This window comes from Grus americana, chromosome 10 (assembly GCF_028858705.1).
Source record: "Grus americana isolate bGruAme1 chromosome 10, bGruAme1.mat, whole genome shotgun sequence".
Lineage (NCBI taxonomy): Eukaryota > Metazoa > Chordata > Aves > Gruiformes > Gruidae > Grus > Grus americana.
The window spans coordinates 3,036,196-3,304,784 of NC_072861.1; the positions used below are offsets into that span (position 1 = coordinate 3,036,196).

General features: G+C 54.8%; 18 protein-coding genes across 44 annotated transcripts in view; 11 read left to right on the top strand and 7 right to left on the bottom strand.

The window, feature by feature from the left end:
- Window positions 1-215: 215 nt before the first annotated feature.
- On the top strand, window positions 216-6,414 carry LOC129210665 (cytochrome c oxidase subunit 5A, mitochondrial). The gene is made up of 5 exons (XM_054836656.1): window positions 216-481; window positions 2,918-3,034; window positions 4,038-4,159; window positions 5,389-5,511; window positions 6,245-6,414. The coding sequence occupies exons 1-4, from the start codon at window positions 406-408 to the stop codon at window positions 5,500-5,502; spliced, it is 429 nt and encodes a 142-aa protein (XP_054692631.1). The 5' UTR covers window positions 216-405; the 3' UTR covers window positions 5,503-5,511; window positions 6,245-6,414.
- A 659-nt stretch (window positions 6,415-7,073) lies between these two features.
- FAM219B (family with sequence similarity 219 member B) lies at window positions 7,074-11,626 on the top strand. Of its 2 annotated transcripts, none has more exons than XM_054836657.1 (6): window positions 7,074-7,149; window positions 8,925-9,027; window positions 9,314-9,404; window positions 9,852-9,929; window positions 10,202-10,250; window positions 10,408-11,626. In XM_054836657.1, the coding sequence occupies exons 1-6, from the start codon at window positions 7,090-7,092 to the stop codon at window positions 10,564-10,566; spliced, it is 540 nt and encodes a 179-aa protein (XP_054692632.1). In that variant the 5' UTR covers window positions 7,074-7,089; the 3' UTR covers window positions 10,567-11,626. The 2 variants fall into 2 exon arrangements, with proteins under 2 accessions (XP_054692632.1, XP_054692634.1); XM_054836659.1 differs by having other exon boundaries at window positions 10,411-11,626.
- Window positions 11,627-12,394: 768 nt separating this feature from the next.
- On the bottom strand, window positions 12,395-15,109 carry MPI (mannose phosphate isomerase). Of its 2 annotated transcripts, none has more exons than XM_054836804.1 (8): window positions 14,960-15,109; window positions 14,555-14,682; window positions 14,103-14,303; window positions 13,857-13,998; window positions 13,524-13,706; window positions 13,225-13,398; window positions 12,875-13,083; window positions 12,395-12,732 (listed from the first exon to the last, which is right to left on the bottom strand). In XM_054836804.1, exons 1-8 carry the CDS (start codon window positions 14,973-14,975, stop codon window positions 12,514-12,516), a joined length of 1,272 nt encoding a protein of 423 aa, XP_054692779.1. In that variant the 5' UTR covers window positions 14,976-15,109; the 3' UTR covers window positions 12,395-12,513. The 2 variants fall into 2 exon arrangements, with proteins under 2 accessions (XP_054692779.1, XP_054692780.1); XM_054836805.1 differs by having other exon boundaries at window positions 14,555-14,656; window positions 14,960-14,982.
- A 438-nt stretch (window positions 15,110-15,547) lies between these two features.
- On the top strand, window positions 15,548-28,376 carry SCAMP2 (secretory carrier membrane protein 2). Of its 2 annotated transcripts, XM_054837022.1 has the most exons (9): window positions 15,548-15,713; window positions 20,630-20,710; window positions 21,365-21,454; window positions 22,127-22,244; window positions 22,877-23,005; window positions 23,546-23,705; window positions 24,199-24,300; window positions 25,974-26,091; window positions 26,845-28,376. In XM_054837022.1, the coding sequence occupies exons 1-9, from the start codon at window positions 15,657-15,659 to the stop codon at window positions 26,989-26,991; spliced, it is 1,002 nt and encodes a 333-aa protein (XP_054692997.1). In that variant the 5' UTR covers window positions 15,548-15,656; the 3' UTR covers window positions 26,992-28,376. The 2 variants fall into 2 exon arrangements, with proteins under 2 accessions (XP_054692997.1, XP_054692998.1); XM_054837023.1 differs by lacking the exon at window positions 24,199-24,300.
- Window positions 28,377-28,540: 164 nt separating this feature from the next.
- ULK3 (unc-51 like kinase 3) lies at window positions 28,541-32,807 on the top strand. Its single transcript, XM_054837474.1, has 16 exons — window positions 28,541-28,705; window positions 28,975-29,115; window positions 29,296-29,416; window positions 29,531-29,635; window positions 29,718-29,861; window positions 29,965-30,047; window positions 30,155-30,310; window positions 30,394-30,499; window positions 30,618-30,658; window positions 30,787-30,889; window positions 31,035-31,099; window positions 31,223-31,301; window positions 31,379-31,419; window positions 31,529-31,576; window positions 31,680-31,734; window positions 32,016-32,807. Exons 1-16 carry the CDS (start codon window positions 28,604-28,606, stop codon window positions 32,030-32,032), a joined length of 1,407 nt encoding a protein of 468 aa, XP_054693449.1. The 5' UTR covers window positions 28,541-28,603; the 3' UTR covers window positions 32,033-32,807.
- A 3,302-nt stretch (window positions 32,808-36,109) lies between these two features.
- Window positions 36,110-39,657, bottom strand: CPLX3 (complexin 3). Of its 3 annotated transcripts, none has more exons than XM_054836886.1 (4): window positions 39,443-39,657; window positions 38,319-38,553; window positions 37,860-37,947; window positions 36,118-36,459 (listed from the first exon to the last, which is right to left on the bottom strand). In XM_054836886.1, exons 2-4 carry the CDS (start codon window positions 38,477-38,479, stop codon window positions 36,235-36,237), a joined length of 474 nt encoding a protein of 157 aa, XP_054692861.1. In that variant the 5' UTR covers window positions 38,480-38,553; window positions 39,443-39,657; the 3' UTR covers window positions 36,118-36,234. The 3 variants fall into 3 exon arrangements, with proteins under 3 accessions (XP_054692860.1, XP_054692861.1, XP_054692862.1); XM_054836887.1 differs by lacking the exon at window positions 39,443-39,657 and adding an exon at window positions 38,923-39,133; XM_054836885.1 differs by lacking the exon at window positions 39,443-39,657 and having other exon boundaries at window positions 36,110-36,459; window positions 38,319-39,133.
- A 5,356-nt stretch (window positions 39,658-45,013) lies between these two features.
- On the bottom strand, window positions 45,014-55,499 carry CSK (C-terminal Src kinase). Its single transcript, XM_054837489.1, has 13 exons — window positions 55,413-55,499; window positions 49,980-50,058; window positions 49,513-49,626; window positions 48,779-48,891; window positions 48,267-48,486; window positions 47,690-47,783; window positions 47,540-47,605; window positions 47,297-47,396; window positions 47,044-47,134; window positions 46,668-46,741; window positions 46,361-46,556; window positions 46,114-46,200; window positions 45,014-45,960 (listed from the first exon to the last, which is right to left on the bottom strand). Exons 2-13 carry the CDS (start codon window positions 49,992-49,994, stop codon window positions 45,778-45,780), a joined length of 1,353 nt encoding a protein of 450 aa, XP_054693464.1. The 5' UTR covers window positions 49,995-50,058; window positions 55,413-55,499; the 3' UTR covers window positions 45,014-45,777.
- An 8,562-nt stretch (window positions 55,500-64,061) lies between these two features.
- On the bottom strand, window positions 64,062-68,285 carry LOC129210626 (cytochrome P450 1A5-like). Its single transcript, XM_054836592.1, has 8 exons — window positions 68,264-68,285; window positions 68,134-68,228; window positions 66,658-67,524; window positions 66,088-66,214; window positions 65,435-65,524; window positions 65,223-65,346; window positions 64,734-64,820; window positions 64,062-64,486 (listed from the first exon to the last, which is right to left on the bottom strand). The coding sequence occupies exons 3-8, from the start codon at window positions 67,501-67,503 to the stop codon at window positions 64,180-64,182; spliced, it is 1,581 nt and encodes a 526-aa protein (XP_054692567.1). The 5' UTR covers window positions 67,504-67,524; window positions 68,134-68,228; window positions 68,264-68,285; the 3' UTR covers window positions 64,062-64,179.
- A 3,138-nt stretch (window positions 68,286-71,423) lies between these two features.
- On the top strand, window positions 71,424-77,710 carry LOC129210627 (cytochrome P450 1A4-like). 2 transcript variants are annotated; one of them, XM_054836594.1, is made up of 7 exons: window positions 71,424-71,484; window positions 73,275-74,140; window positions 74,379-74,505; window positions 74,776-74,865; window positions 74,954-75,077; window positions 75,468-75,554; window positions 76,556-77,710. In XM_054836594.1, exons 2-7 carry the CDS (start codon window positions 73,295-73,297, stop codon window positions 76,860-76,862), a joined length of 1,581 nt encoding a protein of 526 aa, XP_054692569.1. In that variant the 5' UTR covers window positions 71,424-71,484; window positions 73,275-73,294; the 3' UTR covers window positions 76,863-77,710. The 2 variants fall into 2 exon arrangements, with proteins under 2 accessions (XP_054692569.1, XP_054692568.1); XM_054836593.1 differs by lacking the exon at window positions 71,424-71,484 and adding an exon at window positions 71,979-72,381.
- A 612-nt stretch (window positions 77,711-78,322) lies between these two features.
- Window positions 78,323-103,383, top strand: EDC3 (enhancer of mRNA decapping 3). Of its 3 annotated transcripts, XM_054836597.1 has the most exons (8): window positions 80,334-80,897; window positions 81,139-81,216; window positions 81,557-81,738; window positions 82,851-83,164; window positions 89,091-89,426; window positions 97,084-97,237; window positions 98,802-99,019; window positions 100,128-103,383. In XM_054836597.1, the coding sequence occupies exons 3-8, from the start codon at window positions 81,575-81,577 to the stop codon at window positions 100,460-100,462; spliced, it is 1,521 nt and encodes a 506-aa protein (XP_054692572.1). In that variant the 5' UTR covers window positions 80,334-80,897; window positions 81,139-81,216; window positions 81,557-81,574; the 3' UTR covers window positions 100,463-103,383. The 3 variants fall into 3 exon arrangements, with proteins under 3 accessions (XP_054692573.1, XP_054692571.1, XP_054692572.1); XM_054836598.1 differs by lacking the exons at window positions 80,334-80,897; window positions 81,139-81,216 and adding an exon at window positions 78,323-78,337; XM_054836596.1 differs by lacking the exons at window positions 80,334-80,897; window positions 81,139-81,216 and adding an exon at window positions 79,051-79,133.
- Window positions 103,384-103,626: 243 nt separating this feature from the next.
- Window positions 103,627-112,492, bottom strand: CLK3 (CDC like kinase 3). Of its 2 annotated transcripts, none has more exons than XM_054836599.1 (13): window positions 112,404-112,492; window positions 111,916-112,064; window positions 109,845-110,052; window positions 107,582-107,675; window positions 107,228-107,294; window positions 106,483-106,599; window positions 105,947-106,113; window positions 105,696-105,790; window positions 105,230-105,359; window positions 104,914-104,996; window positions 104,498-104,577; window positions 104,263-104,353; window positions 103,627-104,023 (listed from the first exon to the last, which is right to left on the bottom strand). In XM_054836599.1, exons 2-13 carry the CDS (start codon window positions 112,062-112,064, stop codon window positions 103,844-103,846), a joined length of 1,461 nt encoding a protein of 486 aa, XP_054692574.1. In that variant the 5' UTR covers window positions 112,404-112,492; the 3' UTR covers window positions 103,627-103,843. The 2 variants fall into 2 exon arrangements, with proteins under 2 accessions (XP_054692574.1, XP_054692575.1); XM_054836600.1 differs by having other exon boundaries at window positions 112,391-112,457.
- A 5,465-nt stretch (window positions 112,493-117,957) lies between these two features.
- On the bottom strand, window positions 117,958-151,993 carry ARID3B (AT-rich interaction domain 3B). 10 transcript variants are annotated; one of them, XR_008578594.1, is made up of 10 exons: window positions 150,475-151,416; window positions 148,324-148,996; window positions 139,053-139,124; window positions 137,507-137,579; window positions 126,280-126,463; window positions 124,873-125,132; window positions 124,406-124,663; window positions 122,393-122,494; window positions 119,837-119,948; window positions 117,958-118,817 (listed from the first exon to the last, which is right to left on the bottom strand). XR_008578594.1 is itself a non-coding variant. In XM_054836589.1 (9 exons), the coding sequence occupies exons 2-9, from the start codon at window positions 148,903-148,905 to the stop codon at window positions 121,574-121,576; spliced, it is 1,686 nt and encodes a 561-aa protein (XP_054692564.1). In that variant the 5' UTR covers window positions 148,906-148,996; window positions 151,935-151,993; the 3' UTR covers window positions 117,958-121,573. The 10 variants fall into 10 exon arrangements, 6 of the variants coding, with proteins under 6 accessions (XP_054692564.1, XP_054692560.1, XP_054692565.1 ...); XR_008578593.1 differs by lacking the exon at window positions 119,837-119,948 and adding an exon at window positions 120,572-121,728 and having other exon boundaries at window positions 150,475-151,414; XR_008578591.1 differs by adding an exon at window positions 120,572-121,728 and having other exon boundaries at window positions 117,958-119,948; window positions 150,475-151,414.
- A 52-nt stretch (window positions 151,994-152,045) lies between these two features.
- LOC129210631 (actin, cytoplasmic type 5) lies at window positions 152,046-154,159 on the top strand. 2 transcript variants are annotated; one of them, XM_054836606.1, is made up of 2 exons: window positions 152,046-152,181; window positions 152,678-154,159. In XM_054836606.1, the coding sequence occupies exon 2, from the start codon at window positions 152,689-152,691 to the stop codon at window positions 153,817-153,819; it is 1,131 nt and encodes a 376-aa protein (XP_054692581.1). In that variant the 5' UTR covers window positions 152,046-152,181; window positions 152,678-152,688; the 3' UTR covers window positions 153,820-154,159. The 2 variants fall into 2 exon arrangements, with proteins under 2 accessions (XP_054692581.1, XP_054692582.1); XM_054836607.1 differs by having other exon boundaries at window positions 152,142-152,193.
- On the top strand, window positions 152,108-164,255 carry UBL7 (ubiquitin like 7). 4 transcript variants are annotated; one of them, XM_054836604.1, is made up of 12 exons: window positions 154,807-155,099; window positions 155,235-155,458; window positions 156,000-156,119; window positions 156,748-156,830; window positions 156,952-157,036; window positions 157,659-157,716; window positions 157,916-158,049; window positions 158,497-158,546; window positions 159,227-159,394; window positions 159,619-159,741; window positions 160,127-160,291; window positions 164,217-164,255. In XM_054836604.1, the coding sequence occupies exons 2-11, from the start codon at window positions 155,275-155,277 to the stop codon at window positions 160,262-160,264; spliced, it is 1,143 nt and encodes a 380-aa protein (XP_054692579.1). In that variant the 5' UTR covers window positions 154,807-155,099; window positions 155,235-155,274; the 3' UTR covers window positions 160,265-160,291; window positions 164,217-164,255. The 4 variants fall into 4 exon arrangements, with proteins under 4 accessions (XP_054692578.1, XP_054692579.1, XP_054692577.1 ...); XM_054836602.1 differs by lacking the exon at window positions 164,217-164,255 and adding an exon at window positions 160,494-160,676 and having other exon boundaries at window positions 154,808-155,099; XM_054836603.1 differs by lacking the exons at window positions 154,807-155,099; window positions 164,217-164,255 and adding an exon at window positions 152,108-152,181 and having other exon boundaries at window positions 160,127-160,676.
- On the top strand, window positions 164,219-196,368 carry SEMA7A (semaphorin 7A (John Milton Hagen blood group)). 2 transcript variants are annotated; one of them, XM_054836584.1, is made up of 15 exons: window positions 164,219-164,276; window positions 165,336-165,471; window positions 185,849-185,982; window positions 186,878-186,928; window positions 187,189-187,284; window positions 187,466-187,550; window positions 188,079-188,189; window positions 189,381-189,520; window positions 189,894-190,072; window positions 190,279-190,387; window positions 190,623-190,821; window positions 192,479-192,594; window positions 193,140-193,291; window positions 193,829-193,896; window positions 194,286-196,368. In XM_054836584.1, exons 2-15 carry the CDS (start codon window positions 165,441-165,443, stop codon window positions 194,633-194,635), a joined length of 1,821 nt encoding a protein of 606 aa, XP_054692559.1. In that variant the 5' UTR covers window positions 164,219-164,276; window positions 165,336-165,440; the 3' UTR covers window positions 194,636-196,368. The 2 variants fall into 2 exon arrangements, with proteins under 2 accessions (XP_054692559.1, XP_054692558.1); XM_054836583.1 differs by lacking the exons at window positions 164,219-164,276; window positions 165,336-165,471 and adding an exon at window positions 171,753-171,965.
- Window positions 196,369-201,839: 5,471 nt separating this feature from the next.
- Window positions 201,840-206,370, top strand: LOC129210975 (cholesterol side-chain cleavage enzyme, mitochondrial). 3 transcript variants are annotated; one of them, XM_054837422.1, is made up of 9 exons: window positions 201,843-202,622; window positions 203,190-203,345; window positions 203,567-203,766; window positions 204,175-204,378; window positions 204,874-205,034; window positions 205,112-205,278; window positions 205,424-205,502; window positions 205,658-205,849; window positions 205,966-206,365. In XM_054837422.1, exons 1-9 carry the CDS (start codon window positions 202,105-202,107, stop codon window positions 206,086-206,088), a joined length of 1,800 nt encoding a protein of 599 aa, XP_054693397.1. In that variant the 5' UTR covers window positions 201,843-202,104; the 3' UTR covers window positions 206,089-206,365. The 3 variants fall into 3 exon arrangements, with proteins under 3 accessions (XP_054693396.1, XP_054693398.1, XP_054693397.1); XM_054837421.1 differs by having other exon boundaries at window positions 201,840-202,622; window positions 205,658-206,367; XM_054837423.1 differs by lacking the exon at window positions 203,190-203,345 and having other exon boundaries at window positions 201,840-202,622; window positions 205,658-206,370.
- Window positions 206,371-206,423: 53 nt separating this feature from the next.
- CCDC33 (coiled-coil domain containing 33) lies at window positions 206,424-248,419 on the bottom strand. The gene is made up of 23 exons (XM_054837420.1): window positions 247,826-248,419; window positions 246,994-247,454; window positions 245,449-245,625; window positions 235,114-235,289; window positions 230,352-230,482; window positions 228,779-228,888; window positions 227,915-228,016; window positions 227,605-227,696; window positions 227,330-227,450; window positions 223,244-223,373; window positions 223,012-223,133; window positions 222,663-222,734; window positions 217,628-217,750; window positions 210,012-210,118; window positions 209,538-209,694; window positions 208,427-208,622; window positions 208,234-208,322; window positions 207,891-208,022; window positions 207,634-207,706; window positions 207,260-207,381; window positions 207,080-207,163; window positions 206,863-206,958; window positions 206,424-206,596 (listed from the first exon to the last, which is right to left on the bottom strand). Exons 1-23 carry the CDS (start codon window positions 248,124-248,126, stop codon window positions 206,537-206,539), a joined length of 3,234 nt encoding a protein of 1,077 aa, XP_054693395.1. The 5' UTR covers window positions 248,127-248,419; the 3' UTR covers window positions 206,424-206,536.
- A 4,256-nt stretch (window positions 248,420-252,675) lies between these two features.
- Window positions 252,676-268,589, top strand: part of STRA6 (signaling receptor and transporter of retinol STRA6) — a 16,688-nt gene continuing 774 nt past the window's right edge. The window contains exons 1-19 of one of the 2 annotated variants that reach the window (XM_054836942.1): window positions 252,676-252,851; window positions 256,825-256,923; window positions 257,284-257,544; window positions 259,806-259,884; window positions 260,259-260,344; window positions 260,497-260,636; window positions 260,797-260,963; window positions 261,128-261,253; window positions 262,124-262,191; window positions 262,290-262,366; window positions 263,117-263,178; window positions 263,453-263,633; window positions 264,501-264,576; window positions 264,659-264,792; window positions 266,014-266,131; window positions 266,328-266,429; window positions 267,256-267,419; window positions 267,963-268,100; window positions 268,447-268,589. The exon at window positions 268,447-268,589 is cut by the window's right edge and continues 774 nt beyond it. In XM_054836942.1, the coding sequence (XP_054692917.1) occupies window positions 257,420-257,544; window positions 259,806-259,884; window positions 260,259-260,344; window positions 260,497-260,636; window positions 260,797-260,963; window positions 261,128-261,253; window positions 262,124-262,191; window positions 262,290-262,366; window positions 263,117-263,178; window positions 263,453-263,633; window positions 264,501-264,576; window positions 264,659-264,792; window positions 266,014-266,131; window positions 266,328-266,429; window positions 267,256-267,419; window positions 267,963-268,100; window positions 268,447-268,589 (1,986 nt within the window). In that variant the 5' untranslated portion in view covers window positions 252,676-252,851; window positions 256,825-256,923; window positions 257,284-257,419. The remainder of the gene's footprint in view (window positions 252,852-256,824; window positions 256,924-257,283; window positions 257,545-259,805; window positions 259,885-260,258; window positions 260,345-260,496; window positions 260,637-260,796; window positions 260,964-261,127; window positions 261,254-262,123; window positions 262,192-262,289; window positions 262,367-263,116; window positions 263,179-263,452; window positions 263,634-264,500; window positions 264,577-264,658; window positions 264,793-266,013; window positions 266,132-266,327; window positions 266,430-267,255; window positions 267,420-267,962; window positions 268,101-268,446) is intronic. The other variant, XM_054836943.1, reaches the window with a different exon arrangement.

Consider the following 268,589-nt stretch of genomic DNA (forward strand, 5'->3'; position numbering starts at 1 on the left):
CAGCACAGCTAGCGGCGCTGCCAAGCCGCAGAGCGAACACCAGGCCACCCCAGACGCCAACCCAAAGCCACTCCGAGCTGCCTTTCCTACGGCGGCAGAGCCGGACAGCGCCCTCACCTCCATCCCCTTCCCCGCCACAAAATGGCGGCTCACACCTCCCCGCAGACGACGGTCTGAGCCCCGCCCCTTGCGGCCTTCCCGCCCTCACGCGGCGGCGCCGTTTGTCCCCGCGGCGCCGCCGTAGCCGCCGCCTCTTCCCCCCGCCCCGCCAGTGCCCGCAGCGCGCGCGGTCCGGTGTCGCGAGCGAGCGAGCGGCGCGCGCCCCCGCTGCCCGGTGCTTCCTTCCTTTCTTCTTCCTTCCTTCCTTCTTTCCTTCCTTCCTTCCTTCCTTCCTTCCCCGCCGCCATGCTGCCTGCCGCCGCCGCCATCCTCCGCCGTTGCACCGTCTCCGGCCTCCGAGCCGCCGTCCGCCGACCCGCAGGTGAGCGGTCGCCCGTTGTCTTTCCCTTTGTTCCCACCCCGGTTCGGTTCAGGTTCGGTCCCCAGAGACCTGACTCCGGTAAGCTCTCGGCGGCGGGGGCCCCGACCGGTAGCTCCTTGTCCTTGTAATGACCCGCCGGCGTCACTCGAGGGCAGGCCGCGCCTGCGGCCTAGCGCAAACCGCCTCCGCCGGGCCCACCGGCTCCCACCGCCTTCCCCCTCCCGGTGCCCACCGTTACCGGCCTCTTGCGGGGCGCCGGGCCCTTTGCCGGGGCTGTGGCTGTGGCGGGGGGCCGGCGGCGCTTTCCCCGGGCCTCCCGCGAAGGTGACATTGACGGAGGTCGGTGGTGACCTCCGCGGCCCGGGCCCCGGGGAAGGGCGGGGGGGGGGGGGAGACACACGGACACACCGAGCCTTGCCCCGGGTGGGGGCCAGCCCTGCCCTCCTCTCCTCTCCTCTCGTTTCGCTTATTAACACCTCAATTAATAGGAGGAGGAGGAAAAGCAGCCACAGCCAGGCGCTGACCAGGAAACTGGAGCGAAAATACCGAGCCTGCGGAGAAGACGGTGCCTGTGCATCTCAATTAATAGCTAATTAACAGACAGCCGTCGCGTTTAAAAAGCTCCAAGAGCCGTGTGTGCCTCTCCTGCAGCACGCCTGAATGAAACGCTTGTGGTAGGGAGTGGATAAAGTACTAAATGGTGGTCGTTCAGTTCGCACGCTGGGATTTCCAGGATACTCCTTAAAACCCTTATCTATTTATTTTTTTAGCTCCGTTACAATTCTTTACTCGCAGTGCCTTTGTACTCCTGCTGAGCCCCGGCCGCTCGTTTCCCTCGCTTCTCCGGGCCTTTGCTAACGAGCGGGCTCCATGTTCTTCGTTTCCAAGGTCTTGTATTACAACCGCCCCGCGTTACGCTCCTGACCCCGTTCGCCTTTCCCGGCGCCCTCGGGGCTTTGCGTTTTGGAAAAATTATAGGGGTTTTTCCACTTAAATACGGCATTGGAGAACTTTTCTCAAACTGAGGTTTGCTCTTTCTCTGTAGGATTTGCTTTGCATTTAGAGGAAAAATAGTATCCTCCCCCCCAAAACGACCAGCGTCTGCGGGTTTTTCAGCAGTGTCCCTCCCTGCCTGGGCACAGGAGTGTTTAGAGATGTAGAGATTTAGCATTTCAAGAGGAGTGCTCGTGCTCCGAGCTCGGCTACGCATGTGATTTCTTGGAGAAAGCAGGGTCAAAGATCTCTTTTGGAGCTGGGAAGGGAGAATCTCCCTACAAAAGAATATTATAATTCTGTCTTGGCCTCTCATTTAGTTAAGAAGATAAAATATTTTCATAGTTTGGGAGGCATTGCATAAACTAGATTTACAGCTGAAACGCTGAACCACGTTAAATTGAGTTAAAAATCTGGATTGCGTTCTGATTAGGCTGTCATTTAACGAGGCTGCAGACATTCCTTGAAATTGTTGGGGTTTGCTCCGTTATTTTATGTAGAATTAGGATGCTGCTTGCTGCGATCTTCAAAGTAGAAAAGCAGATCTGGAAATGATGCAAAAATACAACCGGGGTGGGGGGGGGGCGGGGGGGGTGTTTCCTTCATTTCACTAAAACTTTGTAGTTGGTCGGCGTGAGCGGTTCGTGCTAGGTTAAGAAGGGAAGAAAGCAACCGGGTATATCTGATTTCCTCTGAAGCGGAGCTTCAAACTGGCAAGGTTATTTTGCGCGGATTCCTAAACCCGCTTTGGCACGAGCCTTCGTCAGCTCTGAGCTTGCGGTGGAATCGAAGACCTGCAGCTCGTTGCTGTCGAGTCATCCGTCGCAATCAGTCTGTTGGTGGGGAAATCTGCTTTTCCTGGATTACAAAATCGGTTCTGAAGCAATTTCAGGAGTTGTCTATAGTGGGAGCTTACTCTGGAATAAACCGGTGTATTCATCTTGAGTGGGTAATGTAAAACAAATGGGATAGAGGGGTTTATTTCTGGAAGGAATGCCACCAAAAAACTGATTTGTGTAGCTAAACTCTCTGCACGGACACGTCCCGTGGTTTTGGGAAGGGTTGAATGTGGGGAACAGAACAACTGCGCTGCTTTGGAGCGTCTGTTGATGAAGTAACGTGTGTATGACCTTGCTCTGGCTTGCTTGGCTCTGGGAAGAGGGAGAAATCCCTGTATCTTACAGAAACAGGGATCCCAGAAAACTGCTCTTAAGGAATACTTTGGAAGCGTGATTTAGAACCGAAAATACACGCTTTGCCACAAAACAACCAACCGATATTTAATAAACTCTATTCATCCAGTGCTTATCCAGGCTGAGGACTGATCCAGACGAAATGTAGAGAGTGAAATATATATTTTTATGGCTTTTGGTCTCTCGGTCAGGACTAAAGTACAGTTATTTTCTGTTTGCTCAAAGTCTCTTCCTTTCTTTCTGCCTTCAGCTGTACTGCCAGCCCGCTGCTACTCTCACGGGTCACAAGAATCAGATGAAGAATTTGATGCTCGCTGGGTGACGTATTTCAACAAGCCAGATATTGATGCCTGGGAGCTCAGGAAAGGTACGCTGAACGAAAAGGGAAGGGTAACGTGGAGTAAATATAACTGCTTTGTAATAGTTTTGTGACCGGAAATAACAACTGGTTTTTACTTTGCTGTCAGAGAGCAAAAATAGTGAAAACTGGGAGTTTGGTGTAGGAGAGCGATCCGGTAAATACCCAGTGGGGGTATTTATTTTTCTTTATCTGTTCTGAGTCATCTGGCTGCACCGTGCGTGCCCGCGGTTGGCGTGCTGCTGTTCGCTCAGCCCTGGCACCTCACCAACCGAGCAAGCGGGTCGGAAGGAACCACGGCGTGCAGAATGAGGGAGAATGGGGGTACGAGGCAAGGTGGGAGTCCAGGCTTTGTCAATTTTAGTGCCTCAGAATATGCAATTAAACACCTGGATGAGAGGGAGAGAAACGTTTGCTCTGAGGAAAGCGGATTTGAGCTCAGCTGTTGCTTAGTGAGTTAACCACACGCGTTTTACTTTGGACTTTGACTTAATGGCTTGGCCGTAACTCACTGTCTTCAGTTGTTGTTTGCTGTGGAGTTGCCAGCTCCTATTAAAGGAGCTCCTGTTAGAGCTTATAAATGTGTTTGCATAGCAGCCAGAGGGATTGTTTCAGCATCACCTGGATGGCTCCCTTGGAAAGGAAAGGACTAGACAGCAGCTCGAGTTCTAGTTTCATTAAACCTGCAGGAACGAAGTCATTTGGATTTCTTAACGATTCCGTAACTGATGTGCTGCAGCACAGACACTGACTCCTTTTGGGAGCGTGGATGAAACCAGATGAAATGTTAAAATCCGCGACAGTGAGAGGGAGAAGAGCAAAAGAAAACCCTTGGCCGGGTGTGCGCGTCCCTAAAATAGCAGTGAAAATTGTAATCAGCTTCTAATGGCGACTGGTGGTGTGGCAATACTTAATTCTTGCAGGAGGTGGAGCAAATTAACGCCAACAGGTTCCTTTTGATAACGTGATGAGCTGATGCCCGGTTCCTCTTGGTGTTTCCTTATATTTGCAGGCATAAACACGCTTGTGGGTTATGACCTTGTTCCGGAACCAAAAATCATCGATGCGGCTCTGAGGGCGTGCAGACGGTTAAATGATTTTGCCAGTGCCGTCCGCATCTTAGAAGTTGTAAAGGTGAGTGGAATGGTAGCGTAACTGCTGCGTTCGCGTCGCTGAGAGACCAAAGAGTTTTTTTCTTGCCTTGCTGTTAGTGGTGCAAAGGCAAACAGCTATTTCCTGCTGCCAGAATCAATAGCTTCGTTTATGAGCACGTGCTCGGTGGCTTGAAATAATTATTTTGAGGTAAGAGTATTCAACAGCACAGCTTCACAAGTGTAACGTTCTTAACGGTCATATTTTCCTTTCCTGATGCCGACTCTGGTGGGAAAATCTTTAAGGCTTTTTCTTCCTTTAATTAATTACTAGAAATATCTCAAGCGAAGGCGGCTTACTGGCTTCTGAGCTGGCTGGGAGTAGTAACTCAGCTGCGTAGGCTTGAAAAAAACAACATCAACCAGCACCTTGAAACCTGAGTCCAGCCTTCACCTGACGGGGAGTTAAACTAGGAGGCAGGAGTTCTTCATTTCAGTCGCAGAAGCCAGCAGCCGTGCTCTTCCAACTGGTTTTTGCCACAACCGAGGAGGACTGGCGGTGGAGGTCTTTGCTGCTAGCTGGTGGAAACCGCCTGCTTCAAACTCTACTCCACGATCAGCTGCTTCTCGGGCCGCTGTTTCTGCGTTCTTCAGTAGAACTGAAACTCTTCCGCTGGTTTTAGAGACATAAGACCAATGGAAGAATCTTTATGTGTTTTCCTTATTTCTCCTTTTTTTTTTTTTTCTGGTTCCCCACCGTGTAGGGGACAAGTCGGTTCATCAGCACTTGCGGGCAAATTTATGGTCTTCCCGGAGTCCTGCCCAAATATTATTCAGGAGTGATGTTTTTCCCTTAATATTGAAGCAAGTTACGTTTTTCTCTCGGGTTTGCCCAAAAGCTGATTTTATTTTTTTCCCCCCTTTTACTTCATACCGTAAGCGGTCTTCGGGCTGGTTTGCAAAACATCCCTCGTTCGAGGAGCCTCGTAGTTGTGTGTGATGCGATACACGCATCACATCAGTTAAGTGAGGGAAAGGTGTCAAGTGTTAAGAATAATCTACAAATCCCCTGAAGGGGAGTTCAGGATTATTCTGGGATGCTTTGCAGCCACGGTTGGTTGGCGGGAGGAATTTCCAGTCTAGCTGTACACGAGTTTCGGTGTAGGATGAAGCCGCGCTGCGGTCTCCTGTCCTCGTGAGCGAACCTGCCTGGTGTACGGCGGAGCTCAACGACAGCTTGCTGTCCGAATAACGCCATTCCTTTTCATCTAGGACAAGGCAGGACCTCACAAGGAAATCTATCCTTACGTTATCCAGGAACTTAGACCAACTTTGAGTGAACTGGGAATCTCCACTCCGGAGGAACTGGGCCTGGACAAAGCATAAACTGTATCGGTAAGGGATGCTGTCGCTTCCGAGAGTCTCGGCGAGGGATTCTCGTACCCTAAAACTCTCCTGGCAAAGAGACAGTCCTCTTCCTTGCCCTCCGTGGGTCTGGGAAAGGCTGGCAGGGTCATTTCCTCTAGAAATGCCCAAACGTTCGTTTTATTGTCGCAGTCTAGCCAATTTAGCAAACTGGGAGACACTAATTACTAGCTTATGCTAGAAAACGGGCCCCGCTGATGGTAGTCACCCAACAACACTGAAGTTTCTTCACGTTAACGCTTACAATAGCATCTTTTCCTGTAATTAAGCACTAATTTGGAGGGCCCCTTGCTTACAGAATAATCCGATCGGCTGTAGCATAGCCAGATTTAACCGCTCTGCGTGCAGAATATCCATTAGCCCGAACAGATAATTTCAGGAGCGGCGTGTGAAATATTTGATCCTGATCGCAGCGGCATCAAGTCGAGGAAAACCACTTGTCTTACTGCCTTTTTAGAGCCAAACTGAGTATTTTTGAAGCTGGAAAACAGCTAAAATGAAGGTGGATTAAAATGTCGTGGGGCAAGGGGGTACTGAGCTGCGCTGGGAAAGCGGTAACTGCATTTTGGGGGCTGAGTGTGATTAAACTGGGCTTTGAGAGTAAAAGCGAGCGATGGAAATAACTCATTTGAGACCGCAGGGGAGCTTGGTGGAGCTACTGGGCTGTTGCTTTAATGGCTTTTCTGTTCTTTTTCTGTTCCAGGTGCAGTACTCGAGCATTTCGCTGATGCTACCTGATTGTACGCGGTCACCCGGAGACACAAACGTTTAAAATATTACCTTTTATTTGCCAGAACTTCTTCCTTTATTGAGTCACAATGTATGCGATGCGAAGTTGGACCTAATAAAGGAGAAAAAAATGGTTTGACTGAGGCGGTGGCTCGTGCGATTTATTATTTGATTGTTTTTTTTTTTTAATGGGGAAAAGGAAGAAACAAACTGGAAACCTGCTCTTCTAAGAGAGTACGTGGAAGAGCTTAAAAATAATTATTTGCTTGGCAAAGCCGGCGTCCGTGGCCTTGCCTGAGCGCCGTCGGGAAGGGAAAGGTAAGGATGTGTCGGGGGGGGGACACGGCGACCCTCTGGCACTCTCGGATTTGGGGAGGAGGAGGAAGAGGAAGGCTGACACGAACCCCCCTGCCCATGCAGATGCTGGATAAGGGTAGGGCTTAACGAAGCCTGCTCGTGGCAGGGCTGGGAATCGTTTCTGGTGCTCGGGAGAGCCGGTTTTCCACCTCTGTTAAAAAAAAAAAAAAAAAAAAGGGGGGGGGGAGGAAAAGTGAAATTATTTTGGGTTATTCTATATTTTCCCCCGCTGGAAAAAGGGAATTTTTCAGAAACAAGAATTCAGGCAGGGAAGGGGTTCCTCGTTGCGCGGCTGTCGCGGCTGTCGCGGCTGTCGCGGCTGTCGCGGCTGTCGCGGCTGGGTAGACCGCGGTGCGCATGCGCGGCGAAGGGGCGCGCCACTTTCCCCGCCTCCCATTGGCTGGCCCCCGCCGCCTCGCCTTGCCATTGGTGGGCGGCGCGGAGGCGGGGCGTCGGGCGGCTATGGCGACGGGCGGCGGCGATCCGGCTGCGAGCAGAACCGGCGGGCGGCGGGGGCCGGGGGTACGTGCGTGGGGTGTGTGGGGCCGGAGGGGGGGGGTGTATGGGGCGGTATAGGGTATGTACGTGGAGGGTATAGGGCTGGAGGGGTGTATGGGGCAGTGTAAGGTATGTACATGGGGTGTATGGGGCTGGGGGGGGTGTATGGGGCAGTATAGGGTACGTGCATGGAGGGTATAGGGCTAGCAGGGTGTATGGAGCATATAGGGTACGTGCATGGAGGGTATAGGGCTGGGGGGTGTATGGGGCATATAGAGTATGTACATGGGGCGTATGGGGCGGTATAGGGTACGTGCATGGAGGGTATAGGGCTGGGGGTGTATGGGGCATATAGGGTGTGTGCATGGGGTGTATGGGGTGGTATAGGGTACGTGCATGGAGGGTATAGGGCTGGGGGTGTAGGGGGCATATAGAGTATGTACATGGGGTGTATGGGGTGGTATAGGGTACGTGCATGGAGGCTGTAGGGCTGGGGGGTGTATAGGGTATGTGTATGGGGGGTATAGGGCTGGGGGGGTGTATGGGGTATGTGTATGGGGGGTATAGGGCTGGGGGGGTATATGGGGTATGTGTATGGGGGGTATAGGGCTGGGGGGGTGTATGGGGTATATGTATGGAGGCTATAGGGCTGGGGGGGTATATGGGGTATGTGTATGGGGGGTATAGGGCTGGGGGGGTGTATGGGGTATATGTATGGAGGCTATAGGGCTGGGGGGGTGTATGGGGTATGTGTATGGGGGGTATAGGGCTGGGGGGGTGTGTGGGGCAGTATAGGGTATATGCAGCGCGGGGGTGGGCTGGGGCAGTATAGGATAACATATGAGGGGGCAGTGCAGGGTACGTGCATAGGGGACAGCATGGGGTGTACGGATGGGGGGTATAGGGCTGGGGGCGGTATAGGGCTGGGCCATACGCACAGGGGCGGAGCGCGCGCAGGGGGCTGTATAGGGGGTATACGGTAGGGGGTGTATAGGTATACACAGGGGGTATATAGGTAGCACCTACGGAGGGATCCGGGGGCGCGGGCAGCGGTTTGCTGCCTGCCCCGTTAACCCCGCAGGCTCGAGCCGCCCCAGCTCCCTGCGCACGGAGTTATTCCCGCGTGTAAGGCTCTGCCCTGCTAATTCCGGCTTAAGACGCTGACGCTAATCCTGGTTGCGCTCCCATCGCCACCCCGGGTCCTCTCCCTCGGTTCCTCCAATTCCCCGTCCCTCCCTCACCGACTCTCTCCCCATTTCCTGCTTTTTTTCCTCGATTTTCTTCATTAATTATTACATTTTAGAACTTTTTTTCTGCCCGTTGTCATCCTCGACAATAAAAGCTTTACAGACAGGGGAGGCTTTTCCTTAAAGCCCTGACTCTCAGACCTGATTATGCGACACCGCTTCTGTCTTAACGCCGTGGTTTTATCGTCGCGCGGGGAGAAAAGGCTCAAAACCTGCAGAGAAATGAAAAGAAAGCATCCTTATGTTTTATTTGATGAACCTGCCGGTTAAATCTCCCCCGTCGCGTCATCGCCTGAGTATTATTGGAGTTTGGGGTGCAAAGAAACTGCCGGTTGCTATTTGCACTTTTCATTTAGTATCGCCGTTCCCAAATAATCCTTTCATCTGCTAATAGATCTGCTTATTCCTTTTCCGCTCCCGGCCGCAGGGCTGGAGAGGAGGAGCCGTTCCCTCCCAGCTCTCCCCCGCTGATGACTCTGGTTTACTTCATCCCCTTAGAGAGATCCTACTAAATTGTGGTTTTGGGGTTTTTTTTTGTTTGGTTTTTTTTAGCTGATTTGGGCTGCAAGCAAGAGGCTGAACAAGGCGATGGATGCGGTGGAGAAAAGGGGACCGTACATCATGAGCAAGCCTTCCTCCGTTCACGCCAAGCTCCGTAAGCGATGCTCGGTGTCGTCCCAGGGGCTCTGCCGGGATTCGGGGAGACATCTGCACCCCTCGCCTAGGGCGGGAGTAACCGAAAGCCTTTTTATTCCGTGGTGGGATAAAACCATTAAAAAAAAAAACATTAAAAAACCACCGTAAAAACCCAAAACCACTGTAACACCCACACGCTCTCCTTAGGACCGACCTGCAATACCTCCCCCCCCCCCCCAAAAAAAAAGACGACCTTTGGGGAGCGCTCGGGTATTTTTAGCTCTGCCCCTGTGCTTGGCTTTCAGAGAGGCAGCGCGAGCTGGCGAAGGCAGCGCTGCGAAGGCAGGGGCTGCTGGGGGGACCCGCGTCGCACCAGCCGAAGCCGGCGGCTAAAAGGTCCGATCCCGTTTTATTTCGTTTGTTTGTTTTTTGAGGGTTTTTTGGGTTTTTTTCTTTTCCCGAGGTGTATTTTTCACGTTCCTTGGGGAGACTGGGAAACTCGGAAGATTAAGAATTTGGGACCTTAGTCTGCTGGCTCTGTTGCGGCCAGCAAGCATCTGATATAATAAAAAAATAGAATTTTTCCTGCAAAAGTTGGGATTTGCTCTACAAGGGGCCGCGCTGCTGCTTCTCTTTATTTTGAGGATGGTTTGGTGTTAAGGATTTAATCAGGGAGCCAAGATGGAGTTTATTTTTAGATGGTGGTGGCCCTGGACAGCGCCTGGATGGGAAGGGACGTTGGGGACAGGGATTTCCGCTCCGGCTCCTCTGTCCCTGGGCTCTGTGGTTGCATTTTCCCACCCAAATGCCTGGGGTTGGGCTCGCTCCTCTGCTTTCCCGCAGGTCGGTGAAGTTTAACAAGGGCTACACGGCGCTCAGCCAGACGGCGGATGAGAACTTGGTCTCCCTCGATTCGGACAGGTGGGAACTGGGGGAATAGCCCAGGATTTTTGGGGGGGGTGGGTGTTGCAGGCTCACAGCCGGCTTATTTTTTTGGGGGGGGGGATTGATTCACCTTGTCACTTGTAGAGCAGCGAAATGCTCCTGTTGTCCCAAATTTAACAAATCCCTTGGGGTTACGCTGCCGGCTCCCTTCCCCACCCCCCCTCCCCGCCCTCGGAGATTCCCGTGTCTGCATCCCGAGCAAAGACGCCGCTTCCCAGCTGGCTCTGACCGTTTCCTTCTTCTCTTAGCGACGGGGAGCCGGGATCCAGATGTTCCTCGGGCTACTCCTCCGCCGAGGCAAGTCCAGGGGTTCGGCTCCGACGGCGCGGTCCCCACAGGTTCCCTCGTCCCCGTTCCGCTCGGCGTCTGTACGCCCTTGCCCTTTGCAAGCCCGGGGACCTAAATTTTAACTAAACCGGGACTAATTTTAACCAGCTCCGCCTCCCCACCCCAGCAGGTGAACCAGGACCTGAGCCGGCAGCTGCTGCAGGATGGGTACCACCTCGACGAGGTCCCCGATGACGAAGATCTGGATCTCATCCCCCCGAAACCCGTCGCCTCTTCTTCTTGCCCCTGTTGTTTTGGAGATTCTCTCTCCTGCGTGATCCAGTAGACGCCGCTCGGCTGGGATCGTGCAAGAAAAGGTCAAAATCCAGCACTTTCTTTGTCCCGTGGGATGGCTGTCGGTGTCCGTGTCCCGCGCCGGGATGGTGACGCAGGGACCGAACGATGCTGCGATGCCACTCGTGGTGAGCGGCGGCAATCAACCAACCCCAGAGGACTTTTCCTTTCACTTAGCAATATCAGGGAGAGGTGGCAGGGTGGCGTTTAGGTGGCCTGGACGGGACCCGTCACCTGGTGGGGCAGGGAGGGAGGAAGGAGCGGCAGAGCCTGGCCACCTCCATGGAGGTACGAAGGGAAAGAAGGAGTTGGGAGACCCAGCAGCAAATGCTCTTCAGTTTGCCCGACCTCATCTTTTCCTCCTTTAATCGGCCGCGTCGAGGATTAGGACCCGGCCTCGGACACGGGCTGCCCTCCCTCGCTAAGAGGTGGTTGATGGTGGGGTCGAACTCCTCAGAGACCCCGTTTCTATTTATTTTAGCTTTAGTCACCCCTTCTCCCTGGCAGGCTGAGGCCAAGCCAGCAAGGTCGGGGTCAGCGCTGGCCGGCGGAGAGCTGCTTCATTTAATTGCAATTAATTACTGCCAGGTTTCCTCCTCCCAAAACCTGGGCTGACCTGAACCAAAGATGGATAAGATGGGGGGGTGGTGGTGGGGGGAACCCAACGGAGCACATTGGGGCAGGCTGCTGACCTCCCAGCCTCCCCGGGGACCCCTGAAGTCCATCAGTTCCGGGTTTGGAGCTAATGGCTCGTTCCGGGTTCTCCCCAAAGCTGCTTTGATGCAGGCGAGGGGCAGCACGCCCCCCCCCCCCCGCCCGCCCTCATGCCAGCTCTGCGGATTTGGGATGACCGGAGAGTCTACCTGCTGTGAACCTTAAAAGCTGCCTTAACTCACGGTCCTGCTCTACTAGAGGACAATCAGGTTCTTATAAAGAAACCTTATTTACATATCTGATGTCTAGAGAGCTGAACTGGTTTGTTTTGGGGTTTGGGGGTGTTTTTTTTGTATTTTCCTTGTTGAAGGAAGCACTCAATAAACTGGATCTCATTACTGGGAGCGTGGATTGGTGCTGTGGCAGGGGGCTGAGCCCCACTCCCCCCAGCAGCCCCGCTCGGGACGGCTCCTGCCCTGACCCGACGCATTTTCAGAGCGATCCCATTTCCCTCGTCGCATTTTTCCCCGTTTCCCCGGGCTGATGCTGCTGCGGGGCGATGAGGGAAAGGTCGGAGCTGGGGAGCGGGCGGCGGGGGGGGGGGGTGGGGATGCCAGAGCTGCCCCCACCTTCTGGTCCCCATGCCCTGCAAACACCACGGCTTCTTCCCCATCCTCCTCCTCCTCCCTATACCACGCTGCCCTACACCGAGGACAAAGTCACCACTTTATTCACAGCACCGGAGGCTCTCCGGCTCCATCCCCCTGCCAAGCGGCCCCCCTTTTTTACAGCCGGGGAAGGGGGCGATGTGGCTCGGAGGACTACCTGCCACGGGCCAGGCTCGGGGAAGAGCCCACCGGGCCCCCAGGAGCAGCAGAAAGCCTCAGCATCACATTTGCAGGGGGGAAACAGCAGCTCCTAGAAGCCGGGCAGAGATGCTCAAGACCCGGGGTGCAGACCTCAGGCCTCCCTGCTGCTTCTTGGCGAGAAGGAAGAGGAGAGGTGGGGGGGGGGGGGGGGGAAGAAAAGAATAAAAGGAGTCGCCGTACGGCATTAGCAGCACCCAGAGGGGATAACGCTACGGGGATGTGGCTGCGAGAGGAGATGCTCTCGCTCCGCGCCACGTCCGAGGAGTCAGTTCGTGGAATTGCTCTCTACGCATCGGGTACGGGCTGTTTCGGGGGTTTAATAGCCGGAGGGGAAACTTCCAAGCGAGATGACTTTGCCCAGGCCAGTTTCTATCTACTCGAACGTTGAGTGATGGGGGAAGCATCCCGGGTCCCGCTCAGAGGAGGCAGCAGGCTCGGAAGAGCAGCATCCCGTCCGGCGAGGAGAGGTGGAGGGAGATGCTCTCGTTGGCAGAGATGAAGAGCACGGAGCCGCGACGCAGAGTCATTTCGGAGGCCGCGGCCGTGGAGGTGCCCACGGCCGTCCCTTGGATCACCAACAAGATGCTGGCAGAGTCCACGGCGGAGACGAGGTACAGCTTGATGGCGGGGGGGATCTGCAACGCAAAGGGTCGCCGCGGCTCGAGTCTCCCCCAGCTTTCCTTCTCTTTGGACAACTGGAAGAGGGGGGGGTCATCCCCGTTCCCAGCCTGCAGCCATGCCCCCCCGCGTCCCCAAAGCGGACCCGTCCTCGCTCACCTCTATCCTCATGATGGCGAAGTCTGGCACGGGCGGGTCGTAGAGGTAGACGCTGGGGTCGAGCTGGCTCTGCGTGGCCGGGAAGATCTTGGAGCTGCTGGGCGCCGGCGTGTAGTTGAGCATCTCGCACAAGGTGAGGACGTCGATGAATTTGGGGGTGAGCCCGGCGCGCACCGTGTTATCCGAACACGCCATGCACTCCACGCAGTCTGCGGGGACGAGGCGGTGCTGTCAGCCCACCCGCGCGTCCCGGGGTGTGCGTGGGGGGGGGGGTCCAACCTCGTGCAGGACACCGCGGCCACCCTCAGCAGGGGACAGTCCCTGCGAGGAAAGCCCACCGAGATGCTCACCTCCGTGCAGGTAGGCGTGGGGCTCGTTGGCTCCCAGGAACATGGCTTCCCCCGGCTCCAGCCTCACCAGGTTGAGGAAATAAATGGTGAAGCAGCCGATGTCCCCCGGGTACTGGGAGTGCAGCCGCAGCAGCAGGTCCCCGTTGCTCCCTGACGTGTCCTTCCCCTCTGCCGCTGCGTGGGCAGAGACCAGGCGTAACGCTGAGGGGGGTGTCCCCTCTCCTCCCCTAAAGGCAGCCCCCCCTTCCCCCCAAAAAAATGCTCTGGGGGGGGGCCGCCGGCGGGCAGGGAGGACCCACCTTCCTGGGAGATCCTCTTCACCAGCATGTTCAGCTGGTCGACGAAGAACTTCTTCTCGCTCTTCATCAGGCGGGTGAAGCAGACGCGGAGGGCTGCCGAGACTCCCCGGGGGTCGTCGCTCCCGCTGCGTTCCAGTTGTTCCGCCGCCACCTCCCCGATCAGCGCCCGCAGCTCGGGGACGGCTGCCGGGGTGGCCGGCACAAGTCATCCCCGGTGGCCGCTGACCACGGGCGAGCCCGGCACCCCCATCCCGAGGTACCGCAGCCACCGTCCCCGCCCCAAAGGTGGCATCGGGGTCCGACCTCGCGACCGCCCTCCCTCGCCGTCCTTACTCTGGAGGAAGGAGACGATCTCCTCCACGGGCCGAAAGCCGCACAAGCCTTCGAAGGGGGTGAGAGCGACGGCCATTTCGGGCTTGTGGTTGGCGTCGGGGTAGTGCTCGGGGAACTGGGCGTGCAGCTTCGCCGCCAGCTCCTGGAAGAAGCCGGGGGGGGCGGGGGGGAGCTGGGTGACCTCCCTGGGGACACGGGGTCCAGCCGGGGCATCCGTCCCGCCCTCGCCCCGGGGTTCTTCCCTACCTTGTTGGGGTGCGCCTGGATGGAGAGGGCGGTGTTGACCGACAGCACCTTGAAGAGGAAGGGCAGGCGACCCTGGAAGGCATCCTTCACCTTCGCCCCCAGGCAGGCGGGGTTGTTGGCGATCCACTGGCCCAACGTCTTTTGGGGGATGCGGTTATCCCGGATGACGGCGTCGCCCCGGGGGTGCGCACCCATCCAGAGCTGCAGGAGACAGACAGACAGACGGACGGACGGACCCAACGGGGATGACTTGGGCTTTTCCGGAGGCTCCTTGGCCCCGGAGTCGATCGATGCGGCCACGGGGGCTGAGTCACGCCGGGCTTCTCCTCTCCTCCTCCCCCCGGAGGGGGGCTATAGGGGACAGGCAGGGGATCCGCATCCCTCCCTGAGCCGGTTGGGACGGACGCGGGGAGGGACGGGATGACGGGACGGACGCGCGGCTGAGCACTCACCTCCGCGTAGGGCTGGTCGGGCTGGATGCGGACCAGGGGGTCGCTGCTGACCAGCAGCTTGGCCACCTCGCTCTGCAGCCCCAGCTTCCCCCAGGAATAGCTCTGCACGGCGCAGGACAGGGGGAACACTGCGGGAGGGAAGCCGGACTTTGAGGGGGGGGGTATGTGCAGAAATAACCCTCTGCCCCCCCAAAAAAAACCCACACACCCCCCCAAAACCCCACCCCCCCAAAAAAAAACCCCACCCCCCCAAGCACCCCAGGTAGCCCCAAGCCCCGCGGGTGTACATTGGGGGGGGGGGTAAAGCATCATATAGGGGCTTGGGGGGGGGTGCGGTTTGTCCCACGCGAGGGTCCCCATCCCCACGGGGGTGCCCCCCCCGCTCCCCCGCCGGGGCCCGCTCACCGCGGATGTCCGCCATGGCACGGCAGGGCAGGGCAGGCCGGGAGCCGTAGTCCCAACGGCGGCGGCTCCGGTAGCGGCACCGCCTCTCCCGGCCGAGCGGGGCGGGGCAACCCCTATGTGCACCCTATAGATGCCATAGGGGAGAGCGGGATGGGGCCGGGAAGGTGGCGGGCACCGGCGCTGCCCGCGCGAACCTCTGCGGGGGCTATAGGGGGGTATTCTATAGGGGGGTATTCTATAGGGGGTATTATTCTATAGGGGGATATTCTACAGGGGGTATTATTCTATAGGGGGATATTCTACAGGGGGGTATTCTACAGGCGGATATTCTATAGGGGGCGGGCTATGGGCCCTATAGGGGCACCCCCCGCAGGACCCGGCCCCCTCAGCCCCCCGCACAGGCCGCTCTATAGGTGCCCCCCCCCCGCTATAGAGCGCGGCCCCGCCTATAGGGTTAAATCCCGCCCCCCCCGCGCGCTATAGGCGGTGTCCGCCGTTGTGACGTCACGAGGCCCCGCCCCCGAGGGAGCCGCCCATCCCGGCGGGGTCAAAGAGCCTGCGCGGTGTGGGGTGTGCTCTGAGATCACGTGGCTGGCGGCGCAGGCGCCCCGCTTGCCCCGGAAGTGCCTGGCGAGGCGGCGGTGGTGGCGGCGGCGGCGGGAGCTCGGAGCGGAGCGGAGCTGCGGGGATCGCGCCCATGTCGGGCTTCGACACTAACCCGTTCGCCGACCCGGTGGACATTAACCCCTTCCAGGTGGGTACCGCGCCCGGGCGACCCCTTCTTTCCCCCTGCCCGCCGCCGGCGGGACGTGGCATTGAGTGAAGCGTCGCTGGCCAATGGCGGCGCCGCTTCTCCCCGCCTCGGCCAATCAGGGAGAGGGGGCGGGATTAGGAGGGGGCGTGCTGGGGCCTGGACCCCCCACCCGGGACCGGGCCTCCCCCTACCCAGGACCGGGGCCGTCGCCCCCCCCCTCCCTCGGTCTCGCTTATCCCCCTCTGCCCGTGGTCTGGGGTCCCTCCCAGCCCCGGGGGTCCCCTCTCCCCCTTCTCCAGCCCCCCCCCCCCCCGGAGCGGTGTACCCCAGCCGGGCCCACCCCGGCTCTGCCCGCAGGCGCTGGGGTCCCTTCCCGCTCCCGTTTCTCCCCCCCCCCACCACCCCCGATTCGAGGAGGGGGTCTCACATCACCCCCATGCCCGCTCCCAGTCGCCCCCCTGCCTCTCCAAGCTTTGAGGAGTGGGGGGGCTCAGCCCCAGCGGTGCCGCCCCCCCCCCCCCCCGCTTCAGGGGATGCCAAAACACTTGTGGATAGCTAAAATTGTGGAGGTATTTAAAATAACCCGGCGAGGGATGTCTCTTGGCTGCGCCATGCGGTGGTCTGACCGACCGCTGGGTCTCTTTGGGGTCTGTTTTTAACGTGCTGTAGCATCAGTTCTTAAAACTGAGTCCAAAAAGTAAAACTGCACCTTTTGGTTCTGGTTCTTAGGGGGTCAAAGCGTGGGGTTCCCTTTAAGGGTCCTAAAGGACTTGGTCTCCTTTTCAGTGGGTTTTCACTCTGGGATTAACCTCCGTGTTCAGAAACGTGGGGTCACTTATGCAGGGAGTTGAGCGGGAACAGCCTCTTGGACCTGATTTGCGTGGCAGCGGTGTGGAAACGAGCGTCTGGGCTTTGACTTTTATCAGCGAGCGACTGCGGATGCTGCTTTACCTTTGTTGTTTGGCTGGGACATAATCTGCAGGAAGGGCTCATTTCCCGACCTCTGATTTTTGTGGTCAAGCTAAAGTGAAACTATTTGGTGATGGGGCTCAGCGTTTTGAGGAATTAAAGTGAAATCGGAAGGAAAAAAAAAAAAATCTTTTCGCTATGTCACTGTCATTTTACCGTGTTCTCGTGTGGCTCGGGAAGGGTTTGGATGATTGTGTTCCTGTAATATTCCTTCCATGGCGGGGGGGAATATGGGGTGGCTCACACCTACAGTCGCTGTTCCTGTAGGGATTTATTGCTTTGGCACTGGGGAAGTAAATATTCTGCTGCTTTATACCCATTATACTGCCCCGGTATCTGACCGAACGGGGCCGTGCTCGTGCTTTACTCACTGTTTAAACAAAAAAAAAGATTGGATGCGATTTACAACAGGTAACTCTGATGTCAGGCTTGCTTTTTAATGAGGACAGACGTACGTCATGGATGCCCCCTGGCTCTTTGCCGATACAGCCGGTCTTTGTGGCAGGTTTTATATCCTCCTCTTGGGAGGGTGAGGTTTTGTGTTCACCTTTATCTGTGTTTTTTGAAGAAAAACTCCCCCCGGTCATCAGCAGCTGGATGTGAGGAATTTCCAACTGCTACTGCCCAGAGCCTCGAAGCCTTGTCTGTCTGATTTAAAAACGGCATCTCGCAATGTAGGACAGCGCTGCCCTGGTCTAGTAAATCTGATAAAACAAGCCCGTTCCCTGCCGGGGTTTGGATCCACGTGCTGGCGCGGTGCTGCACGGGGCTGGGGGAACGCTTTGCCTGCCCGGCAGGTGCCGACATCCCCTTCCACGTGCTCTGGAGATCTTGCCAAAAGACTAGAAGTGTCTCCGCCCTCCCAACCTTGTCGCGCTGATGATTATCTCTTGGGCAGAGCACCAGGGTTGTCTTTCCTTGTTGCGGATCCCAGCGTAGCGCTTCTTACTCCGCAAATCCTGACGTAACTGGGGATCTTTGCCTTTAAAGGAGACTTTGTTCGTGATGATCAATAAGCTTGGTATAAAATAAGGTGGTTTGATCCCGTTACAAATACCTCTGGCTCATCTTGCTGTGACTTATTCGAACTGGTTAATAAGAGATGATTAACTGCCTTCGTTTACTCAGTAACCTGCTACAAGTGGCAGCTACTTCCAAAACTTTAACGCAAGCTTCAGACAGGGCTGGAAACTTCCGTCCTCTTTAGAGATATCGATACCAAAATCTTTGAGGTATCTCTCAATGCATCTTCCAGGCAGCCCTCTGAGGTCCCGCGCCAGTGGCTGATCGCGGGGCTGGAGATATTTGGGGCGGTTACTGTGATATTTAGACAACGGTGTAGGAGTTCACCCAGCAAGTGGGGGATCTGTTCACTGGAATTCTGCAGATCGATCGAATAATTGACTTGCGAGCATGAAATTTGTGGCCGGACGTATTCATTAAATCAATATTAAATTAAGTGGAACAGCTGGAGAAGTAAGAGAGCTTTCAGGTGCTCAGGCTTTTCCTTAGCTCTGAAGCAGGAAAGAAGTTGAGAAGAATTGTTTAACTGGGGGTCTGAACAACTAAATCCTGCAAAAGGAAAGGCACGTGGGGCCTTGGGAGCAGAGGAGACTCCCGTTACTTCCTTGGAGGAAAGGGAGAGCTGGGTAACGTGGCTTCACGTGCTTGAGTGGCTGAATTAAGTCCCCGTTTCCACATTTCACAGCCTAAAGGATCAGGCTTGTGCTTGTTTCAAGAGGGCCGACTGCCTTTTGCGTCGTCACTTGCAGGAAACAACTGTAAAATGTGAAGCTTGTGGGCAACTTCTCGTTCATCTCCTCCGCGTTCCTCATGCTTCCTTATCCTTTGCGCTGCGTAGTCCAGGCTTGCGGAAGCCGGTGCCTTTGTATCCCCCCTTATTTCACGGCTGCTGTTTTCCTTCCTGCCCCATCCGGGGCACAGGGACACGTGTCCAAACACACTTCAGCTTTGTTGCAAATTCCGTTCTCTTCGTATATCTATTGTAGACACGCTTGCACAATAGCAAGTTAAGCCGAGCTGCCTTGCCTTGGTCGCGCTGCCTAATGAAGTAATTTATTTCTTTTTTTAAAGCCACGTGATAAGACGAGAGGTGGTCTCCCTTTGAAACAGAGTTGTCCTGCGGCTGGAAGCAGTGAAACGGTGGTGCTGCTCTTCCTGCCCTGCTCAGGCAGCCTGCCCTTTCGTGAGCCTCTGCTTAATTTAGGAGCTTTCTTTTTGAGTGGAAGTGGGCGACGGGAAGAAAAAAAAAATAGCAGTTTTGCCTCGGTGTTGTAGCGTTTCTCCTTATTTCCGAGCGCTTTCCTCCCAGTTTGACTACTGAAGCTCTTCAGATGGTTAGGTAGCTTTTACTTCCTTCTTCCCATACCATGAAGGGAGTTTGTCTTCCTTGTGCCATTGTCTTCTGCTGGACTTCAGTCAGGCTGGGACCTCGCCTGGTCTGGATTAAAGGGTATCGTGCTAGCGCACAGCAGCTATCGCGCATTAACTGATTTATAAGCTTGTGATGACAGCGTCTGTGAAACTGGTTAAGCTAAAGCCTCCGGAGGAGCAAGTAGTGACATAAAACCCATGCCTCGAATCCTTGCAGTCCTTATTTCCAGTGTGGCGGTTTGGCTGGTGCTCCCCATTTTCACTGCCGTGCCCGGCTGAGGAGTTGTACTTTATCAAGCAGCATCCGAATCCTCGCCCGAGATCCCTCAGCCCACGGTGATTCATAAACTAGTGCGACCTGTTGGCGGAGGGAGTGCCTGCTATCGAGGAGATGTGTGAGGTTACTCATTAACTGTTCCGTATGCGTCTTGCTCAGCAGAAGGCTGCGCTAAAACCCCAGGGAATGGCTCCGGAAGGTTTCAGACAACCCAAATGTCTTCTGATTCGGTCAGCCTCGATTGCTTACTCTTACCTTGTCACAGCTTCAATTGCTTCTTACCCCATTAACCACTAAATTAAAATGACTGAGCTCAAGACATGAGTTGCTGGGGGAGGGAGGAATTAAAAGCCACTTTGTAATGCTGGGTTTTGGTTTTGGGTTTTTTTTATCCACACCCAGCTATCAGATTGCCAGGCTGTTCTTGCAGTAGGATTTCCGAGTTCAAAAAGTACCTTGTTTCTGTAATTAGTCGAGGGAGAAGCACTCCAGAGGTCCAAGTCTGGCTATCAAAGAGGGATCTTTTTATGGGAAGTAGTGTGTATGAAAGAGAAGATAAAAATAGCTAAGGTAAGGGAAGAAAGGCGTTTTCAGTAGAGGTGCAGAGAGCCTTTTTTTAAATACTTGGACTATTTGATAGAGACGAGTGGGAGATGCTGTGAGTACAGGTGAAAAACCTCCAAAAGGAATCGGTGTCACACCTCCAGCTCAACTTCCCTGGGTGTTTTACCTTTTCAGAGTAATTGTTGGCATCTCAGCTTGCTGGTCCAAATGCCCTGGGGTGGCAGCTGACACCTATCAGCCAACACCAGTTGTACCTGGCAACTGGTTTGGTGGGGCTCTGCTGCGCTCTGTGGATCCTCGCCCGTTTTTGCAGTGCAAGTGAGGTTTGGGAGGTGATCCGGGGTGTCCGGCAACGGTCTCAGTGTGGGCGAATGAATTAGTGTCCCGCTTTGAGTGCTTGGAAATTAGGACTATGGGGTAGTAATCTGCAGAAAGGGCTCCTGTGCCAAAAACATGTTTGTGATTCTTCAAATATACCCCTTGGCTGAACAGGAGATCGCTTCTGCCCACAAATCTTGCCTTGCTGATCATGTCCTTGGTTATTTAAATTCATTGCCAGCAATGAATTTACCATTCACCCGTGGCATGGGTGTGTTTTGCCCCATCCTGTTCCCAGTTAACAAGCAGATGGAGGGCAGGCAATGTGGACAACGTCTAAGCTAACGATGACCTGTGTCCGACGCCGATTTGTCTTTGCTCTCTCTCTTTTCAGGATCCCTCGGTGACACAGCTCACAAACGCTAGCCAAAGTGGCTTGGACGAATTCAACCCCTTTACTGAGAGCTCCCAGCTGGTATGTGTCACGTGTCTTTACACTTGGTGGTGGTTTTAGCAGTGTAGAAGGTCCCATGGTAGGCTCAGCTTAAAAGAAAAAAAAAAGGGCGCGAAGCGTTCGCAGCTGATTTCCCCACCGACAGTAGTTGCGCGCGTGGCGAGCTGCGAGCGACTGCTCCTGCACTGGAGTGCTAATGAACTCTCAGCTGGAGCTCTCCGCTCGCATGGAACAGCTTCTCTCAAAGTCGCTGCTGGCTCGCCGTAAAGCTACGTGAAGTGTGAAGGGGAAGATGTTTTGTGGCAGGACGCATCAATATTTGTTTGGTCTCTGGGTTGGGAGCTGAACTGCAGCGGCGATGTCGTTGATGGATCGCTGCAAGAACTTCATTCTTATTTCCTGGCTGCTGTCGGGTGTGAGATGGGAAAAGGAGAACAGGAAACCAGGGTCAAGCAATAGTTGCGGTGCAAACAACCGATCAAAATCCCTTTTTGTTTCTCCTTTGCCTAATACCTGTAATCCTCAGGTGCGTTAAGGCACTAACAAACTTCTGAAAATGCGGAGTTGCTTCCTGCTAGTGCTTTCTGTTTTAGTAGCGCTAAAACTTAAACTATTCTTTGCTAAAAGCAGCAATACGTAATATTTTTTGCCTTGTTTCTTGTGATTTCTGTGCAGACAAATGCAGCGCGGACGACGCCAGCCACGCAGCCCTCGGGCCACTCGCAGCCTGCTGTTCTGCAGACGTCCGTGGAGCCCACTCCCCAGGTACGGCATCCCCTCGCTGCCGCCTTCCCGAGAGCTGGGCTGGAGAGCGTGAAGGAGCTCCCGTGGGCCTCTGGAGGCCGGCGGGAATAGGAAGGGAAGGGAATTCTCTGGGGTTGGCTGTGGGGAGCTGCAGGGGATCTTTAAACTTGCATTTGGACCTGTCTTGTGAAGCAGATCACTGTAGGGAATAAATACACGCGATTCTTTTTATGCCTTTTCCCTGCCCCTCTGGTGGCAGAGCTCGTTTTGCCTTGTATCCTGTTTGCTCTGGCTTCCCTCCGCAAACACCGAAATGTTTCCTGCCAATGCTTTTAGCTTAATTCTGGTGGCTGCTCAGTCCCGCTCGGTTCCAGGAGTGTAAATGCAGTCTAGCTATACGTTGCAGCCACTGCTTAAACTGGCTGGCAAGTACCCGACAGCCCTGTCTTCCCGTGGGATGAGAGAGGAGCATCTGGGTAGGGATCTCGGTCTTGATTTTGTCCTCCAGCAGGCAGGCAGAACGCCTCAAGATGTTTCAGATCAGCCACGGGTGTTCCGCTTTCAAATTGTCCTCGACCCTTGCTGTTGAATTTGCCTTTGCTTCCCTCCCGGTTTGGCATCTGGTGTGTTTGCTGGCGGTATCGCCGCTGCCTCGGTTAGGGAAGGACTTACCTCTTTCTCCCCTTACTTTAGGCCGTGGCAGCGGCAGCACAGGCTGGGCTTCTTCAGCAGCAGGCAGAACTAGAGAGGAAGGCAGCCGAGTTGGAGAAGAAGGAAAGGGAATTGCAGAGTAACGCAGCCAGCATTAATCGTGAGTAGTGTGCGAACTTTTTTTACGAGCCGCGTGTCTTTCCTCTAGTCCTTCACAGCTGTGGCAACCCTCTTGGGACTCAGTCATCCCATAGCTTACAAGGTGGGAAAAGAGCTCAGAGATGAGATGCTGGAGACGAGCTCTGGTGGGTCTCTACCCTCGGCACCTGCACGTGGGCACCTTAGATTCTTCAGCCACCAGCTTCGTATCCGTGTGCGAGCTGTGGTGTGATGCTTCTCCGTTAAGGCTTTTCACCAAGAGCAATAAAGCTTTTTTTTCCTAGTCTCAAGGCTCTCTTAACCACAGCAAAACAAGATTTTTTTCCCCCCAATCTTGGCTTTAAGTGGCGGAATCGGGACTTGTAGTGCTGAGCGGCGATGGCCCTTTGGCCGTTGCAGGGGAATTCTGCCTCCCACAGAGGAAAGCCCTCAAACCGGGCTGGTCCGCTTCGCTGCTGCCAGCGGAGTTAATGCCTCCCTGCTGCGCTGCCTGCTCAAACCTGCCAAGAACTAGCCTCTCCCAAGGTTTTAACGTCGGTGTGAATGAATGGCTGCTTGGAAATTGTGGCGTGCGAACGAATCTTTCAATGAGAGAAGAACAAGTGAAGAACTGCTCCTTTCTCCTTTCCGCAGCGAGGCAAAACAACTGGCCGCCTCTCCCCAAGAAGTGTCCGATCAAGCCGTGTTTTTATCAGGATTTTTCTGCAGACATCCCAGCTGACTACCAGCGGATATGCAAGATGCTGTATTACTTGTGGATGTGTAAGTAATAGCTCGAACCACAATAAAAATTCTTTCTAAGAAGATTCTGTATGAAATGCTGAGCTTTGACATGCAGTAACATTCTGTAGGTGTTGTCTGCAAGGGTAAAATAATGTCTCTTTTCACCCTTTTTTTTTTTTTTTTTTAATGAAGGCAAATGTAAAAGGACTCCAGTGCTTTGGGAATAGCTCATTCGTAACAGATATTTGATTGTTTTTAATGGAGACTTTAAGAACTCTCCTGAGACTCCGAAAGACAGGGAATAGCACAATTCAGAGATCGGGTGCAAAAGAAAATCTGTCAATTTTGGTGCTCTGAAAAGTTTTAAGATTTGGTTGTAAGCAGCAGGATCGGATGAGGTTCTTAGGTTAAGCTCTGTTTCCCTTTCAAGGGAGAGAAGGAAATGAGATGGCCCAAAGGCTCCTTAATTTCTGCAGAGCTCCATGTGTTCATGGAGAGATTAGGGATGCTTGGAGAGACGTCTGAGTCTTCCGAGAATTTATAGATGTATTTTTTTTCTCTCTCTCCCATCCCAAACAGTGCATTCGATTACTCTGCTCCTAAACCTGCTCGCTTGCCTGGCGTGGTTCACAGTCCAGACGGAAAGAGGAGTAGACTTTGGTCTCTCGATCCTGTGGTTTATTTTATTCACCCCTTGTGCCTTTCTCTGTTGGTACCGACCAATTTACAAGGCTTTCAGGCAAGTGCTATTTTCTTCTGTAACTGGGATGTATCTTTTAGCGGGAGGAGCTTTGGTTTTATCTGTTCCAATCATATATTGCCTGCAGGATTTTTCCAGCTTTTTGCATCGTTAGATAGATCAAACCCCCTTGTTCCTAAACATATTAGAAGTATCTGACAGAACTTGATTATCGTGGATCTTTTTCATCTTGAAATCCAAGCCTAGCCAGTCCTAGGGTCCTACTCCTCATTAATTGCTGAGAAACTGTTGCGTTGAGCTTAAGGAAGCTGCCTTCACCCCATCCTGCGCTGGGCGGGGTGGTGGTTTTGCGATACGCGGCGGACATGCTGCAAGTTGTATTGCTGCCTGAGTTCCCTCTGAAATCACCTCCCCTTAGCAGCTTTCCCCCAGAGAAAGGGCTTCGCTGAAATGATTTCCCCCCCCTCTTAGAGAAGGGAGTTTGCAGGGATCACGCACCTGGGTTTCACTCCTGCCGCCATCTCTCCTGCAGGTCTGACAGCTCCTTCAGCTTCTTCGTCTTCTTTTTCATCTTCTTCTGCCAAATAGCAATCTACATCATCCAGGCTGTCGGCATTCCTGGCTGGGGAGACAGGTAAGCTTGGCTTCGCGTGTCACGGCCCTGCACGGATGCCTTTCCTCACCAGGGCTGTAACTGTCAGAAGCTTTGGGATCCGTTTCTGAGAGCTGTCTGTTCTTTCTCCTGTGGTTTTCCTCTCTCGCCTGATACACAGCTCTGGCAGATCCCAGCTGGGCCGCGTCTCTCTTCCCGTCTTAGTCCCAGCAAAGGCACGTACCTTTTCCTCCAGTGCCAAAAGGAGCCCGTGGAATCTTCCGCGCCTCCCCTGCTGCCTTCCCCCTCGCTTAAAACACGTAATTCTTATCCCTTCTTGACGCTGAGCCTCTAGTGTTGACCGCATCTGCCTTGTGTTAAAACGGAGCCCTCCCTGATGGAGGCTGTGGTGGGGGATCTCTGACTGGAAGTCTGGGTACAGCTTCGCTGCTAGCAGCCTGATTCTGTCCCCAAACTCTTCCTGAATTTCCCTCGAGCGTGGTGTTGGTGTGCTGTGCTTCAAAAAATAAGCAGAGAGGGTTTTACCCTCGCCCTTTCTTGATGGCATCGTACAGAAGGGTGACTCTGGGCTTCTGGAGTGGGTCCAGTGGGCCTCTTCTCAGCAGTTGCTCCCTGCCGTGAAAGCACCGGTTTTCTTTTCGCCTTGCTGCGTTGGCCGCAGATCAGATTCCCGAGTTACTGTGAACAGTGAAAAGGTTAACAGCTAGTGGTTTTCCCCTGAGGGGGAGCCTTCAGGTGATGAGCTCGGCGAAACTGTTGTCTATTTTTGCCCGCTGCCTGCAGAACGGCTCATGGGCAAAGCTGTCCTTGTGCTCCCTCCCCTGCGAGCTGCTTTAGTCATGGGGGACTGGGAGGGGGCACTCCGTTTTTAGTCTGGCTTTGGAGAGCGTGCGTTGAGCTTTCGGCTACGTTTCCTCAAGCCAGACAGCGCGTTTATTTTTGGCTGTAGTGCATGGTGTGCCTTTTCCGCTTCCTTGTAATGAGCAAGAAGTTGTGCAGCACATCAAACGGGACGCTTTGGCTCGCTTGATTCCCTCTCTCTTGGTGACACACGGGTTCTCCGGTTTAGCAGTCAGAAAGATTCCCTTCTCCAGCCCCCAGGAGGGTGTTTTGAGTGAGGCATCTCGGTATTTTCGCCCACATCAAGCCCTGCTAACTCCCAGCATCCGCCCTACCCCTTCCCTTCAACCACTTTTCTCCTTTCTGTAATTCTAACTTCATCCCTTTCTCTTCCTCCCCCTCCCAACACTTAACATCCCTGACCATGCAGAGCTGTCACGGTGACGTGTAGGTCTAGGCTCCAGATCTGCCAGCGGATCTCTTCCAATTTAGATGTCCCAGCCTATCTTTACACTACTTGGCTGAGAAGGTGCCCAGGGAAGTGACTTGATCTCTGACGGCGCCGAGGATGTTGATTTTGCTGCTTTGGGGGGGTGGGCTGGGGGCCAGGGCTGTGACGCGGGTGGGGTGAGCCCGATTCTCTTTTGTGAAGAGGTGGATTGCTTCTAAAAATGATAATGGGAACTGGCCTCAAAACAAGTGCCTGGATGAGCTCTGGGTCCCTGTTTCCCCAGCCGTGGTTTCACGCTTCCCTGTAACCTCCCAAAGGCTCTTGCGTGACTGTCGGTGCCTCTTCTCCTCCCACGGCTCGAATGTTCGCCGTGCTCACCCCGCTCTCCTCTCTTCCTTCGCAGCGGATGGATCGCAGCGCTGTCCGAGCTGCATGGGAACCTGGCCGTGGCTGTTATCATGATGGTGGTGGCAGGATTCTTCACGCTGTGCGCGGTTCTCTCGCTCTTCCTCCTGAAGCAGGTGAGTCGCTCGGAGGCGAGGTCTCGGCCGAATCGCAGATCTGCAGGTCGGGCTGCTCCAAGGGTATCCTGGGGTTGCCACCTCCTTGGACGCTGTCCCAAATTTCATTGACATCAAACTTCCTGCACCTTCCTTTAGCTTGAGGTTGAGCAGAGGAGGCCATCGCTTCGTTCGGGTATCCAGGGCTTTACGACCGCTGCTACCGCAGTGTTGTGAGACTTCTCAAAGCCTGGCGGGATCCGAACCAGCGTCTACCCGCTGGCTCCTGAACAGAAGCTCCCCCTTCCTCCTTCTGATCGACCCCACAAGGGTTGCTTTTCTGCGATTAACGGCAGAAATGCAGCTTTGGGGAAGGCAAGGACAGGCTGAACTGGTCCTGTTTCTATACCTTCCTCCTCCTTTTCTCCTAAATCATATCTTGAAGGAAATAGCTGATGCTTGTAGCCGCAGGTCCTGTGAGCGTATGTAAATGCAGAGGTTAAGCGTCCATACCATCACAGTGCAGGGAGAGGAAGTTTTTGGTCTGATAGCCACCATTTTGCTGAGAGCTCCGCGTTTTCCAGCGAATGAGGGTCTCCTCGAGCAGCATCGCGTGCTGGATGAGATGGAGCCGATGGCTCCAGCCCATCCTCTCCAGCTGCCAAGAGAGCTGGTTAGCGACGGGGCCAAGGAGGAGTGGGGAGAAAAAAAGCAAGGTGTCAGCAGAAAACCCACAACTGCATGCTGATTTATTTTTCTCCTTCTGTTTCCCAGGTGCATTCCCTGTATCGGCGCACGGGAGCCAGTTTCCAAAGGGCCCAGGAAGAGTTTTCCCAAGGCATTCTCACCAACAGGGGCTTCCAGAATGCAGCCGCTGGGGCGGCCTCCTCAGCTGCACAGAGTGCTTTCCGGGGAAACTAGCCTTTCCCGGGGCTGCCTCCCCCTTGCTTCCTCTGCCATCATCACCCCAACCTTCATTTTTTTTTTTTTTTTCCTAAAGATGCACTTTTTGGGGGTACCATGTTAGCTCTGTGATGCCGACTCCAGATAAGAAGAGATCTGGTTTGTTTTGGGGTTTTTTTTGAGCTTCAGCTGGCCTACGTTTATGACGATTAGTTTTCCCTGTCTTGTTTTAGGGTGCGGGGAGACAGGGGAGACATTCTCTGAAGCAAATATATTTCTCTATCCAGGACATATCAAGTGTTTGTCTCTCTTCCTCCCCTCACCCTGTCCGTAGCAGGAAGGCTAGGGGAAGCAGGTTTTTCGATTTTACTGTCTCTTCTATTGGCCTTTGCTATGAAGATTTTGATTATCTGCTGTTTTGGGGAGGGTTTTGTAACTTGCATGTAGTTTATGTCATTAATTTTAAGAGTGAAAACTGTACTTTTGGTTTATTACACTTACACGATGCTGCATTTTGACTTCTTAACCACCTGGCTTCCTACGAGTCGGGGTAACATGGCATGAAGGAAAACCTGGGAGCAGAGGGTGGGTTAGAGAGGAGGGAAAACTTCTTTCTCCTTGTCCGCCCCGTGGCAGATTTCCCCTCCGCTTCCAGGAGGATCCTGGGGGGTTCCTCTGCCCTCCTGCCAGCACCCACCGCCCTGGGCCCGCAGGGAGAGAGAAGGGCTCAGTGGAGGCAGAGTCTTCACTGTGGCCTTCAAGCAGGGGAGGGAGGGGAAAGGGAAATTTTGATTTTTGTCGTTGGACTCGCCAGCCCCACTGTTGCAGAGCGGCGGCGCCAAAGACGCCGGCTCACCCACCGCCCCGTGCCTGCGACGTCCTTCTCCAGCTAACCCTGAGAGCCTGCCAGCCCTGAGGAGCATGAATGAATTCATCTCCAGGGACAAATCCCTCCCTGCCTTCCTCCTCCCACCTATTTTTGGGGTGGTTTAGGTTTCCCCCCCCCCCCCCCCGTTCATCCAGGAAAGAACTGGTTGGATGTGTGTTTACCTTTCAAAGCTGCCTCCAGAGATGGGATGTCCTACAGGTGCCAGTTGTGACCAGGCGTGATGAGGACGGTTTCCCCTGCCTGCATATGGATGCTGGAGGGGGTTTTTACTTGTGAGGACTTAATTTCTGCATTGCCCCTGGCTGTCCCCTCCTACCCAGCAACGGGGGGTGGCATTTTGTACCCCCCATCCCTCGCTGGCAGGTGCCCTCTTACCCTCCTCAGCCAGAAACGGGTGGCTTTACACCCCCTTCCCCCTCTATTATTAAGTTGTTCCCCCCTCCCCCTCTCGGCGTCTGATCTTTTCATGTTTAAAAAATAATAATTGATAATAAAAGTGTAAATGTGCGCGAAACGAAGTCTCGATTCTGCCTGCGGGCTGGGGGCGTGGCCAGGAGCGGGGGCGTGGCCAGGAGCGGGGGCGTGGCCAGGAGCGGGGGCGTGGCCAGGAGCGGGGGCGTGGCCAGGAGCGGGGGCGTGGCCAGGAGCGGGGGCGTGGCCAGGAGCGGGGGCGTGGCCAGGAGCGGGGCTCGCCGGGAAGGCGGAAGCGGTGCCGGTGCCGGTGCCGGGGTCGGGACGGGCATGGCCGGGGCTGGCTGGGCCCCGCCGCGCCTGGACGAGTTCATCCTCACCGAACGCCTCGGTGCCGGCACCTACGCCACCGTCTATAAGGCCTACAGGAAGGTAAGGCCGGGCCTGCTGCGGGGAACCCCTCCAGCACCCCCAAATCTGGCCCCCCGCCCCGCGGGACCCCCCTTTTTCCCAGGGCACCAGCCCCATAGCCCCTATATGGGACCGGCCGCCCTCCTCCTGTCACCCCTCTCCTGTCACCCCCTTGCCGGGGGCTCCTTCCCCACGCGGGACCCCCTCCGGCAGGCTGGGGCGGGCCCCCCGGGGTGGCTGTTTTTTGGGGGGGTGGGGGGGTACGCTCCGGGGTTGGCTCCCCTTGGCAGAGGGACACGCGTGAGGTGGTGGCCATCAAGTGCGTGAGCAAGAGGAGCCTCAACCGGGCGTCGGTGGAGAACCTGCTGACGGAGATCGAGATCCTGAAGACCATCCGCCACCCGCACATCGTGGAACTCAAGGACTTCCAGGTGGGGCTGGGGGGCACCTGGGGGTGCGTCCCTGGGGTCCATCCCGGCTCCCCAAGGCTGTATCCCTGGGGCTGGGTGCCAGGATCCGGCCAAACCGGTCCAGGCGGACCGTGCGTGGGTGGGATACGCGGCGGGACCGGCCGGGGCGGCGTGACGGGGTCGTCCCCCTTTGCCTCGCAGTGGGACAGCGACCACATCTACCTGATCATGGAGTTCTGTGCCGGGGGGGACCTCTCCCGCTTCATCCGGATGCGCAGGATCCTCCCCGAGAAGGTGTCACGCATCTTCCTGCAGCAGCTCGGTAAGGACACCCTGCCCGGCACCCTTCCCGGGGGATTTTTGGAGGGGGGGTGGCAGGACAACAGCGGCATCCATCCCCCCCCCGACCTTGCCACGTGCCTGTCTGCCCGCCCAGCCTGCGCCCTCAAGTTCCTCCACGACCGCAACATCTCCCACCTGGACCTCAAGCCGCAGAACATCCTCCTGAGCGCCCCGGAGAACCCCCAGCTGAAGCTGGCAGGTCAGGACAGGTCCCCGGCGAGGGGCTGGGGGTGGCCGTTCCTTCTCCTCACCTCCATCTCTCCTCGCCCTCTCCCCCGCAGACTTTGGGTTTGCGCAGCACATGTCGCCGTGGGACGAGAAGCACGTTCTGCGGGGGTCCCCTCTCTACATGGCCCCCGAGATGGTTTGCCGCCAGCAGTACGATGCCCGGGTGGACCTGTGGTCGGTGGGCGTCATCCTTTATGGTGGGCTTTTGCTTTGACCCCACCCGGGGCTTGGCTCAGGGCCGGTTCCCCCCTCTCCATCCTGCCCCCCGCCACCCCCGCCGCTCCTTTTCCCTCCCCGCAGAAGCGCTTTTTGGGAGGCCGCCCTTCGCCTCCCGCTCCTTCGCCGAGCTGGAGGAGAAGATCCGCAGCGACCGGGCTATCGAGGTAACGCGGGGCATAGACGGAACCGGGTGGGATCTCGCAGCCCGTCCCCGTGCCGGGGCTGCGGCGGGGCCGGTGGCCTCAGCCCCTTTTTCTTCCCCCCCCCCCAGCTTCCCAGCCGGCCCCTGCTGTCCCCGGAGTGCCGGGATCTCCTGGGACAGCTCTTGGAGAGGGACCCTTTGAAACGCATCTCCTTTGAGCGCTTCTTCGCCCACCCTTTCGTGGATATGGAGCACGTCCCTGGCCCCGAGAACCTCTGCAAGGCGGTGAGCGGGGTGCTGGGGTGCCGGTCCCCGGGGCCGTGGGGCCGCTGAGCCCTGAGCACTCCCCCTCGCCTCGTGTCCCCCAGACCAACCTGGTGGTGGAAGCTGTGAAGAAGGATCAGGACGGGGACGCCTCCGCCGCCCTCTCCCTTTACTGCAAAGCCCTGGAGTATTTTGTGCCGGCTCTGCGCTGTGAGTCCACCCCGGGGGGGCTGCGTGGGTCCTGGGCTGTGCTGGGCACGTTTGGAGCGGGGGGGGCCACCCCCACCCACCCCCCTACCCCCCAGTTTTCGGTCTCTCTCTCCCGCAGATGAAAGCGATGCTCGCCGAAAAGAAGCCATCCGGGCCAAGGTGAGCCAAAAAACCCCCGGGGAGGTGAGGGACAGCATCCCCCCGGCTTAACTCGGCAAAATCTGTGTCCCCCCCTCTCCCGTTCCCTGTGCCCCATGGCGGGGGTCCCCCCACCCCGCTGTGGGCAGGTGGGACAGTACATCTCCCGAGCGGAGGAGCTGAAGGCGTTGGTCACCTCCAGCAACAAGAACCTCCTGCAGCAAGGGAACCCGGCCAGAGAGATCCTTAAAGGTAGCGGATTTTGGGGACACCCCCCCCACCCCCGCCACCGCCACCACCCCGATGTTGGCGGAGCAGGAAGGGGGGGGCACCCGGCGGGGTTTCGGGCTGAAGGGTGCCGCCCCAGGGTGCTCCCCAAGTCAACGTCCCCTTGTAGAGATGGCCAAGGACAAACCTCGGCTCTGTGCTGCGCTGGAGTTGGCCTCTGCCGCCATCGCTAAGGTGAGTCGTGCATTTTTTGGGGGGGGGGAGGGTCCCCTCAAACCCAGGTGGGGAGGGAGCCGGTGTGTCGTGTGTGTGTGTGTCCCCCGCACCTGCAGCCCGGCCTCTGGGCTTCTCTTGCAGGAGGAGGAAGGCGAAGACGACGGTGACACCCTGGAGCTCTACCAGCAGAGCCTGGGCGAGCTGCTGCTCCTCCTGGCCGGTGAGTTGCGGGTGCCGCGGCGGGGGTCAGATCCTGCGCCCCGCGGCTTAACAGCCGCACCCCTCTTCCCCCTGCAGCGGAGCCCGCAGGGAGGCGACGGGAGCTGCTCCACGCCGAGGTGGGTGCCGGTCGCGGGACAGCGGCGTGGGACGGCGGCGCGTCACGGCGGCGCGTCCCCCGTCGGCGCGGCTTTGAAGGGATTTTTCCTCTCTCTCCCTCTCCGCCAGATCCAGACCCTGATGGCCCGAGCCGAGTACCTGAAGGATCACATGAAGGTACGGCTGCTTGTAGGGGGGGCTCCGGAGCGTGGTTTGGGGGGGGCTCTGGGGGATGTTTGGGGGGTTTGACGGTCCGAAAAACGCTCCTCTTCCCCGGCAGATGCGGGAGGCGCAGTCCATGGGCAAGGAGGCGCTGGCGGAGCCCGTCCGGAGCAGTGAGTCCCCATCTCCGTCCCCTCTCGTCCCTCGGCGGGGGGGCTTGGTGACAGGGGCCGGGGGAAGTGTCCCGCCTCGGGGCTGCGGTGGGGAATAACCCTACGGGGATGTTCCCGCCCCCACGCACCCCCCCTCTCCCACAGCACGGGGTCATCCGCTGCGCGGGAACCCGCCCGGGCCGGGTGACAAAATGTGTTTGCACCCACTGAGTGTCCCCCGTGTGTGTGTTGTTGTGTCCCCTGTGTGTGTGTTGTGTTGTGTCCCCCCCTCCCCGCCACAGCCTGTACCTTGCAGTGACGCCCGGCCGGCGGGACGCCGCTCCCCTCCCCGGCACCGCCATGCCAAGAGATGCCGTCGGCGCGGCGGAGGGAAGACGAGGCTTTCGTCGGGGTAACCGCCCGGGGGGGCTCGCCCTCAGGCTCCTGCCCACGGGGGGGTCCCACGGGTCCCCGATGGGCAGAGCCCCCTCCCAGCCCCGCGTCCTCCATCTGCTGCCGCAGCCCCCCCTCCACGGCGGGTGGGATATTCCACTCAAATTCCCTTCGCCACGGGCCGGGGATTTTTATCCCGGCAGAACATCCCCGCTGTCAGTCCCGTACGGCTCTCGCCTTTTCAGGCCGGATGTTTCTTCCGCCTCCTAAATTCTTTTGGGGGTGGGACAGGGGCAGACCCACCAAACCCCACCGGTAGCTCCAGGCTGTTGGTGCCGGCAGCAGGCAGGGGGGTCGGGAACGCTGCCTGCTCCTGCCCTCCGCTGTGCCTTTTCTCACCCAGCAGCAACTACCTCTGTCGTACCGGAGCGCGGCGGGTACCGCCTGCCTCCCTCATTTGTGTCACGAGGTGTTCCCGGTGCTTAGCGGCGGGGGCGTTGATCGATTGCGAGCCCGCGCTCCTCGGCCGGGTATAGCGGTCGGATAAAACGAGACGAGCAGAAATCAATCGCAGAAGTCACTTTTTTGGGGCGGTGAGTTCCACCTGTCCTGCAAAGCAAGGGACTTTTCTCCAAGTCTACTCTATTTCGAGGGAATGTAATTTATTTGTCTTTAATAAACGTTTCTTTTGATTTCTCCAACTCCTCCCATCTCGGGTTTGTGCTTTAAGAGCCCAGAGGGATCTGGGGAGCCCTCAGCCCTCTCCCCCTGCCTGGGACCGGAGCTGGGGGGGGGGTGGTGTCCCCCCCTCCTCTCCTCCGCGCTCCCCGGGGCAGCCAGAGCAAGGTCTGACCTTGTTTTCGCTTCACGTCTCGCCGATTCCACGCGCGCGTGTAAAGCATCGGGCAGAACGACACGAAAGGTTACGTAAAAAATCACTTTTTTTTTTTTTTTTTTTAGGTTTGTACGGCGGGTGGGGAGGTGTGGGGGGGAAAGGCAGAGGGGCTGGAGGAAACGATGGGGTGATTTTTTTTTATTTATCTTTTTTTTGGGGGGGGGGGGGCCCCCAGCACAGCTCCTTCTGCGGCTGCTTTTGCCCCCCGACGTGATTTCTTCAGCCCTTCGCCGGCTGCTCCGAGTCGTTGCTGGGAGAGCTTCCCCGGGGCAGATGTGCCAAGGCCTTTTTATGTCTTTATTTTTTTATTCTTTTTCTTCCGAGCAGAGATTATATCCTGAGGCTTTAAAGAGCTTTCAAACCCCCTGCCCTCCCCCCGGCCCGTGGCTCGCGCAGAGCCGCCGGGGACGGCTGAACCGGCTGGCCGCGGCAGCCGGTGCGGATAATCGCATCTGCCTTTACGCTCTGCCGAAGACGCGGCCAAATCCGGAGGGTTTTGGGGGTTTTGTTGGGTGGGGGGTTTTTTTTTTTTTGGGTGGGTTTTTTTTTGCAAGTCTCTGCAAAGCGAAGCGGGCTGGAAGGGAGGGAGGCACGAAGCGAGCAATCCCCGACCTGGCGATGCGAGTTCAAACGCTTTTAAAAGCACGAGGGGGACGTGTCAGCGTGCGGGGCCAATCCTGGGCTCTCCTCCGGGTTCTTTAATCCGGATTAATCCCCGTAGCGGGAGCAGCGGTGCGGCGACGCTGCGGCAGGATGGATGCTCCATGCCTGGGGCAATTTATTTGGAACCTCGGCAGAGATCCGCCAGCGCCCGGTAAGGGTTTGCTCGGATAAATCCACCCCAAAAACCTGGCCCCATAGGTTGGGGAATTATAGAGGGGTTTCTAGTGTAGGAAAAAATAAAAAATAAAAAAAAATTGTTTGGTTTTTTTTTTCTGCTTTAATCCGCACTCATTCTTTGCTGTAAGGTTTTTAGCCCGTGTGTTAATGCCCGGAGCGGTCGTAGGGCGTGCAGACAGCCGGGAACGCTCGGGGAACGAGGTGCCTCTCTCGACGAGCGCCCCGGCCCAAAAACTGGAAGCATCCTCGAAGCTCAGGACGCTTTGCCGGGAAACGCTCTACGCCGAGGTTTAAAGTCGCGGAGCCGAGCTGGGAGAGCGCGTGCCGCTTGCTTTTCGCGCTCCCGGGGGGGGGGGGGGGGCGCGGTGCCTCCTAAAATAAAGCCGCCGAGCTTCGCGCGGCTTTTGCGCGGCGGCACGTGGGAGAGTCCGCGGGTGGGTGCAAAATTAAAGGTGGGGGAAAGGGTCCTGGTGGGGTTACGCCGGTTACGGGTGGGGATGAAACGAAGGGGTTCGTCCCCCAGCACCCCCCCCCAGGTCTGCGCCGGCCGGGGGGATCCCGCTCCCCCGCAGGGTGTTTTATCGCTCGAGCCTCGCCGTCGGCTGGGGCTTTAGGGTAGGCATGGCCTGATCCTGCAGTAATAGTAATAATAATTAATAAAGTAATAATAAATAAAAGAAGAATAATAATAAAAGAATAATAATTATTATTATTCCAGATTCTCAGCTCCCTTCCGTGCGTTCTCCTGGCTGACCCACTCTTCCCCCCCCCACCTCCCCTGCAAAAGTGAATCGCGGTCAATCATCGGCTCCGTCGGGATTTGGGGCAGTGAATTCCCAGCCTGTGCCAGGTCTTTCCAGGAACCCACCGCCCGCCGGGATGTTCGCAGGCCAGAGCTGCTCAGGTGTGAAGTCACACCTGTATTTATCGCGGAGACGTGTCCTTGCTCGGAGCGGCGCCGCGGACATCCCGCAGTGCCCGTGAGACTGCGCTGGGGAGCTGGGGTGCGATCTGAAGGCTTTTTTTTTTTTTTTTACTAAAATAGCCCCCCCCAAAAAAAAAAAAATTCTGTGAAATCTGGAGTTTTCGCTTGTTTTTCAACCAGGCTGCTGACACAGAGGTGCTCGTAGCGTCCCTTTGCTTACGAAATACGGCGATACCCCCGCCGCAACCAGGCGCGACGCTTTTTCTGCCGGGGGATGCTGCAAGAGATTTCTCCCTTGAGCTCCCACCGGGGTGTCCCCCCCACCCCGCACTGTAAAAGGGGATGCGCTTAATCTCTCTGCACCCCTCAGACCTCGGGGCACCCCAAAACCTTCCTCAGAAAATACTGCTGGAGGAGAGAAATAAATGCATAGACATCTCCTGGTATTTATTCCACCGGTTAGAACAGCGCGGCGGCGCGGGGACGGCGTAGGAGACAGCTGAGCACAGCACACGACTACGGCACGACGGAGGAGGAGGAGGAAGAGGAGGAGGAGGAGGAGATTTTTTTTTCCCTTATCACTTTGTTCTTCTCCTGGAAGGAACGAGGGACACGAGCGGATCCCACCCCGGGAGATGGAGGGTGCACCGCCACCGCCGCTGCGAGGAGGGGTCGGGGCGGGTTCGGCTGAGCACTGAGGAGGGGGTTTCATTCCTCTCGGGCGTCAAGTCAGGATTTATCCCTCTGGTCCTCAACGCTCCCCCTTCCCGCTGGATCATACAGCGGGTCCTGACTCCTCTGCGAGGGACCCTCGAGGGCAGCGGGGCTGGGGTTTCGTGCCCGGACAGGATGTTATTTCCCGTGGGATGTATGGGATGTATGGGACACACACACACACACGCACATACGTGTTTCTCGTCGTGCCTCGTCCTTGCCAAGCGAGTTGGAGCCTCCCTGGCGTTTCCAGGAGGCTCGGTCGAAACGCATAGGCAGAGACACGGCGTACGGCCACCGTTCCGCTGGAAAGCCTTCTCCTTCCCGTGCTGACGTGGTTCAATAACACTCCAAGGTCGCTCGGGGCTTTCCTTCCCTGCAAACCCCCCCCCCCCTTCCAGCTCTCGCTGCAGACACCCGCTGCCCCGGGCACAGGAGGAGGCGTTGGGGTACGGCGCGGTGTCGGGGGGGGGGGACACGGGGACACACGGACACACACACACACACACGCATGCTGGCTCTTTGCTCTAACCTCAGACCGGAGAACAAAAACGAAAGCCACACACATCAGGGACATCTGGGTCAGGGACTCGAGGCTTCGCACGGCTCGGAAGGACCCGGCTCACACGAGGTAAGGGTGACGACACCAGTGGGGTCCCCGCTGCAGGCAACGGCCACCGCCAGACCCTTCGCTGCGTCCCCCTCCCTTCTCTCCCACCGTCACGTCGACGGGGAAAGGGGGGGGTTGGCCGGGTCACATCACGGAGCATTTCTCAGCCGATTGCTTCAGGTCCTCTAGCGTGGCCGAAGCTTTGTCTTTCAAGGAATCAAGGTCCAGGTTCTGGATATTGCTGAGCTGGCCGATAACCGAATTCTTCTCTTCCTCCTCTTCGTTGTCCTGCTCGATCATCTTAGCCAGCTCTTTGGGCAGCTCCACGTCACCTCCCACCAGCTGGATCTGGTTGTCATCCGTTTCGTTCTGAAACGGGCCGGGAGAAAGTCAGGAGTGGGATGCTGCAGGTGGGGAAGGGGGGGGGGGACGACACTAAGGGCACGCGCTGCGAGGTTCACAGCGGGTCTGCGTGAGCTTTGGGCCGTTTTCCCATTTTAAGATGCGCGTGGGTCGGTCCCTGGGGCTCACGCTCATCCTCACGCTCTCGGTAGGATGCCGACGCGGAGGGAACGCGGCCGAGCGGAGCCCAGGCACCCGCCAACGGACCCAGCAAGAGCCGAGATGAAAACCCGTGTGTGCCAGCATCGGTATAAATCGGCTTTCAGCTCGCATGGGAGGTTTAGGCACCCAATTAAGCTACGCGTATGGTTAACGACTGCTCCCATCGGAGATCGGGGTCGGCTCTGCGCCGGAGAGCCGCAGGGAGACTTTGCAAGAGGCAGCCTGGCTGCCAAGCGGGATCAGTAATGAGCGGAAGAAACTCGTCGAAAGATTAGAAGGGACATCTCGAGCACGAGGAAGCAGCAAAAGGATCGGGGGGCCAGAGCTGAACGAATGCCCCTTTCCCCCCGGAGGAAAAAAATAAAAGGAAAAAAAAAAAAAACCCCAAAACCCTCCACCTCTTCTTTTTCTGCCTTTTCTCGCTTTTGGCAGGGGCAAAATCAAATCTCCAGCTGTTTATTTCCTGGCGATGGAAAGGGGGGGTGAGAAGCAGTGGGGTGTGCATCCAGGCTGGCTGAACAATATCAAACAATCCGAACAATATCCCTCGGCTTAGCCGACCTTTCCGAACTAAAATTAGCCCGGCTCCAATTTAGAGTCTTCACCACCGAGAGATTCTTGTTGAATAAAGGGTGGGTTTGGGGGGAGAAGAGCTTGTGGCAATTCCAAGAACGGCTGAATTAGCCTTGATTAAATTGTTTCGAGTGAATCACTCATCGGGTGGAAGTTCCAAAATAAGAGTTTAGCTGGGAAACCTTTGCCAAATAATCTGGGGAGAGGGGCTGGCTAATCCAGCCGGGAAGGTGTAACTCCGGCTCCGCTCCCGGCGATGGGGTTGGGAGTCCAGGGTGAAAGCGGCTTTCCCTCATCCGGCTGGATTTAGGGGTCAAAAGAGAGGAAGGGGGAGACCAAGCAAGGCGGAGGGTGTGTGTCGGGGGTCCCGCTGCTTGGGGCTGGGGGCTCGCGGTGCTCGGGGGCGACGGGAAGGGGCTGAGATTTGGGTGGAAGGATGGTGGGGTGTGGGGTGTTTTTTAGGAGAACCGATTTGCACTTGGGCTTCGTAGCCCAAAAACCCCACCCAGCCAAGGGTCTCGTCTGTCCCCCCCCATGACCCCCCCCCCCGCGGGGGCTGAGCTGGGGCTTGGCTCCGTGTGTGTGTCTGTGTGTGTGTGTCCATGTGTCCGTCCCGCCATGCCCGGCCGTACCTTGGGGAGCCTGTACTTGTCGCGGAAGTGGGACCTGAACGTGGCCCTCTCCGCCTTGCGCTGGGCAAACTGGGCATCTCTCTCCATCCTGCGAACCACACAGCGCAGTTACCGCCAGCCGGTGCCCCCAGTCCCTGGGTTTGAGCATCCCTACCCCCCCGCACCCCCAAACCCGAGTACCCCCCATCTCCTCTGCAAAGCCCCTCTTCCCCACGGTCCCCCCCCCTACACCCCCAGCACAGCCTGAAAGGAGAAAACAATCCATCTCCCGGGCGAGGAAGCGGATTAAGGGATTAGGGGGGGGCTCATTAAACTCCCTGCCGCCCCCAGCGCTGCGTCCCCCCCAAACCCTCCCATGCATGGGATGGGGGGGGGGGGGCTGCAGAGGGAATGCCCCCATCCCCTGTCGGGATCCCGGGGGTCCAGCGCATCCCGGTACCCGGTGCCGATCTCACGCACTTCTCCTCCACCAGCTGCCGCTGATATTCCTCGTACTCCTCCCGGGTCATGCCCTGCGCCTCGGCCGGAGTCTTCTCGCCCTCGCTCTTCTCCTCGCCGCCCAGGCCGCCCGTCAGGTTCTTCAGCTGCCCCCCCACCATGCTCTTCACCATGAATGCCATGGTCACGGTCTCGGGGGGCCGTGGAGCCCGGGGACCGGTGAAGCACGGGGAGCCGGGGTGCGGAGTTACTGGTGCTGGGGGAACTGAGGTTAATGGGGAGATGGGGTCCTGGGGTACGGAGGAGAGGGGAAGATGGGGATGCTGAGCTGCGGGGGAGCCCGGGGAACCGAGGAACTGGGTACCGGGGAGCCGAGGTACGCTCGGTGCCGGGAGCACGGAGTTCGGGGGAAGCCGGGGTGCTGCGGGTGTGAGCCCCCGGGGAGCCGGAGTACGGGGTCACCGCGGAGCTGGGATCAGCGGAGACGAGTTCCCGGGGTGCCGGGGTGCTGTGGAGGTGAGTTTCCCCGGGATGCCGTGAAGGTGAGTTCCCGGGATGCCGGGGTGCTGTGGAGGTGAGTTCCCCGGGATACCGGAGTACCGAGTTACCGAGGATACCGGGTTACCGAGGAGCCGGGATGCTGCGGAGCCGCGTACCCCGGGAACCGGGCTGGCCGGGCCGGCGGGGATCGGCGGGGATCGATCGGCGGGGATCAGCGGGGCCGCATCTCCCCACGGCCCACGGCGGGGCCGGGCTGGCCGGGGTGCGGAGCGGAGCGGGGCTGCCGGGGCTGCGGCACCGGGGCACAGACTGCTCCGGTGTGTGCGCGGCGGCTCCGCCTCCCCCCGCCTCCCCCCGCCTCCCCCCGCCTCCCCCCGCACCCCCCCCGAAAGGCAGAGCCGCCCCCCCCCGCCTCCCCCCCTCCACCCCCCCCCGCCCCGGGAAAGACCCCCCCGGGGTACAGGGGATGGGTTGAAGCCAAGGTGGGGGCTGCCCTTTTCGTTATCCCACCGAGGGGCTGCGCCGGAGCAACCCCACAGAAACAGCTTTTATTTTTTTCCCCCCACTTTTTTTCTCCCCCCCCCCCCCCAAAACCTTTGGCTCTGCTGGAGGAGAAGCCGGGATTGAGCCGCCTGCAGAAGTACCGTACGCCACTTGCAACTGTTGTTCGCTCGTAGCTGCGAAGATCTAAGGGCTGGCGCGCCCAAAAAGCTTCGTTCCTCTCTTTCCTAGTGGGATTAATGATATTAATTAATTCTAATAAAAGCTGCTATCAGTCCCCGGCCCAGGGAGCCGGGCGTTTATCGGTTGGAGGTCGAGGACGGAGCAGGCATCGATTTTGTTGTGTAATTCCCTCAGCCCCTCCAGCTCTCCTGGCTCCCATCCTACCCCCGCTCCCACTCCCACTCCTGCTCTTTCCTGTGGCTGCAGCCGTACCGTGGGCCTCGGGGAGTGAGCAATTAATGGCATCAGACACGCACCTCCCTTCCAGATGGCCAGCCTGGCTTTAACATACATTTCTCCCTTTTTTTTTTTTTTTCTTCTCCGCTCATGAAAAAATGAGAGCGGATCCAAACTCCAATCCCGGCTTGCGGGAAATCATTTCATTTCCGAAATTTAAAGACAATCTCCGCAGATTAAAATGATGGAACAGCTGTGAAACAATAAAGTGAAAGAGGGAGGAGGGATTAGCCCATCTTCTCCCTTTCCCCCTTGCCCGAGGCAGCACCGGGCAAAAATTTGTCTTAAAAGGAAAATTAAAAAAAAAAAAAAATTAAAAAAAAGATCACGTATTTTGCTTGGATTTGCTGGGATTTGTCCCGGCGAAGGCTCTGCGGGCCTACGGCTAAATCCTGAAGTTTTGGCTGTCGGTCAGCGAACTGGATGAAAAGAGGGGCAGGGAGAAGGGAAAACATCCCTGCTTGTATCCCAGAGCTATTTCGCCCCAGGTTTGAGCTTCGGGTCGGTTCAGAGCCGACGTCTGATGTGGCTGGTCCTAGGAGCTTTGCTCAGTGCGGCTTTCCATCTGAGCATTCGCTAACAGCAAGAGACTTGAAGTCAGGACCGATTTTTTCCAGCTGGGTTAGATGGGTCAGCTACCACGTAGCCTCCCTGTCTGAGAAACGAAGAGAAAACAGTTCTTGATGAGCAGAAACGCCTGGCCAAAGCAGCTAGGTGAAAAATCGACACGCCATTACCGGCGGCGGGTGGGACTCGGGGACGCTCGTTCCCCGGGAACCGGACGCGCCGTGCGGAGGGGGATCACGAGGTTGGTCTTTGCAGCCCGGGGAAGTGGTTTTACAGGGACGGAGCGAAAGGCAAAGGAAAGGACCTCCCGCCCCTTCGGCTCTCCCCAGGGAGGCCGGCGTCCCGTCCGGAGGTGGAAGAGGGAGGGAGCTCCGAAGGTGGCGGAGGGCCGGTGGTCACGGCGGTTGATTTCCCGTTTGCTTTTCTTTGGGCGGCTGAACTGTTCCTTATCCCTGAAATATATTCGAGTAAGAATGACTCATCCTTCCTCCCAGGACTCTAACCTGCAGTAATGAGATGTAAATCCTTGCATGACCTATTATATTAGCTTATGCTATATCACACATCTCCGTGGATTAGACAGGAGGGAGATGAAACATCCCCCAGGAGCAGCCAGCCTCAGACAAGCCAGCGGAAGTTAAGCGGATCCTCTCTCAGCATCGACGCCTGATTTGAATAGGATGCGAACGGTTCCGTTCCCTTCGCCGCGGTGAGAGGGATCGGATCAGCTCTTCTTGCCAGGTGACGGGAGAACGGGCTCCAGCGGAAGCTCTCCCCTCAACCAGGGTTTCATGGGATGCTCCAGAGATCCCTGAAGGCCACCAGAAATGGCCGGGATCTCCCGGAGCGCTCGGTTCTTGGAGTTTTATCCCGTAGATCGTGCAGGGGAGGGGAAGGGTCTGTGACCTTGGCTTGCGAGGCAATGAGCAACGAGGCCATGGAAGGGCAGGAACCTGAGCCCTGCCAGCCTGAAATCCGGGGGAACCCAAAGGTTTAAACCTTTGAAGACCCCGCGTTAGGTGAGTTAACCCCGGAAAGACGTGTGAGCGTGTGCGTGTGTGCGCCGGAGAGGAAACGAGGAGGCTTTTCTAAATAAAGCAGGCGGCCTCTCCGCTGGGAAGAAGTCACGCTGGCGGTTTTTTTGGCGGTTGATTGTCACTTCTTGCGATGGGGACAGGCACTGCCAACACGGGGACCTCCACGCTCAGCCCTGACCCCGGGGCGCGCTTGCACCAAAGTCACCTCCGCTCGTCCTGCCCGCGGACGGGGACGCTTCAACGGGATGGGGACGGGGGTACCCTGCTGTGCCCATCGCTGCCCGGGGGCAGCCGCCTGCTCCGGGCACGGGGATAAGGCACGGTGACGTCATCCCATGACGGTGACATCTGGAACAGACCCGGGAGCTGAGCATCCCCTGGGCAGGGAGCTGCTGCCAGCCGCGGAGTGGCTCTTGCCTTGTGGGGACAGCGGGGGGACATCTGCCCCCCCTTGCTTTGAAGTCCCCACCGGCGAAAAAAGCAATAGAGAAACCGCTGATTAAACCGCAATGCTAATTAATCTCTGCTTTTTCTTTCCTTTTTTTTTTTTTTTTTCCCCAATTTATTAAGAAAATGCTGAAGCGCTGAGGTTTGGGAGGAAAAGCAAAGGGACCTCGGAAGGGACAGCCCGGCCGGAGGGTCCTGGCACTGTTACGGACCACCGTGAGCTTCAGCTGCCAAAAATTCAAGAGAGAAAAAAAAAAAAAATATCTCCTGAAGTTTTGAGCGTGACGTTCCCTTCAAAGGGCAGCGGGTTCTCTTCTGCCCAGCAATCACCGAGGGTAAAAAAAAAAAAAAAAAAATTGCCACCGTGTCGTTAACGTAGGGAATAAAGAAAGTTTAGGATAAGGGTGTTGTAAATTAGCCTGTAAAACGACTTCCTTTCATGGTACTTGAAGGTAATTAAATAAAGCTAAAAGAGTCTGGAGTTTGTCTTGGCCGAAACGCGCTGCGGAGGTCGGCTTTGTACGGCGAGGAAATCAAAGCTGCCTCTTCGTGACCTAGGGCGGCCATTTCAGTGTAAAGCCTTCCTGCTCCGCTAGAACCCGGCCTTTAAGTTCCCCAAATCTGTCGTCATCGCCTGAGGATGAAGAAATCCCATGGGGAGGGGGAGTTATTACTGTTCATATGCGGTATTAAGCCTTAATTATCCTCAGGGAGAGTGATCTATCACATAGGCTCTATGTCACACGTTGCGTCGCGTAATTTGTTTTTATTTTATTTTTTTTTTTAAAAAAAACCCCAAACCCCCTTGTGTTTAACTGCACCCCGAGCTCTCCCTCCACCTGCAGAGCATCCCTCGGCGGGGAGCTGCTGCAAGGTCCTTCGCAAGGTCAGACCCGGCTCTTCTCTCTCCCAGTATATAACGATTAAACGGCTTTATATCGCGAGCGTTATTTTGATAACGAGGACCCCGTGCCGCTCGGCGTGATGTAGCTCCCTTAAAGCTCTGCTAGGGGTGCGCACGCCCGTGTATATGCACACGCGTGTCTGCACGCACGTGGACGCGCACGCGTGGACGCGCACACGTACGGGCGCTGGGAATTATTCTGTTAGGGTCCCCGCAAGCTGGAGAGCATCAGAGCCCCCCCCGCTTCGTTGCCTGGGGAGGTTTAACGCCGGCCCACGGGAAGGATTTCGAGGCGGGAGGAGGGGTGATGGCCAGGTACCCCGATAAATCCGGCACCTCCGGCTGGCCGTCCCCCTCCTCGCCCCGGGGTGCCCTGGCAGAGCATCCCCTGGGACACCCCGGGGCGGTACCTGCGAAGAGAAGCCGGGATGCTGCTGAGGTGTCGTGTCCGTCCCCCCCGCCCAAATTCCTTCGGAACCGCCTCATCTCATCATGGGGCTGCCCAGAGTCAGGATTTTGGGGGGGTTTTGGGGGGAGAGGATGGGAACGGTCCTGGCAGAGCTGTGGGAGGGGGACATCCAGGCTCTGCACCAAGGGGGCGGTTGTGACGCCTGCCGGCACGTCTGCTGCGAGGAGAGATGCTGCCGGGGGGGGGGGGGCGAGGAAGAGGAGAGAAATTATTGGGGTGAGGGGGGTGTATGTGTGTGGGGGGGCTCCCACGGCAGAGCCTGCACCCGAGCGGTGACACAAATACACGCGGACGGACACACAGAGCACGTAAACAGGGCACATGGAGGGACCGCGTGCTGCTTCGCTGCCGGCGACGGAGAGCGAGCCCGGAGCAAAGGCACGCGCCAGCCGAAAACACGCGTGCGCACGCACAATTTTCCCACGGGGCGGGGGGGGGTTGGGTGGGTGGGTGGGTGGGAATCTTTCCAACCTTGCCTTCATTTCCTGGGGTTCTCAAAAGGAAAAGACAGAAAGCGGAGCCGGAGAGGTGAACGACACCGCTCGGTGATGGAAATGGTTTTGTACGTGACGCTAAAAATAGTCCTCGTGATGAAGTCAGCGCCGGAGGGGGAGGAGGCGCGGGCAGCCCACGGATGCTGGCGAGGTCTGCCGGGGCACGGGGAGGGGGGGGGGATTTTCGGAATTCCGCACGTCCAGGATCCGTCGGGTTGTAATTAGAGCTGGGTAATTTGCTCCAAGCGGCGTCGAGGGAATTAAGCAGCGGGCAGTTTGGGAACTGGGAAGAGGCAAGCGATCGCTGCGGCTGGAATCGCGCTGGGAACGGCCGGGCGCTCCGGTTTCCCCGAGTTTTGATCCTTTTGGAAGAGGAAGACTCTCCGGGGCTCTCGGGGTAAAGGGGGAGGAAGGCAGGTGGGGGGGGGGGGTTTGGGATGTGGGGAAGGGGCTCGGGAAAAGCCAAAGCTCCAGGAGAGTGGGGGACCCAGAGGCGGATCAAACCTCCTCCCTGACGTCTGCCCATCACGCGAAGGCGCCGGTTATTTCTCACCGTTTCAAAAGCCGCGTTTCTTGCAGGCTTTGCCCGTAAAAACGACTTTTTAATCTTCGTAAAGCCCAAAAGTAAAGCTGCTTCAGTCGGTGATGACATCCCCATCACCCAAAACACATCGAGCCCGGCTCGCCAACCAGGCAGCCGGCAAAGCCTGTGCCCAGCGCGTCGTTTAACGCCAAATAATCCTCCCTCGGCCGAAAGGGACGATTTTAAATTTTTAAATTATTTTAAATGAGCCCCGTGGGCCAGACGCCACCTCCACCCAACGCCCTTCAAGAGAGCAGGGACACCGCGGGGACACCTCCTTTGGAGTGGGGGGTCCAGGATATTGGGGGGGGGCGTCCCACCTTTAGCCCCTTGGCTGAGACAAGCAGGGCAGGGAATAAGGTCCACAAGGTGCGGGGGGTCAGCCCCCAAAAACACATCCCCAGCTCTTCCCCAGCCTGGCCTAAGCATCTTCAAGCCCGGCTTAAAGCGGAGCTTCATCAGTGTCACAACCGCCCCAGTTCTCATAGAGGGGATAGAACCAAGCGATTCCCAGGCTGCTCATCCCCGATACGTGGGGACCCCAAGCAGAGACTGGGGGGGGACACATGGACTGTCCCCACCTTATACCCTGCCAGGGCACCCCCAGGACCCCCGGGGTGCTGTGTGTGCGTGTGTCCCCAAAAAAAAAAGCTGCATCCCCCGGGAGCAGAGCCAGAGCCAGAGGGACGGTGAGGCAGGACGTGCCACGTCCATATGGAACGTATGGGGTTTTGGTTTTTGTTTTTTGTTTTTTTTTTTTATTACAGTTTTAATCTCACAGTCGGTAGCATTACATGAGAATAAAGCACTGGACAGGACTGGAAAAAAAGGCCTCTGGAGACAGCATGCAAACATTGCGACGAGTTTAAAGCAAAACAACCCAAAAAAAAGCGTCTCGCGGGGACGTGGCCGCGCTCTCCCGACCGGGCGGCGAGTCCAGCGTCTCCCCTTTAACCATCACTTCTGTCGTTGGGGTTTCCTTTTCGTGTGTCCGTTTCATTGGCTTATTTATTTTATTATTATTCTTCTTTTATTAACCTTCTTCTCTCTCCTTTTTTTTTTCTTTTTTTTTTCTTCTTTTAATTACATTAAAAAATAAGATTCGTACTTTAGTAAAACGCCCAGCGCTCAAGCTGAGCCCTGCTTGAAATAATAAAAAACAACAAAAAAAATCTAACAAAAAAAAAAACCAACAGAGAAAACAACAACAACAAAAAATTTAAAAAAAAAAAAAAGAGCCTGGGAGACCAAAAAAAAAACCCCAAAACTTGGAGGAAAAAAAAAAAAAAAAAAAAAAAAAGACTGATTTGGAAGTTTGGAAGCGACCGGGAGAATTAGCCGGGGGTGCGGGGCTGGGGAGGGGGGGAAACACCCCGGGGTGCCCCCCCCGGTCGCTGCCGGGGCCGGGCGGGGGGGGTGCCCACACCCCGCTCTGTGTGTGTGTGTGTGTGTGTGTGTGTCCCCCCCACTTGGCGTGGGTCCCCTCCGGCCGGCGGGGTGGGCGAGCCCCCCCCAGTCTCACAGGTAGAGCTCCTTCTCTTTGATATGCACTAGCTGTTCGCGGAGCTGGTGGAAGGATGGCCGGTGGCCGGGGTCCAGGGTCCAGCACTTCTTCATCACCTCGTAGACGACGGCGGGACAACCGTCGGGTGCATCCATCTTATAGCCCTTCTCCACGCGGGGTACAACGTCCTTCAGGGGCTGGGGGTACAGGGGATGGGGTTCAGGATTTGGGGAGTGGGGGGAGTGTTTTTTTCCATGCCCCTCCCACTTCAAATAGGGGCTGAGAGCCCCCTCCCCGAAACCCGGCCCCGAGGGAATGGCGGGGGGCGGGGGGGGGTGGTCTTCACTTACGATTCTCGGATAAGGCACTCGCCCGAAGGAGTAGATTTCCCAGAGGAGGATCCCGAAGCTCCACACGTCCGACTTGGTGGAGAATTTCTGGAGGAGGGGGGAGAGAAGCCCCGTGAGCAGGTTCAGGTAGGGATGGGGAGGGGGCAACACATCTTCTCCACCCTCAGGACAGCTGGGTTTTGGGGGGGTCAGACAGAGGGAAATGGGGTTCCATCTCCCGGGACCCCCCCAGCCTCCGCTCACCCACCTTTTCTCTAAGTGCTTCTGGTGCCGTCCACTTCACCGGCAGCTTCCCCGTGTCCTGCGTGGAGGAGGCTTCCTTGGTCAGCCCAAAATCGCTGACCTTGGCGATGTTGTCCTCCGAGACCAGGACGTTCCTCGCCGCCAGGTCCCGGTGGACAAAATTGTTGGCTTCCAGGTACTCCATGGCTTCACAGACATCTCTGGTTGGGGTGGGGGGAGAAGGGGGTTAGCGAGGTGGCCCCAAAACACCGGTGGGTGCAGGTCAGGGTGGTGGGCACGGCTCAGTCTTGGTGCCTTGCTGCCAGACTTACAAGGAGAACTTCAGCAGGCAGTCCGCACCGAGGACCGACCGCCCGCGCGACCGCAGGTAGTCTACTAGGCTGCCCTGGAGAGACGAAGAGAGATGGTGCCACCAGGGTCAGCATCCCACCCGCCATCCCATCCCACGTGGGGCAGGACCCTGGGATGACGTCCCTTCCACGCGGGGCAGGACCCAGAGATGATGTCCCTCCTTTGGAACCAGTGATGGGGCAATGGAACAGCACTGCCACCCCCCAAATACCGCGGTGGTCCCAGGGAGATGTCACCCAAGCCGGGATGACCCAGTTGGGTCCCTCGCGGTGAAGCCCTGGGTGAGGGGGACACCAAAGGGGGCAGAGCGGGAGGTGCCCGGGGTGGGGGTCTCACCTTGGCCATGTACTCGGTGACGATGTAAAGGCCGCTCTTCTCCTCCACGATCACCCCCAGGAGCTGGACCAGGTTGCTGTGTCGGAGCTGCCTGCGCGGCGCAGGAGGGCTCAGGGCAGGGTTTTTGGGGAGAAAGGGGGCTCCCCCAGTCCCTGCAGGGCATCGGGGACCACCCGCCTCCCCTTGTAGGGACGGGAATCGCCCCCTCCCTCGCGCTGCGCGTGTCGTCCCCCCCGCCCCAGGTAACACTCACGTCATGACGGACGCTTCCGCCAGAAAGGCTTGCGCTGTGGCGTCATTTTTAATGCACTTCACGGCGACTTTGTTCCCCCGGTAATCCCCCAGCATCACGTCTGCGGGCCAGGAGAGACGGGCACGGGAAGCACCGGGAAGCGTCCTGCCCTCCCGGGGCCCCACCATCACCCCGGGGGGGGTTGCAGAGGAGCCCTCCCCACCTCCCTTAGGGCCACCGCGGTGTCGGGGACACAGGGCTCACCTCCAAATTCCCCTTTGCCAATGATCTGTAGCAACTTCAGGTCCTTCATGTTGAGGGCCCAGCCGCCTGTGAGGGGGGGGGGGGGAAGGAAGAGTGAGGGGGTGCTGGGGGGGTCCCCCCAGGAGCCGGGGAAAGGCCACGGCCACTCACTGCGGGAGAACTCGTCCTGCGCTGCCACCGTCCCCTCCATCACCTTCGGTTTGATGAGGCGGGTGCAGAGCCCGTCCGCGTCCGTGGTGTAATGCTGGGGGGGGGGGGCGAGGGGGGAGAGCCGGGTGAGAGGCAGACCTGCCGCCCGTGTGTCACGGCCACGGGTGACAGGGTGACACCCCGGGGTGGGGGGGGTCCCTGCCAAGGCGATGCCGAGCTCTGGCATCCCACCAGGTGGCAGCACGAGGCCACGGATGGGACCAGTGGGGGCTTGGGGTGGCGGGGTCAGGTGCCTGTCCCCCCTCCTGGTCCCTCCGTCCCCCCCGTGCATCCTGCCTTGCCCATCCAGCCCCCCCACCCACGCTTTGTCCTGCCCCCATCCCCTTCCCTCGCCCCAGGGGTCTGTCCCAACCTACGGGGTCAGCAGAGAAGGTCCCACCATCTCCTGAGCTCCAGACCTGCAGCCCCACAAGCTCTGACCCCTTAGTGTGTCCCCGTCCCACCCACCCCCCCCCCGCCAACCCCAAACCCAAGGTCCCCAAGCTGCGGACAGGAGCGGCGGCAGCTCCGACCTCACCTCCACCAGCTGCATGAGGTTTTCGAAGTAGACCTCCTCGTCGATGCTCAGCTTGCTGGAGGAGTAAATGATGCGGTAGTGCTCCACCTTGCCCTCGCAGCTGACGCACAGGGTGTAGTCCCCGGGGTAGTTGGTGCTCTCCCGCACCAGGAAAAGCCCCGTCTCGGGTGGGTACAACAGCCGCTCCGCCTGTTCCCGCGTGATCTTCCCGTGAAACCACCTGTGATGGACGGGGCGCATCGGCCCGAGGGTCGGATGCCCGCGGGGCCGGGGGGGCTGCGGTCAGGGGTGACGGGGACACGGGGCAGCCTTCATCCCTGCCTGCGAGGGGCCAGCTCACCCCTGCTGTCCCTATCCCCTCCTCCTGGTCCCCAACCCGGGACTCAGCCCCCTCCTCGGGGGCTTCCTCCCCACACCAGCCCTGGCTCCTCCAGACTGGGAGTCACTGGTGGCTCTGGGACCGCAGCAGGGACGTGGGAATCATCCGTCCGCGGTTATCTGCAGATACTCACGGCATGAGGCTGAGCTTGATCCCAGCTTTTACTCCTTCCCGCTTCTGCACGTAGTTAGCGGGGATGATGCCCTCCCGGCCCACCTTGTTCTTCGCCTTGTACCAGTTGGGATCCTGCGGAGACGTCACGATGAGCCCGCAGCCCCCAGGGACGGCAGCATCCCGCCGAAGAAGCCCACAGGGGTGTCAGCGCTGCGCCCCCCCTTTCCCAGGCAGCTGCCTGCCTGTCCCTGAGTACCCCGGCCCCCCCTGCCCAGCTGCAGGCAGGACAGGGTGGGCAAGGGACAGTCGCAAAGGGCAACGCTGGGGCCAGCAAACCCCGATGCTGGTGGCCCCATGGAGGTCACTGCGATCCGCCCCCTGCCCCGAGGCTGCCGGGCACCCTGGAGCCCCCTGACCCACAGCCCCTCTCTTTTTCTCCCCCGGAGCGGAGCATCGCTCCCCGATTGCGAGCGAGCCTCTCCCATCCCTCCTCCACCTCCCGGGAGGCATTCGAGAGGCTCCCATTTCGGAGAAACCTTAACTAACGAGGACGTGAATTAATTAACGCAACGCGTGGCCCGATTCCTGCCCCGCCGGCTCTGCGGGACTTCCAGCGGGACAAGGGGATCCCACCAGCACGGCAAACGCCGCGTCACGGGATGCAGGGATGCTCCGGACATCCCGTCGAAATCCCGGCACGGAGGGAGGTGGCAGCAGCACCCCCAGGGGGCGGGGGGGGGGCGATGGCCTTACCTTGGTGACAGCGACAATGGTAAGGACGTCTCCTTTGCTGAAGGGCAGGTCCTGCTCGGCTGTACCGTGGAAGTTGTATTTGGCGATACATTCTGTACCGGACGGCCAAACGGCCTGGTCGGAGAGAGGGGGACAGCGTCGGAGCCCGGCCGGGCACATCTCGCACCCCCAGCCCCCCCCCCGCCAGCCCTCTGAGCCAAACCCACTTAAACCAGCAGGAGTTTGGGGGGATTTTGGGCAGCCCTGGGAGCTCTTGATGGCGTTTTTCAACTGGGAGTGGGGGGGGGGGCCCCACACAAACCCACAGGTCCCCGTGGTGCTGGGCTTCTGCAGGTGCATGGAGGGGGGGCACAGGACAGGGACAAGTGTCCCCACGTCCCTCCTCAGCCCTGGGGTCACCTCGGAAGCAGACGGAGAGGTTGGAGATCCTGCTCCATCCCTGCCTCTCCTCTCCGCCCGGCGCTCACCTGCATCCCTGACATCTTCTCAGGAGGTTTGGGGGGCGCGAATCTCACAGGGGGGACACGTCACTTGGTACCATGAGACCTGCGAGGAGAAAGGACGACTGAGAGCCAGGCACAGCGGGGAGAGCTCTAGAAGGACGGTGCACAAGGAGCAGCCCCCCCCCCTCCCCAAAGGATGCTCCCCGAGCCACGCGAGCATGGCTTCTACCACCACCAAGGGAACAGGTCCTGTCCGAGGCGCTGCTTCCAAAACGTCCCCAAACCTGATGTGAAAGTGGAACCTCCGGGTCCCCTCAGCCTCCAACCCCACCCCACCCCCAGCAGTCGGAGACTGGATTGGTGCGGAGTTGCTCGCCCGGATTATAAGGAATTTGCATGCACGCAGCCCAAGGCAGCACCAAGGGGGAAACTGAGGCACAGGGTGGCGAGGGGATCCAGCCAGCATCCCGGTCCCCTCCCCGGCAGCCGGAGCCCCGCTCTCCCACGGTGCCTGGTGACCCACGTGTGGAAACATCCAGCCCTGGGAACTTCCCAGCCCCGGGATCCGAAAGAAATAAATCTATTTCCTGCAGGATAATCGGCACTCTGGGACACGGGGAGCTCCCGTCGGCTCCTAAATCCCAGGGGGATGCGCTGACCAGGGGTGCTGTGCTCCCCTTCGGCAGCGCCCCGAGGCCCCGGGCTGGGTCGCATCCTGCCCCGTTGCGTGGGAGTGGAACAAACCCGGCTTTATTCTCGCTGCTTCGACCCCAGGGAAGAGATGAAGTCACCGGTCCCGGCGTCAAACCCGGCTTTCTTAGGCCAGGACATCGGGGTCGCGCCGGGCTGGGGGGTGGCGGGGCGCACGGAGCGGGATGAAGGCGGGGCATCCCTGCCTGCGCGTACCCCCCCACCCCCCCAAAAAAAAAACCAACCCCAAAAACCAACCCACCCGTGTATTTATTAATTCATCGTATCAATTCGGGGCCATCAGCGGCCACCGCTCCCCAGCCCTGCTGTCAGCAGCTCAAAATACTTTGGGAAGGAGGAACCGAAACGAGGGGGGGGGCAAGGCCAGAAGAGCCGGGAGGAGGAAGAAGATAAGGGGCAGAACCACGGGGAGGAAGAGAGCGGCTGCAAACGCGGCCCCGTTTACACCGCAGCCGTGCCCAGACCCCTCCGGAAAAGGCGTCACGCTGCCACCACCTCCCTCACCTTCCCCCGAAGCGGGGACACGCCGCAAGTTGCTTTATTTTTGGCATCGGAGAGGAGAAATTGAGGCTCGGATGCTTAAGGACAGAGATTGGGGATCCGAAGCTGAAAGGTGGGGTTTCCAGCGAAGCCCGTCACCGCAGCGTCTGGGCCCCACGTCTCGGGTCAGTTTTCACGCTGATTTTTGGTTAAATTCTGAAATTTACACCTGGCGCGGAACAAAAAAATTACAGCAAAGGGTCCCGGATAGCGCCAGGCTGAAACGCAGCCCAAGAAAAATAGGGAATAAACTACGTCCCCAGAGGGATTCAGATAAAGTCCGGAAGGAGCTGGTTTAAGCAGAGGTGTCCCTGCGTCGGGAATTTCCCATCACCGGGGTTTTCGGCCCCGTTGCCCATCCGGCACCCCACAGGGACGCCAAGCAGGAGCCGACCCCGGGTGTTGCTCACCCCCAAAGCACTGAGTCAGCGCTTCCCACCGCCCGGCCACCTCTATTTTAAAATAACCGAAGGAGAAAAAGCAACAGGAGGGAGGTTTCATCCCAGATGGAAAATCCCGGAGCCGGGTCGGGATGCCGAGGAGCGTCACCTGGAAGGGATGCTCATGGGTCCGTCCCAGGGCCGCAAGCCCATCTCAACGTTGGAAAAGCCATTTTCCACCCCGAAGCGAGAGCCGGATCTTTCCAATCCCGAAGGCCGGTTGTTTGGGCTTTCAGCTCACGAATGTCACCGGCATTTATATTTTATAAATGCAGAGAGGATACAAAATTTATAGCCTGCCTCTGGGCTTTTGAGCCTTTATAAAGAATTTTTTCTTTTTCCCCCCCCCCTTTTAAAAAGGAAACTGTCCCAGCACACCCTGCCAAGAGGAACACGCTCCCGCCAGTTCCCGGCATTTTTACCTTCCCGGATCGCGGACATTCGTGACATCAGACGGTGGCATTGTTATAAATATAGCGCAAGAAATTTGCTTATCAGTTTGATAGGGGGAGGCGGTTAATGGCACCGGGAACTGCCCTTTGCAGAGCTCCTGATGCTCCCTTTCTATATTTCGGTGCAGACCTTCCTCCTCCCAAGGGCGACTTTTAAGCAGCAGCCTGATTTACTATTATTATTATTATTTTTTTTTTTAATCATTACCTAATTTCTGCCTCAAAGCCGAGGCTTTCCGAAGAGGAGGAAACCGCACGCCCCCCGAAAAGCGCTGAGCTGCGGGGCCGCTGCCAACCGGCCCCCCGAAAGGCACCGCTGCCTGCGGTGGCCTCATGTGACAGCCGGCGGTTCCTGCCGAGCACGTCACCCGTCGTCACCCAGGCCAGCCCCAACCTCGTGCCCGCGTTCGCTTCCGCCGTCAGGGTTTATCCCTACGGGATGCCGAGTTGGGAGAAGGATGCGGTGATGCCGGCACGGATTCAGAGCCTTAAAGGCAGCATCCCCCTGCTTTCTCCAACGGGATAACACCGGCATCGCCCCTTCTCTCCTAAAGCGGAGGCGTTTCCCCAAGGAGGATGCGTAGCAGCAGCAGTCAGCTTCAAAAAAATAAATGATAATTAAAAAAAAAAAATAAAAGTAAATAGCCAGGGAGCAGCCCAATCGATTCAGCAGGGCCGAGCACCAGGTTTGGCTCTCTCCAGCCCTGCCAGGCGAGGGTTTTGCCCTCCCTGGAAACTCCCCATCCCCAAAGAGGGATGCGGGGAAGGAGCCGGGGCGCGCAGGGGAACCCACCGACCTTTTCGTCGCCAAAACACGCCTCCGTTTGTTCCCCTCCATCCCGAGCATCCCTTCGAGCCGCTCTGCCCGGGCAGCCTGGTGAGGAACCTCAGCCCGACGCCGTACCCCGAGAAGGGTCGGGGTACGTGCTGGTCCCCGTCGCATCCCTTCCAGCCTTGCTCCTGGATTTCCCGCCGGGAAGCCCAGCTCGGCGGCCAGGAGATGGGGAAGGCAGGCAGATCCCTTTGCCACCCTGATAATCCAAAGGGCACCAGGGAAACGAGCCGGGGCACTGGGGGGGAAAACCTTTTTTTTTTTTTTTTTCTCATTAATCACCAGCATTTCCTTCTCCTGCCAAAATTGTGCCGGGCCAAACGCGCAGCCAGGCTGGGATCGACGCCTGCGGAGAGAATTTGGGACCCCCAGACCGAAAAGCACTGGCAGCATGGGATGGGTTGGGGAGGGGGGAAGACGCCGCGTTTCCATTTCAAACCCCATTAGCCAGAGGGAGACGGGGTGCAGACCCTGCCCAGCACCAGCTAAGGCCGACTCTATTTTAAATGAAGTTTAGTTGTAGACGGTAGGAAAGCATCAGTCCCGTCAGAAATCGGCGCAAGGGCACCATCCGCACCCACCCCGCTCACCCGTCTCACCCTCGCCAAAACATCTCCCAACGCTCAACGACCCGAGTTTCTTTAAACTTCAAAAAAAAACCAAACCCAACAAAAACCCAAAATTAAAAAAAAAAAAAAAAACACAAACCAACCAGACAACATCCTCACTCTCTCCAAAAGATCTTATCGCCTGTTATTACAAGTAACACCTACGATCACTATAATCGAAAGAAAAACGCTCCTTTATCTCATCAGCGAGCTGGCTGCGCTCGCGGGGAGGGTTTCGCTGCTGCTCCCCCGACCCAGCGCTCGGCTGCGTGCCCCGTTGTCGGGGGGAAAAGGGGAGGGTGTCTTCCTTTTTTTTTTTTTTTTTTTTTTGGGGGGGTGGTGGTGGTGTTTTTTGCTTTTTTTTTTTTTCTTCTTTTACAAAGAAAAAGAGAAGATGCTGCTGTTCAGACCACAAAAGGCGCCTGGGGGATAGTCAGAGGCAGGTGGAGGCCTGGAGAGATGCTGCTCCCGGCCTCCCCATCGCGAAGGGGCTTTCCTGGTCCTTCTCTTGCCTACAAAAAAACCTCATCAGGGTGATTTTTTCCCCCCCCCTCCACACACACCCACACCTCGTTACCCCATAAATAGCCCCAGCATCTCCTTCCCAGGTCCCGGAGGGTGTCAGGGCATCCCCGGGGACGGTAACGTGGCGCGGTGAGGAGCGGCTGCCGGTGAAGCTGCTTGGGGCACGCCGGGATGCGGTTGACAGGTTTTTTTGCAAACACCCACCCGTAACCGAAACGATGGTGGGGGGAGGCAGCGGTCGAGGGCGAAACACCCTCCAAACTCCCCGGCTTCACGGGGACAGCATCCCGGGGGGCTTATCCCGGTGCCGCTCCCCACGGCGAGGCTTTGCTTCGTCGCCACTGTCCCGCCGGTGCTCAACGAGGGATGAGGACCCCCCTTCTCCCAGGGATGCTCCCGAAACCTCCTGCATCCCTCCACGGACCTCTCCGGTCACTGCCAGCATTGGGACGGGCTCCTGCGTGGGGCTGGTGGGAACAAACCCTGTGGGAGTCGGGGGGCGGGGGGCAAGAGCCCCTCTGTCCCGGGAGGAAGGCAGCCATCCTCCCCCTCCCCGTCCCTTGCACCTTTTCATTTTAATTTTTTTTTTTTTACTTTTTTTTTTTTCCCCCCCGCACGATGGCACGGCCCCTTTCGCTCTCGATAAACGTACGAGCAACAGCCACGGCTATAAATAACACGTCACCGCCTTATTGACCAAAAATTAAATAAATAAATAAATAAATAAATGGGGGGGGGAGGCAAATTTTTTAAAAATTGCTGCCAGCCCCTTTTGACGCCCGGACCGAGCTCCGTCCTTCCGCCCCAACCGTTCTCAAAATCCCCGCCAGCGGCTCGGGGCTCGGCCTCGCAGCACCGAAACGGCCCCGGCCTTTGTATGGGATGGAGATGGAGCCGGGGGGTGGGGGGGGGGAAAGCGACGGCAGCCCCCTTGCTGGGTAGCGGGTTTGGGGGTGAAGCCGCAGCCCCCCTCCCCACGCAGTACCCCACACCCCCCCTCCCCAAAGGACAAGGGGATGCTGCTGGGGTCCATGGCTCTCCGACGGAAGGATGCGGCCCCCCCCCCCCCCCGGTGATGGGCTCCCTGGGGACAGCGGCTGAGCGGGAGCAGAGGCGGCCCGTGATGGGGTCACCCCCCCCCCCAGGTCAAGCGGCACGGAGGCGCCCGCCCCCCCTCATTGTCTGGGCTCCCGGCCCCTCTCCCCCCCCCCCCGCGGCGGGGGCGCGTCCCCAAACACGAGTGGATGCGGGCTAGGAGGGCGGCGTGGGCGAGCACCCCCCCACACACACTATGTCTCCCCGCGTGTGTCCCCCCCTTCCCCCGGGCAGCGGGGGGCTCCGGTACTCACCTCCCTCCGGGCAGGGGGCTCAGCCCGCCGCCGGCTGCTCCATGCGGCGCTGCCGGGGGCCTCCGGGCTCGGCTGGGCCGGCGGGGGGGGGGGGGGGGAACCGCGGGGCGGGGGGGGGGGGGGCGGAAGGGGCGGAGGAAGCCGGAGCCGCCGGAGCAGCAGCCGCCGCCGCCCGGCGGGGCCGAACCCGGTGCGGCGGGAAAGCGGGGTGAAGGGGGGGGGTGAGAGGGGTGCGAGGGGGGGGAGAGGGGAGGGAACGGCGCGTCCGCCGCCCACCTCGGGCCGGGCGAGGGGCGCGGGGTCCCCCCCTGAGGCGGCGGGGCCTGCTGGAAGGAAGCGGCGCCCGGAATCGGAACGCGCCTGCGCCGGCACGGCTCGGCTCGGCACGGCACGGCCCGGCGGGGCTCGGCTCGGAACGGCTCGGAACGGCTCGGAACGGCTCGGAAGGAACGGCGCGGGGCCGCCACCTGCCGGGGCGCACCGGCACCCCGCCACCGGGACCCGACCCGTGCTCCCCCCCCCCCCCAGCCCCGGCCCCGCGCGGTCCCCCGGCGTGGGCAGCGGTGGCTGCTCGCGTGGGCGCTAAATAGTACTAAAATCATACTAAAACCGTACTAAAACCGTACTAAAATCGTACTGAATCATACTGAATCTTACTAAAATCGTGCTAAATCATACTAAAATCGTGCTAAATCATACTAACGTTGTACTAAAATCGTACAATCGTACGAAATCCTGCTACAATCATACTAAATCACACTGAATCATACTAAAGTAATACTAAAGTAACACTGAATCGTACTAAAATAATACGAAAATACTAATAAACCGATAATAAACCAATAATAATAATAATAATATGAATAATAATCAATAATGTACAACGAAATAACTGAATAATATTAAAATAATAGTAAAATAATACTGAAACGGTAACAGAATAATAAAATAATAACATCGTAATAATAAGATAATAAGCAATAACACAGTAATAATACAATACAATATAATACAATATGGTATATAACATCTGGATGATCTTCGAGGTCCCTTCCAGCCCAAACCATTCCACCATTCCATAACACGACATCGATAATAAAAGTGATGATGACGACGGTGCTATGGCGATGCTCGTCATCACCCTCACCCGGGGGTGATGGCACCCCGGGTGCAGCAAGGCGGACAGAGAGCGGGAGGTAGCCCCGGGTCGCCCGCCGTCCCCCTCCCTCCCTGGCTGCAGCATCTCGGCATCGTTGGGAGGCGTGGGAGGGATGGCAGCCCCCCCCGCTGCAGGCAGCTGCCCGCACCCCCGGCCTGCCCGCACATGTGGTTTTGGTGTTAGGGTGTGTTCCAGCAAGCCAACGGGAGGGAAGGAGGGATGGGAGGGAGGAAACGGCGTTCGGGCGTCCTGGCACGTTGCTGTACCCACCGCCATGCCGGTCCCTTGGGATGGGCATCCATCCCGCCGGGAAGGGTGCGGGCTCACGGGTGCTGCGGCAGGGCGGCGCTCACCCGGCGGCGGGTCCGGCAGGGACCGGAGACACCCCCGCCCCCATTCTTTCCACCGAGAGGCCGCGCTCACTGCGGGGCCACCGTCACGCCGAAGCACGATGGTGCCTCGCCGACACCGAGGTGGTTGTCACTTCCTGCCCCGGCGCTGCCATGGCCATGTATGGCGAAGCAGGAAGCCCAGGCACCGGGTCTCCGTCTGCTTTTTGGCTACCCCTCGCTTCTCCCCGTGCTTCGGCATCCCCCCGACGAGGTATCGGTGACCAGAAACCAGTCGGGGCCAGGGGGGAACGATGCCAGCGGCTCGGCTGGCCCAGGGAGGCTCTGAAGAATGCCGTTGCGTGGGAAGAGATTGCGGCCGACTTCCCTGCATTGAGCGTGATACCCCCAAGGATGTTGGCAGGGGGGGGCAGCAGGAACCCTTCCCACCCGCCTCCACCCCTGTCCTACGAGATAAGGGACTTTGAGGGCTCGGAAAACATGCCCGAGTCCCGGAGGGGACGATGCTGTCCCTGGGATGAGGGGACCAGGACGAGGTGATGGAGCTTATTTTTAGGGAGCACGTCCTTGCTGTTACAGCACGTGGGAAAGAGCCTGGGACCCGTTGCTGGAGCGGAGCACCCCAGGGCCTTGGCGGCCCCGAACTTCCCCCGCAGCCTGGCAGGTCCGTTCGGCGTCGGGGAGGTGGGGAACGGGCTCATCCCCGTGCGGCGCCCGAGCAGAGCCGTCCTGGGAGGAAATGAAACCAGCTCGTGCATCTGTTTGCACCAGAAACGCACCCGCAAGCCCAAACCCACCCACGCGTGCATCGGTGCACCCACCCGGGGCTCACACGCGCGTCAACGCACCCGTGCGCGCTCACAAGCACGGACAGACGTGCAAGCGCGCGTGCGCGGTGCGTGCATGCACACGCCGACACCGGCTGCACGCCCAAACCCGGCATCGTTATCCTCTTCTCGGAGTAAAGACGCAGCCCACCAGGCTGCCTGCAGCTCAGGACCAGAGCGCTGCCTGCTCCTGCCTGCCCTCTCCCTGCCAGATCTCACCGGCCAGCAGCCCCGCCGGCTGTCCCCATCACTGCAGTGCAGACCCCCACCTGGGTGGGCTGCACCCACGGGTGACACGGCCACGGGGAACAGAGACTGAGGAGAAGGAGGGTGATATTCAGGTTTTTCCCTCTGGGTGTTTCCATCGGCAGGTGGGAATTTGGAGCGGATTTTTTCGTGTGACAGTAAGTAGGAGTCCAGAAAGACCCTGCCTTGCGGGAGCCCCCCCTCTCCGGGGCTGGGGAGCAGCACGGGGCTGGTGGCTCTCGGATGAAAAGACCAAGCGTGAACCCAACCCGGCGTGGAATCGTGCCCTGTCCCAGGTTTTCCCGGTCCCTCAGACCTAGGAAGAGGGAAATACCCCGACGACCGCACAGCCACGAATGCTCAAAGCTGCTACTGGGGTTTTTTATTTTTTCTCCCCTCCGAAGGTCCATCCCTGAAGAGCAGCTTGTCCCACCAGCGTCCCCAGGGTCACACAGATGATGGTGGCCACGGCTGGGCCATGCAGGAGACCCGGAGGAGATTCCTCCAGTGGCAGCTCACTGCAGTGTCCTGGTTGGGATTTCTCCTGGGAAGGGTCTTGGCTTGTGGGTGAGCGATGCCCTGGCTGGAGGGCAGGGAAGGAAGGATTCGGCCGCGCCAAACGTGAGCAGCCATCTCCTTTTCTTGCACCAGGAGAGGGGGCCCTTCAGCTGGTGGGAATCAGCAGGAAAAGGGAAAATAATAGAAAGGGAAAAAAAAAGCAACAGAATAAAATTCTGACCGGGTAATATTCCTTTGCTCGAGGGAGCAAAGCACGGGCGATTGCCCGCCCTGTCGATCTGCTGCTTCTCTGCACCCCCTGGCTGGGTTAGTCCCTGTTGGGCAGCGGGTTTGGTGCCTCCGAGGGATTCAGACGGAGAAGTGGTGGGCAGGGGAAAGGGGAAGGTTGCTGCCTTGGATGTACTAGACAGCGGAGAATCCGCAGGCGGTGGGAACATCAGAGGAAAGCCGGCATGAAAGCTCCCGGCTCATTCGATCCTGGAGAATTCACCTCCGAGCTGAAAAAAACCCCCGAAGGGGACCGGGTTTGGCTGGTTCTGCAGCTCCCAGAGCTGCAGGGGGACGTGGGATGCTCTGCAGGGGGGGGGTGGTCCCCTATAGATTCCCCTCCCCAAATGTGTCTTCCCCCCAAAAAAACCTCCGAGCGGGGGTAAAACCCCTCGCTCCTCCGTGCTCAGCAGCGAAAGGCGCTGGTGGAGCTGCTGTGACGGATGCCACGGGAGGGCGTTCATGTCCCAAACCCCAGCGAGAGGGGACGAAAATATTTCGGTGACTTAGAATCCTGCCGCCCCCCCCCCCCCCCCATCCCCCAGCCCTGGCAGCCAGCCCTGGCTCTCAGGGGGCTTCTCCTCCCCCCGCCCCCCGAAAGTGCTTTGGGTGCTGCACCCAAGAGGGCAGCTCCATTCCAAAGGCTCTCCTCGTTTCCAGGGTGGTTTGGGTTAAAGCAGAAGGGGAGCGGGTTGGGGACACTGCTTCTCGGCGGGTGGCTTTTTACCTCCGGCGGCATGGGATCAGGGGGGAGATGAGACCCCCACAACCCCCCCCTCCCCCCCAGATCTATCCTTGCTCAGCAGTAGCCGGTGCTACCCCACCACCAGCAGACCCAGCGCCAGTGACTGGTGACTGCCAGCCCTGGATGCATCCCGGCTGTCCGGCCCGCATCCTGCTGCCGAGGTTGGGTTTGAGGAGCATCCGAAATCCCAGAGGCTTTTGGCTCACGCTGCCAGTGCTTGCAGGACCTGGTGGTCCCCAGCTCCGCAGGGACGTGTCTCCGGGGCTGCTCACGAGCCCTGGAGTCCCCTGCCCCCCTCTTTTCCTTCACCCCCATGGAAAATCGTGCCCGTGCCCATGCCCATGCTGGGGTGGGGGCAGAGCCAGATTTGTGGCAATTCCCAGGAGCCTGGAATTTTTTTTCTCCAGCTTTGCGTGCAGGGAGCGGTTATCTCTGCATCTCTATTGTTTCCTTCTTAACCCGGGGACAAACTCCATCTTTACCTGCTTTCATGTTCTCCAATTAATAGGTACCTTGTACCTCTAACGACACAGGGCAATCGATCAGCCCAAATGCTGTCTGCTTTCCAGAGGGAAGAGGAAGGTGAGGGATCGGAGGAGGAAGCAGCGTTCACACTGATTTGGGAGCCCGCACGACACAGGGACAGAGCCATGTATCAGGTTTAATGTGTTGGTTCAAGCTCTCCTCCATCCACAGGTCCAGCCTGGGTCAAGCAGAGGACCAGCATCTTCTCCAACCCACCGCAGAAGGAAACTTCACCTGGGGAAGGTCCCACCAGCTCCAGCGTGCTCAGTCTTGGAGGCTGAGACGAGATTTTCTCCCCCAAAAGGCAGAAACCAGCCGTCACCTCCGCTCAGAGGATTGCATACCACCAGCTCAGTGTCCTCAAAACCCCTGGCAGAAAGAAAGCACGCGTGGCTCAGAAATAGAGTTTAAGGTGCGATTCAGAGCTTTATTTTAAGCTGTAGGGCATCAAGGGGTGATATTTTTGATGCCAAGGGACTGTCACCAGTGTGGGGTCAGGCAGCCAAAAGGAGACGCCCAAGGGTTAATCCCCATGGGGAGACGATTCCCCCGATAGCAGATCTCATGGGAGAATAAACAAACAACCAAAGGAAAGAAGTTAGAAATACAGGATGCGCTTTTAATGAGGAGGGTCGTTAAGTGTTGGAGCAACTCCCCTCTTCCTTCCACCTGGGAGGAAGAGCCACAAGTGGTTTCTCTAGCTGGCTTAGGGGCTTTCATGGCGAGGAGATGCCACCGCCCTGAACGCCAGCACCAGGCAGGTGTCTCGGCTGGAAGGAGAAGGTGTGCGGCTGCCTGGACCTTTCCCAGCTGGAATGAGGGAGCTGGGAGCGTCCCCCGCTTTGGAAGCGGAGCTGGAGCCCAGCTGCCATGGCTGGTCTGGTGACTCATTTTAAAACCGACAATAAAAGCAATTGGCTGTAGGGTGATAAAAGCTCCCCTGGCTTATCACTGCCCCAGTAACAAAATCACGGCGCTTGCAAGCTACCTGGGGAGTAATGGGAGGGTTTAATTGAGGAAGATCGTTAGGGGAAAGACAAAGATAGGGGAGGCGAGTCCCTTACCTACTGTGAGCAATTGGGGCTTTCATGACAATGATAGATGGATTTGTTCATCAGGAGGCAACGGGGAAGAGGAGGCAGTGAAGAGCTGCTGAGATCCTGCACCCCCAAAGGGAGCAGGGGGGGTCCGGGGGTGCAGCTCTGCTCCAGAGCAAGAGCGGTGCAGAGCTGGGGTACCTTGATTGATGCTCGGGCCGTGATCGCTACTCTCCTCCTTGCATGCTGGGGGCTGCCAAGACACCGGGCAGAGAAAACATCTGGTGAAGGAGCCTGCTCAGCTTTGATGTTCCAACCGTGTTGTCCGGGAGCAGGCAGGATGCCTGGGCTTGGGATCGGGGTAGCTGGGATTGAGGGGACAGTTTGATTGCAGCATCCCTGGCAAGAAAAGCGGGACCTCACCTGGGGTCACTAGGCGGTTGAACGGACCAGGATGTCCAAGGAGATGTGTGCGTGCAGGGACATCAGACCAAGGTCTCAGGGGGGTCCTCCCACCTGTGCGAGCTGCCTGGAAAGGTCTCCTGCAGCTGCATGGTATGTCTCCGTTGGCATCAAGGAGACGGAGAGATGCCAAATGAAGACGGGGCTTTATAAAGCGGGGCATTTCGCCTCCGACCCTGTGAAGAGAAGGGCCGTGTGGGGAAGGATACCCGCCTGCCCATTTCTCTCCCATCGAGCCTCTTCCCTTGCCCTTCTCCATCCTGAGGCTGGGGTAACTTTTTCTCCCAGGTCTTTGGTCTCCAATGCCCAGGCTCTGCCCGAGGAAGACCGGCAGCCGTGTCCCCAGGGGAGGCAATCAGCCCTTGGTAAATGCATCTTGGGCAGACCTTCCACCAGCAAGGGGCTGCTTCACCTCAGTAACGTTAATATTAATCTGCTTATCTGCCCCGGGGCTATAAAACACTCATCTCCAATGGGAAAAAATTTTTTTTCCCCACTGTTCTTTCTTTATATCTGCCCTGGCTTATTGCGGGCCTTATCAGCAGACACAGGCAGACTTCAGGCAAAGAGAGTCACGCAATGGCTCCAGCAAACGGGGCCTCCTGTCCTACACCAGCATCGGCATCGCGTGTTCCCACTGCAGCTGGAGTCACCGGGCCAAGTCCATGAGAGCTTCTCCACCCCACGGGGATGGCGTGACATGCTGCTGCTGAGGCCCCGGTGGTCCCTCTGCTCTTCCGAATCACCAAGTTAGGAACCGAGAGACCCAGGTCCGTGTCCCGGATGACCCCACCTTCCTCTGCAGTAGATGAATGCCGGCTTTGGGATGTCCCTTGTGGAAAGGTGGTTCATGACTCTATTGCCTTGATCTATGGCCCTTGTCATAGGTAGGGGAGACGTTATTTGGCTGATGGACGTCATGGGCTGGCCTAAAACATCCTTCCACTTTTCCTCCAAGGCCTCTGATAGCCAGCAGCTCAAACCGCAGTTTGGATCTCCCAGTCCTCACCCTTGCTTTTCCTGCAATATTGGGATTATGACATTAGGCGGTGAAGACGAAGCCAGCGCGACATGGAGCGAGGCTGCTCAGGCTGGTTCAATCAATTCGGGTGCGTCTGAGGCTGTATCGTCTCAATGTTTCGTCAGAAATTGGTGACCAGGCAGGACCTGGACATACAGACACAAAGAGTTACTCCTTTTCATTCAGGCCTGTTTAGCGGGTCTGAACACCTCCCTGCTCTTGCTGGAATCTCCCTGAAGTCTTGAGCAATCGGCTTCCCCATTTTCTTCCCCAACACACTCTTTCGTTTATGTCTCTTCTTGGAAGTTTTTGTGCAACACGTGATGAGTGATTGGTGTTCGGACCTGAAAGGAGCTCTCATTGGTCAGGGTCTAGGCTACGGCTGAGCAGATACCACCCATGGGAACAGGTTCAAGAGCAGTGCGTGTTGCACCGGATGGTTATACTTGTTCCTGTATCGTTGCTTGCCAGGTACTGGGTTGGCTAAGATGTCTTTGCGTGCGAGTTGAAGAAAAGGAGGCATCTGGCTCTGCTGGCATGGGTTGACTGGCAGCCAGTGTAAACCCTTGGGTTTGAGTTGGAGAAAGTCCTGTTCTCCTTCTCTGCCCCGTTGTGAAAACACCCTTGCTCCAGCCCGGAATACCAGCAGCTTGACTTTCCCAACAGCAAGGGGTAAAGGTGTCCTTCCTTGTCTCCTTCAGAGCCAGCAGTGACCATGGAGAACGAGGCTTAAGGTGGCTGAAGTTCTCCAACACGCTGGTCCCTCCAGAGGTGCTTTGCTCCAGCCCTGTTCATTTGAAGAATCCCTCTCATTTTTCTGAAGAAAGTACTCTGAGCAGCAGGAGAACCCCCTGGTGATGGATTCTCAAAGAGGCACTAAAGTGCTTTGAGCTCCTTTATGGACAAAGATAAACTTCTCCTGAATGGGATCTTCAAGCAACATGACAAGTCAGACAATTAAAAACATAGTGTAGAAACAGGGGAACAGGCTGTCCTTAGAGGACTTGGAGAAATATTAGTGTTTTTCCAAGATTTCCAAGTTGGGTTTTTTTTTTTTTCCCCTGCAGACACATCTACAAGTGAAGGTAAATTTCAATCAGTGAAAATTTGTCCTCTGATTAGTCCAGAAATAGTGGTACTGGCTGGACCTCAGTAACATCATCCTCATCTCCATCGAAGCTTTGGGCATCACTTCAGTCAAGATCTTAAACAACGATGGAGGCGGTGGGAATATGGCATGGGTTGGCTGTCCTTCAGCTATCCAAGAGTGATTCTAAAAGAATGCAGCCCCATGGTATGCAGACGGTCTGGTTTTGGGTATGTTCCCTTTCCCTCTAGCAGAAGACAGTTCACACACCCCATAAATGTGCTTTGTGGTGCTAAGACTAGATGTGATGGAATAGCCCACGTTTGATGGAATATCCGACACTAGAAATGCTGGAAAATGAAAAAGGCAAGAAATGCTACAAAGTAAACAAGATCAGACAAGAGTTTCAATGGCTTTAGTTTATTATATCATCCCATAAAGCTGTCCCAGACCCAGCTTTGCTACAAGGACACCCAGGTCTTTGCCCCCCGGCGATGTCTGGGCAATGGATAAGCCCACTGCTCAGCTGATGCTCTTCATGGGGAAGCGCTGCTTGACCTGGAAATGCTCACATCTTTTGTGCTTCATGGACAGTCCATAGAGTGGTGTCATGTCCACCTTCTTGCCATCGCAGACACTGAACTCCAGCTGCTGGAGCAAGGTGGACAGGAAAAGGAAGACCTCCCACCTGGCAATGGGTTCCCCAATGCATTTCCTTTTCCCTAGGCCAAAAACCAGCACCTTCTCCCCTTCCACTTTGTTCACTCCGGTCCCTTCAGCGTTGAGGAAGCGCTCTGGGTTGAAGGTCAGTGGATCCTTCCAAAGTTTCCTGGAAGGGAAAACATCGGATGCTGACATGGTGTCTCCTGGCGAAGAGCGTAGGAGGACACTGGAAGGTGGTAGCTCAGAGGGATCAAGGGGAGCTGTCGGTAAGAATAACCATGAGTTTAGTAGATACCTCACCTGCTCCCTTTTCTCTTAAAGCAGGTTGACCCTACATCTGCCCAGGAAGATGACTGTGCAGGAAGGGGCCTACATGTCGCTGCAGGAGGCTTTCTGCCTCTGAAGATACTTACTCATCATGATTCACTTGCCACTGATTGACAAACACGCAGCGGTCCTTTGGGATGTAGTAGCCATTCAGCACCGTGTCCCTCGTCGTGCTGGAGAGAGAAACGACTGTGAGAGTTTAGGAAGCAAAAAGGCTCTTCTGCATCCTCAGGGGACTATTAGTTTGCTCCTGATGCTGCTGAAGTAAGGATGCGGCCCAAAGAGATGGCTTCATGAGGGGCAGTTGCATTGTCCATGAGCTGGATTGGGCAACCCCTACCTGAGCTGGGTGGAGTATTTTCAGCGAAGTCAGCAGAAGGCAAGGCTTGCTCTTTAGGAGCTCCCACACTGCCCTGCACAAGAGCTGTGAGCTCTCCTGTGTTCATGATGAAGCCATCGTTCTACAAGTTGATAACAATCTCCCTGCCTCTCACCGCACCGCTGCCGGTGTGGCTGTAACAAGATGTCTCAAGTCCACCTTGTCCTGCCACCTCCCTTGCAACCTCAGCACTTGCCTGTGTGGGATGGTGAAGGGCAGGAAGGAGGAATGCCTGAACATCTCCAGGATAAAGGCTTCCATGTAGGGCAGCGTACCTCGGTCCGACAGCCTCGGTCTCCTCTCCTGGCCGATGGTTCGGTCTGCAGGAGGTCGAGAGGAGGGAGGAGGTTGAGGTCAGCCCTGGCCAGAGAAGTTTTGGCCCCGGAGAAAAGGGGTTCGTGGACTCACCTAGTTCTTCCTGGATCTTCTTCTGGATGTCGGGGTACGTCACGAGATACATGAGGCTCCAGGACAGGCCAGTTGTCACGGTGTCAAAGCCTGGTCAAAGAGGAAAGCATGTAGATGAGGTCTGTACAACACTCTGGGCACATGCGTTGGCTTGCTGACTAGCCATCACATGGAGCGGTCTTGGGTGGCTAAGGTGGCAGAGGACATCCTGGGCTCACAGTAAGACTTGGGTTTCCATCCCATCGGAGATAACTTTGCTAAAATATTCTGTTCTCATTCATCCTGATTCACCCTTGGGTTATGTCAGGTTTGTATAACTTCTCTGGAATCGGGGGAGTTTCCACAGAGTAAGTCAAAGATGAATCAGTCAATAGACATCTCCCTCAACCAGAAAAAGCCACCTCGGCTTATGAAGCTTGACTGAGCTTCAAGCCGTGCCCTTGGGTTTTCCCTGAAGCCTTTTTCCAGAGCTACTGTCCCATGCTGGTCTCTATGGGTGTCCCTGGGAGGTCCAGAAAGACCAGTGAGCAGGAGAGCGAGTGCTTAGACCCAAACTGTTTGTCTGGTGCTGGACAAAGATGGGTCAGACAGAGCAGGAACACAAGGAGCCCGAGAAAATCCGCAGTAGCTGAGGAACCGGTGGGAAAAGATACCTGCTCCAAAGAGGTCATTCACAAGGTTGACGATCTTCTCCTTAGGGATCTGCGTGGCAGTATTTGCTTCCGCTTTTTTCTCCAGGCACTGCTCAATGAGGGAGTCGGTGATGTCTCGGATGTTGTCCTGAGAGGAAGAGATGACAAGTCATGGCATCAAGTCCACCATCAGAGGAATGGGTGCTACTGACCAACAACCCGATGCTGGGGGAGCCTAGGGTCATACGAGCTCTGGAGAACATAATCCTTCAGCCCCCATGGTCCCTACTGCTTTTGCAACCTATGAAACTGAGGAGACGGTTCTCCAGGGAACCTGAGGCACAGATGTTCAGCCAACAAACCACCCCTTTCACACAGGGCCGTGGAGAAGGAGGACTGCGATACTGGGCTACGCATGGAGAGGCTACAGGTGAGCAAGACTACAGCTGGACACGCTAAATGCAGCAATACCTGCAAGAACATAGATGTGCATTGACATTTGGCTGCAAGAAGAAAAACAACTCGCTAACGGAGAGGGGCAGAGAGCAGGAACACACCTCTGGTGCAGGTGAGGGTCCTGCAAGCTCTTACCTTGTCATAGGTCTCATAGTGCTCTTTGACAATCTTCTGCAGGAAATGGAGGAATCGCTTGTTGAAATCTTTAAATAAACTCATGCTGCGGCTGGGAAGGTACTGGAGCACGGGGATGAAGTCAGCGGGGTTGCCAGAAGCAGCCACATTGTTGAAGTCTTCAGCTACATTCACTATGTTGAGCAGCTCTTGGTCGTTGTGGTCGTAACGCTTGCCAAAGCAGATGGCGCAGATGACGTTGGCCACAGAGACCACCAGGTACCGGTAAGGGTCAAAGCTCTTCCCCTCCTCCATCAGCTGCAGGAACTTGGTGACCAGGTAGCTGGCCTCCTTGGAGACGTGCTCCTCCAGGAGGCAGGTGGACGAGGAGGTGGGGCTGGGGGCGATGGAGAAGGTCTTCAGGGCATTCTGGGCCAGCCTTCTGCGGGCTTTCCACACCTCCCCCGAGTCGGGGCTGAAGGCCAGGCTCTCCCCATCTGCAACATGGCGGAAGCTGTGGAGGTCAGGGCGCCCCATGAAGTCTTCTCCTTGCTTCACCAAGGCTTTCCTGATGGTCTCCAGCCCGCTCAGCACCAGCACGGGCCGGGTGCCGATCCTGACCTCCATCACGTCCCCATACTTCTGGCTCAGCCTGGTGAGGGCCAGGTGCGTGTCCTTCCTCAGCTCCAGCACGTTGCCGAGGATGGGGTAGCCTCTGGGTCCCGGGGGGCTCTTCAGCCCCTTGGGCACGTGCTGCCGGAGGGACTGGACGAGCAGGAAGACCAGGCAGAAGACGGCAGCCGCGAGGAGGACCTCGGTGGCCGAGACGACGCCTTGGCTTCCCACCAGTGACATTGCAGCCTTCATTGCTGCTGGCACGTGGGAACCCTAATGGAGTTAATCAGAAGCGTGGTGAGGAGCCAGGATTAGCGAGAGGTTGAGTCCCACAGATGTTCCTGATGCTGAGAAAAGGCACCAAGTGCCCTCAGACAGTTCAGGGTGATGGAGCTGCCTGTGCAGTTCTTTGGGGTTTTCAAGGGACAAAAGTTGGAGACCTATAAAGACTCCAAACATACCCATCGCTTAAGGGGGACCTCAGCCCCCCTGAAGCATCTGAGGGCACCCCTTCCCCTGCAGAAGACCCCAGCACCCGCTGGCTCAGCCATGGCTCCCGCTCAGGGGAGATGGTCCGTTCGCAACAAGGCACAGAAAATTGCAGCTCGAAAAAGCACAGGGAGGCAGGAGAGGAACAGCAACTCCTCAGCGAAGCTGGCCCCACCTCCACCGAATTTGTGAGGATTTATAGGCAGGAGGCTGGATCTGCTGGGTGGCCACAGATGCGTGGGGGGACAGGGAGCAGGAAAGCCATGGGGCTTGCTGCATGGGCAGGGGAGGGAGAGGAGAGCCTGGTGCATGAATTTCTCCTTCAGACTCAAATTATGACCTTTCCCGGTCCTATATCCATGTTCAAAACCACACACGTGCGTTGTCTCCTACCTGCGGATCCTTGCGATAGACGAGGCTGGTTTTACTGCCCGTGGAGCCCAGCAAAGATAGGCGGAGGGTGTCTGGCAGCTGCCTGCCCTGGGGAGCAGAGGGGATCCTCTCCTGCCTCCTGGACCTTCCTCTCCTGCCTCCTGGACCTTCCTCTCCTGCCTCCTGGACCTTACTCTCCTGCCTCCTGGATGGCCACGTCTTTATATGCGCTCCCGTTGTCGCACTGCCGAGCGCTTATCTCTGGGGGGTCACGGCACGAAAGCCTTGGGGCATAGCTACCCATTAACAAATGGGGCTGAGCAGGGCTGGAAACAGCCCAAGAAAGCAGGGAAGATATTTCCTCAGCTCCAAGGGGCTCTGGGGGACAAAAAGTGACTTCTCCTCCTGCCCGGGGCACGTGCCTGCCCTAGAGCCCGGGACGGGGAGGCAGAAGAGGGTCCCTAAGCCCTGCCCGAGGAGGATGGAGGACACCACGCAGGCATCGCTGCCCCATGGGTGGGATGTGGGTGCCAGCATTCCCCCCAAAGCCCTTTCCTGGGCTGACCAAGCCTGTTCCCAGCACATGGAGAAGGCTGTCACCTCCACGGAGGTGCTGGGAGCTGCAGGCTCCGGCGAGAGGATGTGTTTGCGGCGAGGCATCCGCAGCCACAAGCCTTCTCCATCCCTGGGGAATCAGCCGGCAAGTCACCGTGCCCCGGGGACCAGCGGTGGCAGGACCTCCTGGCCCAGCGGCGGAGCCAGGCTCAGGTTAACGATTGCCCAGGTTCGCGTGAGAAGGCGGCTGGCTCGCTTCCCCTGGCTCCTCCGTGGCAAACAGGCAGCGAGGGAGAGGAGTGGCGGGGCAGAGGGGAGGAGGTGAGCCGGAGAGATAGGAGAGGTGAAAGGGGCAGAGCGGGGCAAGGTTGGGGCAGTTCATCCCTCCGAAATCACAGCGTGCCACCCGGCAGGAGATGTGGGAGTGAGAAAAGGTGCTGCTCGAGCTGGGGCAAAATTCAGGGCTTTGGGAAATGCAGCCGGGATGAGCTGGAGGAGCAGGAATGAGCCAGAGCTTTGGGGTTGGGCTCTTAAGTTTCTATTCAATCTTTGAAAAGTACGGTGGGAATTTGGCCCAGGTAAAAGCTGAGCTAATATTTAATAAAGGCTTTCAACATCTGGTCTAATCGGGCTCATTAATAGCAATGACGCCGTTCATTAACGCTTGGCAAGAACAGTTACAAAACCCTGGCTGCAAATATTCGTTCTGATAATTGCCAGGCACCTCGCAGACCTACCAGCCCCGGCTTCGCCCGGCGATGCCTCCCAGCGAGGAAGACGCTCGGGAGCGCTTTCCGGGAGGCAGGCTGGGGTTTCACAGGAGCAGGGGCGATGTGGGGCTTGTCTCGCAGGCTGGATCCGGCCAGCGTCTCCCATCCCCGTGGATCTACCCGGATTCACTGCATGAAGATGGGGGGGGGGGGGAACAGATTGACCCCCCTGGGCAGCATTTCGGACCTGGGTAGCCTTGCACTGATGGGGAACCCGCACCAGCCTCTCCATCATATCCCAAAGCGCTAGAGAAGCCGGGGAGGGTCCTGGGGCCACAGAGGGGTACACAGGACCCACCTACCCCACTTCCACCTCCCCAAATCCCCTTCCCTGCCCCCCCCCCCCCCAAGGCTGCTCGGTGCCGGCTGCCAAGCCCTGCGAGGGCAGGGTGCCTCCTGATGAGAACAGCGTTAAGAGCTGCTGCCTTGCGTGCCAGGCAGCCTCACGCCCCAAACACATCCTCACCCAGCGCCCGGCTCCCACCCCGGCCACCGCCCCTCGCTGAGCCCTCAGCTCCCCAGAGCTGGCCGGGATGGTAGCCGGAGGGCCACCGATAGTCCCCTGCCCTTGGCAGGGCTCGCACACGCGTGCGAGAGCACACGGATGCACCTTGCTTCCCTCCGTGGGTCACCGCTCCGGGGAGGATCCCGGCTGCGTGCGTGTGCAAGGATATATGCGAGCAAGAGGACGAGGGCGCCTGCAGGCACGCACATATGCGGCAGAACACGTGTGTACGTGAGCACGTGCAAATATGTACACGCGAGAGCATAAATGTGCTGTGCATTTGGAGGCAAGCGAGCTATTTATGCATATATAAGAAACATATAGAACGTTTGTGTGCATCGGACCAGGTGTGTGTTAAAATGCGCACGCGTGCGCTGCAGGAGAGCACGGATGCGCGACCCACGTGTGTAGCCCGTGTGTGCAGCAACACGCCTGTATAGGTGTACGTATAGATGGGCTGAATTCACGTACACCGGCCTCACGCACCGCAGGAGGGACGTGGGTTCGCCGGGAGGCGCGGGCGTGGGTGCCTGCGTGTGTTTCACGAGGTGCCGCGGTGCGTGTGAGCGTGCGCGGAGACATCTCTGCCTGGGATTTATGGACCCGCGTGGTCCGTGTGTCCCGAGCAGCCACGGGGAAAGGCAGCGGGGGGTGTGTGGGGGGGGTGACATTTGCACAGCGCGTCCCCTGGGGAGCAGCCGGGTGCACCGTTCAGTGTCCCCTGGACCCTAAAGGGGACGTTCGCGGTGGCACGACTGAGACCCCCCCCCACTCTTTGCGCCGTGGGAAACCACCCTCTGTACCCTTCCCCGTGGCAGGACGCCTGGCTCCTGGCGAGGGGGACACGCGTGGCGGGGGGGGGGGGCTGCTGCGCCCTCGCAGGTGATGGCAGCATCTCCTGGCAGAGGGGACCGAGCCGACGGCGTACCCGGTGCTGGGGACCCCCCGTGACCCCAGCCAGCCGTGGCGGGGGGCGGGGGGACACACACGGACTGATCCTGAGCTGCTCCGGCGCCGGCTTGACCCCGGGCCAGGCTGCTGGACGTGGGGCCACCGCCCTGGTCCTTTAAAAGCCATTTCCCCACCACCACCACCCATGGCGTGACTGGGCTGTCCGGAGCCCCTTCGCACGCGATGTCCCCAATGCCACCTCTGGGACCCCCCGGCGGGGCGGGACACCCCCCCTCCCCGACCCCCTCTCCTGAGGATGGGGGAGCTGAACCTCCAAACTCTACTTGGTCCCCCCGGGCATCCCCCGCGATGTGCCCCCCCCCCCTCCGGCTGAGCCCCCCCCCCCCATCCCCCCCTCCCGCCCCCCCCGGGGCCGCTCTGTCCCCAGGGGCAGGAGGTGACAGAGGGCACGGCCGCTTCTCACGCGAACCTGGACAATCTTTAACCGGACCGGGGCAGCCAGCGCCGTGACCCCCCCACACCCCCACACCCCCCCGGGGCTGCCCCCGCCACCCCCTTCCCCACGGGGACCCGCTCCGGGCTGTGGGCCAGCAGAACGGCCACGCAGCGTGGGGTGGGGAGACGGATCCGGTGAGTCCGTCCGTCCCCCCCCCTCCCGCCCCCGGCTCCCCTCCCTCTGCTTTACCGGGGAGAACCGGCGGACGGACGGGCAAACCCCCACGCCGGCCAGCGGGATGCGGAGGGGGCAATCGCGGTGGGGAGGGTTGATCCACGCTCATCCCTGCGTGTTCGCGGACCCCCGTGGGGGGGTGATTCCCCCCTCCTGCCCGGCACAGCGCACACCGGCGCTATTTTCCCACGCTCCCGCTCTCCCCGCGGTTGCGGACACCGGGGACATCCCGGGGCTGGGGGTACCGGCGGGAGCGGGGGGGGGCGGCTGGATGGGGAGCGAGGGCTGGGAAAGGTGAGGAGGGGGGGGGAAGCAGCGGAGCCGGGGCGCTGCCCGGGAGGGGTCGGGGGGGGATGTGGGGGGAGAACCGGGGCGCGGTACCGGCGCCTTTAAGATCCTGCCGGTAGCGTGACTGGAGTGACCGGGGCGGCGCGGGTTGCCCAAACATCCCGCCCGCTTCGCACGCGATGCTCCCCCCCGGTCTGAAACCCACGGACGGCACCGACACCCCCACTCCGACCCGTCGGGATCCCCCCCCCACACACACACTTCTTCATCCTCCGCCTCGCCGCGGAGGACACGCAAAGGAGCGGGGATCCCACACCCCACGCGTGGGAAGGAGGCGGGGGGGGGGGCTGCGCGGCCCCTCTCCTGCCACCTCCGGGAGGTGGGTGGGTGGGGGGGTCCGGGTTAGTTATTTGGGAGTTTGGACGCACGTCAGCTTTGATTAGCCTTCGGTCACGTGACGGGAGGTTGGCGGGCCAATCAGGGCGAGCGGCGATGCATATAAAGCAGGAGCGAAGGGCGAGCGGGGTACCTGCCGCCAGGATCGGGCCCCCGGCCGCTCCGCTCCGCAGGTGAGTACCGTCGGGGCTGCCCGCTGCGACGTACGGCCCTCTGCCCGGGGGATGGAGAGGGGTGGCGGGCACTTCCAGCTCCCCCCCGGGAGCCTGGAGGGATGGAAAGCCAGTGGGTGCCCCGTTGTGGGGTGGTCCCCCCTCTCCGGCTCCCCAAATCTCTCGTAGCATCCCTCCCGGAGCTGTCAGAAGGTGGTTTTTTGGGGGGGTCAAGGCTCCTTTTGCCCTGGGGTGGCCGCAATCCGCAGCCCTGGGCTTGGAGAGGGTCCTAGCCAGGCTGCACCCGCTGGGGTGCAGGGGTCCCAGCAGTCCCCCCCTCCCCAAAGGCTCCTCACCCCATGGGACCTGGGTGTCCCACGGGAGGGTGTAGCTCCTTGCCAAAGCCGAGGGAACGTGGGATTTCATACCTGACCTCTTCCTACCCCTGGCTCAGGGATTTCTGATGGAGCAGGGTGCCCACGCTACAGCCACGGCTAGCTTTCGTGGCCACCCATCTTTAGGAAGATTCGTGGCAATGCTGTATTTAGTTTGCTGGCAAGCGGTGGCTCAGCACGAGCAACCAGACAACTCCAATCAGGAGGATTCAGCTCTCCCATGGTCAAGCGCTCTGGAAAAGACTTTGCAGTATAAAAGAGAGGTCCTGTAGTTAAGGGAACGCATTATCTACCTCTGGCACGCAGAGAAAAAGCCGTGGGAATTGTTCCTTTCCCTCCCGGCTAGCAAAAAACTACTTTTAAGTGCAAGCAGTTTCCTAAAGTGCGGAAAACGATGCAGCTCTGCATCAGAAGTTAAACCCAGCTTTCCTGTGTGCAGTTGCTGCTAAGAGCATCTCCAACTAGAGGTGCTCCATGGACCTTCCCTCCTTCATAATGCCCCTTTGGTTTATTACTAAGGTTCCCACGTGCCGGCAGCGATGAAGGCTGCAATGTCACTGGTGGGAAGCCAAGGCGTCGTCTCGGCCACCGAGGTCCTCCTCACGGCTGCCGTCTTCTGCCTGGTCTTCCTGCTTGTCCAGTCCCTCCGGCAGCACGTGCCCAAGGGGCTGAAGAGCCCCCCGGGACCCAGAGGCTACCCCATCCTCGGCAACGTGCTGGAGCTGAGGAAGGACACGCACCTGGCCCTCACCAGGCTGAGCCAGAAGTATGGGGACGTGATGGAGGTCAGGATCGGCACCCGGCCCGTGCTGGTGCTGAGCGGGCTGGAGACCATCAGGAAAGCCTTGGTGAAGCAAGGAGAAGACTTCATGGGGCGCCCTGACCTCCACAGCTTCCAATACATTTCAGATGGGGAGAGCCTGGCCTTCAGCCCCGACTCGGGGGAGGTGTGGAAAGCCCGCAGAAGGCTGGCCCAGAATGCCCTGAAGACCTTCTCCATCGCCCCCAGCCCCACCTCCTCGTCCACCTGCCTCCTGGAGGAGCACGTCTCCAAGGAGGCCAGCTACCTGGTCACCAAGTTCCTGCAGCTGATGGAGGAGGGGAAGAGCTTTGACCCTTACCGGTACCTGGTGGTCTCTGTGGCCAACGTCATCTGCGCCATCTGCTTTGGCAAGCGTTACGACCACAACGACCAAGAGCTGCTCAACATAGTGAACCTCAGCAATGAATTTGGGGATGCGGCTGCTTCTGGCAACCCCGCTGACTTCATCCCCGTGCTCCAGTACCTTCCCAGCCGCACCATGCAGCTCTTTAAGGACATCAACAGGCGTTTCAACTTCTTTGTGCAAAAAATTGTCCAGGAGCATTACACCAGCTTTGATAAGGTAAGAGCTCGGATGCTCTAGGATGTGGGTGGAGATGCCTGCAGCTGTCAGAGGTGCTGCCTGCAAGGCAATGGGGGGAAGAGGATCCTCCCTTGTCTCCCCACCTCTGCCCAGGAAAGCTCCTTGGAGCTCTCCAAGCTGCAGTTAATCCCCCCAGAAGCCGACACTGGCTGGGGGAGGAGATGTTTCCCCAGCCCTGGGTGTCTCTGATGTCTGTGACCCACTGACTCTTCCCCAGGAGCACATCCGGGACATCACGGACTCGCTGATCGAGCATTGCCAGGAGAAGAGTGTAGGGGAGGATGCCCGTGTCCCGCTCTCCAACAAGAAGATCATCAGCATCGTCTATGACCTCTTTGGGGCAGGTGAGAACCTTTCTGAGGGTAAAGCCTTGCTGCTGGGAGGCTGGGTGGGTGAGCTGGAGCTGGTGGGGTGAGGTCCTGGCCACGCTCGGGTGTTTGGAGCTGCTGCTGACCTCTCGGGTGCCCTCCTGAGCAGTGACCAGAGCAGATGGCTCTTCAGTGATAGCTGATGGGGGAACCCCTCCAAGGCAAACATCTAGAGTGACGGGATCTGTAAATACCCGCTCGCCCGTCCTCTTTTGGTAACTAAATGCCTTTTTCACGCCCATCCAGGCTTTGACACTGTAGCAACTGCCTTATCCTGGAGCCTCATGTACGTTGCCTTGTACCCCGACATCCAGAAGAAGATCCAGGAAGAACTAGGTGAGTCCACGAACCCCTTTTCTCTGGGGCCAAAACTTCTCTGGCCAGGGCTGACCTCAACCTCCTCCCTCCTCTCGACCTCCTGCAGACCGAACCATCGGCCAGGAGAGGAGACCGAGGCTGTCGGACCGAGGCACACTGCCCTACATGGAAGCCTTTATCCTGGAGATGTTCAGGCATTCCTCCTTCCTGCCCTTCACCATCCCACACAGGTATGGGCTGGAGCAGATATTTGGGGGGGGTTTTTTGGAGCGAGTTTCTGGGAGGTGCCGTTTAAGCACCTTCGCTTCGACGGCAGTTTCGCTCTTTGCTGGCGGAGGGATGGCGGGTCATGGCTAATACCCTCGGGTTTATAGTTCCCCTTGCTCGGGGAGAAACCACATCCCAACTCATCTGGCTTCCCGAAACTGGAATCTTTCTGCTTGAGGAAGAGCGTTACCCCGATTTGTATTCGGGAGACTAAATATTCCTGGTTATTTCCTAGCCAGCCCTAAGAATATAGGGCAAAACAGGGCATTGAAAACGAAACGCTCCTAGGTTTTTGCCGCGAAGCTGCGGGTCTCCTCTTAACTTCCCTTCCCCTCCGCCCGTATTTCTTTCAGCACGACGAAAGCGACGGCGTTGAACGGCTATTACATCCCCAAGGATACCTGCGTGTTTATCAACCAGTGGCAAGTCAATCACGACGAGTGAGTAGATCAAATCCCCCCGTGCTTACCTGATCCTTTTGAGCAACGTGCCAAAAGCCGAATGGGTCGGGGAGGGAGGAAAAGGCAGATCGGACCGAAAATCGTGTGGGTTTGACGCTGAGCCCAGCCTCGGGTCTCCCAGGCATGGAACAACTCTAGGTTGAGTCGGTCAGCAACTCCCCAACGTCAGGGCTTGCCCAGCTGACACGCAGTGATGTGGTGACATCCGCGACGCACCGGACTTTCCACGTCCGTGCGAGGGTCGGCAGCTTCGGCTGCTGGATAATCGGGAATCGGTAAATCCTCCCGCCAAGCAGCCCCCGTGGTTCCCAGATCCAGTATTTTGGATCAGAAGCTCAAGACCGTTGTATCCAAATAGCCCAGCAGCACAGAAAATATTCTGATATCCCAATATATCCCGGTGAGCAATTGCAATCCTTAGGGCCAGAGAGGATTCCCCATATCCCAGCAGATCTTCTCAGCCAAGACACTGGAAAATCCCACCCGGCACCTCCCAGCAGCCAGGCTGGGACAGGCTGGGAAGTTTTCCTAGGAGGATTCAAGGTGGGGAAAACCCTCAAGTCTCCATCCTTCTTTTTTTTTTTTTTTTTTTAAGAGGTCCTGACTGATTTCTCTCCACCGATCTCTTTTTTTTTGTGTGTTTTTTTTTTTTTTTTCTCCTTTCGGCTGAAACTGCAGGATCTCGAGCTCTCACACGCTGAATTAAATCCATCCCCGGTGTCTGCACGGGCAAACGCAGTCGGGGTTTGAATCAGAGCTTTCAATAGACTGAGCTGATGGGGTCTGACACGTAGTTGGCCTTTTAGATCAGGGATAGAGGTTGCCAAAGCCTTTTTTTTTCTTTTTTTTTGGATGGTGGAATGAAAAAGCATCGCAATGCTTCTCTCTGCGAGGAGATGGGGTTTTTATTTTTTTTTTTTTTGATCGCTGTCCCCGTGGGTGAAAATGTTTTTCTCAGGGGTGTCTCCTTTCTGCTCCAGGAAGCTTTGGAAGGATCCCTCAACCTTCAACCCCGAGCGGTTCCTCAACGCCGCGGGGACCGAAATAAACAGGACTGAGAGTGACAAAGTGATGGTTTTCGGCTTGGGGAAGAGGCGCTGCATCGGGGAGTCCATCGGCCGGTGGGAGGTCTTCCTCTTCTTGGCCACCATGCTGCAGCAACTGGAGTTCAGCCTCCGCCCCGGGGAGGAGGTGGACATCACTCCTCAGTACGGACTGACAATGAAATACAAGAAATGCGAGTGCTTCCAGATGAAGAAGCGTTCCCCCACGAAGAGTTCCCCGTAAGCGTCGCTTCGCAGAAGAAAGCCAGCTCTCGGCATGGGGCGCTCAGCCCGCTTTTTCCTGCCGCTTTCTCTCGAAGCCAACGCGGCCCCGCACTTGCGGTCGTGTCGTTCCTCTCCCGTAAACGCGAGCGGGAAGGGATAAAGCCTTTTTTCCCACCCCACCACCCCGCGGGGCGAAAGTCTTTTGGAGCTCTTGGCAGAGCTGTCCGCAAAACCTTCGGCTCCCGGGGAAGGGGCCGGCGAGGGGTGGGGGTCTCGAGGGGATGCTGAGGTCAGAGCCATCCCGGAGGGGACCCGTTCTGGGCGCAGCTAAATTCCCCGAATAGAAGAAAGCCGTGAACTGAATCCTGTGGGTTTCTACCAATCCTTAGCGACAGCCTATTGAGGGGGGGGGGGATAAAAATAAAAAAAATAAATGAAAAAAAAATATCCGTAAGAGGTGCTGTTTGGAAATCGAGATATTATTAGCTAAACAAGAAGCCTCCTGGAGAATATCGAAGGACTGAAAATAAGAAACAGTAAGAAGCACGGACAATACTTCTGGCTTTCAGACAATGTATTTCCCGTTTGTTTTTTGTTTCTTGGTTTGTTTTTTTGGTTTTTGCTTTTTTTTCTTTTTTAAACTCATATTTTTATTTTTTAGCAAGCAATAGATTTCTATACTCAGACTACTCAAAGGAGCAAAGGTTCGAGGACCGCAGGAGATGCGCCGCCTTACGTTACGGTCCGCTTTAGCCAGCGCGAAGGTGAATTTTCCCGGCAAACGGAGCGGCGATTCCTGTTTGTACCCCGCCCGGAACGCATCCGTATGCCAGGATATAAACTGCACAGTATTTCTAACCCAATAAATAATTCTTAATGAAAGTTGCTGAAGTTTCTTTTATTCTGTTGGGAAAAGATTTTTTTTGGGGGGGAGGGAACCCTCACACACACCTATTTATTTATTTTTAAATTATCCTTAAAAATCTGACTTGGAGAAGGGGTTTTCCTTTATTGTCGGGTGGCGTTAGAAGGAGTTTTTAATCCTCGTGGGTGCCGGATCTCTTTCTCCCTGTGGATATAGAGAAGGGAAAGCCTCAGCTGAGATTTGCGGAGAGGTGACGCTGAGCTCCAGCTCAGGATTTCAATAAAAATCAGGACTAGGTTTTCTTTTCAGTAAAAATCAGGACTAGGTCTTCTATCCCTGAAGAAAAAAAAAAAAAAATCAGTATCTTAAAAACAGCCTTTCATAACCCTCAGGGAGATGATCCACAGAGGGATGCTTCGGGCTCCACGCTTGAGAGGATGATTATTTCCCAGGCTCGGCATAAGTTCCCTTAAAAAAAAGGCAATAAATGTTAAATTGGCATGACAACGGGGGGGTGATCTCAGGAAGCCTGGCCAAATTCATTCTTCTGCTGAAAACTGGGCTCCTCCCCTTTGGGGAGGGGAAAAGAGGGGTTTAATGGAGCTGAGGAGAAAGCGGGAGACAAATGTGTCTGTGTCTGTGCTGGTGGGTTGGGTGGAGGGGTGGTGGAGATGATGGGGGGTGGTGGGTGATGGAGGGGTGATGGAGTTGGAGAGGTGATGGAGATGATGGAGGTGGTGGAGGTGTGATGGAGATGATGGAGGTGATGAAGGTGTGATGGAGGTGGAGAGGTGATGGAGATGATGGAGGTGACGGAGGTGTGATGGAGGTGGAGAGGTGATGGAGATGATGGAGGTGATGGAGGGATGATGAAGGTGTGATGGGTGTGATGGGGGGTGATGGGGGGGGTGATGGAGATGATGGAGGTGGTGAAGGCGTGATGGAGGTGGAGAGGTGATGGAGGCGATGGAGGGGTGGTGATGGAGGGGTGCCGGAGGTGCCCGAGAAGACGTGGCAGCAGTGACAGGAGTGACGGAGACGTGCCAGAGGGCGCGTGGCAGCAGCGGTGGAGGGCCGATGGGGGCCATGAGGGCGGGATGCGGTGTGACAGCGGTGACGGCTGGGTGACGCGGGTGTGACAGACGCCGCGAGGCGCGGGAGCACTGCGCATGCGCCCGGCGGTGCCCGGCGCTGCACACCGGGTGCCCCCGTGCCCGCCGCGCATGCGTAGAGCGCACCCGGCGGCTCCCGTCTGCTTTCCCGCGCATGCGCCGAGCGGCAATTCCTCCGCTCCTCTCTATGATCGCCTGCCGGTGGCTTGAGCGCCGCTGCCGGGCGGGGCGCGAGGCAGGAAGTGACGGAAGCGCCGAGCGTCGCTGAGGCGGAGGGGTCGCGGGTGAGGCGGGGAGCGAGCGGCGGGTGCAGGTGAGGCGGGGGTGACACCCCCCACCCCCCCCACCCCCGTCTCCTCGCCCCGGGCGGGCCGGCGGGGCCTCGCCGGAGCCTTCGGTGGTGGGCTGGGCCTCGCCCGCCTCCTCCCGTGAGGCGCGGCCGTGGCGTCAGGCCCTCCCCCGGCCTGCCCGGGGCCGTCGTGAGGAGGCCGGGGGAAGCAGGGCTGAGCGCCTCCTCTCCCTGGGCTCCAGGCCTCAGCAGGCCGCTTGTTGCTGGGGTCCGAGCTTTGGGGCCCCGGGCCTCGGACTGTGGGGGGGCCTCGGACTGTGAGGGCCCGGGCCTTGCCTGTGGGGAGCAGGCTGGAGGCAGCCCACCCTGATGCCGCCCAGGGAGACGAGGCCTGCTGGGAGAATATATCCCACGTCAGCTTGTCTCTTGGGTACAGAGCGGGTGGGCTCGGTGGCTGCTTTCCTCGTAAATGAGTGAAAGCATCTCCACGCTAACTCACCTTACAGATAGGGAGAATATACATAGTGGGATTTTTCTTGTCAAGCAGCAGTGCCCGGTGTGCAAAGCTATAGACTCATCACGTGCAGAGTTATCGCTTACAAACTCTGTTTATTAGGTGTTGCATGCATGTTTGGGTAAGCTGTGTGACTTGAGTTCCGTTTAAAACTTGTAGGACTATCAGTAGCATACACTTGGAATAAGAGATGTGGGGGAGTATAAGATATCTGCGAGTTGTATGACAAAAAATTGGAATATAAGACAGACTGTTAGACAGGAGGTGTGAATTTCCAGGTGTCCATAAAGAAACAAATGTGCTTATGTTTGCCACGTGTGATGAAGTAAATCGTTCACTGCATGTGCAGTTCATTCCTTCTTCTACAGGATTTGAACATAAAGTAGCAGGATGAGATCCTTTGAGATGAGTTTCCCTTGTTTTGGTTTATGTTTGCACACAAACAGAGATTTTATGTGTGCTTTTTTGTTGTTGTTGGTAAAAGGAGGCTCTTCTTTTTTGAAAGGGATCCTTGTAAGTTGGTGATACGTACTGAACTCTCTTCCCTCTTTTCAAAAAGAGATACAGAAAGCAGGAAAAGGAACTAAATTTTCATTTTACTGGAGATACTCGGGGATGTGTTATCTGTGTTTTGAAAGTGCTTTTTATCAGCCGTCATCTCGGAATCCAGACATTGTTATCATGGGTTAACGTAAATACACAGAAACAGGAAAGAGAGGAGCCTGTTCCTGACAAATTTATGGCTTAGTGACCCAATTTAGCGTTCGCTTCCCTTTGAAGCATCCCCTGTTTTCAGTCCCCTGAAAGTTGGGGGAAGTGAGTCCGTTCTGGTAGCATGCGTGCATCCTAGTTATTTCAAGGTTGGTTTTTTTTCCTTGCATCTTTTTCCAAGAAGCTCGGGACAGGAAGGGCTCAAAGAGAGTTAAAATGACTCTCACAGAAATGTGGTTTATACATTGATGTTAATCTTCCTGGGTTATCTCCTGTGTTTTTTGTCTTTGTGTTCCTTACGGTAAATATCAAGTGTTCTCCCTCTTACTGCTGATTACTGCGTAAAAGGCAAATATGTACGGGAGTCATTTTCATTTATGAGCTTGTCAGCTCTTTCGCGCTGCCGTGATGCTAGTGAGCCTGTCATCTTCTGTGTTCTTTGTCTGGAGGAAGAAATCTCAGATCAAAAGATGTACTTAGCTGCTTCAAAGTGTGCTGATACAAGTTCAGTCAAGCATCAAAACTGAGGGAATTACGTGGGACTGAACATCTGACTAAACAAAGTGTGTTTTCCCCCCTGTTTTCTGGTAGAACTCAATGCTGGAAAGGAATGCAACTTTTTTCTGGGGTTTTTTTTGGTTTTTTTTGTTGGTTTTTTTTCCTATTTATCTAATTGTGGCAGTAATACTAACGCTCCTGGCTCTGGAGAGCGTGAAGATTTTTGTCCTGGACTCCAGTGTTGGGTTTTTGCCCCCCGCTTATGAATCTGTCCTCTTCAAGGTGTTGGTTTTTGTGTGCACACAGATCGATCTTCTCACTGATGAGTATTCACAAAAGCTGTTCTGCCCCGGTGTTCATATGCCAGAATTTCAAAAAGGGAAGGTAAATAATGGGAGAATGTCCACAGGCAGAACTAAATACTAAATATTGCTGTTGGAAGCTGTTAGGCTTGACTTCAGGTAGAAAATTATTTCCTTAACAATGCAAACAGTGATCTGCGTTACAAACAATCGTATAGGCAAAGCCCTGTCCAGGGATTTACACGCTCGCTGTGATCCTCGGTGTCTCTACGGATGTTATTTCCACCCCACAAAGAAGAGAGAGGCTGACAAAGCCGGAGCCTGGGTGGGAGCCAGGATTTTGGGCCGGGGGATGCAGTTGATGCTGATTCAGGTTGTCAGTTTCTGCATCTTGTTACAGCCAGGCCTGTGTCTCTTTACAGTGATTGTGTGCCGGAAATATGGCTACGGACTGGCTCGGGAGTATTGTGTCAATTAATTGCGGAGAAAGCTTGGGAGTCTACCAAGGACGAGTGTCTGCTGTGGATCAGGTCAGCCAGACCATTTCCCTGACACGGCCCTTCCATAATGGGGTCAAGTGCCTCGTGCCAGAAGTCACCTTCAGGTTAGTGTCCATCTTTTCCCCCCCCCCCCCTTGCTCTTTTCCAGGCAAAGTCTGTGGTGGTTTGGATGTTTTGGTTTGTTTTTCCCCAGAAATGAGCTCTTTGCCTTAAAATCTCCCTACTGGTACTGAGCGTGTTTGGACAAGAAGTGCCTCTCGTGTTTGTGTGCAGGAGGTTATTTTGTGGCTGAATGGATGCAGTGGTACTGTAGCGCTCAGGAGTTCTTTCCCACCAGCTCCTGATAACGCTGTGCTTAAAAAGAATAAGTAAGAGTTACTCATCACTGGACATTTTCCTGTTACCTGGCATATTACAATAGTTAAGACTCTGAGTCACTGATTTTTAAATAAGATTCCCTGAAGTCAATTTTCTTTTTTTTTTTTTTTTTTCTTGGATTATGAAGAGAGAGCAGGCAAAGACGACGACCATATCCTTCCAGGAGATGTGTCTGTAGCAAGCTCTCCCTACTTTTATATCCCAGTTGCACAAATACTTATAAAGTTTAAAATAGAAGACCCTAACTTCTGATTTATTTCTTGCAATCAGTGCAAGGGGAGGTCTTTGTAGCCACTTCTTTGTTTCATTTTGGCTCGTGCCCAGTGCTACGTTACTTTTCTTTATCCTTGTTCTGAGGAAACTGGAAGCACCATCCTTGGCTGAGCGTGAATCGCACTAATCTAAGGGTAGCTTTCTGTAGAAACGGATTAAAAGTAATAGTAGCCTCGAGGCTGAGATTAATTATATTATCCAGAAACTGTTAAATTAGTGCAGGTTTTTGCAGAGGTCTGTGCCAGTTGCTTCCATTTCCTGCTTGACTGATTCCTGTTTCAGCTAGGAACAGAACCTTTCAGACAAAGTCCAGGTGCAGTGTAGAAATACTCAAGTTGTTATTTTGAAGATTCGTGCCATTTCAGTTTAATGTATTGATATCTGTGGAAATATCCCGTGTGTTTGAGTATTAAAATCCTTTTTTCCTCCCCTCGTTTCTATTGATAATGACGATGGAAAAAACGCGCTGTACAATGGTGCGTGTTTTTCTTTAGGGGTTTGTTTTTTGTAAATGTACCTTAAATGATAAATTCCTGAATGTCTGTTTGTCTTTTCCTGTTTTTAGGGCAGGTGACATTACTGAGCTGAAAATTCTGGAGATCCCAGGGCCAGGGGACAGCAGACAATGTGGGGACCTGCAGCAGACAGAATCGGGCATCCCTGGTGTTGGATGCCAAGTGGGTCCCAGTCAGAACGGCACTGGGAAAGTGTTAAAGAAGCCCATCTCCAGCAGCGCCCCGCAAAATATCCCAAGGAGAACGGACGTGAAGAATCAAGATATTATCATCTCTCCACAGCAACAGTGCTCCAAGAGCTACATGGATCGACATGTGGAAACGTTGACTCAATCCAAAGGCTTCCGTCGTAGACACAATTCCTGTGAGTATACGTGTTATCCTGCAACCATCCTTTTTGCCTGCCTGAGTTACCGCTGCAACGTCTCCCCTTTTTCAGCAAGAACATTTCAAACGGTGCTGGAAACTTTTGGTTTGTTTGCTTTTATGCTTGTGTTGCCACCTGAAGGTCTGGAGAAGAGGAAGTTAAACAGTGAGGAGAAAGACTTCACAAGCTGTGCGTCAAAGTGTTAGAAGTATAGGTCTTCCAAAGGTCTGGTACTTATCTTTAAATCTGTTAGAATTAGATGACGATGCAGCCTTGTCCATAATCTTGAGTACGTGAAGAGCAACATACCAGTCTTTTCTTTACCGCTGCGTTTCTGAGAGAAGCGTGGTTGACGCCTATTGACGTAAAAAGCAAATAGTTCTTTAACAATTTTTTTGTTGTTGTTGAAGTGAATATTCAAATTGAATTAGTGAAGTGGAGATATTCTCTGTCCCACCCTGTGTATTATTCTGCTTCACCAGCATCAAATGTTAGAAAATGTAGAGCTGGATAATGCCAGTTACGGCGATTTCCTCATTCCTGCTATCTTTCCTATTTGAAAATTGCCCAATTGCCAGCCTCCATATTTCTTCTAAAAGGGATTGGAAACCAATTGCAATATTAAAAAATGTTTCTATTTAAAGCTTCTATAACCATAGCCGATTACAACATCACCCTGCAAGTAATTACGAATGTTATTTGCTGTGTTGTTAAAAATACAAATTAACGGGCTCTAATGAGGATGATGTAAAGATACAATCAGCGCATCTCAAAGTCAAGCATCCGTTATTTTTTTTTCTGTTCATAAAATCTTCAGCCAGCTCTCATGCTGTGCCAAAATTGGGTATGTTCTTTTTTTTCCTCAAAGCCCCCTGGGCTATGCTCCTTTCCAGATCTTCGTCATGCATCCCTGTATATCCAGCCTATTTCTATGACTTAATTGGTGAAGCATCAGTATCTATCCGGCATTATTTCCATGACTTCATTTTTTCCCTTGCTTTTGTTTTTAGACAAGAAACAAAACCAAGGTGGGTGAGACCAATTAAACAGGGAGATTAAAGGCTGTATTTATGTGGAGAAGTTCCTGGACCTCTGAAGTCTTCCTCCTCCACCAACAGCTGTATTATTTTCTGAAAGGGTTGAAACTCTTTTCATATTCACTTTTTTTTTTTTTTCTTTAAACAATTGCCAAACAGGGTTGATGGGAGGAGGAAGGCCAGAATGATGTGGAGGGGGAGGCACGCACTCCTTGGTGACCCAACCATCTTCAAGCCTGCGTGGTTCTGAGTGTTTTACTTCTGCTTAGGCTTAAACACTGTAGTACTTGCTGTAGGAAGAGAGCTGTGGTTCCTTAAGGTTGATTTATTATTTTTTTGTTTTATTCTCGGACTCTTCCTAAATTCCAATTGGTCGTTTGAGCATGTTACTTTGCTTGGTTTGAGGAAAACTTTGGAACTTCAGCATCAGCTACCTAAATGTCTAAAGTAACTTCTGCTTGGCTTTATTCTGGCTGGATGGAGTGTGTAGGAGGATCACCTCACTTAACGCTGTTTTGCCAGTGTCTGGTAGGTCTGGGGTGGGCAGCGAGTGCTTCAACCCACAGATAGTTTGTGTCAGTTCTACATAATCACAACAACAGGTCGGATTTTCTTTTACAGGCTGCGTCTGAAACAAGTTGAGCAAGGTGCTCGATGTAGCTTGGATTCGTTTTAGGATAAATGAAGTAAAAAGTGAACTCTTTACCCTCTAAAACGTGTGCGTTTGGAGAATAGGGCAAATGACGTGTGAATCTAGGGAGGGGGACGGAAGAGGTCCTGGCTGTGTGGAGGTGGTGGGAACAGGCGTCTGTAGAAGAACGGGCTGAGATGTCATCTAGAACTTAAGTCATGTAGGGTTTAGTACAGCTGAAAGTTGACCTCTTGATGCCCTTTAGCGTGCCAAGTCGGGGACAAAGTTTCCCCTTTGGACTACTTGTGTGACAGGAATCAATAAACCACAAATATCAGCGCAGGTTTCACAACAATGGCTTCAGTGCCGTGCTGGCACCGGGCTCGTTCATGCCAGGGCTGGCAGCAAAAGCTCCCACAGGGATCTCGCAGGAAGGCGGCCAGCTCGCTAGAGACTATGTTTGCTTGTGTGCTGTACGTGAAAGTTGGTTTTTTGGGGTTTTTTTTCCTAAGAAACAAAAAAAGCCTGGGAAGTATTGTTTATCTTTTGAGGGAGGCGCTTTTCTGTGTGGCGTCAAGCTGCCAACTTGACATGGAGCCATGTGCTGTTCTCCTTAAGCTTCACGCATGCACAGGGCAGAGGCGCTGGAGGTTGCGCTCTGAAAGGAGCTGGGCTGGGTTTCTGTAGCCAGTTGGCAGAGAACCGGGCGAGGCCGTGGAAGCAAGCAGAGCTGTGAATAGTGGCTTTCAGCAATGGCTTCGTCTGGTGTGTCACACTAGTGCCCTGGAAGGCAGTGGACACTTCTCCTGTTAGCCTTATCTCCGATTCTTCTGCCTGAGTTTTTCCCTTCCCTCCGCCTGCCCTCTTTTTAGGCTCTTCTCCTCTTTTCCCTGAACAGCATCAACTGCCAGTCTTCTTGCCTGTCTAGATGGAGACGCTCGAAGAGGAACGCCGTGTAACTTTGCTCGGAGTTCGTAGGAGGCCTCTGCCGTGTTCTCTGCAACTTCTGTTACGGGGTTGTAACGCAGTCCGTGAAAAGACAGCCGGTTCTGTGGGTCAGCAGTATGTCAGAGTTGGCATCCATCGGTATGGATTAGAGAGCTGCCCACGACAATGCCGGCACGTCTCGTTTTGATGAGGTACAGTCTTGGCTCCCATTCATTGTGTCTGCAGGGGAGCCTGCGGAGCTTTCCACCCATTGTTCTTGCAGCTTTTCTAGTGCAGCTTTTTATTCTGTCAGCATTTACACACTGCTCACATCAGCGGCTTCTGTCCCCCGGATCCGCTGCACGGCGGTGCATCTATCCTCACAATTTGCTTTTCAGGTCAGCTGAGGGTAGCATGGAGTTGTTTGCAAAAGAATCTGGCAGTGAGTGTAAAAACTCTCGTTGGGTAACAGGGACAGACTGAGTTGCCATAACACTTGACGTTGACACAAGAAGCAAGCTCGTTTTGCCATCGCGTTCATTGTATTCAGCTTATTCCTCTGAACTCTGATTGTCCCTTGACCATTGCTTCGACCTGGAGTTTGTGAACGTCTAGAGAACTCTCAGCCTGTCGTGTTGGTCTGGGTTTTCACTTCTTGTGTGGCTGACAGCAGCAGTGTTGGGTGTGATTCCCTTTTTAGTAGTGGCAGTTGCCAGTCATCTACAACTTTGGAGCTGTTTATATGTCAAATTTTGGAAGTCGTGTGTTACTAAAAAGCTTGTCCTTTCTCTCAAAACTATGCATGTAAATGGTCGCGGCTTGTGTACTGGAATTCTCCTTGCCTCAAGGCTTATCCTTCCTCTCTCCTGTATGGTGTTTTGTCACCAGCTTTGGTGACAAAATTTGTCTTGAATTCTGCTATCTGTCCTTCAGTGGCTTCTTGGCAAAAGGTATATTGCAGTAGCGTGCTCTCACCCAGTTATTTATAAAAACTCCTTGACGTCTCCAGCAGCTTGAAAATCACTGTGTCTGAAAGTGAACTACTGTACTTAGTAGTAATTTTAAATTAATATAAATAGAGACTCTATAAATAAAGAGTATTGTCAAAGTGTGGTGACGCTGACCACGCAACGCTGCGTGGCTGGTTTCAGTTGCTCCAGTATGTGCAGAATAAATATTGCGTGCTGGCTCTTGTACCAATATCACTGTTTGGAAGAGATAAATGGCTTTGTGTTTTGTGTCGCTCACGACACGGCGAGGTTAGAGTAAATCCAGTAGGCAGGGTAGCTGCGTTGCTGCGAGAGACTTATGCTGTTAGCTGTCTTAACTTTGTAGATGCCCTTCTAGATATTTTATTTAACGTTAACAGTGCTGTCGCCGTAACGATAGAACGGTGTTGGAGAAGAGAGGGAAAAGCCAACATCTTTCATTAGACCAGGTGAAAGTTGATTCTTTCAATCTCTTCAGTGCTTGCTAGGCATGCTTGGGCAAAACTGTTTTTAAATTGGTATAACTGGAGCACTCGAGCTCGTGTTTAAAACAAAAACCCCACCAGAACAACAAATTTCTCACATTAGGAAAATGTTCATGGTGAGGGATTTTGCTTGATGATTCCACAAAGCCTTGAAGATTTGAGATCTTATCTCCTGCTTTTCAAGGGGAAATACTGGACTTACTCTGTACACGGTTTTGCTGTTGTTGGACTTGTGAATTATGGTGTAATAGGAGACAGGAGCTGCAGCAGCTTTGAGAGGGAGTGCTATAGGGTGGTCAGGTCTGTTTTGTTTAGCTCAAGTACTTCAGACACCAGAGAAGGAGCTGCTGAGCATTTCATAGAGCTTCCTTCCTTTCGGGTTAGTCACTTAAACAGTTCTCTAGGAAAAAAACAAGTGACGTGCTGCCTAGAATATAGGGGAAAACTGGATTTCACGCTTTAGAAACGTGGGAAATTAGAGCTCAGGTTTGTTAGGCAGCTTGCGGCTCCAGTCTGACCTGAGGTTACAAATAAGCTTTTCCAGGCAGGGGGAAGGAGGGATTTGCCAAGACCAAACCAGACTTGTCCGCACTTAGAAATGTGATGAGTAACTTTCACGAGAGGTTGTGAAGGTTGCGCCTGTTGCAGATCTTTTTGGGATGCTTTCTACAGATGGATTACTTGAAATTCTTCCCGTCTTCTCTCACTGATGGGCAATAATGCGTAAAGACCAAAAAAATCTGCTTTTTCACTTACGGAGGAGGTATAGAAAGAGCACGCATCGTTGTGGCAATTTGTTTCTATGTTATCAAATGGATTCTGTTGATAAATATGTATAAAGTACTTGCAAAGGTGATGTCTTAAACTATGAGAAATAGTAGAGCGAGCAGTTTTGGTGTGATAACTCTTACTCCATCCGTTGGATGCTGTAGGCGATACCTGTAACTGCTGGAACTGGCCAGAAATATTTTCTAGTAATTGCAAGTTTAACAATGGATATAACAAACAGGTTAATGTTATCTGGACCTGAGTTTGTATGGGTGACCTGAAGAACAATGTAAAAAGTAAGTCAGTAGAGGGATATGTTGACCTCGTAATTGCACATGGTTTTGTATCGGTCCTGGTGATCTCCAGCCACAAACTGGGAATGAGGACACTTTCATCCATCTCACTTGGGAGAAATCAGGCTTTCACGATTACCTGTGATTGGAAAGAAGTGTATTTAAACATGCAAGACGATGAATAAGTAGAATAATGCAATAGGAATAAGGCAAAGGACTTTATATTGGTACAGAAATGCGTACCTATTGATAGTAAGTGAGCGGAAAAAGGAATGCTTTATATTCAGGGTTTTAAATTCTCCCTTAAAGATCACTAATTAGGTGGCCGGTCTGTTATGAAAGAAAACACCCACATTAGTCTCTGAAATTTAGGGAAATTCCAAAGAAGGTCTTGGGCCACATGCCTGCCCGAACATGAGCTCAGCATAGGAGGAAAACTGTCCTACCTCACGGCTAGCTTATTATCTTATCACTAATGTGACACTGTCTTCAATTAAATAAATCGTAGAGAAACACTTTGCTACTGAGATCAAGCCTGTTTTTCTAACCTTGCCAGTGGAAAGTCCCTGAAAGTCCTTCTCCTGACGCTCTTGCTCTGTTGTCTGTTAGCTGGTGTTAGCGTGAGTATGCCAAAGACGAGGTCTACAGCTTTTTTGGGAAGCGAGTATCCCTTGAGTCGGTAGACTGGAAGCGTGACTTCCCCCCCCTTACTAAATTTGCTGAGAAAGTGTATGAGCAAACGTGGTTTTTCCCATTTATGACACACTTTCAACTTGCTTTTATTTTTGTTTAGGGTCATCCAGTAGCCGTCATCCGAACCAAGTAACTCCAAAGAAAAGTGGCCTGAAGAATGGGCAAATGAAGAGCAAAGATGATGAGTGCTTTGGGGATGACATTGACGAAATCCCAGACACAGATTTTGATTTTGAAGGGAACCTGGCCCTTTTTGACAAGGCAGCTGTGTTCGAAGAGATTGAAACTTATGAGAGGAGGAGCGGCACTCGTTCCCGGGGCACCCCAAACGAGAAACCAGCTCGCTATCGGCACGATGAGAACATCTTGGAATCGGAGCCCATCGTCTACAGAAGGATTGTCGTACCCCAGAACGCTAACAAAGAATTCTGCACGGGTATGCCACGTCCCTTACTGATAAGGATGCAAACTCTGCCGCTTTTCTGGGGTACATGTGGTGGATTGTTTTCCCCCAGGGCTGTCTACCAGCTTAATGTGGTACGGGCAAGGGTATTTGTTTATATAAGATTGTACGTAGATACGAGGCACAGATCCAATCTTTATTTGCAGTGTTTCCCAGATTAAAAATATTCAGGTAGGGCAATAAGGTAAGTAGTTTTTTGCAGTAGGGAATAAAACCGATGGTTGAATAACAAGAACGGGAACTGAATAGGAGCCGTTTTAATCCGCGCTTTGATTTTGGTAGCATGACAAACCTGCGTGGACTTGATTGCTGGCTCTTGAGACGGAAGGATGGTTTCAGGATCATGGTAGCATGTCGTGATTTGTGCTTTCTTGGTAAAAGGTAGAAGATTTTGTGTGTTTATGATACTCCTTGGGTAGTAGGTATATGTTTCTGCATTGTTTTGCAGAACTTTAAATGTCATTGGTATAAAAAGAAACCGTTCTGGCTCTTCCCATCCATAATTCCAAACATTTATTATACAAAAGGCTTTTTATGTGACGTCTGCCCTCCCACTTACTGTCCAGTGCTGCTGTGTGAAAGATCGAGCCCCTGGATAAACACAGCATTAACGTGCATGTAAAGTATGCGTTCTGAGAGCAAGCTGTGCCTTTCCTTTGCTTTACCTTACTCTTAATTGTAAAAGGAAAGAAAACCTTCTAGGCAAATGTCCGAGTTGAAGTATGTGTCCAGTGTATCATCAGGGGAAACTAGGTCAGCTCGCTGGTGCTAGATGTTCTCCTCCAAGTCTGATTTTTGGTCCTTACTGCTGCTAAGTACCCTCTTGGGTGGAGGGGAAGGTAGCGGGGTGGATCAGTGAGCTGCCTGGCTGCGAGGAGGCAGGGCTCCAAAAATCCAAATGCAGAGAATGATTGTTCAGCTCCTAATGCATAGCTCTAGGGAAAGGTAGGATTGGTTTCATTTCGTGCTCAGTAGTATTTTATTATTATTTTTTTGGCCAAGCACCAGGTTACGCATGCAAACGGATTTTACTGTAAGGAATCTTTTTGTTTCTGTACATATGCTGTACTTCAGAGCATGTGTATGTATTTTATGCTACAGTTAGGTGCAAATTCCCTGTAACTTTAGTTGCGGTGTCCCGCCTTCGGTTTGCATGCTTTGTAGCACTTGCAAAACATAGAAGTGAAGGAACTTTGGCATTCCAGGAACGCTTCTTTGCCACATCTGAATAAAATCAAACTGCAGATCTTTATGTAGAGAGACGCTAAATAGCTAATACCCTGGTGGTCTGGCCACCGAGCAGAAGTGTGATCGGGTCCTTGATCTGTCATTCTTTTCTCTGCCCAGAAACTCCATCTGGGGTGTGAAACACTTCACAGAAGGAAACAGATTTGTTTGCAATGATTTGCTGCTTTTCAATTTAAAAAAAAAAAAAAAAGTTTTGCCATACGACGATATCTTAGTTTTCCATTTGTGTCTTTCATCTTCCTATTGATCTGTTCTGCTCTTGAATGAGATAAAAACATACTGGGTCATATCAGAACTTGTCCAGCTCAGTACTGTGTTTCCAAGGATACTTAAGGAAAAGTGAAAGAACAGAATAAACATGCAGTGAGACTTTCCCCTGAGTGCTTTGTCTTTCACAGCTTTAACACTTCCTGAAGCAGAAGTGATGGTTCAGTATTAATAACTTTTGCTGAGTGGTTTTTTTCTGCTGCTTACTTTAACCTATTTCTTTTTAAATCTATCTAAGTTTTCAATATCTCTACAGTGTCCTGTTGCAAGAAGCTCCACTGATTGCCTGTGTGTGTAAGCACTTCATTTTCTTATGTGATTTACTCTTTTTTTTTTTTTTTTAAATCTACTACTTGTCAATTCATCTTCCAGCTGGCTTGTTTGAGAGGAGACAGGGCCTCTATGTATGTCTCGTCCGAAACAAAAGCTAACCTACTGTTAGCTGCCAATTTGAGGAGGATGGCTAACACGGTATTCTAGTGGTACGATTCCTGGGAGGGAGACTCTGACATGCAATAAGCAGCAAGCATCAGTAAGTAAATTCAGGGGATGAAAATGAAGTCGTGTTTTGCTAAACTCCATCCGTCCTTTGCTATGGAAACTCTTGGCTCCCCGGCTGCAGCGTGCTGAAGGGAGCAGCCCAGTGAAAGGCCTGCTGTTTTCTTGTTTTATTCTTGGCAAGGCAGCACAGGGAGGGTGGCAAACGACTCCCTTCTGTAGTTACGGGGTCTCGCTAGCCTCATTAGCTACTGTTGGGTGATTAGTCTCCCGTACGGAATTCTGGATTTGTTTGGAAGAAAAGCTGTCGTGTCACACAACGGGCAGGGGGTTGAGAACTACAGTTCCCTGTCGCCTGTGCCGAGCAGGGCACATTCACACTCCTGTGAATGACGATAAAAGTGTCCCAGTGCTGTGTCTCTCTAGATGTTTTTCCCACAGAAGGTGACTTCCTTTGTGTCCGCTGAGGAAGTTTACTTTTGCTTAGGAAATGCTAATGCCTATCTAGCGAAAGCTCTTGTAAACACTTGTAACTTGCCTGCTGTTTCTGGCATTCAGTCTAGCGGGTTTTGTAGTGAGTCAGTCCTCCGAGGGACAGAAAGATATTCAGTGTGCTTGGAGTAATGACTGTCACTTGGAAAAAAAAAAATCCTGATCTCTTTTGTTTAGCAACTGGAAGGAGGATGCTGAGCTGTAGGCAGCCTGCCTCTCTTACTAGTTCAAAGAGCAGCAGCTGCTGAAATGAAATGAGTGCGCCAATAGCCCCGAAAGCCATGATTTTGGATATGTCTGCAGCAGGAATTCTCTTTCTGCTTCTGAATTCCCCCTACAGAGTTGTCCCTGGACTCCTAAGGGGATCCCTACTTGCAAAAAGGGCTTCCTAGTTATAGGAGAAATAAGTACTTTATAATTTTTTTCCCTAGGCTGATCTTGAAGATGATTGTCTTAAGAGCTCTGGCTGATGGAACGATTATTCTGTCTGCTATAATAGCACAAACAAAGCGATGCTGGTGATTGACAGTGAGCTAATATCCAGCTCTTGTCACTGCGAGAGAGGAAGAAGTCTGTGAATCCTTGCGTGCTCTTTTATGCCATGTTTCTTCCATGGAGCTAGGAAATAACCAGGCTTGTGCGGCGGTAAAACCAGCAAACTGCTGATGCCAATTCTCCAAAAGACTAATCTGCAGGGCTTCCAGTCTGTGTTTTTATTGCTGACTAAAATAAGTTGATCCGTGCAGGACGTAAGCGAAGCCCGCTAAACACTTTGGTCCACCGGGATGCTTTTCTGCAAGCTAATTTTATGGAGCCAGGCTGTTGAGTAGGTATATTAGCGTGTGTTTTAGAAGTAAGGCTTTGTCCAAAGTAGGTTCTCTTCTCGTTAATGCGGTTAGTATAGAAAATATGCTGTTCCCATCCAGTGTCTCTTCTGGAAACTAAGTGGGATTTTTCAAACTCAGCTGCTACGGAAATTTGAGATAGTCCTGCTTTCACTTGACGAGTGGCTGCGTTCAAATAATCGGACTAAGTGTCGATGCTTATTTCTCTGTGCTTTCCCTAATCAGGCTTCAAACCTGCCCTTCAAGAAACTTTTTTTTTTTCCCCCCGCAGTAAGGACATAGTGAAAGAAAACACACACTTAGGAGTAAAGCAATGCAGCAGGCAGAGTTCATGTGTCAGGGTCGGACTGCAAAACTAAGGCTGAGTCTGTTCTGTGAGGATGATGCAGACAGTATGGCTTTTTTTGTGCATCCTTGACTGACATCTACTCTCTAGCTTTTAGCTCTTCAGTCTATGGATGACTGCCTTACAGCAATGGTGTATATTGAATGTGTGAAGTGTTTTCTGGGATCTCTGAGTCGAGTGCAAGTTAAGTTCACTTTATCCAACCGCAGGAGAAAATAAAGTGCTCGTGGGGCAAAGTCTCTTTGTCCCTCAGACAGTTGGTTTTTTTTTTTTTTGCTGGGAGAGGCTAACATTGGAACGTCAATCAGATCTTGTCTTAATTAAAAATAATAATGATTTAAACAAAACAAAATCTAACCCTTAAGGTTGTGGAGAAAATCGTTCATGTTCGTGGGGCAAGTAGTTTTGTGTGGCTGAGTCTGCAGGCAGGTTGCTCCAGCTTTACAACCAGCAAAAGACAGCAAGTAACGTCCCATCTGCCTACGCTGGATAAGAGTCCTACCCGCTTCCTGTAACTGCATCTTAGACCACGAGCTGTGCGGCTCTGGCACCTGGAGTTAGTTATTGCTAAAGGACAGAGTTCATGGCTTTACGTACAGCTTTGAGGAGATCCTAAGTCTAGTTCCATCTCATCCATTCCTGCAGCTTGCCTGTATTTATTTTAGCAACTCTAGCAGCAACTCTTTCTTTTTTTTTTTTTTTTTTTTCTTTTTCCCTGCAACGCATTGGAGGTGTTTGGACTTCCAACAGCAACGTTGGTCTGGGCTTGTTTGGGGAAAACCTGTTATTTCGTGAACTTCTGGAGAGTTAGCTCAGGCCTTCTGCTGGCATAGGGCGTTTTAAGCCAACCAGTATGCGTGTAACATTGCATAGCGAAGCTTGATGAATTAAATTGTTTGCAGTGGTAGTGGCCAGGACAGAGTATGCCTCGTAAACGAATACTTTGTGTTTAATCAGGCTTCAGCAATACTCTGCATGTCACAAACCTGTTTAGTCTATATCTGCCTCTTTTTTTTTTTTTGCCAGGCAGTTGTAAAATACATTTATTTAATATTAAAAGACCCGAGCTAATTTATTTTATTACCTTCATTACCAAACAATAAAGATGCACTGTCCAACCCAAACATAATTAAAGTTGGCAGGAGTTCAGTTCTGTTGCAGTCAGTGTTATTGTTTGTGGCTTTACCCCTCGCCTCCTTGATTGCTTTCTGCCAGAGTTTATTTAACTCCCTCGGCCTGGTTTTGATAAGCCAGTCTGACTGGTTGGACCTTGCGTGAGTGCGAAGAAGGGAAGTTCTCTTGGCGCTTAAGCCTGCTCTTGAGAGGGAGCAATTAGGACAAAGTGTAGCACTGGCATGCTAAGTGCAAGTTCATCTCGTGCCTCCGCTGCCTCCCAGTAACCCCATTTGCATTAACCCACTGGGCACTGGGTTGCATCTAGCTGATGGTAAAGGCGGGTTTACTAAAGCTCGCGGTCTGGGGGAAGTGGTTGAGGGAAAGATGTAAACGGTTACAGAGAAGACGTCGGCAACAGCCAGACTAAATTGGGTAGATACAGAGTGCGGATTGGTTGTCTCACCCCTCTAGTTTGGGGAATTTGTGCCAAATTTAAGCGGAGAATTTGTGGCCAGGTTGGGAACCCCCCCGTTTGGGGTTAGCAGAGGATGTGTCCTGTCAAAGTGGAGAGATGCTGACCTCAGGTCACTCATTCCAAGTCCTCCTTCAAGCTTGAAAAACGAGACCTGATGAAGTAGGAAAAATCTGAATGGGAAGGAGGCAGAGCCGAGCCTTGCGTGACTCCGGAGGAGAAGAGGGTGTGTGAACGCAGGGCAGGTGCGTGACTAGTGCGATGGGTTTAGGATTATTAGTGGCTTATGACTCCAAATGTTCAGCGGCTGCTATCAGGAGTCTGAAACGACTTTGATAACGCGCATGCTTGCATGCTTGCTGCGTGGAATGAAAGACTATTAGCGGAGGTAGCTTAATCGGCAGTTAGCATGCAAGGTCAAGTGTTTGAACACGTTTTGGGCCCTATGGATCTGCAAAGCACTGGCCAGTGAGTTCAGAAGTGAAGGCTGGAAGGATTCAGCAGGATCTACTGCACAACATTTTACTGTTACCTTGCAGGAATGCCTCCGTTTTGACTCTGAAAACCTTAAGATGTACAAAACCTGCCATTTCCGCCATAACCTGATTTAGTGGTTCGTGACGGGGGCACCCTGGGGAAATATGGCAGTACAAATAATTCCTCACAATTAAAATACACGCTGCTTTCCTCATTTGAATATGGCACTTGCTTGTTACAACTGGTTCTTGTTATGTGTTTTTTTTTAATCCGCAAAAGAGCCCGAGCCCACGAGTAACTGTTAGGTTTCCTCTCTGAGCGGATGTGTACTCTGTGGCTGTTCCCCTTTGAGCTCATATCGCCGCAGAGCTTTTTCACTGGGCCGTGTCACGTTCCCATGACTCTTTTCCCAGGCAGTCCGAGCCCTGCCGTGCTGCTGGGCTGCGACGAGCACCCAGCTGGTTGGTGTCGCCCCAAGTTGAGCAGCTGATGGGAGCGTGAAGGTGAGTTGGGGCTGCTGGCTGTTGAACGCCACAGAAGCAGAGCGTGCTGATGGAAGGACCGTGTTCACACTTTGGACTGACATTTGATGTCGTGCCTGAGCTGTAGCAGGCGTCGGTTCGAGTCCTGAACCTTTCTGACCCGTTGTGGACCTCGCCTGCCCATCCCACGGAGTGGGAACTAACAGTGTATTTCCCGGTAAATTCAGCCCAACTCTGCTGGGATCGCTTTTTTAGCTCGGAGCAGTGCTTGTGAGCTATGTGAACAAAAGGAGGCGAGAGCTCCTCTTGCTGCCAGCTGTGTTCCAGCTGTGTGGCCATCCTGTATGGGGAGGGAATGAAGCTGTGCTGTCCCTTAGGTGGGAGACAGTTAAGGATATCCAGGCCTTGCGGGAGGATGTTTCAAGGGAAGAATGGCATGTGTTTCTGATTCTACCGTGAGTAATTACTCTCAGTTTCCTTGTCCTCCACAATTCAACACGCCGTCAAAAAATTGCTGTGGCTCCCTTCAGAGCGAGCTGCCTTTTGGTGGCATGAAATCCTCCATATTTATTTCCAGGAGAGTTTACAGATGTTACCGCAGGGTTTATTTCTGTGAAGTCAGTGTCAGCTTGGCCTGCTTTGAGAAGGAACATACAAAGAATTAGTCCGAATAGTTAGTCAGGTCTGTGTTTCTCTTACCTGCTGATTCCAGGCAACTTTGCTGTAGAAGCAAGTGGGAAGGATTATATTGCTGCCTACTGCAGGCGCTGTTCTCACAGCGCTTAACAAAACCTCTCTTGTTTGTTTTCCCTTGATCCACATGCTAGAGCATTTCCTGGCTCACAGATCGGGCTGTCAAAAACGTCTGGGAAGTATTTTTCTACAGACTTCATCCTTTCAGCTGTATAGTTCCCCTGCTGCCTCAGCGTATCGTGTTTTGCCTCTTGTGATTTTTTTTTTTTCTACAGTGATTAGGAACACTTATATGTGTTTGGGCACGAGTGTGGGTTAAAGCACTGGAGGCCACTATGAAAGAATATTCAATGTGTAAGTCAAAAAGGCCTTCTCTGTTCCTAAAACTGCCAGCTGCCTGGTGGATTTGCACGGAAATATATATATTATTTTAAGCCCAGCAGTTGTGTTTAGCTGTCAGTGCTTCACTCAGAGTAAGGTGACTCTGATGCACTAGTTTGGATTCATCTGATGGTCTCGGAAGGAACCTGGATTACTGGGTCGAGCAGACCCGTGGTAACAACAAAATAAGCCTTTTTCCTGTCATCATTTCTAAGTGCTGTCGTAAAAAACCTTACCAGTCTGCAGCATTCTGGAAAAGTCTCTGAATTTTACCTGTTTCTGTCTCCCTCCCTCCCCTGTCTTTGAACCCTAGACTCTGGGCTGGTCGTTCCAAGCGTGTCTTACGAGCTTCACAAAAAGCTGCTCTCGGTTGCGGAGAAACACGGGCTGACTCTGGAGCGGAGGCTGGAGATGACGGGAGTGTGTGCGAGTCAGATGGCCCTGAGCCTCCTCGGGGGACCCAACAGGTAAAGCTCTTCCTTTTTTGCTCTGCTGTGGGTTTGTCCCTTCTAAGCAGAGCTCAGCTTTTCTCGTTCTAAGTGGGGCTGAGGTAAAAGAGGCTGAGAGGTGAGGTTATTTTTGAGGTAAATCAAAAATTGCGCTGGTCCCTCAGTGCTCCAGCAGCTGGAGGCAGCTGTCGCCTCTCTGCCTTCCTTGCCTCTAAAAGCAAAAAAAACCTCATCCCAATGCTGTGCAGACCTCTGTCCTAGCTCATGTATCAGCCTGTTTCCAAGTAATCATGGAAAAAAAGGTGTGAGGCTTGGGCTCCTGAAGCAGGAGGAAGCTTTACAGTAGGTTTCAGTGTTCACACTGCTTCCCCCCCGCCCCAGCCCTCTAGGAAAGGGCTGGCTGAACACACCGTCTCGGATGAATGACGTACTAAGGGCTTCTTTTTGGCTCCCTGTGTCCCAGTCGCAGAAGTATCTCTTGAGTCAAAGACAAAACAGGCAGAGCTGAGACTTTTCCCCTCCGCTTACTGGGAATTTTTTCAGGGAATTGAGCTTTGCACAAGGTGTAACCCAAGGCAAATTAAACCATTGCAGAATTTCTGGCGAGCTGCTCGTTTTTGCAAATAAGCAAACCTTCCCCTGTGGTTTTTACGTGTTATACTTTAATGGCATTAGAAAAGGTGCTGCGTAGCTTTTCACAATGCTAAATTAGGTTTCAGGCATCTACACCTAAACTGCGAATATTCTCCTCTTTTGGGGGGCCCGATTTGCAAGCAGGTTTGGAGAGCCCTTACTGCTCTTCCCAGGAAGATACGTGCTGACTCTTTTGACGAGGTCCGCCCTATGCCTGCGTTTACCGTAGTTCTTGATGTGGGCAGACAGTTGCACGTGGATTTTTATGTTGTTGCTAGAGGCTTCAAATTATTTGCTTTTGAAATGGAAGGGAAGCCTTAAGTCTCCATCTGTTTATTCTGAGGTTTATTTACCAGGACCCGATCATTTGATTGACAGCAGTAAGTGGTGACGTACCAGGCAACACTGACCCTATCAGCTGAAAATGCTACTGTAAGCCACCCTTGATGGCTTGCATTTAAATAAATAGGCGTTATTTTGCAGTCGATGAGGCTTAGGGAGTTGAAATTAATTTTCTTCTTTTTTTTTTTTTTACTGTGGCTCTGCTGAGGGGGTAATTCATCCCATATTTTTAAGGTTCTGTAGTTAGCTTTCTTCTAAAATCAGAGGGGCAGAGAAAAAAAGCCTCCTAAAAGTGAAATTGCACTGGATTCAGGCTTGCCCCCTGCTTTGCAAGTACAAGTGGCTGCGTGATGAGCCAGGACAGACCGGGACCTTGTGATCTCTGCTGCGGGTGCAAGGAAGTCTTGAAGGGAACCTGCAGGCAGAGCAGCTCTCTGTGTCAGCGCTACAAAAGGATGTGGGTTCCTTCTCAGAGGCAACGGAAGATTTGCAAAACACCTGTAAATTTGCATTTTACTGATTTATTTTTTAAAAATTTTTTTTTCGCTTACAGGAAGAAGGTAGGAGATTCTTGGGTTTATTAAGTCTCCTTTTCTCTGTGTTTTAGGCTGAACCCGAAGAACGTGCATCAGCGGCCCACGGTAGCCCTGCTGTGTGGTCCTCACGTGAAGGGGGCCCAGGGGATCAGCTGCGGCCGGCACCTCTCCAACCACGACGTCCACGTCATCCTTTTCCTTCCCAACTTCGTCAAGATGTTGGAATCCATCACCAACGAGCTGAACCTTTTCAGCAAGACGCAAGGCCAGCAAGTGTCCAGCGTCAAAGGTGAGTGAGCGAAGAGCAGATCTGCTCTCGGCCGCCTTCGCGCCTCGCGGAGACCTGCGCAGCTCGGTTCCCCAGTGCCAGCCCGGTCCGGTGGCACCATCTAGCGGCACTGCCATAGTGAGGTGGCTGGTCGGGACGGCAGAGACTGGAGAGGTTCAACAGTGGAGCGGTTGTGCTGGTACAGATGTTTCCTGTATGAACAAATACGGAAGAGCTGCTGTATGGATCTGAGTCAGACCGGCCGTGCTCTTAGGATAAGGGCTGTCGTTGTTCAGCATATCGAAACTGCAAGGAAATGAGCATCTGCTTCAAACCAAGCAGGCAGCTTTGCTGAACTAGCCCCAGCAGCTGTCAAAATTCAGATCTCTTAGAATAAACCGATGCTCATCTGTGAGACAGCTGCCTTCTGTTTGTCTTTTCACCAGTGGTATTTTCAAACCTGTTTAATCTAAACTTCTTGGGAGAAACAAACCTGGGAATCGGGGCACTGCACGATGTTTTGTGTTGCAGCGGGGAGGGGGGGCCGCGCTGGTTGAGCTACTTGCCTGTTATGAAAGAGGAGTCCTTGTGCCGAGGACTTTGTGGTCTGTCAGGTAAGAGGAACGCGGCAGATGTGGTACAGAGCAGGCGAGCGCGGTGAGACCGACGGAGCTCAGTGCAGCACACGAGTTGCCTTTCCATAGTGGAGGTAGTCGGCGTCTTCCAGAAGAAATAGGCCTCTTTTTTTCAGCTTGCGGAATATAAAATAATCCTTTTATAATGAAGAGAGAGTGCCGCTGCTTCCCTGGGCTGCCTGGACTGATGAGCCAGCTCAGCGGCGGCATCTCGGGCTGCTCAAGTGCTGACCGCTTGATGAGATTTTGTACCTGAGAGTCTGTGAATGTCCTCCAGAATGCTAGAAAGAGATTTTTAAATGTCGGTGTCTTTTTGCAGAAGGACGGCAATAACAACAGGTAAGGCCAGACTGTTTGCAGTGAGACTGTGGGTGCTGGAGGGTGGCGGGGGAAACAATTATCTGCCGGGCAGTGCGAGGAGGGAAGGCTAAGGAACTCCGGTTCCTGGTTTCAGGCTGATCCTCAGCGCTCAACGGTGTTCGTGTTTCTTTCAGATCTCCCCGATACCCCCGTTGACCTAGTGATCAACTGCCTGGATTGTCATGAAAATGCCTTTTTGAGAGATCAGCCTTGGTACAAAGCGGTTGTGGACTGGGCCAACCAGAACCGGGCACCCGTCCTCAGCATAGACCCTCCGATAAACGAAATGGAGCAGGGCATCGACGCCAAGTGGTCGCTGGCCTTGGGCCTGCCCTTGCCCCTGGGCGAGAGGGCAGGGCGCGTGTACCTCTGTGACATTGGCATTCCCCAGAAGGTCTTTCAAGAAGTGGGAATAAATTACCACTCGCCCTTCGGCTGCAAATTTGTCATCCCCCTGCACTCTACTTAGAGCCCAGCCAGCCAGACGGCTCCGAAGGGAGCGAAGAGAGAAGGGAGGAGGTCTGTCAAATAAGCTGTCCAGTGGATCCTGACTAGTAAACTCGTGACGCCTTAAGGATGTGAAGTTCTGGAGAGTTTTCATTCCAGAAGAAACATTGTGTATTTAGAAAAAGAAAAAAAAAAAGAAAAAAAAAGAAATAATCGTAAAATGAAACAAAAAAAGGAGGAAGCGAATGTTCCTGCAAAGCTGTTTTCATTCTCTTGTGCCATTGTATGAAGGAACACGCAGGAAGATGCTGTCTGTCCCTGGTGAAGGCGGCCGCTGCTGCTCAGGCCCGGCCAGGAGGCTGTTTAATGATGGGGTGTGCGTGAAGGTGGTACGAGGGATGGGCGGTTTGGAGATCTGGGACGTGTTTCTTGGTCCTTCTGGGCAGATAGACCCAGCAAGGGCACCCCGGTGAGAACAGCACCCCTTGATTATGTAGAAAATACCTTCTGTTGCAGTCGTACCAGGAGGGAGGATTTGGTTTTGTTCCGTTGTTCTTTTTGACTCCCGCCTCCCTTGGTTTTTTTTTTTTTACGTTCCTGAAGGCAGTCGAAGCTCGCTCTCCCTCCTGGACCCTCCAGCCCCTCAAGGAGAGCGTTCCCTCTTTTGGAAAGCTTGTGTCAAGAGCCGGATGCTCTCGGGTCGCACATGCTCTGGGAACACCGATGTCCCCGGCTAGGCCTTACTTGCTTATATACTCTGTTGGCTTTTTGTTCGTTCGCTTAGTGGGTAAAGCCCAGGTCTATGGGAACGAGGCGTGTTTTGGGAAAGAACTTTTCCAGGATAGTTGCGTTTATTTTTTTTCTTTCTTTCTGGCATGGTGAGGGGCTGAATCAGGGAAAGGATAGCGAAGCAGGGCAGCGTCACCCTGAGTTTGTTGCGTGGTGTATGGTGCAGATGATGTTTGGGTGAGTTCTCCCAGTGCTTCCAGTATCGCTCCTACGCTCAGTGTGGTTTGGGAAGTAGGTCATGGATCCCGTTCGTTCCCTTCGGGCTCGAAGCCTGTGTATATGGCCGGCTCTGTGCGTGTGTCTGTATGCACCCGTGGGTCGGGAACCAGCTCGAGGAAGGATTTGGGTTGTGTTTGCCTGCAGGAGATGGTGTGGTGAGAGCTGCTGCCCTCCTGGGAGGGGTACAGCAAGAGGTTCTTGTCTGAATTACTGTCGGGGATCTGCCCTGGGTCGCTCTAACTGCTCTTGTGCTGCGCTGGCTTCCCGTGAACCTGGAGCGATGCAGGAGGTGCAGTAAGGGCGAGCTGTTCCGTCGGGGGAACCGGGCAGATGCAAAGTCGGGGCTCTGCTCTCGCAAAGAGGCGCTCGGGGCTCTGCTTGCTCCCTGGGCCGGGAGCGTGGGCAGCACTTGAAGCTCTGCTGCTCCTCTGGTATCTAAACCTTGCAGCTGGGAGAACTTCAGAGCTTCAAACAGTGCTTTTTTCCCCAGGGGAGCTGGATCCCTTCTTGAGGCTGAAGCGCAGGGATGCGTGGAAACGGTCACCTACTGTTTTAGCTGTTGCTGTGCTCTGCTAAGCGGGTCGAGTCCCGCTTAGCAAATGCATTGATCCACTTGTGCTCCAAGGGGTGAGAATTTGCAGCCTGGCGCTTGTCTCTTCATCTGCTTAGAACAAAGGCCAAGTGTATCAAAGGAGGAGGGAAGAGACTTCCCCCGTTGAAAAAAGAAGTAATTAATATTGCCTGGAAGTGGGGAGTAGCACCTAAGGACAAGGGTGCTGGTGAGCGCTGGGCTCGCCCCTGAGGGCTCTCCCCCTGCCAAACCGCCTGCACCTTGCCGAATCTACCTCAGCAGGACGAAGGGCTCTGCCCCTCTCGGTGTCTAGACCCCTGGTGTTCCCCCGAGCTTCTTTTCCCCGCTGAGGGTTGGACGACTGAACGCCTTTCTTGTTTCTTTGGCTCTTTCAGCCAGGCGGAGGAGCTGCGGCTGGGTTAAAAAAAGGTGGATGGCCATCCCCTGGTCGTTGCTGTAGCACAGTGTTAGCTTTAGCCCCCTTCTTTTCACTTTTCCTTGCTCAAGATGCTCGATAAAAGAACCTGCTCTTTCAATTTCTGCTTTTCTCGCCTCTTCTGGGTTTGGCTATTAAAACTATAGATTGTACGCACCGAGCAGTCGCTGTGTAGAAATATTCGAGGCTGGAGTTACGTGCCCGGGAGGGTGCTGAACCAGCTCAGGCTGTTTTTTGCGGGGATGGCAGTGGGGATCAGGTCTGTACTCGCTGCTGCCTAGCTCCAGGAAGCACTAAGGCCCCGGGGAGCAATATGGTTCCCCATCTTTAAGCAAAAAAAAAAATAAGAATAAAGCGAGCAGTGTTGCCCAACAGGAGGGTACACACCCTCCCATAAGGAAAGGGATTCCCCAGCCCTATCTGCGCAGTGTTTAGGGCACAGCAGGCAGCTTTGGGCTGCGTTTGGCACAGTTAAACTGTACAGCGTGCTCGCTTTCTGGAGGTGAGACTAGATTTGGGGCTGTGGCTGTACTTTGCCTCAGATGGAAAGGCTTACTTGAAGTACTGGCCTCTCCCCCCACAAAATGCATCTTATGTGCAGGTGTGAGCTCTTCTGGAGCACTTGGGACCCAGAAAAGAGGTCTGGGTTCCTTCTTCCCCTTCCCCAAGTTAATTCAAAGAATGGAACACTTTTTTATTTTTCTTCGTCTGTGTTTGAGCTAGTTTCTACCCACAACCTGAACCACCATCATAGGAACTGCCCACGAGTGCTGCTCTGGTCACTAACACGTGAAGATCACTGCACTTATGTCACTGCTTGATACTCCATTTGTGACCTAATGTTTGTAACGACTCATTCCTGCCGCTACCGGGGGATGTCCTGAAATAAAGTGCAACTATTCATGCGTGCTATTTGTGTGCAGCCGTTTATTTCTCTGCTATTGTTCTAGAGCCTGACACCACAGCTGGAACAAGCCTTCCTGCCGCTCCGCGCTGGTCAGAGGAGCAAGGGCAGAGACCAGGGAGAGTTCAGTCTTTTTACCCTCCAGTGAAGCAAAGATTCCTGCTGCATAGTTTCCAGTTAACTTTTTTTTTTCCAACATCTCTGTCTTCCTTTGCAGAAAAGGCAAAGCTGGGAGCAAGAGAACCCTACACCTGCCTACAAGGGAAGTATCAAACAATAAGAAACACTTTATTTTAACTTTACAACATATAAATAGACAAATCTGTGCTTTCCAATGGAGCTTTTCTTCCCCTCCCCTCCCTAGCGTCCTTGTTGCAGTGCCCCAAGCCCCTCTGAACTCTAAGAGAGCGCCTGGGGCTGAACTGCAGAGGCTGGACCGATCCTGTATGTACAAATCCAGCAGGCATCGCACCCTTCCCAGTCGTCATCTGCTCAGGTCCCGGCCTTGACCGCACAGCATCCTCTCCTCTGCGGAGAGGCCAGCAAAGAAAGGATGTAGGAGGGCTTCTGAGAACGTGATCCTCCGGGAAGGGTCGAATTCTAACATCCTCCTCATCAAATCAAAGAGCTGTGCGTGCTCCAGCGAGTCGTGCAGCATGTATGTCTGAAAGAGAAGGGCAGGGGGCAGAGGGAGGGACGGGGACTGAAGCCTCGGCCCTCGTTTTGTGATGTACAGCAAGGTAAGGGCTGTCTCCCATCCTGATTCCTCAGTACCTGTCCTGCAGGTGGGAGTTTGGGGCTGTGTAAAAGCCAGTTTTTAAGGTAAATTCCCATCCCTAAGCCCCATGCTGCTGATCTGGAGAAGGGAACAACCCAGCCAGCCCTCCATGGAGCAGCACCTACCCGCAGGGGCTTGCAGTTCTCTTGGACGTATCTCCCATCGGACGTGTTCTCATCCCATACCAGGTTCCCATTGTGGAAATATTTTTGCTTCCTGAAGAGAAAAGGTGGTGTTCAGTAAGGCTACTCGTGGGATGTACTTCCAGCACATCTCTCCCAGGGAGAGAAGCTGTGTGAGGACAGAGAATTAGCCACAAACAGTTGACCGGACTGTCTGAGATCAGGAAGAGGTTCTTACCGGGTTTTGTGGATCATGTGAGATGGAATCGGCCCGAGGATTTTTTCCATCATGACGAGATGCTCACGGTTCTCATGGGTCTGCAGAGGAAGAGAGCAACGGTGCGTTACTGAGAGATGTGACAACGAAAGGCTTGTCCCCCATACAAGTACAGGGGAGGAAGAGACAAGGCTCCGTCGGGAACAATGCAGCTCCTCTCCACCTCTGCCTCTGCTCTTGGGTTTTCTAGTCATCACAGGCACAGTGAAGAAACCAGAAGTGATCTGAACCTTCCAGCAAGGCACAAGTCCTCAAACCCTGAGTTTTCCTGGGCTTATCTTCAAACTCGGCTTCCGATTTTTAGTGCCCCATCTGCGTTTCCCTTCACCTAAATTTGAACTATTTAGGATTCTTAGGGCACAGTGCGAGAAGCATACCTGGAAGAGCGTGAAGCCGCGGTAATACTCAAACAGAATGCAGCCGGTACTCCAGACGTCGCATGGCTGTGCCCAGCCCAGCTCTGCAAAGAGAATCAAGTTAACTTCGCGGTCTCAACAAGTCCCACCAGATTTCTACTAGTTCCTTGTTAAAACTGCAAGGATTACACGAGACCCAGAAATTATCTGTCAGTGTGCAGCACTAGAAAGTGCACAGAAGTCCTGCTTTTCCTCTAGACAGCATCACCTACAGCATCCCTGGGGCAAGTGTTCTCCTCCACCCATCCGAGATTCCCGAAATCCCAGCAGTACTCACCCAAAATCACTTCTGGTGGACGGTAGTGCCGGGTGGCCACGATAGTGGTGTGGTGCTCGTGATCGAAGGTGGCGCTTCCGAAGTCCGCCACGCGAATGCTCGTGTTCCGGATGGATTTCTCCTCGCAGCTCTGCAAGCAAACACCAAGACCTCAGTGCTTCTGATGGCTGATTCAGGATTAAGATGAGCTTTGAGAGGAGCCCTCTGACCCCAGAACTGCCAGCTCTGGACTAATCAGAAGGATTATAACTGTGAAGCTCTGAGCCCTTCACATCTCAGCTAAGCGTTAAGGAAAGCCGCTGAACACTCTGCTTCACGGACTGGAGCCACCGAAGCAGTCTTAAGGCTTTTAGAAGATGAGAAAGAAGAGGCCCGAATTCCCGTGTATTCCCACTAAGTGTACAGAACAGGGAGAGAAAGGCAGGCTGTTCCTCATCCATTCACCTCTCTTTTGGACATAACCCACCTTCTTCTCGTTGTACAGAGTGTCAAAATCCGAGTTGACAAACAAGATGTTTTCTGGCTTGAGGTCAGTGTGAGTCAGCTGGTTGTCGTGTAAAACTGCACAGGTCATGAAGAGGAGAGAGAAAAAAAAAAAAATATATATATATAAAAAGAAGCATCCATCCCAGTCTGCCCATCAGAGTGCCAAGCCAACCCTTCCTCGGCTCCCTCCCAACCCGTTCCGGTGAGACACCGTCGCCCAGCCAGGCTTACATCTCAAGGCATGGCAGAGCTGGTAGGCCATGTGCCGGATCTGAGGGAGAGGGTATGGCTGGAAGTTATTCTCCTTCAGGAACTCGAAAGTGTTCTTGCCCAGAAGCTCGAAGGCAATGCACATGTGGCCGTGGAAGTTGAACCAGTCTGACATCAGGACACACAAGCTGGGCGGAGAGAAAGACGAGAGGATTAATCGTCATCCAGGGATGTGACACAACAGTCCTTCTCCCTAGTTTTGGCTACTTCAGAAGTGGTCAGTGAGCAAAAGCTCTGGTGGTTAGAAAACTTTTCGTTAGTTTTTCCCCACTATGACCTGGCACATCAGCTGTTAAGAGTTTTAAGCAAACAAGTGTTCAGTAGAATGAGAGACAGACTCTCTTCTTCCAAAACACAGAGGACTGAGACGGGTTCCCACCACCACCACCACGCAGGAGGCAAGTAGCAGGTATTCTAGTTCTTTGGCCATCGCCCAAGCAGACCGCTTGTCTCTAAGGACGGAGTATCGACTGCCCCACAGTCTTGTAGGAACTTACAATTTGTTCTCCTTGTCCTTCTCTTTGATTTTTTTCAGGACATTAATTTCCAGCCTGGCTGCTTCTCGGTACTTTCCAACATTTTTTATGATTTTCAGCGCCACCTGAGATTTGCCTCTGTAAGGGAAGAGAGAACAGGATGGAATCAGAAAAATAAGCTTATTTACAGTCCACAGCGAGAGCAGGTCCCAGTTACTCCAGTCAGTTTTTCACGCGTTAAGAGGCTATTTACTGGGTAATGCTCCAAAGAGAGCCGCAGCGAGCTCTGGGAGCACGCCCTTTCCTGACTCAGCAGTCCCCAAGGTCACTGTGCCTCCAGCAGCCACCTACCCTCTCCCAACCGTGCCAGAGAGATTTCTGAGGAGGCAGGAGATCAGAGCTAGGGCCAGACAAAAGGTCAGGAAGAGACAGGGGTCAAGTGTAATCACAGGAGAGGTTAAAAAATGAAAAAAAAAAAAAAAAAAGTAGAGGCAGATTAAGAGGTCGCTTTCCCTCAGTCAGAGTTCACTACAGTAGAACAGCCTCGGCCACTGGACAAACTCCCCTGCCTCCCTCAGCCTGCAAACTTGGGGGGCTGAGACATGAACACTTTCCGCTCGCTCTGAGAAATAATTTCTACCATTGCGACGAGCAAGGAAGGCGACAACAGTTTGGTCCAGCGGAGCCCCAGGTGAAACCAGCAGTGTTAATCCTGCCCGTGAGACAAGGGACAGAGGAGTTACGGGGAGAAGGGAAAGACACTTACCTGGCGTGGTCCACGCATTCCACCACTTTGCCAAAAGTGCCTTCGCCCAGGCTGCCGACAATTTCATCTAGGAGAGAAAACAGGAGTGGATGTGAACTTCAGGGGCTTGGCTGGAGCTGAGGTCCTGCAATTTCACAGCAATAAAACGTCAAAGCAAAGAAAAAAAAAAAAAAAGTGTCTCTCGCTGCTACGCTCTTTAAAACTCAAGTGTCTATTGTCTGCCTCAGGCAATTTACTGGTCAGTCCATTTATAAGCAATAAAACACTAGAGACCCCTCGAGTACAATACGAGAGATCTCGTCTAACACGGGGATAGAAAGTAGAGAGGTAAAGTTTTACGAAAGGTGGCTGTACATCGCTCTTGAAGCCAATCGCCGATCCTGCACACCAGGTGGCCTTCCTTGTCATCTTCCACGCTCCTGCTGCGCTTACTGCTCTGTTGGCTTCTCTGTACACACCGCCCCCCGAAACGGCATACGACCGAGCGGCAGGATTGTGTTGTCATTCAAAGGTGAAGATGACGGTGCGTCGGTGGTTGGATTTTCCAGATCCCAGCATTTCATAAGGCACACAGCATATATAACGATAGGGATATTGCAAGGGACACGTCAAGACACAAACTAACTTCAAAACAGAAAAGTAATCAACAGCTACAGGTATGTGAAAAAAAAAAAAAAAACAAAAAAAACCAAAAAACCAACCACAACTCATTGGCTACGGCTTCTGGTGCCGCCGCCTCTTAGGCAGGAAAATTCCCCCCTCTTCTCTGAAGGGAAGCAGCAGCTGGGAAGCTCCAGGGTTACGGCGGCTCGGCACGGCACCGCCGTTCCCCAAAGAGAAGCGGCTTCCTCCGCAACACCGGAGGATGCCGCCAGAGGCGCGAGAAGAAGGAGGGCTTTGCCAGAACAACGTCATTTTCTCCGCTGGCAAACGTGACGAAGGGAATACGAGCTGTCAGTTTGGACAAGCTGTCCAGTAGAAGCCACAGTAGCAGTTCTCCCTCTGTGTAGCCTGCTCTTTTCTACCTCGGTTAATAGATCGCCAGAGCCGTGTCCGTCCCCGGCTACGAACCAGCCCTTCCCCTCTTGACAGAGCCAACTACCACGCCGATCTTAAATCCACGCGCCCGCCTGGCTGCAAAACAGACCCAGTGTTGCGTATCGGCCTTAGGATGCGATTTTAAGCCTGAGAGAACTTTAGGAATCGGGACAGTTAAATTAATTCCCCAGGGAGTGTTTCGCTCCGCTTCAGGTGTCCGCTAACGGTATGAGGTCGCGTTCACCCCTGCTACTGCTAGCTTCTACTGAAAAACCAGCCGAACGTTCCCAAAAGGACCCGGGCTCCACAAAGCAAGCTGCCCTAATTCCTGATCTTTTTTTCCTATTTAGCCTTAAAAAATAGTTACAACCTCTACAACCAAAGAAATTAATACAAAGCTCTGCATTTCCACGCCTGAGCTTCTATCGGACTTTGGTTGCCCCTCGCCCTCCCCAGCTAGTCCAAAATAGCGAGCTACACTCACACCCCAAAAGATCAGCTGAAACGGAGGAGAAGGTAAAGAGGACAGTTGAGAGAGCTGTGAGAATTCAAAGGATTTAAGATCACGCCAGCCCAAACCCGCACACTGTTATCACCGCACGCACACACAAGCAAACCGCACTGTAGAGTTTTTGGCATAACCCTAGCTCTTTCGGAAAGTAAAATTAAAAAAGGCAACTGGAAAGAAATAAAAGGAGGAAAGCAACAGACCGTCAGAAGTTCCCAGCCATGCAGATATCCAACTTTAACTGCAGGGGTCAGGACTCAGTCATTTAATTGTAATAATGTTTAAAAGCAACAAATTTGTGAAAGATGGGAAGGTTCCTGACAGGAGAGAGGCAGTGAAGCAGAGACATGTGGTCTGATACCTCACAACACTTCCAGGGTATTCCTGGTCCCGGGACCAGCCTCCCTGCCCAGAGCCAAATATTCCCCGTTAATCCTTCAGAGGAATACTAGGTTTCAGGGTGGAAAAACGGGGAAGTTTTCAAAAGAAACTGAAATCCAAAGACACTCATGTGGAAAGAGGCAAAGAGGACACGTGCGTAGCCTTTCCCTAAGTACAGCGGGACGGGGGCTAATAGCCGCAGGGCTAACAACTCGGGGAGTACCAGGCCCATCCATCGCATCGTGCCTTCACGGGAGCGCTCCGTACCGCCGCCGTCTACCAAAACCACCCTAAAACCAGCAGCAGGACGCGGAAGCGAAGCCCTGGCTGTGTGTAAACCTGAACGATGACGGATCCCCAGCAGCCGGGCTGGCCTGCCGCCAAGGCTCACCCTATCACGCGTGCGCCATTGGAAGCTTTCCCTGATCCCCTCCCCGGCCGTAAAGAATCCAGCTTAATTTCCTCACGTATTAAGGCTACAGGGGCTGGACTAGTAAGAACCAAGGGCTACAAGCGCTTCCCGCTTAACAAGACACAGATTTTTGGACTATACATTCCACGTAATGAAAACAAACACCAAAAAAATAAAATAGGGGATTAGAAGTACTCACCCAGAGTGTTCAGAGCTGAAAGGAGGGAAGAACAGTTAAAACCCTGAACAATCCTGAACTCGTTCTGGATGCTACTCACCGAGGAGGCACTGCTACAAGACCTGGTCCTGCGTTTCCGGCAGTGGTGCTGATGTTTCTTGCGACGGTGCTGCTCTCTGCCTCTGGATCGCCGCCAGTTTCGCGAGCGGGTCGAGTAATAGTCCTCTCCGAAAGACGGGCTTCGGTCTTCAAATCTGTAGGCGTCGCTGTCCCGTCTGTACCTCCTGTGATAAGGCATCCTGTCATGGCTGCAGCACAAACACAAACGCGTTTATAAGCCTGGAAAAGCACGAAAGGCAGAATCCCGCTGAAACAAAGCGCTCTTGCTCCCGCTGCCTGGTGGCAGGGAAACAACAGCTAGCGTCCTAGCTTCAAACCGCCCCTCCGCTGCGGCTCAAACACTGATCTTTCCCAGCCGAGTCTCTCGGATAAGAACAATGAGAAGGTTCACAAGAGAAAACGGCGTGGCAATCTCGCGTTTCAAGGAGCCGGGGAGGGCAAACCAGAGCTCGGAGCTGGATCTGAGCTGCCTGCCTCATCTGAGCCACCTCCGCAAGTGTTTTTCTAACGTCATTCCTTCTCCCTCAGGAAGGCGTCTCATTAGCTCTTGAGCAAACGAGGTCTGAAGGCAGCAGTGGTGCCCTGGTCACCACCCCAGCGGAGACTGGAGTCCCCTAAACACCGAGCCTTCGCTGTACACGCGCGCGCCAGCTCACAGATCTTTAACAAGAGCCAGAAGGAAAATTTGGTCTCCGCGGCATAGTCAAGCTCCCGCACCTCTAGTGACAACCACACGCAAGGGAATTGGCCAAGCTCAGTTTCTGCACCGGGAAGGGCCAGAAGACATCAGACAACGCTCCCCTGTGTGAGTATTTATCACCTGGGGTCGCACAGGCGGCGTTAGGTACCGCGTGCGCACATTAACGACGAGAGCAGCTCTCTCTGCCCCACGTCGTTGAGCGAGAAGCCGCGTTTTAGGTAGAAGACGTCGCAATTCAGGAATAAAACCAGCACGTTGGCTTTCCAACCATAAACAGCAGCGTTCTGGGCACACGCCGGGGCCAGGTTGATGATGTCACCTAGCTGACAGCAAGAGCAACGGCTTCTCCAACCAAGATCTTGCCGCAGCTGCTTCGGTCCGGAAACAGGAACTTTTGTTGTTTGCGCCTCTCTGTTATTTCTGCGTCCCCGCGTCAGCGAGAGCGCTAATCGTTGCCAAAAATCTCCTCAAATCCAGAGCCCAGCGAACCTGCGAGAGGCTGACAGTCTGAGAATAAAGGGGCATGAAGGTTTTCACCGGGCGAAAGCCCGTTTTCATCCCAATCCGTCCTACGTCGGGTGAAAGAACGGAAAAGGCCATCGTGTGCGTCAGCTGTATTTCACAACCCGCTTCCTTCAAGCAAACAAAAGCCAGGCTTGGGAGAAAAATTAAGCTGTAGGAACATTTCAGGAATTTAAAGCTGAACTCAGCTCCCTTCTGACTGCACCTGCCCTGTTCAACCAGCGCTACAGCACCAGCTCCGGTACCAGCGAGGACCGGCAGCCTATTTCGGTCGACGTGTCAGCGCACGGCTCCCGCCTCTGTTCCGGAACCCTCACTGCAGCTCTCATTAAGCGAAGGCCTCATCCGCCTCGTTTCCAGCACCTAATTGTCCCTGTGGAAACGCTGAACAAAGAGAGGATCAAAGGTAAAATCCAGAGCCGAAGCGGGAAAGATCAGTTAGTGATGCTCAGATCCTTTCTGACGGCGTAGGGGAGGGAAAAGCCGTTAATTTAAAATCTGATTTGTAATGATTTCAGAAGGAAAGGGGCTGTGGGGAAAGATTTTAATGCATTAGAACTGGGAAACACGATTCCAGAGCGGGCTCTTCTCCCGCGTTAACGTTAAAGACGCCGCTTTGGGAAGAACTTTTGGTTAGATACAGAGGCAGAAACCCGTTAGGGAAGGCGCAGGCAATTAAACCCTTTCCTCCCGGCCCCGGGATTTACAGGTTTAAGGCTGATCCGCAGTCAGGAAATGAAAGCTGCCACCTCCTCGGCGCTCGCTCTGAACCGCCGCCCGAATCGGGGCCGTGGGTTTATTAGCTAACCGTCCCCAAACCCGCTCTCACCTTCTCGATCGCGATCTCCTCGAGAGATCCCTCCGGGCCGGGTATCGCAGCCTCCCCTCGTAGTCTCTGCTGCGAGATCTCTTCCTCTTCCACCGGTGATCCAGGTAGGTCTCCTGCTCCGGGGACCGGTAGCGCTTACAGTGATGCATCTGAGGACACAACGAAGCCGCCCGCTCAGCCCACCCGCGTTTCGCTCCCGACCCACAGACACCACCCCCGGGTGGGAGGGGGGCGGGTAACGGCCGCGGGCCGAGCCGTGAGGACCGGAGCTCCGCCAACCCTAAAGATTTTAAGCTGGAGGCCTCCCCTCCGGAACGGGCGGGTTATTTCCCCGCTGCCCCTCACCAAACCGCTTCCACCGAGGCGCCGCCGCCCGGGACGCGATGTAACGGCCGCGGGGCCCAGGCCCGGGCCCCACCCCATCCCTCCCTCTCTCCCCCTTCCCCCGCCGAGCTCCTCCGGCCCCGTTCCGCACCCCGCGGGCTCACCGTCCCTCCGCGGCCCCCCCCCGCCCCCGTCCTCCGCGCCGTGCTCGGCGGCTGCGGCCCGGTCCCACCGGCCCAGCACCGCCGCTTCCGCTTCCGGTACCGCTCGCCACGCCACGCCCCCCCCAGCCGGCTAGAGCGGCTCCGCCCCGCGCCGCTCCCGCCGCCTCTCTATGGCCCGGAGGTCGCGCCGTTAACCCTTGCGGGGTCCGCCGTTATTAACGGGCGTGGGCGGGGGATGGGGGGGATACACGGACACACACCATCCCCACCGCCCCCGCGCCTCCTCTCCTTCCACGGGGCTGAGAACCCCCGCTTGTCCCCCCCCACCCACGAGAGACCTGCCCGCGGGCGTGGGGATGGTTCAGGCTCCCGTTAATCCCCGGGGGGGGGGGGGTGTGATGTCGGTCCCGTTTATTTACTAATTAGCGCCGCGCAGCGCGGACACGAGTGGGGTTTTGCTCCCTCTTGCAGTTCTTGTTCCTAAAACCGGACCCCCAGCACCGGGACGGGGAAGAACTCCAATCACACCATCGCGCTCGAGCCCTTCGTTTAATTATCCGCCGCTCAGCTGAGGCCAGCGATTAATTAAAACCGCCGATGAACGCCTTTAGCGCTGGTGCAGGGTGGGGTGGGGGATATACGGGTGAGTCCTCGCGTTTTTCTTCTCGCAAGGGGAGCATCCCGACTCCCGGGGACGGGGAAGGGTCTGGGCCGCCTGGTGTCGGTGGGTCGGAAGGGACGGGAGATACCACCACCGTGGCGGTCATGGGGCTGGTCTCCCAGTTGGGCGCTCATCCCACCCATCTCCTAGCAGGGCCAAGGTTTCAGGGTTCGCTCGGGGTGGACGGTGGCAGAGAAAGGTTCCTCTTCTCCTCTGCCCAACGCCAAAGCCACCTCAGATGGGCTCGTTCCCCTCCGGGGCTCGTGCCCTGGAGACGGAGCCCACGACGACGTGCAGGCTGAGACCTCACCTCTGCGAGGCTCGGAGACACCCCCCCCCTTTGCTCAGTCCTGCGGGTGCCTGAGCCCCGGGCAAGCCTTGCGAGGTGAAGGTCCGAGGACGTCAGGCTGGATCCGGTGCCACCGCGCCGACTCCAGGTGTCCCCGGTTGCACATCTCCTTCCAGTGCAGCAGCCCGGCTCCGGGGGCGCGGGGACCCACCTGCACACGGCCCAGCGGGGAGCTGCGGGTGTAGATGCGAGCCTGTGATGGGACGGGGACGTGGTTGGTGGCCTTCAAGCAGAGCTAGAAGCACCCATTGCCCCCAGAAGAGCGATCCCACCCTGGCAGTCTCCTGCGGACAGCAAGAAATAGCTCCTCCGGGCTTGTTGTACCCGCTCCCACAAGTGGGGGGGCTGAGATCCCCCCCCGGGTTCAGGAGAGGCTCCTGAGCGTGGCTGATCCAAGCCACCTTCTTGGCCATGGTCACCTCCGTCGCGCTCACCTGCATGACGGTGAACTCCAAGGACAGCTCTTCCTGCTGGATGTCCCCAGCGGGGAGGTTGAAGAGGAAGGGCACGTTCCAGACGGGGTTGTAACCGCTGATGGACTTGGTTTCCTTGGTGTCGATGACGCGGCCGTTGTGGTAAAGGTGGATGATGACATAGTGGCCTGGAAATGGAGACAGAGCCTTGGTGAGAGGGACCTGAACCAGGGAAGGAGGCTGGAGGTTCTCCAGCCAGATTCCTGCACGCCGCGGTCAGCTGAATTGGGGTTCCCGGGGGGGGTGGTACAAGACCTCCGTGGGGCTCTGCGGAGCTGTGGGGAGAGGACAGACAGGTCCCGTCCATCTTGGTTGCACCTACCCCTCCCTGGTCGGGAGTAAGGACCTCCAAAGTCCTCAGCTCGCATCCCTGCCCACATCCCAGGCTTTGCATGAGCTGGGGGAGCCAGAGGTGACAACAACCAGCAGGACAGAAAGCCACGCATTATTTTTTTTTCCCCATAAATATGTATAATTTAAGCATTTTGGGGCCATATTGGAGATATCTAGATCCTAGCTGTTCTACCTGTACTAATTTTGCTTAGAAAAGAGAAATTCAAGAGGAAATAAGAGTATCTGCCAAGCAAAAGGAGAGGAAGCCATTCCCCGTGCCCACCTGGGCTACCCCTTGCCCCCCCGGTCCATGCCCAGTGCCCTACCTGGCGTGCCCGGCACGTGCGAGAGCCGGCCCAGGTGCTCTGCCTTACGGACCAGCACTTTGATGCGGCTGGCCAGAGCTTGGTACTGGAGGAGAAGGAAGAGCTGGCCGAGGGGTTCGGGTGGGGAGGAGAGGACGCTGCGGCTCGCGTCGTGGACGCCGAGACGCTGCAATGAGATGAGAGAGCGGGAGACGGCGTGAGACCTTCCCCGACCTCATCCAGCCCCTCCAGCTCGGGGATGCTTGTCTCCTGCCTATGCCACGCGTCAAGAATGGGCAAAAATGAGTCAAGAAGGTGAATTGGATGCCTACCGGCATCGTAAGGATGGTGCCAGCTCTGCGTTTAACCCTTCCACCCCCAACACCCCCATCTTCAGAGGACACCCCCCCCCCGCCAAGCAGAGATGCTGCCAGTCGCTACAGTTGATGGATATTAATTATGGGCAGCTGATGAACCTGCACCAGAAGGGAGGACACCACGGGGACGGGGAAGCTCAACACCTTCAGTCCCTCCTTCTGCCTCGCACCGGCTGATTCTTGGAGGAGGCTCCGGTTCTCGCCGTGGAGTTTTAGGGCTCTGAGACCAAGCGGACCTCAGTCAAAACATGAGGACAACCCCCCCCCAGTTGGAGACTGCTGCCTTCCTGACCTTTCTGATCTTGGTTTTGGTGCTCGACAGCTCCCAGCTGTAGCTAGAAGACACCCGGGGGTCCCAGGTGGCCTGAGCGCAGGGGAAGAGGACCTCTCCCACGAAGGAGTCCTTGAGGCTGCGGAACTTGGCGTAGACGGTGAAGCGGAGGGTGAAGCTCCTCACCTCCTCCAGGCTGTACCGGCCGAACCGGCACGGCTCCCATTGGGCAGGGCGGAGGTTGCCGCGCTGCAGTGCCACGCGCCGGGATGCCAGGAGCCGCGGCAGCAGGTACACCTTGACGTAGGAACCCCGGCTGCCCCGCAGCTCCTTGGGCAAGTGGGAGATGCCGAGGACCGTCACGGTGAGCGTGGCTTTGGCCGGCGAGTAGAACAAGTCGCAGTGGAGCCGGGGATGCTGCTTGGGGCCGGTGCCGGAGGGCAGCGGCGTTGGGGGTCCCGGGATGGGGTGGACCGTCGAGCCTTCATCGTTACAGAGGAGGTTGGCTCCAGAGATGGTGCAGCGGCGCTGCCACGCTCCCGCCGGCTTTGGGGAGAAGGGGAGGCTGGGCAAGGAAGCTCTGCCGTGGAGCAAACCCCCGTGGGATGCAAGCGACACTGGGGGACCCTCCTCCGCCCGGGCACCCAGCACCTCTCCTGCCACCTCCTCGTAGTGTTGCTGGACCGGCACCGGCACTGTCACGGCCGGCAGAGTGGGTCCCAGCTCCACCGTCGCCTGCTTCCAGCTGAGGCGGGGGCTCAGGTGCCGGCGGTGCCACCAGCACACGGCGCAGCCCAGGAGGACGCTGAGGCAGAGCAGGGCCAGCCCCGCGCCGAGGAAAACCTGCAAACGCACTGAGGACAGAGAGGGAGATGGGCACCGTCAGCACGGGGTGATGGAGCAACGGAGGAGAGCAAGACCTGGGCGCCCACCTCCCCACCCTTATCTTCGCAAGCTGGGGTTCAACTGGAGCATCCCAAAAACCAGAAGGTGGGAGAAGAGGCTCGGCACCTGCGGGCGCGGGCAGCCCAACATCAGTCTGGCTCTGGGGAGGCTAAAACAAACCCGGCCTCACCCCGGGGACGATAAGGATTATGGAAAAAGTGGCTTTTATCAGCCCCGCTGCCGGGCTGACGCAGGTTGGGCACGACCGACCATTAGCCACTTGCTTGGTGGGGGCACGAAACACGCGGGGAAGCACCGGTGCCGCCGGAGGGGAGCGGGGACACCTGCAAAGGGTGGGAGGGGGGGGATTTGGGGGCGTCCGAGCTGGATTCAAAGCGGCAGCGGTCCCCAAGGTGTTACATACCCAAGCCTGGCCCCAAAAGCGAGGGAACCTCCTCCCCGAGCTGTGCCCAGAGGACCGGTGTCCCGCAGGCGATGAGCTGGGCTTTATCCCTCCCGGCGGGGATGCCCGCAGGGGTTTCAGGCTCCCTGGCAGCTGAGCGGGGATGGAGAGAGGGGAGTTGGGATGTGAACTTGCACAGGCACCTTCCCACCTCTGATTTTTACGGTTGCCAGTGGATAAACCCCACAGCAGTGCGTACCGAGGGTGTTTGCTTCCCCCCCCATTTCCAGAACCCGCCTTACCTGCTTCGGACATCTGGTTTTTAGGGCGAGCGGCAAGGGAACGTGAGTCCTCGAGCCGTCTGAGCTGAGCTTATGTGGGGAAAAGTCAGAGCTGAGAAAAGCCGAACGCGTCGGTGGGCAGAAGGGGAGGAAACGCAGGGGGAAAGGCTCTGCCTTCACCTGCCCGCTGCTCGGATAGGTTGGGACTGGAGCCCAGGCGAGGCAGGCAGCTTCGCCAGCCAGCTCTCCTCCGATAACCGGGATCGTCAGGGTGGCGGCGGGGCTGTAAACCACAGGCACGGCTCTTCTGGCACAACAGAAATTGGCAGAGACACCAGCAGGTAGCTGAATTTTGCAGCCCTGCAGCGGGGGCATCCTGCGGGCAGGACCCACGACGTGTGCTCAGGGACTCGCCTGGCTTCCAAAGGGAGGAGGAAAAAGCAGGTTGTGTTTCCGTGTCAGCTTTTGGGGTTCCTGCACTCATCCAGCAGCAAGAGGCTCGTCCATCCTCCGCAGAGAGGCAGCGGGGATGCTCAAAGCGCTCGCAACTCGCTGTTTTACAGCATCCCGTCCATGGCAAGGGAGCCCAGGGGAGGCCGTGCCGGCGTGTGCCACAGCCCTGGCACATCCATCGCCTTGGGATGGATGTTTTACGGCCGTGCACAGATGTCCAAGGCGGCCGGGTGCCAACAGAAGGGCCCGCAGGCAGCGTGGGCAGGGGGCAGGCAGGAGGGGAGACACAGGGATGCTGGGGATGGGGCGAGTTTGGCAGGAGAAGGATGGAGAAGCTGGCGGGAGCACGACGGGCTCCGTCCCAGCACCCTTGGATGGGCTGCCGGCCAAAGCAAACGCAGACACTGGGGTGCGCTGGTACGAAAAGGGCTGGAAACCAGTTCCTCTCCAACTGGTCCAACGACTGGAAAAACGACGTCAGGTGCTGCATAAACAGCAAAACCCTTGGGAAGCATTAAATGTCTTTTTTTTTTTGAATACTTTCCTGGGATGAAGAAGGGGCCTGGAAATCTTTAAACTTCCATTTCAGCAAAACGGCGCGGCCACAAATCAGGCTTGCGGGGTCACCGTGTGAAGAGGTAGAAGTTTATTGGAATATAAACATTCAGATAACATGTAAGATAGAAAAAACCCAACAACAACATATACAGACACTTGTTGGAAGGAGACGTTGAGGTATTTATCCACCGCCTAGGCTATCACATTTTTTTTTATTTATTTCTTTTTATTATTTTTTTTTTTTAAATAGGTAAGAAAACTAGTAGCAAGGCTGCTGCAGCTGTTTGGTGAAAACATCTTCCTATCCGAATCTGTTTGGAGCGCACACACACACGCACGCAGCGGCCAAAAGGACTTGGCGTGACACGTTCACGCTCAACTTTGGGAGCCGAGCAGGCGCACAGCCTCCCCCCTTTCCCAGCTCACCATCTTTGTGCCTTCCCAGCATCAACTGGGAGAGGACAAACAGGTTGTATTTGGGGTTTTGAGGGGGGTTTCCCCCCCCCCCCCCCAGCTGGCAAAATCTCCCCCTGAAACAGGAGCATCGAGGCTGCCTGGAAGCAAGCTGGGGGCTGTTTGTTTTTTATTTTATTTTTTCTTGGCTGCTCGCTGTGAAACCTTCGCTGGTCTGGAGTTGAAAGAGTATTTTATTAGCCGCACTGCAAAGCGGAGCACTTCACCCGAGTAACAGTCCTACCCGCAGTATCAAAACCCCTGAGTACTATACAATCGAACACGGTCGAGTGAAATGAAGCGGAGCCGGGGAGAGATTTGGAGGGTGGGGGGGGGATCCACCACCCCTTTTCCTCAGCCTTCCCCGGCTCCTCCGTCCCGTCTCTGCTGCTGGTTTCCATAACCCTGTCCCCAAAACCTGGCAGCTCAGCAGGAGATCTGGAGCTCAGATTAAGCCAGCTACCAGTATCAAAGCCGGGCTTAGGGAAAGGGTTACTCTTCACAGTCTGAATGGCTGGTCCTCGTCATCACGTACTGAGAAAAGACCAGTTTAATGTTGCAGCTTATTTTTTTACTGAGGTATCTGTTACGCATCCCAACTTGATTCTTTCCCTGAATTGGATACAAAACAATCTGTTAGTCCCTGTCTAGTTCCAGTCTAGTTGTGTAAAGCTTATAAACATTAATACTCTAGTAGTGTCAAAGCTGTTTAGCAGTTCAGTGATTCGAGTGCCTTTCTGTGCAAGAAAACACAATGTTAGCATGTGATACGTAAGCAAAACCACCCATTACTAACCTCTGCTCCCCAGGACCAGAGAAGAAAGCGTTAAGGAAAAGCAAAAAAAAGTGCCCCAGTCCCACTCGGAGGAAACAGCCCCCAAACCCACCCCCAAATAAAAAACAAACCAACCAAAAGAAAAAAAAAAAACCCACAACAACAGAAAAAAAAACCCCAAACAAAAGAAAAATGATCTGAATGAGCTTGGAAAATCCTCTGCGAGGATGAAATGCCGTGGAGGCCTGCGGGATCTGCCGAGCAAACGCCCTGCAGCCGAGGAGCAGCTCGGCTTCCCCGTGATCCTTCCTCCAGCTAAAAGCAACCGGACAGGCGACCTCTCCGAGCAGCATCTCTCTCAGGACACGTGCACTCACAGCCACCAGCTCTCTTCCTCCCACCAAGTCCTCGCGCTGCCGGGGTAACGGGATAACTCAAATCATAGTGTATAAACTTAACGTATAGCGAGCAAAGAGCCTCTTGCAACGAGGTCCCGCCTGCGGCTTGCACAAGCTCTGGAGGAGAAAGCAGCAGCCCAGCCGAGCGGTGCTGGGGGATTAAAAAGGAGAACCTGACATTTGAGAGTTTAAAAGGATTATACATTTAGTTTTCGATGTACATTTTAAGCCCGATCCTCCGGCTGCTGATGGGGCTTTTGCTGGGGTGGTGTTTAGCCCGGTGTTTTGTAAAGCCATGCTCTTTTCAGTAGTATAAAATAAACGGCTTCTGGCAGCACAGGGATGTTAAGCACAGATCCTGGAGCTTGGAAAAATAACAGGGACTTTGGAGACACCCTCGTGTCCAACACGAAGGACGGATCTTTAAGTCAGCGGTGGCTCTCGCCCTCTTTTCCTACCTCCCCCTGTCCTCCTGTGTCATGCACATGTCCTGGGACAATGCTGTTCGGCTCGTCTCCTGCTAGCCTGAAGGATGGGGGGAAGCCACTGCTGCTTGCTCGGCTTTTCTGTCTTTGGTGATACCATTAAAAATAAAAAATAAAACACAATGTCAGCAAAACCACATATAAAAAACAAGCGATAAGATATGCCAATACTTCCTGAAGAGGTTAAAAAAAAAAAAAAACAACCCAAAACAAACAAAAACCCCCCCAATCCCAACAACAAGAACATATCTGAGGTATTTCATCTGCTCAAAAAAACCTGACTTGGGCCCGGAGGATGGGAAGGACGTCACCAGGGCAGGATGGATGGTGCTGGGGAAAGCACGCGTGGGAAAGGCCAGCAGGACGAGAGGACAGAGCGAGGCCACCCGAGCCGGAGCTGAGGTAGCCACTAAGCCAGCTCGGTCGGCTCTGCGGGAGAGCCATGGCCAACCTTCGCTTGCTTTAAACCGGAGCTTTGCGAGGAAAGGGCAAGGAAGGGCTCGATTTCCTTCTCTCTGCTTCCACCCAGGACAGCAAAAAGGTCTCTCTCAACCGAAAACGCGCCGCTTTCTTCTTGCTCACGTGCAATTTGAAGGGGACCGGGCATCCGTAGGCTTGTTTGGAGACTGAGGAAAAAGACTTCCCAATGTTTCCCACAATGCCTACACCCCATCCACAGCCCCACGGAATTAAGATTTCAAATATCACCTTCTATTTTCTCAGCGTACGGATGTGGAGAGCTTCCAGGGGCTACTGAAAGACACCTGACGAGAAGGAAGTCGCTCCAGGAAGCCTGGATCAACCTCAATGACAGCCCTTTTGTGTCGAGGGGGCCGAGGATCAAAACACCAAGCCAAAATTAAGTTCAAGCTGTCAGGGTAAATGTCAGTGGGATGAGTTCCTCGAGGGGAGAGAGAGACACAAGGTCGAGGGCATTTAAAACTTGGCTGAAAGCCTGAAGGCAACGGTAGGGAAGAGGCCCAGCACCAGGCAGGAGAACGAAGCAGCTGATTGAGAGGTTTTGAATGCATCTATGGGTCAAACGTAGCGGTGAGAAAGTCCTTCCCCTCTTGCCAAGGCCTCGGAGAGAGGGAAGGAGGCTCACAAGCCAAGTTCTAGGGGAGGACATACGAACACCAGACCACGACAGAGCCCGAAGAAGAAAAGCGAGGAAGCCAAGGGAGGACAGGGGCAAGGCACCCCGCCGGCTCTTAGGATTGTCAATACACGGAGTTGTTTTGTGGGAAGAGTCCTTGTGGCTACCGGTTCGAGGAGAACCGAGTTGCCCTGCCCCAACTCCAGCTCTTTCCACCTGCCTTGGTGACGTCTCAGCCATCTCTCAACCCGCAGCTCCTAGAGACGATCCCTGATTGAAAAACGCCAGGCGTGTCCCCCCTCCACGTCCCATCCCCCAACAGGAACACAGCAAACCCTGGGAGGAGGAGGAGGAGGACGAAAACAAAAAGCAGAAGGGAGGAAGAAAGGGGAGAACAAAGAAAAAGGCTGGACAAACAGACGATGAAGAAAAACTCGCTGGCATGGAAAGGATTCAGCATCATCATCATCATCTTGTCGTTGGCCAACCACAAAAGCAGGTTCCTTGAGATGAGGTAATCTGTGCGACTCCGTCCCGGCTCGCTCCCCACCGAACGCGGGGAGGAAGAAGAGCTGCCGGGGGCCAGTGTGAGAGACAGCAGGCTCGGCCGGCCGTCAGAGAGACCAGCTGGTGGAGGGCTCTGCGCTGGGGGTCCCCCGGGATGAGGTAGGGCTGGGAGAGCAGTGGGAGCTGCTGCTGCTGCTGCAGGAACTTTGGGTGCCGGAGCCTGCGATGAGATGGACGACTGGCTTCTGGGCAAAAAGCACTCCTGCAAGGCACGGGGAGGCAAAGAAAAGGGTTACTGGGGCTACGGGGAGGCATGGCTGAGGAGGATGGGGTACAGAGCAAAGAGCAGTCTATCCCAGCCCAAAGATCTCAACAGAAAGGCTCGGTGCAAGACAAGCAGGCTTGGAGACGGATCGGAGGGGCAATGAGCACCACGATACAAGAAGAGGTCCCCCGGGACTTGTTCTGGCAGCCTCTGTCACGGGGATGTTGTGCTTACAGAGGACTGAAAGATCCCAAATGGCTTCAACACCTTTGGAGGTTTGTCCAAGGACGCCTTTGTGGCCTGCAGAAGCGAAACGGCTTGAGCAGAGCACAGGGGACAACGGGTCGGAGGAAAAGCTGAGTAAAGCCGCTCCTCAGCAGGAGAGCGATAATACTCCTTCCTGCCAACGCTTCGATACAAGTCCCTTCAATTTTCAAAACGCTAACAACCACGACAAGGAAAAGGCATTCATCTTGTCTGCCTGGGACCAAAGGGAAAAGAGAGAAAAGAAATCATCTCCTACTGAACTTCCCAAGCCGGACGGGCTGTGTGTGCGGTGCTTTGGCAGAGAGCAGCCCCGGGAGCACGCCCCCCTCCCCGCGTCCTTCCCTGCGCCGCCAGCCCGGCTCTCTACCCATCCCCGGGAGAGGTTCTTTCTCACCAGCATAAATCGTGCCGTTAATCTCCACCGACATGTTAATACTCCCGATGCCGTTAGGTGACAAATTCAGTGCCGCCGCTGCCGCCGAGTCCGGTTTATCTTCTTTCAAGAAAGAAAAGATGCAGAGTTAGAGAGTAACTATCCCGTTTCCCGCGCTATCCAGAGATGATCAAAGGTGTACACAGCCCTCCTTTTAGCTCTTCTTTGGCGAGGAAATCCCCACACAATGTCTGCTTCCAGTCCTGTTATAAATAAGATAAATCTACAAAGGTGTTTCAATGCTGAGTACGGGCTCGGATCCCACCGGCATTTGCAAATCACTCCCCGACTCGCACGCTGCAGGGCCAAATTATCATCCCCTCCAAGGAAAAAAGCTGCCAGCACATGAGACAAGACGGTATTTAAATCAGCCAGACTGCGGCTGCGTTTGCCTCAAACCCAGGAACGCTGTGTGCGAAATCCTGTGAAATTTGGGTGCGATCGCTTCTCTGCGCTCGTGAATGCCTGCTTACGGTTTGCACAGTGAATGTGAAATTTAGGTGGATGCAAGTGAAGTCCCAATCCCATTTAACTCCGCAAGCTGCTACTGTTTGAAGGGGAACCTGCTTTGACCCTTTGCCAGGTATATAAAGCTTTTACCAGCATCACTAGCAATGCCTCAGGAACAACTCTTCCTTCCCTTTCTTCTAAGCCCTGCCAAACGTGCCCGGCCTTGCGCCTACATCCAAATGCACAATTAAAAGGGGGTCTGAGACCTTTAATTTTAATGGATCAAAAGGGTTTGGAGGAAGCAGCTGTTGGAAGTGAAAATTTTCTGAGGCTTTGCTGTCCGGTGAAGTGCAGCCCCCGGGACAGGTAAGGGAGCCATGGCACTTCATCAGCTTTTGATTCGGTATCGATTCTGACAACGTGACCTTTACCAGGGTGACTCCCCTTTTACAAAGCATTTCAGGAGCGCTTTTCCCAGGCCACGAATGCTGCTTATACGTGACCTTCTAACCCAGCCTTGCCAGGAGTTCTTTGCCTGGAGGCTGCGCGTAGGGTTGCAGCAGATGTTGGTAGAAATCACCTGATTTGCTAAAAGCGCTTGCGATGCGTAGGGGACACCCCCCCTGCAGATACACAAGTCTTTGTGGGCTCCTCACACCTGACAAAGGATTCCTAAAAGCTGGGCGTATCTCTGCCCCGTCTCCTGCTACCCCTGGGGAAAAAGCTGTTACCTCCACAATCAATTAAAAGGGTTCCTGACCAGGAAAGGACGAAAAAATCACCGTTCCCTGCGGTGCAACGCTGGCACAGGGCTCAGATGAGAGCAGGGGAAAGCTGAGCATCTGGCAGGTGATGGGCTTCCCCTCCGAAAGTCACCTTACTGACCGCAGAACGGCAGCACTGCCTTTGGCGAGGCCGAACCGCGCTCTCGGATCTGAAGTACACCGGGTATTAAACACGAGGGGGTCAGATACGCGGCCCAAAGCAATTTCAGCCGCCCCACGCGCTTCCCACAAAGGAAGGAACACGCTTACAGCATGCAACAGAGCACGGCTGCAAGGACAGCTGAGCTGGCACCCACTGCAACGGGTCGTTCCCCACAGCACAAGTTCTGCGAGCAAGTTTTCTCTCAACGGTTTGAGTCCTGAAGCGATCTCACTGCGATCAGAGGTCGTAAGCTTGGAGCGAGGGTCATCTTGTACGGGGTTTTATTCAGCTTCGAGGCAGAGCTTTCTGAACACAGCTAGGGCGCTTCTGAATCGAGGCTGGATTCAGATGACGCTGGATTACGCGTCAACAAGAATCGAATAAAACCAGCAGCGGTCAGTAAAACCTAACAAAATATTGCTACGGTTTTGCTTTGCAGTTATCGCACTCTGTTTTAACAGCTTCTTGGCAGTGACCTCTGCCTGGTACCCACAGAGATAATCAAGCCTGTGCGTAAAAAGGCGTTTAACATCCCAGACTGGGAGCAGTTTCCCTCCCCCCTGCTGCAGTCCGCAAAGACCTAGAGGTGCCGCTTACCCTTGCCATTGATTTTGATCTTCATGGGGATCTGCCGCGCCATGCTGAACAGGTTGCGTTGTAGAGCCTGCTGGACAAGCCGCTGCTCCTCCTCCGTCATCCGCGAGACCTTCTTCTCCGGAGGCTCTCCCGACTCCAGTCTCTCCCTCAGCTGCTCTAGGGTGGCCGTTCTCGCTGCCACACTTGCTTGCTGGCTGGCCAAGGTCACTGGCACGGCAATACGATTTGGCATAGACACAGTCAAGGGCACGCCGTCACCTAGAAAAGGAAAAAGTCGCTTAGTCCCTTCCTGAAGCGAACGCGCAAAGGTTTAAACCGCAGTGCAGAGTATTCTGCAAACCCTGAGCCACCCACGTCCCGCCGCTCTCAAGTCCGAAGCAATCGGGGTGGATAAAATGGAAAATTTTGAAGTGTTTTGGTGCCTCTTAACCCAGCCGTTCTCTCTGCCGCGAGTAAAAGTAGCTAACCTTTTCTGACAGCCGCTGCTGGAGACACCCGAGGATTGCTGGTCCCACTGCCTGGCGCGACGCCGATGATGGGGAAGCGGATCTTTGGGGGAGACAGGAGGGAAGGAGGCCCCGTGGTGGTGGGCGAGTAGCTGAACAAAGAGGAGCTGTAGCTGGGCCGCCTGCCTTCCCGCCTGTTGCCATCGATCGCGGCCTGAAGCTCGGCAGGAGAGCTGAGGGATTTCTTCTCGCATTCGTAGGCGTATAGGTACTTCATATACCTGGGAGAGAGGCGAGCGCAGGGAAACTCAGGCAGGTTTCTCGATAGGACACGAAATTACAGGCTACAGCAAAGAGCGTTGCATTCAGAGCGAGGTCCTCCGCAAATCTGGAGTCTCTGTCTGCGTATCGTGACCAGTGCTGCGCTCGGTTTGTAAGCATTGAGCGGTTTCGGTGTGAAGCACAGCTCTCGCAAAGAAACTCTGACTTTACTCAGTATCTATAGGGAAGGACGTAGTTACGTACTACTGCGCCCACAAGGATGGAAAAGAATCATCCAGAATTCCTTTACCACTGAGAAACCATCTAAAATTGTAAGAATTAAGATCTTGGACCGCTACGCTTAAGGCAAGGACGGAAGTTTGAGGAATTACCCTTGTCCGAGTTGTTTGTATCGGGCAGCACCAAACCTTGCCGCTTTTGCTGAATTCTGGCACACAGGTTTGCAGGAGACAGCCCGTTTGTACCAAAGGCTGTAGAAATGGCAAGGAGCTTCCCTCTTAGGGGCTCTAATAACGTCCAAGAAAACCGAGTCTGCGTAAGAGCTGGGTGTGGATCCCCAGAGCCACGCTTGAGCCACTAAAGCACAGCTTCACCCTGTTGCTTAAATTTTACAGTAGCTTTACTTTCACCATTCTTTTTCCTCTGCTTATTCTACTTTTTCTTCCTACCTAATCAATGTGAGGTACTGCAGGTCAGAAAAGCAATCCTCACAGTAAGTAGGTGCTAAATTTCCACAACTTAGTAGCGATAACAGACATGAAACGATGGAGTAATGATGGAGTTCATACTCGATGCCTACAAATCAGGCCTCCCTCCCTCCTGGCTGGGCCAAGAGCTCTTCAGAGACAGAATAAGACCCTCCTTGCCCTGAGGAGTTGAAGCTCTGAAGAGGCAAGAAAGGTAGGGGACGGAGAGAGGCGCGGAGTGCAGCAAACAAGGCGATGGCGTGTTGGTGCTGGGATTGTAAGGGTGGAAGGGGAACGAGCTAGGAAAAACAAGAGGAGAAGGAACAGAAAGGAAAAAAACTATATAAGTAATTTATTGGCTCCTCTCTGGTCACAGAGTGGAATTTAGTCTTTCAGTTTTTCCACCCCAGTAATTCCCAGTCTGTGATCACGCCCACGCTCTTAGACCTTCCAGACTTACTGGGTTCGAAGCGTGAACGCGGCACTGGTGATGGAGGTGGGCAGGTTAAGGCCTTTGGTGATCTCTCGCCAGATCTTCTTGTTGATGATTTCCACCAGCCCTCCTTTTTCAGTCACCAGCTTGTAGAGCATGTAGAGATCCAGGATCTGCTTTGCCATGATGGGGATCCGATTGATGGGAGTTCCTGCAGGGAAACAGCAGGGAAGGAAACGTGGAGTCAGAGAGAAAATGAGGCCAAGAGAACCGGCAGGTTGGGGGCTATCGATTTTCTTTCTAATAGGAAATTCAGGCAACTCTATTTGTAGCCTGACTTGAGGCCTCTCGATGGGCGAGTAAATGAGCCAGAGAAGTGTAGCTACACGGCACGTCCCTTCCGTGAAAAATCCTTTCCTGTAGGCAAAAGCAATTATCAGACAAATAATAACCTGCAGCTAAGAGCAACTTCTAAAATAGAAAGAGGGGAAGTAGGGACTATTCAATCCTAGGGGCGAGGGAGCAGCGCAGAGGAATCATTTCTTATGAGCTCCCAGGGCAATGGCAGATAAAAATCTGGATCGCTTCTGCTCAGGAAGGGGCTGAGCAGCCAGGCAGCTCGAGCTATTCGTATGCTGGGATTCGGCTCCCTCCCTCCCCAGGATATGCCATCGTGTATTGCTTGGGAACAGCAACAGAAAAGGGTCTGTGATGCTTGAGAGCACCTCCCTCCCTCCCTCCCCAGCACGTGTGTAACATTTTGCTTACAGCTTTTCCCCAAACGAGCGATTTTTGGAGCCTGACACAAGGTCCCGCTCTATCCCTGGGAGCACGGGGCAGACGCAGGGAACCAACTCTAGCCTTGCCGTTCGGTTTTGTCGTCTTGTGGGTTAACAGAGGCAAGAAAAGCAGATTTTTAACCTTTTAGCAGCACCTTAAAGTGATAAGGTGTGCAGGGTTTGAAAAGGTCAAACTAATGAGATTTAGGCAAGGAGAGGAAGAAGGGAGGGCGGAAAAAAAAAGCTGATGTAGCAAACCTTTTATTTTGCATAGGAAATACTGTCCTGGATCAAAGAGCCATCCATCTGAGGTCAGTATCCTGTCTACCACAATGGCGAGGAGCGGCCCTTACAGGAAAGCCTGCGAAGGGCTGTAATGGACAATTATGGAATACCCGACCCACAGGGGAGACTTCTGCCACTGCTCATCAGCCAGCGACTCGGTTAATGCCCCGAAGCAGAGCAGTTTATGGCCCTTATAAATGGGTTTTATTCTGTTTAGTGAAAAGGAGTTCAGCTCGGCTCTGCAGATGTCCTCATTATACATGTAAGTGTAATTTTTTTTTCCCCCCCTCTCTCTTTTCTTTTTGAAGCCTGTTGTGCATTACTCAGGGTACCAATTCCCACAGGTTAATGAGATGTTGGATAGAAAACGTAAAGTTTTTCAGCTTTAAAAGGGCTCCTATAGTTACTAACTCTTAAATTGTAAGAAAACATAAAGAGCAACCTGCTCAGGCTCCATCATTTTATATCCATCATATCCTCTTTTCCTTGCCTTGTCTAAACAAACCCTTCCACAACAGAGAAGGCCCCAAAGCAATAATTTCACAAACTGCATCAAATCCTCTTCCTGCATTTCAGAGATGCCAGTTCCCTCGGGGAGCAGAGAGACAAGAGACGGTTCCAAACTGTTTAAACTCACTGCGGCTCCATGCATCCCGACTGGCCGCCCCAAACCGGGAGCGAATCCCTCCCAAAAAAGCCAGCTTGTGTAAACACAATCCCCAGTTTGTTCCAGTTTTTCCTCAGCCACCATTTTGTCTCGGTGTGTTATTGCAAAGATTAAGAGCAGACTAACAGCGTCATTTCAGACGCACGGAGGCTTGGGAGCGATCGTGTTACCCGCCTTAAGTTATCATTCATCAGCTGAACCACAGTAACTGCTCACACCCAAATGAAAAGCAGGGAAATATTTCTCTCTGAGATCTCTAGGAAGAGGCAGGGGTGGGTTTTGCCACCCCAAAACGCCCCTTTGTTAACAGGTCGGCATTTCTGCCCCAGCAGCAAGGGAAGTCGGGGCGTCCTAAGGGGCAGCGCATTGCCAGCAAAGCCTTTGCTCCGCCCGGGCAAGATGAAGCCCCTCTCCCCCACTCAAAGCTCAAAGCCCCCCCCAGCTTTTCCCCAATCCAATTTAGGGAATAGCATTAACTTGTCCAGAAGGGACTTTCATCCGGCTCTCCTTGCCCAGTGACCAGATGGAGAGTGAAAGGGAAGGGTCAGGGATAAGGCTCCTCAGGCAAACAAGCCGCTAATACAGAAGTACAAGGAAATAGTGACTTTTTTATATACTGCATTTATCCTAAACACAAGTTTTATTCTGCTCTAGATTCTCCCATCTCAGCATTTGCAAAAGTACACAAATATATTTATCCAAATGCTCCTGTGCAAGGGACAAACGTTATCTACAGCAGGGGGAAATAACACCTTAAATATATTTCCAGAGAGCTGGCTCATAGCTAGAGTAGAAACAGCAATCAGATCCCACCTCCCCACCGCATGTTACCACCCCTTTGACACCTTCCCTTCCCAAAGTTTGCTTTTAAACAAGAGCCACAGACCAAATCGCCCTGAAATTTAATTAGTACCTTTAGAACATAAGCTAAAACCTATAGCTTTTTGGTTTTCACCACCCTAAAATTTCTTTATTCAGGCTGAGAAACTTTACAGCAGGGACAAAACTACTTCCACCACTCCAACGTGGAGATGCAAACATTTTCCTCCCAGGCTTTCTCCTAGTACCACTCCCAAGTAATATCCCCCACAGCTAGCAAAGAGTGATTTGGGTTTTAGACCTGATAAATTAACTGTAACCCTCACCAAACGAGCCCAGGCTCTACATTTTTCATAGGATCTGACTGCAGAAGAGCCAAGAAGCAGGGAAAGGCTGATCTTGCAGCCCTCTCCTCCCCCCAGCCCCTCTCCGAGGAAAAGCGAGGCGATAAAAGTCTTTATTGGAAAACCCCCAGCGCTCAAACAGGAAAGGCTGAAAAACGAGTATCATGGGACGATTGGATGCTGAAGCCGAGCGGATCCTTTCACAGGCGGCTGCAAGGCTTGTCAGGGGCCATGATGGATTACTGTCATCTGGCAGCATCAGGATTAATGATCCGGAGGTCAGAGGGGAGAATTCCAGAGGGAAAGGTCAGCAGCCGGGGGCACAGCATAAGACTTGTTGCCTTTTGATGGCAAACTCATTTTACTGTACTTTCAAGCCTCTCTATTCCGCCGGCTCTCAGAAACGCTGTACATACCGTGCTTGCAAAGAGCCAGAAGCCTTGCCTGACTCGAGGAGATGACTTGCTCCTCAGTTTTCCTGGTAAACGCCTTTTCTTCCTTTTAGTATAACCCCAGCTATGCAAGCACAGACCATTCCTGCAAGGAATTGACCAAAGGCAGGGGACAAGGAATCTGTTTCCACTGGAAAAAGGACGATGCGTAGTTGGAATCATCCCACGGCTTTTCTGAAGGGAAAGACAGCTGTAAACTAAGTTTAAGTGTAATTCAGATTTCTGAAATAAAGAGTTTCCCCTGGAGGAAGCCTCACTGTAGCTATAAACATCTCTGTCCTTCGAGGGGAAATAAGCAGCCCCCTCCACCAAGCTGTTTCACCCCGTTCAAAAGCCTCTTCTGTTCCAGGCAGACGTAACAGAAGCCTAAAGGGCTTAGAAGGATAGGCTTGAATGTCCCCTATGTCCCCCACGCCGGGGAGGCAGAAGGAGCAACTGTTTGATTTTTGTCCTTCAAGAGCTCTTTAAGAAGGGTCTGAGGAAGCTGTAAACCCCAGATAATCTTTGAATGACTTTTTTTTTTTTTACGTCTATCAGCACAGAACCAGTATCTGGGGGTGCTGGCTGAGCCATCGGCACACACAGGCTCCGCTCCTGCGACAGCCCCTCGCTCGGTGCCGGGGCTCAGCCCTCCTGCTTGTTGACAAGGGACCTAAGCTTTGGACTGTCGTCTTCCTCACCCACCCAAACGTGCTGCCCAAGGTGGGCTTTCCCCTGCTCTTCATCCTCTCTCACCCAGACTTCAGATTTCCACCTAATTCCATAGATGCAGACTGAAGTTAAACAAAGAAAACCGCCCCAAGACCGTTCTTTAAGTGAATTGTAGGACATAAGTCCCCTCATTTTGCAGGGATTTGCTTGGCTTTGGGAGTTCTCCACCATGGGGATCCCCTGCCACTCTCCTCTCCTCCTGCTGAGCCATGCCCACTGCAGAGAGTTCCCCACCATCAAACAGCCTAAGCCATGACTTGTCCCACATGCAAGAGACAAAGAGCAGTTAATTATACCCAGCCTGGAGCGGTACTTTTTCAATCACCTCCCTTTTTTTTTCCCCTATCCAATTTACTTGGCAGAAGTGTCCATTTTTTAGTAAGGAACAAAGGAGGTGAGAATCCCAAATATTTATTCTGCAGAGCTACATTTAAAGTGCAATAAAGCACTTTCTGGAGTGAAAAACAGGCGTAGAGAGGATATTTTTAAGCCACAACCTGTACAGGTAAGGAAAGAGCTGCTCTTTCCACCTTCCAGCCTAAATACATTCAGAAGAGAAACAGTATCAGCCAGCCAAAAGGAACAAGTTTTCCCGAGGAGACTGGGGAAGCCCGCAGTGATTTATAGTAATTTTGAACCAAATCTTGAAGAGCTCTTCACATTTCTTTGAAGGGAAAGAGAGTAATCACTCGGAGTGAACAATCTCCCCGCCCTCCCAGGCTAAACAGAGGTAAAAAATCAGTTCAACAGAAAATCAGCAGTGTAGGATATGAGTAAATCAACTCAAACCCTGCGCCGTCTCAGTTCCCGGTTTGCTTGAATTCCTCTCCCAGGACAAACCCTGGCTGGCTTCACACCAACGTTGTATTTGAGTCTGTCCCAAGCGCTCAACATAAAAATAAAAAGCAAAGGTATACAAGAAGGGAAACAACCTCTCCCTGCCTGTGCCACGGTTGATGTAATCTCTCCCCACGCATGGCATTTCCACAGCGGGCATTCTCACCTCCCAGCCGGAATGTCACCACCTGATCCGCAAGCCTGCAGACCATTAGACACTCCTATCAAAGCGGGAGCCGGGATAGAGGGTAATTAATCATGCTCTATTTGACAGGAGGCCCGCTTCTTATCTGCACCCCTCGAAACGCCATCGGTTTCTGCTTCCCTCCTCAATAAGCGAGGCTGACAGCAGCCCCTTATCAGATTTCGGCTGCTGAACCGGAGGCAGCCTAACTGGCATCCAGTGCCCCACACAGGCTGTTCCTCCATCCCCGAAACCGAGATCCCACGGAGATTTCCTCTCTTGTACCCAGCTTAACTACCAACATGGCTGGGTCCTATATATTTCTTCACCAGATGTTGGAGAGCCATGCAACTGGTGGTGGGTTTCCATACATATGGCCTCCGAACAGACAAAACCTTCTTCTGTAGGCGAAAAGAGGTGCAAATACAGAAAGAAACAGCTGGGGAGGACAAAGGTAGGTCAGGCAGGCGGCACAAAGTCAAAAATTGGAGCATCTTCGTGTCAAATGGTTCCACCTTCTTCCATCCAGCTGGATATCTACAGGGTCATCTCTTCAGTGCTGAGCCACCTCCGCCGCTTGAGCACAGGGGTTCATTAATCATTGAAAAACGCTGTTAAATTTAGCCGGGAGGCGGCCAAGAACACCCATAGCAAAGAAAAAGTACCAATATAAGAAAGAGCTCAAGAAAACCAGGACTTGAGACACAAACATCCAAGTCTTCGAGATGCTGGAGAAACACATGGCAATTTAACATCTCAGTCTTCAGGGGAAGCGAGGAAAAACCACACCTTTGAGTCCCTCCCTCAATTGCGGATACCCAGGAAGGAGCACCAGGATTCAGAGATCCTCAGCTGACAATCACTAGAGCAGACTGGTATCAAATAAGCTACAGACAGGTTCACGCAAAGCAAAAAATAATTTCAAATTAACTTCTTTTGTACCCTGTCCAGTGCCAAGCCAGCTCAAAACATTTAAGCCACTCCAACATTCTTCATGCTTGCTACTTTTCAAATAAATCTCCTGTAAGCTAGAACCAAGTAAACTCCTATTTTCCCATTAAAATTGCAGCTTCCAATATGATTTTTCTTTGGAGCCAAAGCAATATTCACTCTAAACTACCATTTTTCAGTTGCTTAAAACCAAACAATAGTAATTATTTGAATTGTACCAGGTATTTTCCCCAGAAAAGTTTTTTTTTAGATCTTTGCAAAGGAAAACCTCCAGGCCTTTTCCAAAATAGAGAAAAAATTCTCATGTCTGTCTGCAATGAATGTTTTGATGTATGAAAAACAGAAGGAGGGTAAAGTTTGGTTTTTATGGGAAAGACCTGCTGATAACTGCTTCCAAGTTACTAATTTGCAATTTTTACAAATTGGCCCAGGTAAACCCCCCCAAAATATCAACTCGTCTGTGGTGGAGACTTTTAGACACCTAAAGTTGATGAGCAAGACCTTCCCTGCAAGAGTTTTCTGGGTGCTACAGAGAACCCTACCTCAGGTACGGGACTACGCATCCTCTGAGGAGCAGGATTCAAGTTGTTCGGAGATCCCAAGCACTTCACTTCGCACCTGGTTTTATCCCAGCATCACTTGGAAGTGTTTAAGTACATGGGGTAGCGCCTTCTGTTCCCTGTTCTGAAAGGCTCAAACCACTTAAAGAATACAAAGAAATGTAAACCAGAATGCCCATTTCCCCTACAACTTAAGGAAAAGTAATTCTTTTGCTTCTTTCTAACAATATAAAAGTAAAACCTAAAATATTTCACTGATCCTAGCCGCTTACCATTTACACAGGACACTAGTCACCATTTTTCCTGAGGCTAAGTCAGAACAGTTGACCAAAGAGGAGGTTATTTGAAGGAGCTGTGTACAAATCCAAGGGTCTAACTGGGAAGAGGACCTTGCCTGGTTGATTTGGAGCATCCAGAAGGGACCTCCGCAGTGCCTCGAGTGAGAATTTTCCACTGCAGAACATCATCTGCTATTTAGGGAAGCATTTGCTCAGCATTAAGCAGGTAGCACGAGCAAAGGATGCCGAGAATTTATGTCTATTGACGTCTCATTTAGAGAGCTACATTGCTTAATTCAGATTCAAAAATATCTCCGGAGGATCAAAAGAAGAAACCTGCAAAATTGAATCAGTAGAATAATGAAGCGTATTCCCTGAACAAACATTTCATAAACACCACTTGGCCGATAGATAAAAGAATCCATCAGTAAATGCTTTTGTCAATACCCTGGATTTGTTGTATTTCCACATCTAAAATGCGCAGGCAGAGCATACAACAGCAGGAAAACATTAAAACCACACGGTCAGACTTACAAAGCCCCTTCTATGTATATACACATAAAAAACCAGAATGGTCAAGCCATCTGGGAAAACCAAGGTCAGGCAGAAACCTTGAACAAAATTAGTAGAGCTGTACAATTGGAGACATTTTATGAGGTCTTCACAAAGGCAGTACACTTCAAATGAACAAAACAGCTTCCCTTGAAAGGGAGCCTTTCCTAACACACCATAGCACGCAGTCAGATCTCTTCCCCACCAAACCTTTTCCCAAGAGGAACGTCTTGCACGAACACTGCTGATCCTTCCAGGGGATGAAACGGTCCCACTACTCCCGAATCTCTCCTGACCTGCACCAGTGGAATTACAATCGGCTCGATTATCGGTGGCTGCCTCAGCAGCCGTAGGAGTCATGCTACTAACAGTCCTTCACTATCTGGGGACAAAAAGCAGTCTGGCCACGCTACAAGGCTAACAGCTACGTTTTTCTACTGCTCCTCATACCTGTGCCTTCTATCACACTCAAAAAAAAAAAGACAGAGAGAAAATTTAGCTTCGGGGTATGTTCACAGGGTGAGAAAGACCCGAAAAGTGGAAGATGTCATCATCTCTAACACCGAGTCCCACCTGAGTGAATGAACTTGCCCATCTGGGCTACAGACATTTCAGTAAAACAAAAGATGGGAGAACACAAGAGTACCCCGAGTTCTTGTAATGGATGCAAATTGCTCCTGCCAACAGCGCGGGCAGCACAAATCCAGCCTCCATGCCTCCGGCACAGCCCACTCCACAGTGCACTAGCCGAGAAGCCTCAGCCCGTGCCCTTAAAAAAAACGCCCCAAACTCCAGACTTGCCCACAGAGCAGCTCCTCATGCAGCGAGAGGTTCTGAGAAAGCAGACCTCAAGAGATGAAGGCTCAGCTTGTCACAAGACACCAGATGAGCACTGGAGATGCAGGGAAGCCACTGCTGAAGCTGCTTATTCCCGCTCTGTCCGAGGAAAGACAACCTTTGGTTTGAGACTGCAGAAAAGCTGAGAAAGGGGAAAGCAGAAGCTTAGCATCATCCCTGCCGAGCTGCAGCAGGTCCGTCCTGTTTTAGGCCTGGTTCAAAGTTAGTCCTGCGCACTAATTCCTCTCATCTGCCCCTTCAATCGCAGCTGTGGTGGGACCCATTCGCCTAAACACATAGAAGGAATAAACCATCCAACAAAGGAAGAGTTACAGCTTTCCTCTCATCTCCCTCTTCCATCATTATTGCCACTGAAGGGCCATTTTATCACTTGCAGCTGTGGTCATTCAGTGACAACCTGCTGTGCTCAGAGGCAGATGAGACCTGCACATTTGATCTGCATTAAGCCTGTTTCATGGCTTCACATTTCTAGGTACATTCCTAACAGCAGCACCAACAACCAAATCTTTTCATCCCTCCAACTGCTCAGTAGCTCCTGTGAAATCTGTCATTTATCTTTCACATCAGGCTTTATTTATTTTTTTTTGGTTCAGCATCAGTTAGCAATCTGTGCCCCAAATCCACCAGCCCCAAACAAGGGCCAGCACTTCTCCAGCTCCTTCCATTCCCTTCAGACCCGAGGTGCAAACAAACCAGCTCTTCACACATAGTAGCTAAGAAACACAGCACTTTGCTCTCAGGTGCGATGAGCCCTTAGTTGTATCCATCTTCAGGAACTTTCAGAACAAGGCAGCTGTTCAGCTTTGTTTGGTTTAGGATGCTTGTTTGGCACATAAAGCAAGGGGAGGAGAAATGAAAGCCTGAATGGTATCCTACCACAACTTTGCTGTAGAAGATCCCAGATTTTTGAAGATCCCCAATTAGGATGCCATGGGCAAGTCCCATGTACTCACTAGAAAGCCAAAGCCCTGCTGTAGATTGCAGTGGGGAGAGCAGCCATGGGAAAATGGACAGTGCAGCTTCTGAAAAACCCTGCCAAGTCAAAAATTTCCTTCGCAGTAAGATACAGCAGCTCAGATTAATGACAGGAGGGGAGCTGCCACCTATAGCTCAATGTACACTGGTTCTATCAACCTGAAGAAACTGAGCTCCCCAGAGTCCTTCTGCCTATTTCTTTTGGGGGCACTGAACACAGAAAACAAGCCCACAACTGCCTCATACCTTGCAATCTAGCCAGTTTCACAGAGCAAAGGCAAAAAAACCTTCTAGCCCCTCTGGCAGTTCACTCCATCTCCCCCCCGCCCCCGAAACGGTGCTGGGGCTCTTCTATTTCATTTTCAGCCTTCTAGCAAGCAAGAAAACAAGGGAGTCTCCAGAAAACAAATACACTTGGAAATGCCCAGATGATTAAAAGCTAAACTCCTACAGCAACCAGCTGGTGACCAGCTCAGCCCCTGCACCGGGAACGTGTCAATTATAAATAATTAAAAGGTAATAGGAAGGAGACACTGAAGTATTAAGCAGATTTCTCTCTAGGTATCTGGAGGTTTCTATTGCCGCCAATCACACCCTTTGGATTATTGTCTTGTCTGTCAGTCATCCCAGCCCTTACACTGACACGTGAGCTCAGGTTAACATTTGCAAGTAAACTAATTAAGCCCGGTTATGCCTCTGCACACAAAAGCAAAAAATATCAGCTCTAATTTTTAACTGACTTGGAAGCATAACCTCAAACTGCTGGAGAGTGAAAATTCACACAGGTCAGCTGTCAGCTCCAGCCACACCAGGTAAAACGGACCCGGATACGAAGAGCAATTGCAATAGCTGTGTTTTGGATAGCCTTTCCTCTGCTTGTGTTTATCCCGAGGGGGATGCATCTGAAAACGCAGGGTTCAAAAGACAACTGGAAATAAAACTCTAGCTCCAACGCAGCAAACAGATAATTTTCAAATAAAATGTTGCATATTTATGCTTTATTAGACTCTCAGGGCACAATGTTGCTGGGGACAGCCCCCCTTCCAAAAAAGCACAACCTGGTTGGTTTGGTCCAGCACACTCAGAGTATTATGCCACAGGGGAGCAAAAGGTTCTTTTTATGTCTGCTCTTCACACCTACCTTCAGCAGATTTTTTGGAAACAATGAAAAGGTCTACAGCACAATTTAACGCTTTTTCTCAGAAGCGTCTTTGCTGGAAGAGTCTGTCTGGCCTGACACGCTTGGAGGGGTAAAGAAAGAGAGCACCGCAAAGGATTTGCCACAAATATTCGGGGTTTTATACAATACTGCATATAGGTACATTATTATGAATAGCTCGCAATGAGGGAACCAAACTTTGATAACTAGGGGAGAGAAAGAGACTTTTGTGACATCCCAGCTGAGCTACTTCACACGTGCAGCACCGCTCCCGTAGCAAGGAGAGATGCAAGTTGGTGACAGCACAGGGAGGAATGTGAGAAACTGTGCGCTCCTGCACTCAGTTACACAAAATTACTAAACGGAGAGCTGACACAGCGTGAATCTACAGGAAAATGTGGCTCGGTGTCTATTTTCCCGGTCCCCAGATTGCGCGCTGCTACTCTGTGCAGACTGTGAAGGCATTCACACTCAGCTTCCACGTGCCACTGAAATCAAACAGAAGATGTGTGATCATGCCACCTGAAGGGGAGAGCAGAGAACCCCCAGTGGTACTCAGTCCTTTTTCAACAATTCCCAGGCTCTTCAGCGCAAAGACAACCAGAGTATTAGGTAGCAGTGAGGGTAGAGAAAGTGTCTGTGAAATTAAGTTACAGGGCAGAAGAGTTCTCTCCTACTGAGCTCCTTATCTCCAGAGGCAAATATCTTACCACTGCTCTTCCACCAGATCTGCAAGTTCAAGGGCTGGATTTGTTCTTTCAAACTCAGGAGGGAAGAATTCAACCTGCAGCAGCACCCCCTACCCCTTTTTACCCTATCAAGTTCAAACAAGTGCTCACTCACCCCTCTTCTGCATAAAGATGAAGAGGTCATCCAGGAACTCTTTCCGTTCAGGGTCGCTATCCAGTTCATAGAGCTGGGGGAAACAAAATAATAATGAAGGCACAATCCACAAGGAGACAGAGAAAGTAGTAATGCTAGCTTCTTCCAGTGGGTTTTTCTGGTGTTTTGTACTAGAGGAAAGGCAGTCATGGGCAAAGAGACAAGCGGACAAGGCTGCAGCGATAGTTTGAGGACCCTCTTTACAGCTTCTCACTCATCCAGCGATCCCTGAAGGGAACAGGATTCAGCATAGTTAACAGCACTGCTCCAGAGAGAAAGGGGAGAGAAACTGTTAGGACAAGCTGAAAAGAAAGATGAGACAACTAAAAGGAAGGCGACTGGTTCAGGGAGGATTACTCGTCAGTACCTTTGAGGTACCAGGGAGGTAAACTTCTCCGCAGCTTCTCCTGGCCTCATCATTCCCTCCTTCAGGGTTTGTCACTTAAGTGACAAACTCCAAGTCCCTTGAAGGAGGAGATGAAAGGATAGAGCTTTCCTGTAACTACTAGTGCCTGGCAGGAAAGGCTCCTTTAAAGTAAGTCAAAAAGCCTTGAAAAATATGAGAAACCAGCCTGCAATCAATTTGCTGCAGAAATTCTACCAAAAGGCTTAAAACCCCCAAGCATTTAAAACAAAAGTCCACAGGCAGCTTATTCCAAGGGAGAGGCACTGTATGCTAGCACTGTCCACTGATTTTTCAAAAGGGGGGGGGCAGGCACAAGAGCATCACCTCTTGCAACTACCTCTCAAACAGAAAAATCCAATTTTCACCTATCAAGAATCCTGTGAGGCCACAAAGTGACAGGCTGAAAGGGCTGAAGTCAGTCTCTGAGAAACAAGAGGATATAGAACAAGACAGAAGATGACACCGTACACGAAGTAGAATTCAATTCCTTGTCTCGTTTCCACTGAGGAAGAATCCTGCATCACTCCAGGGAATTTTTTTGCTGGTTGTACCTACTCATGTGGAGCAGCTCAAGGGAAAAAGCAAAGATTCAGCAGGGAAAAATGTATTTCAGCCTCTCTGTAGGTGCTGTTAGCTACTTGGTATTCATCTAGCCCAAAAGAAGAGGGGCTTTTTTGGGCTCATTTCCTGTGAAGCTCTGTGCTTTCTCACACAGTGAGCTCTGGTAGGAAAAACGCACCAGTGTGTTTGCAGAGCAATTAGCTGCACCCTTTCAGAAAGGGCCAGCTTCATTTAAAATGAATTCCTCTGGCTGATGTGACACACAGCTGCCACATTCAGCTCCATGACCACAGGTTCAAGAAATCAAGCAATCAGGTTCCAGAAATTAAATACTCTTCTCCCAGCTGGAGAAAGTATTGACTAAGATTTAAACTTCAGAAGTTTGGTTATGAAGTCTTAGTTCAAATTATATTCCAGCAACAAAAGGCAACAAACCAGCCCAGCTTTGGGCTCTAAATAAACAACAAAAATAGCAGGTTTGGAGGCAGAGGGCTACAGGACAGGGGAAGAATTCCCCCAAATCCCCGTGATCAGACTGACCTTGGCAAAGTCTCGGGAAATTTCTCTTCCTCGGCATCCATCGCCTTCATCACTCCAGGTCACGTTGCCGTTCTAGGGAAGAGAGAAAAATGAAGGGGTGAAAGGATCGCCAGGGAAAGGCTTTGTGGACAATTCCCAAAAGCTTGTAAATGTGCATTTTTTGGGGGCGCAAACACATGCAAAAGCAGCTGCTGGCTTAGACTAAGACAACTAGAAAGACGGGGGACATTTGGTATTTGTTACAGCGCACTTTCCTGGAACCTCTGACACTCAGCCCAAAACAGGAAGCGGCATTTCACCTTCCAGACAACTACTGAAGGTAGGGGAAGTTTTTCAGCTCTAAGATTTTTTCCCCCCCTGCAGAAATGTGTATAAAAAAGTTGTCTTGATGCCAGGGAAAACCATTCTAGGGGAAGTCCTCAACACCTCCACCTTACCTGTCTTCATCTGCTAAACAGAAGTACACTAAATCCCCTGTAGCAGGTGCTTTGCTGTAATGAGGTCCAACACCTAGAGAGGTGCTGGTTTTGCTCTCCACATCCATTTTAAACCAAACTCACATCCTAAAGCCCCTGGTGAAAGGTGCAGGTGTTACCCAGGCATCCTTCCTTCCTGTGCCCCCTCTGCTTGCCTACCAAACCAGAGTGTTCCAAAGAAAAAGGGTAATAATCCCACTGGAAAGCTTCTTGCCAACCCAGAACCCTTACTCCTGGAAGCTCCTGGCTGTGGTTTTTCCCCACAGAAATGGAAAGCTCAGCTTTGCTGGATTAAGGTTCATTCTTCTTAGGCATTAAAAGGATTACTCTAGTTAGGCCAATTCTACTTGGTACATCGTCATCCTGAAACGATCCCCAAGGTTGGCAACCGGCAGAGGCGGCTTCGGGCTGCACAGCAGGACCGAGACCAGAAGAATGATTCTGGAAAAAAAACTGTTCAAGCATCTTTACACCATAAACTTCATAAAACTCCAACGTAGCAAGTGCTCCAGAGCCACTCAAGGAAAGAGAGCAGCCAAATCCACCCAGCAAGGTAGCTTGGACCACCCTGTCCTGATAAACACACAGCATCCTAACACAGATAGAAAAGGACTGAGGATAGCAAGAGGGTTCAGCACAAAAAAAAAAGCATGCGAATTAGAGAGGTGGTCCAATATCTGAAATCTTGGAGTCATCTGGTTGTGACACATACATTAAATTAGAAAGATGAATAGCTCTTGTCAAGGCCAGGCAAAGCTACATTTCCCCCTCTAAAAAACACTGCAGTGAGCTGCCCTAATGCCTGCTGATTTAGTTTGAGCCAGTAATTCCTGCTGGAAAGTCAATTATCCAGTGAGTCCCATCAACTGAAAGATATTTAATGGGGGATTATTGCCACTTCTGTTATGTCAGCTGTTTATTACAGCAGATCAATTCCCAGCCCTCTCTAGGAAGAGATCTGAAGACCAGTTTTGTTCACAGGAGGATTCAACTGGGTGTCCTTGCTAGCAGAGATTAAAAACACAGGGTTGTTGGTTTTTTTTTTTTTTTTGCTAATTACAGTAACATCCAGCTGCTCCTAAAACCTCACTGAATGTTAACTCAGATCAACAAACCTAGGTGAATAAGAGACAAGACAGTTCTTTAGAAGGCAGCAGCTATTTCCCATCCTCAACTTTACACACTCCAAGGTAAAACAATCTGCAGAGGGCTAAGCTACTTTTCTTCCCAAGTTTGTACTTGGTTATAAATCCAGAGCGCAAAACCGTTTGTGGCATTAACTTGGGTGCTCCAAGAAGCAAAACACTTGCTTTCACAGGGAACTTTGGTCATGCTGAGAGTTTATTCCACTACATTTGAGGACGGGAAAGAGAAGAGGGCTTAAAGGAGATACAATGCTTTACTGCTGCATATGGGTCTGAACTTGATAAAATTTCCTGGAACAAAACTTTCCGTGGGATTAAATATTATTTCAAAGTTATTTTACTTGTTTTCTCTGAAGAAAAAGGGTAATAGGGTAAAATAAATAAGGCTGAAGTTCGACACAGAGGAAAAAAACCCCAGAATGTATGCACCTTACTTCCCGAGATGCTCGAGAGCACAGAAGTAACAGTTCCCCACACCTCACTACTGAAAAGGAGCTTAAAGCCAGCTGAAGCCATCCGCATTTTGCCACATGTCCAGAAAACTGGCAGAGCCGGGTATCACCTGGCATGACACGGAGCGATCCGAGGTGAGAGACAGAGGACAGCATTAGCATTTCCTCCTGCCATAGCTGGAAAAGTTTAAAACCAGTTACTGCTCCGCCACATTAAGCTGTCGGAAGAGATAAAGAGATTGCTTCTCATCCACCTCAGTGTAAATCAGCAAGGGCGCACCGAAACGACACACTGGGCTGCGGAGCCCGGAGGACAGAGCACAGGTTTGTTTTGGGTAGCGGAGTTGGCAAAGTCTCGGGTTAGCATGAAATGTCAGCTCAGCAGCCGGGGAATAAAGCCTTATTTATTCAGAGAACAGAGTACAAGCACCGACAGGCACTTTCCCAGGCCTCAGCTTTGATCTTGAGGGACTATTCCCGCTCACCAAAACCTTTGGGTCCGTGCCAAAGCTACGAAATATCGGCAGCGGTCAGAGCAGCGACCCGAGCACAACCGGAACAGGTTAAATCGGTACAGAGCCCCACGAAGCAAGAGGTGCTCCATATGCAGAATAAACTACGTTTTGCACAGCAAGAGAGCTCAGCGGGAGCTTTGGTATCAAGCTTCCTTTCCATTCCTCCTAGGAAAACAAAGTTACCCTATGCTGAGAAGCCCTCCTCCGTATGAACAGCAGGAACCTAAGAAATCAATATATCCTCACAAGTCATTAAAAGACCTTTGTATAAGTCAGGCATTAGTAGCAGGAAGGAAAAAACACTGTTCAGAGAAGCAGGTCATTCTCTGGAGGGAGTCCTGCCTCTCCCTCCACCCATCTGTATCAAGGGAATTTGCTGATGTTTGACAAACAGCCTTACCACAGGCAAGAATTTATCCAGTTTCTTGCAGAAAAAGGTGGTAAAGCGGCACTGGCTGTGCTTGAGCCCCTGATGCAAAGCCTGGGTGGGAAGGCGGAGGTGTTGGAAGGGCTGGCCACCTTCACGGGCTGCCGGCAGAGCTGGGGAGCCTTCCTCGCGCTGCAGACACCTCCGAGGCCACTGGAGCCCCCCCGGACCATCCCCTCCTCGAGAGGCTGCAGGCCTGGCTTCAGAAGCAATTATATCTGGAGCTATTTTGGGATTACTCCCTAACCACCTGGAATATCTTATTAGAGGGAAGCTCAGATGTCCAGAGCAATTTTGGTTTCCAATCCCACATTCAAAAGCCAGAGTTAACCCTGAGTTGCCAAGCAGACAGAAAAAGGAGATGACAAACACTTCCCTGCTCCGTCCAGCCCATTCTTTTGAGGAGAAAAACCTTACAAACAGACAGCCTCAACCCCTCCCTGCGGGACACCTACCTCAAACATTACCATCTCATGTCTGCCCCTCCTGGAGAAATAATCAAAACTCTGTGCTCAATAAAAAAAAAGTATTAAGGCAAACATCATTAAGGCTCATCCTCTCCTCCTCCAGTTTTGCCTGGAATTAATGTGCAAACAGGGACATTGATGAGAAATTGGAAACGCTCTTTTTCCAGGTCATTCCCTTTTCCCACACCCCAGCTTCCTACAGCTGTTAGAGGGGCTAAGCTAAAGCCCGATGAGGTTTTACCGGACTACAAAACTGTATTCAAACAGCAAACTCTGGACTGGAGAGAACCCACTAAAGCTTTAGTACGTAAAAGAAAAGAGGAAAAAAACCTGCTGGCATGAAACTCAAAATCATTCTGCACCTCCTTACTGCAGACCTGCAGTTTTGACCGAGGTTTTAAGCCAGAAATCTGAAATATCCTCTCAGGGACAAGGCTAAATGTTATGGTGAAAAGGAAAGCCCCTCCCCTAGCCCATGGGTTAACTGAAAGCACTGAGTCAATGAAAAGGTACAGGGGCAGCAATTTCAGGATTATCAGAGAATCCACAGAAATTCCTTTTGTGGGTAGAGTTAAGCCTTAGGAAGTGAAACAGATGCTATTATAAAGAAAACTGTTGTACTACAAAACGCTGATAAGATCAGGACTACTGCCCTGAGCTGCAAGTTCTCAAGCATGGAGAACCAAGTTATAATTACTGCGTGCACAAGCTGCCTGGTAAAGCTCTGCTGAAATTGGAATAAACCCTTCCCGGTCTTACTAATAACAGAGCTCAATTCAATATCTACGAGCTTCAAAGATGGGTTTTGAAAACATTTGAGTGATTTTGGGAATGGCAGGGAGGATGGGGAAGGAAAGAAAAAAGAATGGACCGAAGTTAACAGATTAATTCCCTTTTTTTTAATTTTCTTTTTTGTGCTCCCATGACCTAGTGGCTGCAGCACGAACGCAATTCTTTGCAAAACAGGAATCTTGCTTCCTTATCCTTAAGGAAAAGTTGGAGACTCTGTGAATGACTCCTATTCACAAATACTCAGAGGAATTCACTAAAACATTAAGTGACAAGAAGATTTCTTCAGCGCTATATGGCTGTGGGAAGAGAAATTCTCACTCAGATTTACCCTGAAGTGAGAAAAACAGCAGTGTAAGAACACAACACATTCAAGCTCTTTCCACCTACCGTCTCCAGTGTTAGCTAGAATTTCTATACATTGGCACCAAAGGAGACAAGCTGCAACTATTCCTAAAGATAAATTTAGCGCCCGAACAAATCCTAAAACGAGCTGTATCTTCCCCAGGATATAAACGAGCTCCTCGCTCTGCCTCCAGATATAGCGCAGTCGCTGCTATATAGCGTAACCTTGATGAAATCTATGGCATCGCCCCTTGAGATGAAGATCTGGGGGAATTCTCTGGTGCCTGAGACAAGTTGTTTGTAGGCTGCTGCGTATAAGTCATTATCGCAAACGGTTGCTTGGTTATTAAAACAAAAAGGTGACTTTTTTTTACCAAGATCCTGCTCTGGCCCTTGATGCTGCACTTCAAGTTACATTATCAGTAGGAACACCAAGTTCGGTGCTACGGCAGAGCGGCACAGGGATGAGGACTTCACCAAAACAAACCTAAACCATGAATTTCAAGAGAAGCAGCAATTGGTAATTTAAGAATTAAAATCTGTTCTCACGGAAAACAGCTTTCAGTAAAAGAGAACCCAAATATCTGACATCAGCTGTTAATGAAGAATTCTCCTCCCATTACGTCACAAAAAGAAAAATAACCAGTGACCTGCATAAGGAATTAGAAATCCAACCCTTGAATTGGGCCCTGGAGGTCTGAAATAAGGCAGAGGCAAAAAAAATGCACCATGTGAAATGCAACTTTTTTATTCCTGGGACCTTCACCCCCTCTGGATTAATGAGTATCTCCTGAGCAATACCTCGATACGCACAACACTTGAGGCACATACTTAAGGTTATGGAATCTCAGCCACTCATTCCTAGACCCTAGAGCAAAAGCAAAGTAATTATTTTAAGCTGACTTATCTTCAGAAACACCGTGACCTTTGTAAAAGTTTAGGTCAGGATTTTCAGGAGTGACTGGGTGATTTCTGAGAATCTAACACGAGACATCCCAAAAAACCAGACCACAAACCACCCTCTCGAAAGTCAGGCAGCTGCTTTACGGAGACTTACCTTGCTGCATTTAAGAAGGCATTAAGCATCAGCTGATGCCCGAAAACCTTGGCTTTAGTTTTACATTCCGCGAAGGAATGCACGTAGTAATGCGCGTGCTGTAGCAACAGCTTGAGAAAAATCGCTCACGCTAGTGCTGCGCGCTAACCTCGCGTGGAAGAGGAGCAAGCGGCACGAGCGAGACGGCGGCTGCGGACCTGCCTTTCCTACCCGGCTCTCCCTGGTAACCAGAGACATCGCCAAGCAATGCGAGAACCCACGGGAACCAGGAACCCGCACCCAACCATCTGCTAAAAAGCAACGTTTTTTTTTTTTTTTTCCACCCACGGAATTAAAAGCTCATTTTTCTTTCAAAGACAGGCAACCCACAACACCCTTTTCCAGGATGGCTGCGGGAACAGTGATGGATTTGCAGGGGATTTGAGCAAGTCGGAGGAGCGAGTTGAGCGCGCACACACACCACCCCCCCGCCCCGGGCTCTTCTTTCGGGACTGCAACTCCCCGACAAGCAACTCCACTCCCTTGTTGCTTTGTGCTGACAGGATTCCCACCGCCCCTGTGTCATAAGCTGAGCCAGCTCTTTTGTGTGCCGGCTTGTTCTACAATTATTTACTTGGTCATCCAGGACCGAACAGAACGGGGCTTCGTCTCGCTGGTAGTTTCCATCTTTCTGCCGTCCTCACACCACACATTTTCCAGGCAATCTTAGCTTTACGCTTTCAAGGTACTTTTTTCTCCAAGGGCATCACTTTCAGAAGAACAATCCACATTTGAGTGTAGAAATAGAAGTGACTTTCCCCCCGCCTTCCACAAGCAACAGCCATTATGCATACCACAAATACTAGCTGCAAGCAAGCAGTGCGTACTGACTGGTTATTAGCCTCCATCTCAACAGAAGCTAAAAAAAGACGAGTTCAGGAATCATTTCGAAAACAAACTGGAGAACACAGGCACTTCTGCATTTGATCCTGGGGGTTTTTTTTCTACCTAAAAGAACCATTTTAGACAAAGACAAAAGAAAAAAGCCCAGGATCTTTAAATTATGCCTTTGAAACGAAAAACATCAAGCAAGGCTCACGTTGGGGCTACCATTTAGCATACAGAATTATGCTCTCAGTCCACAGTCGCACCCGCGTTTCTCCCCCTTTGCTGTCATGCCAGCTAACAGTTCTTGCCTGCACCCCCCCAATTTATTCCTACCTCCACGCAGCTCTCCGCTCACCAGCTCCGAGCTGCTATACTGCAGTTAAATTTTTACTCCCTGGTATGCAGACTCCGCTGGTGAATGCAAACAAGTTGATCTGCAATATTTACCCTACTCAAGGTGAATATACTGCACCAACATCGTTAATACCGGGCACTTCAGTTTGGCCTTTTGAGCACGCCACAGCACCTTAATAACATCTTTCACCAGCATGATTACGAATCTAAGCCATGCCTTGCTGGGACAGAGCATCTAGCCCAGTACTCCATCTTCACTGACAGTACCAGGAGACAGTATTTCGGGGCAAGACATGAACCTGCCCGCTTTCTGCCACGCTTTCCCACCATCCAGAACTCTTGTAGCACAGCACATCCCCGATATTCCTTTATAATCCATTCCTTAACTCGATGTCCATGAATTTCTCTAATTCCTTTCTTTGTACTGTCTGCCTCCCCAGCACTGGAAAAGATTAACACAGCGACAAGAGAGTTTTTCTTTTCGTTTTTTGCTTCATGATGAAGCTTTGTGCTTTCAGAATAAGTTGGCCTGAAATCAGACTAAGCTGAAACCTGCTACCAAAATACTTGATTACTGCTGGAACGGGCCAAAGTAACTGAATCAATATTAGTGCACAGCATGCCAATTGTAAAATGTTTTGGGGGTTTTTTGTTATTCCACATCAGCTAAGACCAGATCTGGCATGCTTATGGTCATTTGTCTTCCCAGAACAGGACAAACAACCTAGGAATCAAGCCTATTAATTCAGTAAGATTCATAGGACTCTTGCAAGATAAGCAAGTACTGGAAAGAAGCACAATGACATACTTGTTAGCACAGCTAAAGACTAATGCTAAGTTTATTGGGTTTTTTTTAGATTCCCCTAAAACCAGAGTCCTGCCTACTATTCTCCACCCAGAGACCTGAAAGAGGAAGTTTTCACCAGCCACTCCAGTAAATTCTGAAGCAATTTCTCCAGCGACCGTCCCCTGACCGACATACCCACCTCATTTCCCTACAACAGCTTGTGCAACTCCTTTTTCACCCCAAGCCCTCTTGAGAAGCAAGCACAGAAAAAACACAGCAGCAACCACTCACCTGTTACTTCACCAGCACGCTTTATAGCCCCGATAGTCACAAATGCCAATTCGCCTGGCAACTTAGAGGAGTTCCTGCCACGTGCATTGGTGTAGAAGCGTCAAACTGGTAGAGTTTTACAGGAGCAACTGGGCAGGAGCCTACAGGCCAGATTAAATGGAATGGGAAAAGAAATAAAGCTTGCTGAGCTTTAGAGCGGTTCTTCCTCAAACTGGGGCAGCATAAACTGAATCATCTTGTGCGTGCAACCGACGGCTAAAGGGAGAGCCTGCCCTCAACACCCACAAACTTTCCAACACCAACGGTTCACTGGCCACCCCGAAGCAGCTCCAGCTTTTCTTACTTCAGAGGGTTTGCAGGTGGGAAGGAAAAAAACAGATCTGGTTTAGTCCATACAAGGTTTCTTAGCTCAAAGAACTCTCTCTGAAGGAAAACCTAACTCCTGTCACATGCAGGCTAACATCTGCAGAAAAGGACAATTAAGTCCAACTTTTTTTTCTTTCTTTAAACCGTGCAGTCCTTTGGCTCAACTTCAGTACACGTAAATGCTGTAAGCGTCTCTGAAATGTTCAGGTTAGCTCTGTAACAATACAACCCACAAGCGCTATATTAACTGAAATACTCACAACAAAGACAAGAATTCTTGATTTATCTACAAGGAGTAGTAATTCTTCATTCAAACATAGAATTAACTTCCTACCAAGCAAAACCAAGGAGGAGCAAGTCGGCTCCTTCCTTCCCACACATATATAGAAATATAGAGCGGCTCTGCTCTCTGACGGGATCGGTGGCAGGACACGCGCTCTTCCCTGTCTGCCCACACCAGAAATCCAGGCAAAGCCGCTGCATCTCCCAGAGGACTTACACAAAGGAGTTATAGAAGTCGGACGTGAAATAACTTGAGCGAGGCATTAGCAGGCAAGTGTCTGCACCAAAAATAAATATAACACCAGCCTGTTCCATTCTGAATGGCGCAGCAGCGGTGAGAGAGAAGAGAAACGAGCCAAAGATCCAACCTCTACCTCCCCACAAAGGTTCTTACAGATTGAGGGGGGGTTCTATCTCATTAGCTGGAAATCTGTAAAGCAAATCAAGTTCTCGTGAAATCTCTCTATGAAAGAATAAACCTGGAAGAGGACAGCAGGGAAGCATCGCTCTGCACATGCCCGGCTCTTGCACTCTTTCCAAAGCACTTGCGAACAGCCGGTGCTTGCTGTAACAGGACATTGGGCTAAAGAAATGCCCGATCCGACTGAACACGGGCATTCTTACTCAGGAGGAAGTAACGTTAACACTGACCTGCTTGAGCTGCTCGTCCAACCGCCAGTTCTGGCGTCCAGACGGGGAACCGGAATACGGTTGTTTAGTAGTGTCTTTACCCTGTTCTTCTTTGCCCTGCTGTCCCCGCTGGTGCCCTGGAGCTGGAAGAGGATTAGAGGTAGAGGCCACTCTTTGGTTGTGATGGGCAACTTTGGGAGCATGAAAATATTTCAGAGCAGAGCATGTTTCTTTTCCAGTCACATCAGCGCCATCCTCAAGATCGCCACCTTCCAAACCCCCTTCTTCCTCTTCCTCCTCCTCCTCTTCTTCCTCCTCCTCTTCCTCCTCCTCTTCTGGCTCTGAATTCATGCTGCTCTGATCGAAAGCCCGTGTAGCTCCGGCCGCAGGTGGGCCTCTGGCCAAGGGACCAACAGCGGAGCCGCCCGAAGCCCTGCCAGATGTGGCTGCTAGGACAGCCTGCTGCACGGCCAGCTGCTGAGTGTAGAGCAGCTGGGCTTCTCTCATCTGCCTCTGCTGTCTCTCCCTGGAATCCATCTGCAGAGGCGTTTGTTGCTTCTGCTGCTGCTTCTGCAGCTGCTCGACCACAGCTTCCAGCTTCATCCCGCAGTTTGCATGGCTGGGAAAAAGAAGGGGGGCGGTTTTGACTTTATCTGGCAGGGTTCAAGCCCCGACCTTGGGAGATTGGCAGAATCTGAAAGATAGACAAATATTTGTCTGTATGAATATAAAATGCTTTCATCTTTTTCCCCAGGAAGAGGATAAATAGAGTGCAAAGCCAATACTCTTTCCTGTGCAGGAGACCGTGAAACAATCAGCTTCATGTTTAACAGCCTCAGGCTCAAACTTGCATTCAATTTTCAGACTGTTTAATTGTATTTTCAAGCTGAACACATTTGCTATAACCTCAGTTTCGTATACCCCAAAGACAGCATCTGAAATGCCTTTGTCCACTGTCCCAGCAGCTCGTTTTTTGGTCAGAAGCTTTCCCCACTTCCCAAATAATTACTTTTGAAACATTAGCTTTAACATCTAGGGTTTGGTGCTTCTGAAAACACTACCTTAAAAGGAGATAGTGACGACGATAAGCTTGACCATATTTCTATTAAAAAAAACAGGCAGGAGTTTATTGCACACCAATTAGCTCTCGATTCTTTCATGCTTTCGTTACATTAGCAAATTCTTTACACTTTAAACATCTTCCTTTAAAAAAACAATGATATTTAGCCATTATTTTCCCAAGGAGAGCGAGACAAGAGCAAAGCAAAGATTGTTGTAGCCTGAAACAAACTGCTGAGCACCGAGCAACTCCTGCCTCTGGTTCCCCGAGCATCTCAAGCCCCGGACCTTGCCTCTCTTCGATTTTCCCAGCCAAAGGACCCGAAAGCTTCCCTAGCTCTCCATTTTGACCTGCAGCAAGCCCATGCTGAGCCAGCACTAGCCTCCTCTTGAGCAAGACAGCAGTGGAAAACACAGCTCTGATCTAGAGCAAATCCTAGAAAGACGACTACGTCTTTAATCCCCAGCCATTAAAATCAGCATGTATATTTTGAACTTTGTGCCACAAACCGGACCTGCTGACAAAGATTGTCCTCCTCGGGGTTTGGTTTGGTTTTTTTTTTTACCTAAAAAGATGCTTAAACGGATCCCACTTGCTGCCCTTCAAGGTTCATTGATATCAAAATACAGTCAGCTTGGAGAAACAAAGGAAAGGCCAACTACAAACAAGCTGCAGAGTCTCCTGGCCACCTCCCACCGTCCTGTTTACAACCAGCCCTGTGCTATTCAAGCCGCACGCTTGAAAAAAGAGACTACTTTGCTAACACACCTTTTCAAACCAGCCACAGTTCTGTTCTGAAACAACAAATAACCTACCAGACACCACTTTTTAAAAGGGAAAGACAACTTCCAGTAGCCCTAGCGCAACTCCAAGTCTTCCTCTAAGATGGTCAGACCCCGTCTCTCGTACAAAGTGCCGGTGAGCTCTGGTGCCCATCTCGTTTTTCCTCTCCAAACTCTTCCCTGCGCTAAATAACAACCCATCAGCAAAATGAAAAACCCAGCCGGTGCATTTGCATTTTTATCTAGCAGGCAGCGGCATAGCTTTAGCTTGCAAATGAAACAATATAAAGTGGATTAGTGGTTTGAATGTCAGGAGCAATAATGCATTACCTGGCAGCTGAAAAGAGTCTTAGGCTCATTCCGAAGGCACAATACACCATCTGGCCTAGCTCCACACACACAAACTCCTCCAGTAAAGCAACAATGAACTGGTGCGGGTGTTGTAACAACAACCGTAAACCAGGCTAGAGAACCTACAGCCCCACACCTCCTTGTATATTGTTACACCTGAGGCACGGAGAGGTGTCACCCCGGGAGATAATTCAGCAGGGCGCGCGGTTAATACACGCCTCGGGTACGTTAACGATAATAAATGACCTGATACTCGATTAACGCGCCGAGCAAACACGCCTCGGGAGCAGCAACACCCTGGTATGCGGCGCCCGAGTATTTCCCGGAGTTCAGGTACAATAGCGCGTGACAGGTTACGGCAGGATTTACGGGCGGCTGCTGGGGGTTTTCATCAGAATCCGGCCTCCAAAAAGATGAATTTTTTGATACAGCAAGTATCGACGATATTGCGGAGAGGCGGCCAACTTTACGGCGAGTTTTAAGCCAAGGAGGAGATGTGCTGCTCGCAGCGAATAATTAAGTGGCGATATCAGGACAGAGTTCGAGAAAACGACTGCAACTAGACTAATAACATCGATTCATTCCAGGTTTTAACATCCATTTTACCCCCTCAGCATGGATAGTCGCTTGTTTTTTTGTGTCTCTGCCAAGCGAGGTGGCGAAAGGAGTCAGTTTAACCTCCAGCTCCTCACTCCTCAGCCTTTGTGCGGCTTTCAATGCCCTGGGAGAGCCCTTTTAATTAAAAAGCCCCTTAATTTGAATTTTTAACTAGCTCTATTTATGGTGTAATTAGGGAAAACGCCCCGTCTCCGAGCCAAGAGCACTCGGGAAGCCCGTTTTCTGAGTGGAAACCACCTGAAAAGAGTTAAAGCGGGAGGCAGAGCAGCCCAGGCCAGAGGGGAGAGGTCCCCCGGGCCGGTAAACAACTCCCCCCCCCGGTTCTACCGGAGACCTCCCGCGTCCCCAAACCCAGCCCTAACGCACCTCCCAACGGGGACCTACCGCGGGGGGGGGGGGGGGAAGCCGCCTGTACACCCGCCGGGCTTCGAGCACAACCCCTCCCGCTTTCGGGACCGGCGGCCGGTACGGGCCTGGCCCGGCCCGGGAACCGGTAACCACCACCCCACCCCCTCCGCCTTTTTTACCCCCGGGAGCCCCCCTTTCCTCCTCGGAGTCCCCCTTTCCCCCTCAGCGCCCCCCTCCCCTCCTCAGCGCCCCCTTCCCCGGGAGAACCGGGGCCGTTACCTCCCACAGGCCCCGGGAGCGGGTCGCCGCCGGCCCGTACGCGGCCACCTCAGCGCAACCTCTTTCCTTCTTTTTTTTTTTTCCTCCCCTGTTCCCCCCCCCCTCCTTCCCTCCCTCCCACCCCGCACCGCCCCTCCTCGACCGAGGCGGAAACGGGGCGGCGAAGGCGGTGCCCACTTAACGGAAGCACCCACCCTACTTCCGGGTACGGGCCCGGCAACGGAAGGGCGAGCGCGAGTGCTCTCACACCCGGAAACGCCTTAAGAGAGAGGAAGGGAAGGAGGAAAAAAAAACAAACATAGGGCTGCAAGCGGCCGGGAGCCAATTAAATAGCGAGGCGAGGGAAGGCTTCCGGTTCCGGAGGGGATAAAAGGGCGCGCGCGGGGCTGGGCCGGCCAGTCGCTGAGGAGACGCCGCGGTGGGGTGAAGGAGCGCGCGCAGGTGAGGGCTGAGGTGATGGCTCCTCCCCGGGCTCCTCGTTCCCTTTCCCTTGGGTCTTAAAAGGGGTTAGGGGGTGTCTGCTGGGCCCCCCCCCCCCCCCAGGGGAAGGGGTTTACGTCGGGGATCTTCTTTGTTCCCTCAGGTGTGCGTGGGGCTTTGTGTTGGGGGATTCCCTCGGGAGGGAGCAGGGAGGGCCTGTGCTTGTCTTCTCAGGGCTGCGTATATGTGCGTGTTTTGGGGGGAATAAATAGATACTGTGCTTCCCTAGTGTCTCCCCTCTGCTTAGGCCCTGAGGGCTCTGTAGGATGCACCTTCAGGGCTCCTCAATATTTCCTCTCACCTTAGATCCCTCAGCACTGTTGTTGGGGCTCCCTAGCATGTTAAATCCTTTTAGGTTTCTAGTGCATGGGGGCAAATATCAGGGCTCTTTGATGTTCCTGCTCTGTTCCCTCTGAGGAGGGACTCTGTGACACCTCCATGTCCCTACTCACCTCAGGCCCGGTCAGCATGGCAGATGAGGAGATTGCTGCCCTTGTGGTGGACAATGGCTCTGGCATGTGCAAGGCAGGCTTTGCAGGAGACGATGCCCCTCGTGCTGTGTTTCCCTCCATTGTGGGACGTCCCCGGCATCAGGGCGTCATGGTGGGCATGGGGCAGAAGGACAGCTATGTGGGGGATGAGGCCCAGAGCAAGAGGGGCATCCTCACCCTGAAGTACCCCATTGAGCACGGCATCGTCACCAACTGGGATGACATGGAGAAGATCTGGCACCACACCTTCTACAATGAGCTGCGTGTTGCCCCAGAGGAGCACCCTGTCCTGCTCACCGAGGCGCCCCTGAACCCCAAGGCCAACCGGGAGAAGATGACCCAGATCATGTTTGAGACCTTCAACACCCCAGCGATGTACGTAGCCATCCAGGCTGTGCTGTCCCTCTATGCCTCTGGCCGCACCACTGGCATTGTCATGGACTCGGGGGACGGCGTCACCCACACTGTGCCCATCTATGAAGGCTACGCGCTGCCCCATGCTATCCTACGTCTAGATTTGGCTGGCCGCGACCTGACCGACTACCTCATGAAGATCCTCACGGAGCGAGGCTACAGCTTCACCACCACAGCAGAGAGAGAGATTGTGAGGGACATAAAGGAGAAGCTCTGCTACGTTGCTCTGGACTTTGAGCAGGAGATGGCCACTGCTGCCTCCTCCTCGTCCCTGGAGAAGAGCTACGAGCTGCCTGATGGGCAGGTGATCACCATCGGGAACGAGCGTTTCCGATGCCCAGAGGCCATCTTCCAACCTTCCTTCCTGGGCATGGAGTCCTGTGGCATCCACGAGACAACTTTCAACTCCATCATGAAGTGTGATGTGGACATCCGGAAGGATCTGTATGCCAACACCGTGCTCTCCGGCGGTACCACCATGTACCCCGGCATCGCTGACAGGATGCAGAAAGAAATCACTGCCCTGGCACCCAGCACCATGAAAATTAAGATTATTGCTCCTCCGGAACGTAAATATTCTGTCTGGATTGGTGGTTCCATCCTGGCGTCTCTCTCTACCTTCCAGCAGATGTGGATCAGCAAGCAGGAGTACGACGAGTCCGGCCCCTCCATCGTCCACCGCAAGTGCTTCTAGAGGGACTGCTGGCAGTCACCCGAGGGCCGTGCTGGGGCGTCCTCCTCCTCCTGGACCAGAATTGTTCGACTGTTACTAATTTTATGTTTTAATTAACTTGTTGAGGTACTGAGTAGTGACCTGGGCGTTTTAATGGCCCCTTAGGCTGTAGTTCTGTGGCTGGCTAGCTAGCTGCTCCTCTTCCTCCTGGCCCCTTGGGGCTTGGTGGTAGATGGAGGCTTGTTCGCTTCTCTGATGTAACACTGGTAGGATGACACTAAAGTTAGGCTTGTCACCTTTAGGTTTGTCACAACTGACTCCTTTGTAGGAAAACAAATAAACTTCTTAGGCTTAAAAACTAGAAGAGGTTATCTGTTTTTTTCCCCCCCCCCCCCCAGGGTGGGTTCTTGATCCCCTTGCTACAAGGGATTATTGTGTGATATGTGGTTTTGGACTCAAACCTGGCCTGTAGCTGCCTGTTTAAATCTTGGAGTACAAAATTTGGGGTGAAACACTCCAGGAATGGTGTGAGGATGCCTTTTACAGCTGCCTGGTGCTGCGCAGACCATTTTAAGAACCGTTGGCTTGACTGGTATGTGGCCCTTGCAGCCTCTCTGTACTTTCATGGTAACTTGGCTTTTTTTAGAAGGCAAACAGCTCTTCTTGTTGGAAAAAGCTGGTGCCTTGGCGCAGGTTTCAGTGACTGGAGGAGCAGCGGCTTCTCCTTTTCCCCCCCCCTCTCCTTTTTTGGGAGAGGGTGACGAGACGAAGCGGTGGCTGGTGTCGAATCTCGCTCAGCTGCGGGAGCTGGGCCCTGCTGCTCCGGCTGGGTGGCTGCGGTAGCCATGCGGTGCGGCTCCCTCCCGCCTTTAAACCCTCAACCCGCCGCCTATTGGCTCGCTCAGCCGATCGCTATAAGGCCGGCCAATCGGCAGCTTCCCCACAGCGTTAAGCACCGCCTCCTCTGGCGGACTCAGTTTCCCAGGGTGCGCCGCGCGGCCCGGCAGCACTTCCGTTTCCGGTGAGGCCCGGGTAGAGCGGAGCTGAGGCGGGGGGTGCCGGGCCGGCGTCTCGGTTTAGGGTCGCCGGACGGGGGGGGCTGGCACTGCTGGGACCCCTCGCTGAGCGGCCGCGGGCTCCTTGCTACACCCACCCCTCTGCTCCATCGTCTCCGTGCCGGGAAACGGGGATTTCGGGGGCCCGGGCCTTGCTCTTGGCTTCTCTTCTTCCTTGGCTGAGCGTTGAGGCTGGTAGAGGGATATCTGCCTTCCCTGTAGCTTCAGATATGGCTTAAGACTGAGGTAGGAAGCTAAAAAGCACGGCTGTGTGTTGGTCAGGCCTCCTGTGTGCTTCCCACAAGGGCGAGGCCTGTGAATTTGAGTTGTTTGTCTGGTTGGGGGAGAGTGTCACTTGAAGTTGTTCTCCTCCCTTTCCAGAGCTTTGTGGGTCTTGCTTCTGTTCAGCGAGAAGGCTGAAATGTCCCTGACGGAGTGGCACATAGCGGTGAAACTGGCGGATCAGCCGCTGGCTCCCAAATCCATCTTACGTTTACCGGAGACAGAGCTGGGAGAATGCCCGCTCGGTGGGTGCAGCATCTCCTACCTCAAGCAGCTCATCACCGGTAAACTGCAGGAGTCCGTCCCAGACCCTGAGCTCATAGGTAGGTACCTGCCTGCGTGCATCGTGTGGAAGTCCTGTTACTTGGGGCCGCTCTCCTCGCTGCGGGCAGGGGACAAACATCCTACCGTCAGTGGCGTTGGGCTGTGGGGAGACTCAGCACAACCAGAGTGTTGCGTGGGGGCTCAAAGATGGCTCTGGGGACTCTGCTGCACTGCAGTGGTCTCAGTGCCTTGTGATTTGGGTAGTTTGTTCTGTGTTTGCTTGGGATCACAGAGCTCGTGCAGTGTTGGTGCCCTTGTTAAGAAATCTTTTGACACCTGTCCTTGTGAGATTTCTTACAAGAACTGAGAAGTCGGTGCTTCTAAAGGAGGTGGCAAAATAATGGTCTGGGAACCAGACCATTTCCCCTCTGAACCTCAGCTCTGTGATTTCCCTGTGTTAGAGCCCCTGTGCTGCTGACCAGATGAAGCAGCTACATGGGCAGAGCGATAACCCCCCAGGCAGTCCGCAGTTCTTAAAGACCCCCCGGCCCTTTCTGAGCATGCCGTAGATATTTATCTTCAGATGTTTCTCTCTCCTAGATCTGATCTACTGTGGCCGTAAGCTGAGGGATGACCAGACGCTTGATTTTTATGGCATCCAGTCTGGCTCCACTGTTCATGTCCTGCGCAAGTCCTGGCCTGAGCCTGATCAGAAACCAGGTGAGGAGGAGACAGAGTGCACTACTACCCCTTAATCTCCTCGGGATGTGTTTGGCACAGGTCTCTTGTGACTGAGGAACAACTTCTCTTGTGATTTGTTTCTGGGAGTCTGATGCGAGGCTTGGAGGAGGAATCGATTGATACTTTTCTTTGGGAACTTTCCACCTCTAACAGCAGCAAATGGGTGTTATGTTTTATTGCCGATGGGAGAGTTAAGGAATGTGGAGAGCAAATATTCTTTCCTTAACTGATTGTGACCGATTTTAGGGTGTTGCCAGAGAATTGGAGAGCAAAACAATTGGTTACTTGACCCGAGGGATGAGCAGGCTTGTGTGTGTTCTTAGTCTGCCTAACTGTGATAAGAAGGGTTAGTTTAGAGGTGTTACTTTAAAACAGCTCCTTTTGTACGTGTAGGAGGATACAGCTATATATTTTTTGTGTGTTTGGAAGCTGTGTGCTGCGGTAACTGTACAGAGACAATCACAATCAACAGCCTGTACCCTTCCTCTCTGGGTTAGTTGAATCTAGGGATGTTGAAGAATCACCGCTGCTATTGTGTAAGTAGCAGTGGTGTGTAAAGCTGACAGAGGGAGAACCGTGTTTCGTTCTGTTATTTTCCCTCCCGCAGAGCCTGTGGATAAGGTGGCGGCAGTACGGGAGTTCCGGGTCCTTCACACTGCCCTGCATAGCAGTCCTGCCTACAGAGATGCAGTGAGTAGGGCTTCACGCTTTGCTGTCTGGGTGTCTTTTGTCTGTCCCCTCTCTGTGAAGAGAGTCCCGGAGCGGAGCCTCGTCGTGCGACGCTGTCGATCTGCTCTGATTTCTCTGGCAGGTCTTCAAAATGCTGGGGAACAAGGAGTCACTGGATCAGATCATTGTAGCTACTCCCGGCCTCAGCAGTGACCCTGTTGCTTTGGGTGAGTCCAGACATGATCCAGAGGATCTGAGGAAAGCCAAATAAAGATAGTCTGTGTTTAATTCCTGACACGGGGAAGGGACGGTTCCCCTCCTCTGGAGAAAGTGTCTTTTTTTGGTTCCTGCTCAGGTGTCAGACTTGCGATCTGTTGGTAATATTTGGGGATGGACTCTGGCTTCAAAAGGATGGAGCCCAAAGGAGAGCAGGGGGGAGGGGATGCTTTCTCCCCACTCCAAAGTGTTACAAAAATGTTCATTAAATCTAATGTGCTTGTTCTGGCCCGGGAAGTTACTTGCCTTTTTGGAACGTTGCTGTGAGACAGGTGGAATATGGGATGGCTGGATTGAGCTGGGTGCCACACTTCATCCTGCCCTTAAGGTGCAGCTGTGGGATCTGCTGGGAAAGCCTCATCCTTTGAGCGTGTGGCTGTGATCATCCAGAGTCTCTCCAGAAGGATGCAAAAGGCTTTGGAGAGAACAATAATAGAGTATTTATGGTGTCTGCTAGTGACTCAGTTCCTGCAAAACAATTAATTCTTTTGCTTTTTCCCATGGCTTTTGTTTGACTGGCTCCTGTTTCTTGTATCCTGTCTTTTGCTCGTTGTGTTTCCTGGTGCCTCCCAGGAGTCCTACAGGACAAGGATCTCTTTTCAGTGTTTGCGGACCCCAACATGCTGGACACGTAAGTTCACGCAAGCTGGTGCAGTGACTGAGCAATGCCTTTGTTGTGCAAGACTGCTTCTCTCTGGGTGTGAGAGAGTTCTGCTCCTGCCTGCCAGTACAGCCCTGCCATTCCTGACCTAAATTCTTTGCTGGTATCGAGCTGCTGCTTTTTAGTTTCCCTGTGTACGTGATTTATTCTTCCACTCTTTTCTCTCCAGGCTAATCCCAGCCCACCCCGCGCTCGTGAACGCCATTGTCCTTGTTCTGCACTCAGTGGCTGGCAGCACCCCGCTCCCAGCTCCGGAGACGTCCTCCCGGGGCATGTCCTCTGGCTCCTACCGGGACATGCCAGGTACCTTCAGCCGCACAGATGAGCGGGGAACCTGCAGAGATGATGCGCTGCAGGATTTGTAGACTGTACTGACAAGGTTTTCGTCAGGCTGGAAGAAAGAGGGGTTTGGGTTCCTGAGCTAGAAACACGTGCTGGAGTTTGATAGATTTTTTTTTTTGCACTATGTGAGACTCATCTGGGGTGCTTTGGCCTCAGGGCCTCTCCCAGCCAAGCATGTGTAATGACTGTTGGGAGCAGAGTGCCGCAGCCTCTGTTTTGTGCAAATGGTGGGCCTGACCTGTCTTCCACTGACCTGCTGCACGTGAACTTGGTGGTGCGGAGGCCTCTGTCCTGACCAGTGCCTTAGCTGGGGCTGAGTGGCCAAGGACTCCATGGGATTCTCATCTGGTGCTTAATTCCTGCCAGCACCTGGTTTTCTGCATCTGTAGATTCTCCTTTCTGTTGCAGGTGGCTTTCTGTTTGAAGGTCTCTCTGATGATGAAGATGACTTCCACCAGGTAAGCGGCCAGATTGGGTGGAAGGGCTGTTTTGGACTTGTAGTTTAGGGTTAACTCCCAAAAGTTTGTCTCTTCAGAGCCGCTCTGGCTCCTAGGGGTATTGTGGAGACAAAACACGTGGATTGTGGTGTGCTGGGATGCCGTTTGTGTTAAGACTTTCTTGAATTCTGAGGTGGGGCCACAACAGAAGAATGCAGAAGCACGACTCACAGCAGCACTTGTCCTCAGAGTAAACACCTTCAGAGTCAAACTGATGCAGAGCCAGAGTTGTGCGCAATAAGCGTGGCCGGGTAGCATGGGAGTGTTGGTCCCTGCCCTTCTTCTGCAATGTAGGGAGTTTTTCCTCTCTCCAGAGTATTTTGTAAAGAAAAATGACATGTTTAGGCAAAAAAAAATGCTTGCCAATAGTGAATGCTTTTGTTACAGGCTAATAATGTGTTGTTTTTAAACTGGTGGATGATATATTGAAAGGCTTACTACCAGTTTCCACAGCTTTGTAAAAGCCGAGTTTGTGGAAAAAAGCACGTTTGCTTCTGTCATGTTTATTTTTCAGAAGTTCCGCGCTTAAGTTCGAAGTATTGTAGGAAAGGGATCCCTGGGGATGAGCACATGAGCTGGGTTTTACTGGGACGCAGACACTGACCTCAGAGGCGGTGGTTTTGGTTTTTTCCTCTGTGCAGAGCACAAGATCTACACCATCCAGCAGCACTTCTGGTTCCCGCCCGGCTTCCCTCGGCTACGCCGGGGCTGCTGGACCCCGGCCGATCACCCAGAGCGAGCTGGCAACCGCGCTGGCACTGGCGAGCACCCCCGAGAGCAGCTCCCACACGCCCACCCCTGGCACCCAGGTACAACCGCAGCGATACTCCTGAGCCATAAAACCAACGCCTGACCGAGCTTAAGCCCTGTTCGGATCTGGGAGCCCTTGCTGTTTTGTTTTTTTTATCGCTGGGCTCTCCTCCACAGTGGTTTGGGGAGGCAGGATAGTGGGGGTACAGCAGGCGTTGCCCTGTGCTGGCTTTAATTCCCGGGATAAGTTCTCCTGATGCATATACAATTTATTTCCTCCTAGGGTCACTCCTCTGGGACCTCCCCGATGTCATCCAGTGTCCAGTCAGGAACACCCATCACCAACGATCTCTTCAGCCAGGCCTTGCAGCATGCCCTGCAGGCCTCGGGGCAGCCCAGCCTGCAGGTCAGTGTTGCAGCCTCTTCCTTTGGGAGCACGGGGAAAGCCCTGTATTTGCATTGAGCGTTTCGGGGTGGAGGTGGTTCTTCCAGCCACCTCCTGTGGCAGGACATTAAGCTGGAAGGGGCATCGCTGGAGAAGCGGTGCTTGCAGGAGGCACGGTAGACTGATGCAAAAGTACTGGGTGGAAGCAGAAGGGGTGAGCTGGTGGATTTGGGGAGTTCGCAGCAAGATTTTGAGATTTCAAGGTCTGTTTGCATGCTTGGCGTTGCACTTGAGCTAGACAGAGGTGGGAGAATGCAGTGTGGAAGAGCAGGCTGTGGAGAAGGCTGTTTTGTTCCTGCTTGGACTCTCGCACCTACCCTTAGCTGCTTTTGTTTTCTGTCTGTAGAGCCAGTGGCAGCCACAGCTCCAGCAGCTGCGAGACATGGGCATACACGATGATGAGCTAAGTCTCCGGGCCCTACAAGCCACTGGAGGGGACATTCAGGCTGCCCTGGAGCTCATCTTTGCTGGCGGGGCTCCCTAGCTTTTTTGGGCAGGAGAGGCTGGACTGGTGAGTCGCGCTGAGGCAACTGTGACATTCCTCAGTCTGGGACCCAGCCCTGAAACTCCTCTGCGCTGGGCTGCTTCTCTGGGGCACAAAGCCATTGGGGTGGGCGCTCCTTTCCTCACGGGTGGGCAGCGTGCTCCTGTTTGAGAGCACTGACTGTGCCCAGGGCAGCTCCTCCAGCTCTGGATACCTCTCTTCTCTCCAGCCTCCTCCTCCTGGCCACCACAGACAAGACCTCAGAACTTTGTCCAGCACGGAATACGAGGTGGCTCTGTGTGTTGGAGAGATTCTTTCCTGTTTCATGCCTGCCTGCGTGACGCGCCTCAGTCCGTCTTGTTTTGCTGTTGTGGTCCGTCTGTGTTCGACTCTATTAAATGGACTGTATTCACTTGCCTGTCGTTTGGGTTGTGATCTGTCCCGGCTTGTGTTCCAGATCTGCGAGGCAACTTGCCGATTGCATGAAGGAAACTGGAGAATACGCTTTGCCTGTTGTAGGACTCTTGTTATTTCGGCAGAGGGCACTCCTCTTCCAGAGCAAAGCCGTTATCTGTTAGGAGAGTAGCATTTTGGCTGTAGCTGACCTGCGCAGCCATCCTGCCCCGAGTTAGGCCGATACAAAAGAACTATTTGTGCTCTATTTATTCTCTGAGAAGGTGCTGCAGAGAAGCATTGTCTCCTTCTTTGTAGAAACCTATTTGTTCTGTCATGTTGGGTCAGGCTGGTAGCTGACAAGAACAAGGGTACGGCTGCAGGAGTTCGTGGCCACCACAAGGTGACAGTAAAAAAAAAAGACAAGCCCAAGGGTTGAGGCAGTTGCTGGAGAGAGTGAGGTGCTGCCAAATGGCTTGGGAGAAATGCCTTGTCTCTGACACAGGTTAGTCTGGCTGCAGCCAGTGCTTTCCAAAGTGTTTTCTGATCCTGGGTGCCATGTACGAGGTGCCTAAGACCTGAACTGCAAAGGCAATCAAAGGCATTTACCTGTAATTAGAGTCAACTGGGAGCTGAGAGAAGCCAGAACCAGAGCTGGGCTTGGCTTTGCTCTGATTGTACCATTGAGATTAACGAGGCATGAAAAGGAGAGCTGGTTTGCCTGAAATGCCACCCTGTGTTAGCAGGGAACCTAAAAGCAGAAAATGCTTTCCTACCTTCAGGCTGCCTGTGTTCCCCTCTAATTCTTCTCGAAGCACTACGATCGCTTGCTGATAGGATCTTGGCTATCACCCAGCAAACGCTGGATTGTTCTCTCCAGGGTAGCCCGTTGACTGATAGCCTTTAATCCTGTCTAGAGGATTAAGTCTCTCGGGGGAGGGACTGTTTTTCGATATGTAGGAGATAAGATATGATGGACGTAACCGGCTTTCCTGACTTGATACACCCTCCAGGGTTACTGCCCTCATTACCTGCTTTGGCAGCCCAATCCTGATGATGGCTGTGATTTTATGTGTATGAAAACTGATTAACTTGTTCCTATCCCTGGTGCCTTTGTTCTTTCCTTCACTGGGGGAGCAAATAGCACATGCACAGTGTCCTCCCTCCCTTCCCCACTGTGGAGACGAGCCCTGCTGTCAGCCCTCAATCCTCCTGGGCTAACTGAGGATTAGCTGTATCACAGATGCTGCTTCCCAGAGCTGAAAAGCTTTTGCAGGCTCTCCTGGACCTGCTCAGGGCTAGCAGGACTTGCTTTGGGACCAGGGTGACTAGTTTGCTTTGCTGTACCATGTTGATTCTCAGCTTAGGCTGGCTTGGGGTTCTTGGTATCCCAAAATGGTATTTCTTTTCTGTCCTGACCTTGCTTTTCTGATTTGATCACTTTGTTGACCCATGTTTTATAGTAAGTAGTTCCTTCTGCTACTTCTGTTTTTCCCTGTGTCCTCAGATAGGAGATTTACTTGGTGGTTTTGTACAGAAATAACTTTTTCCCTGAATTCTTTCGCAAATTGTGTTACTTGGCTTGGAATTCTGCATCAGACGTGTTCTCCGTCTGAACTGGCTATAGCGGAGAAGAACTTGGCACCGATGTTCACGATGCGACTGATGCGTGCGCTTCGCTTCCCTCATCTCGCCTGCCTTTGGCTGCCTAGAATAGACGTGCTCAGCAACCAGGCAAATTTAGAGACGCAAGGATGGGAAGAGAGGCTCTGCCTGGCACCTGCAGGGCTGGCGATGGAGGAGGAGGAAGGGAAACTTTGATGCAGGAGCTCTTGTAGGAGAGCAGAAGCTCAGAGATCCTCAGAACTGGCTCTGCAGCAGCCAGGTGAGCGCTGCCTTCCTGCTCTAATGGCCGTGTGCCTCCTGCATCCCAGCTTTGAGCCGAAAGCGATGCTGGCAGCCACCTCTGCGCACAGAGAAAGCTCCATCCTTGCTGCCCTGACACCTTCCCCTCCTCCTTGCTACTTCCACGCTTGCATTAGAGGTCCATCTGCTCTCGTTGGGTCTGGGTTTATCCGTATCGTGCCCGCGCGCCCAATCTCTGCCACGCTCTGACCTGACAGGGAGATGCTTGGCTGACCCTTTGGAAGAGGTGGAGGTCAGACTGTGGTTCCCCCTGCTTTCAGTGGGGACTTTCTGCTTTAACAGGAATTTTGATTCAGTTCCTTTTTTTGCCTGTAGTAGAGCTGACAAGGGAAGCAGTAGCAGTGGGTGTTTTCAGTAGTAGTGGCAGCAGCTGTTTGTACTCCAGTGTTTTCGGTAATTTTGTTGTTTGTTCTGGTGCTTGACCGTCAGTGTGGACACCTGCAGGGGTTGGCAGTTTGGCTGGGATCTAGCCTCCTCGCCATATGTGCTCAGCTTTTTTACTTTGGCCACTTTGATGGCTTTTTCATCGTTTCCGCCTTGTCTCTTTCTGCCGAAGCCAGTCCTGAGCTGACTGTCTCCATGAAGAGCAAAGTGACGCTGGGGTGGGTGGGTAATTTTCCAGCAAAAGGGTGAAATGGAGACGCAATCTCCCAGGCTTCACTTCCCTTGATGGCTTTTGCAGTACCTCAGCTTGTGTGATTGCCCACCTGGGCAAAGTCTTCCTCAGCTTTTGCAATGATGCTGGAGCCTTCCCATGTGCGAAAGCGAATGCAACCGGCAAGATCTGTCCCAGGAGCAAAGGTTGATGTTTGAGGTATTAATTACTTTTGTGCAGATGCAGTCACTCTGGCGTGGGTGTGCTTGGATCAGATTGTAAACCGCTAAGGTTTCGAGCTCTTCAGCCTTGATTTCTGACTTCAAATGACTAGTGTTGGAGAGATTTCCCCTTGTCCTCCTCCAGCTCTCTAGTATTTCAGAATAAATGTTTCTTCCTTGCTCCCCAAGCCAAACAGAGGGTCCGAGTGTCCCCTGCTTGTACAGGAACCAATTCCCCATCTGGGCAAGGCAGCAGAGCACCTTAAACCAGTGTTTCTGGTTCGCCCAGCTCTATCCACAAACAGGAGCCAGAGGACTAACCGTTGCAATGCCCCCGCTCGTCACAGATGTCTGGGCTGAGCTGGGGGAACATTGTTCTCTTTTCCCCAGCGCAACGTGGGGTTACACACCTTGTCTTCTGCCCAGCTCTTCTCTGGCACGTTAATTGAGGAGATTGGCAAAGGCGACCTGCTCCAGGATGCAGTGGAGTAAGTCAGGAGTAAGTTTGGGCAGCCTGACAGGATATATCCATGTCGTGAACAGCAGCAGTGCCCTCGCCCATTGGCTTGCTTTCATTTTGTAAAGGATTCGATGGTTTCCTGGCTGCTTTCAGCTTTGTCCTTGTGGGGAATGCCAGAGTGTCAGGAAACAAGTAATTATTTTGAGTTTTTCTTCTTTTAACTTGGTGCTGGTTCGGTGAGCTGAAAGGTCTCGCTGTGGGGGACAGGCTAGTTGCCAGGGCGAAGGAAAGAGGGGGTAGCAGGACCTGGTGGCATTTCCTTGGCAATAATAAAATCTTGGTCTTACTCCTTCTCAGGCAAACTTTCAAGGAAGGAGCAAAATTTTACTGATGCTGGGACAACTGATTGAGAATAAGGTGAGAGCCCAAAAATCAGGGCAGGTGATGCAGTGCAGCTTCCCAGCAGCCTGTGTCCTGTGGGACTTGGTCCCCTTCTAGCAGGAACAACCTTCTTTTCTTAGAAGTGACGAAACTCTGACTTCAGTCATAAAAGCATCCTTTTAAGGAACTGTGCTTTGTCCATGTGATGCTAACTGGGAAACAGTGTGATTTTTAAGGCAGCTGACTCTATTTTAACTTGGTGAAGAAAATATACTGAAAATCTCACACTGCGAAATTATTTCTGTTTCCTACTATTTCCCCTCTATAGTATTTAATATTTATAAATAGCAGTGGTTATGAATAACCCTTTCCTTTGTGGTAGTACATGTAGTTCTAGTTTGGCCTTACAAGGATGCTTGAGTTTAAGAGCATGGTAAGCAAAAGGAAAGTTCAGAGGGAAGATGATAAACATCCCCTGAGATATCTTTTTGAAGTCAAGACTATGGCTGAGCCACTGGCTTTGAATATGAAGCTTCCTGGCTCTTGCCCTCTTGAACTGAGCCTGCAGACTGTAAAGAAAACAAAAAAAAAAAACCAACCCCACCCAATGCTCTTAAGGGGAGACCAGGGATTTTGGGGAGTGTTTCTGACTACACAGTCTCTCTGACTTCTGGGAATTCCACGCTGCCAGGAAGTGAAACAGTTCCCAAAATCACTTTGATGCTTTTATTTTTACTTTACAACTGAAATGAATACCTTGCTGATGTAAGACCATGGTCCACCCGTTCAGCAGGGTGTGTCGATTTAGGTGTTGAGTTTGAGGGAGAAGCTGGAGAGCTGTAGAGTTTCACTCCAGGCGTGGTAAAAGCATCAAATGGGTTCTGTAGGATCCAAGCCAGTGTCCTGTCTTCCTGCAATGGCCACTGATAGATGCTGCAGAAAAACTTAAGAACGGGGTGAGCAGAGAAAGATCCATCTCTAATAGATTTTTTTTTCCCAGCATCCAGTTGTCTGAGGTTTAGGGACTTTTAGAGCTAGATATGGAGTGTTAATAGATAACAGACCCCACACAACTTTTTTTTTCTTTAAATGCAGATAAATTTGTAGCTGCTGTGCTGCTCCACAGCGAGGAGTCCTGCAGTTTAGCCTCAGGTTTGAAGTCTGTGACTCACAAGAGTGTTCAGGAGCTGGAAGGAGGAGATGAGATGCGGCTGTGGGACTGGTGGCACAGGTAATTTTTGGGATGGCGCACTAAACGGGTGGCGGCGGTCCCAGTCAGGCTCTGAGGTTTAATTTTTGGGTGCCTGGGACTGCTGTGGCCACTGAAGCGACAACAGGTGATGGGGATAGCTGGGAGAGTCGGATGGTCAGGTAGAAAATTGTCACTGAATCTCTCTGAAGCAGAAAGGGGTTGCTAATGACAGCAGAGCTCTCTAATCCCCCAGCGTGCTGCCCTGACGTCCTGCAGAGCAGACCCCTTTGTCTTAATTGGGTTGTTTGCACACAGCCCTGTTCCGGGGAAGGAGTTCTGACCGCCCTGTCCCCAGAGGCTTCCTTTCTGAGGTGTAGCTCCCCAGCATTAAATGCTTTGATCCTTAGTTACGCATAATTTAATCATCCCATGGATCCTGCCAGCTGGTGTTTGCTCTCATGAGCTCATGTCCATTATCCTCCACCTCATTTTTTTATTCTTATTTGCTTATGGCTTCTTGCAGTTGGTTTCCCAAATGAGCCATGTGGGAGCTATGCGGACACATAACCAGGTGACAGGAATGTACAAGGGCAGATGGGAGGCAGGAAGAAAGAGGAATTCTTCCCTGCCCAGGCTAGTGTCCCTTTCAAGAGTTTTGACAGGTCACAGAAAAATGAGTGAAACGGGTCCAGCACATGGTGAGATCCTGAGCTGTTCCCACTCTCCTGCTGGAAGAGATGGCGGGCTTCCCACATCTGATGGAAAGAGAAACCAGTGCATCTGTGGTGCTGAGCCTTTGTGTCACCAGGCAGGCTCTGAATTTATAGTCAAGGACAGTGCCGAACTGCAGACACTTGTACCTTCTGCGTCATTTGGCCCAGGGTTGGACAAAATAGGAAGGAGGAACAGGAGATAGACTGCTTCTTAGATGTCTCTCCCTTCCTGGCGAGACAGTGCCGCTGGAAGTATTTGAACGCTACAGGGTCAACTTAATATCTTTCAATAAGTTAACATTCCTGAGCAGCTTCCACTTATGTGTCTGGCCAGCTTGTAAGGGACTCTGGCATTTTTCCAGCAGCAGTTTGAAGTGACTTCTTGGGAGCCAGGTGACTTCCTTTGATTCCCCGGAGAACAATGTGGACTTGAATTCCAACCTGTATCACGGCAGGGGATGAGAGAGCAGATTGTGGAGAGTGAGCCTTAACTTGTGTGTTAACAGGACTTTGTGGGTTTAATGGAGCTGATAAAGGGGGGGCTATAAGTTTGTTTATGGGATGGTAGGTGTTGGACCCTTCCTAGGCTGTTCAGAGCAGCTGGCAGACGTGGGAATCTGTACTGCTGCTTTGCCAACTGCTGAAACCTATCCCTTCCCGCAGGAGAGCGTGGTGGCTGCTCTGCAGCACGTGGCAGTGCTGCCCTGAAATCCAGGCCCTGCCAGGGAGCAGAGGAACACAGCAGTTAAACTAAAAAAAAAAAAACCCACCAAGAGTTTCAGGTAAACAAAATGCAGTCTGGCCTGCTGGGCCCTCGTAGGAAGACAGAGCTGACGCGCTGTGCGGCATTAATATATCAACGTGTGGCTCTCGTGGTGGGAGCGTGGCAGATGGGAGCTCAACAGAGCAACTTGTTTCTGTCCTTTTTGTTTTAACTTTTAATTGGGAAGGACTCTGCATTGGGTTTTATTTACTCTGCCTAAAGCCTTCGGCATGGCTGTCTAAGGGGTGCGCATGCTCTTGGCAGTTTGTGTCATAGATATGCATCTGTTTTATCTCCTCTGGTCTGTCAGCAAGTGCTCAGTGAATGGCGCTGCTTGTTACTGTGACGAGTGTTCGGCTGAAACTCATTTGCCAACCAAATGGGGTTTGTAATGAAAAGGGTGAGGTGTGTTTCTGGGGTATCTAGATGAGCTGAGTTTGTAGCTAGTCCCCACGCAGGACCTTTGCAAGCTACTGGGTTCGGTGAATTGTGTGTGGTGAAGCTCTGGACTGGTCTGGAGGGTGAACCCCAGGGGTTTCCTCAGCAGCAGAGGGGAAAGCACTGAAGAAGGGGAGTCCCAGCTAAGGGGTTTGTGCGGCTCTCTGAGGAGTTGAGTGCGAAACTGCTCTGGCACAGGCTTCCTTTGGCAAGTCAGAGGGCTTGATCTACTCAAGAAAGATGTCCCGGGGAATGTGGTTCCTTCTCCCCTTCCCTGATTGATTTTTAAAGCCCTCAGAGTGGCATTTAGCACACGGGGGCTTCTGACCCCTTTGGTGACACTTCCTGGGGTAGTAAATTTACTGTGCATCATGGCAGCATCATGGCAGAACTGAGAGGGGGGAACCAACTGAGCAACTCTCCCCAGACTCAGTCCAGCTTAAATGACTGATGGAGATGAGCTTGCACAAAAACAGGGTGCCTGGAGAGGCTGAAGGGTCAACAGCCATGGCAGGGCTGTGACTTTAGGAGGGGGTACTTGAGGTTTTGGTAGCTGTCTGTGAGGAGTGTGAGTTGGGGGAGGATTTGTGTGTTGAAAGCAGAATGCAGCAGTTGGAAAAATGATCCACTTTGCTTCCTTCCTACCTCACTTTGTAACCTGAGGAATGAAAGACCTGTTGGTCAGTGCCAAAAGAAACAGTGAGTGGAATTTCACTGTTTTCCCTCTCAATCTATGCCTATAAGCCTACTTGCTCCCAAAGGCAAAATGCAAGGGGTAAGAAATTGAAACTTTGGTCTTCTAGAGCTTTGTAATGGTAATTTATACCTGTGTCCCAGCCTCATAGGACATCAGTCCGTCCTGCAGCAGGGTTCCCGCACAGGCAGGGTTAAACAGGATTTCCCATGCTCTGTATCAAAACAGGCAGTCTCCCAGCCTCACCTTGGGAGGGACTGTGGCAACACCTGCACGTGTGTGGCGTAACGGACCCAGTGAACATCGTCAGCTCCTTGTGCCATGTTCAAGAAGATCCCTCTTTGTACTGCTGTGAAGCTGCTGTGGCTGATAACAGCCAGAGATTGAGATGCACTCGCCAAGTTTCTGGAAGAGGTGACACAAGCAGAGAGAAGATCTTGCCTGGCTTTCTCAAGAGCAAGAATGTTTGTGGTGTTGATATTTTTTCCATGGAAGGCTTGTCTGTGTTCAAACCCATGACGCCTACTGGCTGTTTTTCAGGGTCACGTTCCTGCCATGGTGTTGTGATTTCACCCCGCAGGCAGGTGAAACAGCCGCATGGCCCTTTGCTTGCTCCCCCTGCAGTGGGATGGGGGAGAGAATTGAAAAGAAAAAAAGGTAAAACTCGTGGGTTGAGATAAAGACAGTTTAATAGGGAGAAAAGGAAGACAATGATAATATAAATATGATTCCTGAGCCATTCTGTCTCCCGGCCCATCCCCAGATATATATGGAGCATGACATTGTAAGTATAGAATATCCCTTTGGTTATGTCCAAACTGTCCTGGCTGTACATCTTTCCTAATTTTGTCCCCCCTCCCTTCCTCCCTGCTTCTCATTGGCAGGCTGGTATGAGAAGCTGAAGAGTTCTTGACTGCTTAGCAACAACTAAAATATTAGTGTGTTATCAACATTATTATTGTCCAAAACACAGCACTAACCAGCTGCTAGGAAGAAAAATAACTCCATTCCTGCTGAAACCGGGACACCTGGGGTTAGCGGAAGCTAGTTGACATGTTCTTGTGAATAATGTTCTAACGTACCTGCTCTTATCTAATCAAAAGATGCCAACAGACCTGGGAGGTTTCTTAACGGTTAGACTGCCCGGGCTGCAAACGTTCAAGCAGTCTGTCTCCTCTGCAGTGGAGAAAATAAAACTGTTCCTCTTAAGGAAAATCTGTGCTTTATGATTTTTACAAGATACTTGGGGGAAGCTGCCTTCTGATCCACGTTGGAACAGAGTAGCATGATCTGGAAAAAAAACTGCACATAATTTAATTTGCACTGTGGAAGTTTTGAAGCAGACAGAAACCTCCGCAGGAGAAGGCTGAGCAGGGAGTTCGTGCCTGCTAAGGGGAGCTGTAGCTTCTGGAGGGAGCAAAGGCATTTGGGTTTTAATGAAAACTGTTCATTCAAAGAGCTGTAACCAGCATTTTGGGTGGGATGCTCGTGTATTCTTGTCTGTTCCACCACTGTCACTTTTTTCTCCTCTGCTGCAGGCTTCTTTGGTGAGCTGGCACAGCTTTGTATTTAATTGATACACACCGAGCTGTGTGAGTCTCTTGCTTAGTAAAAGTAAAATGTTCTACACCATCATTCTGAATCCAGGACCACAATACAGTCATGTTCATGGGGTGGCTTAGCTCATGGTCTAGGAGATGGAGTGGGTATTGTGTTGAAGTAGAAAGTGCCCGGAACTGATCATTTCCAAACTCCTGGGGGGGGGGGATTCGAAGCTGAATTTTATACATGGGAGCATTGTTTTTAGCTGTAGGTGGGAAGAAACCCAAAAGCTATCCATGCAGAGTACCCAGCTGTGTGCATTAGGGGCAAGGAAAAGGGAAAAGCAAAGGATTTACTAGCCTAATATGAACAAGGAGAGGTTTTGCCTTCTCTGATCAGAACCCTTCTGTGTTTCCACTTGGCAACTTTATCAAGAGTGGGAGTTGAAAGCCAGATTCCTAGCCCGCCAGCTGCGTCGTGTCCTAAAAAGGCAAGGCAGATAATGTGTGTGACTGGTAGCGCAGCCCAAATTTGGGGTGCATGCAAAATGCCGAGTCCCTGTGTTTGTTAAGGAACCAGCGTGGGTCGCTTGGCTGTTGATTTACAAAGGGTGGTTCTTTTTCACTCCTGACTGTGTGGAAGAGTCTTAACGAATTAGATGTTTTTTCAGGAAGCTGCCTCTGCTAGAAAACAAGCGATAACAGGGTTTAGCACCTCTGGGAGCAATGGGGCAGGTAGAGAAATACAGTTGCCTCAGGGGGGCGGAATGGGCAGTTGTTTCCAGGTGAGCAGGAATGCAAAATGGTTCATTACTGGGAATCGTCATGTCTAAAAGTGAAAGACCAGAACGATCTATGTGTTATCATATTGTAACTACCCTAGCAGATATTTGGTTAAAGAGAAAGATGAAACCCCATGCTCAGGGTTGGTGGGAAATTCCTGTGGGTCCTTAAAATTCACCATTAGCTGGCTCATTAATTTTTTGCTTCCTCCAAAATGCCCCCTCCTTGCCCTGCCACTTGTTCATCTCTTTCAGGAGCAGAGCAGTCCTGGCTCTAGCTTCAATACTAACTTTAAAGAGCGCAGCTGCGTCTCTCATCCTTGTGAGTTCCCCGTGGGGCTCTCCTATTCTGATCACGTCCGACCTCGCTTTCCTTGCACGTAGCGCCCTGTTCTTCTCATTAACAAACCTCACAGCGCTTCACAAAGACCGTCAGCCCTTCCTGGCCTCCCGAGGGGGGAATCGGGAGAATGGAGAGGTTTGTTTGGCAAAGCAAAGTGACTTCCTAAAGGTTGTGCCACAGCCCCGTGAGTGGGATGTTGCTCAGCATCCCGTCCTTGCGGAGAACATTAGCATCACAAAAGTAAGGGCAGGATCTTAGGGAAGGGAGTATTCCTTCACCCCAGTTCCCAGTGGATATTCCACGTGTGCTCCAAGATGTTACTCCCTCCTACGCTCGCACCCACATGCTCGTGAGCTCCATGATGCGAGTTTGACTGGTCTGGTGAGGGGGTGTGTGACACAGGATAAGGGACACAGCTGAGTTGTCGTCATGTCTCTGAATATTTGTCTCGTCGTCTTCCTGGCTTGTGATGATGAATGAGTTTTTGGGGAAGGTTTTATTTTGCTAGGAGTAACCCTTTGCTAATAGCTAATTGTAGCACTAGCAGGAATAGGGCCGGCACACGAGAGATGCTGCAGCCTTGCCGCATCCTCCCGCTGTCTTCTGTTAGTGAGCTGTTCCTGCTGCCGTGTTATCCGAGCGCAGCTTTCTGGCCTCGACACGTCCCTCTATTGAAGCAACCGGGAGCGGCGTCCTTTGTTATCGGTCTCTGTGCCCTCGGTCTGTTGTTGCTTCGTGTGTGTTCTGGCGCACACGTTTTCATTCTTATTTCATTCGTATCGACCTTAATATTCCTCTTACAAGTCTCTGTGATAAGTTGATCGCGAGGCTTGTCGGCCGCAGCTTTTCAAGGGGCTGAAGGTGAGAAAACCAGCAGACTCATACCTTCCCCTTGGGGGGGGGGTGGGAAAAAAAGGACCAAAAATTCCAGCAAAGCCTGCAGGTACTAACTCCTGAAGATCAAGTGCTAAATTGAGATTGCTTTTTTTTATTTCGTCAAAATTGAAAGCTAACTCTAGTCCCACCCACCGTGTGACTACCCCCACAGCTATTGGCTGTCCAGAGTGCTGCCTACCCCTTTTTTTATAGAAGCAATGCAGCTGTCGGTCTCACAAGCTCACGATCGCCGCTTGCCGAATAAGTAGAAATGGATAGGAGATCACTCCTTGGCCTCTTCGTGGCCCTGTGGGCCAGCCAGCTGGGCGTGTGGGCAGCGGGGCGCTGCAAGGTGAACCCCAGGATCATCACAGCTCCGCAAGGTAAGTCCCCGGTCGGCTGCAACCTTGAGATGCAGCAGCAGCAGTGTCTGCAGCTGACAGCTACTTCCTGCACCGTGTATTTTCTACCTAGGTCTTGTCTTTTGAGAAGCTTTGGTCTTTTTTTTTTTTATTTCTTTTGTCTCTTTTGGAAGACTTTTTGGCTCTTGTTAAAATGAGCTAAACCACCTGTGATCTCAGGAAGGGGCTTCTGGTTTCCTTGATTGCTTTTAAATGAATTTTTAGATCCCTCTTCTTGCCAACTCCTTTCCTTTGTAACAGTCTAAAAACATTTTCCTACAAGCTGGGTGTATCAGAGGCTGTTGAAAAGCCCTGAAACAGTAACTGTTTCCCCTAACTCCCAGGGAAGTGTTTGCACAATACAGTTAATTTTCTTATTGATCTGATGTACTTACCCTGCTAGCTGCAAATGAGTTCTGTGAGTAAATATTTGCAGAAGATCTCTGTTCTCTGAGAAAATATATGTCTGAAATGGCACGCGAGGACTTAGAATCAGATCTGCTCTTAGCAGAAACTGAACAAAGAAATGTTTTCAAGGAGCAAGCTTAGAGCACAGCCCGAGCTTCGTGTGTTGAAAAGAGCAGACTAACGTTTACTGCTTTTATCATGTGTCTTCCAAGCTTTTTGATTGATACCCTCCAGGGAGGCTTTAACAAAAGACCCCGTCTTTTCCCCGGAGGTTCTGGTGTTTGGCTAAGCCGGCGGGTTCAGCAGAGCTGCGGATCTCATGCTGCTCTGCAGTACAACAGCTCCTCTGTGTTTCCTACTCGCTGACAACTTCAGAGGACACGAATTTCCCGTGGTTTATTCTGCACCATCTGTTATACTTCTGCCGTTATTTATTATGCCCTCCTCCTTCTTCCTCAGGCCCATGGCTGCCTGCGGATGAAGGGCCAGGAGCAGAGGGAAGGGCGATAGATGCGTGGCTCGGAGGTGGCCTCTGCCTGCCTCGTCCCTCGTCGCACAAAGGGGAGAGACATGGGCAGGGAGGGCAGCGAAAGGTTGCTCTGAAATAGTATTGTGTCATTTCTCTTATTCACTGGGAAATGAAACTGCTCAGAAAAGGGGATGGAGGTGGGGGAGAAGGCACAAAGCCCGAGACTGAACAGAGGATCGGTCACGTATTTCTCTAGATTTTTCCCCTGCACCGCTTAGGGGAGGAGGAAGGGCAAAAGTTGAGTTGCTGGGGTCTGGAGTGTTTGGAAGTGCCTGTCCTGGAGTAAAACTGTGCTGAGGGGCCAGAGCAGGCTCGGGCGGCTGATTTCCACCTGTCTCGCTGGGCTGTGCTGGGCGTGCACATGCGGTACAGTCATTTGGCCTTTCCCTGCATCTGGCAGAGGGTGGCTTTCCCTGCGTTGTACACAGCGAGGATCTGGCACCAACAAACATCAGAGGCAATTAGTGTTAGGATACTTCCCTGCAAGGGGATCAGCTTGTGCTTATCCCTGTTTCTCTTTTTTTTTTTTTGAGAGCTTAGCTGGGACACAGGCCGAGGGATTTCAGTGAGGGAGGTATCGGAGGTAGCTGTGCGGCACGCTCGTTAAAAGTCACTCATGTGTCCTATTTAACGGATTGCATTTGGCTTGGTGTAACCTCTACCCTTTAGGAAATGAGTCTGTGGGTGAGGAGGAGGATGGAGAGGAGGCTCTGGAGGAGGGTGAAGAAATGAGACAGGGGCAAAGGGGACATGGTGGGTGGCAGGGAGCCCGCTAACTTCCCCAGTGCCTCGGGCACAGTGAAAGGCAAACGCAGCATCTTTAGTAAAACCTGCAGTTCAGCACACTGCTGCTATTTGCATCCACAAATAGAGGCTTGTCTCTCGCTGTGGGCTTTACTGTGTTCCAGGGCTCGATTTGCGGCTCGAGCCCCGGCCCTGGAGGCTGGGAGCGGGACGGAGAAGAGCAGTGGTGCGGGACATTTGCCTGGGTGTTCGTGCCGGGGCTGGGCCAAGCTGCGCTTGCGGTGGTGCAGCGTTGGCCTCAGCCCTGGGCTCTGCAGGAGCTGGCAGCTCTTCACCTAATTAAATTTCTTACACGCCACAGCCCATCACTACCACCAGGTATGGCTGCCTCAGCAAAGACACTTACGTATGTTACAGCCTCGCAGGTGAAGGAGGAGATTCCCGGTGCTGGCCGGAGCTCGGGTCTCTCCGGAAGGGAAGAGTATGTGTGTGGGATCCTTCCCTGGGCTAAGGTGCCGGGGAGGGGGGAAAGGAGGAAATAGGTGCTGGGCAAAGCTGCACCTGCCCTTTCATCTCTCAGCCTTGCTCCCCTTGCCAGCGCTGACCCAGCCAGACCCGGGAAGAGAGCCCTGGCCTCACTGCAGGCAGCCCGAGCTGCTCTGCTGTTTTGCCCCACGGTCCCTTGTCGTCTGGTTTCGTAGCAAGAAATAGGCGAGGGGACGTTGTGAGCTGGGAAAAAAAAACGTGGCTGGGCTTAGGTGGCGTGGTCCCAAGGTCAGATCTGAAGACAAAGAAACAGAATTGGCCTGTCTCGGTGCTTGGAGCTCTTGGATTTAAGTGATTTCACAGTCCTGGGGACTTGGGCTTGCGGTCTCGGGCCAGGGCGGTGGGTGGCTGGAACACAGTGTTCTGCAGGTCTGCCTTTCTGTGAATGCAGCGCGTATAAAGCCAGCCCCGAGGCCTCGGCCACTGTTCTGCCTTCGTTTTCCCTCCCTGATGCCGCAGCACGGTGCAGGAGGGGGTAAGGAAGGGGCACGCTTTTCCTAAAGACCAGACATGTTTCAACACGTGCTTTTGGGAGCGTTTGCCACCGAAGGCAGGGTGAGGGGTCCCTCCCAGCAGCTGGTACAGGTGGCACCAGTTCTGGGTCTGACTGCGTAAGCAGTTATTTAAAAGCACATCTGACTCTGCAGGATTTGTTCCTCTTAGGGAAAAGACACTTGGAGCAAAGGGCTGAGGTCAGTTCCAGACCACTAGTCATATTTAAAGTGCTTAAGATCCTTTTTACTGATGAGGGCTTTTTCCCCCTCTTCCCCTTTGCAGCTGACCAGCACATGGACGGCTCAGAGTCTTTTCTGGCTATTCCCCTCCCCAGTGTGCTAACGAAGGAAGACTTTATATGGCAAGTTCCCTATTTGTGGAGATTTGCAGAGTGGGAGTGAGTTCAGCTTTAGCAGGGCTAGTGCAGAAGCAAGTGCTTCAGCCTTGCTTATCTTCAGCCTTTTACTTCTGTCCTCCCCCTGCCTCCATGTATTTTTCTAACTAAACGCTGACCAGCTGGGCTTTGCTTTGAAAAAGGTGCGTTCACATCCCATGCTGAGCTTTTGCTTGTCAGCACAGATATCATGTTTACTCTTTTGATCCATCCGTAGAGATGGAGACCGCTGTGTCCCGGGGCTGGGCAGAGCTGTCCAGGTGACAGAGCGGGCAGATCCAGCCCCTCTGTACGGAGCGGGAGGGTGACATCCCAGGCTGGCTGTCTCATGACCGGAAAGTCACCGAGCATCGGGAGTGCAGTGAGGACAACAAAAGGAGCCTGAAGGCTGGGTCAGGCTCCTGTAGCCTTTGGTGCAGAACAGGAATCATTTTTAGCTACTGCCGTGCTTAAGGTGGTCTTGTCCCTGTTTACTCGCACGTGTGTAGACCTGAGACAAATTCACAGCTCCATTCACACCTTGGGGTAGGGATGGGGTCTGAATGTTTAATTATTCCCCTCTTTCTCATTAACAGACGAGGCTGGAAGCTGGAGGGGACAGGTTCTGAGCTGGTGTGTGGCTCTCAGGAGATAAGCACGTCCCACAGGGGACAAAGACTATACACTTGACCTTGGCTGCCTCGACTGGGTAACCTGACTCTAGCCTGCTGTAGGTCACGGCGGGGGGGAGTCAAAATGGCAATTCCCGGAAATTGCGCACACTGCCAAGCTCAGCTGCCTCTCCTTGCTGTGGGAAAACTGTGCCAGCAAGCACCTCCAAGTGCTGTAAGAGCTCTTCTAGGAGCTCTTCATGCCCACTGGTGCTGTGTTAGCTAGCAAAGGAGGAGGAGAGCTGACCAGAGATGAGGCTGAACCTGTGCTGCTTGGGAGTTGTGGCAAAATGAGAGCTTGTGGTGCTGGCACCAGCTTTTACTCCTCAGTGACGGTGGTACTTTTCTTAGGAGCCACGGCCCCACGGGTGTGAAACATCTTTGTAGGACAGTTTTGCATGAAGCTCTCGGAGCATCAACATTCCCAGGAGAAAGCTTCTCACTTTCCCAGCAAACGCTATTTTCTGCAGACGGCTCATTTTCACAGGGTGGGTGATGCTGGTATCATAAAATGTTGGTTGAAAATATTTTTTGCTCTGTGCAGATTGAAAAAAGAAAAACCAAACCAAACAAACCAAGTGAGTGAATCACAACCACCTCCTGTTGCAAGAGCACGACAGAAAAATAAGCGTGGACGAACTAATAAAAGTTGTGGCTGCTTCACTCAAATGCTCGGGGCTGGGAAAGAGGAGTCAGATTCAAATTGCTGACCCACTGCCCAGCTCTGTGCTGGTCCTCAGGCTGAATCAGAATCAAAATTGCAGAAAATTTGGCCTGGGAAGGTTTTCTGTAGTTGATGCTGTCTGTCTTGGTGCCTTATAGCAGGACAAACTAAATCTTAGCCTGAGTACAAACTAAATCTAAGTACTGAGTACAAGATGCTTTTTAAAGAAGCTTGTATCCAGAAAAAGGCTGGAAGGTGAGTTGGAGAGAGGAAATTGCTTGTTTTGCAGTCAGCTCTCTCCTGTTGAGCTACATCCTATGATGTGCAGCTATTCCCGGTTGCTCCAAGAATAGGACTTGTTCCTCCTGTTGGGCACTCTTTTCTTTTCAATCCCAGCTCCACCCGCTGTAGTAGGCTGTGTCTAACTGCGTCCGGTTTCTGGTGTGACAGAAATGCTGGAGGAGTGCTACAGGAGCTGGATGCGGAAGCATCTCCTATCTCTACTAATTTTAGAGCAGCTTAAGTCTGGAGTAACAGGCTTTGTATAATAAACCTACTATTGCCCTCAATGACAGCGCCGGTTCTGTAGTGCTCTAACTCTTCAGTCCCCAGTTTGAACCCTGTTAACTGGTGTTGGCATCCTCCTGCAGCGATGACTCCACATCTAATTACCCACTTGGCTTAAATTGTTCTCCATTATCAGGCATGTGTGGACTGGGAGGGAGAGGGCATTGCAAGTTTAAGGAGCTGCAGGAGTTTCCTTGAGGAATGCGTGACCAGTCCCAGCCAGACACCTGCCCTTTGGCTGTTCACAGCCACTGTGGCCAAGGGGTTTGCTTGTATTTTGGATAACAGAAGTTTTGGAAAGTCTGAGTGTCTTGTTTTCAAATGTAACGCGGTGGTTTGGCTTTCCAAGTCTGAGTAATGCGGTGCTGCAGCCAAAGATGGATGTGAGAAGAATGGATATTGTGTGTTCTTGCTGGTGGGGGTCAAGCGGGCAGAAAGGGGATGCTGGGAAGGCTGCAGGGCTGAGACCTAGCTGATACTCGTTACAGAGGTGGTTCACCTACAGCAGCAGGTAGGAGGGCTGCAAAGAGCATGACAGGGCCCTTCCTAATCTAGTGAGAAAGTCCCCTTGCTGTGGGCATAATCTCTTCTGTTTTCTGTAGGGAACCGAAACTTTGTTCTCGTTCCAGAGCTGCAGATCTTTCTTCCCACCTTTAAACCTCTGCAGAGGCTGGAGGCTCCGTGGGGGACTGCACAGGTCCCCTTACCCTGCATCCCACCTCCTGGCTAGTCACCCCTGGGCTGGGAGAAGAGGGCAAGAAGCCTGAGAAGGGTTTCTGAGCTGTAGGGAGGTGGGAGATGGCTGCCAATTAAGCTAAAAGGTAAAGCGGCTGTTTTGCTGGTGGATTTTCATAGAGGTGCTCAGGGTAATTTTTATTCTGGAAGGCTTTTTAAGATAAATCAGTCTCTGGAAACTGATCTTTCTAGTGGGAGGGGTAGCCGTGCTCTCCAGATCGCAGCTCTTCTGCTAAAAGCATCCTTTTGTTGTCCTGCTGTTGTTCCAGTGACCGTATAATAAAATACCATAATCACAGCCCAAAGTTCCCCAGCTTTCAGCAGGAACACGGCACAGCTCGGGACCGTCATTACAGAGAACGCCTTTTTGGAAAGTAACAAAACCTGGCTCTAAATTTAGCACCCGCAATCCGTAGGGTGCAGCCCGCAGCCTGGCTTCAGGGCCGGTAGGGAAAAATGTACCTGCTAGATGACAAGCCTTGCTGCACGTGAAATCAAAGGCTCTGGACTCATCTTGCAGAGGCACAGGCTTCAGTGCTGCATAATTTTGGGGGGGGCGAGCGGGCAGGGGATATCAGTAATGTATTAGCACGCATAGAAGACGCTGCCGTGCCTGTCACACAGTCATTTTGTGTTTAAAAAGGAGAAACCTGTCTTTTCCGGAGGGTGAACCGCTCTGGTTGGAGCCTTCGGAGGGTAAGCGAAGCCCTGCCTGATTGCAGAGGCTTTGAATTCAAGGCTCGTTCCTTCCCGGCTGTAGGTTAGGGGTCTCTTTTGTTGCTTGCTAAGTGGGCGTTTGGGACCGCTGCTGGCTCTGGCCTGGAGGCCCTGAGCGAAGGGGATATAAGCTGCATAGCTCTCAGAAGAGCTTTTGAGCAGGCATGCCTATACCCAGCAGCTGAGTTACCAAACCTAGAGGATTTTTTTTCCCCCCCTCTTTTTTCCTGCCCCAGCTCATCCCTGCACTGAATACTGCTGCCAAGATGCTCCAGAGCTTACCAGAAATAGAGTGGGAATCATTAATGTGCCAGAATATTTGCCTTCTGTAGTGTAACTCTAAAAAGCATATTTGTCTAGTTAGAGTGTACTCTTTCCTCTGCGCTAGTGCAGCCCTCCCAGGCGTTTGGATTGCACGCAGGCTGAGAGCTTTTGTAGGGTATATCCCCGATAATGCAGGCTGAATTGTTTCCTCTGCTCCAGAGCATCACCTTTGCTATTGATGGCAGAGACGGATCTCTCGAGGGCAGCAGCAAGCAGCCGCACGAGCACCCCGTGATGGCAGGGTCTTCAGAAGCGCTTGGGGAAGAAGCCAAAGAAAAAGGCAAGCGGGCGGTGTATGGTGGCAACCGGGAATGGAGCTTGGCCGAGGGTGGAAAAGTCCTGCTACGGAGAGGATGTAGATGTTAGTGGTGTATCCTTGGCCTTGCCCTTTCCTTTGGAGGGGTGCTTAGGGGGAGTCGGAAGCAGGGGGGATTGTGAGAAAAGATAGCGTGAGGTTTCTTGGCAGATGATTAAATACTGCTTTTCTCTAAATTGTTTTGGGGGGGAAACAGGATGAGAAATACCGAACAGGTTGAACCCGTTACGGTAAACTTAAAATTAAACACAAGCATGAAACGTATAAGGCGATCAGGTCTGGGTTTGAGTAGTGTTAGCTTCCCGGCTGCGCGTCTCCGCTCTGTGCTTTCACACCTCTCTGTCTTCTGAGTTTCCCACAAGCGCATGGGCCCCTTAGCAAAAGGGTTCAGGATTGCGTGTCCCCTCTCAATGTTCTCCAACCTCCTGCGGGTTGCCTGTGCTGCCCAATGCCGGGCTTGCCGGTTCTCTGTGTGAAGGACAATGGTCAGGGATGGAAAATGAAAAGGGGAGCAGCGCACAGCCCGAGCCTGTGCTCTCAGCTGTGCTGCTTTTGGGAACCGAACCGTAAATGCTTCCTGCAGGATGGAAGGCATGGGAAAATTGCGATCAGGGCTTTTACCTGCCCTGGGCTGATGAGAAAGCACTTTGCCTTTACTGGGAAACCATTTTATTTACTCTATCCTTTCTGAGCACACACATGCTTTCGGGATGCATCCGTGGGAGTGTCTGGCTAAAGCAAAGGCTTTGACCTTCCTGCCCCGATGGGAGAGGCTGTGTCTGTTATGAAATGCGTAGGAGATGACTGATGCCTGCAACAGGGCTTGTTTGGGCTGCTTTTCCACCCCTGCCCTTTTAGAGCTGCTGGTCACAGCCGGTGAGCGCTCTCAAACTCTGGTGGTTGGTATTAGCAATGAGTATATGTGTGGTTCATCACTGGTTTTCCTGCTCGAGGCAAGGAGAGGAGAGATTTAAGCAGCGTGGATGCCATGTAAGGCTCTCAGGGTGGGCACAGGCATGAGCTGAGGGTTTTCCCTGTGGCAGGGAGCTGCATGGTCCCTAGGAGAGCATGCAAGGCTTGAAGGAACAGGAAAAGCATGTGGCTGTGGTCCCACTTCAGCAAGAAATGTTTTTAGCACTCTTTCTGGTTTCTTATTGTTGCCAATCTGCTACGTCGTGCCAAGCTGAATAGGGAGGGCGTGAGAGGGGGACAAGGATGATATTTGGCCCTGGGAGGGCTCTGGAGGGAGCTCTTAAGGCTCTGGGCTAGAAATCTTTAGGGGATGGGGCTGTACTGGTTTTGCTCTTTTTTTCATTTGCTTTCTTTGAGAAATGACTGATGTTGGAGCATAGTTTGAACCAAAAGGGTGTGGGTCTGCCCCGCGCACCGAGGGGTGATCCTTCAGCCTCTGCCTCCGTTTCCCCAGCGCTGAGAGGTGCCTGTGAGGATCCCGGCTCCCAGGGGTACAGCTAATTCCCTCGGCAGCGTGCTGGGGTTGTAAGCCAGTGGAAGGAGGAACAACAGGCCAGGTTTTATCATGAGCAATATAGAAAGAAGTGGTTTCCTGCCTTTTCACCCCTTTCTCAGAAACCCCTATCGCAAAGTCTATAACTTTCCACAAGACATGTTGGCTGGTGGCGTGTTGCAGACTTTGCAGTTCACAGCCCTTCAGTTATTCCATGGCAGGTCAGAGCAAACCCCCAAGAGTGTCCCTCCTTGGGTAGTCTCATCTAGAGACAAATTGTTCCTATAAAAAAAAAAAACCCCAAAAAACATGTTGTTGCAGGATCTGCACCACCCTGACTCGACTGTGGTTTCCTTGTGTCACATTGCTCCCTTTGGGCAAAGTCACGGGGGAAGGAAAACCTAGCTGCTCCATGAGCACAGCAGCTCCCAGGAGGCATAATTCCTCCTTTTGAAATGTCTCAACTTGGGAATTTATAGATCATCTGAAAAAAAAAAAAAGGAGAAAAAATTGCAGCTTGGCTTCTTGCCGGCATCCATGGCGGAGCGGGGGAGACAGACGGCGTGTGGCTCTTGGATGGGAGCAGTGTGGTTCAGTCCAGACCTTCTCCCAGGGACGGAGGGGACCCATGGCAGCTCCGTGGGGTGTCTCCATCCGTCTGGGGTGGGTGCTCTGACTTCCCATGCTTCCCTTAGAGAGGCGACTGTCATCTGGTGGGGCTCTTGGGGCTGGTATCTGGCCAAGCAAGTAGGAAATCCAGGGATTGTTCTCCCTGTTTCGCTTGGGGGAATAGTGAAACTGGAACTGTACTGGGGAGTGATGTCAACTGGGAGTGGGGGTCCTGACTCCAAAGCGGGTGACTAAGGCATTGTGCCTGAATCACATTCCCGACCTTTCAAGGAAATCAGTTGATTTGCCCATGCTTGACTGCTCGTCCTGCATCCTGCACGCGCTGGGGGGGAGCGGAAGAGGGATCGATGTCATGGAATCGAGATGGCTCTCATGTTCCCAAAAGCAGGGTGATGTGCAGGAGCCTGGAGCGCAGAGTCAGCCCTGACTCATGGCCAGGCCACATTGTTGGGGGATGAGGGCTCCTGGTCTGTGTCTCAGCATCGAGAAGGCAGCGTTTCCTTCTGCCATCAGAGCCAATCCCAGTTGGATTGCAGCAGAAACGTGCTGTTAGCAAGGTCGTAATCCTTTCAGTCTATTCAAAAAGGAAGGAAGAAATAAAACCTGGGAAATGAGAAATTGGAAAAGGAAGGGACCAGGAACGGATCCGGCCAGTGCCGTGATTCAGGCAGGAAGCGTGCTCACTGTTGGACCCACAGGCAGCAGAGCAGGTGGCGGTGTCATCGGCGGCGTGCCGGGGAGGGTAGGACGTGTGATGGCAACGACTGACAGCGTTGTACCGTGTTACAGCGAGAAGAGTCCCCGGGGCTGCCGGGTGGATTGCCTGGGCGTCGGGGAGCACGGCGGCGCCGGAGACTTGGCTGCGTTTGCCGTGGTGGCGAGCTTCGGCACCGTACCAGCGTAAATCCTGTTTTGCCACTTAGCGATTCTGGTGGGTGGCCCAGCCCCGTGTCCCCGTCCTACGGCAGCAGCGGGAGAGCTTGCGAGAGTGCGGGCGGCTTAGCAAAAGCTAAGCATCCATTCCCCCAGCGTCAGTGAATTGTAGACCCGCGGAGACTTCCCCGCTACCGGTGCTGGGAGCTGTGCAAGCCGGTGACTAAGCTGAGTGTCTGGGATGCCGGAGCCAGCTGCCAGACCGGGGAGTGGTGGAGTGCGGAGGGGAGAAGGACTCGCCGTAGCTGAGTCAGCCCTCCAGCCGGGATGAGAGCTGGGTTATTGAGTTTGCCCGCAATGAGGCTGCGTGCCCACGCTGCTTCTGGAGTTGGACAGCTGTTGTGGAGGTGGGGGGCATGCTCCCCCCTTGCACGAAGCTCTGGGATGTTCTGGGAACCGGACCTTGCCGTGGTACCGGGGAGGGCCAGGCTCTCCCCGGGCTCTGGGTGCCTTTCTGAGGGGAGCTCCTGGACCCGAAGGGAGCCAGAGAGCCATCCAGAGCATCTCCCTCTTCCTTTCCCTCCTCCTCCATTACCTCACCCCTCAGGCATCCTTCCAAGATGCACCGGGCTCCCTCCTTCTCCCTCGTTTAATATTATTCTTCTTCAATCTGGTGCAGTGCTCCCCATCTCGCCTGCAAAGCACAAAGCCTCTCTTTCTCCCATTTATTCCTCGGGACCCGGGGTTAGCATTTCAATTGACAATTGTGCCATTGATATGCGTGCTGACGGCGGGGTTTGCAGTAAATGCCAAGCAAAGGGGCTCGGCGGGGTTAGCCGTGCTCTGGAAATTTGCCCAGTGTCTTCTGAAGCTCCAGACTTGATTTCAGAGGGAGGGTGGTGGCAGGGTCAGTGCCTTCCCCCTTCCAGGGGGGCCAGCCTTTCTTTGCAAGCATCAAAAGTAGCCTTGGACTTGCTAGGAGAGGCACGTCCCCTTCTTCAGGGATGTAGCGAGGGCCATGAGATGCCCTCTGCCTCCTCATCCTTGCCTTATAAAGCTGTTTATACTCCAGTCTGGGGGTGCAGGGTTGCTCCCCCCGCCCCTGATTGCTGCTGGATGAGAAGCAAAGGGGATCAAACTGTTTAAGGCAGAGTGGGGACTGAAGGCCAGCTTTGCAGGTCAGCCAGAGGGCTGAGGCACCCCACTCACGGAAACACCTTTAAAAAGCTCCTTTCCAGGTCAAGTTAAATCAACGCTGAAGCCACAAACATGCCTCTGAGCCCTGGCCAGCAGAGCTGTTTACTCAATTTAGTGATTCACTGCAGTCCCTGGGGAGCAGTAGGATAAATAAGTGATTGTTTTGGGCTTGTTTGTTTCTGAATTCAAAGAGAAGTTGTGTCCTTTCAGGTTTGCACAGGTCTCAGAACTTGAGCTTAAGAAAGAGGTAGTGTTTGCAGAAAAAAAAAAAAACCCAACAACCGCAAAACGAAACCAAAGGTAATAGGATCGCGTGGGGCTGAAGTGGGCAAAAGGGTGAGGTGGAGGAAGAGGAGTGGGGAATGGCTCCGGGTGCATACGTTCCTGGATTAGCAGCAAATTTAGGCTGGAGGTTTGAAAACAAGAGCAAAGTTTGCTGAAGTCCGGCCAGACCTGCTTGTGGCACGTTAATGATGGGTTGTGCTGGCAGCGGTAGCTGGATGGGGGGAGAAGGGCTTTGGGGGCTCCCGTGTGGTAGGATTAGTCCATCCTGGCACGCTTAGGCTGAGTCTGTGGCTGAGATTTCCCGGGCTAGTTGGCATGCCTGACTGGCTTCCCGCTTGTAGGGCCACTTAGGCAAATGTTGCGCAGTCACTCTGAAAAGACTCGCTGCCAGCTTCTTCAGCAGACAAAGCACGTGCTCAGGAGTTTCTCTGAGTCCTTGGACTGACAAGAGACTGTAGGGCTGGGGAGGGGACAGAGAGCAGGCAGGGACCGTCATCCAGCTGGGCTTTCGTGGCTGCGGGGTCCCCCCAAACCCCCCTGCCGTTGCCGTGCAGCCCCACGGCCTCCGTCTTGGGGTGCAGGGGAAGGGCAGCCCGGAGGTGTTGCGTTAGGGGGAAGCTGCGGGCTGGAGAGCAGCGACGGTTTCTGTACCCCGGCGGCTGAGGTGCCCTTGTGAAACAGCGGCCGGTGATGGGAAAGCCTTGCTGGCTGGGTACCGCTTAACCCCGCGGGGTTTAAAGACCCCGAGGAGGTGATGCTGGTACTGAAGTGGAGAGGAAAAAAAGCCACAAATCAAGCAGTCATTCGGTAGCCCAGCGACCTCTAATAAATCTTTTTTACTTTCGGCTCTGCGGAGCTTTGGTGGGACCCCTGCACGGTGTCCTCTGGGTATAGGGGGAGCGCTGGGCTGTGCAAAGATCGTCCTTTGCCTGTCCTGCCAAGTGCTCCTATAAATAGAGAGGGACACGTGCCGCTGATTAATTGCCTGTCTGTGCAGGCAGCCAGCTCCTGAGGCGGACGCAGCCTTTGTCTGTCTGCTGGGAGCGGCAGCACTTGCCAAGAGAGGGGCCCCCCCTCTTCTTTGGGAACGGGAAAGAGATGAAAACAGAGTGCCCTGTCGCGCTGAGCAGAGGTCAGCCCTGATCCGAGGCTTTTCTCCGTCGGAGGAGCAATCCCTCTCGTGTCATTGCTGCAAACTATAGCAGGGGATGTGTGCCACGTGTGTTGCACCCTGTCGTGGAGCTGAGCCCCGCGCCATCCCGGAGGGGATGCAGGACCAGCGGACCCCATGGAGGGACAGCAAAAATCCCCAGGGGAGGAGGCTCACAGCAGCGCTGTGGTGCGGGGTCAGCCTGCCACGCCTGAGTTGGGCAACGCAGAGAGGAAGGGAGGATGTTTTTAGGAAAGAGGAGCTGGAAAAGCCAGAAAGGTGAAAGAGGAAGGAAAGAGGGGAGGACAGGCAGTTCTTTCTCCTGGTTGGGCCCAGAAAACTTCCCATCTGCAGCAACCAGTTGTGACATGGTCTTGCAATTCACTTCTCGTTCACGTCTGGGGTGCGGAGCCAAGTTGCAGCTTTGCACCCTTCCCCTGACATGTGTGTGCTCTGACCTGGGAGCTCCAAGCCCTGTCCATCCCTCCTGGTCCTCGGGGGGAGGATGCTGACAGTGCGGCTGGAGAGGTGTGATGCTGGCCTGTAGGAGACGATCTGCACCGTGGGCACGGGGAGGTTGACCCTCAGCTGCAAGGCAGCGCAGCAGCTCCTCTCCTGTTCAACCAGATAAGAACTCACAGCTCCAATTAAGCGTGTGCGGAGTCCCAAAGCGGGATGTAAAAAGTTGCAGGCATGTCAAATGCAAGAGGGTTCAGGAGCCAAATCTGCCAGACAGTTACCTGGAGTGATTGTCAGAGGATGGCCGGAGAGGGGAGGGAGCCCTGCGTTTCAAAGCTGGGAGGCAGGAGGCACTCACCTGGCTGCTGCAGAGCCAGTCCTGAGGATCTCTGAGCTTCTCCTCTCCTACAAGAGCTCCTGCATCAAAGTTTCCCTTCCTCCTCCTCCATTGCCAGCCAGGCAGGAGCACAGCTCTCATGTCCCCCCCGGGGCCAAGGGGACAATAGGTCAGCTCTCAGCCTGGGAGCTGCCTTTCCCTGCCTGCGTGGCGCTGGACCAGCCATCCCAGAGGGCCCCCAGCCCTGTGTCCTTGTTTTTCTCATTGTTCTGCACCTGAGGACAGGGGAAAAAGGGAGTTGATCAGCCTGAGCTGGCTGCAGGTGCTCTCCAACATTGGCCGCGGTTCCCCTGACGCGTGTCTCCCTGTGCTGTTCCTAGGTGCGAAAGAATATATGTTTCCCAGGAGCGAGAAGTACCCGGTCTTCTACCATAAAGAGAACAGCTCGGCCATCTATATCGGGGGAGAGGGAAAGCTTTATTACTACGACTTTGCAACCTACGAGAACTACACGGTAAGGATGTTTTGCTAAAGAGCATGGCTCCAGAGCCCTAGAAGAAAGTGTCCAGCGTCCGTCTCGCAGCCCAAACGCTAGATACCTTGCTCTGTATCTCTGCCAGCAGCGAAGTCAAGCCTGGAAGGGTCCCTGCCCCATCCATCTGGGAAGCCGCATTGTCAGCGTGATGAAAGGCTGTAGCAAGGGGGAAGTCTCCTATGCTAGTTGTGGGTGGGTTCTTCCCAGGCTGTAATCCTCCTGGGGCCTTTGCTGCCCTAGAGGGAGGATTTTTCCAGTGTGGGACCCTTTTTTTTTTTTTTTTTTTTTAGTGTGAGAAGGGATGCTCAGACTCATGTCACTGGGAAAAAGCTATGTGCCTGTCCCTTTCCATTGTCGGAGCCCAGGCTGTTTTTCCTCAAAAGCAGGAAGTTCTGGATCGGCCGGGCACAGAGTTAACACAGCAGGAAAACCCCCCAGTTGGCTTGCTCATAACCCCTTTGTCTACTTCTCAGACAAGGTGGTTGCTGAAGTTTGGACCCAGAAACTTCCCTTCCTGTTCCCAGGAACAGCGTGGTTCCTGTGTCCCAACCCTCGGACACCACCACCCACTATTGCGTTCCCCGCAATGACAGATCCTCTCCCAAAATCCTTCGGAGAGCGGCCCGGGCTGACTGCCAGTCATCCCTACCGCTTTGGCCCTGCATCCCCGCTTTTCTTCATCACCTGAGAGATCCAGCTCAGCCTCCCCAAGGGTTTTCAAACGCTGTTGCAGCTTAACGACCTTCTCGCCGACGCACTTGCTTTGCCTCTTGTGAAGAGAGTGACTAGCGTGTGTAGTGTGCGGGGCTGAGCCCGCCTCAGTTGGCTTTTAGAGGGAAGGAATTAAATCATATCGCTTTCTCTTTTATCCTAGGAAGACTTCCCAGTGAAAAATGAAGGACAGTGCTTGATGCCGGGGAGTTTGGTAGGTCCTACCTGTGGTGGAACAGCTGGATGGGTGAGGGTTGGAGGACAGCTGGGGTAGGAACTGTGTTTGCTCCTCATGTGCTCTCTCTGGGTGAAGACCTCCAGTGCCTGTGGAGCAGGAGGTCGGATGAGACGATACCGATTTCCTCCTGTGGTTTTAAGACCCATGAAAAAGCTAGGAATTCATACAGCTGTGGGCTTGGAGCTGTGGGACTCTGCTCTGCCATTCGCAACTGCTCATGCTCCTCTTCCTTGCAGGAGGACAATAAAAATTACCTTACGTTAGTGGAGAAGTATGGAGACGGGATGTTAGTGTGTGGGACCGGCGCCTGCGCTCCTACCTGCTGGAACTTGGTACGTTGTGGCTACCTGCGATGGGACCAGAGCAAAGCAATTGCTGTTTTGTTTTGTGCAACCTTCATCCCTTTCCCCACCTCCTCAGAGTCCTCTGAAATTCCCAAACGCCAGCTCCCTCGGGCTGCTTATCATATCCTTGAACTGATCACACTTAGGGACTGTTTCTATCCTCACCCAGACGCAGAAAAAAGAGAGCACGTCGTGGGATGGGAGAGGTATTGCTCCTTTCACCCCTGACTCGAATACCCTCGTCGTCGTTGACGGTAAGTCTGACTGCTCACATGTTTTCGGTCGTAGCGCTGTGCGGGAAGGCTGGGCTCTCTGTTACAAAGCGGGGCACCCTGAGGCTGCTCCGAGGGCTTCGTCCCTCTGCTCTAGCCTTGGTGCTTCTTGCTTTTGCCTTCTAGGACAGAGCACGGCATGAGGTGGTTTATTCCTGTCCAGGGTATGGGGGTTCAGTCTCTGTGCAGGAGGGTAGAGTGCGATGGAAAGGGAAGGGGAGGAGGGTCCTGCAGTAGCTCCACTGCTCTGGACCTGGCAGAGGGACAGATGAGGATCCTTCCCAGAGGGAGAGCAAGAATCCGTCCCTGCTGCTCTTTGAGGAGAAGGACTGGGGGAGTCCCACCAGGCCTGCTCAGTGCTAGGCAGTGAGGACTGGGTTTCTTGACCTGTATCCACCATCTCTGTCAGTCCTTGTGCCCAGAGAGTTCTTGGTTCTTTGTTTTCTTCTCACAAACCCTTCTGGCCCCTCCGGAAACAGCCCGCTACAAATGAGTCTTCCTATCCCACAGGTCACGACATCTACTCCACCATCAAGAAGAGCCAACAGAATGGCAAGATACCCCGTTTCCGTCGAGTGAGAGGGGGTGGAGAGCTCTATACAAGCGACACAGTGATGCAGAGTAAGTACAGAGGAGATCCTGAAGGTACACAGCACAGCTTGGAGGGATATGTCCACTCTGTCCAGCTGGGGTGTAGCTCCAGAGCTTCTTGTTTGGGTTCAGTCACCTCTAGAGCTGCGGAGAGGACTGATGCTGTCCTCATCTGTGGTGCCGGTGAGGAGGGACCCAGCTCTCTTGCTGCCAGCTTGGGGGAATTTCACCTCTCTGCTTCTGGGGCAAAACAACTGATGAGGGAGTTGCTCTTGCTTGGGGTGAGGAGATAGGGAAATGGAGAGAAATAAGTGGCAAGTTCCCTGTGAGATGCTGAAGGAGATACGGTTGTGTAAAGGTGCCTGCTGTGCAGTGGTGGAAACAAGAAGAACAACTTCCACACCAGGCAGTAACTCTTTCCAAATCCCCAGCCAGGGTGAGACCTTGAGGCAGGAACACGCGGGGCTGCACGTGGGACAGGGTGGGGAATAGAAAGGACCCTCCTCAATTTCCATGAGCTTATTACGTTGCCTTCCCCCAAGCCTCTCCAGGGACACTGGGAAATGGGAGGTTCTTGAACCCCTGGCCAAATGAAAAATCAAATCAAAATGACACCAGGGCAAAACAGAACTTCCGCAGGGGGCAACCAGCAAACAAACCTGAGAGACTCAGAGCCGCCAGGCTGATCCCGTGCTTACCCAGAAGTCCCTGCCATGGGGACGCCAGCTAACGATGCCCGGAGGGACGCTGCCAGGGATGCCCTTTATGGCGGTGATGTTTTAATAGGAACAGCATCACTGGGTTTTCTGCAGCAAACGCAAACAACAGCGCCGCTTGCTCCCACCGAGGGAGCTTTCCTCTGCGATAATAGCTCTGCTGCGCAAGAAGGGAGAACGGGTTTCCTTTGCTGCTAAGCAGCCGAGGCTTTGCCGGCCTCCGGGGATTTGGCCTTCAAGGGAACAGGTGCGTGGAGTTGGAGAGGAGGGAGAGGAAGGGAAACCCGCTGGGAAGGCGGCACGTGAAGAGCAGTTGTTAGTGCCATGCACCAGTCGGGTGGAGAGGATGGGCTGGACCTGTCCTTCGCCTGGAGCACAGCTGGTGTTTGTGTTTCCTCATCGTGTCTGAGGGTGAACGGTTAGTGGCAGAGCACGCTGGTTTGGATTTCAGATGAAACGTGTGTGTTCAGGCCAAGGTTTTCTGATGGCCCACTTCCCTTTTCAGACCCTCAGTTTGTCAAAGCCACCACATTAAGGCACGAAGAGCCTCACCAGGACAAGATTTACTACTTCTTTCGCGAAGACAACCCGGATAAGAGTCCCGAGGCCCCTAGAAACATCTCCCGAGTGGCCCAGCTGTGTAAGGTACCATGAGAACAGTGTCTGGCGGGGAGGCAAGAGTGTCGTGGGGTGGCAAACGGACATGCCAGCTCACCTGGTGTTACCGGCACACGATTTGGCCCCTCTGGCTCAATTCTTTCCTCTGCCATGGAGTTTGTGGGGTGAGGCCATGTCCTTTGGCCTTCCCATCCTCTGGCTCCCATCTTGCCTGCAGGGGAGAGAAATCCTTGTTCTGTCTCGCTGGGATATTAGAGAGGTACACAATTGTCTCAGTGACCAGCATCAAATATACCTCCAAATCATCCCCCAATTATCCATCCAAGATACTGGACAAGGGGGTGGAAAACTTGTGTTCCTCTCTGCCAAACCCTGACTCCCTGCTTTCCCTCTCCCCCAGGAAGATAAAGGGGGAACCAGTTCGCTCTCTGCTTCCAAATGGACCACCTTCCTGAAGGCCAGCTTGATTTGTGTCGACCCGGTCACCAAGGGCAACTTCAACTGGTTGCAAGATGTCTTCTTTGTCCGTGCGCATAACTGGCGGCACTCCAAAGTCTACGGGCTCTTCACAAACACCTGGTGAGGGTCTTTGCAAAACAGGGGGGATGTCCTGTCCCATGGGCCAGATCCTTTCTTTCAGCCCTTTAATCTCTCTGGCAGGCATGTGAGTAGAAAACAGCCCGAGTGGGCATGGTCAGCGAAGGCGCGATGCCTGCAGCCCTGTCCCCGGCGTAGGGGTGATGGCCCATCTCTTCCTGACCCTCTCTTTGTCTTGTTGTCCTCAGGGGAAGCTCTGCTGTTTGTGTCTATTCCTTTGGGGACATCGACAACGTGTTTCGGACATCCAAACTCAAAGGCTATAACGGACCCAACCCAGACATCAAGCCTGGGCAGGTGAGTGAGCGATGAAAGATGCTCGCGTGAAGTGGAGAGGCCTCCCGAGGCTGGGAGAGCTTGTCCCTGCCCTGGGGCAGGTGAGGGGACGGTCCCGCCGCTGAGGAGCAGGGGCAGGGAGGAACATCCTCCTCGGGGCTGAGGTATCCGTGCTGTGCCCTGCCTTGCTCTCCTGCCCTCGAGCCTCATCCCTAGCGATGCATCTGATGGTGGCTTTTGTCCCCTCTCGGTGCAGTGCGTTTCCTCCGGACAGCACACCCCGAGCGAGACCTTCAAGATAGCCGACAGCCACCCGGAGGTGGAGGACCGGGTGGAACCCCTCTCCCCCACTAAGAGCCCCTTATTCCACAACAAGCACCGCTACCAGAAGATCGGGGTGCACGAGGTCTTTGCGAGTGACGGACGCCGCTACAACGTGCTTTATCTGGCAACAGGTATTGGGAAGAATTCCCTTTGGATTTCCCCGGAGTTTGCTTTCCCCTCGAGGGCAGGGAACGCAAGGAAAGCAGACGAGACCCCCCTCCCCAGCGCAGAGCGAAGGAAGGGGGCTGTGTTCCCAGCTTGGCATATGTTTGTCAAGCAGAAAAGAGCTGCCAAGTCCCAGTATGGCTAAATACATCCAATTTGGCTGCATAGGCAAAGACAGGCTGAAAGCAGAATCCCAGCGCATGGGATTTTACCCAGTTGGGCTGTGGTAGGTCTCAAGCTAAGTGTTTGTAGGGCAAGTGCAGGCTAGCGCAGCTCTCCCCAGGTGCAGCTTTACACAGTCAAGCAGAAATCCTTTGCCAAGGGACCCACTCTGTCATCTCCTGTCCCTGCTCGCTCTAGCGCAGCAGCGTGGATTTCCTGCGAGGCCAGCGCTGCCGGCTGGAGACACGGCCAGCTGATCACAGCTGCTGCTGGTCCTGGGGCAGCCAGAGATGCTGCAGAGCTGGGCCAAGGCAATTCAGCTGCAGGTGAAAGGGGATGGAGAGCCAAAAGTTGGTGAGCTCAGGCAGCTGCCTGCGTTCCAGAAGGTACAAAGGTGTCTGACCCAGCGCTTCCCTCTCTTGTCTTGCCTACCTCCCCAGGTTTGCTCCCTGCAGCCGTGCCCATCCCTTTTTCTGCACTGTGCTGGGATTTGTTCGCTGGTGCTTGTGGAGGGACTTCCTGGGGCTTTTGTTTCCTAATCTGTGATTAAAAAAAAAAAAAGCAAAGCTGCAGACAGCTCTCAGTAGGTGGCCTGGGTTGGATTAGGGCCCACGCGTGCTCAGATTGTTCGTATCTTGCCAAAACCCTTAGCTTAAATGCAGGTAACGCCTTGCAGAGTCCCGCCAGGGAGCTTGCTCCAAGATGCAGGGCTTGGCAGGGCAGCTGCCCACCCTTGCTGGGGCGGGCATGGAGGCAAAAGCCAGCACCTGGGTGGGGGGTCCTAATCCCTTCCTGACCCGGGGTCGCATCTGTCACCTTCCCCTGGTTTGATGGCGGAGAAGGGAGCGACTGTTTGGGAAGGGGAAACCATGCAAGTACTAAAAGAGGGTAAACAATGAGGATTCCTTGTTCCCTCAGCACCTGTCTTTCCACCCCTCCACCGAACTGACTCATTTTTTCTTAAATCACCAGTTTGGAGTTCTTTAACTGGGGAGGGGAGTCAATTTAATTAGAAAAACAGAAAGGCAAAACCCCAAGTTTCAGCCCGAGGCGAGCAGTGAGATGAGGCTCACGCAAGAACAGGCCAGTGATCAAAGCGGAGCTGGAGAGCGGTTGGTTTTTCTTGCGGAGGCCGTTACAGCGCAGCTGATCAAAGCACAGGCGCAGCCGGGTCCCGAAGGGCGATGGGAAATGAGTTCCTCGTGGCTCTTTGGCTGGGAGGATGACAACTGCTGTGGGAAACGCTACTGTCCGGGGGCGATTTCCTAGCAGAGCAAGCAGGAAGGGTCCTGTCTTCTCTGGGTGGCTGGTTTTAGGAATCCAGTCAAGCCTGGCTCTGCAGAGCAAGTATTGTCTGCTGGTTCTCTGCCTGGCTTCCCCACCCCTGCCTGCAGCCCCTCTGCTTTGCCTTTCTGCTCTCAGCCGGCTTCATCAGGGCTCTACTTTATTTTTTTTTTCTAGACAAGGGATCCATCCACAAGATCGTGGAGCTGCCGGGCGGGGTGCAGAACATCATGGAGCTCCAGGTCTTCCCAAAGAAGGACCCGATCCAGTCCATGATCCTGGACCACGAGAGGGTGAGTCTCTGCTTGCTCCGTAGAAAGGAAAACAGTGGGGTTGTAGCTTTAAAAGCAGGCAGCAGGTTAGGCAGGGACAGATGCTTTAATGACAGCCCCTGGATCTGGAGGTAGCCTCTGGGTGAGCTTGCAGTGGTCAGTGGGCAACGGAGCTTTTCGGACACCTCCTCTCGTCTGGAGGCGAGGGAAGAATGAGGCTGCTTGCTCCCTGGGCCAAATCCCAGCACAGTGTTCTCCTTCCCCCGCAGTTTCCCCTCTCGTTGTCCAGCAGATGAGCTGTCAGACAGCGCTGGTGCTCCGTCCTGGAGGTGACAATGCTGCTGTCACCGATGGAGCAAACCGATTGATACCCAGGGCTGGTGGAGGAAGGATGGCTGCTCATCCCACGATAGGGACGTGGGACTGCATTGCCCGGAGACCTACCAACCCCACTGGTGAAATTCCCCCTCGGTATCACAGTGAAGCTGCAGAAGTGCTAGACACTCCGCAGGGTGACACCGTGATGCAATGCCAAGATGATCAGCCCCTCTGTTTCCCTCCTGCAGGCGATGCTCTACGTCGGCTCAACAAAAAAAGTCGTGGAGATACCCATGGACATGTGCAGGCTGTATCGCAACAACTGTGACAGCTGCTTGCTGGCGAGGGACCCGTACTGCGGGTGGTTCAATGGGAGTTGTCAGTCCGTTTATCTAAACCGGTACGTGGCGCCGACAGCTTGTTTCTCCATCACCTTCAGCCGGTTGTTTCCACGTGAGAAATACCCAGACCCTCAGTATTCCCCTTCCCAGCCAGGGCCGCGCGTGGGTTTGATCCCATCTTCCCGTCACAGAGAGAAATGAGCCCGTCGTGTCCCGGCAGTAAGGGCACAGACGTCTGTGCTGTCCCCAAAAACGGTGCCTCTGCAGGGATCTGTCCCTCCCGCAGCACCCCTGCTCTGGGGAGGGAGCGCTCGACGGGTTTGGAGCACGCAGCTGCTTTTTTGCTGTTAGAAATGGTGTAGCTCTGCTGGTTGGGGCGCTGTGTAGAGCACTTGATTGTGATGAGTTGCTGAGTCTCGTGTTTGTCCTCCAGCAACCTCCTACGTGGGGGTGTGGGGTTTTTTTTTTTCCCTTACCCAGATAACAGGTGTTTAAACTTCCTTCCCTATCTGACCCACCACATTTTTTATGGGCAGTTCCTTTCCTAGCCCTGAAGCGCCGCTTCCCTGACGTTAATGCTTATTCCCATCTGCTAGGGAGGTGCGCCAGAACCTGAACCTGGACCCGTGGCAAGAAAAATGCCAAAAGGGGGATGTTAAAGAAGGTATGTGAAGGTTTTGAGCTGTAGGTCATGTGTCCAGGGGATGCTTGGGGCAGGGTAGCTGATTCTCGGGTCTTGGTACGGGTTGTGGAAGGTGTTGCAACTCATCGCCGGGGAACTGGGAATCACCGTGACGAGACTGTTAATGAGACCAAGGCACCAAGCGAGTCTCGGCTTGGAGTGGGGGAGGGAGCTCAAACTCTGCGGTTGCTGATGTCCAGGGAGAAGAATCCTGGGGACTTCACTCGGGCGTGGGTCAGGTCCTGCCGTTGTCGTTATATGCCTGTGTAACGTGTCCCCACGGACCCAGCCCTTCTTCCCTCCAGACTTGGGGGGGAATCTGTGGTTCCTGGAGATGCCTGTCTCACCCTCCCCTTCTCAATCTCTTCCAGTGGATGACTACCAGAACATCGCAGTTGTCCCTTTCTCCCGCTACTACCTCAACTGTCCCATCGAGTCCCACTATGCCACCTACAACTGGTACCACAACAACAGCCTCATCAAGACCTGCAACACCACCCACCCCCAGCAGAACTGCTTCCACTTCATCCAGAACGTGAGCCACGTTCACTACGGCCACTATGTCTGCGTCTCGGAGGAGGATGGCTTCAAGCAGGCTCTGGTGAAGGAACGCTTGGTGAACCAGTTCAGGTTCATGCCCCAGAAGGGTCAGGCCACCATGACGTTTGGCTCTTGGCTCCAGCTGCTCCTGATGGTGATTTTGGTGGAACTCTTCCACTGAACAAGACAGGACTGTGTTCCCACCATCCTGGCTACTGCTGCTCTTCCTGCACTTGCTGTCCCGGCTCCTGAGGCGAGATCCCCGTTCTCTTTCTCATTCCTTGGACTTTATTCTTTGACTTGTCCCGAAAGGGCTCCTGGGCAGCAATCCCTCCATCTGCGGCCTTGGTGGAAGAGTTGTGGTGAGGAAGGAGCGACTGCAAGGCCAAGATGGAGCAGGGTTTGGGGACGGGGAGGGAAGGGGGTAGCCTAACGCGCAGGGGACGTTCGCCGTACCCAGGGGCGCAGAGAAGGGGAGCGGTGTCGGCCTCTCCCCGAGCCCACGCCAGTAGCTCTGTACCGGTTATCGGCCTGAGCCCACCCAGGGTGCGGACTTCTGCCACGACGACGTGCATGCACTGATCCTGGGGCACGATGACTCCTCTCTTTGGGAATGTGCATGTGATGAAGAAGAGGAGCCAGCCCTTTATCTTTCTAAGTGGTTGATCTGTGCTTCGCTCGAGAGAGAGAGAGCACAGGGACTGATGCCTCCCAAGTTTTCAGTGGCTAATGTCTGTTTGGGTTGGCAAGCAGCTGGAACGCTCCCGGGGTCACATATGAGTCCCCTTCTAGGCTGGAGAATTGGGCTCTGGAAGGGTTTTAGGGTTCGGTTTATTGATTTTTGGTTTGGCAGTTGTGGTGGGGTTTTTTTTACAGCTGGCTTTGACACGGGAGGGAGATCAGGGAAACTAGGGCTGGAAACCTGCAAGGCAAGGGCAGGCACCGAGTTAGCATTTTGCATGGAAAAGCCTCGGAAGGTGACTAGATTTGGGGTGCAGGGAAGGGAAGGTGGAAGCAGAACCCAAACCAAACCCCGGGGGAGGCCCTGGGAAGAAGTTTTAAACGCACAAATCCTTTGCAGGCAGCTAAGGGCATTTATTTGTGGGCAGCAGGCAGCCCCTGCTCCCAGCACCTCTCCTCGGCGAGAGGGACCCGGCTTCCTCAGGGCAAGCGGCGGCAGGCTGCCGATCTCAGGGCGATGCCCGCGGGCTGGGAGGGGGGCTGCGAGCTGTCTCCGCCGCCCGGAGCAGATCAGCCTCCCTCTCCCTTGCAGTGAGGGGACAGAGGGAGGCCCAAGGTTGATTCCCTTGGGCTTTGAGGTCTCCGAGCAAGACTAAACTGTGAAAAAGGGGATGCTGTCCCCGTGCCTGGGGGCGAGGGGCGATCCGGAGCCTCGGCCGAGCCTTTCCCAGCCCTCTTGCCCGCTGGAATGCCCCCAGCCTCGGGCCATGTAACGGGAGGGGGGGCACAGTATCTTACGCTTCCTCTAACCTGTCACAGCGGCACAGCTCCTGCTTCGTGCCTGCTCGGAGACGCTCAGGAGTGCCCGAGGGCTCTTTTTTTTTTGGCGAGGGGGAGAGATGCCACGTCCCTCTCACGACTGCAGACTATGGACAACAGGCCAGAGCTTCCTACTGCACTACATTTCCAAGAACCCCACCAACCCTCAGTCTAGGATAGAGCTTCTGAAATCCCTTCTCAAAGCACTTTAACTTTGTGAACTAACAAATACCTATTTATTATTGACTGGTGATTACTGCACTTGTATAATTTTATAATATTATAGATAAATGAGCTCAAATTAGAAAAGAGGGAGAAAAAAACCAACAACACGACAGCTACCAAAAAAAAAAAAACCAACAAAAAAAACACCAAAGTGAGAATGTGATTGTTGAAATAAAGAATGGAAAAGAGCAGGCGAGTGCTGGGTTTCTCAGCGGGAGCTGCAGGATGCTGCTGCTGCCGTGGCGGGGGTCTCCCCTGCCCTTCCTCACCCACAACCAAGGCGTCCCCCCACCCTCTTCCATGTCTTACCCTCCTCTCCAGCAGCAGCCCTGGGTTTTGCTGCTTCCGCCGCCGGTTGGTACCTCCAGGAGCAAGAAACCGGGCGAATTCCCACTGGAAAAACCCAAGGAAGGGTTTATTATTTTTTTTTACCGCCACCCACTGCCTGCAGAGACGGATAGAAATAGCGGCGGTGGGTCCTCATGGGTATGGAACCCTCCCGGTAACCTTCTGCCGGGAGCTGGGGCGGGCACGGCGATGCTTTGACGTCAGGGATGGATTTTAGGAGCGGTGCTGAACTTTATTTGCTGGTTTAGGGGAAAAAAATGAGCTGATGGTTGACAGCTGGGGGGAGGAGGAGGAAAAGGCCAGGCTTGGAACGGAGGGAAGCGGGGAATAGGAATTCATGCTTTTAAAACACGCTGACAAAGGGGGAGAGATTGTTCTCTCCTGCTTCTCTTTCAAACCCTCCATCAAAGCCCCTTGGCACAAAGGCAGAGCTGGCGCCAGAGCCCGGCAGCCCCCTCGCAGCGCTCGGCCCCCTTTCGCGGGGCTTTCAAAGGGTCACGGCTTCCTCTTGAACCCGCGCCCAGCTGCCTTTCTGCGCGCTATTCTGAGCGCTCGTTGCCAGGCCCCTTCCCGCAGGTAGCGTCCGGAAATACTTAGGCATTGATTTGGGGTAAGAACTCCCCCTGCACGGAGCTCCAGCCCCCGTTTGCAGCAATGCGCTGTCGAATTCCTTTTGCAAAGCATCGGGGGGGGGGTGATGGGACCTGTCCTAGAGGTCCCAAATCGGGATTTTCAAGATGGTTTTGCAGGTCCCTGATCCGCAGGAGGAAGAGTTGGCAGCTGAAAGCGAAAGCCTCCCCTGCTTTATTTCTTTCTTAGCACTGGGTTTGGCAGAAAACTTCCCGCCGGCAGCATATGCGCCAGCGGCATCTTGACGTAAAGAAAGAGAAACGAGCCTGAAAGGCAGGCAGGGTTCGGTGGCGCTAAAAAAAAAAATATAGAAGTGTGATTGCTGGGCAGCCCCCCCACTTCTGCGGCAGGAAGAGGCGTGGGGGGGGGGGCTCAACCGAGACGGGAAGGGAGCGAAACCCGGCGCCCAGGCGTTAACCCTCAGGTGCTGCGTGCAGACGCTGAGATATTTGCGTTTCCAGCTCCGTTCCTACCGAGCGCTGGATTCCCAAAGCTCTAAAAACCCTCCCCAAAACCTCAAACGCCCAAGTGCTTCGCTGTGCCCTGCAAAGAGGCGAGCGGGGGGCCTCGGACCCATGCCATGCCGAACCGCCCCCCCCACCACCCTGGGAGCGGGTCGGAAGCGATGGGCTGGGGTCATTTCGGCCGTCCGGGCTCCATTTTCTTACCCAAAAAGCAGGACCGAGCATCACAGGGACAGCCTCGAGTCCCTGCGTAGTGTGGAGGCCCCCCCGCCCCCCGGAGCAGCATCTCCTTCCCCAGCCCTTGTCCCCGCTCCCTGGGGCCAAGCAGGATAAAAGATGGAGCCTTTTGTTAAATTTCCTGGGGGGAAAAAAAAAAAAGCAAAAAAAAAGCAAAAAAAAAAGCAGCAAACCCCGAACATTTCAGGCTATGGTTTATTCTGGGCTGTATTTCCCCTGGCCGCCGGCTGTTTCCTACGAATACAATGACCCGCGAACCACAGGCTGCTGAACAAATACACGCACCGAGGTTTATCGCGGGCTTCGGGAGCGGGGAAAAGCCGCAACCCTCGCCCTGACTGCGGCCGCATTGTTCGAGGAGTTATTTTGGGAGCCTTGTTTCGATGGGACTCGACACGTACAGGAAGGCTGGGTACCGCGACGGCCTTGCCGGATGGAGGAACGCACGCCTGGAACAAAAGCTTTGAGAACATTTGGGTTTACTTTATTTTGTTTTATTTTTTCCCAGCGTCGTTTTGGGGGGTTATTTCTGCCTCTGACCTCACCGGCGGCCTTGGAGGCTCACTCGAGATGCTGTCTCCAGCCATAGCGTCCCCTCCCCGGGGGAAGCTTTTCCCGGCGGGATGGGGGTACGGAGCAACCCCAGACAGAGCTGGCTGGAGCCTGGAATCGGGATGCCCCGATGCTCATCCTTGATTTCAGGAGAGCTGAGATCTCGGGGATGGAGAGGTGCTGCCGCATCTCGGCAACATCTTCCATCCTCCTCATCCTCGGTCTGAGCCCTCTCCTGGTGTTTTGGGGTTTTTTTTTAATCTCGTGCTTTATCCTAGGCTCAGCCTGCCCAGCACAAACTGTTTTTCCCGGTCCTGTCTGAGCCGCAGTTGGAGCTGGAGCTGACCCCACGCTCCGTCACCCCCGGGGCCGGCTCTCCCCCGGGGCGTCCTGCCCGTCCTGCCCATCCCGTCCGGTGCAGACGGCATCACCACCCACTTCCCCTGGGACAGGATGGCAAAAGGGAGACACAAACTGAGCTCATCCGTCCGGATCGGGTGCCCAGAAACATCCCACCCACCCGACTCGCTCCCGCCTGCCTTCGCCCCTTCCCTCCTCTTCATCCGACCTGGTTTTCCCACCCGTGATGCGGCAGAGCTCCGTTTGCAGGGGTTCTTTGCTGCCCTGCAGCTTTCCCCCCCCCTCTTTTTTTCCCCTGAGGATCTCAGGATTTAACCAGCCTCGGGCAGGTGTCTGTCTGTCCGTGTTTGCCTCCGGGCTCCTTTTTGTCCGTGGGTCCGCGCGGGGGACATGGCGTGGGTGATGCTACACCACCGAGGCAGGTCGGCGCCGGCCGTGGCGAGCAACGCAAATGGGAAATGCGGCCGCTTACTAGAAATGAGATGACCCGGGAGATGTTCCTGAGGAAGTTAAACTCGGGATAAACCCACGCGCCTTCCTCCCATGTGGCCGCGTTCCTCCTCCCCAAATGCTTTTCCCTTCCAGCCGTGAATTTCCACCCCGAGATCCCTGCGGGACGATCGCGGCCGAAGGACACGTCCCATCAGGATGAGATACCCTGTCCCAGCTCGGCGGAGACCCCAAAAACCAGCCCCGTCAGCCCCGCGATTTTTTAGGCCCGGGACTTCACGCGATAAATCAGTAAGAGGAGATTCGGTTTAATGGAGCAGGACAATAAAACCGAGCTAGAATCATCCCCGTTTCAGATTAAAACTTGTCCCGGCTGTGTCCGGCCTCCCGATGAGCTGCTCTGGGTTCCCCCGGCAGCTCCTCGAGCATCGAGGTTGCTCCCCAACAATTCATCCCCTTCTCTCTGCTCCCGGGGGAAACCCACCGGCAAGAACCGCTCGATCACGGCTACGGTCTATTTGCAGCTGCAAGTTTTCTCTTTTTGAATATAATATTATGAAAATGAGGGGTTCCCCCCCCCCTCCAGCTTCGAACTGAATCATGGGGGGAGTTTCTGGGCAGAAATTTTAATACTGAAATTTTCCCGATCGCCTGCTCGTGGGCAGGAGCCGAAAGCTCGCGATGAATGGATGCGCTCACGCGGCGAGAGGGGAAGACCCCAGGATGAAATCACTGCTCCGCTCTCCATCCCAGCGATGCAATGCAATCTTTTTATTTCCACCCCCTTCCAAAAAAAAAAAAAAAAAACCCCAAAAAAATCCCACACTAAAAATTGCTAAAATCACCCTGGTTGAAGTCAGCCCCATCCCGGCCGGTTCCCATCAGCTCGGGACGGTGGGGACAAGATGCAGAAAGGATGAACCGCTCCTCCAAAACATTTTCCCTCCGATAAATCGCTACGATCGTGACATTCCCAAGCCCAGGTGCCCGAGCGATGAGGTGGAGGACGGGCATTTTCCAGGCAGGCTGGAGTTTCGCTGGCGTTGGGGCTGCGACGTGGGCTCAGCGGGGTTTCCTGCCGTGGAGCAGAAAGCTGGAGGGTTTCTCGGCAGCATCTCCGAGGTGTGATTTACGGGGAGGGGAAAGGTGGGACGGGACCTGGGGGTTAGTCACCTCGCTTGTTCGGGAGGTGATAGACGCCAGGAAAATCCCACAAGGGGAAAACGAGAGCGTGACACCCACGGATGTCACCTCTCGGCAGGAGGAAATCCCACTGGAGGGACCCTCCTTGTCCCCAGCATGGGTGACACGGGGGAGAAAGGCACTGGGGAGGGGAGAGACCCTCTGTTGCGGTTCAAACAAAATTAGTTAGGGGATTTGCTCGTCACGGAGGCTTCGTGGGAGAGCCGCTGCCCACGGAAAGGGGTGAAAAGCCTCTTCCTGTCCCCACGCCGCCCATGTCGCTTGTCACGGACGAGGCAATCGGCAAAAGCCGTCAGAGCCCTGACCACACTGAATTCTGCTGACTGGGGAAAAAAATGATGCTAGGGTTTCCAAACACCTCCCCGACCCACTTCCTGCCCCCCACGCTTTCCATCAGAGCCCCCCCCCGCCCCCCCAACCTCAGGGGTTCCTGCGCCCACCGCAGCAGCCGGCGGTTTCCTCTGCGAGCAGCGCGCTCGGGGGCTGTCGGAGGGAGGGGGGACAAACCCTCGCGTTTTCTTCTCTATGTCCATGCCCTGAAAATTTGGACGCGTCCCGGGGTTGGGGGGGCATGGAGGGAGGAGGGCAGGGACCCATGGGGGACGTGCGTGGGACCCCGTGAAGATGCGGGGGAGCAGGCAGAGCTCAGCCGCGTGTCCCTCCGTGTCCCCTGGGCCCACGCCATGGCCAAACTGCTCCGGATTGACCCCGTTCCCGCGGCTGGAGGGGAGGCACCAGGTCCCACTCAGGACAGTGACGGTGCAGGGGTGAAGGACAGCGGGAGTGACACTGTGCCACCGTGTCCCCGAGTTGTGGGGGCTGCTCCGGGGTACGCGCCGAGCCGGTGGATGCTCACCCAGGGTGGGCATCTTCATGCAGGTGGTGGCAGCTGGGACGAGCGATGGGTGGCTGGGACAGGGGGACAGATCAGGTGTCCTGGGGGGGGACAGGGACCGTGGGGCGGGAGGGGACGGAGCCCTGGGGGGGGGACAGGCAGCAGGTACCGGCTCGGGGGGACGGACAGGCACAGCCCGGTGGCAGCAGACGGGACAGGCGCGCCCCCCGGTGCCCGCCGCCGTTGTGGCAGCCCGGCTCAGCATCCTCCGCCTCGGGCATCCCTGGCTGCTTCGTTCCTCCTCCCCGTTCCCCGGGGAAAACGGCAAAAAAAAAAAAATAGGGAAGGTTTAAAAGCAGAATAAGCCCGGCACGACCCTCCCTGAGCTCCTCTGCCTCCCCCAGGGACGTGCCTGGAGTCCTTCCCCCCCTCCAGGGACACCCCAGGGACCCCGTTAACTCTCCCGCGCCCCATCGCTAACTGGTCACCAGTGGGTGTTACTGGGCCTGGGGACAAGGGAAGGCATCTGCCACCCAGCTCGGGGGCAGGAGCTTTTCTCCCTGCCTCAATGGGGGCCACGACACCCCAAAAAGCCTTTCCCTCCTGGCAGGGGGGGGTGTTTGGGGTTCCTGCACTAAACGGCAGCCGATGTTTTGGGGCAGGAGACCCGTCCCGCGGGGACCCATCAGCTGAGCTTTGCCAAGTCTGAACCGTGCTATTTTGTCCCCTGGATCATTTTAATCATTTATTTTGCAGATGAAACATTTCTCCCCTCAGCAGCCGGCTTTTCACTTTCGGTGCTAGCGACAGCACCCGCTTTTATCGGGGTGTCACCCTTGTCACCCCATGCCACTCGAGATCCACCCGAACCCCTTTTCGGCAAGGCTGGGAGAGGATGATGCTCTCTGCAAACTCCTTTTGGATGCCCCAACATCTGAGAAACACCCTGCGCTTGTCCCCGTCTGTCTGTCCGTCCGTCCCTGGAGCAGACGTGACTCATGGGGAGGCGGGGCGGGAGCACCTCGCCTTGAACGATGGCCAAGCTGGGGGGGGGATAAAAGCGGAGGCCACCCTCGCCTCCCACTCCCGCCGCCCGCTCCCATGCTCGCCCGTGCTGCTCCCAAGCCAGGCACCTTGCGGGGATGTCCCCTTGTCCGAGTCGGAGAACGCTGCCCGACTCGGGGGGCTGCCGCCACCCCGTTGCGTTCTCCCCCCAGCCCATCAACTCCTCAACCTTTTAACCAACTGCCCGGTGACTGGAGAGCCGGCTGGCTCAACCTCTACCGCTTCTGGCAGGAGGGCGGCTTGCACAACGTCCATCACATCATGGCTCGCAAGTTCCAGCAGTTCGGGCCCATTTACAGGTGAGGAAGCGTCCGGCCCCGGCATCATCCCCCCCACGCCCCCCCCAGCTTCCCCTGGCTTCCCAGTCCGGGATGCTGCTGCTATTCCCAGCCCTGCTCCAGGTAAGAGAGGTGGCTGAGCTGTCGGAGCAGTTCTGCTTCTTATGCGCCGGCCAGGCTTGATGCCACGGTGAGGGGCGAGAGCGGAGACCTGCAGGTGTGGGATGGCTGGAGGAGGGGGCGGCAGGGCTGGAGAGGGGCTCTGGCCCCCCCCCCCCGTCATCTCTGGAGCTGACATCCCCAGGCAGAGGGGGACGGGGAACATGGGGGGGGGGTGGTGTCCAGGTCCAGCACCCCCAGCCGTGCCTGCCTGAGCCCTGGGGGGGGGCTGATCCTGCCTGGTGCTGAGCTGCTGCATCCTCTGGGATGGGACCTGCAGGCAGCGTTTTGGTGGGCGGGGGGGTGTGTGTGTGTGTGGTTGATTTGGGGGTGCCAGGGGGAAAGTGGTTGATCTGGCGAGACGTGGGGCTGCAGGGGGACATGGGTGGGGGTCAGGGTGCGGGGCTGACGCCCCCCCCACCCCGGCAGGGAGAAGCTGGGTATCTACGAGAGCGTGAACATCATCAGCCCCCGAGATGCTGCTACCCTCTTCCAGGCGGAGGGGACGCTGCCGGAGCGCTTCAGCGTGCCCCCCTGGGTGGCTTATCGTGACTATCGCAACAAGCCCTACGGCGTGCTCCTCAAGTGAGTCGGGGGGGCCGAGGGGGGGGGTGTTGTCCCTAGAAATGGGGCTCCCAGGTCCTATCGCAACAGCCGCGGCACATGAAGCGGTGGGAAGCTGGAGGGTGACGGGGACATCGGCTGGCCCCGTGCTTTGGGGAGGGGGGGGGTGGTATCCTCCGGAGGGAGGTGGGGTGGATGAGGGGGGGACACCTCTGACCCCCCCCCACTTTGGTGTCCCACAGGACGGGGGAGGCCTGGCGCTCGGACCGCCTGATGCTGAACAAGGAGGTGCTGTTGCCGCAGGTGGTGGAGGGGTTCGTGCCCCTGCTGAGCGAGGTGGGAGAGGATTTTGTCCGGCGGGCACGAGCCCAGGTGGGGAAGAGTGGCCGGGAGCACTGGACGGCCGACTTCACCCATGAGCTCTTCCGCTTCGCCCTGGAGTGTGAGTGTCAGGGGTGTGAGTCTCTGCAAGAAGTGGCCCCCCCACCCCAAAACATCCCTTTGCAGGGTGCCCGAGATGGGCAACACACTGCGTTTCCCCCAGTTTCCTCCTCAGAGACGGCCAAACCAGCTTCTCCCCCAAAGCCTTAGGGTCTAGAGGGATGTCCTCTCTCCGGAGAAGTAGGGAACAAGTCAACACTGTTGATAAAACAGTGTTTTATCATCTACTGGTCACCAACCGGTAGCCAACTCTACCCAACATGGGATGGCTCCGTGGCCCCGTGATGCTCAGAGCGAGGAGGTGGCCAAGCCAGGTCCCCGTAGCCAGGGAAAGGCTGGAGTTGGCCACAGGAGGGTGGAGGGGACGGGAGTTGGGGTCAGGTCCCCCTCACGGGTGCTCTGCTCGCAGCCGTGTGCCACGTGCTGTACGGGGAGCGGCTGGGGCTGCTGCAGGACTTCGTGGACCCCGAGGCTCAGCGCTTCATCGACGCCGTGACCCTGATGTTCCACACCACCTCGCCCATGCTCTACGTGCCGCCCGCCCTCCTCCGCCACCTCAACGCCAAGACGTGGCGGGACCATGTCTGGGCCTGGGATGCCATCTTCAGCCAGGGTGAGCGCTCCGCCTGTCCCCACCTCCCTGTGTCACCCAAAGCCCCTTTGAGGACTTGGCTTCATAGCGCAGCCTCATCTCACCAGCGTGGAGACCTTCTCCTGGGTCCAGTCACGCAGCATAGGGCCACCAAAGCCAGGAGAGTTTTCCACTTCTGGCACTTGTGGGATGGAGCAGTGGGGAACCATCCAGGAGCGATGAAGGGCAGGTGACGGGCATCACATTGAGGGGAGCAGCTCTCCCAGAGGGACTTGTGGCCTCAGAGAGCTTTTGGCACCTGGGACAACCCTCCTGCAGGGTGTCATCCCCCTGGGGCGACCTCGCCCCGTACCCTCCGTGCCCGCCAGCCACTGCTGGGTCCTGCAGCAGGGGCAACTGCCATGGAAGAGCCACCGGCACGGGGCAGCGATGTCCTAAGGTGTCACATCTGGCGCCTTCCTCCTCCACCACGGCTCTGGAGAAAGAAGGTCACTCTGCGTCTCCGTGTCTCCTCAGCGGACAAATGCATACAAAATGTTTACCGGGACCTGCGGCTGCAACGCAAGAGCACCAAGGAGTACATGGGCATCCTCTGCAGCCTCATCATGCAGGACAAGCTGCCCTTGGATGACATCAAGGCCAGCGTCACTGAGATGATGGCGGGTGGGGTGGACACGGTAAGGAGCGGGCAGGGTTGTTGGGCAGGGAGAAGGTCCTGGCTGGTGTTGAGCTTTGCTCCTCTGCCCCGCTCCAGACCTCCATGACGCTGCAGTGGGCCATGTTCGAGCTGGCACGGTCCCCGGGGGTCCAGGAGCAGCTGCGGGCAGAGGTCCTGGCCGCCAAGCGAGAGGCGGCGGGGGACAGGGTGAAGATGCTGAAAACCATCCGGCTGCTCAAAGCCGCCATCAAGGAGACGCTCAGGTGAGGAGGACCCACACACCCACTGAAAAACACCCCGGTCCCAAATCCCCGGAGCTGTTGGGATGCCATGCGATGAGGTGGGACACGGCTGGGCCAGGTCATCCCCCAAAATCAGCTGCGTGGGACCTGTCCCCCTCTCCTCCAGGCTGCACCCCGTGGCAGTGACCCTGCAGAGGTACACCACGCAGGAGGTCATCCTCCAAGACTACCGCATCCCCCCCAAGGTGAGCGCGGCCACTGGGTCCGATCTGCTTCGCGCAGGGCTCTGGGAGGATGTGGGACCTGGGGGGGGTGTGACATGGGGGGGGCAGCCATGGGGGCTGGATCCCAGCCCTGCACCCCCCCTTCTTGCACCCCGAGCACCGATCCTTCCCCGCAGACGCTGGTGCAGGTCGGTCTCTACGCCATGGGTCGGGACGCCGAGGTCTTCCCCAAACCGGAGCAGTTCAACCCCCGGCGCTGGCTGGTAGCCGGCCCCAAGCACTTCAAGGGGTTGGGGTTTGGGTTTGGACCCCGCCAGTGCCTGGGACGTCGGATCGCCGAGCTGGAGATGCAGCTCTTCCTCATGCACGTGAGCATCCCGCTGCCGGGGACACCGGGAAGTGGCGCCAGAAGGGACCGGGGAGGTGGCACGTGGGTGATGGTACCTCCAGGGTTTCCCATCCCCTCTTTTCTCCTCCGTCCCAGATCCTGGAGAACTTCAAGATCGAAACCATGAGGGCGGTGGAGGTCGGGACCAAGTTTGACCTCATCCTGATCCCAGACAAACCCATCTACTTGACCTTACGGCCGCTCGAGTCCCAGGCTTGAGGAGCCCGATCCTGGCTTACACCCAGGTTTGGGGGACACCCCATCCCGACAGCCCGGCGGGCGTTTTCGGCTCCTTATGGCCCAGCTCCGTCCCCGGGGATGGAATTTGGGGGACAGCTGGGACGCTTCTCACGGCCACAGCCTTGGCTCGGCACATCCCTGCCTTTGCTCCAGCCCGCTCAAGGCTGCGCTTACGCCACGGGGGGGAGATAAACGGGAGCAACCCCAGCCCCCCCCCCCCCCGCCAGAGAACCCCCAAAAGGGAGCGTGGGGTGGGGTGGGTGCTGCCGCATCGGGGGGAGGGGGGTGGTCCCCAAGGGTGGGGGGGGACATCCCCAGATGTTTCGCTTCGCCTTGAATTTTGCTCTGCGATTTCATCGTGCGAAAAAGCGCCGGCTTCTGCCTGCCAGCGTTGGGCTTCTCCGTCTCTTCTCTCGCCGGCCGCGGGTTAGGGCAGGGGCGCCAGGGGTCTTCTCGGGGGGGTCGCCGTGGGGATCGCCGGCAGGTTCTGGAGGGGAATGGGAAAAAAAGGGTCTCAGGGAGCTGTAAATCCATTCCCCCTGCCTCTCCCCGTGGCCCTGGGGGGCATGGCCTGTGGGTGGGAGGGCTGCGATAAGGGGGTCTGGGGTTGGGGGGTGGGGGGGAAACTGAGGCAAATCCCCCCTGATGTGGGGGCGGGGCATGGAGAGACACCCCCCCCCCCAAACTATAACCTGAGTGCACAGGGGGGTGACCCTGTGCCCCCCCAACACCCACCCACCCCGGGGTGCTCACCAAGGCGGGGGCGTGGGGGAAGCCGTGCTCCCTCTCCCGCAGCCGAGTGCCCAGCTCCTGCTTCTCCCGTCCCCACCTTCTCGCCGCCTCCTCCAGCTGGGACAGACCCAAACCAGGCTGGCTCTTGCCAAAACAGGGGGCCAGAGGTGACCCCCCCACACACACACCCCAACCCCCCCGCCCCCAATCAAGCAGGGGTTGGGAGGGCGATGCCCACCTGCCTTTCCAGCACCCGTCCGCGGGCTTGTGCCTCCTCCAGCCTGGCTAGCAGCGACAGCTTCTCCGCACCCCCAAAACCATCCTGCGGACCACGAGATGAGCAGGGGCGGTCACACGCACCCCACCCCTGGCATTGCTTTTTGGGGTCTCAGCCCTCTGCCCCCCTCCCTGGTCTCACCAGCAAGGCTGGGGGGTGTGGGGCGATGGGGGGCGAGGGGTTGGGGGGTCTCGCCAGCTCCTCCCGCAGCCTGCGGTTCTCGGCCAGCAGCACGGCATGCGCCTCCTCGGAGAGGGCTTCACCTGCGGGATGGGGTGGGGGGGCCACTGGGACGTGTCCTACACCCCCCTGTGCAGAGATGGGGGCTAGGAGCAAGCCCCCATCTCCCCCCCTGCCCAGGGATGGGTGTCAGGGGGCTCAGGACCTCCTCTGATCCCCCACTGCAAACCATCCCGTGGTGCAAACCGTCAGAAGGATGTGGCCACCAGCGGAGCCCAGCAGCTGTATCTGGGTGTCCCCCCCACCCAAGGGTCCCTGTCCCCACTTGCACCCACCCGCCGGCTTCTCAGCGCTCCTGCCCACCCCGGCAAGCTTCTTCTGCAGCATCCGCTCCATCGCCTCGATCACCTACAGGAGAGCAGAGACATCTCTCTCACCTCAATGCAAGACTGTGGTGGCCGTCGCATCCCCTCCGGCACCAGGTAGTGCTCGTGGAGGGGTGGAACAAGCCAAAAGGTCCCATTTTTCTCCAAAAAGCCTCATGCCCCTCAAACCTGCCCTTCTCACCCCAACCTCGTGTCCCCCGACTCACATTCTGCTGCTGCCGCACCGTCTCCTCCAAGCCCTTAGTCTTGGCCACCTTCTCCTGGCACCTCCTCAGCGTGGCTTGCTGCTGCCGGTGGGCTCGCTGGAGCAGCACCAAATCTTTCTCCCGGTCGTTTTTCTGGGGGGGGGAGGGGAAAAGCCCCCAGGGAATCTCTATGCCGAGCCTCAAGCCTTGGGGCATCGCTTGTGGGGCTGGGAGAGCTTTGTGGTGGGGTCCTGGAGCTCTGGGGCACTTGGTTGGCTACAGAGGGCCCGTGATGGTCTCCCTGCTCCTCTGCCCTCCCTCCATCCCCCTGGCAGCCCCTGCCCGCTCCTGCCAGCGTCCATACCTGGATCAGCTCGTTCTGCAGCTGCTGGACACGGTCCTTCAGCCTCCTCATCTCCGCCGTGCCGGCCACCAGCTTGCACTTGAGGGTGGCTGCAAGAGCCCACGTCACATCCTCAGCACCCGGCCAGGGGACAGCGCTGTCCACTCCGCTGTCCCCCAATTTCCACCACCCTCCATCCTTCCCCATCACGCACCGAGCCTATCCAGCAGCTCCTCCCGGGTCATGACGTCCAGGTCCGCGTCGTGGAGCAGAGTGTGGCCCAGCTCCTCCTGCGAGGTCAGGCTGCGCCGCAGGTGCCCGTTCTCCACCTCCAGGCTGGCGACGTGCCGGCGCAGGGACAGGAGGTCCCCTGCCATCCGTCTCAGTGCCAGGTGGTAGCTGCCCACCTCCTGCCAGCCCAGAGCAGAGCTGCTGGCACCCTGCTGCTGGCCCGGGCTTTCCCTGGCACCCAGAGCTCAGCTGAGCATCTTTGTCTTGAGGGTCAGACCCATCATGGAGGAGCTAAGCAGCACCCACATTTCCCCCTCCTCTTGCAACCATCCATCCTTCTCTTCTCCATCCATCCTTCTCTTTCTCTTCTCCAACCACTGCTCCTTCTCTCCTGTCCCTCCAAACCTTCTTCCCTCCACCCACCCACCTCTCCCTGCACCCCACGGCCCCCCTCCCCGCATTTCCCCATCACTTCCTACCACTCCTTTGGGAGAAAAGCAACTCTCCCAAGGATGTGGGGTGGAACAGTGTCAGAACTGGGGGGGGTCAACCCCAAGCTCCAAGCCTTATGGGGCTCTGCAGGTCTTTAGAAGAAGGGAGGTGGTGAAGAATAACGGAGGGACAAATGTTTTATACGGGTGTGCCTGAGGGTTTTTTAGCACCCGTGTGGCTGGGGAACACCTTGCCAGGTGATGCTGGGGGGGGGTGTGTGGGTGGGCAATAATTCCCCGAGGGTTTGCATCTTCTCGGGCTGGCCCTGCTGAGTCCCTCCATGCCACGCTGGGCTGCAGGAAGGATCCCGGCAGCGGGGACCTTGGCCGGGGAAAGCCGCGTGCCTCCAGCTCCCGCGGCCCCCCGCTCCCAGCCTTGGGGATGGCCTTGGCGGGGCGGGGGTGGGGGGGGCAGGGGCACAGGGAGGGGGTGCAGCGGCATCATGCAGCCTTGGGGAAGGGGGGGGCAGGTGCAGCTGGAGGCTCGGCTCCTTTCTCCCCATCTGCCTGAGAGCTGTTTCGTGCCAAACGCAGTTTGTTCCCGAGATAAAGCCCCCTCCAGCCCAACCCAAGGGCTCCCTCCCGCCCAAGACCTTCACTCACCGGCAGCGTAGAGCCCACAGCAGCCTGATTTCGGTCCCCGTGGTAGCCGGGACCCACCTCGAGGACGCTGCTGTCCCCCCCGGTGCCCCCACTGTCCCCTGCTCCTCCGGCCTCCCCAACACTCACCGGCTCCTGGTGGTCCCCAATGACCTGGGACCTGCAGAGCAGAGATGTGGGGGGGACACCCTTGGCCGGCAGCTCCCATCGGGGGGGAAACACCAGGAAAGCCTTGGCCAGGGAACCCTCCGTAGGAGAGAAGAGCCCATTTGGGGTACGGGGGGGGGCAAGGCAGGGGATGGGGGTGCAGGGAGGGTGGGAGGCTGGAGGAGATGAGGAGGAAGATGAGCAGCGGTGGGGCAGGAGGAGAAGCTGCTGGGGAAAACACGGGGAGAATGGAGGAAGGAGGAGACCACCCCAAGGAGGATCAGGAGAAGGAGCCAAGAGGGGGCTGTGAAACCGGCGTGGCCGCCGTACCTCCGCTGCTCTGATGGCACTCCCATCCTGTGTGGGAACGGCTGCTTTCCGGGCAAGATGCTGGCCACAGCGTCAGCTGCCGGGAGGGACACGTCGTCTCGGTGGAGCTGGCAGGAGACATCAGAGCGGAGGGTGAGGATGAGGAGCAGGCTGGGGAAAGCCTTCAGAGAGGAGCGGCATGCTTCTTCAACCCCTTCCCCACGGCGTGGGGCAGCTCTCCTGGCTTTCACCTGGAGCAAAACACTTTTGCCATCGTTGCCTTGGGGTCAGGATCCAGCCCTGCCCTCAAAAACCTCTGGAGTCGCCGGCCGCGCTGCTTCAAGCATCCCGCCTTTGGGGCTTGGATGCAAAATGGAGTGGCCACAGGGCTGGAAGACCTTCTCCTGAAGATGGGGACGCTTAGAAACGCCCGGCTTTGAGCATCACCTCATGGCCAGACCGTTGAGCCGTGCACCCTTGGGAGACAAAGCAAACCCAAGGGACCTCTGTGTCCTCAGTCACAGGCGAGAGGGTGACGTCCCCATCCCCACCCGCCGCCCCCGACACTCACAGTGGAGGAGAAGGGTCTGTAGTACAGCGTCATCCCCGGGGGGGGTGTGTGTCCCCGGCACCCCGTTCCCGGCAGCCAGCCCTGCCTGCCCGCGGGTTGCCAGGCTCTGCCCGTCCCAAACAAACTCCCCAGCAATTCTGCCACCGCCCCCCCGCACCTCCAGACCAACATCCCATCCTCGCACCGCCGGCCGGAGGACTTACGGCGGCGGGTTGCGACATGGGGAAAAGATATTTTTGCCGGGTCCTTTCTGCTGGCAAAGGGATTTAGGTGGCGCGGTTGTTGCTACAACACAACCTTCCTCTTAGCAACTCCTCCCTGCGACAGCTCAGCACCTTTATCTCCCGCTCCCAGCAGTGCAAACCCAAGGAGGTGACGCGGTGGCAGCCACCGCCGGGTCCCAACGAAGCCAGGTGGCTCCGGCAACGACAGCGTCTCATTTCCATGCTCTCCCCTCTCGGCACACTCCTCTGATGTTTCAAACGCTCAATTAAACTTCTGAGGACCCGCATCTTGGAGATGCTGGGGGGGGGGGACACTTTCGGGGGGGGAGGGGGTTAGCGGGCTTCGGCTCTGCCTTGGGGTTTGGGCTGATCCCGAGCAGAGAATAATTCGCCGATCAAACCCCACTTTCATCCCGAGATTGAATGTAGAGTGTTTTCAAGCAAGGGATGCTCTGCTTCAACTGGTGTCGTCGTGTGTCCTGTCCCCCCCCCCCCCGCCTTTTGGGGTACCCACAGAAGCTCTTGTGCCTCCCACCCGCCGCGGCACCCCTCATCCCCGTCTCCTCGGGTGTTTGTTAAGAAACAAAGGTCCCGGTGTCGGTCGATGGAGCCCCACTCGATTCCTCGTCCCGTGCCATCAATTTTTCATCAAAGAGCCGGTGGGAAGCACGCAATTATCTGCTCCATCAATAATGCACGGGGCTGGGCAGCTGCCTTCCCTGCCCGCGCCGGAAGGCGCTGGGTTCAACCTCGGCTTTTCTAGGTTCAGCTAACACCTGCGGAGGGTAAAAAAAAAAAAACAAACCATTCCCAGCCTTTAATCCCAGCCCAACGCTGCTCAGACACCCGCCGTCCCGTCATTTCTGCCCGTGCTCGTCCCGGCTCTCGCTCCCGGCAGGCGGCATCACCCCGGCGCTGCCTCCGGGGGGACGGGGGCAGAATTAAGGATATTTCAAGATATTTTCCCCTACGCCTCCTATCTCAAATCCATCCGGACATAACTGCGTCTCTCCTTCCCGCAGGGGTCCGGGATGAAAGCCTGGGAATCCACGTCTGAACCGATGGAAGCTTTGAAACTCCTGGCACTCGCTATTTATTTTTTATATATATATATTTTTTTTTTCCCCCCATCATTTCCAAGCCTCTGAAGCTTCCCCTGCCTTTAGAGCCTTTCATCCGTCCCCCTCCTTCCCATATTTGCTTAGGCCAAGTTTTTTTTTTTTTCTTTTTTTCTTTCTATTTATTTAACAAATTGCTCCGAGATGCTTTGATGTATCCGATTAGCTTGAATCAATTCATCTCCAGACGGGCGAAGGAGCAACGCGGAGCAAAGCGAGGAGAGGCAGCTGGCGATAAACCTCACGTTAGGAGCCCACGAGGCCCAAAAATGCCCCAAAATAGGATGTGCCAGAGGATGCTGCATCCACGTGGCATGGCCTGACCCCGTCCCAGGCCAGGGAGGGGACAGCAACGCACCCCGGAGAGGGGCTGAGGACGGGCCAACTCGTTACGCGTGTGAGCACGGAGGCATTCGAGTCCCTGGCAGCTCACCAGCCCCTTCTGCAAGACAATCTCCCTCCAGCCCAACAACTAACACGTCCCTGGATGAGTATTAAGCCCCATTCCTTAATTGTTATGAAGATGGGATAAGCGGAGATTTACATATCTGAGAGAAAAAAAAAAAATCGCTGCAGCAGCTTAGGAAGATCAGAGGGGAAAAAAAAAAAATCCCATTTTTTCCCTCTTTTCTGTAACAACAGCTCACGAAACCATCAGGAGATAATGAAGCCGTCATTCGTCTTGCCCAGTGTCCCCACCAACCTTCCCCACGGGGGTACCCAGCCCCTCTCCGGGGACACACCGCTACCCAAACCCATCCTCAGGCCAACACCTGGGTGGGCAGATCATCTGGGGGTCATCTGGTTTTGTTTTTTTTTTTTTTCCCCCTCTTTACTTCCAAAATCAAAGTCTTTCCCTGGGGAACCCCAGCCCCTGAGGGATCTGCAGGTCCCCGAGGGGAAATAGCGGTGATTTTTTAGCCCGGCCGCTCTCCGTACACCTTGGTGGGATTCACCAGCCGGCGAAAGGCGGCAAATCAACGGGGTTTTTATCTGATTAAACCACGGCTGAACTCCCTTCCCATGCATCGGGGCTGGGAGGGGAGGGGGGGGCTGTACTGGGAGCAGGGGGGGGGGTGTATATTAGCCAAAGCATTACAATTCAATTTAAGAGTTAATTGGATTGCATTGAAAAGCGCTTAATCTGAGACGAGTTCGATTTAATAGAGACACCACATCTTCTACTCCCTTCCTAACCGGGATGATGATTTTTAGGGCGGGCGATTACCATCGCTATCCTGCTCCGGGCCCAGCTGCCGGCTGCTGATATCGTGTCGTACAAGGAAATAAAAAGCCTCCAAATTACGCTGGGTAACTCGGGGAGGCGAGATGCTCGGTGTAAAGACGACGGTTCCTTGGGTTCCCACCCGTCCGCCTGCTTCTTTGAGATAAGGCTTACGAAAGTCGTGGCACCAGCAAGGGACCGCGATTCCTCTGCGAGTCGCTGGTGGTTTGTTTTGCTCAAAGGAAAAGGCCAAAAAAAAAAAAAATAAAAAGGAAAAAAAAGCAGTGAAGCGGTGGATAGGAAGAAGTGGGATGACTTTTGAGAGCAAACTCCGGCTGAGTCAGCTCCTGGCTGCTGAAAAATAATTTTTTTATTACCCCGTCCCGCTGCACGGGGTTGGTTTTTAGGAGGGATGGGGACGGCAGGAGTGATGTCCCCAAGTGATGGTGACCGGGGGGAAAGGGAGGAAGGGGAGGTCGGCAGAGCCTCCCAGCACGGGTCAGAGCATCCCCCAGTGCTGCTGCTCCCCCGTGACCACAAACCGGGGCCAGATCTAAGAAATCCCCCTCCTGAGATCAAAAAAATGAGGGAAACAGGTTGTGACTGTTACCCCGGGTTCCTGCTGGGTCTTTTCAGGTTGGGTTTGTTTGTTTTGGTTTTTTTTTTCCCCTCCTAGGAAAACATCCTCATCTGTGTTTGAAGATAAACACGTTTCCAGCAACTGGGGGTGTGAAAAAGTGGAGAAATATCACAAAACCCCCTCCCGGTACCAGCGGGAGACTCGGCAGCACTTGGCAGCTCCCCGAAGAGTCTGTTTTCCAAGCACACCTATTAAAATCCGTGAGTTAAATACCCTCCCCATAGCCCCCCCCCCCCACTTTTTTAAACGCCCTGGAAGCATTTGCATCCCCTGGCTTTGAAAAAAATCAGTGGCACCCATCACCCTGAGCACCCACCACCCTGAGCACCCACCACCCTGAGCACCCATCACCCTGAACATCTGACAGTGGGTCCCCACCCCTCCAGCACCCTCCGCTGCCCTGCAAAAGCCACGGCCCTCTGTCCCCCTCCTCGCCGTCGCATCTCGCCCCATCTTGCCCCCCGTGTCCCCCCAAAAAAAAACCCCAACGTTTCCAGTTGCTTTTACTCTCCACCAGCCCAGTCAGGCTGGAAGCAAGGACCGGGGATGTTGTCACACGGAGCGGGGGGACACACGCCGGGGGGGTCCCTTAGCACGGCATCTTCATCCACCAGGCTCATCGTCACCAGGACGAAAAGCTAATTAAATAAAAGGGGAAGCAAATTGCCCAATCCTTAATCTCCTTGACGGGTATGAATATTATCTGGGGTCACATCAGGTGATTCATGGACCTCTTTTATTAATTAGCTTAATCCTGCGTAACAGGCGTGCCGGGGAAACCCACCCAGCCTGAGCCACGCTGTCCCTCGTGCCCGTGGGTGCTTGGGCACCCGTGGGCTGTCCAGCTCACCGGCAAACCTGAGCATCCCCGCGGGGGGGGGGTGCCAGGGCAAAGCCGAGCATCCTCATCCTCACCCAAAAACCTGGGATCCCGCCTGCATCCCAGCCTCTCCCGGCCCTGGGGAGGTGAGCCAGGCTGTGCCGGGGTGTTGGGGGGGGGGGGTGGGTTCGGGGGGGGCCCGGCAGGACGGCGGGGCTGACACTAGGTGGGGCTGCAGCCTGCTCGGGCCTTGCAGCAGCCTTCCTCCGTGCAGCACCCTCACCCCCGCAGCACCCTCACCCTCAAAGCACCCTCACCCTCAAAGCACCCTCACCCCCCGCAGCACCCTCACCCCTCAAAGCACCCTCACCCCCCGCAGCACCCTTCTTTCCCCTTGCAGCGTCCTCAGCCGTCACATCCCCCTCTCCCCTGGCAGCACCCTCTCCCCTCAAAGCACCCTCACAGCACCCTCAGCCCTTGCAATGCCTTCACCCCTCACAGCACCCTCACCCCTTGCAGCACCTTCTCCCCGGGCACCATCCTTTTCCCTTGCAGCACCCTCAGCCTTTGCATCCCCCTCTCCCCTTGCAGCACCCTCGGCTCTTGCAGCACCTTCTCCCTGTGCACCAGCCTTTCCCCTTGCAGCCCCCTCAGCCGTCGCATCCCCCTGTCCCCTCGCCAGCCCCAAGGAGCTGCTGGCCTCAGCGGTGCCATACCACGCTGGGGGTCCCCTCCCGGCTCGCCGAGGCCAAAGACCCTGCTCAGCGGGCGCAGGGCCCCCGGTCTTGCCCGGCAGCTGGCGGTGGGGCCGGCAAAGGGTCCCCAATGCTGCTGGCAAGCAAGAAACCCTTCCCCTCACCGCCGCTGCCCGTTCTACCACCCCACGGTGTGGTTTTGGAGGGGGGAACAGGCTGCGCATTTGGGGGTCCCATCTTACGTGATGGGCACGTGCGGTGCTGGGAACAAAATGCCAGCAAGGCAAAAAACAAGCAAAAAAAAAGAAGATATTTACTTCTGCCAGCCCCACAAGAGGCCCCTTGGCTCGTAAAATCCCCGGTGGTGGTACGTCGGGGAATCATGGGTGATGGGAGCGGGGAAAGAAAGGCTTGAAGAAGAAGCAAATGTTTGAAGAGGTCGGCGAAAACGCCCTCCTAATCGTTAAGTGCTGCTTGTAAATTATTCATCAACTGGTAAGAGAGGCGCAAATCTATTCAGCGAGAGGGCGGAAGGGTAGGAAAACACGATTAGGCTGAGCCCAGCGTAAACCTCAGCCTAAAGTCACCTAGCTTGGTCCTCAGAAATCAGCCCCAAAACTTGGTAAGCCCAAGGGGAGGTTTAACGTCCCGGCCCAAACCTGCACGGAGGCTTTTCCGCCCCTTTGCTGATAATATTCCTCAGCGCTTTGTTATCCTCACCCCCCCTCCCTTTTACTTTTTAATGAAGGCATTAACGAGCAGATCCAGAGCAGGACCTGGAAAGCCGCGGGGTGGGGATGGGGATCCGGGTTTGATCACCCAGAGCGGAGTGGGAAGAAGTGACAGGGCTGTGATCAGCCGAATGATCCCCCCCGCTCTGCTCCCAGACACCCCCCCACCCCCAGACCCCGCTGCTGGGAAGGGGCGGGGGGGGGGGACACCCCATCATGTCCCGGCTGCCTCCCGCACACACGCTCCATTAGCGGGGTGTCAGCTCTGATTCCTGGGGCTGTCAGGAGATGGGTTTTCCAGGGCTTTCCAAGCAAATCCCCCGCGTTGCGATGCAAGCGGAGTGAAAATAATTTGCGCTTTAGTGGGGGGGGGGGGGAGGGAAAAAAAAAAGCGAAAGAAAGAAAACGGCTGTCAAAGGTTGGGCGGAAAAATAATAATCCTACCAGCCACGCTTTCTAGCATTTTTAGCTAGAAAAAGGGCAGAGCAGGGTGTACCCAGGGCTTGCGCAAACCTTTTCTGTCCTCCCGTTGTCCTGCTGGAAGCATCCTTGAAACCGCTTCCCGCCCTCCCTCGCTTTATGGATGCAGGGATGCTCTCGTGAGGATACAGGGAGCAGGATTCGAGGCCGCTCGGAGCATCGGCTCAAGCAAATAGCAAAGTCAGGGGTGAAAACACATCGCGCGGACCGCGTAGTGATGCCAGGGCCGGATCCTGTGTGGGTCTGAAGGGTGCTGGGGATTCTCTGGATCCTCAGGGCAATTCGGTCCATCGAATTTGGACCTCGCATCCTCATGGCGTTTAAGCTGCGCTGCGGTACCCGCCTCCGCACGCCCCATTACAGGTTTCTATTAGGCCGGGCATAAAGTAGCCGCCGCAGCCACAGAAAAGGAAGCAATAAAGCTCAGTGGATTGGAGGAATTAAAACAGCTGGAGGAAAAAAAAAAAAAAATAGCTTTTCTGTATTTTTACGGTTCTTATTTTATTGCTAATTTTCTTCCTGCTTTGCAGCCTGAATTGCAGGGAGAGGGATTGGGGTGAAGGTGGGGTTTGGGCAGCACAGGGCCCCTCCACCTCCTCCCTCCCCGCTATTTAATAAGCAGAATTGAGGTTTAACGACCTGTTATTTTTAAAGCCAGATGGCTTAAAGTACAGGAAGATATTAGGACCACGAGGGCTGGGTTTGAATTCATCCAAGGGCTCCATTTATAAGTACAAAGGGCTGGAGGAGGAGAATAGCTGCCTTTTTTTTTTTTTCCTTTCTTTTTTTTTTTCTTTTTTTCCTGGAGCAGAAAGGTATGAGCTGGGGGTCTCCAGCACAACGCAAGGGTAAAAGGAGAGAATTTGCTACGTGGATTTGGGATTGAGTAATCGGAACGATGCTGGTGCATCCAGGCTGCTCACCAGCGAGGTGACGGGATGCTGTGCCCCCTCGGGCTCCTGTCCCACCCTGAAACACCACAGCTCCCAGTAACTCGTACATTGGAAGAGAGATTAAAATTTGGGATTTATGTCAGTTTTTCACCGTCAGGAAGCGGGGCACGTGCCTTCGTGGGGGCCGGCAGGGCAGGGTGGTGGCGTGGCATCGCCGCCTGCTCTCTCGTGGGTTCTTACCTGGCCATAAAATGGGCGCAGGGGGGCTGCCCGCAGCTCTCGGCCCCTCTCGAGCGCGCCGGCGACGGGGTCCGGGCTGGGGAGGGCATCGCTGCCCGACGGGGTCGGCAACGCCGGGGGTCTCTGCGGAGGGAGAGGTCACGGTCTGTAGGACGGAGGGATGCGGAGAGAGGGGCAAGGAGGGGGCACCCGCTGCACAAGGTGGGGACCTGGGTCCAGGTGGGCGCGAGGGGATGCTAAAAGCCCCTTTTCTGCCTGATGCTGCCCCCGGGGTTTGGTGCCTGCCGGGTAAGGCACCTCTGGCAGCCCCTGCCAGACTCCCTGCCAGACGCTGCCGGCAGCGGTAATGTGATTTCCCTGCCCCTCGTTTCCCGCGCCCGGCTCTGCGCGCCCCGCTCTCCTCCCGCCAGCCTGGCTTTTATAGACTCCCCTCTAATCCGGTTAGCGGGGGGAAGTGGGATCTAATGGAATAAACGATGGAGTCCGCCTGCGACGACAAGGTCACGGGCAGGGACCCGTCTTGGGGCAGATTTGGGTGATGGGCTCCGCCGGGACCCTCACGTCAAGGCGCGGCACCCCGGCACCCACCTATTTTGCCGCCCCAGAGCCAGCAACCGCGACCAGGCGAATCCTCGCCTCCCCACCTCCCAGATGCTCTCTTGGCTTCGCTGGGCGCCCTCTCCAAATTGGCTACGGGCGCGAGCAGCGGCGAAATGGCCCTCGTTGGGTATTACTCCGTGCCCGCGCCTGGCCCTGCTTCGTTAGCACCGCTAACGAGGCCAGCGAGCATCCTCCCCTCCACGCAAAGAGGCGGCATCCGCAGGCGTCCCCGTGCCCTTCCTCATCGCTGCCTCATTAACACCATCAGCGGCAGCGGCCCCCTCCGCCGCCGCGTTTCATTACGCCGCCGGCCCCGACCTCATCCAAGCTCCTCCAGCATCAAAGCCAGGGTGAAGATGTCCCCCCCGCCCAACCACTCTTTCCCCCAAACCCCACCCCGTCCCCGTGTCCCCGGGGAACGGCATCATGCAAAATGCAACAGTTTAGGCTCTGCCTGCAATTACCGAGGCCGACGTACAGCTGCTGCCCGCCGTGCCGCAGCGATGGCCGGCTCGGCCCCGGCACCGGCGCCCCACCGGAGAGCTGCTCGCCGGAGCGCACGTGCTCTTAATTTAATTATCGTGGCCCTGAACGCTCCCCCGGGACCGGTGGGCGAAAAACCAACAAATTCTCCTTAACAAAGACATTCTCTGCTTTTTTTTTCCTTTTTTTTTTGTTTTTTTCCTTTTTTTTCTTTTTTTTGTTTTTTTTTCTTTTTATGGTTTTTTTTTCCTTTTTTTGTTTTTTTTCCTTTTTTTGGTTGTGGGTTTTTTTTTTTGACCTCCCCAGCTAACGATGCTCCCGACACCGTAAAGCCTCTTGTAATCTTCCATGCGATAACGGGAAATGGGTGATGCTTTTGATGGACAGGTGTCAATCAAGAGCTGGCTGCCAGCGGTTCGGCTGTGCCCAAAGCCCTCAGCCAGAAAAAGGCAATGTTCCCCCCAAAACAAGCCTTGCACCGGCTTCTGCATCCCCTGCGACGCAGTCTGGGGATAAAAACCCAATTTCGGTGCCCACGGAGGACAAACCCGGCCAGACAGGCTGAAATAACGGCAAACGCACGGTGTTTCCCCCCTTCTCAACCAATTCTACCCCCCCCCCTTTTTTTTTCTTTTTTTTTTTTTTTTGCCAGCCCAAAAGGGGTTGATCGCCGGGCTGGCACCGTGCCAATTTACACCCTGGCTCTGTGACAATTTACGCCGGGCGCCGATCTGCTTCTGCTTTTAAACGGCAGCAATTACATAAATTAAGGCTGTTTAGGCAACGATATAGCCAGCCTGTTGATTTTTTTTTTTTTAATCTTGCCTGTAAAAAAAAAACCAAACCCAGTACTAGCTTTTCCCTTTTTTTTCGGAGGCCGTCACCACGTGCTGGAGCATCCCCAGCCCCCGTCTCGGGTGACATGACCAAGGGTGCACAGCAAAGCGGGTGGCAGTGGCGGAGAATGACCAGCCACCCCCCCCGCCCCGAAGGTCCCAAGCGCCGAGTTAAAGGTGAAGTCGTGCCGAAACGAAGCGTAAACCAATTCTGATGAATAAACAGGGGTGATGAATAAATCCCCTGGGAATAAAGATGCCTCCGGTGTGTATTTTCCAGCCCTCGGATGGGGCTCAGCATCCCCCCCCCCCCTCCCCGGGGCACATTGGGGACCGCATCCTGCTGACGTTGATTTGTCACTGGCTACCGGCTGGTGAAACTCATCTTTCCTGGGCAGGACGCTACATTTTGGGGTGGAAAAAAAGAAGAACGAAGGGGAAAATAAGAGCCCTGCCTCGAGCCGCAAGCCGGAACGGAGGTGGATGAAATCGGCTGCAGGTTTTCTCCCTGCAACGGTTTTTCAGTGACGACAGCTCCGTTAATTTGCTAAAACGCCAGCGTTTTGCTGAAGTCTTTGATTTCTTTGTCTCCCCGAGCTGATCAAAGTCTTTTGTTCTCGTTCGGGAGCGCGAGGGGGATGAAGGCAAAGGAGGGAACGGGCTGGGTGGGAGCAAACCCGGGGGTCTCGATGCCTTTACTGGGTGGGGGTTGCAACCCAGCACTGCCCTTTCGGACCTTTTCCTGGGATAACAGGATTCCTCTTTGCTCATCCCTGGTGTCAAGGCTCTTGGCTTTTAATAAACCAGCTGCTCCAAACCTTTTCCCTGTGGTTATTATCATGTAGCAGGGTTTCGAGACCCTGCAGAAATACTGGGGGATGAGCCCAATTATTCCGGACCCCCCCGCCCCCTTTATCCCTCGAAAACCCTGACGCTAAGGATATTTTCCCAGCATGAAAGGTTGACGTGAGCATCCGAAGTCAAGCCCAGGAGCATCCAGACCCCTGGTAAAAGAATCGGTGAAATCCCCGCAGAGGCCGTGGAGCAGCCGGGATTTACACCCGGCTCCGAGTACACCGGGGAGTACAGATGGCCCGGGGTTTATTTAGCTGCTGTTTGTTATAAAAAGCCCAGCCAATCTAGGTTATGCATTTTCAGCTTTCTACATCAAAATAAATTTAAAAAAAAAAAAAAAAAAAGAAGAAGAAAAGAAATGAGACGAGCTCGGTGAGTCTGTTCTCCTTTGCCAGCTGGCTGGGGAGAGCTGTGGGGCGAGGGAGCACGGCGTGGGATGGGCAGGGATTTTGGGGGTCCTCATACTCCGGGGATGGGCAGGGATGCTGGGGGTCCTCACACCCCAGGGATGGGCAGGGATTTTGGGGGTCCTTGTGCCTCAGGGATGGGCAGGGATTTTGGGGGTCCTTGCGCCCCGGGGATGGGCAGGGATGCTGGGGGTTCTTAAGCTTGGGGATGGGCAGGGATGCTGGAGCTCCTCGTACCCTGGGGATGGGCAGGGATGCTGGGGGTCCTCATACCCCAGGGATGGGCAGGGATGCTGGGGGTCCTCGTACCCCGGGGATGGGCAGGGATGCTGGGGCTCCTCGCACCCCGAGGATGACCCTGGTACGAAGGCTGCCCTGATGCCTCGCCGGGTCCGTTCAGGTCCCGTGTTGCCTGGTTTTGCCTCTTGGCCCCCGTTTGGCCACTTCTTGCTGTCCCAAAGCTGAGCTTAGGAGCAAGGCACAAGCCGAGGACTTGTAAATCCAGCCTTAACATATCTCTTGAAGGCTGGGGCTGCCCGAAGCAGGAGAGGAGATGCTCTACCCCACGCTGCAACAGCGGCGGCATCTTCCCCTGCCTGCCAGGCTGCGGTTTCGGGGTGCTGGGGATTGGAGCCAACCAGCTGGGGCATCTTCCTTGGAAAAATCCCGACCTCCAAGGCAAGAAACAAACGGCCTTGGCAAAGCCGTGAGGGGCCGAACCTGCCCTCACCGTGCTCGGCAGCGACTTGCTCATCGATTTGCATTGCTCCGGGTCCGTCTGCCCGGGCTGCCGCCGGATGAATTAACCAGATGCGGAGCCCCAGGCCGGCTCTGCAGCTCCTGGTTTTTTTGTTTCCACTCCCAGCTCTTACATATATTAAGGAAGGCAGGGCTGGAGGCGGGAAGAGGGGGGGAAAGGGAGAGGTTGGGGAAGAGGAGGGAAAAAAAAAAAAAAATTACGGCTCCCAGATCAAAACAATAATCAGCTAAATGAATTCCGCAGCATTTTCCCGCATGACTGCGAGTGATAATTTAGTGCAGCAGCCAGCTGGAAGCAAAAGGATTAATCCTGCACTTAGTGACACCCATGTGAATAATTCATCACGCACAGACCCCTTTTCGCTGACCCCCCTGGGCAATCACTCCAAAGACCCCCACCAGCCGGGCCCCGGACCCTCCGCGGCTCCCCGGGGATGGTGGGGGGGGGGGGATGCAGTTGCCAGCGCAGCATCCCAACCTGTCCCAAATTCACTTTATGGAGAGGATTTTTATTTTTTTTTTAATTTTTTTTTGCAGATGGGAGCAGAGGCCGGTGGCTGCAATAATTAGATGGATCAGGCTCGTGGCCGCATCCTGACCCAAGGGCCGGTCCTGGAGCCAAGGGCAAGCGGGGTTCTCCCCTCCCCAGGATGAAAAGCAGCCAAATTCCCTCCCTGCTGTGACATCCCCGGGGACCGCAAACGCTGGAGGATGAAGACAGCCGGACATTTGTCACCGGGGTTAACCAGCCCGGCCCTTCTCCTCACGGAGACAGCCACCAGCCTCTTCCAAATACCCTGCCCGTGCCCTGCCTGCCCCGCTGCCTCCGGTCGGGATTTCCCCCCCCCCGGGGCTGCGAGCATGTGCCAAAAGCCACGGACGGACGCGCGAAGGATGACGCCGCTTTTTTCCAGCTGGGCGATGCAGAGCCCTGAGACAACAGGCGCAAGGGATAAACCCCAGGTCCAGCCCAGCTGATCCCAGCCTGAGAGGTTTGGAGAGTGGGTGGCGGGTTTAAAGAGCCACCTCCTGCCCCGTCCTTGTCCCCGTCCCTCTTGCCTCGGGGTTTGCATTCCCCCCGCCCCAGCATCTCACCTCGGATCGAAGGAGCCGCAGGCAGAGCCCCACGGTGGGGATGGTCCCGGTGGTGGTTTTGAGGTGCGCGCCCTGGGGAGGCAGAGGGAGGGTCAACAGCCCGTGCTGGCCTCTGGGTTTCTACCAGGGCTTCGGTGCCATCACCCAGATACCAGCCGGGCGTGCGGGGCTGACGTTCGGAGCAGGGACCCCAGCTTCCCGCGGGATGCTCGGGAGCTCCGCGTCAGGCTGATCCCTCCCGCCGTGCCAGCAGCTATAGGTACCGTCGCCTATAGGTATGGTCACCGTGCCACCCTGCCCAGCGTCACCCTGCAGCGTCACCCCGCAGCCCCCCCCTGCCCCGGCTCACCCGCACGGCGAGGCCGTCCACATGCATCCCGCCGCTCCGCGCTGCCAGCTCTCGGAAAACACGGCTGGTGAGGGGCAGCACCGAGTATCCCGTGGGAATGAGGGTGCCCGGAGCATCCCAAACTGGGAAAGGAGTGAGAGCAGCTGGTTTGGGGGTACGGCAGCCCAGGACCTGTCCCTGGCCAAAGCCAGGGCTAAGGGAGAGCATCCTCGGGGGGGGTTCCCGGACTCACTGGCTTTGTATGGATAATATTCGATCGCCAGGGCCGTGTCTTCGGAGAAGATGGTGGCCACATCTCGGCCATGGAAGAGGAAGGAGGTGTCCCAGGTCGGCTGCTCTGGGGTTCCAGCTGGTCGGGACATCTTAGGAGACAACAGGAAAATTATACTACTTTCTCTTGCTGTAGGTAAATAAGCGGACAGATGGAAGGGAGAGGAGAGCTAGAGGGTGAAGAAATGCGCAACCTGTGCCCTGGCTCAAAAGCAACCCCGAATCCCAGTTTCTTTAACTGGTTTTTACTGGATCTTTGAGCTCGGCTGCTTTTCTCCAGCTCATACCCGCCAGCACCTTCCCCATCGCAGAGCCGGAGGAGGAAAACAGCACACGGACCAGCTACCCCGTGCTTAAAAACACGATGGGAAGAGCCTGGAAGACGAGCTGCGCTGGCTCCAGGGTGAGCCTTTCGCTATCTGTCGGCCAACCCGGTGCTCGCCCTTGGGAAAGTTTTTCGCGATGATCTACGGACCTGTTTGCAAGCTGCTTTCCCAAAGCGTGAGGTCCGGGTTACCCGACAGCTATCGAACAGCGGGCGACACGTTTAATCCCCGGAGCCGCGAGCCGTCGTTGGAAATGGCATCGGTCCCTCCCCGCCAGCAGCTGCTCCCCTTCGCCCTCGGAGAGCCCCGCCAGCAATCCCAAAGGTCAGCCTTTCCACCGGCTGCCCAGCGCCGAGAAATTATTGACAGCGGCTCCTTTTTAATGCTCTTACTCCATCCCCTCGGCCAGCATCGCCCAGCGGGGACGAGATGCCGAGCGGCTTTTCTGCATCAGCACATTTCTGCTTCGCCGGGGAGGGAGGAGGAGGAGTGGGGGGGCGGGGGGGGGGGGGGGATGCGTGTCTCCCTCTGGTTCACGTTTGGGGATGCTAATGGGCATTACGCACCGCGGAGACCCGCAGCGGTGCATTACCCGCAGCCCTGGGGGCTGTTACCGAGGGGAGAGCGTGGGGCCGCGATGCTTCCGAGCCCCAAAACCACCTCCACGATGGGCCGCAACGGGCAGCGCTGTAAGTGCTGGCTCAGCACCCAGGCTGGCTATCTCATCTGGGAATTTGTCAGGGGGGTCCCCAGCATCAGCCAGGATTTTTAGCTGGGATGCAGCTTGCTCTGACTGCAGGGAGCCCAGTCTGCGCCTCTAAGTCCTTAGGAGCAGCTCAAAGCATCCGGATGGGGCTCAGCACCCTCCAACTGCTCCTCTCCTTTCCCAGCCTGCATCCCAGCTCACGGGCCTGGTTCATCAGCCTCGGAAAGCCCAGTCTGGGGAGGGGGAAATCCCCTAAAACCCACCGAACGCTGCCTCCGGTTACTTTTCCCGGCACCGACCTGTACGAAACGCTGCGAGACGGTGTCGGTTTAGACACAGCAGGGAAGGGAAAAGTCAAACGCGGGAGCATATTGTTAATTTGACCCCAATTGTCGGAGGTCCTGAGCCCACATGGCTCCTCTCACTTGGACAGGGATGGGAGATGACGTTCCCGGATTTTTCCCCCCCCCCCCTCCCTTTGCTGATTTTGGGGGGCTGGGGGCCAGGCTGTCTCCCACCGGCTCGGCGGGACAGATGGATGCTCTGCGCCAGGGCGTCAGAGCCGATGCGCTGATTTGGGCAGACGTCTTGGCACAGCAACCGCCTCTGCCAAGGGCCACCTGGAGAAACACAACAAAGGGGATGGGGAGGAGGAGGAGGAGGAAGGAGACGCCTTCATCCTCCTTGGCTACCCCAGCTCATCTCCCAAAGGCTGGTTCAAAGGCAGCAGCACTGGCACGAGCAGAGGCAGAGGTGGCCAAGCCCACAACATCTCTCCTGCCTTCCCGAGGGATGGGACCGTCCCCTGGTCCTCACGGCCGCCTGGCTGGAGGGTGCAGACCCCAGAAGAGAGCGAGAAGCTCCAGAGAAGTGAGTTAAACTGGACAATCCCCAAGGGAAAGAGCCCCAAAGGAGATTTATCTTAGACAGCAACAGCATCACGAAGGCTTGAGCTTGGTGCCGGGAGGGCAGACACAGCGGTGGCTTTAAGTAGGGGGCACAACCCGGCGCCCACCCACCCCATGGATTAACCATTGCGTGTCCAAACCCATCCCTTCTGGTGAGAAAGGCGCCGTTGGCCAAACGAGAGCACCCGAGGAGGGCACCCGAGGAGAGCACCCAAGGAGAGCACCCAACACTCTTCCAGGTGGCTCTGTGCAGGTCTCAGCTAACTTCTGGCCAGGCAAACCAGATCTCCTGGCCAGGCAGGGAAGGGTTAACCACCCGGGAACCCAAAAACCAAAGTAAGCGGGGGGTGCCCCGCTGAAGGTGAACCCAAGTGCCGTTGTCTGCAGACGCTGATGGGAACCGACAGGCGAGAGGACGCGCTGGGCTGGCAGAATTATCGAATCCGATTAGCCTGCCCGGGAGTTCGCTCGGGGAAAGCCATTAACCTCTGGAACCGGAGCAACAACGCTCCCTCCTCCTCCTCCTCCTCCTCCTCCTCCTCCTCCTCCTCCTCCTCCCCTAAGCTTTCCTCCCAGGCGTTAGGAGTTCCTCCTCCTTGGGAATGAACCGCGTCCTACAGGTGGGGAAACTGAGGCAGGCAATGGGTAGGAGAGAGCGGATGAGGGGTGATGCAGCTCCCCAGGGCAGCGTGTCCGCGCACCCGTGGGGACAGCATCCTCGGCAACGTGCGAAGACAGACAGAGCCGTGCGGGCTCGGAGGGGAGGAGGAGGAGGAGGAGGAGGCAGCAGCACGCAGGCAGGCCAGATGGCCGGGTTTAATCACTCGTCCTCCCGCGTCGGGCTCCCACGGCTCTTCGCTGGCGTTGCCGCCTGCGCCGGGGCTGTGGGGCTCGGCTTGGGTTCACCCAGCGCCCGGGTCCCCCGAGTTCCCGGGTGTTTCTGTATGTATTTATCCCTATAAATCCGAAGGAAATGGATTTTGGCTGCCTTTAGAGGAGAGAAATATCCCCGCTCTGGCTGGGAAACTGCAGCCTCGGGGTGCTGCATCCCGGAGCAAAGAGATGGAGGGGGGGAAATGACGTGAGGTGGGGGGGAAACACGCGGGGATTTCTTTCCTAATATCTGTTCCGGAGCCAGCATGAGCAGCCCTGGACATCCTGCCGTGATGGGACTCGGGGTAGCGGTCCCAGGGAGAACCAGAGTGGGTGCAGACCCAAAGCAGAAGGTCCCCGGCGCTCCCCCCACCTCTCACCTGCAAAGATGAACCCAGGGAGGTGGGAGGACAATAAAACAACAATTATTGTAATGAATGAAACGCGCGAGTGATTTTTATGATAATTCGCCATCTCACGAGCAACTTGGCATTTGGCCGGCCTTTTCTAAGTAATATTTTATTTATGGGCTCCCCGAATGTGTTGATGCAGGGAGTTACGCTCCGAGACGATCAAAATTCAACGCACGGAGGGGGAAGGACCGAGACGGAGAAACGCGCGCGCTCTCCGCCGGCTTTTGTGACCAGCTGGATCCATCTTTTCGGGGCGGCTGGACATCTGCCCTCGCCACCTTTTCGGCTGGCACTTTTCAGAGGCGAAGGGATGGAGGAGCTCCGGTTTTGAGGAGCGGGAAGCTTCACGCTGGCTTTTGGCTCGGCCGCCCCATCGCACCTCCTCCCTACCCCAGCATCCCTCCAGTGCCCCGCTTCTCTCTCCCTGCCAAGTTTTAGCGGGGCTCAGGAACAAAAGCGGAGCCCTCCTCCCGGCTCGCCCGATGACGATGCCGCGTGCCGAAAGCGTATGTTTCCCTGGCAACGGCTATTTTGAAAACGCGCGTCGCTAGCGGTACTCGAGCCCCGGGGAGGAGAAGGTCTCTGCCTTCGAGAGGTGGCACTCGAGCTGGAGGCGTGAGCAGGGCAGGGTGGTGGTGGTGGGGGGAAATGAAGGACAAAAGCGCAAACGAGGAGCTGCCCCGGGGGTTTCTGCAGGCAGAGGACCGTGGTTTTGATGCTCAAAGCATCGCTTTGCCCCTTTGGGTACTCCTTGGCGAAGGAGGGATGCTCATCGGTACCCAAGTGGGTCGTTCGTCCCCACGGACGCGCTCGGCCTCGTACCTGCGGGTAGCCGTGGTTGGAAGCCCGAGCGATGCTGAAGGCTGATGCCGGAGGGTCCGGGAAGGTGACGGTGGTGGGGCTGATGCCGGGACAGGCGCCGGGATGTTTCTCCACGCGGTGCCTGAGAAGCGATGGAAAGCGGGGCGGGGGGGTGGGGGAGAATCAGCACTTGTGGAGCCGCATCCGCTCCCGGCGCCGGGGATGCTCAGGTGGCCCCGAGCCCAGCGCCCCCACCCCGTGTGCCCCTCCCCGCCAGCGCCGTGGCCGTCACTCACTTGTACTCCTGAACATTGGTCACAACTCTGGCCACGGCGACGAGGGCCCCAGGGGGGGCGGCCAGGGGGGCTGACAGCCCCCGCAGCAGCACCTGGGGGGTGGGGAGCCTGCGGTGAGGGGTCAGCAAATTTGGGGGGGGGGGAGGGGGAGGGGGGACGGGACACAACACAGCATCGACATCCACCAGAGCGGGAGGCAACGTGCAGCAGCGTCCTCCCCGAGTTGAGACGCTCTGGTCCATCCCAGCCCCTGCAACGCCCCCCCCAACCCCCCAAAATGTCACCTCCTGTCCCCAGGGCCACCACTCACCTCCAGGGCCACGTAGCTCAATCCACCGCAGCGAGGGATGAAGGTCCCTTTGCGGATGACGGTGACGTTCAGGACCGTCCCCGTGGGGTCCCACGCCCTTGGCTGTTTGTGGGGAAGAGCGAAGCGTGGGAGGAGGAAGGGTCAAGGCCACCAAACGCGGGCGCTGGGCACGCGGACAGCCCGTCGCTGGCCATAAAGCACCGACTGATAATTAAAGCTCATTGTCCCCCGAAGCCTTCCCAGAAAAGATCAATATCATAAATCCTTCTGCGTTTAAATATTTAATCGCTCCCGATCTCTGTGCAGGGAAGGGGAAACTCATTTCTGCCAGCACAGAGCGTAGGGGAGGCTGATTTGGGGCGGGGGGGGTATGGAGTGAGTTTGCCAGGTCTCAGCTGTACGGGGAGCTAGCAGCCACATCCTCGGGCCTGTCAACGCTTTGGGACGGAGAAATCCCCACCGAGGGGCTTGGGAAGCATCTTCTTTTTGGGGCTGGGTACCCACCTGCGTTAATTAACGCACAGCAGCCCGCGTTTAATGAATCCTCTGACCTAGGGCCCAGCCCTGCATCTCCTTCCCAGGATGCTGAGGGTGAAAGCAATCCCGTCGCTTTTCCTCCACGTTTTCCCACCGGAGGGAGATGAAAAAAGCCCAGCACAACGCCTGCCTTGTTCCCACCTCGCGGGAAGCTCACGAGCCTCTTTGAGCACCTTCCCCGACTTGCCAAATTCGGTTTTCCCACCGGGATTACCCCGTTACGCAAGGCTCCCTTTGCCCACAACCCCCAGCTACGGCTTCGGGGTGAAAAATTAAAGTTATAAAGAGGAATAAGCGGCAGGATGGAGGGGTGGGGATTGCACCTACCAGCACCAGCTTGCAGCAGTGGGGCTGGAAGGGCTGGAGGTGCCGCACGGGCAGCTGGAAGGTCCCCAACGCCTCCTTGGTGGCTTTGTCTGCCACGGTGAGGGTCAGGGCTGGAAGGGAGAGGGTCGGCCATCAGGATGATGGGGAAGGGCAGAGCGGGCGAAGCGATGGGGAGAGGTTTGGGGAAGGTCTGGGTGAAGAAGGGAGAGAGGAGATGGCGGGAGGGGGGAATGGCTTATTTTCAGCAGCCCCTTCCCCTGGCAGGTCACAGCGGGGCGGGCAGGGGCAGGATTTAACCCCTCCTGGGTTTATACCAGACACACGTGCGATCCCGCCCCGAGCCCGCAGCCCACGGGTGGGTTTGGCAAACACTTGCCACCACGGCATCTACCCTCTCAGGGGGACCCCGGTCCCCGTCTGTTCCCCCCGTCCCGGCACCATCACCCCCAAGCTCTTCGCTTCATTTAAAGCAAAGCTGCAATTTAGTTGACAAGCACGAGCAGGAGCCTTTTAGCAAAAAAAAAAAAAAAAAAAGAAAAAAAAGGAGCTGATGGAAAGGAAAACCGCCCTCTCTTTATGCTGCCATCAAGACTTGGGTTTCCCTTCCCCCAGCTTAATGACTGCGCCGAGGCACCCGCCTTAACTCCTGCTTGGCCAACCTGGGGTTGCCACAGGGCTCGGATGGCCCCAAAACGAAGACGATGGACCAGGCGAAGTGCACGGAGCAGGTTTTCCCGAGCTCGTGCTTTTCAGCAAGTGCTGGGTTTATACGGAGATTTTCCTTTTTTTTTTTCTTTTTTTTTTTTTTTTCTCCCAGCCCTTTTGCGGAAAGAGCACCAGGGAAAATGTTCTGGGGTCAAGGAAGAGACAAGTGGCTTTTCTGCTAGTTGTCACCCGTGATAGATCATGCTCGGCAGCCCTGCTGATGGAAACAGCATTTCTGGGCAAGTAAAAAGGATGGAAATTGTATTATTTCTGGGCAAGAAAAGGTGCGAGCTGCACCTGGAAATGACAGCTCTGGACAGAACATCTGGGGGATGAACATCGCTGAACATCTGGGGGATGCTCAGGGGCCAGGGATCCCGTCGGGTCTCCTCGCATCTCCAGCGGTACGGCACGGAGCAGGTCCAAAGTACATCAAAAGCTCCTCAGTTTCATTTAGGTCAGGGCCCGACGGCATCAGGCACGACGTGAAGGTTGGCCCCCACAGTTTGTTTTCCGAGGATCTGATTGGAATCCAATCCCGACCCCGAACGCCGTGGGGTTTAGTGCAGTTACAGACCTCGCGTGGGGCGTAACGGCATCGTGGCGTGGGTCCAGCTGGCGCAGGGTGTCGGGACGGCAGCGGGGAAAGATTTGGGGTGCTCCCATGTCCCTCCTGCTCTTACCCTGAAGCACGAGCCCACACACAGGGCTCGGGGCACAGCTCGTCCCCGTCGTGGCCACCCTCCACCTGGGTGCTGCTCGGGGTCCTTTGGGCTCCCCACCAGCCCAAAATTTACCCTTTGAGGAGATGAGTCTCCTGTCCTGGTCCCCAGTATCCCTGTCCCCAATGGTACTGGGATGCTCTCACCCGCCCGGCCTGCATCTTCAGCATCCATTTCCACCGTCAGCTCCTCCTCCCAGGTGGGCGCGTGGGTGGGCACCGAGGACGCGTGGGTGGCCCGCGCCTCCACCTTCCGTTCATCCCCTCCGCTGGTCTTACTGGGAGGAAAAGGGAGGCAGAACAGGCCGGTTACTGGGTGAGGAAAGGGAAATGGGTTAGCAGAGAGCTGTGCCTGGGAGAGGGATGAGCACCGACCCTGCTCGGTGCACCTAACAGCCCTTAGCAAAGCTCTGCCCCTGCTCCGGGGAGGTGGGGGCGTGCGGGGGGCTGCACTGGGGGTCCGGGACTGGTTTTACTCCTGGCTGCCGGATCCTGCCGAGCCCCCGGCAATGGGGTTTTGCAGCCCCTTTTATCCGAAAGGCTATTTCAGACCCCGGAGGCTAATTATCCGGCTGTATCGATGAAGGGACAGGGAGGAGGCTGCTGGGAAAGGAGAGAGAAGATTGAATGTTAACGACCGCCGTCATTATACTCGGTACGTAACGAGGCTGAGCAATAATTACAGCGGCGTTAGCAGCTATGGGCCCTGGGTAATTCTTCATCCATGCTGGTGCGGGGCCATCACCATCAGGGCTGTTTTGGGGTTGTTCCTCCCACTTTTAATAGTCAATCAATCAATCCATTAGGAGCTCAGGTGATGATAATAATCCCCACCTCATTAGGGGGGCTGGCAGATCTTTTAGGGGGTCTCCGCTGCCCAGCGAGACACTCAGTGTTATCCTGGGAGCCCTAGGACCGCGGCAGAGTCCCACCGGATGGTGACACGGTCTCCTCAAACCCTCTCCATCCCCGACCGCGGGGCGAAGGGGGATGGTGACATGGCGTCAGGCCAACGCGACATGGATGTCCCAACCCTGTCAATGGCTTGCTTTGGCTATTAAGATGATGAAGTGTCCGGTGCTGGTTCCTCCAGGAAAGTTCTTGCCGGAGCAAAGCCGACGCGGCTCTTAGGGAGAGGTTACCAGAGCACTGTGGTGGCTGAGAGCGGACGGTGGCACTTGGCCACCCCCTGGGAGCTGGACACCCCAGCGCTGGGGGAAAGGAGATGATAAAGGTCCTTCCAGCTGGATGGTGAGCTCCAGGTAGCGGTGAGAGCGAGCAGGTTCATCCCAGCCATTAGGGAAGACGTTACATGCTTGGAGGACCTTGGTCACCTCTCCTTGCTGAAGAGATCAGTCTAACGTCCGATCCACATCCCGTGCTCCTCTCCCGTCTCCCACGTGTCCCCTTCTCCACCTGCATCCCACAGGGATGGAGCCGAGCCGGCCGGCTCTGGCAGGTGGGAATTAGCATCGGGCTGGCACTGGAAGGGGCTGGAGGAAAATTGGCTCTCCAGTAATGAGCTCTGTGGGGGATTGCTCTACCAGCAACGTGCTCGGAGTCCGAATGAAGCCAGACCTGGGCTGGGAGGGGGGTGGGAGGAGGAGGAGAAGGGTGAGAACCGGCTGCTCCGGGCCCCCTTCATTATAGACTTGCCTAAGGACGAGAGAGCCTTCAAAAAGAGCTGCGAAGTGGGGAGCGGGGAGGGGAGGAAACCAACCCCCAACGGCACGACACATGGGGTTGCGCTTCAAAATCAAATGAAGAGGCCGGGGGCAGGGGCGGCAGCAGGAACAGCAGAGAGCCGAGATGGTTTGAGGTCTCCTCCTCACCGCAGCCGGCTCCAGACCCACCGGTGGGGCAGGAGACCGGGGGTCTCCGGCGAGCGGGCGCTGCAGGCAGCTGCCACGGCATCGCACGCCTTGGGGCAGGACGTGGCCGGGATGGATCAAGAGATGTTCCTCTGATGCTCTGCATCCCTCCACGCCTGCTCCGGGGCAGGGCACTTGGCTCTGCCTTGCGGAGAAGCATCAGCCTCCCACCGCTGCGATAAAAGATAAAGATAAAAGATAAAGACGGCCACCCCCGGGGAGTTATTATACATCAACGTCTCGGCTACAGCGCTTGGGGACAGCATTACGCAGCCACCTCGCTGCGTGTGACACCCCCATGCCCAGCAAAGAGCTTGACAAGGGCTGCGCCCAGCCTCAGTAAAAATATTTATTTATCCGGTGCTATAAGTTATTATCTCTACAGGGCGAGTTATTTCTCGGGGCCGACATCCCTGCAGAGGCCACGCGGCCGTGCAGGCGCATCGTTCTCGGGGAAGAAAAATCCCGCGCAGCGCGGCTGAGGTTCACGGGACCGAACCTCGGGATGTAACTTACGCCACGGGTGCAGGATCCGGCCCTGGGGGAGGCAATGTTGTCCCCCACCACGCAGCCCCACCGTGCTCGGTGCTGAGCTTGGGGGGCTCGGGTGCGGTGTGGGTAAATAAATACAGATAAATAAATCACGGAGGTGGAAAAGCAGTTTCTGAAAAGATTCAGAAGGAAAAAGAATTATAATTTCCCCTCTCCTTCCAGAAACCTGATTTTTATATTGCTCCTGACCCTCTGGCCCTGGGACGGTCCGTCTTCATCCCACCACGACCTAAGCCGGGTGCTGGGGTGAGGAGGGGACCCCCCCAAAGACCCCTCTTGGTCCCACTTCCCACACCTCTGGGGCTATCAGCTGAGCCCCTGGTTTCTTTTTTGGGCACATTGCAGAACCGAAAGGCTTCACTTGCAGCTAATCCCTTCCCAGGCGGAGGAGCATCCCACCCGTACCACGACCGGGACCGCTGCCCGCGCAGGCAGACTCGCAGGCAGGGGAATGTCAGAGCCCCCATCCCCCAGGCTGGGAGCAGACGGCGCATTCAGCAGCGACCTTGAGTTTCTTCTCTCTGGCGCTGGAGAGCAGAAAGGAAGAAGCGAGGAGGTATTTTCACCCGCCCGCGATACTCAATGGAGAGGAGAAGCCGGCCGGAGCCAGACGCTTTGTGCTGTTAATTGCCAACACACCTGGCTCCGGCGTGCCAAGGTCATCCCCGCATCACGCGGGTCCGGCGGCGATTTATCTGCGCGCACGAGGGAGTGAAAGGAAGATGTGGAACAAACCCACGGATGTCCCTGAAAGCAGAGAGGAGGGATTTGCTCAGCGTTCGGAGAGCCGAGCCGCTGCCAGGTCCCCGGAGGATCCCCGGAGCATCCCCATCCTCTCCTGGGCAGGGATTTGCCAAATCCCATCGGGATGCCCATGCTGGTTCTCCCGCTGCCCGAGATCTTTCCGATTCGCTCCGTTAAACCTTTCCCTCCCCGATCCTCCGCACCGTGAGCTGGAAGCGCCGCACACAACTCTGTGACTCTGTGGGACGCCGAGTCCCGGGCACGAGCGACCGGGCACAGCCACAAAGCGCCGGTGCGAGTGCGATCGCTCCCTTCCTCCCATCCCGCTCCTGATTTTGGCAGAGTGTGTGTGGGGGGGTGATGCTCTGGGTGCTGGCAGGGGTTCCGCCGGTGGTACCCTGCTGCTTCGGAGGGATCGGCCGCCGCCAGGTCCCCACCGGCACATCCGCCGACCGCTTCTCCTTCCCGTCCGTAAAAACCCACCTTTTAACTGCAACATGCTACTCTCCTTCAAAAGCAAGAGCCCTGAGAAACAATAACCGATTCCCTTCTGCCTTGGCTCCCTCACTATGGTTACTAAAAGGCCCCTCATGTGTCCTGCATCCCTAACACCACCCTCCCCTCCATCACTGCCCCGTTACCATGGCAATGCGGTGATGGAGCAGCGCCAGAATGTAAAGAGAGATGCAACAAATCGCACGCCACCCTCGTGCTATCATTTAGGATATTGATGTTTAAATCTCCTGAGATGATCTGAGTATAATTGGTTTATGGAAATAGAGACAACTCCTGCGGTGGAGTTACTCGGGCTGGCGGGGAAGAGAGCGGGTCGTTGGGAAAGCGGGGGGGGAGAGGGGAAGGGGCGATGGAGGGCTGGCAGTGGGGGCTACCAGCCCACGTGCCGCCGGCTCCCACCGGGCTGCAGGTGCCAGTCAGCCCCCAAAACCCGACAGACGCTGTTGCTGCGACAGAGGGACGCGTCTCTCCTGCCCACGGAGCAACCGGGATGTCTGATGCGGCCGGCGTCGGGCACCGTGGAGAAAAAGGCGTGCCGTGCCACGCTGACAGACCCCGGGACCCCCTTCACCACGCAGCTCGGGGTTTCCGCATCGGAAAACACCCGGCGAGCAACAGTTTGCTCTCCACGCTGGCCAGGCAATGCTCCGAAGTCGCCCACGGCCGCTTTCTCCCCGCTTTTCCAGGGAAGCGATGGCAAAGCCTCTCTGCCTCCCGGAAGGGCTCTTTGGGATCGCGCGCTCACCCCGCAGCAGCGCCGAGCCGAGCGGAGCCCTCGTGCCGCAGACCAAAGCGTGCCCGGCTAATTGAGTCCCCCGGCACATGCATAATGCACGAGGAGCCAAGTTCTCCTCACCCAAGCATCTTGTTTTATTTATTAAAACGCTCTTTTATTTATTGTGATATCAGCTCGAAACCTGGGCAGCGTTACCCCGTGGATGCTTTGACATCATTTTATACTTTCAATATTAGGAACGCTTTCTTCCCGACGTCCCAGCGAGCCAAAGCGCCCTCTCCTCCGCTTTCCCCCGTCTCAGCGAGGGCTCCCGGCTCCTCTCCCCGCACCGAGCGTCCCACGGACGCGACGCTTGCGTGTGCCGCCACTACGGAGGTTCCCCCGCTCCCTGGGGCTTGTGAAGAGTTAATAACGGGGTGACGGGTCCCAAACCCTTTCCCCGTGCTCCAACCATCTCCGTCGTCCCCCTTCGTGGATGCTGGGTACTCACGTGACAATGCCGACGACGACGTATGGCCGCGGCACCCGGCCGTCCCACGTGGCCGGCAGGTTGCTGGCGCCGTGGAGGGTGACGGTGACGGCTTCCTTCCCCACGCGGGCAACATGCCCCCCGCTAGCCCCTGGTGCGTGCCTGGGCTCCTCCGTCCCGGCGGGAGACTCGGATACCTGCCGGGAACGAGCGGGAGAGATGTCAAGGCGGGGAGCGACCGGCTGGTCCTGCAAAGCTGAAGGCACGTCCCCTGTCACCCAACCTCGGCCCCACGGCCCATGCTCAATGCCGGGAGCCCAGATGGGGGAGACGACGTCCCTGGCACGTCCCCATCACCCAAACTTGTTCCCACAACCCCTGCTTCATGCCGAAAGCCTGGATGGAGGAGAACAAGCTAGGGAGGTGGTGTCCCCGGCGCATCTCTGTCGCCCGGGCTGGTCCCCAAGACCTTTGCTGGATGCCGAGAGCCTGGATGGGGGAGAAGAAGCCAGGGAGACGATGTCCCTGGCACATCCCAGAGCCCAGCCGCGGCTCGGCACCGTGGCTGTCCCCACGTCACGACAGGGCTGCAACGGGTGCCGGGAGAACGCCCGGAGAGCATCCTGCGTGGAGTGAAACCAGCCCAGCATCCCTACTCAGCGTGGTCCCAGTTACACCGTGGTCCAAGCAGAGACCCCGGGTGCCAGGTCACGGAATGGGACTGACCATCTAAAGCACCTCCATCTCCCCCGGGGCCCTCGGACCCACCACCAACCCCCCCTGCCCCCGCCACCGCAGCCCCCGCCACCCCCCTGCTCCCCCTTCTCCCCAGCCCAATTTATAGGGACTCTGCGGGAATCGGGATCTCAGCCCAATCCCGGGGGGGGGAAAGGGGGGAAAAAGGGGGAGATCGCAGCAGCTCCCCCCTTCCCAGCTAATTAATTCCCACCAGCTGATGTGCTAAGGAGCAGCAGAGCTGCAAGCTGCCGCTCCTCGCCTGGGGAGGGACCCTCCCCTCGCCCATCGCACCCCGTCCAAGCGAGACACGGCGCCATCCCCCACCAGCTGCGTCCCCGCCGTGCTGCCATCTCGGGCTAATATCGCATAGCGTCGTGCCTAAAAAAGGGTTAAAATCCACCCTGCGCCGCTTCAGCCCCTGAAAAGCAAACCCTTCGTGCATCCTTCTGACCTCCTGGGGTGAAAGCGAGAGCTCCAGCCCAGCAACCACCCCGCGGGCTTCTCAAAGCCGCTGCCTGCAAATCCCCTCTGACGCGCGGCTTTGCCTCCAAACTCCCTAACGAGGGGCCGCTTCATCCCGAGCCCCTCTCCCTTGGCTCTCCCAAAGCCGCCCGGCTGCAGCGGTGATGGGCTTGACGGCGGGGAGGTGACCTGCCGCCGTGGGGGATAACGACCCCGAACCTAAAGATAGCTTGTGGGATGGAAACCTGGGGGCTCTGACCATCAACAACCTGGAAAAAAACCCTGCATTTATTTTTGTGCTGTCAGCTCAGAAGCTAGCTGGAGCTTGGGGCTGGGTGCTGGGGACCGGCTCAGCATCCGTGACAGCCAGATAAGCGGCACCGAAGGAGCAGAAACACAGCACAGCAAGCCCCGACACCTTCCCGAGGTTTTTCCGGAGAGGAACAGGATAGAGGAGGGATGCGGAACATAAACGCTATCCTAAAAAAAAAAAAATTAAAAAAAAAAATTTAAAAAAAATAGCATTGTTTCACTCCATCCCAGCTGGGCAAACTGCGGGATGGAGCTAGGGAGAGGAGGAGGAAAGCCTAGGCTTGGTTTTAAGACCAAGCTGCATCACCAAGGGAGGGTGAGGATGGCTGGGACGCCAGATTTGCAGGCAGGAAGCACGCGGGGCTGTGCCGGCAGGGCAGGCAGGGATGCTCTCCCCGGAGACCCCTCTCTCCTTTCAAGAAAGCATCTGTTCAGGCTCCGGCTCTGGAGTTTTAATGAGTATTTGAGCCCTAAATACTCACTAAAAACCCAATCCAGAGGAATCACAGCTGGCGGAGCCGGGAAACAGCCTTGCTTTGAATTGCACGGACCCCTCTGAGCTCGCTGACGGAGCCCAGGCCCTAAGCTGTGATGCCGGATCAGCGTCCCGCACCGCACCCTTATTTTCAGCTCCGGATCGCTATTTTGGGACATTTTCCTGCATTTTCCCTGTTTTCTTTTACATTCCAGATAACAGAAGCAGGTTTCTTAGCACACATCTTCATACCCACCGTTTATATTTCCATATCTCTGAAAAACCAAGTAGGTTTTACCACCAGCAGCAGTTTCAGCACGATAATTAGTGAGAGGTTTTAATAGAAAATTCACGAGCGGTTAAGCTAAGTAAAACTCAGCAGGAGAACAAAACATTTTAAAAATAGCAGGCGCGAACAATGCCAGGCTTCGCAGGCAACCGGTACCCGAAACCCTCGGCAAGGCTGTGATTAACTACCAAAAAAAAAAAAAAATTAAAAAAAAAAAAAAATCCAGTTACTATTCAAAGCCAGGAGGAAATTCAGTATTTGTTCCAGAAAGGAGGATGCCTGCGGTTCCAGGTAAAGCCCACGCTTGTTTTTCAGCTCTCTTACTCAGCGGGAAGCAAAACTTCTCCGTCCGTGCCAAGCCGAGCGCTCTCACCCAGGAGTTTGCAACCTGTAGCTTGCGGAGCCGGAGGAAAAACTAACAAAGTCCCTGTGTCCCCAAGGGTCACGGCTGGGGGCACCGCACGTTTAAAGCATTTTTCGGTCCCTCGGAGCATCACCGACCGCCGCGGAGCATCTCGCGCGACCCGCCGCCCCGATCCCACGCAGCACCTTAACCCCAAGCCGCCCTCAAAGCATCCTTTAACCCATGCCGATTATTAATTATTCACGCCGCGATGTTGCGGGGAGGTTGATTAACGGTGCCTGAGCTGCCATCATCGTAATTTGTTTTGCTATCAACTCTTTTATCGTCTCGAAAGAAACGCGGGGAGGGGAGGTGGCGGGGGGGGGGTGCCCAGGCAGCTCCTCTACAGCGCTGCTCAGCCAAGATTAAATTGTTTCTGGCTGCGGGCTGACGAGACATAAATAGCCTCAAGAGCCCAGCGTTTAGTTCGGGGAGGACAAACCCGGGCTGGGAGCCAGCGGGAGACCCACGGCTGGAGCCCGCGGCTGCATTTTCCCCCACCCCGGGGAAGAAGTTTGCGGGATGCTCCTTGATTTTTGATTTCCCCGGCGCTGTCGGATAGGGATAGCGCCTGGGGCTCTACGCCTCGCGGCGTTCACATCCTCAACTCCCCCCCTCTGCCCCCGCCGCAGCCCTGCCAGCGCTCCTCGGGGTGATGCACCAGAAGACACCAGCGCCTGCTCTACCACGGAAGGATCAGGACCCTCCTGGTCCTTTTGTAGGACCCGCAAGTCCTCCCAGCTCCGGATAAAGCCGGGAGCGATGCTGATCCCCCCTACGGTGGGAACGTTCGGAGCCCTGAGCTCCTCCCTACCCCTAGCAATTTATGAGCAGCTGTTGGGAACGTGTCAGCTTTATCCTCCTCCGGAGACTTCATAAAATAATAGTAGGCTCCATAAGCGAAGATGGACTGGGGCTGGTGTGAGTTTTCCTACGTGATGTCTCCCCAGGCTCCGTTCAAACCTCCTTACGGCAGCTAAACGCCGGCAAGCCGGTTTTCCCCTCCCTGGGAAATAAAGCGCCGCTTGGTTTTAAACAAGCAGCAGGATCAGGCCACGGGTTAAACCTCCAGCGACGTGCCATGGGAGGGGGCTGGACGGGAGGTAGGGTTGGAGAACGGCTAGGACGTCCCGGAGTGGAGCCAGCCTAAGGATGCTGGGTCCCTGGGTGTCCCTCGGGGAGCAAATCCAGCCGCTTCTGAGGGCTGGACGGCAGGGTTCTGGGATGTAAGAGCACACCAAGAGCCCCTGAGACACCATGGAGCGTCGTTTACAAACGGGGTGAAATACCGGGGGGGTCGTCCTCCTTCCAGCAAGGACTCGCCAGCTGACGGGTTTGCGGAGGCGGTTGCTTCGCCCAGACCAAGCTTCTCCCACCACGCTGCGCGTGGGACAATTTAGCACCCCAAATTTATGGGGTTTTCTGGGGGTGGGGGATGCGCTGCACCCCGGCCGCCCCGTGCCCACGTTCCACGTCGGTCCCCGCAAGCCCCGGGGTGTTAGGGTACAGCGTGACATCCCACATCCCTATGGATTCGTACACCCCCCCCCCCCGCAACAAGCATCACGGCTCCTCGTCTGTCTGCTCCTCTCTCCGAAGCAACCGGAGCCTCGGTGCTAATCAGATTTGAGGCTGTGAAATCTCATTTGAGGCTCTATTAATGCATAGCTGGCATGACACAGGCCCCGGCCTGTCTCCGATGAGCAAAACAAGGAAAGCAATCTAGCTGGGGGGGGGGAGGAAATAAAAAAAAATAATAAAAAAAATATGCATCTCCCGGAACAAGCTCGGGGGAGCCGGCCAAACGCAATTACAGTTAAAAGGAAGATTAAAACGGCAGCAGCACTCTTCTTCCGCCGTCCCCAGCGCCGCCGTCCTTCGAGCGGGGCTGCGATTGCAGCGGGATGCCGCCGAAAACGAAGGGCTTTCGCGGGGGTGACGCAGGACGAGGGGGTCTCATCCGGCCGCGGATGCTTTCTCCTTCTTCGCTGGGATTGTTGCTCCTCGATGCCTTTGGAGCCGCTTGCCACGGGACGGGAGGAGAACGCGGGCGCTTTATGACGCCGCCTACAATTGATATCTGCTGGAGAAGCCAAAACAGCCCCTAGGATGACACGGAGGCGGGGGCATAAGGCAAGGAGCAGCCCTCGGCATCCCGAATGAGCAACCCCTATGGTTGGAGAACTTCAGCTCCACCGACGGCCTGAGGCAGCCCGAACTTGGGGTTGTTTTTGCATTTTTTCGTTGTTGTTTTTTTAATTTTTGAAGCAAACCCAATTGTTTTACAAGGGGTATTTCCCAACACCTCCAGGCAGCAGGTTCAAACCACCCTCCAAGAAAAAAAAAAAACCCACCCGGGCAGGTTCAAACCCTTTCGTAGATCCTCAGCAAAACAAAAGCCAGAGGGGAAGAAAAAAAAAAATACAATAATAACAAAAAAAAAATAAGCCAGACAGGAAAGCAAACACTGGTTTTTATTCATCGTTTCATCCTGCCGGCAGACACCACTGCTCTGCTCCCATTTCCAACCCAGCAACAAGGACAGGGGGATTTTTTTTTATTTTTTTTTTTTCCCCCCTTGCTGAGCTTGATATATTCTTCTTCTTATTATTTTTAAGCAAGTTGTTTCCTCCAGGGGACCCTGGGGGAACTCGTTAGAGATCACAGGGCGGTTTCGGGGCGCCGGGAGGGAGGATGCTCTCCCCCACCGACACTCAGGGATGCTGACTCGGAGCCAATTTCCCCGGGGAACCTCGTTGCCGCCGGCTGGGAATCCCTTTGGGCTAAAAATTGCCAAATTCATTTTCCTTCCATTTATGTAGGAAAACTCCCAATTCACCTGTCAAATAATTAAATGGGCCGGCAGCCCAGCACCGCCTCGTCTGCTCCATTAGGAGAGTTTTACACTTTCTATATTTATCAGCGGCACCAGTACAATTACCTTCCCCCCCCCACCTCTTAAAAGGGAGCAATTTTCTCTTTTTAACCCCATTTGCTTTTCTCAGTGAGGCAGTTATTTGACACTTAAAGGGACACGATGACTTAAATTGCAGGAATTAGAACTAGCAGCCGCTCTTCCCGCCTGCGTTTCCTCCGAGCATCCAAAGAGTTTGTGCTTTACAGACGAGCGAATCAAACAGCGGATTGGAAAACCTCTTGAGAAGCCATCTTCTCCATCCAAGAAGATTCTTCTTCTTTTTTTTTTTTTTTTTTTCCATTTTAGCTAAGAAAAATGTGAATTGCCACTCTGCACTGGCCCATTTCCATGCCAGATCTCTGCTCGGGCAGGGAGAAGCGTGCGGAAAAACGGGACTTTTGGACCAATGTTATGATAGGGAATATAATTTCCTTGCAACGCATCACTAGGAATGTGCATTTTCACCCCCACCCCCCAAAAAAATAAAAAAAATCATCTTTCACTAAATCAGAGCTACGCAAACAGCACCCCAAAGCCATTTGCCTCAGGCCCCCTTTCGCTGGAGGTTCCCTCTGGCACGGGGAAGGGATGATCAAGGGATGCCGAGAGCCGGGGCGCTGCCGGAGGAAGGCAAAGTCCTCGATGAACCCGTCAAGACGCGCTTCTCCCTGGGCTGACAGCTTTTCAAAGCCCTACAAATTGCTCGCCGGAGCGGCGTTATTCATCTCGCCCGCGTCCCGGGGCGAGCCCCGCCGTCAAAGTTTGTTTTTCAGCCTCATTGGGCTTTCAGTGTGTCGAGTCAGGTCCAGCCCCTCACCCCGGTGTCGGGGCAGCAGGCTTGGGAGAAGGGCCGGACCCCTGCCGCCCTCCCTGTGCCGGCCGCTGTCGACGGGCTGAGTGATGGATGAGCCGACCGGGCGACAGACGGGAGACGCACGCCATCCATCACCCGCTAACAGAGACCTCTGCCCCAGCCCTGCTGCTCCGGCGATGGGAAGACAGAAGCTTTTATCCGCCATCAGCGCTCAGCGAGACGGGGCATATCGCAAGGGCATCCGCATCCCGGTGCAAGCATCTGCGTCCCAGTGCAAGCATCCGCATCCCAGTGCAAGCATCCGCATCCCGGTGCAAGCATCCGCATCCTGGTGCAAGCATCCGCATCCTGGTACAAGCATCTGTATCCTGGTGCAAGCATCTGCATCCCGGTGCAAGCATCTGTATCCTGGTGCAAACATCTGCATCCCGGTGCAAGCATCCACATCCCGGTGCAAGCATCCACATCCTGGTGCAAGCATCTGCATCCCGGTGCAAGCATCCTTATCCTGGTGCAAGCATCCACATCCTGGTGCAAACGTCCGCATCCCGGTACAAGCGTCCGCATCCCAGTGCAAGCATCCTTGCCCTGCCCCTGCATCCCTGCTCCCCCTACCATTGCAAACGGACAGAAATGCCCCGTTTCAGCCCAAAATCATTCCCCAGCCCCTCGGCACAGCCAGATGGTCGAGCCAGATTTGCTACAACGGGGTCCGGGTTTGATTTGAAGCCTTCGGGAGAGGCCAGGGCTGGGCTCCGCTCGCCACCGAAAAGCAGCAGGGCTAGCAAGAGAATTCAGCTCACAGCCCGTCATCCACATCCGACGGTGGGGAAGGGGCTCCGCAGATACCCACTGCATGCTTTAAGGCTGAATCCCCCCCAAAAAAAAACAAAAAAGGGGCTAAAATTAATCCAGCTGTGGCTCAGACTCCCCCCCGGGTCCCTGCGCCTGAAATACACTGGGTGCTTGAGGAGTCGCTGCTGTACTTTCTGCATTGTGCTTAAAAAAATAAAGGTGATTTTTATTCCCGGGGAACTTTTTTGCTCGTCCCTGTGATTTGCGTTACACCCGGTCGCTTCGCACCCGTGCACGCTTCCCTAGGGAAGCTGTTTAACTCCCCGGGGATGAAGCACAGCATAAACGGAGCCGGGTGCCGGTTTAATCCCATTTTTTTGAGCCCTGGTGAAGCCCCACAAGTCACAGCTGGCTTTGCGCAGCGTGGATGGGGCGCCCTTACCGTGCAAACCCCCGGCCGCCCGATAGCCCTGCGGCTCTTGCAGCCTGGTAAACGAGCGAGACGGAGCGGGGACGCACGCCGTACGCAAACCCGTTTGTTTGCTGCAGAAAGGCTGCGATTCCTTGTACCCTGACAGCAACAGATTGCTGTTTTGGGATGGGCGCCTCGCCGCCAGCTGGTCCAGGGAGACTGGAAACAAACCATCTTCTGCGGGCTTGCGACCAAGTCCGACTGCCAAGGAGATCTCCGAAAGCTGGCTCTTTCCCCCCCTCGCCCAGCGCCACGTAGAGCTGCTGGAACGGTTTCCAGAGGAAGGGACCCAATTCTGCTCGCCTGGGGGGTTGAGCCCTGCGCAAAGCCCCCGAGGGTCGAGGTGAGCCCTGTCCCCTCTCCTCCATCCCTTCCCCTCTGAGGGAGGAGGTATCCTGAGGGCTGACAGCTCCGAGCCATCCCAGAACCTCCGAGGTCATCCATGACATCTTATCGACCCGCTCGGTGTCGTGCCCGGGTCCCGGGACAATTAGGGAGCCGTCTGGCTCCGCAAGCAGCCGAGCAGAGCCTGCCGCTTCGTGCCTTGGAATACATTATCCGCAGGTTGCGGCGAGAGGAGAAAAATCGTTATTCCCCCTGCCTTGGCCTTTCGGGCGGAGCTCAGCACCCGTCCGTCACCCGCACCATCCTGCAGAGGAGATGCTGGGCATGGAGGCAGTGTCGAGGAGGTGGTACCCCGTCGGGATGCGCCTGCAGGTCTTTGCCATTTGGGAAAGCGAAAGAGATGGATGCGACGGCCCAGCAGCCGGATTCCTCAGGACACGGGTCCGAACAGCAGCCCCGCGATGGGACCCCTCTGAAGTTGCCCCCCTCCGCGCCCCAACATTACTAACTCCCCAAACTATCGATCACCTGAGTCCTGCCGGAGTTTAGGAAGATATTTAGGCTCTCAAACTTCACTTTAGGGGTTCACCTTCCCCAGGCACAGCAGGATCAGCTTTGAGATGCTCGACTTTGGACCCCCAAGAGCCAACAAGCAAATCCCACAGCTTCAGCTCGCTGCAGCGTCTCCCAGGAGCGCTTTCGGAGATGAAACCTCCCTCCCAGCTTCAGCCGGTGCATCCCCCCTCCCCGTAACTCAGCACAGCTCGGCCACCCTCCAACACATTTTCCATCTTTCCAGCTCTCCCAGGAGGGCAGGGAGCCAACATCCCCCCGCCTCTCAGTTTTTAATTTTTAAATAAAACCCATCCTGGCAAATACTTGCTGGGTGACATCAGCGGCAGGTGATATATTGCGTTCCCTCCGGGGGGCCCAGGAGCAAAATTGCATTTGCTAATGCTTTGCCTTACGCCCGCGACCTGGCTCCGCATCCCGCTCCGCATCCCAGCTGATTGCTATCGATTTCCGCAGCTCCAAAGAGTTTACGTCTAGACGTTCGCTGAGCAAACTCAATCAAGCCTCACTAATAAACGTATCTGGCCAGTAAATTTTTGGGCTGATCGGGGTGGGGATAGCACAGCCTGTTGAAAATCAAGAGAGGCTGAGCGCTGCGAACGGTGCTGAGTTGCTCCAGGATCCGGGATGCTCAGCGTCCTGCCTGCAGCGTGAGGAGCAGGCAGCTGCCCTGGAGAGGGGCCGAGCAGCTCAACGAGGCTCGAGCACCCCATGACACCCATGAAATGCGTGGATCAAGGGCTCCAGAGCCATCAGCAAGACGTTTATCCCGTCCAAGGAACAGCGTGGAGAGGGATGCCGACCCAATTTTTAACTCTACAGCCACACCGACGTAGTCACCAAGATGAAGAAGCACATGGCCAGCGTTTAGGGCATCCCGGTGATGGCACCGCGGGCACGAGGTACCATCTGCGGGGTCCCTTGTCACCTCCCCACCGCAACAGTCCTTACTTGGGGGGGGGGTGTGGGCTGAGTAAGGACTGCCAGCCCCATCCCTGAGTTGGGTGGCCCAGAGCCTGCAGAAGACCTTATCATCAAGCCCACCAACCCTGAGTCTCCCACCAGCCCAGCTGGACTCTCTGGAAGGAGAAGAGAGGTCAGAGGATGCTTGGGGAGGGTTCAGGAGATCAAGCCCATCTCCGGTGCCGTAAGCCAGCTTTCTCGAGCAATGTTTTCACAGGTGTACGAGACACCTCTGAGAGCAGCATAGACATCATCTTCATCAACGGGTGCGTTATTCTTCCAGCGAGACACAGGAAACGGAGCCCCTGGGGTGAGGGTTGGCTTTTTTTTTTTTTTTCTTTTTTTTCTTTTATTTGGACAGCTTTTAACGTAACTAAGGAAAGAGCAATGCAGCCTCTCGGACTGCATCGGCCTCGCCCTGCGGTTTCTGCAGGTTTTAGAAGTCTAGATATGAGCTGCAAGATGAAAGATTTAAGCTGTGTCAGCCCCGGATGCCTGCAGTCAGCATTTTAAGAGCTTCTAGGCGACGCCATCCTCTGCCTGGGGGACGGCCGGCTTACAGAGCTGCTTTTTGGTGCTAGAAATGCAAAGTTTGACGTCTCGCTCCCCCCGTCCCCACGACCAGGACGTGACGGCGCGGGAGCAGCGCCGAGCCGAGGACAGGATGGAGGTGACCACGTCCCCTTGCAGCTCTCCATCTCCCCTCCAGCACCGCGAAAGCTCTAATGGGAAGCTACTACGAATAATACTTTTTTGTTGTTGATTTAGGATGGCATCTTCTCCACCGGCTGCACTCACCTGCGCTGGCGAGGAGGTGGGATCCGGGCTGTAGCGTGGCTCGGAGAGGTGGAAGCTGCTGCGGCTCGGCGCGGCGAGGGCAGGCAGCGAGGAAGAAGAGGAGGAGGAAGGATGCTCGTCTGCTGAGTCACCCCGGAGCTCCGGGGAGGAGCTGGGTGTACGGTCAGCCCGCAGCTTCTGGGGGTAAGAGAAGGGGGATGAAGACCCAGCTTTGGGCTCCAGAAGTCCTCCCAGCATCCCCTGTGACATCTCCCCCCGCGGCCTGGGGAAAACCCTCTGCATCCCGGCTCCATCCTCTAACTCTTGGGCTCAGGACCTCACTCTTCAAGGGCAGAAGTTTTGTGAGAAATGGCAAAAAAAAAAAAAAAACAATGCACGCTAAAACAGCTGTAAGCACCTCAACAACATTTATTTTAGATTTAGAGACACTCTTGTACACATGTCCAGGGGTTGCTCCTGCGCAGCTCTGACTACCTCAGGGAGAAAAAAAAGGAGAAGGAGAAGGAGAAGGAGAAGGAGAAGGAGAAGGAGAAGGAGAAGGAGGAAAAGGAGAAGGAAAAGGAGAAGGAAAAGGAGAAGGAGGAGAAGGAAAAGGAAAAAGAAAAGGAAAAAAGGAAAAAAGGAAAAAAGGAAAAAAGGAAAAAAGGAAAAAAGGAAAAAGGAAAAAGGAAAAAAGGAAAAGGAAAAGAAAAAGGAAAAGAAAAAGGAAAAGAAAAAGGAAAAGAAAAAGAAAAAAATTTTTTAAAAAGAAAATTTAAAAAATTTAAAAAAATGTAAAATTATCTTATTAATAAGCTTTTTAGCAGCCCAGCCCACCCTCCATCCTTCATAGGGAGCACCTGCCCAGCTCCCAGCTGCTCTGATGGGGACCAGCTGCTCCCAGCCCTTAAAAGAGCGGGGCAGGGGAGGGCTGGCTGATGTTGGGGAGCCTCCCCATCCCCAGGGGGTGTCTCAGCTGGAGGGGCTGCCCTGCACCAGCCAGAAAGGTGAGGGGGATGTGGGTGGGAGGTCCTGGTCCTGCTGTGGGTGAGGTCTGGGGCAAGCTGTAGGTCTTGTGCTTGGCTGGGGATGGCTGATGGTGGGGTGGGCAGAGCCAGGGGAGCACCCCATAAAGGACCTTTTCCTACAGCCCTGAGCGTGGTTTTGCCGCAGGACCCTCTTTCCTGGCTTTGCTTGGGTGGCTGTTGTCTCACCAAGACCCTGCCTGCATCCTGAGCTTGTCCCAGCTACCTCCTGTCCTGGACAAAGAGGGTCCCTGACCTCAGTGGCAGGCAGGGGACAGGCACAAAGCTTCTACCCAGCAGTGCTGGGGGATGAGGGAGGAGAAACTGAGGCAGGGCTGTGCTGTTTGCCAAAGGCACCCCTGAAAGCCACGGAGACCTCGTTCTTTTTGCTTTCATTCCAGCTGGTGCCTACATGGGGCTGTCTAGCTGCCCTGGGGCCAAATCCTGTCCCAAGCAGAGCGGTCTGCTCCTGTTTTGCTGGAGCACAGGATCTCTGCTGCCCCCCCCCCCCCCCCAAAAAAAAAAATCTGGGCTCACCTACCTCAGAGGAGTGAGCATGGTCCTTGGCGGGCAGCGAGTGGTAAGCGGACTCAGGTGTACAGAGTGAGCGGCTGGGGACAGGGATGTCCGGGGTTGGGGATGATGCTGGAGCTGCTGCTTGCCGGTCCCCACCCTGGGTGCTGGGGGGGAGCGGTGGGGGTGAAGCCAACGTGGTGGGTGGCCGGTGCTCGTGCAGGGACGCGGTGAAGGTCAGCCGGCCGCAGTGCATCGCTGGCTGCTCGCTGCCCACCCGTAGCAAAGCCATCATGGCGCTGTAGTGGTACCAGTCCTCGTCCCTTCCAGCGGAGACCTTCATCCGAGGCTGGTTGGTGCGGGGGTAGATGGCAAAGAAAGCTTCGCCCACCAGCCTGCTCCTCTTCGTCATCCTCTCTGCCCTCCCGGGGAAGCGCAGGGCCTCGACACGGAGCCGCGCGTCGTGGTTCTTGTCGTTCTTGCAGAAACCTGTGGTGGGGGTGAAGCCTTGCGTAGGAGGGCTGGTGGTCCCAGGAGCATTTCCTGGGCTCGTCCATCAGCAACCCTGGCTAGCTCTGCTCTGTGGACGTGAGCAAATGGGTCATCCAGCCTGGATGCACCCAGACCTCGGGCATGGGCAGGAGGGGGGGATGTTGGCATCGTTGGTGGGGTTGGCCCCGCTCCTCAAGCTCCACCTGCCCCATTCACCCCACTAATCCCTGAGCCTTCTCAGGCAGCTTTGACCCCATCTCAGGGTTTTGCTGCGAAGGTGTGAGCGTGGTACGGGGGTCTGCAAGCCTGAGCCGTGCCCCTGGGTCGCCTCTGCCATCAGCCCATCCCCATGGTGTCCAGCCTCTTACCTCTGGGCAGGGTAAAGGTGAATTTCTTCTTCTGGAAGGAATAGATCTGATTGAGGTCACTCTGCTCGATGGTGTCGGTGGTGCCGGTGCTGCTTTGGATGACCTCCCCACTGTTGTTACGGAGCTGAACGCCGGTGCCGGAGCCCCGCAGCAGTGGGTTCTCCACGGTGAGCCGCAGGGCGTAGCGGCCCTGCCGGTTAAACTGAGCACTGATCACCTCGAACTCAAAATCCAGGGTTTTCTCCTCAGCCTTCAGCCGGGAGCGGTGCAGGGTCAGGGGGACGCGAGGCTCCCCTGCCATGGGGACAGAGGTGGGATCTGGAGATGAGGCCTTCTTGATAGCAAGGACCTGGTGGATCTCTGCCCCGGAGTAAGCCTGGGGCAGGTTTCTGAGCCGAGCTGGCTCTGCTGCTGCTCGGTCTTCTCCTGCCCAGCCAGAAAAGTGCCTGGGGGTGCCTCTGGGTGCATGTCGGCTTCACATCTCCGCAGGCAGCTTTCAAAGGTGGCGGAAAAGGAAAAGAAATCCCCCCCCTATCCCTGGGGAAAAAAGTGCTGCGGGGAGATGCTGAGAGCTTTCCTGCCTCTGCACCAGCGTGGATGGGGGCTTTGAACTCCGGTTTGTTTGCTGGTAAACCAGGTAACTAGATGCGAAGCGGTGGCTGCCTTCCAGCAAACAGCCTGGGATATCCAGGGTGATGCTGAGCGATGCAACGCAGGCGTGTGTGTGTGTACGTACAGGGTGTGCCGGGGTGTGTGAGTGTGCGTGCACATCCCTGCAGTGGGGAGTTGACGGCTCCTCGAGCACTTAGCTTTGGGAGATTCGCCACAAAGGGGTTTAGATGTTGCAGAACCTCCAGGAGATGATGGTGTGAGCTGTGCCGGCTGCTCCCGTGTGTTGCTGACTCCCCCCCCACCCCACTGCCGTGGGACTATCCTGCTCCTCCTGCACCCACAGGTTGTTTGCTGGATCTCCTGGTGATGGGACCGGGCAACCGAGCCCACAGCTGCTTTTTTTTGGGTTGTCTCAAGTAAGTTTTTAGTTGGGTTTGCTTGTGGAAGTGGGGTGAGCCTGGGGAGAAGCGCTTGGCTGTTAGATCAGAAAGGGATTCACCCACCGGATTCTAACAGCTGGTAACTCTGGAGACAAGCCCCAGGCAGAAACTGCCCCATAACTTAAAGCGTCTCTACAAAACGAGCAGTTGAAACGGTTCTTTGCGTGCGTGGCTTGGAGATGTGCATTTGCAGCCTGCCCAGGAGCTCACTGGGCTTTGGGGACCAAGGGGTCAACCCAGAGCTGGGCTCTTGGTGCTGTAGCAAGGGCTGGGGATGCCCTGAGGGTCCCAGTTGGGCTACAGAAGGAAAATTGGGGTTGGTGGGGTGCTTGCATGTGGGTCAGGAGCCTTTTGGGGGTGATGTCCTGAGCCAAAGCTGGTTGCAAAGGGGGTTTGGTCTAGGTCTGCTCTCCTCCAGGTAGGCATTGCGTGGGCTGCTCTTTCCTGCGCAGGAGTACGTGATTCTGGCTGGTGCAACCGGAGCTGAGCTCCCTGCCTGCCAAACCTGCTGCCAAGCCAGCTGAGCGTCCGGAGGTTAATCTCACCAAGGATATTTTGGGGCTGACATCAGGGGGGTTGCTGGCCTGGGGTGGGCAGGAGCTGGAATGGTACGGTCTGATCCTCACCAGGAACCCCTTGCCCTGTCAGATCTCGTTTCCCCCCATCGCCACTGAGAGCAGCGCGTTCCCACAGCTTTCGGGATGTTTCCAGTGAAACATGAGCCGCAGCCGGGCTAGCAGATGGCCCTTCTCTGAGACAGCTCCATCCAAAAAGCCACATTCCAGTCTCTTCACGCTGGTGCAAGCTTGAAACAACAAGGTTATCCTGGGGGAAACGGGTTGGGGGATAAAACAGCATCTGAAACCCTGGGGCATAAAACTTTTTGCTTTTTTTTCTAGCATGGGAGCAGCCCAGGGACCTGTGAGGCAGCCAGCCAAGACCTGTACCAAAGTCGCTGTCTCCAAGAATCCCTTTGGAAGGGTGCGTGGACCATGGATGGACCCACTAAAAATAAATTCTGGTGTCTCACAGCTCTTTGCTGTGCCCAGGGGGGCTGATTGGACCTCCTGGTCCTTCCTCAGTTTCTATTTGGGAAAGAAAAACCACAGGTTGGAGTCTTGCCTTGAAGCACCCATCCCGACTGCAACCTTGGCTGATGCATTTAACCTCCTGCTGTGGTGAGGATGCTGTGGAGGTCAGGATGAGGATAGGAGGGAAATAGGTCATAATTCAGGGGTTTTGGGCACTGAGCTGGGTTTAAAGCAGGAGAAAAGGGTGCTCTGTGTGGTGCTAAGCTTGAGCTGGTGAAGCAGAGGAGGGGTGTTATTCTCCTGCCAGTTAAGCCTGCTGGAAAGAGCACTAATGTCTCCAGAGTGCTCAGGTAGCTTCCTCAAGAGCATAAATGCTTTTAATACTGCTGGTGGAACTGGTGGCTCTTTCCCCTGATTGCTGGAGACCACCCAGTGCTCCCAAAGCAGAGCTGCATTGCAGCAAGGTGGCTTCTCCCAGCTGAGATGGTTTGAATCGAGTGTGTGATGCTGCTCTGAGCTGTTTCACCCACAAAATCGTGGTGATCTGGGCTGCAGGTCTCATCTGGAGATGTCACTGTTGTGTTTACATGCAGGTGGGACTTGCACCCCCATACCACGGTGGGGACCCCCTGCCCAAATGAGTTGGGACTTCTTGGGACACAGCAGCAGGAGGGACCACGGTGACCAAGCTGGTGTCCGTGTGAAGGATCACACCCCGGTCTTCAGCTCCCGAATGCTTCTGCAACTTTCCTCTGCCTCGATTAAAACCTTGCCGGGCTCTGATGTGGGGGAGTGGGAGCTATTTCATCCTTAACTAGCCTGCTTGATTTCCTCCCCGCCCTTGTGCAAACACATTACGGAGCCACCGCTAATGACAGCGTCATCAAAGATTAATTTTTGCATAATTTAAGACAGGGTTCATTCAGGCAGCATTTTCCCAGCTGTACCAGAGGTGCAGCAGGTCTGGAGGTGCCAACTCCATCATATTAACATGACACCAGGCACAGACAAACCCAGGGCTGAGACCCCCCCCTGCCCCAAATTAAATCCCAATTTCCACGGCTCTGTTGGGAACGAGGTTGATTTGTAAGATAGTGTGAGGTCTATTTATTTTGGCAGCCTGTGGATTTTTGTTCTGTAGAATGAAAGGTGGCCTTTGATGGCTGGAGCTCTGCCTGCGTAATGAGCTCAAGGTTTGGGACTGGAAAGCTGCGTAATAGTGACAAGAACTGGGTGTTTTGGCCAAAGATGGGTTCCTGCTGTCCTTAGCTCTTTTTTTTTTCCCCCATGTAAAAGTCCTTTTCCTTAGCATGCCCGTGGGTGCAGTGAGAAGCTCAGAGCATACAAGGAGAGGATGCTTCTCCAGCAGCGGAAAAAGAACGAGAGCCAAGGATGCATGCAGCGAGGTGGTCACGGTGTCGGAGGGTCTCTGTACCCTGCAGACCTGGGAGAGGTGTGAGGAGCAGGAAAACCATCCCATTTCCATGTTTATCCAGCACGAGCAACAGCATCTGGGGCTGCCACCCAGCTCCTGGCTCGCCTGTGCCTTGCAGGGCTCTTCCCAGCCCGGTCCCCGTTGCCAGAAAAGCGGGCAGCAGACCTTGGCTCGCGGCTGGTTTCCCAACAGCCATTTTTTTGTGTGGGAAATAAATAATGCCAAACTGCTGGAATAGCAACTTTTGGCAGGGCATTAGGGTGCCTCGAGATGGTTTGGTAGCAACAAAGCCCCTCCAGGGCTGGTGTGGATCTGTATAATGATCACTTTGCTACGACCAGGGTGGACATCGCTGGGATGATTTTGTTTGGGGGGGGGGAGGGGGGGGTGAGGAACTCTGTGACTCTGAATTTCAGCCCTTTCCCCAGTCCCTCAGCTTTCCTAGGAAGCATCTTTGAGACCCACCAGCAGCATTTCTCAGTTAAAAACAATCCCAAAGAAGGAAGTGTGTGTGGCGGGGGAACCTCTGCAGGTCATTTTCTTCAGCATTGCCACGAGGTTTTGGCTAAAAATTAAGCTAAATCTTCAACCTTGATTAATTTCCTTTGCTTCACTTGCTGTCACATGTGGACTGGGTGTGTATTTGTCCAGACTATATTAATTTTTTTTGCAAGCTGCTGTTTCCTGGACTGAGTATAGCTGGTGGGAAGGATGCGTTGGATGAGGGCAACGTGGCAAAGCTGCCTGCACCCGCCGCTGCCTGCACCCCTGGGGGCAAAGCATCCCCCAGTTTGCACCCCGAGATATTTTGCATCCCTTTTCCCACCTCCTCTGGGCTGTTTCCCAGTGTTGCTCAGCACCCATGGTGCACATGTTTGCAGGATCCGACCATCGCTGCGGGGAGGATGCTCTGGTGCTGGTTTCCCCGAAACTTGCACCAAATCTTTCCTTCCCTCTTCCCACCCCTCCTGAGTTGTAGCGGGTGGGGGTAAAACTAAACAAGGATCAGGCTCGACTGATTTACACCAGCGAGGAGCTGGCTCTTTGGTTAACCCCGGGAGAAAGCAGAGGATGCGGCAGCATCTCGGTCCCTGGGTTTCACCCTAAATCTCGGTGCGGGGGCGGGGGTGAGTGGAAGGAGCAGCCAAAACCCGGCTGAGCTGGGGAAGAAGGGGGCTGGGTGGAGCTGCCTCCTCTCCCGAAAAGCTCTGCCTAATCAAAGGGAGAACGGAGCACGGGGGTTGGTTGTTTTTAATTTTCTAAACCCCAGGGTGGCCCCCAGCCAAGGCCTCCTGGCGATGGAGGGGATAAAGTTCCCCGAGCCACCGCGAGCCTCCGCTCGCTCGACGCCGCTCTGAACTTTGCCTTTAAGCTCGCATGGCTGCATCCGCGCCGGGTTCCCGTGAACGGATGCTTTAGACCCAGCTTAGCAAGGCCACGCTTCTTCCGAGACCCTCATCAAGCCGAGCCTCTGCATGCCTTGCAAGGAGGTCGCTGGCTGGAAGAAGGTAACTTCTTTTTTGGGGGTTTTTTTTGGGTCTTTTTTCTTTTTGTCGTCTCTTCTCGCAAACTTGGCGAAGCCGGGCTTAACGAACCTGCGGAGTTGATCGCTCTGGGTTGTAAACGCGAGTTGCAATTTGCAGTCTGTTCACTTAAGGTGGGGCAAATCCTGCTCTGGGGGTGCAGGAGCCCCCACCCAAAAATAAATGCAAGCTCTGCCTTTAAGCAGGGATTTTACCTCCCTTTTGGGAAGCAATCCTGGGGGGGGGGTCCAGCATCAGAGGAGCTGAGATTATGGGGTGCTCTGCCCTGACCCCCCCCCCCCAGCACCGCTTTCCGTGCTGGTGCAGGACTCTGTCAGCAGGTTTCGGTGCAATCCTGCAAACCCCTCGCTTTTCCCTTTCACTGGCTTGTGGGGAGCGGAGCGGGGGGGGCTTCGGACGCAGCAGGTGCCGCTGCCTTTGCTTTGAAACCAAGAAGGGGGGAGAAAAATCAGGAGCCTAAAAATAACCTTAAACAGCTTCCTTGGCTTAAATGTTTAAGATGCCTTTGCTTTTAAAATGTGAAAGGGGCTTCTCCTTTGGCTTGTTGATGCGTTTCTGATCTCTGTGGCGGGTTGATTATCTGCAGGCTCCGGCTTTGCGGAATAAAGGGTTTGTGAAGAGCTCGCGAGGGTCCTGGGCTCTGCCCGGCGTGGTGGAGGTCGGGGTGCAGGAAGGATTTGGGGGAGAAGGAGGGATAAAAACCGGCCTCGCCGCGTCTGAGCTGGGACAGGGAGGGAAACGCTGTTGGAGTGGGATGAAAAACTTCCTCCGGACCTTTCCCTGCCCCGGGCAGGGGCTTTCCTGAGGGGATGGGGGGAGCTGTGGGCTGGGGTGCAGCGAGTTCACCAGCCACGGGGCTTCCTGCCTCAGCTCACCAGTGCAATGAGTTCGGCGTCCTCAGTCCCCTGGGGCTGAGCCTGTCCTGGAGGGAAGAGTGGGCAGTGACTTCCCAGAGGTCCCAGCCTCCAGCTGGACGGTCCGTGGTGTGCGTGGGCCCCTCGGCACTTGGGGACCAGCAGGAGATCTTCAGATGACCAGAAAGATGATCAAAGTCTTTAAAAAGCTCTGGGCAAAGGCTGGCCGGGGCATCTTTGGTGCTTGGAGGGGTCCAAAGTCAGTGGTGGGGGGAAGGGTTGGGGCAGTGTCCCCTCATCCTTCCCAGCTGAGCACAAGTGGCTGCAGACCAACCTTTCTCATCTCATTTTGGGGCTGGGCCACCGAGTTTGGTGGGTTTTGGGGGGGGCTGAAGTTGGCTGGCTCGGCTCATGCTGATGTGAGACCGGGCTCCGCCTCTCCAGGCATCGGCTGAAGCTGGTAAATCCACCTTTGGGAACGAGCATCTCGTGAGCTGGGTTACCAGCTCCTGATCTCCTCCAAAGCCACCTCTGTGCCACCTGGCTTGGCAGGGACCAGCCCAGCAGCCACCGTGGTGGCTCCCGAATGGCAATTGAATTAGAGGAGATCTCACTTAAACAACTCTTTTTCCACACACCCCCTCCCTCCCCGGCCCAAGGGCTCCCTGAACAATTGTGAAATGAGATCTTTATCATTTTTATTAAAAGCTGTACACAAGGCATCACCATTAAGCTGGATGGGAGGAGGGAAAAGGGGGGGGTAATTCCCTTATGGTTCCCCTCTTCTTCGCCCCCCCACCTCCTCCCAGTTTAATTCATAGCAGTGGGATGCAAAAGCTCCCCAGAGAGTGATGGATAGTGGGAAATGAAGAATATGAAGGAGCTTTATTGAACCCATCCATCTCGGGCGAGGCTGCTGCGATCAAAGACCCAGCCTGTTTCGGCAGAGGTTACGCGGAGGAGCAAAGAGATCAGGTTTCCGGAAAAACACGGGACTCGGAGGGGCTGCGAAGCCGGTGAGCTCCTGGCTCGGAGCTGAGCAGGATGGAGAGCGGTGGCTGTGTCCTGCTGGGGATGCTGGTCCCGCTGAGGTTTTGGCACACCTGCCTCCTCTTCTTCCCCCTCCTCCAGGACACCCGGCTTTGCAGCCTGGGCAGGAATGGAGGGGTTAACTCTTCCTTGTGTGGCGGTGGGGCTGAAGGCCCTTGTCGCACGCTTCTCCTCAGCGAGGTGTTTCCTTCAGCACAGTGCCGGCCCTGTCGGTCAGGGCAATAGGAGACACACTGGGGTCCGGGCTTGGATGTCCCCGTGTCACACCATCGCTTATTTGGCCTTGTGCTACCATGGTTTGACTGGTGGTAGCCAGCAGATGGGCTGGAGGCTCTGAAGCACCTCCTGATTTCTCTGGACCGTTCACAAATGGTGACTAAGATGTTGCCACCCTGCTCGAACCACAAAAAGGGACCTTTCCCTGGAGTGGGACGGCATCCATCTCATGAAGATGAGTGAGCTGGGCTGGAGGATTTGGAGATCGCTTGGTGCTGGGACAGAGTTGACCCACTTTGGTCCCAGAGACAGGCAGCAAAGCCCTGAGCTCCAGGCATAGGTAATACTCTGAGCAAGGACATGCTGGAAGGGGAGTTGACACACCGCCCGGGGAGCTTGTCAGCTTGGTCTCGTGATGTTGCTGCCCGGCACGGATTCAGGCTGCGGCTTGCCTGGTGGGGCTCCCTGACGGCTGCATGCACCGTGCCTCTCACTGAGCCTTTCTCTCTTTTCCTTCCCGCTTTTCCGCGGCCACCGTGATCCCCGGTGCAAATCGGGGCGTTGGCAAGGTGGCATCTGCTGGCTCCTCCAGAGGTGGGTCCTTGGGGCGATCCTGCCCGGCTGGGCTGGTGGGTAGGTAGAGCTTGCTTTCTGCTGGTTGTCTTTCTTTGGGTGACCCCACGGGGAGGTGAGAGGGGCACAGGCAATCCTGTGGTGGCTTTTGGAGATGGTCCTTCATCTGAACACTGCGTGGTGGGGGAAACGGCATCCCAGGTGGGATGCTGCCCCATGCCAGGGCCGGCTCGCCTCGCTTTACCTGCTTAAACCCCGGCCCCAACATCCAAGCCCTGCCAGCCCTTCGGTGACCCAACGGCAGGGGGGGAAAAAGGCTTTCCAGACGCGTGTGTGTACACTGCCGTGAACTTTACGGGCTCCTTCTACCTTTTTACGGAGTGCTACATTCCTGGGAGGTGAGGTCAGAGCCGCTTCCCTGTGCAGGCGAAACCAAAGGATGGCTGGAGAGTCGATGCCTTGAGACTTGGGATGTATGCTGGGTGGGTCGAGGATGGGTCTGGGGTCCATCTGAGTGGGATGCTGGCCTGGGGCTGGTAGGGAGCAGGATGGTGGTGGCACCCTGCCATGGACCAAATGTTGGGGCAGAGGGGACCGGCTTTCTAGCTGAGTTTTGGTCTTCTGGGAAGGGAGGTGAAGGTCCCAGCCCATCTCACAGGTCCCGAGCTAGAGGGAGGCCCTGGAAGGGACCCAAAACCTGGCTGGAGATGCGATATCCAGTGGAGCATCAGGCCGTGGTGGAGAGTGCCACTTGTCCATCCAGAGACGGGGCTGCCTGCTGGGCCACAGCCCTGGTTTGGGGAATCTCTTTGAAGCTGGTGTGCTGTATCCATCACCGTCCCTGGTGAACACCAGCTGTACAAACAGCAGCCCGGACCAAAGCTGCCGGCTCAGTCATCCGTCTCCTACCCGTCACCTCGGAGCCGCCGAACAGCCCTGAAGGGTTTTCTGATGTCCCCAAGCTGTGGGATGAGGTGTCACCAGGTCCTGGACTGGTTCCTGGGGCTCGGAGGTTGCACTGGGCATTGCTGCCCAGAATTTGGGGACGTCTTTGGGTGCTGCCTTTCCGACAGCGATGGTAGATGAGGCACATTGCAGCTCGTGCGATGTAGCTCTGGGACAGCAGGGGAGGGTGTGGGGTTGTCTGGGCCAAAGTCATCAAAAAATAACGGGGAGAAGGAGAAATGAGAGCTTGTTGGGTCTGGCACCGCGACAAATCCTTCTTCTTTTTTATTGCTACAAAGGGAGAGGGGCTGAGGTTTCCTCCCCGGGGGGAAGCTGGATGCTGCGTGGGGCGTCTGGTGGTACAGCAGGACGTCGGGGCCACGCACTCCCCAACCTTGGTGAGATCTCATCCCCGCTTTGCCAGCCAGCCCGTGCGTGCTGCCGAGCTCAAAACTTGACCCTTGCGCTGCTTTTCTTTTCTTTTTTTTTTTCCTCCCAAGTCGTTGGCGTAAAAACTGTTAAACAACCCAAACAAAGGCTCCGAGTCTATCAGCATCCCGCGGCGGGCGGGGAGCGGCCAGAGTGGGGCGGGGGGGGGACACACATGACACACACACGATTAGGTGTGCCCTGAGCTCTCGGGTTGTGTGGTGGGGTGGGGGTTCATCCCTTCTCCCTCCCTCCGAATCCAGATAAAAGCCGGAGCCTTGGAGGCACAGCTGGATTTTTTTGAAACCCCCCCCCTCTCCCGGCTGCAGGAGTGACCCGAGAAGATAAAACCTCTTGGCTCAGCGCTTCCATCCCTGCGTTTCGAAGGAGGACCCACCTTGGCAAAGCCCGGTTGCTTGCTGCCTCTCGCCGTCTCTCCCCGCAGCCCACAGAGGGAGGAAGGAGATGGCAGCCAACATCTCCGGTGGGACGCGCGACGCTCTTCTGGACAACGGCTTTGCTGGCACCGATGACCTCGTTTCTGACTGGTACATCTACGAAACCGTGGAGCCGGCTGTGCCACGGGATGAGTAAGTGTCCAGCCTTGCTGGTGGGTGCCACGTGTCCCCCTGTCCCTCCTGGGGTCACCCTGGGCAGCTGCCAGCCTCCTGCCCTATCCCCTTCCTGTAGAGCCACGTTCCCTGCACGGCAGAGCCAGGATTTATTCCTGGGTGAGCGGCAGGTGATTACAAAGGCTTTGGTTTGCCCCCCCCCCAAAAAAATGTTTCATTTCTTTAGGGTGCTTCTGGCAAGAACTGGGGTAAATCCTGCAGCGGGCATCTCTCCACTCCTTTTTGCTTAGCCTCCCCCAAAAGTCAAGTTCATGGTGTTAACCTGCTGCCCTGACCCCTCTGAAGCCCCCAGAGCCTTTGCCGGCCTGGGGTGGGGGGCTGCCCTGGCTCCCACGCTCCTGGGTTTGAAGGCATCCTCACGACACAACCTTGCAAATCGGTCCCCTGCTTTAATCCCACCGCGGCCCCGAGCAAGCAGCTGTGCGGCTTTTTGGCTAGGGGTGAAAAGAGTTGGCAGCGCGCGCCCCGGTCTCCCGGCAGGGATGCAGGGTTGGGATGCTCAGCCGGTTCCCTGCTTGGCACGGCGACCCTGAACAGGTTTCCTACCTGTCAAATAGAAGTGAGCATCCCTGGATGTCTTCCTTCCCTCCCCACGAGGGTCGATCTTGCAAAGCCTGTTCCTTCTCCATCCGTGATGATCAGCTTTTAACCGAGCCGTACTCCCAAGAGCGGTGCCGTGTTTGCCCCGGGGACGGGGACCCCAGGACACTTCGTGCCCTCCCAGCTGGGCGCCCTTCCCAAGGACAAGAGAAGTGCTCTAGGGAGGGGAAACTGAGGCACGGAGCAGTGGGGCAATTTATCTAAGGTGTCCTACAAGGCTCGAAGCTGGCCATTCCAAGGCCTGTCTATCAACATCTATTGTCCCTCTGTTGACTTAGTCCTCTGTGGGTGGGTTTTACGCCGCTCCGTTGACCAATACCTAATCCTGAGAAGATCCCAGCGGTGACCAGCCTAAAGGGTTCCTCCTCGTCCTTAATATTCTGCGTTGCGAAACAGCCTTTGAAATCTCCTTGCCCAACCCGGTTTCCCCACCTACGTGACCCTGCTAGAAACCTTTGGGGTATTTTCTGGGTGTCCTCCTTTGCAGCAAGTCACGGTCAGCGAAGGGATGGAGGCAGCGCCAGGGTGGGGTGGGGGAGGGTTTACCCATCTAAAGACTCCTGGATGCTCTGGATTTAGATGGCGATACCAAAAAAGGTTTTGGCATCCCTGTGCTCTCAATCTTGTGGGCAGGTGCCCTGGATATTTTCAGACAGCAGGAATTTTCTGCTCTATCCAAGGCCAGCCATTAACAAAGGAAAAAAAAAAAAGATAAAAAGCCGAAATCGGAGCTTTGCTAATGGCAGCTGCTCCTAGAAAATGTTTTCTGGCAGGTTGGTGACAGCCTTGGACGTACGATGCCTGAAAACTCCTAATTTCGCTATCACACCCTTCCCTGCAGCCTTGCTCGTGGCAGTTCTGCAGCTGCTCCCCCATCTCTGCCCGCCCCCACTGGCGCCGCGGGGTTTGGGAGGGCACAAGGAGGGGGAACCCCCCTCCTGCAAATTACGGGGCTCAGAGGGGGTTCAGCTTCCCAGCGCAGGGATTTGCTGCCCGCGGCTGGGCAGGATGGTGCCTGGCCTTGGGGAGAGGAGGGCGGCTGCGGCAAAGCAGAGATTATGGGATGTCGTGGAGGCCGGAGCGCGGATAAATAAAGTGAAGCCTGGCGTGCCCGCTCGGCTGGCCTTGGCGATGCTGCTCCGGGACCCCAGGCAGCCATCGCCATCCCCCTCCCATGGGGAAAAAAACATGAAAACAGCCTACGAGGGGTCTTTTAGTAAGCACGGTGCCTTAGGCAGCAAGAACTGCTGCTCTGCAGGCGGCATCCCTTGAAAAGCCAGAGCCGGAACGGATACGGGCGGTAAAGGAGGTAAAGGGGGGCTTCACCCCTCCTTGCTGGTCCCTGGACGTGCGGGGAGGTCGCCCAGCCCCGTGCGTGGGGCTGCTCCTGGGTGTTATCTCTCTCGCTTGATCGTAAAGTCATCTTGTGAGGGTGACTTCATCCCCAGTGACCGGCGGGTGTGTAACACAGCTCTGCCGAGGTTTGCCCCTCAGATCGAAATCGCCGCTGCGTACGTGGGCATTACCCCAAAATCTTTGCTTTACCTTTTTGGGCCTAAATACAACCACACATGATTTTTTTTTTCTTTTTTTCTCCCCCTCAAATCCCTTCTTTCTAGCATGTTTCCCAGCGTAATCCCAGACTGTGACCCCACCATTTCTCCCAGGCTGTATCACATCTGCATGGCACCCGTCTCCGTAAGTACCTGCCGAGTCCCGCGGGGCGGGTTATATCTGCCCTCATGTCGTATTTGATGTCCCCCGGCTCGGGTCATGCCCATCTATGCCCAAACAGCAGGTCTGGGCTCTTCAGCTTGAGCTGGGGGCTTGCACATCTCCGGGCTTTGTTTCGTGCCCGTAGTCAATGGAAAGCTTTGATTTATTTCTATTTTTTCCCGGCACGGTCCCTCTGAGGCATTTAAAGCCCGTAACTCATCAGAACAGGTTGAGAAGCGCCTGTCCCCGCTTCAGCCGCGGCTGGATTTTAGGGTGTTGGGTGGAGATGGTGTCTCCCATCACACACGACCTCCCCCCCCGTGTATTTATTGCTCCCTCGACTGGGTTTCTGGCAGCTGGCAGTGCTCGTGGGCTTGTCCTTGCTGGTGAAACGCAGGCGTCTCCACCGGAGCTGCTGGAACGGCGTCCCAGGATTGCTCAGGTACCCTGGTCCTGTACCCCGGTCCCCAGGGTCCCCGTCACCCTGCGGCCAAGTGGGTGGAGGGATGCTGAGGTGCAGCATGGGATAAACCGGCTCTGTGGCAGAGGATGGTGGGGACGGGGGGTCAGGTTCATCCCTCCCTTGGTTTGCAGCCCAGCCAACTTTCTGGAGGAGGAAGGCAACCGAGGGCTGGTGGCCGCGGTGTTCGGTATCCTGTTCTCCTCCCTCTGCGTGCTGGTCCTGGACAGGGACCCTCTGCCGCTCCTCACCCACGCCTCTCAGAGCACCCGGGGTAAGGCGAGCACCCTCCTGGTCCGTGGGCACCGCACTCCTCCCCAGGCAGGAGGCGTGCAGCTTTGGCTGGCACCCTGAGCAACCTGTTCACTCTGGTCCCTACTGAGAGCACTACCTTCTCTTGCCTGTTTTACCCTCCCTCCTCTCTTCCCATCTAGAGTACTGGAAGATCTTGGCTTTGCTCTACTACCCTGCCTTCTACTATCCCCTGATTGCCTGTGCCACCGTCCGGCACAGGCTCAGCTACCTCGTGGGCTGCCTGCTCTCCTGGTGCCACTGCGTGGTCCATATCTGGCAGAAGGTGGATTGTCCCCAGTCGCCAAAGGTACGTGTCCCACCACCCGGAGAAGAAGCGAGGAGGCTGGTGCAGCCCAGGGTTGGAGGTGGCTTTCTCATCTCCTCCTTGAAGTGACATTAAGGTGTCACCTGCCCAGGACCAGGTCCCCAGGCTGCGGTGGGGTGGCGTGTGACATCTCTGCTTCTCCCCAGATATACAGGTACTACTCCACGCTCTCTTATGTCCCCATCATCCTCTGCCTTGTGCTCTTAAGCCTTTGGTATCCAGCCCTGCTCATCAGGAGCTTCACTGAGCAGGAGGAGACCTTGGATAAGGAGGTAATGAAAATCCACAGGGCAACTGGGGGGTGGGAGCATGGGAGAACCCCTTGATGGACCCGCGTGGTTTTGGGACCTCTCCTGCCCCACAGCCCATCTGTCTGCCCGGGGGACCCGGAGAACTGGGGTGCTCCCAGGACACGTGTTGCCTGCTTCGCTCCGGCACTGGGAGCTGCCTCCCCCTGACGGCACGGGTCGCGGCTCTGTTTATCTCTCTGGATTTGAAAAGGGAGTGAAAAATCCATCTTTGGAGTAAACTCCTTAGCAGAAGAGGCTTAAGGCATCAATGCATCCCATTCAGGCAGGGACTGGGGTCGCCTTGTTTTCCCTGCAGGCTGGATAATCCCCGGCCCTTTGGGAAATGCCGAGCTTTGTTGGGAAGAGAGGGGGAAAAACCTACTTAAAAAAAAAAATTTAAAAAAAAAAAAAAAAGCTGGTCAGCCAAAGCGTTGGACTGAAGTGACCCCCAGGCGCTTGTTGGGAGCTGGCTGATGGGAACGAGGGTTTCGGCAGGACCGGTGCGCCCGCTTTGGGGCTGCTTTTTTGATAGGAACAAGGCAGATTTATGTCCACCTTTGCGATGCTGGAATATTTGCTGCCGGCATCGGTCCAACACGTTCGTTATCCAAACGAGGGTCGGGAACCCATCACCCGCATCCCATGCGGAGGGTGCTGCGGGGCATCGTGCTAGCAATGGGTGGGCAGCAAGGAGGTGGCTGGCTGGGTGGGATGTGGGTGTTCTGTCGAGACCCCTCACCACCCCCCACCCCCCAAAAAAAAAAAGTCAGGGTCACCTTTCCCTGCTCCGAATGCTTCGGCATGTGCTGTCCCTGCGCTCAAATCCGGCAACTTATTGCTGCTTTCCTGAAGGTTACAGGGCGAGGGTATTACAAGAAGTACCTAAAGGCCGTCCTGTCCAAACGCCCTCGGAAGGGGAGGTAAGGACGACTCCTTCCTGTAGCTCTGCCCGAAATGGGGGTGGAGGGGCTCCCCGCTCCCCAGGGACGCGCTTGTCACCCTCTCCTCCCTCCTCCAGCTCCGCGAAGATAGAAGAGAGCCTCCTGTCAAGGGTCCGGGCGTATTTACGCTCCTACGTCTACGCTCCTGAGGAAGGTGGGCTGCGGGCAGGCGCGGGCTGCGCTCTTGGCTGCGAGCAGCAGCTCGGCAAACAGGCTGCCTTCCCCTCCCCGGGGGAGAGCAAATGCCGTTCTTGGCTCCCACCCCAAAGCATCTGCGGCGCGGCAGCTGCCGCCCGCCGCACGTGCGACGCCTCGGATTTGCACAAACTGTTGCGGTTTGGGGGGTGGGGGGGAGCTGGACCTCCCCCCCCATGCACCCCCCCCCCGCCAACGCTGTGGGGACGTGGGTGGGCTGAGGCAGCAAGGTTCAGGCTTGGGTTGTGCTAATATTGCAGCCTGATGAGGTTACGATAAGGGAATAAAATCTGTGATAAGGGGATAAAATCCCTAAGAGCCTAGGAACGGGGAACTGCTCCTTGCCCCACGGAAGAAGCAGGGGTTGTCCTGGGATGCGGCACCCCGAGGGATGCAGGTCCCCACGCGGCAGGCACCCGCCTGCTGGGACTCGGTGCTGTGGGTGCACGAGGTTTCACGGGCTTGCGGGAAAGGAAGAGCAACAGGCAGGAAACCCATCCAGCCAAAGTACAGGGAAACTGTTCCCACCTATGCATCCTTGCAGGATTTCCCTAGGGAAATGCCAATTAATATTTGACTGCCCGAGTGATCTCCCTGGGGAATTTGCTTCGGCTGCTGGGTCGGGCGAACCTGCAACCTCCTCTTCTCTTCCCCCGCGATCCCACCTCCCGACTCCTCTCCGATACACCCCTCCAATTCTGCGTTCCAGGTTTCCAGATCCCGCTGAAGCTCGTCCTGTCCATAACCGCAGCCGTGATCGCCGTTTACCAGGTGATGCTGCTGGTTAAATTCCAAGCAGAATCCTCTCTCTGCCTTCTCGGCCGTGTCCTCTTGAGGCGGAGGACCCCAGAGGTCATTGCCACGCCACAATTTTGGCTACGGGGATGGTATTAGCGTGCCTCGAGGTATTACCATCCTTCGGCTGAGCCTCAGCAACCGGCCATGTGCTTCCAGGGCTCAGCCAGCCCTAAGTCTTTAAGCTAAGGCGATGGCTCAGCAGCGGGATGCCGTGACCCGGGGCTCACGTGGCACCGCTCCCTCGCAGGTTGCCCTGCTGCTCCTGGTAGCCGTCGTCCCCACCATCCAGATCGTACGGGCCGGGATGACGAAGGACATCGTGGTGTTGTTGGTCCAGTTTGGCTTGGTGCCCTCGGAGAGCCCGGCCATCCCGGGTGACATGGAGAAGGAGCTCAACACCGTCAAGTACTACCTGTGGTCGCTGGAAGGTGGGTTCCCAACCAGGTCCTGCATCTGTAGGTGATTTTTTTTTTTTTTTTGGAGGATTTCAGAACTTCTTAGAGAGATTTTTAACCCAGAGGATGGTCCAGAAGAAAACGGTTGGTGATGGGGCAGCTTCCAGGGGGACTTGAAAACCGGCTGCAGAAGCCACAGCCGTGAAAGGTGGCCGCCTGAAGCTGGTGCCGTGCCAGGCATCGCCGAGCCTGGAGACAGAGAGGCAGGGAGAGCCGGCAGCGCCGCGCTGCAGATGCTGCCCTTCGGCTGTGGGCTTTGATGTGTGCTGGAATCGAGCAGATGGCCCCCGGCCCCCTGCGCCCCGGGTAGCTGAAAGCCCTGGCTGGGGGGAGAAAGAAGGCAGGGGTGCCCCGCTCCCCGGGTAGCACTACCTTGGGGTACCACCAGCCAAGGGGGGGCCCTTTCTATGGCTTTTCCAGAGTCACCAAGCCCCTCTCATCCTCTTTGCGTTCCTGACATCTCCATCCATCCTTCCCCGCTCTTGCTTCCCCCCCTCCCAGCATTCCCGTCTCTGAGAGCATCTTCTGGGCTTTCTCCATCGCCTGGATATTTTTCCAGAGCTGAGCTACCCTAACCGCTTGGATTTCCCCTGGTTGCTTGTCTTTCCCCTTCCCTTTTGCTGTCTCGCCAGCTCGTGCCCACCTGGGCGATGGAGAAGTGTCTCCCTGTATCGCAAAGGGGGTAGGGAGGGAAATTGAGGCACGGTGCCCCCGCTGAGGGGGTACATCCCTGCAGCCCCGTAACTCAGCCCCCTGTAATGCTCCCGAGATACTTTTGACAATAAAATCCTGTTACTGGCCACAGCCCTGACCCGGCCATCTCCCCCTGCTCCTCCGCAGTCTGCTACATCTGCTCGCTGGTGCTGTGCTGCCTGCTGACCTGCGCCATGCTGCTGAGGACGCTGGTGATGCACAGGTACGGCGTGGTACCCGCTCCTCTGGCCTTGACCTTGTCACCGAGCTGGGATGTGAGCTGGTGTCTGTCTGTCTCTCCCCAGGAAGAACCTGAAAGCGCTCTACCAAGGGGCCGTGCTGGATGTTTTCTACAAAGCCCATATCCTCCGCCCGTCCCGACAAGCCGTTGTCTGCTGGATGAGCTTTGCCAGCTTCCAGGCGGCTTTTGCCTGCCTGGGTAAAGGGGGTCGGGGGGCCGGGTGGGTGGTGGACCCCCACCTTGCACAGCCTACCCTGTGTTTAAGGATCTCTGCCCCCCTTTCTTGCCCCATTTTGCAAAGGGATGGCTACAAGGCTTTTGTTCCTCTTTTCCCAAACGCGATCTGTCCTTCTGCGGGAAAGGACCGTGCTGAATGCCAAACGGTCGGGAAGAAAAAAAGTGATGGGGGGGGGGGAATGATGACTCGTTTTGGCTCAAGCCCAAATATTTTGATTTGAGAAGCTGTCGCAGCATCTCGTGCAAAGGGTTGTCTGTCTCCTCTGGTCCCAGCCTTCACATCCCGGATGCTCCTTGCTGCGCATCTTCTCCAGCGCAGCCTGGGTCTCCCTTGGCTGGGAGGCTTGGCTTGTCCCACAGATGGGTGGAGGACATCAAAAGGGGGTAGAAATCTTCATCCCACCGTGGTTTGGAGACGCTTTAAGGCCTCTCTGCCCCACGGGAGGTGACTCTGGGCAGCGTCTATGGTGACACGTGTGCAACACCCAACCATACCAGCACCCCGAGGCTGCAGAGGAGACTCAAGCTGAGGGGCCGGGGCAGGTGATGGAAGGACAGAGGGTACCACCAGGTCTGCTGGTGACCACCCCTTGGGAAAGAGGACCTATTTTGCAGGCGCATTGCAGAGATCAGTGTGGAGGTAGGAGCTGGGGAGTGTCAGTCCTTGCACCCCTCTGCCAGCAAGGAGCATCTTTCCTTTGGCCACCCAGCGCTCGGTGCATCCCCGGCAGAGCCGGCTGCGTCTTGCCGTGCTGCCGTGGTTCTACCTCCTGCTTAAAAACCTTGGGTTTCACGTCGTTTAAAGCAAAGCAGCAAAGGTGAAGCACAAGCTTGAGCACAAGGAACCGCAGCCGCTGCTGATCTCGGTGTGATTTATGATTAGAAATCAGAGCTCAGGCTGATTTTTATGATGAGGCATCATAGTTACAGCCCCGAGTGATGGCTCTTCTCGGCGGGGATAATGTGGGGAGCGATAAGAAAGGCTGAACTTGTAATTAAATCCCGCGCAGAGCATTGTGTTCAGAGCGGGGGAGGCAGGTAAGGATTTTGCAGGCTTTTTATGGGATTAAAATGAAAGACGCGCTCAGCAACGAGCATGGGTTTGGGGAATAAAAGCAAGAACGAGAACCGCTTCTCCATCCTCCCCCCGCCATGGTTTCTGTCCCTGCCTCTCCCTCCCAGGTCTCCTCATCCAGCAAGTCATTTTCTTCATCTGCTCGGTGGGGTTTACCTTCCTCTTCGTCATCCCGCTCCAGTCCGGCACTAGCACGCACCTCTTCAAAATCATTCAGAACATGTGGTGAGCGCTCGCAGCCCTCGGGGAGGGATGGAAGACCCGAGTGGGTGCCATGGCCGTGGTGTGTTTCGGGGTATTCTGTCAAGGGGAGGCTCTGTCTTGGGCTCTTTCAACTTTGCTGGAGGTTTCTGCTGCCTGGGATGGTGTCTCATGCTTGGGACCCTCCTGGTGTCCAACCTACCTCTTCCTTCCCACCCAGGCCCTTCTGGTTGACCCTGGTGGTTGCAGTCATCGTGCAAAATTTGGCAGCTCACTACCAATTCGTAGAGCAGCAACCCCTCCAGAAGGAGCTCACCAACAGGTATGGGGATGTTTGGGGGGGTGTGTGTGTGTGTGTGTGTGCTTTGGGGCAGAGCTGTCCCTCACGAGGTCCAGGACCCCGGGGCTGTGTTGGGTTTACACATGCCCCTGATGTGGTGGAATCCTCTGTGCCGTGAACTCAAGGGGGAAAGCCTGTGGGGGGATTAAGTGACTCCATGCTCCTGGAAAGGTTTCTTTAGATGCTTTGGAGGGCCATGGTCCACTTACAGCCTTGATTTCAGTGGGGTGAGGTTTCTGCCCTGCTCCACTACCCCCATTTGCAAGCCTCAGAGGAAGCACAAATCCCTCAGAATTGGCTTGGACTGGTTCAGACGCTGGCAGCGGATCTGGTCCCTCGCTCATGCATGGTGTCACTGCCTAAGCTGTCTCCTTACGCTGAGGACCAGCGTGACAGATGGATCCAGGTGTCCTGCTCTGTCCAGTCAAGGCACTTCCATCACCTCCATCACTTGCCCAGCATTGTGGGGAGTCTACTGTAGGCTCCTCTGGCTTCCACAGGAGCTGGTGTCCACCATACTCATGATTTGTCTGGTTTCTAAGTCTTTGAGGAGAAATGGAGACCGTATGTGTGCTGGAGACCAAGCTTTGAAGTCCTGATGGCACACCAGTCTGTCTGCTCTCCAAGAGCCCTGAAGGGTGTTTGCTTCTCTCCATGGGATGGAGACATCTCAAGCAGGGACTGTGTCTGCCAAGGATGGAGGGAAGGGTGGGAGGCTTATTTTGGCAGGAGGTTTCTCTGGCAGGGAAGGGCAGTGCTTCCCGTCCCGTGGTGTTTGTGTTCCTTACTCCTCCTCCTCTGCCCACAGGCGAGCTCTCTACATAGTCACCTACCTGCTCTTCCCCATCAACGTCCTGGTGGGTGTCCTGGCTGGGGTGTGGAGGATGGTCATTTCTGGCCTTTATAACGCCGTCCACTTCTGCCAGCTGGACATCAGCCTGCTGAACCGCGGCGTGGAGAGCTTTGATCCAGGTGGGACATGAGGTTGGGTCCCTCTGCAGCACCTCCGTGAGCATGGGGACCCTTCTCCCACCATCGAGCTCCTGGGGGTACATGGCCAGGGGCTCCTGCATCACCTGGAGCTGCTGGGACCGAGGGTGGCTTCACGTCCTCGTGCCCTGCGTTCAGAAACGGGCAGGTGGGACAACTGGAGCAAGTGGCTCCTCCTGATGCCCGCTCGGTCCTGTTTTTCCATCCACCCCCAAGGGTGGGTGATGCTCTGCTGGGGTCTCCCAGGCTTCACCAGTGGCCGGACCCCGTTCGCACAGACATCAGACTCTCATCTCTCCTGCGCTAAAAGCAGTGGGGAGAAGAGCTCAGCCCTTCCTCCGCTTTTCCCGCTGGGGTTTCGGGAGCAGAGCACATCCCCAAGTCTGGAAGCAGAGCTGCTGTGGCAGAGCAGAGATGGAGCCTGGCAAACAACCCTCCCCTCTGCTCCAGGGCAGGAGAGGAGGGGGGGAAACCACGAAGTCTGGCCCCCTCCACATGCTTTTACAGTGGGCTGTGTTCCCCCAGGCTACCACACGTACTGCCACTATCTGAAAATCGAGGTCAGCCAGTCCCACCCGGTGATGAAAGCTTTTTGCTTGCTGCTTCTCCAGCTAGCCAAGCCGGAGGGCCCGCCGGGGGTCCGGGCCAGCAACGTGGAAGAAGGTGAGACCTTCCCATGTATGTACAGGGGGATGTACAGGCATCGCTGTGGGGTGGCACTGGGGTCTCCTCTGTGGGTTTGCTGCTCCTCTAGAGATGCTTTTGGGGTAAAGGGACCTTTTAGGGTTGTGATTCTGCTGCTCCCTCCACTTCTATGCCATGTCCTCTGTTTGGTGTGCGTCACCATCTCCATCCTCGGAGCTGCTCCCGTTCCTTTGCCCGTGCAAGGGAGGATGGGGCTCATCTGCTTTCACCCCAGGGTGTAGATGGCATCTGGGCAGTCCCAGCAAGGGGGAGCCGGGGCTGAAATCGTCATCTTACACCCCCACACACACACATCTCCTTTCAGGCATCCAGCTGATGCAGCCCAAGAAGGTGCCACCGAGCAGAGCCAGGTTCAAGCAGAGCCGAGCCCGGTGGTGGCTGGCCTACACCCTCCTCAACAACCCCTCGCTGACTGCTTGCCGGAAAACCGCCCTCTCCGACCCCACG

Coding starts and splice junctions, on each gene's coding strand:
- CPLX3 (XM_054836885.1), bottom strand. CDS start 38,479: ATGGCATTCATGGTGAAGAGCATGGTGGGGGGGCAGCTGAAGAACCTG. Junction 37,948..38,318: donor CGGCAGCTGGTGGAGGAGAA/GTGCGTGAGATC, acceptor TGTGGTTCGCAG/GATGGAGAGAGATGCCCAGT. Junction 36,460..37,859: donor ACAAGTACAGGCTCCCCAAG/GTACGGCCGGGC, acceptor GGCCCGTTTCAG/AACGAAACGGATGACAACCA.
- FAM219B (XM_054836657.1), top strand. CDS start 7,090: ATGGCGACGGGCGGCGGCGATCCGGCTGCGAGCAGAACCGGCGGGCGG. Junction 7,150..8,924: donor GCGGGCGGCGGGGGCCGGGG/GTACGTGCGTGG, acceptor GGTTTTTTTTAG/CTGATTTGGGCTGCAAGCAA. Junction 9,405..9,851: donor CCGAAGCCGGCGGCTAAAAG/GTCCGATCCCGT, acceptor GCTTTCCCGCAG/GTCGGTGAAGTTTAACAAGG.
- ULK3 (XM_054837474.1), top strand. CDS start 28,604: ATGGCCGGGGCTGGCTGGGCCCCGCCGCGCCTGGACGAGTTCATCCTC. Junction 29,116..29,295: donor TGGAACTCAAGGACTTCCAG/GTGGGGCTGGGG, acceptor TTTGCCTCGCAG/TGGGACAGCGACCACATCTA. Junction 29,862..29,964: donor GGTGGGCGTCATCCTTTATG/GTGGGCTTTTGC, acceptor CCCTCCCCGCAG/AAGCGCTTTTTGGGAGGCCG.
- UBL7 (XM_054836603.1), top strand. CDS start 155,275: ATGTCCCTGACGGAGTGGCACATAGCGGTGAAACTGGCGGATCAGCCG. Junction 157,037..157,658: donor CAGTGACCCTGTTGCTTTGG/GTGAGTCCAGAC, acceptor GGTGCCTCCCAG/GAGTCCTACAGGACAAGGAT. Junction 159,742..160,126: donor CGGGGCAGCCCAGCCTGCAG/GTCAGTGTTGCA, acceptor TTCTGTCTGTAG/AGCCAGTGGCAGCCACAGCT.
- ARID3B (XM_054836589.1), bottom strand. CDS start 148,905: ATGAAGCTGGAAGCTGTGGTCGAGCAGCTGCAGAAGCAGCAGCAGAAG. Junction 137,580..139,052: donor TTTCCCGAGACTTTGCCAAG/GTCAGTCTGATC, acceptor TGTTTCCCCCAG/CTCTATGAACTGGATAGCGA. Junction 125,133..126,279: donor GCGTTCACGCTTCGAACCCA/GTAAGTCTGGAA, acceptor CCTCTCTCCCAG/GTATATGAAGTACCTATACG.
- SCAMP2 (XM_054837022.1), top strand. CDS start 15,657: ATGTCGGGCTTCGACACTAACCCGTTCGCCGACCCGGTGGACATTAAC. Junction 15,714..20,629: donor TGGACATTAACCCCTTCCAG/GTGGGTACCGCG, acceptor CTCTCTTTTCAG/GATCCCTCGGTGACACAGCT. Junction 20,711..21,364: donor TTACTGAGAGCTCCCAGCTG/GTATGTGTCACG, acceptor ATTTCTGTGCAG/ACAAATGCAGCGCGGACGAC.
- MPI (XM_054836804.1), bottom strand. Junction 14,304..14,554: donor CCGACCAGCCCTACGCGGAG/GTGAGTGCTCAG, acceptor TGTCTCCTGCAG/CTCTGGATGGGTGCGCACCC. Junction 13,999..14,102: donor TCCAGGCGCACCCCAACAAG/GTAGGGAAGAAC, acceptor GGCTTCTTCCAG/GAGCTGGCGGCGAAGCTGCA.
- LOC129210975 (XM_054837421.1), top strand. CDS start 202,105: ATGCCACTCGAGATCCACCCGAACCCCTTTTCGGCAAGGCTGGGAGAG. Junction 202,623..203,189: donor CAGTTCGGGCCCATTTACAG/GTGAGGAAGCGT, acceptor CCACCCCGGCAG/GGAGAAGCTGGGTATCTACG. Junction 205,503..205,657: donor ACTACCGCATCCCCCCCAAG/GTGAGCGCGGCC, acceptor CCTTCCCCGCAG/ACGCTGGTGCAGGTCGGTCT.
- LOC129210627 (XM_054836594.1), top strand. CDS start 73,295: ATGAAGGCTGCAATGTCACTGGTGGGAAGCCAAGGCGTCGTCTCGGCC. Junction 74,506..74,775: donor CTATGACCTCTTTGGGGCAG/GTGAGAACCTTT, acceptor ACGCCCATCCAG/GCTTTGACACTGTAGCAACT. Junction 74,866..74,953: donor GAAGATCCAGGAAGAACTAG/GTGAGTCCACGA, acceptor GACCTCCTGCAG/ACCGAACCATCGGCCAGGAG.
- LOC129210631 (XM_054836606.1), top strand. CDS start 152,689: ATGGCAGATGAGGAGATTGCTGCCCTTGTGGTGGACAATGGCTCTGGC.
- EDC3 (XM_054836598.1), top strand. CDS start 81,575: ATGGCTACGGACTGGCTCGGGAGTATTGTGTCAATTAATTGCGGAGAA. Junction 83,165..89,090: donor CCGTCGTAGACACAATTCCT/GTGAGTATACGT, acceptor ATTTTTGTTTAG/GGTCATCCAGTAGCCGTCAT. Junction 99,020..100,127: donor GCAAGTGTCCAGCGTCAAAG/GTGAGTGAGCGA, acceptor TGTTTCTTTCAG/ATCTCCCCGATACCCCCGTT.
- LOC129210665 (XM_054836656.1), top strand. CDS start 406: ATGCTGCCTGCCGCCGCCGCCATCCTCCGCCGTTGCACCGTCTCCGGC. Junction 482..2,917: donor CGCCGTCCGCCGACCCGCAG/GTGAGCGGTCGC, acceptor TTCTGCCTTCAG/CTGTACTGCCAGCCCGCTGC. Junction 3,035..4,037: donor TGCCTGGGAGCTCAGGAAAG/GTACGCTGAACG, acceptor TTATATTTGCAG/GCATAAACACGCTTGTGGGT.
- CSK (XM_054837489.1), bottom strand. Junction 48,487..48,778: donor ATCAAGCTCAGCCTCATGCC/GTGAGTATCTGC, acceptor CGTCCATCACAG/GTGGTTTCACGGGAAGATCA. Junction 46,201..46,360: donor CAGAAGCACTTAGAGAAAAG/GTGGGTGAGCGG, acceptor CCCCTCCTCCAG/AAATTCTCCACCAAGTCGGA.
- CLK3 (XM_054836599.1), bottom strand. CDS start 112,064: ATGCATCACTGTAAGCGCTACCGGTCCCCGGAGCAGGAGACCTACCTG. Junction 107,295..107,581: donor CGATTGGCTTCAAGAGCGAT/GTACAGCCACCT, acceptor TTTCTCTCCTAG/ATGAAATTGTCGGCAGCCTG. Junction 104,997..105,229: donor TCCACCAGAAGTGATTTTGG/GTGAGTACTGCT, acceptor TTCTCTTTGCAG/AGCTGGGCTGGGCACAGCCA.
- LOC129210626 (XM_054836592.1), bottom strand. CDS start 67,503: ATGAAGGCTGCAATGTCACTGGTGGGAAGCCAAGGCGTCGTCTCGGCC. Junction 66,215..66,657: donor ACTATGAGACCTATGACAAG/GTAAGAGCTTGC, acceptor TCTTCCTCTCAG/GACAACATCCGAGACATCAC. Junction 65,525..66,087: donor GAATGACCTCTTTGGAGCAG/GTATCTTTTCCC, acceptor CTCTTTGACCAG/GCTTTGACACCGTGACAACT.
- CCDC33 (XM_054837420.1), bottom strand. CDS start 248,126: ATGGCAGGGGAGCCTCGCGTCCCCCTGACCCTGCACCGCTCCCGGCTG. Junction 223,134..223,243: donor ATATTATCCATACAAAGCCA/GTGAGTCCGGGA, acceptor CTCCTTTCCCAG/TTTGGGATGCTCCGGGCACC. Junction 206,597..206,862: donor TCCCCCACGCCCCCGCCTTG/GTGAGCACCCCG, acceptor ATTCCCCTCCAG/AACCTGCCGGCGATCCCCAC.
- SEMA7A (XM_054836583.1), top strand. CDS start 171,854: ATGGATAGGAGATCACTCCTTGGCCTCTTCGTGGCCCTGTGGGCCAGC. Junction 186,929..187,188: donor GCTTGATGCCGGGGAGTTTG/GTAGGTCCTACC, acceptor TCTTCCTTGCAG/GAGGACAATAAAAATTACCT. Junction 190,073..190,278: donor GGGCTCTTCACAAACACCTG/GTGAGGGTCTTT, acceptor TGTTGTCCTCAG/GGGAAGCTCTGCTGTTTGTG.